The sequence below is a fragment of the Hemiscyllium ocellatum genome, chromosome 8 (genome assembly GCF_020745735.1).
Source record: "Hemiscyllium ocellatum isolate sHemOce1 chromosome 8, sHemOce1.pat.X.cur, whole genome shotgun sequence".
Lineage (NCBI taxonomy): Eukaryota > Metazoa > Chordata > Chondrichthyes > Orectolobiformes > Hemiscylliidae > Hemiscyllium > Hemiscyllium ocellatum.
The window spans coordinates 78,231,834-78,520,191 of record NC_083408.1 but is presented as its reverse complement, the minus strand read 5'-3'; the positions used below and the strand labels follow the sequence as shown (position 1 = coordinate 78,520,191).

Here is a 288,358-nt window from a genome sequence, read left to right as displayed (position 1 = left end):
AAGGAAACTGATGGGGGATCCTTTCTGAAACCACCCCATCACACTCACAACAAAACTCCCACCTTTGGCCTAGTGAGGATCCTCAGATTTTGGTGTTATACCAGCAACAGCCAACTGACCAACAGTGGGGGCATCACTGGCTTCTGATTGGTGGCAACTCTCATTCCTGATGAAGGGCTTTTGCCCGAAACGTCGATTTTCCTGCTCCTTGGATGCTGCCTGACCTGTTGTGCTTTTCCAGCACCACTCTAATCTAGACTCGGGTTTCCAGCATCTACAGTCCTCACTTTTGCCGAGGCAACTCTCAATAGGTGGGTCATCTGCCCCAAGATCTTTAATCCCATTAAAGCCCATTACCAGCATGTCACATGTCTGACTGGTATATAACAAGATACACAAGGATCTCCAACAGGCAGCCAAAACTCCAGAACCCCAGAAGTTTCAAGCCATTGAGTTTAAATGTTTGAGATAAATCCTCTGGCTTTTTGTTTGTCTTCTTTGCTGTTTCTTGTTTTAATCTTGCCTTTTTCTTTCCTTTGCTTTTAGGCAGTAGCTGTTTTTAATTCTGCCATTCACACTTCTCTGGATATGGTTTCTTTCTTTATTTAGTCCATTATCACTCTCTTTGGCCTTTTTCAACCAACACTTTACCAATTAATCTCTTCTCTCTTCCCCTTTCACAGACTTTCCTAGCTGTTCTTTATTTCACACCCACTCTGCTTTCATTTGCTTAAAACAGATCTGAACTTTTGCCAGTTCCAGTGAATAATCATCAATCTGAAACATTAACTATGTATCTCTCTCTCTCTCACTAACACTTTCACTCTTTCACTATCCAAGGTCCCAGACACAGCTTCCAGGTGAAGCAGTAATTTATCTGCACTTCATTCAATCCAGTTTCCTGTGTTTGATGCCCACAATGTGGCCTTCTCTACATTGTGGAGATGAAGTATAGACCGGGCAACTGCTTTGCAGAACATCTATATACGGTCTGTAAAAATAACCCTGAGCTTCCAGTTGTATGCCATTTCAACACACCACCATGTTCCCTGGCCAACACCTTTGTCTCAGGCTTGCACCAATGCTCCAGCAAAGCTCAGTGCAAACTGGAAGCATAACACCTCATTTTCCGCTTGGGAAATCTGCAACCTTCTGAACTCAAATTGAAGTCAATGACTTTAGAGTAAGAGGACGTTGTGGAAGTCACCAGTTTTCTCATTTCCCCTCCCCCCACCTTATCACAGTTCCAAATTCCAACTCAGCACCATCCTCATGACCTGTCCCACCTGTCAATCTTTCTTCCCACCTATCCGCTGCACCCTCCTCTCTGACCTATCACATTTACACCTTCCTCCATCCACCTATTGCACTCCCAGTTACCTTGTCCTCAGCCCAACCCCCTCCCATTTATCTCTTCACCTCCGATGCTTCCAGCCTCATTCTTGATGAAGGGCTCCTGCTCGAAACATCTATTTTCCTCTCCCCGGATGCTGCCTGACATGCTGTGCATTTCCAGCACCACTCTCAACTTCACTCTAATCTGCAGCATCTTCAGTCCTCACTTTCGCCTACCTTCTTTCTTGTCCTTATCCCAACACCACACACCAGGCCCTGTCATCAGATGGGCTGCTATCACAAATAACCCATTGTTGATTACTAATGGTCCCCATTAGCAACTATTTATTCTTCCACGCTGACTTTTATCCATTTGTTTTTCTGCCATTCTTTTATTCCCTCTAGGCTCCATCTCCACCTGTCAGTTACTCCTCCCTCCTCCCACCACTCTTTCTTCAGTATATATATCAACCTTTTCCTGGCTGCAATTAGTTCTGAAGAAGGGTCACTGGACCTGAAACATTAACTCTGATTTCTCTCCACTGATGATGCCAGATCTGCTGAGCTTTTCCAGCAATTACTGATTTTTGTGTTTCTCTCTCTCTCTTTCTCTGTGTCTCCACAGCAGAAAGTTTTCTCAAGTTCTTGTTTCTATTTCCCATATTGCAATGTTGACTGAATCGATTTCAGTCAAAGAATCATTGACAGAAATTTTATTGCTGCTTCAGCTGAGTTAAGATAACTCAACGCACAATTCCTAGGCCTCAGTAAGAATAAGTAAGGCAGGTTTTCCGCTGCTGTTTGATATTCATTAGCTCCAAGTGGAAAGCATAGGATAGGGAGTTGTATAATTGGTCACATTGTACCTGACTGAGGAAAATGAAGAGTGTACAGATTCTTGCTGTTTTTTTTAGAGCCTTTTGGATATTTGTGTGACGAGCAAGGCCAGTATTTATTGCCCATCCCTGGTTGCCTGTAAGATGGAGAGTGTGCTGATAGACTGTGCAACAATAAAACTGTCTGATCTGTCCCAGATGCTTCCAGACTTCATGCAACTGATAACTCATGCAACTCCGTCTTGGTAAATGAAAATATTCCACCGTGTTCCTGATTCATTTCTTGCAAGTGGTGGAGCAATGTTTAGTCTGGAAGTGACCCATTCACAACAGAATTCACAGTCTGTTCTTAAATCCACAACATTTATGTTGCTGGTCCAGTTGAATTACTCGTTAATAGTGACAACAAGAAAGTGGGTGGTGAGACATTCCACAGAGATAATGCTATTGACTAACAAATGGAGATACTCAGATGTTGTTTGGTCATTAGCTGGCATTGCGTGACATAAATTATACTTGTCATTTACCCTGAAAGTTGTCAAGGTTTGTTGAATGTGGGCTTGAATTTCTTCATTACCTGAGGAAATACAAATGGAACTGAACACTGAGCCATTGAATACAAAGAGAAGGTAGTTAGGTTTTCATTAGTTGTTGAAGATTTTGTTTTACTTAATAAAAGATAAATTGATTTTACAACTTTTGCTAAAGTAACTATTTTTAAACTGATCTTGAATTATCCATTTTAGGGACTAAATAATAAACGTATATTAAAGTAAAGACTCCTAAACTTACCTTAGAATCACATCAACAAATGTCCTATACTTATGACGTAACATTGAAGAAATGTTATTTGAAAGCAATAGTCTACGTCATACAGCTGTTTCTAGATTGTTCAACAATTTAAAATAGTTGCTGTAGGAGTAATCACGGTGCTTTAGTCTTCGTTGTTGGGAAAATAATTTTCTCTGATAGTGAACTTCATTTACCAGCTCAGCATGAGTAGGGATAAGTAAATCCCATTGAGTTTGTATAACATTTAAAATTGCGAAAAGTTGCAAGCATTTTCTGACAATTTTAATGCCTTCATAGTTAAATGTCTACATAGTACTAAGGTAGTTAACTGGACAAACAGTTGCATCCTTACTCCAAGAAATTACAATGCATACAATATTAGAGAATTACAATCCTACTATCTTCCTTTCAATAGCCATAGAGTCCTACAGCATGGAGACAGGATCTTCAGCCAAAACCTATCCATGCCAACCAAAATGTCCACACTAACCTCATTTCCCTACACTTGGCCCATATCATTCTAATATTTTCCTATCCAGGTATTTGTCCAAATGCCTTATAAATGTTGTTAGTATACCCACCTCAATCAGGTAGCATGGTGGCTCAGCAGTTAGCACTGCTGCTTCATAGTACTAGAGACCCAGGTTCAATTCCAACCTTGGAGGACTGTCTGTGTGGAGCTTACACATTCTCCCTATGTCTGTGTGGGTTTCTTCCCATGCTGCAAAGATGTGGCGGTTAGATTAATTGGCCATGTTAAATTACCCATAGTTTTTAGGGATATCTTGACTAGAGGAAGCATAGAGTAATCAGTGGAGGGGAATGGTGTCTGGGTGGGTTACTCTTCAGAGAATGAGTGTGAACTGGCTGGGCCAAATGGCCTGTCTCCACAGTGTAGGAATTCTAATTCAACCACTCCCACATTTTTACACAGAGAGTGGTACGCATGTGGAATGCTCATTCTCTATGTAAAAATGTTGTACCTCAGGATCCCTTTTATTTTTTCCCTCTACCCTTAAACTGATACCCTCTAGTCCTTGATTCCCTAATCCTGGGAAAAAGAATGAGTGCATTCACCCTATCCATGTCTCTCATGATCTTATAACACCTCTATAAGGTCCTCCCTCAGTCTCCTACGCTCTAAACAAAAAATTCCAAGCTTGTCCAACTCCACCTATAACTCAGACCGTTGAATCCTGGCAACATCCTTATAACTTTCTTTTGCACTCTTGCCAGTTAAATAACATCGTTCCTATAGCAAGGTGACCAAAACTGAACACTATGCTGCAAGTGCAGCCTAACCAATATCCTGTACAACTGCAACATAACTTCCCAACTTCTATACTCAATGCCCTGACTCGTGAGGCCAAAAGCCAAAAGCTTCTTCATTGTCCTGTCTGCCTGTGACTCCCCTTTCAGAGAACTGTACACCTGAATTTCCTCTGTTCCATTACACCAAAGGCCCTACCATTCACCATGAAACTCCTATCTTGATTTGACTTTACAAAATGCATGACCTCACGGTTAACTACATTAAACTCCATTTGCCATTTCTCGACTCACTTCCCCAGCTGATCAAAGTCCTGCTGCAATTTCTGATAACCTTCCACCACCACGAGACCACCTATTTTGACATGATCTACAAACTTACTAGTCGTGCCTTACATATCTCATCCAAATCATTGATATAGATAACAAACAGCTATGGGCCCATCACCAGCCCCTGAAGTACACCACTAGTCACAGGTCTCCAGTCTGACAAGCATCCTTCTACTATTACCCTCTGCTTCCTGCCATCAAGCCAATTTTGTATCCAATTTGCCAGCTCTCACTGGATTCTATACAATCTAACTTTTCGGAGCAACCTACCATGAGGAACCTTATCAAAGGCTTTTCTGAAATCCATATAGACTACGTCTACCACCCTGCCCTCATCAACCTTCCTGAACACTTCAACAAATAACTCTAAAAATATGTGAGGCATGATCTCCCACTCACACAAAACCATGCTGACTACTTCGAACCAAACACTGTCTTTCCAACAATGTGTATGTTACCTCTCAGAATCTTCTCAAGTAATTTATCTATCCCAGTAGTACTAGGGGTTATAATTTTTTTCTTTATAATGAGATTTGTTTTGCTTACTGCTTTTTTATATACTCTTTTAACTTTGAACACTTAGAATTCAAATGTTACCAATGAACGAATTGCTTTTAACTGCCAGCTCCTCAGAGTGAATTGAAATAAAATGTATTAAACTGACTCGACCATTTGTTCAAAGGAGATACTAAATGTGTACATGCAGGGACGAAGTGACTTCGATCAGCCACGTGAAATACAGCTGTACATAATTGAATAATTCAAAGAGGATCTTTTTATGTATATATAGCTTTAATCTTCCAACCTACTTAAAGATTTAAAACTGACAGGCAATAATTTGAAACTAGAAAAGGCCTCTAGCAGAGTGGCCACAGGCCAATAGAATTATTATACATACATTTTAATTAACATCTTTATATCAAAAGGGAAAATCTTAAACATTAATTACAAGGACATACTTGATTTTTGAGCAACATTATACCCACAGCATTACTGGTAACCTTGTTCTGAGAATCTTTCACTGAAGATGAGCTCTATAACTTTAGTAATGTGCTTTACAGCAAAAAATGCCAAACACAGAACAATGTGTAATTTCACATTGTGGTTCCCCATGAATGCAAGCAGTTTTTATACTTTATTGGATTATTTTCCTTTTTGGAAAATAAAACATTCATTCAAGAATAATAATAGGACCTCTGAGGTTAGATGGAGTCTGGGGAAAAGTAATTAATTTTTATGTGTTCAGTTGTTGCAATCACTAAGACAACATTTTTAACTGCTTTAGTATGCTTTCCTCTTTGCTGTGCTGTGCAGAGGTCTAGTCTCCATGGAAAGGTGGTGACTTGCTTTCAGGGCTCTGCCAATGCTTTGTTTCAGTTGTTACCTAGATAATACACCACATTAGTCCAGTACAGTGCTGAGGAGTGGCAAATGGAGTTTAATTTAGATAAATGTAAGATGCTGCATTTTGGTAATACAAATCAGGGCAGGATGTATGCACTTATTGGTAAGGTCCTGGGGAGTGCTGCTGAACAAAGAGACCTTGGGCGCAGGGTCATAGTTCCTTGAAAATGGAGTTGCAGATAGACAGGGTACTGGAGATGGCATTTGGTACACTTGCCTTTATTGGTCAGAGCAATTAGTATAGCTATTGGGAGGTTACATAGCTATTGCGGATACACAGGTCGTTGGTTAGACACTTTTGGAATACTGCATTCAATTGTAGCCACCCTTCAAAGATGTTGTGAAACTTCAAAATATTCAAAAAAGATTTACAAGGCTGTTGTTAGGGTTGGAGGATTTCAGCTATAGGGAGAGGCTGAATAGGGTGAGGCTGTTTTCCCTGGAGTACTGGAGGCTGAGGGGAGACCTTATAGAAGTTTATAAAATCATGAAGGGCATAGATAGGGTATATAGCCAAGGTCTTTTCCCTGGGGTGGGGGCATCTAAATCTAGAGGACATAGGTTTAGGGTGAGAGGGGAAAGATATAAAAGGGAGCCAAGGGGCAACATTATTACACAGAGGGTGATGCATGTATGAAATGAGCTGCTAGAGGAAGCAGTGAAAGCTGGTACAATTACAACATTTGAATGGGTATATCAATGGGATATGGGACCAATGCTGGCAAATGGGATGAGATTAATTTAGGATATCTGGTCAGCATGGACGAGTTGGACTGAAGGGTCTGTTTCTGTGCTGCACATCTCTACAACTTTATAATAAGCATGAAGGAAAATGTCTAGGTACCATTCTGTTCTTCTGTGCAACAGTTTGATCAGGATCTGAAACTCTCTATGTTAATGATGAGTTAAAGCAGTACACAGTTACCCTGTTGTCACATGTTATAATGAAATGGTACATCAGTTTACTGCATGATTGGCTCCGTTGAATGCTAATACGTAATTTGCATCATTGCACCAGAAGGATTTGAATAGATATTGTGACAGACTGTGTGTAAGATCACTTGGTGTCTTGCATGTTGAAAAATAGTTGCATTGGTGACATGACATAAGCAGAACAAGGAAACTTGGTAAGCAGTGAAGAGGGAGAGAGAACTTACTTCAGGAGGGTGGGGAAGTCACATTTCTCTTTATGCTGGGAACACCAGTGGCAGTTACTATTGCAGTTTAGCCTTTCTAAATTGTAAAATTGTGTTACCCTATTCACCAGGGACAAAGTCACCAAAGATCTGTGAGTATGTATTCAAATGACAATGGCTGTGTGAGTTTATCATATATGATTAATGTGGAGCAGGAAGGTTCCCAAGCTGTGATTTGCACAGTGTTTCCTGGATAAAGGTATGATGCTAAAATTGACCTCAGTTGTCCTCACTTTGGATAGAGAAAAGCATCCAAGGTTTCCATCCAATGATCTTGTTCGAAATGTGAGGGCAGTATCAGGGTAAACCAGTTTTGAGGAAGGGTCACTGGACACGAAACATTAACACTGATGCTGGCAGACCTGCTGAGCTTTTCCAGTGATTTATGTCTTTGTTTCAAGTTGAGCTTCAAGTTGAGATGGGGATAGCTGCTAAAACTCACTAACAGGATTTTCAAGTGAACAAAACTGCCACTTCAGCAAACTAAGAAAGAACAAGCTACATCAAGAGAATAATTACAGGAGAGCAAGAAGTCAAAGGTTCAGCTCACTCCTGGAGAGAAACTAAAAATCTGTGACATATCTTAATAAGACCTTCACAGTTCATCTGATTCCCTTTGGAAAATTGCAACTTTTTGATTGACCATCACCACATTTATAAACCTACAAGCTATTTGTGTCTTATTCAGACATGAAATCTGGCACCATGATAGTTTGGGAATGGCACATAAAAATGCGTTTTTAATTAGAAAGAACATGAGGTTTAATGAGGGTTTCTTATGCATGTGTGTATATACAATTTATACACATATGTATATGAGGTTCGCTCATGTCCATTAGGGAAGAGAATCTGTCATACTTAGTCAATCTGACCAACATGGACTCTAGACCCACAGCAATGTAGCCAACTCTTAAATACCCTCTGAAATGGCCTAACAAGGCACTTAGTCATATAAAACTGCTACACAGTCAAAAAGGAATGAAACTGGCTGGACTGCCTCACATCAAACAAAGTATCAGAAGTAATGCAGCACATCCAGCTGTCCTGGCCCTGCAAAATAGCTACCACAGAGAAGGTCGAGAGAGGCAGATGCATGTAACGCCACCGCCTGCAAGTTTTCCTCCAAGCCATAAACCTTTCTGACTTGGAATTATATCATCATTTTTTCACTATTACTGGGTCAGAATCTTAGAACTAGTCTAACAGCATTCTAAGTGTCCCCAGAAACTCAAGGACTGCAGCAGTTGAAGAAAACAACTCACCCTCATTTCCACAAAGTATATAGAATCACAGCATCATACAGCATGGTAATTAAGACTAGAAATGGGCCATTCAACCCTTCAAGTAAAATCATGGTCATCAATTTGAGTTCTGAATTTCACAAGCTTTGACATTGACTTAGTTCTGCCTAGTGAGTTTTTTTTCATACTTGCACTTTTTAAAAAAATTGAACGTCGTGTTTAATGTTGTGCCAAACCAGATCTCAGGCAGCTGTTCTTGTGAGCTTCTCACAAGAAGTCTGATTGTTTTTTGGAGGACTACCAGAAAGGGTTATCTTTGCTCCAATAGAGATGGGTAATGTTGGTAATGCTCAGTACATCTGCAGTGTCTATGCCGAGAGAGAAACAGAGGTCAATGAGTCTTCATCAGAATGTGTGAAGTTTGTGGACCTGAAGCAATAACTCTGTTTCACGTGCCACAGATGTTCCTGGCCTCCTGAGTATTTTCACATTCTCTGTTTGCATTTTAGATTTCTAACATCTGCGGTGCCTTGGTCTCCTGCTAAATGCTCCATGTTAAGTATTTTTAAGTTTGATTGGTTTCAATTTAAACTGAGAAATCATTTTTCATTCAATGCAAAGTGTACTATTTCCATTAACAAAACCAGTAATTTGGATGTGTTGCGTTTGGGCATTATATAGGGCCAAGTTCAAAGAAGTGAGTTGAATAATAAGGACAATCAAGCTGTTTGCAATTATCTGACAGAGACATGGTTGTAAAATCTATCACACTGACACCCGAGCTTTTGACAGGTTTTCTAAATCGTGTATAAAAGCCAAGAGGTTTTGCCAAACCTATTTAAACAGTTCAAACTCGGTGTTACCATAATTCCGGGCACCCAAAGGTTGTGAGTTGGGGTAGAGATAATGGTCCTCAAAGCAGGGAAAGTATCTGATTTCTCTACTTGGCCCTGGTAAAGTATTGTAAGTGGATTGAAGTGATAACTTTATTGTGCATAATAGTCAAGTTAGCAGGAACTGAATGTAGTACAACAGAAAAGCTGTACAACAAAAAGAGCTCCACTGAATCCCTTTTCATCAGAATAAGGATTAAGATTAGTAAAGCTTGTTAATGTACAAACCCTACTGCCTGTATCAGAATGTCCTAAAATACTTTCTGGGCAATTATCATCCTTTCAATTAACAGTAGATCTTGAAACTGTCTGTTAGTATAAAGGTCTGATAGATCACACATCTTTAAAAAAACTACTTACTCAAGTTGTAACTTTCTGATAACCTGCTAAGATATACAGGAATTCTTTCCATCATTATTACAGTTAATTCTGTGAGTCTAGCACACTCATACCATCTCACTTTCAACATATTCTTAATAACACAGGTATATTGTGGAACTTGTCAAACTTTTCATAAATTAAAATTCCAAAGTTTGCACATTATAACACAGCTCCAAAGAAAGAGAGTGGCGGGGGGGGGGGGGGGGGGGGGGGGGGGGATGGCGGTGTAGTGGGGTGGAAGTAAAAAGACAGAGTTGGTTCTGAGAAAGATTGGACTGAGTGAAAAAGACCTAAGTCTAAACCATTTCTTTTCATTCTAAGCAAAATACATTACTATCTTGTAATGGGTACATTCATTGACTAAGGTGAAGTAAATCAATAATGAGGATGGCAAAGAACTCCGGTTAATGTGAAATTGACAGTATGACAGTGAGTACCAACATATCACTTGAAATGCATGAAAATGGAACAAATAATTACTCTCTGCTGTAAGAGTGTTTATAAAGAGCTACACTTATGACCTCCCATTGATTTACTTTGTGAACATTTCTTGCTTCACAAAGAAAGGTATGAGTGTAAAGAACTTAAAAGCTGTAAAACAAAAGTGGAATTGTATCTCAAGGTGCAAGCTAATACAAAATAAACATTATGGATGATTTACAGGGACAGGATAATGACAGCATGTACAAAGACATGGCAAATTAATTTTCTTTTCAGGTAACTCAATGTTTTTCATTGTAAGTTTTTTGAGTTAAGAGCGACAAGAATCAACAGTACTTGGATGAAGATAAGAAAAATCTTTACTTGGTATAATCCTTGTCAATGATCCCTAATGGTTTCTTAGCAAAGAAAATCTAAGTAGAGATGAATTCCACAAAACAGTGTTTACTGACAGGCCTGAAGACATTCCTCTGTAAAGTGAATGTTTATTTTAGCAACAATGGGACAGGTTTTTCTCCAGATTCCTGATCCTGATATCAAGTTGAAGTCCACATTAAGAAACTATGAGGTATCAGCAGTGGGCACCAGTGGTTTTGTAGGAAGTGATCAAATTAAGTGACATCCTCTGGGAGCCCTGTTCAATAAGAGGTTTCAGGTCCTTGACGTTTCTGCGTTTATGTTTTGAGTGCATGCCGAGGCATGGGGCAGACTCCTGAAGCCGATGATCAAATTGGAGACTCTCCAACACAAGTAGATAAATAGAAAAAGAGCACACTTACTAGTCTATCATCCACTGAATCTGCTATTTGCAGGCATCAACTTCCTCCCTCAGATCTAGCTTCTTGCAAAATGATGTAAGGTAGGAACATACCAACAAACAAAACACAGTGGCTGGGAGTGAGAAATTGCTCTCCTGCCTGTGTCTACAATCCAACTGAAAATTTGGCTCAATAGTACAAAAGTCATAATTATCCATAAGTATCTCTGTCAAATATATACTACACATCCTGGAAATTGCATTGGGCATTCCAGAACAATACCTGCAGCAAGTCTAGCAAAGCTTTGAGAGTTGAAGAACCGCGATGTTTGCATTTTAATCCAAATCATGTGCTTAGTTTGATGTTTCAAGTTGTGAAACTCTGTTGGTATTTTTGTTGTATCACAATATCTGACTTTCATTCCAGTTTATAGTTCAGATGGAAAAATTAGTAGTCTTTTACAGTTTGCAACTGGTCTTTAAGTACAACCTGCCACCTTTGTACCCAGCACATTCTTGAGAAAATCTGTGGAGGCATGAAAGCACCAGTGCTGCGAGATTTTATCTTACTCCACATCCATAAGTTTTCGTTGCATCGATCCTGAAAGGCTCTTAATTTGAAACATTAACATTGTTTCTTTCTCCACAAAAATTGCCCAAAAAAGCTGAGTATTTCCAGTGTTTTTGTTCCCATCAGAAATGCGCCAGGTTTAATATTAGTTCTTTCTGACTCACTGGTGGTGAGAGCGCAGAGAGATTGAGGAGGTATAGGGGGACAACGTAAAACATTGTAAAAGCTGAAAGAACTGTGGATGCTGTCAATCAGAAACAAAAACAGATGTTGCTCGAAAAGCTCAACAGGCCTGGCAGCATCTGTGCAGAGAAATCAAAGTCACTGTTTCAGGTATGGGACTCTTTGTCAGAACTGATGGTAGCTTGGAAAATGTCAGTTTACATGCAGATGATAGGGTGGGGGAGGAAGTACGGAGTAAACAGTAGGTGGGGATGGGGCCCAAAGAGAGAGAAGAACATTTGGATAGACAAAGGAGTCAATAATGATCTGGCTGGGAGGACAAATAGCTGTTAATGGAGACCGTTATTGCAATTGGTAGTGTGTAATGGCAGAATATGTGATAACAAGGCCTGGTGTATATGGTGAGGGGATGAGGACTTGGGGGAGTTCAGGCCTTAAAATTATTCAACTCAATATTAGGTCCAGAGGGCTGCAGGGACCCAAGTAGAAAATTAAGTGTTGTTCTTCCAGCTTGAGTTGAGCCTCGCTGGAACACTGCAGCAACCCTGAGACAGAGAGGTTGGCCAGGGAACAGGATTGTGTGTTAAAGTGGCAAAATATTGTAAAGTATTTGGCACTGGAGTAGTTTGCAATAGTGGGCTCAGGCAATTCCATGAAAAAGGCACAGCTATGATCTAAGGAAAGATATAGTGGCATTGGAGGCAGTGCAGAGAAGGTTCACTTGGTTAATCTTGGGTTTGGAGGGATTTTCTTAAGAGGAACCATTGAGTAGCTTGGGCATGTAATCATTGGAGTTTAGACGAATGAGAGGTAGCCTCATTAAAACATTTATGATTCTAAGGGGATTTGAGACAGGTTAGATGTGGGAAGCTTGTCCAGAACCAGAGTTCATAATCCCAGAATATGTCTGAAGTCTTTTGGTTTTATGACTGATCGCCCCATGGGTACACAGTGCTACTATTGCCCTTATTATTGCTTGTTAGAAATGGATGAAAGGATCATGCAGGGTTTCCATGCCTAAAACCTTGTTGGAAATATTTGTAAAGGTTTTGACAGAATCAGACTTGGCAGATGTGTATCTTGCTATTGTTTATCTTGCTGGCACTCATCATCTTCAACATTGCCATGTAGTTTTGAAGCAGCTTTAATTATATAAGATATCCTAAGATACCTCAAAAAACAGTTGTCCAGTTCGGAGGAGAGAATTGGCAGGCATAAGTATTAGGAAAATGTTTTGCACTAACACAACACCTTCCACAAGACTTTATGAAGTGCTTCACAGCCAGTTTTATTGAAGGACACACGGCAGCCAGTTTGCATTCAGCAAATCCTTTAAACATCAAGCTGATAATGACCAGGTAACCTGTCTTTTGTGAAAATGATTGAGGGATGGATATTGGCCAAATCACCAGGGATACTTCCCCTGCTGTTCTTTGAAACCATGAGATTGTTGATATCTGCCTGAGCAGGTAGGCAGTACCTCTGTTTAACATCTCATCTGAAGGTAGTGCCTCCAATATTGCAGCATGCTTTCAGTACAATATTGCACTGCTAAGTCAACCTTTGCTTAAGATGACTAATAACAGATGGGAAGATGTTCTTGACTCTATTCATACATGTATACACACGTTTATATCTTCTGCCTGATGAAAGTGAGTGGAAGGGAGTATAACCGGGATGGCAAGAGTCTTTGATTATGTTGGTTGCTTTCCCAAGGCAACGGGAAGTATAGATAGAGTCAATGAATGGAAGGCTGGTTTGCGTGATGGATTGGGCTATATTCAGAAAGCTCTGGAGTTGAACCCAATGGCTATCACATTGAATCACAGCTGTAAGTGCCGTGACTTATCAAAAAGAAGGAACAAATTGAAAGTGGATTTTGAGGATGATGGATGAGTTTAAGCAGTGTTTTCCAAAGGGTGACATATACAGACCTCAAGTAGAGTCATAGAGATGTACAGCACAGAAACAGACCCTTCGGTCCAACTCATCCATGTCAACCAGATATCCCAACCTAATCTAATCCCATTTGCCAGCACTTGGCCCATATCCCTTTAAACCTTTTCTATTCATATACCCATCCAGATGTCTTTTACATGTTCCTGCCAATAAAAGAGGAAAGCTGGGAATTACACTACAAGGTGATTGAAGATGCACCATAGGTCAGATTGGGCTGCTGTAAGGTATTTACTAGGATTTGGCACTAGAGTAGGACACAGTCGTGGACGTGGGAAATTCCATGAAAAGGCGCAGGCAAATAAAGTGATTACACTCTCTATGAGCACCATATGTGGGTTAAACTTTCCGCTATCCCTACGCCATACAAGGGGAGGCAGGGATTCCTTCAGATGCAAGCTCCTGCACTTGGATTCTCAGGAACTGCCAACACTGTGGCACGGATATGCTTGATCTCCTCTGGATTAAAAATCAGAGTGAAGCTTGCCTGCAAGCTGGGCTTTCCAGAAAAATGAGGAGGGAGAACAATTTTTATCCTTGTAATGTATAGTGTAGCCTCCTAACTCAGAGAGCCACCCTCTGCACAGATGGTAAATTGATCAACACAGGTGTGCTAGTGGAAAAATCTCTCTAAATCTGAAAGTATCACTGAGGTCAGTGACAGAGTTAGGTAGTGGGCATGATCTCATTGTAATTGTGAGGAATCCACTCTACAGATCTTTTATGTCAATCAACCAGAAAAAAATCATTTTCTTTGGCAATCTTGTTGGGTTTAACAAGATGGGACCTGCCAGCACTAGGAAATGAATACTTACTTATTTCTGGCAATCCTAAATTATACTAGCTGCAGAGTAGTGTCCCTCTGTTTTAAGAATAAGTTTCAACTTTTGTCCATTGAATTTAATAGAAGATAAATTGAAACTCATTAAGAATTATCCCCCTTACCCTGACATCTGATATGATGTATCCTATAAATCATCACTGTGTTATTTCCCATTTCACACAGTAATTGTTCAATGGCTTCTCTAAGTGAGATTGCAATGGACATCAGATATATTCTTCGTATACATAGGATGTGAATGTTGCTGGCTGGGCCAGCATTTATTGGACACATTTTAAGGAGGTGGTGATGAGTTGTCTTCCTGAACCACTGCAGTTCATTTGGAGTGATTTTGACTCACCAACAATGGCGATATATTTCCAAACCAAGGATGAATAGCTTGGAGGGAAACTTGAAGGTAATGGTATTTCTATTCTTGGGAATGTTGTGTTGTCCTTGTCATTTGGAAGGTGCTGTCTAAGGATTCTTGGTGAATTTCTGCAGTGTATCTTGTAGATGGTACACACTGCTGCTACTGAACTGATGGTATTGGGAGTGAATGTTTGTAGATGTGGTATCAATCAAGCAGGCTGCTTTGCCCTGGATGAAGGCAAGCCTCTTGAGTGTTGTTGGAGCTGCACTCATCCCAACATGCGGGGGTATTCCTGACTTATGCCTTGTAGTTGGTAGATAGGCTTTGAGGAATCAGGAGGTGAGTTATTCACCACAGGATTCCTAGTCTCTGACCTGCTGTTATACCCAGAGTATTTATATAGCTAGACAAGTTCAGTTTATGGTCAAATGTAACCCCAAGATATTGATAGTAGTGGATTCAATGATGGTTATACTGTTGAATGACAAGGGGTGATAGTTAGATTCTCTCTTGTCATTGTCTGGCATTGATGTGACATGAATGTTATACACCAGGCCTTTCCAATAGCACAGCATGTCAGGCAGCATCTGAGGAGCAGGAAACTTGATGTTTCAGGCCAGAGCCCTTCATCAGGAAATGGCTCAAGAAGGGCTTCGGCCCGAAATGTTGATTTTCTTGCTCTGCGGATGCTGCCTGACCTGCTGTGCTTTTCCAGCAGTGCACTCTCAACTCTGATCTCCAGCATCTGCAGACTTCACTGACTCCTTGTCATCACGTGGTCTGCTATCACACATAACCCATTGTTGCCATGAATAGACCCCAATGGCAGCTATTCATTCTTCTAGGCTGACTATTATTCACTCCTTTGTCTGTCCAGTTGTTCTCTCTCATTTGGTTCTATTTCTATCTTTCATTTACTCCTCCCCCAGCCCTATCTTCTGCTCAAAAGCCAACCTTTTCATACCTACCATCAGTTCTGAAGAAGGATCACTAGATCTGAACATTAACTCTGACTTCTTCCAAAGATGCTGCTGGACCTGTTGAATTTTTTCAACAAATTCTGCTTTTGCTTCTGATTTCCAGCTTCCACGGTTATCTTGTTTTTGTTTGGCTTGCTGCATTTGAATTACTGTGTAATGTAATACTAGGTTAACACTTCCTCAGCTTGTTTCACCTGACAGACAAAATATTTTTATCTCGTCAGTCTACATGCATTTAACTCAGGTTCTGAAAAATAAATACACAAGAAATAGGAGCAGGAGTAGACCATCTGGCCTCCTAAGCCTGCTCCACCATTTAATAAAACATGGTTGATCTTATTGTGGCCTCAGCTCCGCTAACCCACCTGTTCACCATAACACTTAATTCCTTTACTGTTCCAAAATCTGTATATCTTTGTCTTAAAAATATTCACTCAACTGTTTCATGGGGAGGGAATTCCACAGATTCACAATCCTTTGGGTGAAGATGTTCCTTCTCAACTCAATACTAAATCTGCTCCCCTTTATTCTGAGGCTATGCCCCCAGTTCTATTTTCACTCACCAGTGGAAACAACCTTCCTACTTCTATCTTACCTATTCTCCTTCATAATTCTAGGTTTCTATATAATCTGCCCTCATTCTTTTAAATTTCAATGAATATAGTCCCAGTCTACTCAATCTCTCCTCATCAAGCAACTCTCCCATCTCTGGAATCAACCCAGTGAACCCTTCCAATTCAGTATATCCAAGTGAAAGGTCAAAGTAGTTAACTACTACTATTAGTCCATCTCACTAGAAAGGGATAAGAAGGTGAGAGGCCATGGACAAATTGCAAGTGAGAACAAGAATTTTAATTTAGACCTGATGGGGATTAAGAGACAATATAGATTGATAAACACAGGTCAAGGGGCGAATATGACTTAATTGGTGACAGAATGATGGCAACAACAAGTTGAAAGGATGGAAATTTATGTTGGATCAGAAGTCAGCTAGAAAATAATTGAAATGATCAAGACTGAGGTAACAAATTCATTGATGAAGATTGCAGCAGCAAATGGGCTGAGGCAGGGCTGAAGATTTAATTTTGTCATTCAATGCTACCGTATGGAAGCAGGCTATTTGGTCCATCGAGCCACACTAACCCTCGAAAGAGCACCCCACCCAGACCAACGTGATCCCCGTAACACTGCATTTCCCATGGCTAATCCATCTAGCCTGCACATCACTGAACACTATGGGTAATTTAGCATGGCCAATCCACCTAACCTGCATATCTCTGGACTGTGGGAGAATGTGCAAGCTCCACACAGACAGCCAAGTGAGGGTGGAACTGAACCTCTGACCCTGGCACTGTGAGGCAGCAGTGCTAACCACTGAATCACCATGCCATTCTAAGATGGGCAGTTTTACAGTGATGAAAGTAGGGTCATCACCTCATGAAGAATAGGATAAAGGATTCAGTTTATGGTGACTTGCAATGCAGTATGAAGATTTGAACAGTTTGATTCATCCTGAGATAATAGCTTGAGACAGTTATCGAATCAGCAAGAAGATGATACCATTTTTAGTAAAAATGGAAAGGGGAAGAACACTGGTAGGCAAGGATGGAATTTATCAGGGTGATCCATATTTCCAGGTATCTAGGGAAGGATTTTTTTTTATTCTTGGACCACTTAAGGAAGCATTTATCTGCTGTACCAGAGTTACTGGAATTACTACAAACTAACATTAGAATTGTCCAGAAAAAACACGACCCTTGCCAAGTACTTACAATGCCTACCATGTCATTCCCCTTGGCAGCATGCAAGGATCCAAAAAACTCAAAGCCAAATACATGAAAGGCATTACATAAGTACAAGTTGCAGCTGATAATAAGATCAGCTATATACACTATGTAGCAAAAGGAAAACAGATGTGAATTCTAAAGCTATTAATCATTCTGTATTTTTGTACAATGTCGACAACTTGTATTTATATACAGCTTTTATTGCAGAAGAAAGATCCATGTTGCTTCACAGTCAATAAGATCTACTAATAACAGTCATCTTTTCATTTGGACAGAATTTGATGCTCGATGCTTATCCCATGGATGGAAACTGGAGGCCATAACGTCCACAGCAACCCACTTTCAACTGGCAACTTCAGTCACTGGACAGTTAATGACAAGCCAACAGCAAGTGCATAGAAACGAAAGCCCAGATTGACTCTGGAGGTGGGAGTGGAGCAGATTCAAGGACAGAGATGCTGCTGGCAAAGTTTCTCAAATGGATATTGTCAGTGTTTAATCACACTACATGGGGGCCTCATGGAGAACACAATCTGATGGGGCTCCAAAATTTCAAAGGTGCCAAGATATTGCTGAGTGTAAAAGTTCTCTTCAGCCAGTCTCATTGCCTCTGACAAACTTAACTCAGAGAATAGGCTGAAAAGTCTTACAATCACAGAATGCATCCTGCAGAGATGCCGGAGGAGCGTACACACACAGCTCCACTACACACACATGAAGTCTTGTGTATCTTCCTCTCAGGTATCAATAAGTGGCAGGAGGTTCTTTTCCCACGAGATGGCACAACAAGTATAAGCCAGGATGGATATGAAAGACATTGTCAGCGCCAGTGGGGCTGTAAATAGGAGCTGCTTGTAGTGTTGGAAAAGGATGAATGACCTTCTACAATGAATGAGTAGGAAAGCCACTTGGCAATGCCAATGAGTGTCTCTGGGAGAATATTTGATATGATTGGGAGCTTTCTGCTGTGTGTGCATAGTTTATTGCATGAATGTCCATCGTGCACCATGGGTTATGCAGTTTCTATACTCAGTTGTGTTGCAGGTGCAACTGCAAAGGCACCAAAGTAGGAATTTGTGGTGCAGGAAGGTTGGTAATGATGAGCTTCTCCTTGAGCAGCTACTGCATTCAGACTTTGGTATCATTATTTTATATTTGTCTTAAAAAGAGAAGAGAGCACACATTGTCCATGAACACTAATGACAGATGGTGGAGCGTCAAATTTCATAACAGTGACCAAACTTGAGTATTGCTGAAAAAAACACCCACTTTGTTGGAGTTTTATTTATCTTGTACTCATTCAGACACTTTGCAAAGTGAAGAGAATATAATCTTTTTACATTAATGAGAAGAGAGTTCTGCTTTGTTGGCAAGTGGACTTTGAATTTGAAGAGACATTGCCATGGAGAATGCACTAATTAAATAATGACTGGCAGTTAACTGCCAAGCATAATTTAAATGCGGTATATAAATTTCAGTGTCAGTGTGATCCTAGCTATCGAGGCTGTGTTTCACAAAGGCTGGTAGATCACATCCAACAGGTACACCTTCATCTGTTCACACAAACAAGGTATTGAGACCCATGCAAATGTTGACTAGTATTCCTTCTAATTTTCTTTCTGTCTGCATGAGCCTCTAAAGTCTATGTGTGCCAATGACTTCCAGAATTGGAAGTCAACATTGCATTCAGCGTGCAGATACCAATCGCCATGTGTGAAACCCTGGAGTGGCTTTGCACGTGTGCAGCCATGCAGCTTAGCGGGACCATTGATGACCATCCTCTGAAGATGTTCATCAGGTGGCCAATGTTGGAGCTTCCGGAAGGAATGCACATCATGGCACAGAGTGACGAAGTCCATTGTTAACAGATTAGAACCCCAAGGTAGACATTTTAAAAAAACTTTTAATTCCAAAATTTGTTTTTATTTTAAAAAGAAGGCTATTACAAAACAAAATAGCTGCAAGTGGAATTCACTAACTGTCTGGCAAACTCCTGTGTGAAGTTAGTGGAATGTCTCAAAATGCCACAAAACCTTAAACAGACAGAGACCTAACAAAAAGATGTTGCAAGGTTCTGACCATTTCCGCAAAGGCAGCCCCCAGGGCCACAACTTTGAGAACAGCCATTTCTTAAAAACCCTGCCCTGCATGTAAAACGAAGGAATAAACTCACTCTCACTCTCATTCTGAGGACTGGAATTCAGTCACTGTCAGTAGGAGATGGGTCAGCATAATTTCAACCAACCTGTTCTCTGGAGCATTGGAGACTGAAAAGTGTCTTTATAGATGCTTAGAAAATCATGAGGGACATGGATATGGTGAATAGCCAAAGTCTTTTTTTCAGGGCAGGGGAATCCAAAACTAGAGGACTTAAGGTTAAGGTGAGAGGGGAAAGATTTAAAAGGGACCTGAGGAGCAACACTTTCACACAGAGGGTATGGGATGAGCTGCCAGAGGATGTGGTACAATTACAACATTTAAAAAAGAACTTGGACAGGTACATGAATAGGAAAGGTTTAGGGAGATATGGGCCAAATGTTGTCAATGGGACTAGATCAGTTTAGCATGTCTGGTCAGCATGGATTAGTTGGATTGAAGAGTCTGTTTACGTGCTGTATAACTCTATGACTCTATGACTGTGAAATTAGAATTTTCAATCAACAACTCAATTGCCAATGTCAATGCTATGGGTGCCATCTAATAATGTTTGCAACATTTTCATGCCTGCTCTTCATGAACAATTCATAGAGTGATCTGTATTTTTTAAAATTTCGCCTCTAATCTCTCATTTGCATGCAGTTTGTGTTACATAATTATCCCTTTCCTTTTTAATCATTAATCATTTTAATCAACTCACTCCTTTGCTAATTCAACAAAGAATGGTTATATTAGCTCCTTATAGTGCATTAGTTTATTTAGATCTGGAAAAAAGGTATTCACAAGGGAAGGAATCTTTTCTTGAATTAACACTATTGTAACCACCTACACTGCAGGGCAACCAGTTCATGCCTCCTCAGCTAGGAGCTTAACAATTTGAGATATCACATCTGGAATAATAACAAGCTGGGGAACCTTGCCTGGGATTCTGGTCATGAGACTGATTCAGCCATGAATGCTGCAATCACCTCGCTTCATTATGCAAGGCATTCTCCATTAAGAGATTGGTGACCTTCATAGAGAATCACACTCAGCAGCTCAATCAGGAGGCTCTGACGAAGCATTCAGACCTATAAGCACATCTATTGTCAATGATATTAGCAAGGCATAGCCTATGCAAGAGAAGGGCTCGATACCTGGAGTGCTTGCAAGGTTCCAGTTCACTTATGATGAGCAGGGAAGTTCACATTAGCGTTAGTGGATGAGCCCCAGCTCTCCATATATGGACGCTCTCTCTGGGCCCTGGATGGTGACAGCGGTTCCTCTGCTTCTCTGCCATTGACATCAGTGTGTCATTTGCTGCAGTGACAGGAGACTGTGTCACTGTGCAGCAATTACTCACTTTATCTGGGCCCTCACTGCCACATGACGCCACAACGGGAGATTAAATTCAGGAACTGACATCCAACACGTTTGGCAGTTATGAGAGAAACATTGCAGTACAGCACTCAGAAAAGGATAACAAAAGCCTTTTGAATATTGAAGGCTGATAGATGGATGTGGGAGAATCTCAAACTAAGTCAGAGAGCTGTGGAGCTTAGATCACTGAAAGGATTTAAAGAAGAGATAGATTTTTGGAATATCTGAAAAATTGAAGTCTCTGATGAGTTGAAAAAGAGGTTGAGGCCTGGGGCAGGTCATCCGTGATTTGATTGAATGCTGAGGCAGACTTTTGGGTCTGAATGGTCTACTCCTGCTCCAATTTCTTACAATCTAATGTTCACAGAATTTTTGGGGGTGGAAAACAACCCTATTATCGCTGAAGAAACTTCAGTTCACAGGAACCAGCAAAGTTTGTGATAAGGTGCAGACAAGGAGAAAATGATTGAGCAGCACATGCCACTCAAGTTCATTGATCAAACTTTGACTGAAGTTTCTCTGGGACAAAATCGGCCTGGTTAGTCAATTGTAATAGCAGATTCAAATTTGAAGTCAGATGCTGAAACACAGGTTCAAGGAGAATATTTCAATTCTTCATCTTCTAAGGAATAATTATTAGTACCAGTGATAGAGCTAAGTCAGCAGCAACTATCAGGTGGAAGTCTGAAGATGGGAACATGTTGGGTTCATCAATAAGACAACTACAGAGGGTGAAGGAAGATGTTCTGCCTAATCAACAGGTTGAAATAAAGAGTTTATGTACTTCAATACAGATGTATCAGCAGATTGACAATGAAGATTTGCTTACATAGATTGAAAATGGGCTGCATGCCATTTTACAGAAACCAACACTGAGATGGGAGGGCGAATGTTCACAGCTTCAAGATACTATCAAGAAAAAACTACCTTGCTCTGAGATCCAGAAAAATGACAAAAAGAACCTAACTATTTCAATGGAACAGGGTAAAAACAAGGACTGCAGATGCTGGAAACCAGAGTCTAGATCAGAGTGGTGCTGGAAAGGCACAGCAGGTCAGGCAGCATCCGAGGAGCAGGAAAATCGACATTTCAGGCAAAAGCCCTTCATCAGGAATGAGGCAGACTGCCTGCAGGGTGGAGAGATAAATGAGAGGGGTGGGGGTGGGGAGAAAGTAGCATAGAGTACAATAGGTGAATGGGGGTGAGGATGAAGATGATAGGTCAGAGAGGAGGGTGGAGTGGATCAATGTAAAGGAAGATAGGCAGATAGAACAGGTCATAAGGGTAATGCTGAGCTGGAAGGTTGGAGCTGGGATGAGGTGGGGGAAAGGGAAATGAGGAAACTGGTGAAATCCACATTGATGCCATGGGGTTGAAGTGTTCCGAGGTGGAAGATGAGGCGTTCTTCCTCCAGGCGTCGGGTGGTGAGGGAGTGGCGGTGGAGGAGGCCCAGGACCTGCATGTCCTCGGCAGAATGGGAGGGGGAGTTGAAATGTTGGGCCACAGGGCGGTGAGGTTGATTGGTGCAGGCATCCCGTAGATGTTCCCTAAAGTGCTCTGCTAGGAGGCATCCAGTCTCCCCAATGTAGAGGAGACTGCATCGGGAGCAACGGGCGATATAATGGAACAGTCTCCTACCATGAATGAACTCCATATGCTTATTAGTCCCTTAGGTGATATTGTTGGGCAACTATTTGATTCAGCACATTGTTCCACTGCAAAAGACATTTGGGAGAGTAAGAGTCTTCCAAATAAGGTAAAGGACAAAATACCTGATTTAACAGGAATGACATTATTAGCAAAGGACATTCAGAAAATAAAATGAGAGTGTGAAGAGAGTCTGTACAGATCATGTCAGCTCAAGAACAACAAAAGAGCCAAAGACAACAATCTCAAGATAAAACCTATCATTCTTCCAAATCTGCACAGATGGCGTTTTGAAGTAATTATGAAACATCAACACGTCCAGAATTTGTCAAGTCAGAGACTTGGGGAGAGATGGGACAGTGGTCAATGTAATCACATACATGAATGCTAATAATGGGAAAGTTATAAAGTAATGGTTCTGCAAGGGTTAATGTTGAAGACTGCATTAAGCATCCCCCATGACATACAGGTTTGAGTGGGGGGTAGGATAAATCATCTTCTCATCAAATGCAAACCTATATGCACAGGTCTCCTTTTAGACTTCATGGCAATGTCTAATGAACTAATGAAACATGGAAAATAGATGCAGGAGTAAGCCATTCTGCCCTTCAAGCCTGCTCCACCATTCATTATGATTATGGCTGATCATCCAACTCAATAGCCTGCTCCTGTTCTCCTCCATGTCCTTTGATCCCTTTAGTCCCAAGTATTATAGTTAACTCCTTCTTGAGATCATATAATATTTTGGCCTTGAATGCCTTACATGGTAACAAATTCCATAGGCTCACTACTCTATAGATGAAGAAATTTCTCCTCATCTCAGTCCTAACTGGTTTACCCCATACCCTTAGACTTACCCCTTAGCTCTGGACTCCCCCAATATTCGGAACATTCTTCCAGTATCTACCCTGTCTAGCACTGTTAGAATTTAATAGGTTTCTATGAGATTCCTCCTCATGCTTCTGAACTCCAGCGAATATAATGGTATCTAACTCAATCTGTCCTCGTAGATCAGTCCCACCATCCCAGGAATCAATTTATTTAGCCTTCGCTGCACTCCCTCTACAGCAAGAACATCTTTCCTCAGACAAAGAGACCAAAACGTGCACACAATATTCCAGATGTGGTCTCACTAAGACCTTGTATAATTAAAGGAAGATATCCTTGCTCCTGTACTCAAGTCCTCTCACTATAAAGGCCAACATACCATTTGCCTTTTTGACACCTGCTACACCTGCAAGTTTATCTTCAGTGACTGGTTTACAAGGATATCCATGTCTCATTGCATATTCCCCTCTCTCAACATATAGCTATTCAGATAATAATTTATCTTCTTATTTTTGCTACCAAAGTGGATAACCTCACATTTATCCATACTAAACTGCATCTGCCATGCATTTACCCACTCACTCAGCTCATTCAAATCACATAAAAGCATCGCTGCCTCTTCCTTACTTGTTCCACCTAGCTTTGTGTCATCTGCAAATTTGGAGATTCTAAATTTAGTTCTGTTATCCAAATCATGAATATACATTGTGAATAACTCAAGTCCTAATACTGATCCTTGTGGTAACTCACAAGTCACTGCCTGCCATTCAGAAATTGTCTGACTTTGTCCAATCCTGCCATTGTTTTCCAAATGCTCAGCTATTCTTTTATAATAGACTCTAACATTTTCCCCACTACTATAATGACTTTTATGTTAAGGTGGCAATTGTATTGGACTCTCTACAAAGATCCCCCAGAGATCCTGTGTGGGCGGCACGGTGGCACAGTGGTTAGCACTGCTGCCTCACAGCGCCTGAGACCCGGGTTCAATTCCCGACTCAGGCGACTGACTATGTGGAGTTTGCACGTTCTCTGCATGGGTTTCCTCTGGGTGCTTTGGTTTCCTCCCACAGTCCAAAGATGTGCGGGTCAGGTGAATTGGCCGTGCTAAATTGCCCATAGTGTTAGGTAGGGGTAAATGTAGGGGTATGGGTGGGTTGCGCTTCGGCGGGTCGGTGTGGACTTGTTGGGCCGAAGGGCCTGTTTCCACACTGTAAGTCTAATCTAATCCTAGCAAGAACCCTGAAGTGTAGAGGATAAGGACAACATGCTCTTTCAGTGCTTCCAGTACTGGATGCCTTCTCATATTGTTCCATGCTATGTTTTTACAAATCGTCTTGCATATTAAAGTTACTATCATGAAAGGTTCTTCTTCTACTCTACCTTGTACGTGTCATGTTCGGAGTACTGTCTGTAATTTCTTCCAGCAGGGTAGTGGCACCTCCACTGAGCTCATCTCTCAAGCATCCCTCACTGGCCTCTTTCCCTTTCAACAGCTCCTGGGCATGCATGTTGGCAAAAGTATTGCTGCTGCCTCCTGCCAGCTGGTGTCCTCTCCTTCCTTTTCCCTGCTCCTAAATTGAGTAACTTCCACTAGAATCACTCTTTGGCTCAATGCAGAATTAAGAGCTTCAGCTAAACATTTTCACAGCATGTTCTCAGGCTCCCTAAAGATATGAGCTTTTGAAATGTAAAAGAGGATGTGACAAATAGCAATTGATGAAATAAAGAAACAAAGAAAGCCTATCAGACTTGTTGCACTCTTAGTGCCAGATTCCTAACACCATGCTCTATAATTTTGCTGAGAGCTTTTACCCCGCCCTTATTTAACAAAGAGCAGTCTGTCACAATTTGCTTTCACTGCTCAGCCCAACTGCAAAACTGCAGAGTTCCATACAATTTAATTCAATTGGCCAATAAACAATTGGCTTTTAACTGATTGTTCGTAAGTCTCTGACTTTTGATAGTGTTCGCTATCTGTAAGATCACAATCGGGCATGAAGTCAGAAACTTCTCCCATCATCAGTCTTGATTTTATGGTGTACCAGAGATTTCATGGTGTACACATTCAATTCTGTCCCAATATTAAAGTGATGTGGACCAGAGTGGACGTGTTGGATCAATCAGTGGCACCACCCTTTCTCAGAGCCAAGATCTCAAATCAAGTCGAGGACTGGATTGAAGTTTAACTTCATTCTCCACTTTCCCTTTATTGCTATGACTAAAATTTATTGGCTCCAGACTCAACTGCTCTAATTTAATCTTATCTTAAAAATCTGTGACATTTAATCCTTTTCAATATTTCTATGGCCTTGCCTTCTATTGAGTGAGAAATTTAAAACTGAAGTGAAAAAGATTCAATGGGTGAAGCCTCTACTTCTTTTGAAACCTCTATCTCAGAAGGTTACGGAAGCTCCACTGTTGAGGAAGTTCAAGACAGAAATCCATAGATTTCTTGATAAAATGAAGTCAAGCAGTATGACACTGAAGTAAATGATCAGTCACAATCTAAATGGATGATGAAGCAGGCTTGATGGGCTAAATAACGTACTCCTGCTTCTAAACTCACTTAATTGCTAAACAATTCAACCCAGCTATGTAGGATCCCACCAAACATTCGGATATACACTCACGCATGCATTTTCCTCACTTCCCGTTTGGTGGCCTTATCAAGAGCAACCTGGTTCCCTTCTCTGGAATTCCCTGCCTAACCTCCACTGACTTAACCTGGTTCCCTTCTCTGGAATTCCCTGCCTAACCTCCACTGACTGAACTTGGTTCTCTTCTCCACTGCAAAGTTTTAAAAATTCAGCTCTTCAACCAAGCTTTAGTTACATCCTCTTCATTGCTCCTTTCCTGCTCATTATCTTTAATCCAAACTCGCCTCATCAACTAAGTATCATGCTGTGCCCCTCTTGTCCATGCCAACTGGATTCTACCATTTCCCGTACCTGGAAGAATTTGCTACTGCCACGGATCCTGGAATTGTCCAATATCCCTGGCATCTGTGATTCTTTACAAAGGCCATTGCACACCTGGAGATGGACTGTCAGACAGAGCTGCTCTGCACAGTTCATGACATTTGCCCAGATGTAGCAGATAAGGAAAAGTTGGCATCCCATGATGCAGACAAGGCACCTGACAGTCCTGATGACTGAGGGCATGCAGGACTGGCAGAGGACACAATGCTATTAGACAGTGCGATCCTCATCCAAGGTTCCTACCTGGTTCATTCAGCATCAGCTGTCTGAAGGAATGCTCAGTAGTCAAGGAAAGTCAAAGACCTTCTTCAAGGTCAAGGTCTCCAAGCTGTCAGCATAAATGTCACCATCTGCTTTCACTCTATTTCTCCTATTGTACTGCCTGCCTCTGAGGTCATGGTCTCCTACAGTAACTATTGCAATCAATATCTTCCCTCACTCACTCTCACCTACCCAGTCATCGACATTATTCAACCCTATATGCCCTCTGTGCTGCCTATTTTCTCCCCTGGAACACCTCATCATCTTCCCTCTACCTGCACCAAGCTTTCATCTTGTTTTATACCTCCCTTTCTCTCATTCTAGAGTAAACAGTCCAAAGGCAGGCAGAAAGAACTATGACAGTGCTGGGCTGCCTGACAATGGGCTCCTCACACTCTGCATGAAGAGAATCCAAACTCTGACTATCCATTACTGATTGTTGACTGTGTCCAAGCCTCTGGACTGCAGTTGTTGTCTGCTATTCTGTTCTATTGTATTCTGCTGTATTGTATTGTATTCTATTCTATTCTATATGGGACCAATTCATACAGAGCTCTGAATAACGTGGGCTATAGCAAGAAATCTAGGAGAATCACACGAGAAGTTAGGAAAGGCCTTTCTTGATATTGAGAATAATTTGTCGTATTTTCAAACAGAGTTCGAGGATCAAGCGACATTCTTGCAAGGGAGCATTGTGTCCTCTGCCAGTCTTTCATGCCCCCATTCATCACAACCTCCAGGTGCTTTGTCTGCATTGTGGGATGCCAACTTGCCATGTCTGGCTAAAGAGTGTTTCTCTGAATTTGATTGAGACCTTCCTGAATTATTATAAGCTTCCTGAGTATGTGTCTACACTAAAATGACAGACCACAAAAAGATACGCAAAGCAGGAATGATAAGAGCATCCAAAGTGAGTGAGTTCTGAGAGGGTGAACAAAACTGAGATGCAGCCTGATCCAATTTGTGAGGTAGGTGCAGAAAAAATGTCTCTATAGCAACATTTCTGTGATAGTTGCCAGTGACCCTGAATTCCAGCTTTAAAGTGTAGAAGAGGAGTGGGAATAAGCCATGATGACTGAATGTCCATGGAAAGCAGCTTGAGATGTTGGCGCTGGCGTCCAAGAGAAGCAAGCTGCGAGCTAAAGTCATCAGATACCAGCCCCAACATTGTGTTGAAAACTGTTGATGTCTAATTTCCTTGCAACAGGTTATAGGATAGGAAGCTGCATATTAATGAGTTAAGATTTGTAGTTAATGAGACTGTAATAAGCAATAGTTCCTCTTAATAGGCAACTTGCCACTTCCTAGCAAGAATTTCATGTTGATGCCTCAAACTCTGTTTAAAAATACAACAAATTTTTCTCAATATCAAGAAAGGCCTTTCCTAATTTTGCATGTGATTGTCCTAGATTTTTTGCCATAGCCCATATCATTCAGAGTTCTATATGATTCAATCCCATCTGGAATAGAATAGCAACTTATTGTCATATGCATTTCTGCAAAAAAAAGAAAACTTTTATAAGTCACCGTAACATGACACCTAAATTATTAACATAAATAGAAGACTTAAATAAGGAGAATAAAAAATAAAAGTTCATTACAGTTCAAATAGTAGCTCCATGGCTCCATTGGAAAATAATTGGCCAGGCCAAGACTGCTAAACTAGGCTGAAACTGCTGAACTAGGCCTAGAGTGCCCCACCATGTCACGACAAGAGCTCCACGCTGGGACTAGACCTCCACACTGGGCAACTGGAAGGCCCAAAAGCAGCCTGGTACAAATGCAGTGGTATATGAATAGGAAGGGTTTGGAGGGATATGGGCCGGGTGCTGGCAGGTGGGACTAGATTGAGTTGGCATATATGGTCGGCATGGATGGGTTGGACCGAAGGGTCTGTTTCCAAGCTGTACGTCTCTATGACTCTATAACTCTATGAGACCTCTGTGCCAGGACTATTCCTTCATGCTGGAATATCCAGGAGCCACTAAAGAAGATTTCCATGCCACGATGAGACCTCAGGGCTGGAACAAGACTGCTAGGACAAGGCCGAGACCGCCCCTCCTAGACAAGGATAAAACACCAGGAAACCGCCAGACTGGGGAACTGTATCACCAGGTGCCATGGCAATTTTGCAATTCTGGGCCACTGCAAACTCCACACTAGGTCTGGGCTGGGAGAAGACGCCTTCCATCAATGTCATCAAAAGTAGGTAAGGTACCATAATAAATGAACATGATTTGGAGATGCCAGTGTTGAACTGTGGTGTACAAAGTGTTTGTCTGTGTGTGTCTGTCTGTCTGGGTTGGGGGTTGTGAGTGTGAGAAAGTATATGTATGTGTGTGTTGTAAGTGTAGAGTGTCTAAAGTCTGTGAGGAGGTGCATGTGTGAGTGTGGAAGTGTGTGTGTGTCTGTAAGGATGTGTGTGGGTGTCTGTGTGCACGTCTGTGTATATGTGTGTCCGTGTGTATAGAAGTGCCAATGTGTGTGTGTAGGAGTGTCTGTGTGTGTGTATAGGGCAATGGTGGTCACCTGTAATGTGACATGAACCCAAGGTCCCAGTTGAATCATTTTGTCTTATATGCAGGGGCCATTACTAAAGGGCTATTCCCAGTGTGGCACCTGATAGATATTCAATGGATTGATTTGTCTGTAGCAGGGATAATATATCAAGTTACGTTTTGCAAGAGGAGGGAACTAATTAATTTCTTGCAGGACAGTTCCTTGTTTCTTTTCTATCTCCCCTAGAAATTCCTGCACATTGAAAACATTCAACATTTTAAAGAATTCAGTTTGCCATATTATTAAAAGTAGCTAACTTTTAAAAGAGCATTTAAAATAGATCAGAAGGTGCACAGAAGCACTTTATGAATCTAATAATGGATTCTTATCACAGAATTCCTAGTTTATTTCTCTCAACCACACAGGTCCCCGAAATCATTTACAGAGTTGCTATCAGCTTAAACAAAGCACCTGAATTCAAGAGAATTGACAAGAGCATCTAGTCACTATGAGAACTGTTTAGGATCCATTCTGCAGAAAAAGGAATTGTCAAGTGGATGACAATTTTCACAATCCTATTGTGTTTTTTTTGATAAAGTTCAATGATCATTGGAATATTTTAGAATGGATATTACAAAAAGGTGCGTCATAAAGTTTTAATGAAGGCAAATAACCTTACCAAGAGTAAATCAAAAAGTTACATTTTTCTCAACTTGTAATATTATTGCTATAATTCTCTGACAAAATGAGTTTTCATGATACTATTTGTTAAAGGAAAAATACCCCTTTATACTTGTCTTTGTCAGGTTAGTTTTATTTCCTGCAGAAGTCAGAAAGGCATAAAATACAAGTTTGAAATGAAACTTTTCAACATATTACACTTTTTCATAGAAAATACAACTGTGACCTTTAAGGTCATTATTCAATAGCATTCTCAAAAATCTCCAGCATAGCTCAAGTTTTTTTCACTTTCAGTTTTCCTTCAGAAGCTTTGTGAATTTGGATGCTTGTAGGAGAAACATCATTTCTTCTCCCTTCAATTTGTCTTGTTAGAGATTATGACCACTTTTCCCTGTCTCTTCCAAATTTCAGAACTGTGCATGTTTCCAATCTGTCACATGTTGTTATGCTTTTCTGAATCCATATAGCTGTTCTTTATGTATGAGCTTGGGCCAACCCATCACAGGTAAGTCCAATCTGTTACCTTTATTTATACTGCTCCCCGAATGTCATCCAAGTTTGAAGACTCTGGCCAAGACTGTTCTCCAGATGGAAATACTGTATTGAGATCAATTGTAGAACCTTGACTAGCCCATCTTAAACTAATATGTCAACACAGGAAAGGAGTGTTGCAGGGTGCAGTGCTGATTCCCAAAGCATAGCTGGTCTATTAAGCAAGTACTTAATTTGATGCTGTCTCAAAGTTCAAACGCTGAAATCATTTATATTACAAATGCAAGTGAGTCAACTAACCCTTTGCGAAAATGGTTAAAGCAGGAATGTTAGCCTGTTTGAAACAAATTCATACTTAACTTTGTCATACATATTATTGCAATACTATTGGCTAAATTCTACCACCTATACTAATTAAGAAACATTTTCCTTAAGACTCATATCATAACTTTATATTTTGGAAATCATCCTCAGATTGGTGATCAGAGCACATCCTCTTATCTTTAAAGTGAATTATATCAATGTTCTCGCATTCAGCCTCTGGTCTAAAAGTCTTGGAAAGCTTGGCACATTGATCAACCAGCAGTTTATGAATTGCATTTAATTCCTGAAACTATAACTAGTTTCAGATTTCTTTCAAGATAAACTACTTCTATGATCTTGATTCTTCACATTGTTGCCCTTAAGCTTCTTGACTTCATGTAGACAGTTGAATTACTATCCAATACTAGCTTGGTGCTGCTTCTGAATGAAACCAAGTATCGGCCTGGAGAAAAATACATCAGTTATTAACTTGACTGTCTTAAACCCCCAAAATTATCCCTTGCTTTAGTTTGTACCAATATTCCTACATTAAATCTAAACAGAAAAATCAAACTTTTCCATCTGTATAACAATCACCATCAAGATAAGATAGAGTTAAACAATGCAATATCATGCAATTTGCTACAGTCACTAATCATCTTGATTTATAAAGTTTACTTCAAACTTTAACCACGTTATTCTACTTAGTTTATAAAGGCAGAAAAGTGCCAACATTTCCTTAGGTTCTCATCATTGTTAGTAATTCAAAACATTGTTATAGCCCGATAATCACTGCACCACAAATACATTTGAGCACATTTGTGTGGAATACTGACCTCCCGCACACAAAAAACACATGAGGAAACAATGTGACCACAGCTCTCGCCTTACATTGCTCAGTCTGGTGAGGAATACCTGGACCATGCATTTCTGACTACATGTTTTTAAATTTCTCAAGGCATGTTTAGATAAACCAATTGGAACATTTTGCAAGAAATAATATTGTTTTTAATTTAAGCCATGACAAAAATAGCAGTGAGAGTATCTTGACTGAATTTTTTGCCATTTACAATCCGCTGAATTTCTATCTTTTAGAGTAATAAGTTGCTCATGGATTTGACTCAGTTTAAAAGGATTGAGTTAAACTCTATGATACCAACAAAAGATGGTATCTAAGTTGCTTAAGATTTATTCAATTCGCATCATGATTTTGCTTGCGGTCACATGCACATTAAACAGTTCACTAATTAGTGAATCCAGTAAAATATTTTTAATATTGTGTCCATGAAAAATGATCAATTCCACAGATACAATTTACTGTTACTAGATATTATACATTTATTTCCCCCTTATCTGAGGTTGACTTCATCATGGAGATCTCATTTGCAAAAGAAAAACTGCACTTACAATGTTGCCAGAGATTACAACTTACATTGGAACTGCAAGTCAGATTCCAAAGTCAGGCTAAGAGATCAACTGGCCCCACCTTTTTAGCTCAGCATCTTTAGCATTCTAGTGAAGTAGGAACATGAAAGCAATGTTCAAGGTGATACTAATGAGTAGCTAAATGCTTGAGCATGCTATATATCTTGAATGTTCTTCTCAGCTGTGACCTCCACGCTCAGACTCTTTATTCAAAAAGAAACATCAGCTCCTTTTAAAGTCTCCCTGGCTGTATTATTGTGTTGGAAGCCATCATTCCACTCATTAAATTTTCATGTTAAATCCTGTGTTAGCTAAACTACTATTGCGACACCATTAACATACTTGCATGTAAAGCAAAACAATTCTGTCTTGTCCTGAGTAATTAAATTATTATCCAATTGCCTGCTTAATTCCTGTCTCCATTATTTTGTCAAAGTGTGCACCTTTGAATTTTCTGCTGCTGTCAAACAAAAACAGTTGGGCTTAGTGAAACCAGTTTTTAGCAGTATAATAATTATCAGTTTATGATTATCATTAATAAAAAATCAAAGTTGAATCAATTCATTGCCTCCTGAATTTTCATGCTACTTTCTTTTCAATTTTTAAGTTCTTAATTTCATAACAGTGTCATAATGGTCTTCATTTCTTTATACACATTATTATGAATAAATCAGATTTTCTCCGCGAGCACTGACTAGTGGACTATTTCATGAGATATTGGTCCCTATTGAGCTTGTCATAACCTGCATCTACATTCAATGCAGTAAATATGATAACTATACCAAGCCGTGTTTTCTGCTGGGTAAAAGTGAAACTTTGGCACTGTTGTTGAGAGTGACAGATTGCAGCAGCCTCCTCTGTATTGTGGACAGACAGCAAACAACCCTGGAGGTTGTAAGATGGCCAACATTTGTAGTCCAAATTATCATGAATGCGAAATCCTTCATATACCTTATAATCTGAAAGACAGTAACAGGAAAAGTGTTACACCTTCACATTTTTAATTTCACGCTTTGAAGTCACATTCCAATTTGAATACATAATTTCAGAATTGAAAATCCGAAATTACTTTGTTCTGTAATTCATTTAGGAGCTCCAAACACACAAATCATTGAATTGGGCCTACTTAATGAACATTTATAACAAAATAAAGCCTTTGAAAAAACCTGCATACCTCTCTTCTGAATTGAACCTATTTTGGTAGTGATTTATTCTGGAACTAATTCCACAACTTTGTGGTACAAAATCGCAAATGCATAATGTATATGGGATGAAGCAAAATCATATGGGTTCCAATTTACTCAGTTGCTATACCACAAAGCATTCTCTGGACTCAATGAAATATTACTGTTTCTCCACATTGGTAAATTTCAAACATAAAATGAATAACATATTTAATAGACAGGGACAAAGTACAGATATTAAAACAGCATTCCTCATAGCATGGCCATTACTCAGTGCCTGATATGAATAACCCTATCTCCTAAGGTGCTGCATTTTGGAATCTTAGCAGGACTTATACACTTAATTGTAAGGTCATAAGGGGTGTTGCTAAACAAAGAGACCTAGGAGTACAGGTTCATAGCTCCTTGAAAGTAGAGTCGCAGGTGGATAGGAGAAGGCGTTTGGCATGCTTTCCTTTATTGGTCAGAGTATTGAGTACAGGAGTTAAGAGGTTATATTGCAGCTGTACAGAACATTGGTTAGGCCACTTGTGAAATATTGCATGCAATTCTGGTCTCCTTCCTATCGCAAGGATGTTGTGAAATTTGAAAGGGTTCAGAAAAGATTTACAAGCATGTTGCCAGGGTTGGAAGATTTGAACTAAAGGGAAAGGTTGAATAGATTGGGGCTGTTTTCCCTGGAGCGTGGATGCTGAGGGGTGATCTTTTAGAGTTTATAAAATCATGAGGGGCATGGATAGGATAAATAGACAAAGTCTCTTCCCTCAGATGGGGGAGTCCAGAACTAGAGGTGATGGGTTTAGGGTGAGAGGGGAAAGATATAAAAGAGACCTAAACGGCAACTTTTTCATGCAGAGGATGGTACATGTATGGAATGAGCTGCCAGAGGAAGTGGTGGAGACTAGTACAATTGCAACATTTAAAAGGCATCTGGATGGGTATATGAATAGGAAGGGTTTGGAGGGATATGGGCCGGGTGCTGGCAGGTGAGACTAAATTGGGTTGGGATATCTGGTCGGCATGGACAGGTTGAACCAAAGGGTCTGTTTTCATATTGTACATCTCTATGACTCTATGACTCTATCTATGATTTCTTTCTGATGATACAAAAGTGTATTTGGCCCATTTATAATAATACAAGGTTACATCGGTTCCAATACAAAGAAACATGTGTTTTCTTTTCCATCCAAGTTTGTACAGGTTGATATGCTTATAGAAACTGTAATTGTAGTGTTGATTCACATAACTGCGGCCAATCAGTTACATTAAGGATTTCTATCTGAAAAGTTCTTGTTGTCCCTATTGAAGGAATAATAAATTGAGGGAGAGGAAAGAACATTAAATTCACAGCAGTACCTTCTAGCCAGGACTGAAAATGATTAATGCGGGGCAATCCAGATTTGTAAAGATACAACACTTCTTCAAAAGCTTCGAGTGTTTCATTAATCCCATATTGTAGGTCACCTGAGGGTAATATAAATTACAATCAATAATTAGTATTGTGATTACACTGTGGAATTAATGCAAGATAAAGCAATAATTACCTGTTGCATTCATAATTTTCCACAGGAGAGGTCTTAAGGTAGAGGGTGCACCATAAGGCAGCAAGTATGTTAAAAAAAATCTTTTAAAAAAATGGAAAAACATTATTGGAGAAAATACAGTCAAGGCAACATAATATTGAAAGATTATTAATACAGAGGAATAATAGAAGTTAATTTAATCACATGTTTCAGCTGTAATAGCAATAAAATTGTCAGTGTTGTTATAGGCCAGGCCAGACTCCCTTAAAACATTTCAAGAAGGTAACCCAGACCCTAATTTTCCAAGTTGTTTTAAGTAGGTGTTAGGTGGATATTCCAGGAGGAATGCAGCTGGTCAAACCACTCAATTTTAAGCAAAACAGAATTTACTTACAGACTACTGAATGAAACATAAACAAAAGAAAACAGAATTTAGAACAACAATTATTTGAAAACGTGACACGATATCTGCCCGCAGCTTAACAAAGAGCTGCTCTGATTTCCTGCAACATCCCAGAAACACATCCCCTTGGCAAAAAGGTAAATTCAAACACAGGTTCTTACAGGAGAGATGTCACAGAAAGAAGCAGCAATGGAATCTCCTTTCACTCTAGCAGCAGTTTCTCTAGGTTCCCAGCTAAAACTAAACCACACTAGAAAAACTCTTGTACTGGGAGAACTGGCCAACCACTAAAACCCTTTTCCTCAATTGTTGTCTTCTGTTAGCCATAATTAAAGTGACCTAATCCCAGACAAATTGGAACCTCTGCCCTTACAACCCCTCTCGAATAATAAAGGCAAAATAACCTTGTTAAAGGGGCATCATCATCATAGTGTTCATTTTCATTTGTCCACTGAAGGTGACAACAATATTTGGAGAATGCATATCCACACTAATGTGATCCAGAGATTCTGTCAGTGAGGCTGTTTCTCCAAAGAGTGCAGGATTGAGGCAGCACACTCTGCATTCCACCACAAGGTAAAATCATTGGAAAAATCATTCAAATTGAGGAAAATGTTCAACCACACTGCTGATTGTATTGCAAAAACCCAGGAAAAATATGCAACATATTGAATGAGATGATACTAAATGGTCTACTACATCACAACTGCTCATAATTTGCCTGGTTGACCTTGAGAAAGCGAGTTTTATATTCATAGAACATAACATTTCTCAATACTAATGGTTAAAATGTACATGTATTGAGCTAATTTTAAATGTTGTTTTGAATTTCCATCATAATCCAGTTGAGAGATTCAGTTGTTTAACAGCCTGGTTTGCTGTTTGTGGTCATTTTCTTGCGGACACCACTGTTCGTCCTTTACTGTGTGTTTAGGATATTGCCTTTTCCCCGTATAGTTATACGGGAAACTGATGGACACTCCTGAAAATTCCTACCAGCACCGCCAGATTTAAACTACCATCAGGAAAAGGGAAAACAAATTCCACAAGATTGTTCAGACCTTCCACTGCCGTCCTCAACATCCAAGTTGTTACGGAGACAGAAATGACCACTTATGTTCACCCACTATACTAAAATGACAAGAACACTTCGAAAGTTAAGAATGTGGGAACTTTCAACATGATAGGGACAAAGCCCAGCTTTGATACCTGAACGCGTTGTAAAGGTTTCTCTTTTCATTTATTTTATGGCATTTCCCATCTGCTGCACATCGCAGACTGAAACTCCTGGTGGGAAATTCAATGACACAGTCGCTGTCTGTTGTACAGGGAAGTTCTTCCGTGCTGACGTCGTCCAAATCCGTCACTTTAAGCTCTCCGTCCACAAGGACAAACTGACGCGGTTGGAAATCTAACAGAAGCACCGATCCAAGTGGGGAGTGAGCTAAGTAATGGAGTAGCTTCATTAGGCTCAGGCAAATCTGAAACACAGTGCAGACCAGGCCAGTATCAGGAATCGGCGAACATACAGGACTCAAGGTGACACCTGCCAAACAGCCTTTGGACGCTCACAGGCATCTAAAAGTACAAACGTGACCTGAGTTTTTTTTTGTGGAGAATCAGCAAATGTACTTTGGAGTTTGGTTTGATTTTTGGTTTGCCTAGCTTTAATATTCTGATGAATTCTCTACTTGCCACATATATACGGTTCAGGGGTCCAGCTTACCTTCCGAAAGGAACACGGAATTAAGAAGAGCAGGCTAGTCACTGCCAAAACCCAGGCGCGTAGAATGGGCACTTTGGATCAGATACCGGCAGAACGCCATATTCATTACGACGCAGTGAGAAATTCACGAGATATTGCAGGCGCATAGACTAAATGAGCGTTTCAACCATATGTTTTGGTTATGAAATTGCATGAACACCATTTTCTTCCTGAGTTTTGTCAGTATGTTTGCCTGACTAAATAATAATTTATATTCACCAACAGAACTGAGTTTAGCAGGATATTTTGAAACTGTCAAATACAAATGTCTTGGAGGTCAGTTTTATTACCACGTTATCCTCATTAATGGTAGATTTAGAAATGATTTCTTTTTCTTTGCATCTTCTCTTTATGATGGTTTAAATGAGTTTTTTTCCCCCCAAGGGACATCTACTCCACAGAACTAGCATATAATTAACACCACTCTTAACCGGTTTAATGCCCAGAAGGTATTGATAATGAGGCTTCCATTTCTTACCCTAAATCTCTCCTCCCAAGGAGTTTGCAAGAGTTGAATCATTTCCACTGGAGCTCCCTGTTCCACCACCGCGGTAATGACAGGCCCATCTTGCAAACTGCCGGAGTAGCACTGACCGTACAACTATACGGGAAAAAGGCAACATCCTAAACACACAGTAAAGGACGAACAATCTAAGCAATGTCAAAATCATACAAAGAAATGATAAAATTGCTTGTCCATACATATTCTGTTCACCAAACACAAAAGTTCCATGTATGTAAAAGTTTAATGTATATAAAAGTCCTGTGTATATAAAAGTTCCATGTATGTAAAATGTCCATGTATGTAAATGTTCCATGTATGTAAAGCCTTTAAATATTGCAGACAACAATCCCAAGGATTTTACAGAAGCGCAAATAGAGAAGTATAGAGCGAACCAAAAGTGATGTTAGGCCAACAGTTTATTCAAAGATGGAGATAGAATCATAGAAATGTACAGCAGGAAAACGGACCCTTCTGTCCAACTCACCGGAACAACCAGGAGCAGCAGTCGGCCATCCAGGCCTTCCAGCCTGCTCTGCCATTCAATAAGATCATGGCTAATCTTTTCGTGGGCTCCCATTCACTTACCCGTCCTCTCATCTTATCTCTTGATTCCTTTATTGTTCAAAGAATATGTACCTTAGCTTTAAAAACGTTTACTGAAAGTGGCGTCAACTACTTCCCTCGGCAAGGAATTCCGTAGCTTCCCAACCCTCTGGGTGAAGAAATTCCTTCTCAATTCGGTCCTAAACCTGATCTAATCTAATCTAATCTGTAAATAATCTAACCTAATCTCTAATCTTCAGGTTATACCCTGTTGTTGTAGTTTCACCTGCCAGTGGAAACATCCTGGATCAGTGGTGCTGGAAGAGCACAGCAGTTCAGGCAGCATCCAAAGTGCAGCAAAATCGATGTTTCAGGCAAAAGCCCTTCATCAGGACTCTTCCAGCACCACTGATTCAGAATCTGGTTTCCAGCATCTGCAGTCATTGTGAAAACATCCTCTCTACTTCTGTCTTATCTAATCTTTTCAGAATTTTATATGTTTCTATAAGATCCCTCTCCATCTTCTGAATTCCAATTAAAATAATCCCAGTTTACTCAGTCTCCCCTCATAAACCAAATCCCTCAACTCCAGAACCAACCCAATGAGCGACCTGTGCACCCCTCCAGTGCCAATATATATTTACTCAAATATGGGGATCAAAACTGCACAGGGACCAAAAGTGACCAAACCTCCTCCGTACCGACCAAATACCTTAAAATTAATCTAGTCCCAAGATATTAAGGAGCATCATAAAGGAAAAGAGAGGTGGAGAGATTAGACTGTACAGAGCTTAAACACAGGAATCTGGAGGGTTTTTTAAATGATTTCTGTCACATAATAATGTCAGCAAATTAGATGGTGCAAAACCTTGTGGAGTTTTAAGCATGTAGATTGCGCCCACTTTCTGCTGAAGGATCTAACATCCTTGCTATTACTTCAGCACCTGCCTTCTGACAAGGCTGACCACACCCCTGGTCGCAAAGGTGTCTTTCTGCCTAATGAAGAGATTCTTGAGATTGCGTGAGATCCTCAAGGCCTTGGGGTCAGCGCTCACATTAACCCAACGTCAATCAAATCAATATCAAGCCATTGGCACTAGTTAATTCCAACAACCACTGAGATTACCATGAAGGCTTTCCTTCTGAACTTCTCGTGCACCCGCTTAACATGTCCATAAACCATTGTGTTCACATTGAATCTTCCTCAGTTTCTATTCCAGCCTAGTTTTGTAACACAGTCAATTTGGATACATTTCACTCGGCCTTCTCAGCTATGGCATTGATATAGATTGTAAATAGCCAAGTGTGAAGCACTGATCCTTGCATTACTTCAATACAGCCTGCCAAACCAAAAATGACCTGCATATTCCTAAGCCCTGTTTTAACTTTGTTAACACATCTTCAATCAATGCTAATACGTTACCTCAAATACAGAAGTTCTAATTTTGTTAGAATAATCTCTTTTGTTAAGACTTAGCTAATGCTTTTTGAATTTCCAATTACATCTGATCATTCCATCTCATCTATCCCATTGTTGAATCAAAAATTCTAACTGATTTATGAAACATGATTTGCACATCATATCGGCTTTGTCTACACACGTAAAGATTTTTAAAGTACCACATCCTTAATAAACTAACATTTTTATGATCACCTTTACATTCCTGGAATACACTAAAACAGAACGCGCTGGAAAAACTCAGGGAAGAGAAACAGAACTAACATTCTGAAGTTCTGAAGAAGAGTAACTGGACTCGAAACATTAACTCTATTTTTTACTGCACAGATGCTACCAGGCCTGCTGAGTTTCTCCAGCAATTCCTCTTTTTATTCGTCTCCAAAAGAGTTCTACTAGTTCCGAAATTCTGACACGCTTGTAAGTTCCCCTCTGATCCACCCACTGCCCTGGCAATTTATCACCATTCCTTAGTTGTCACAAAGTCAAAATCCTGAGACCATCCCACCAACCTCCCAAAAAGCATTGTGAGTGTCCTTACACCACGTATACTGCAGGGCTTCAATAAGGCAGCTCGCACTATCTTCACTGAGGCAGTTAGAAATAGACAATACACAATAGGTGCAGGAGTAGGCCATTCTGCCCTTCGAGCCTGCATCACCATTCAATATGATAATAGCTGATCATCCTTAATCAGTATCCTGTTCCTGCCTTATCTCCATAACCCTTGATTCCACTATCCTTGAGGGCTCTATCCAACTCTTTCTTAAATGAATCCAGAGACCGGGCCTCCACTGCCCTCTGGGGAAGAGCATTCCACACAGCCATCATTCTCTGGGTGAAGAAGTTTCTCCTCATCTCTGTCCTAAATTGTCTACCCCGTATTTTTAAGCTGTGTCCTCTGGTTCGGCACTCACCCATCAGCGGAAAAGGGGCAGAAAATGCTGGACTAGCGAGCCATGTCCATGAATGAGGAGCACACATTCTGTCTTTATTGCAACAAACTCCTGGATGTGCTTTTGTCCCTGTATTTTAGAAATTGCAACTTAATTGTTTGCCGTTAGAGCCACCAGCTTAGTGACTGAAAAGTGAAATTCTGTTTCCGTCAGTTTTATCAGTTTTGTTTTCTGCGAGGGAATCCTGTGAATGAAATCTCGTAAGTCGTTCCAGAAAGGCACGCGAAGGCAGACGATGCGTTAGTCAATCGAGCAATTATAATAAATATTGTTCTGTAACTCACAACTCATTCCTCGCTGAATAGAGCGTATCAGGAACTAACTAATGAATGATGCGAGTACAGTTAATATGAGAGTTAAATACACATTTCCAATCAACATTAACAATCATTCATTTGCCATGTGCCTCACTGTTTTGATTCAGTTTAAATATCACAAGGGCTGGACTGGAAATAAAAACTGAAAGAATTGTGGATGCTGGAAATCAGAAACAAAAACTGCTAAAAAAAAGCTCAGCAGGTCTGGCAACATCTATAGAGAGAAATCAGAGTCAACGTTTCGGGTCCAGTGACCCTCAAAACAGTAAGAGAATTGTAAGTAAGTTCATTAAGTCAATGAAGTCTTTTTTGAATGTTCTCAGGCGCGTTGACAAACGAAAACATTTACGTAACGCGCGAATTTTGTCTAAGTATTAGTTCTTTCTCTGTCCGACAATGTTCAGGAACCGCCCGAATTACCTGGATGATATTCGGATGTTGGAGCTTCTGGAGAAGAATCATTTCCTTGATGATTTTATAAGCTGCCAATCTGAAGCAGTCTCGTTGCTGTCCATACCGCTGGAGACAGCGCTTCACTTCAACACCCTGACTGTTCACCGTTTTCAGGGCGACGGCAGTTCCGTCCTGCAGCGTCCCTTTCAGAACGGTCTTAGTATAACCAGAGCCCAGGAATTCAATTCCCGTGATATTCCTGAAGTCATTGCAGCCCACAGTCCCTTTGGAGAGATTCCCAACAGCTCTCCGCGTTTTCTTATTGAAGACATTGCCACCAGCCTGAGCTCTTCCCAGCGAGGATTCCTGAAAGTGGGAGGAGGGTTCGGGGAGAAATATCGCTCGTTCCCAGTGAACATCTTGATAACGATTGATTTCATCCACCCTGCCTTCGAGTGCGTTCGCCAGCTCCCGCTGGCGGGAGGTACAAAGCGACTCCTGCTCGTCAGAAACCGCAGCACCCTTTCGCCAGCGAGAGCTCCCGGGGGCTTTCAGGATCAGCAACGCCAGAGTGAGAAGGAGAACTGCAGAAACAGACACGGAGGAAAGCTTCCCCATCCTGACTGTCCCTTGGCCCGGCCTCGCTGCCGAAATGTATTCGCTTGTTAGCGTCTGTCACAGAAAACCCAACTAGGAAAGCAGCTATTTCCAACAACATACCGGAGGTGTGTCTCTCTCTCTCTCCCTGCTCCTCCCATCCAACAGTGCAGACACATCCTCCCCAGTGTGCTCAGCCCCTTCCACTGGTGTATCACTGGAATCACTGGCAGGTTTCACTTCTTGTAGTGTCATGGTTAGACTCTTGAGGGAACGGTGGCTGTGGACATTTAATATGCTATTCCGAATCCTTAATTGCCTTACTCTTGTAACTGCATGTGTAGATCGTGAAAATTACAAGTAAAATCGCCCTACCACAATATTTCTCTCTTAATCTTTTCAAAACCAGTCTTTCCATCCAAATCTTTGGCCACATACCATTACCTCTTTACCACGCTGCTCAGCACTCCTTCCTTTTAGCCATCTGATATGCTGAAAGGCACTGAACAGTTCAGATGTGAGAAGCTCGCTCTGATTGGCTGAAACATATAGGAGCGAAAATAGCACCAGGAGCAACCATTTGGTCCATGCATTTTTTAAAAAATATGTGTTCATGGAAGATGGATGTTGCCAGCAAAGATATCACTGCCCAACCCGAAAGATAGAGTAGAATAGTAATGGTATTGAACTGGACTGATCAAATAGCTGGACTATTGATGGAGAGACATTCGCCCATAAAGAATAGGAACAGTAGTAGGTCATTTGGCCCCTGGAACCTCTGCCGTTCGAAAGAATGATGGCTGATCACATTCACTTCCTTGTGTTCTCCCTGTAACCCTTGATTCCCGTTTGGATCAAGACCCTATCTCAGCCTTTATTATCCACAAGACCCCTGCTTTACACTTGTCTGTGGCGAGGAGCGCCAATGACTCATGACCCTCTGAAGAAATGTCTTCACATCTCAGCTTTAAATAGCCGCTCCTTTATTCTGAGAGCATGCACATCATCACATCTTTGGATCTAAATTCAAATAATTAAATGAATATAAAATAAAAGCCTTATAACAGTAACGATAACTATGAAAATATAGTTGTCACATTAAAAAGGCGTGAAAAAATGTCTGATTTATGAATGACCTCTCGAGCAGAAAATCTGCTGTCCTTACACAGTCTGACCTTTATGTAATTTCAGATGCACACACAAACATGGTTGATGCTTACTGCCCTCTGAAATGGGTAAGCAGGAGAATCAGTTACATACAGTACATACATACAGATATACAGCATGGAATAAATATGCTTCGGTCCAAGTTGTCCATGGTGACCAGATATCCCATATAAATTTAATCCCATTTGCCAGCATTTGGCCAATATCCTCTAAACCCTCCCTATTCATATACCAGCCAGATGTTTCTTAAATGTTGTAATTGTACCAGCCTCCACCATTTCTTCTGGCAGCTTATTTCATACACACACCACCCTCTGTGTGGAAAAGTTGCCCCTGAGGTCCCTTTTAAACCTTCCCCCAATCACCTTAAACCTATGCCCTCTAGTTTTGGATTCCCCCACCCTGGGGAAAAGACCTTGGAGATAGTGAGAACTGCAGATGCTGGAGATCAGAGTCAAAATGTGTGGTGCTGGAAAAGCACAGTCGGTTAGGCAGCATCCGAGGAACAGGAGAGCCAATGTTTTGAGCATAAATTCTTCATCAGGAATGTTCACAATTCTGATGAAGAGCTTATGCTCGAAATGTCAACTCTCTGGTTCCTCAGTTGATGCCTGACTGGCTGTGTTTTTCCAGCACCACACTTTTTGACTGGGGAAAAGACCTTGCCTATTTACCCTATTCATGCCCCTCATGATTTTATAAACCTTTATAAGGTCCTGATTTTATAAACCTCTTCGATGCTCCAGGGAAAATAGCCCCAGCCTATTCGGTCTCTCCCTATAATTCACACCTTCCAACCCTGACAAGATCTTTGTAAATCTTTTCTGAACCATTTCAAGTTTCAGGATGTTCTTTCTATTGGAGGGAGACCAGAATTGCATGTAATACTCCAAAAGTGGCTGAACCAATGCCTTGAACAGCCGAAACAGTATTCAATGTTCACCATTTTCTGCTCAAAGGAAAGTAGGGATGGGCGGCAAATATTGGTTGACCTAGAAATGGCCTCATTTAACAACTGAGTTAGAAAAACATTGGCTTGACAATGTGCTGGGGAGCTGTCTTTCCTAATTCTTGCAATTTGCGTGGTGCAGGTACAGCAATGGTGTTGCTGGACAGGGTGTCTCCATCTTAGACAGTACCTTGAGATTGAGTAGACCTTTCTTCCACTCCTTTGTTGTAGTTCGTGAGATGATTAAACAGCTTAATATTCAATCTACACACTCTGGCACAAGTGGGGCAGGTGGGCACTTGCTGGAGTGGATGGCGAGGTGGAACGTTTGCACACTCCATCCTCTGGATTCCACTTGGCCCTGTCAGTAATGCTCAAAATGGTCAGCTCCTTTGAGGATTTTTTTTTGCCAGTTTAAACAACCTTGAGCTAGAGATTCTCATGTTTTGGTGGGCATAATACTTTTTTTTCAGAGAAGTCTTGGACACTGTGGAAGCATTTCCTTGCCCTCATGACAATCACTTTACTTGGTGAAATTCAGAGTCAGAGAGCTTGTTTTGGGAGTCTTGTGTCAGGCATGTGGATAATGTGGGCTGCCCAATGCAGCTGATTGATTGTAATTAGTACCCTAAAGGAGTCTTCTGGGATTTTTGGACAATTGTGATATGTTTCCAAGTGAAGAGAATGCATGTACCTGGAGTAAATTATAGGTATTGGTTCTCTCTTAGTTCTTCTAGGTGATAGAAGTTGGGTGTTTAGCTAGTGTTCACTGTTCACTGCAATGCATCATGAAGATGGTACATTACATATGTTTAGCACTGTGGATTCATGTCAGTTAAGCAGTTGCTTTACTCTTAATGGTGTCTAGCTTGTTGAGTGAAGGTCCTGACTCCAGTTCTGAAGAACTGTAACTAGACTTGGAATGTTAACTCTGTTTCTCTCTACAGATGTTGCCACACATGAGTTACTCCAGCAATTTCTGTTTTTACTTGTGTCAGATCTCCATCATGTCTTTGTTTTATTTTATATTCCTGCTGTATTTCTCTCTCTTTCTGGAATTGTAATTGTTACTTCTTAATCCATTCTAAATTCTAAGAAATTCTGAAATTCAAAACCAAATAAACACTCTCCCTTTAGCCATCTCTTTTAAAACTCATGCTATCAAATTAGGCAGATTAAATTATCAAATTTAACAGGTTTAGAGGCTTTTCATCCACAATTTCACCAGTATATTTTTTATTAAGATTAATTTCTTATTCTGAAGATCCCTCCAACTCCAGACTGTTTTTTGTGACTTATGTCATGAAGGCAGACTCAAATTATCTGTTTAGTATCATTTTTGAATTCCCCATTATAATTTCTTACTTCTGTAATTTCTTACTTTCATTAATCATTTCCTATTCATATGTCAATGGAAGGTCTTGAAAACCAGTTTTTATATCTTTGCTAATTTACTATAAAGTTCTGATTTGTCTTTGTTAATCAATTTTTGATATTGCTTGATAAATTCCAAAATTCTATCAATTATTTGTCTTACTGTAGTTTTTGGCAAAACGATAAGTTTCTTCCTCAATTCTAATAGTATGATAACAGATTTAAGGTTTTTACACAATGAATAGATATGGAATACCAGTATTGCTGGTATTCAGCAGTAGCTTATAAAGAGAATTTTTAAACACGGCAGAGATTTAGAAAAAGAGTGGGGAGTGGGACAAACTAGTTTGCTGTTCAAAAAGAAGCCAGCATCAAGATGATGGGCTGAAAAGCCTAGTTTTCTCACTTCACACTTATAATTCTTCTCCTTCTCATATGTAAATTAGTTTGGATATTTCCACATTAAGCATGACCCATAAATATTATTGCATTCAGAAATGTTACATGGTATCCTTCTATTTCATATATAAGAAACCCTGCTCAAAAGAAACTTCAATTTTGATCAAAACAAACATTGAGTTAAAAAAGGACATGTATCCAGTCATGTTTAAATATGTCTACATTTGAATTATTTTGAGCAACCATATATAACATTTTGCTCTTTCTTTAAACTGACTTGATTTTAATTGTTGTGAACATTTTGCTCAGAAAGTAAGGAATGTTGATATTTTTCACTTTGCACACCTTACACTAGATTTTAACACACGCTTTGAGACATTGATGCTCGAATTAAAAGATCTGCTGAGCCCATGCTTGTTCTTTAAAAAAACTTCAAGGTTGGCCGTCATAAATATTAACGAAACATAACTTGGTTATGCTTCGATAATGAACTTCAGTCCCACTCAGAATAGCATAAGCTGTCTTGGCAATTATCCAAATTGACTCTCTGTCAATTGACTTTATTTTACAGAATGTCCTATACACACCACTTCTAAGTGGTGCAAAGAGTAGGAACTAAGCCAACATTTTTCTTAACTGACAGGAAGCAGCTGCCTGACTAAAGGTGACACTGCAAAATGTAAAATAAAGTGCTTGTGTGACAAAAAATAGTTTGGTTGATTTTAACATTATCTTTCTTCTTTCCAACATACCTCTCTTTCTCCCACCAAGCAGCTTCTCTCTATCACCCATCCCTACAACTTTCCAGTCTTACCCCAATCTTTCCATCACTCCCAGTCAAAGAAAAGTAGCACTACATACAAGTCTCTCATTTCTGGTTGAAGCTCACACCTTGTCCCCCTATACACCCTATCAACAACCTCTCCTGTCACTGGCCTTCTTGCCCTCATTCATGTGGCAGCCTCTCCCAATCCCCAGTGTAGCCTTCATTGCAGAACTCCCCCATTCCTCCAGATCCTGGTGAAGGCCTACCCCTCCTCTGCCCTCAGTCTCCTTTCAGTTCTCCCCGTGCTCCCACTGCTGGCTTCCCACAGCTCTATTTGTAGCCTCTTCTACCAATCCTGGTGCACACAACCAATCTGTCACCCTCCCCATCACCACTGGTGCAGGTCTCCCCGCACTGCTCTTGATGCAAGCCACATCCTACTCCAAATGCAAGCCTCTTGCAAGGTCCTCTTTTGGTGCATGCCTACGCCTTCCCCACTCCCTAATTCCCTTCCTAGCCTTTGTCCCTACTCACACGTTTCTCCTCCAAACCCCTCATCATCATCACATGCGCTCATTATGACAGCACAGTGCACAAGATGCTGTGACTGGCACATGCTCAGACTTTGTCTGAGCTCTGCACTATCCTGTCCAGCTAATGTCATAGGCATTTTTTTGGCTTATGTAAAATTACTCCACACTTCATATAGAAACAAGTTCAGCAATTTTGTACTGCAGACTGTTACTCAAGGACTGAGTTTCCTTGAAATTCATTTCATAATGTATCCCAAACCTAGAACAGAGGTGAACATTAATTCAGTAATTTTGGGCTGGAATTTATTTTTACTTTCTTATACTCTTTTAGTTATTATTGTATTATTATTGCAAATAATAATCTTACTGCAGTTACTTTTGTAGTTAAGACTATCATATTGAACATTAAAGTAGTAATATTAATGTTTTATGGTATAAATAGCTCCTTGGTAGTACTGATTTTGAGTGTTGCGGAAAAAGAAACATTTTCCAAAGTTTTTTTTATTGTATTCGACAGGACATTTGCAAGACCACCAATATTAAGGGCATATTTTATATTGTGTGAGAGAATGATGATTGGATGGCAAGTAGAATTTGATTGGGAGAAGTGTTGGTGTGAAGAATGCACTTGTTAAATGATGATTGTCAGTTAACTATCAAGCTTTGTTTAAGTTTAAACCAGGCAGTTTAACCCTGATTTATCAAAACATTGCACTGAGGCACATTTTATATTTATGAGAGAATGCTGATTGCTTGGCAATTGCACTTTGATTAGGAAAAGTGTTAGTATGGAGAATGCATCAGTTAAATGATGACTGCCAGTTACATGCCAAACGTTGTTTGAATTTAAACCAGGCAGCTTGACCATGATTAGTCAAAGCATTGCATTGAGGCATGAACTGAAGAGTGGCTGTGTCTATTTCATGTAGTCAAAACAGGTGCAACAAATATACATAGATAGACAGTACATTGCCTGTTGTGAATAGCCAAAAGAATATGCTGTTTGATACAATGTGCTAGTCTTTGGAATATGCGGTCTACATACCTAACATCACATCAGCACTGAAATTCATATACCTTTTCCTGTACCTTTAACTTTGGCCTTGTTTGTTTATTCAGGTGTCTGTTAAAAAATCTTGTTATAATATTATAATTGAAAAAGGAAAGACATGTTTTTATATAGTGCCTTCCATGAGTACAGGACACTCCAAGGTACTCTAAAGCCAATTAAATGTAGTCACAGTTCTTGATGCAACAACCAATTTGCCCACAGAAAATGCACATAGAAAATAATATTATGATAATCAAATAATCTGTTTGTATGTTGTTGGCCATGATAACAGGAATAATGCCTTCTGCTCTTCTTCAAAATAGTGCAGAGATTGTTTGGGTTCGCTTGAGCAGGCAAGTGGGATTGAATTTTAATGACTCTTCCACAAAGAATTGTGATGTTGTCCTGGTCTTGGCCAGGTACAAACATTTCCTTACCTACCATTACTAAGACAACATCGCGTTATTGCTTATGAAACCTTATGTGCAAATAGACATTCATAATTCTCTACATTACAAAACAAGTACGCTTTGAAAGTATCATACTTCATTGGCAGTGTATTTCTTATTGGTACAATTATTGAAAATTGAGTTTAAATGATGTGATAAAAGCTGTATTTTGGTTAGCTTTAATTTTATTCACAAAGTAACTGTCGTGCTTCTAATTTGGGATTTTGATCAAATAGCAAGAGTATCAATGTACTTCCTGCAAATCAGTGAGTCAACCTGTTAAGAACCCCTTCAGACACTTTTTATAGTGCATTCTAATTGTGCTGCTTATGACCAAACTGAATCAAGCAACCATACTGTATGGTGACAGTCATTTTGGTTGAACTGGCTGACAGGCAAACAGTCTGATAGTTGAATTAGTGAAGGTATGGAGAGAGCTAGTGGTGCAATAGAACTGGGTAGCATCATGTGGAAATTGATGTATGTTAGAATGCCTGAAAACAAAATATACTGGACATCACAGTGGGTCAGAAAGTATTCATGAAGAGAGAGCAAGCTAATGCTTTCAGTCTAAATGACTCTTCATCAGAGTTGTATTTTAGATTGTCCTCAAGAGGCAGCGCTTGATGTTACATAGGAGACCTAGGACACAGCCAGGGAAGTATGAGAGGTAACTGTGCAGGAGCAGGAAGCAAAGATATAAGAAGTGAATTTTTGGCTACAATTGGATAGTTAGGAACGACACGAAGTGAGAACAATCTTACCTCTCCCGGGCAATGCTGAAGAGCTGTTATAGGAGGATGGTCTATCATGTCCAAGACTGCAGGAAGGACCAGAAGTTTAACCATCAGAAGATGCAGGAATGAGAAAGTCAATTGATGACTTTCTGTGCAAGGGAGACTGATTTGGCAATTGTTAACAAGTACCAAATTGTTTAGAGGCCCCTTACGCTGATTATTATTACACATAACTTTTTACGAATCGATTAACGTGTCATTTATGTTTTGATGTTCTCATGTTCAATTTATGTTTCCAGGACAATCCAGAGCAAAGATGAAATGTGTGTCTGCGCAGAAATACAGTGATCCAGGAATAAAAGTGAGAGCTTGATTATATCAAACGTTTTAATATAGATATTCTCTATTTCCCAAAAGAAAGACTCACTTAAAATGATTTCTGACGTTAGTTATGAGTGCGCTCATGTGCATCCTGTGAGGAATGTAAGGATGGTAACTGAGCTGCTGATGCTGAATACATTTCCGTACAGGATAATTATTCAGCTCATTTTTATATGCAATGTCAGCAGCTGGGAGCTACTTTTTAAAGTATATTTTTGAGGATTCTGAGCAAGGTTATTTATATCCAGCTGGCATCGACTGGATGATGTGGAAGAGTCATTTCAAATCCGCAGAAAACCTTTTTAAATATTTCACTGTCAAAAAGCTGCTTATGTGGCACAGTCAATTGAAAAGTGCATTGATATCAGTTTACTGTGCTTTTCGACAGCCTCTTGCTGAATTGATATTGAGGTAATGTAACAGATACTTTATTTTGCCGGTAATCTCAGTCTCCGCCCCAACCAGAGGAAACAGGGTTAAACTTGACACCCGGGTCCTAGGTACACTTGTTCCTGTGAATACTAAATTAAACCGGAGTCCCACAACGAACATTTTAGCTCTACTTGTCGCCGGGTTTCTCCGTGATGACAATGCCCTTTTCTGTGATTCATCTGAGTGCAGGAATCATTGCTTTTGGTTTGTACACTTCCTCTTGGCAGCCGTCAGCTGCTGTTTCCCTCCAGCCTCCTTTACCCAGCACAGGAGTACAAAGCCACATTAGCCTCCCAATGCTGAGGTCCTGAGAGATTGCTGCTTCCCGCTGCTTCTGGTCCGCCTGATTCTCAGGTCCAGGGAAAGTCAGAGGTACATTTGACGTAGTTTCTTTGCTTCAATGTTCACTGATGTCAATGTGATAACGCCAATTCACATACCTTGTGTGATGTTTAGGGTCACTCCAAAGAGTCCATTTTCGGACTTTGCTAAAGCCAGTTATTTTCCTCATGACTGTTCAGACTTTTAGCAGCAATAATATGGTGATATAATTGTAGTTCAACATGGTACAAGGGAGGAAGGGACTTGTGTGGAACTTTGCATCAGTATAGACCTGTTGGGTTAAATGATCTGTTACTGTGTTATAAAATTCAATGTACTGTTACAATTTTACTGTTGCAAAAATAAAACATCAATCACTTAAATATAACATATATCTAGATTGAATGCTTACTATCATTTCGTGAATCTGGAAGCTTTCATTTTAATATTTCATTTCAACATATTGAAGACAATAAGTAAATTGATAGATTATTCGGCAGCTTTGAATTCTTGTATATTTTGTATTGACACACTTCTGTTTCGGAAGGCATGCTGATACAAACCGAGATGTGACAATATGTACTTTGGTTGTCCCTGTGCCTCAGAAAGAGTACTACATAAACCTTCGTGGTCTCACCTGGCCCCACCTCTGTTTTAGTCGAAGAGTGTGGTGTTGGAAAAAGCACAGCCGGCCAGGCAGCATCCGAGGAGCAGGAGCATCGACATTTCGAATGATCATTCCTGATGAAGGACTTATGTTCGAAATACCTGATCGCTGTGCTTTTCTAGCACTACACTCTTCAACTCTGAGCTCCAGTATCGGCAGTCCTCACTTTCTCCACCTCTATTTTAGCCGATTGGTGACTGAAATCATTTGCCTGCCTTCACCATGTTTAGACTTGAGTGTTCCAATACTCTATTCCCATTTGTCATTTTAAAATCTCTTTAGTAGACACAACATTCATAGCTCTACTGCCTAGTCATGTCCTTCTCACTCACTGGTCCAAATTGCTTCCTAAGCTACCAGTGCCTCAAACTTAAAATTAATCCTTGTGTTGAAGTTTTAAAATTCAACGTAGGATGTGTGCATCACTGGCTAAATGAGCATTTTTGTTTTGCTTATCGCTAATTGCAGTTGCAATTACAGCTACTTTCTTGAACTAATGCAGTCTTGGGATGTAGAGACACCCACAGTGATGTTAAGAAAGGAGTTCTAGGATTTTGAGCCAGTGTTGATGAAGGAATGGCAATATAGTTCCAAGTCAGAATGTCGACTAGATTGGAGGGGACCTTGCAACTGGTGCTGTTCAAATGCATCTGCTGCTCTTTCCTTCTGGTGGTAAAGGTTGCATGTTTGGACAATGTTGTCAAAGGAGACTTGATTTGTTGTTACATCTTATAATTGCACACACAATTGCCAGAATGCTTTGGTGGTGAAGGGAATGAGTTTTAAAGGTGGTAAATAGAGTACAAATAAAGTAGGCTGCATTGTCCTGAATGATGTTGTGATTCTGGAGTGTTGTTGGAGTTGCACTCAAACTTATAGATGGAGGATAGGCATTAAGGACACAGGAGGTGAGTTGCCACAGAATTCCCAGCCTCTAACGTTCTCTTGTAGCCAGCTGTTCATTGGTCCAGTCAGTTTCTGAATGTTGGTAGCATGCAATTTAGGGATGGCAATGCCATTGAAAGTCAAGGGGAGATATTTTGATTTTATTTTTAGCAGAGATGTCATTGCCTGGCACTTGTGTGATGTGAATGTTACTTACTTCTTATCAGTCCAAGGCTCAATGATGTCCAGGTCTTGTTGAATTGGACACAGACTGCTTCAGTATCTGAGGAGTCATGAATGGTGCTGAACATTGTGCAATCGTCAGTGAACATCCCCACCACTGACCTTACGATGGAAGGAAGATCATTCTTGAAACAGCTGAAGAGGTTTGGGCATAGACATTATCCCAAAGAACTCCTGCTAATGATATCCTGTGGTTGAGATGATATTTCTCCAATTGGAACTGTCTTTTGTGGAGTGTTTTCCCCTCAAGTCTACTGACTCCTTGATGCCACACTATCAACTGTGACTTTGGCATCAAGGTAATCAGCTTCCCTTCCTCTCTCTTGAGTTCAGCTCTTTTGTCTATGGCAAAATACCAAGGCAGTAGTTAAATGGCTGTAATAAAAAGAGGAACTGAGGGGCCTGACAGGAGCCAAACTGACATCAATAAGCAGGATTTGGAGGTGCCAGTGTTGGACTGGGGTGTACAATGTCAAAAATCACACCACACCAGGTTATACTCCAACAGGTTTATTTGGATGCACTGGCTTTTGGAGTGCTGCTCCTTCAACAGGTGGTTGTGGAGTGTAAGATCATAAGACACAGAATTTACAATAGAAGGTTACAGTGTGATACAACTGAAATGGTATACTGAAAAAGACCTGGATTGTTTGTTAAGTCTCTCATCCTTTAGAATGACCATGTTGGTTTCAGTTCTTTCATATATAAATCTCAGAACGTTTTTTTAAATTTACATTCTCAAGTGCACTTTATAGGTGCCATGGCAGCTCAGATATTGCATTAAAGTCTGTCTGTCTCTACAAAAGATTGATTCTATTTCTACAAAAGGATTTACAGAATCTTATATGGATTCATATAGTTTCTGAGCAAAATAAAATGTAATTCTGCATGTGCTAAGTTTGCCTGATCACTTTCCGAACCTCTGTCAGTAATGCTCTAACACTGACAGCAGTGGAAATGTCAGAATGTTTTCTCATACCCTTTCGGTGATATCAAAATCCAATGAACTATGTTTCTTCCACGATTTCAGAAGCCACTTGTCTCAGATGGAAAAAAAAGTGCTCTGCTGACTTAGTTTGCCAAACACAGACAAAAATTTAATGTGCATTTTGTACTTGGAACATGTGTTACAGAAATTTGAAAACCATGCTGAAAAGATTTTCATCCCAAAGAAATCCTCACCGTCATTAGTCTATTTTTTCATATACGTATCAAATTATCTTTTACAGGATTGAAATATATGGATCCAAATCACAAGAGACAAATTAACAAGTACTTATTATAAGTTCTGTTGCAAAAACTAAAATCTCAATTTAATTTTACTGTCTCCTTAAAAAAACTACAGGATGGACTTCTTGCAGTTTGTTGTACTACATTGTTAAAACCTATTATAAATTATTTATTATTCCCTCCAGCTGTGGTTTTCCAAATCCATTAAACTTTTAGTCGTGATGGTTAACATGAAGTGTGTTAACCAACATATTCAGAAAGCAAATCCGTGCAATGTTGCGGACAGTAATCATTTAGGAAAAATAGATGTTATGGGGCATTCTAGCAGCTATTGCATACAGTGCCCGGCTAGCTCAGTCGGTAGAGCATGAGACTCTTAATCTCAGGGTCGTGGGTTCGAGCCCCACGTTGGGCGACCGATTTTTTTTTCTCTCAACGCGAAGTTAATTCTGTCAAGGTATAAAATAATATTGGGATGTTTCAAATATGTTTCTCGCCGATTTGTCATTTTTGATTGTTATTATGTTCTCCTTTCCAGTTGCCCCCCCCACCCAAAAAACATATTTCTGCACATATGTACTGAAATGGGATTCGCACGAAATCTTGTTTTAATACAGGCCAGGTAGGGAGAGGACGCCTCCTCATAATTATTTTAGGTTTTACTGGGGACGGATATATCTGGGCGCCTTCCCAGCTCCACCTCTTCCCCATCCCACCACATCTTGAAGCATCATTTCGTTTACCTTCCCCCCACCCCCTCCCTCTGCAACCGCAAAATCCTGACGTCACAGCCGCGTTCTTTTTCAGCTTCGCCGGCTGCCGTACACCCGCTTTCCGCCATGTTGTCTCGACGCCTGTGACGTCCGCATAACGACTGCTTTTTTTGTGGAAAGGGATTAATCTTTCTCGCGTCCGTTTCGCCGATTTTTTCGGTTTCGGCCGCTGTTCGGGGCTTGTTTTCTCCTTTTTCGACCTCGGCGCCGGCTCCGGGTTGAAAAAAAGCTCGATAGAGAAATTAGTGTTGGCGCTCCCGACTCCCTCTGCCTGAGAGCCAGGGCCGCCAACATGGCGGACGAAGAGGAGAACAGGCTGACAACACAAGAGGGGGCAGCTCCCCAGCAGCATGGCATCGACAGCCTGGAGACTCTGGTACAGCAGAACCCCGCGAGCACGGAGACCGGCTGTGCCAGCGTGCCCTGCAAGCAGTTCGATGCCCACGCGTGCCAAATGCTGCCGGAGGAGATCGTGCAGGTTGTGGTGGGAGGAGGAGGAGGAGAGGCCACTCAGGCGGTCAGCACTTTAGCCGATGGTGCGGGCGGCCTCTTGAACGCCAATGGCATCATCAACTCTTTGGCGGAGGCCCCTCCAGTTGCTGGCACCGTGGCAGCGGTGGGCGCAGGTGACTTCACGGTGGCCGCGGAGGAGCTGGAGAGCATCTCGATTGAGTCCACCCCCAGCACTATTATTTACGTGCAGCCCGATGGCACTTTCGTGGAGGGCACGGGGCTGACCCCGGAGGAACAGCAACAACTGGTCGAGCAATTGGCAAAGCAACAGGGACTGGTAGAAGTAAGCGAAGGCGAAGCGGCTCAGATGTTTGGGAGTCATCATCAGGAACAGCAGGAACATGCCCAGTTTGTGCAGCATGTGGGTCTGACAGATGATCTCCAGCAAGTCATCGCTCATGTTACAAAGTCGCAGCAACAAGCGACGCAATTCAGCAAAAATAATGTTGTGCAATTGAACTCTGAGACTGCTGAAAATCAAATTCTACAGAAGACTAGTTTTGCATCATATGTTCCTCCGGAAACTCGAGTGCTTTCCACCGATCAGCATCAGATGTTACAAGTGCCTGAGTGCAATACTACGATGCAGCAGGTGCATGCCAGTGTTCACCCGAGTCAAGTTGTCCAAAGGATAGATTCATGCAACCCAACCCAAATTCAGCAAATAAATATTTCCTCCCACTCCTCTCCAGTGAACCGACCTAGTCAACCTAAGATTCTAACGGCTGTTTCACAGCAGCCTGCTGTCTTTACTCAGCCATTGACAATCATTCACAATGCAACGCGACAGTTGCAAAATGCTGCTCATCAGGCTGCTCTACAGCAGAGTATACAACAAAGTATTGCACGTGCACAACAAAAAATGGCTCCATTGAGAGTTACACCATCAATTCAGGTACATGCATTTTTGATACTTCATTTCAAGAAACAATAATTCATAACTTCGTGTCATTTATTGTGTAGTTAATGAAGAATTAGAGAACACCTTGCTACATCTATATTCTATAGGCCTTGGTGAGACTGCATTTAGGATGTTGTGTACGTTCTTGATTGATCAGGAGCGATATACTTACACTAGTAGTCAGAGGGATTTTATTTCGTTGCTTGAAGGGGCTGTCCTCTGAGAAAAGTTTGAACTATAGTTGATCAGAGCTTAGAATTATTTAGTTATTGAAGCATTTAAGATTTCAGGGGCTTTCTGGACAAATCTAAAACTAAGAACATTGTTAGAAATTTATTCACTCAAAGTAATCAGGTTTTGCATTTTCATTTTCAGTCAGGAGGAGAGACTGGCTCACTGAATGTACTCAAGGCTGTAGTTCGACAGATTATTGATCAACAAGGGAGTCTTTGGGTGTGTGGAATGAAAATGAAGTTAAAAGGCCACTTTTATCAGATCAATGATACTGAATGGTGGAGTAGGCTTGTGGGGCTGGATGGCCAACTCTTATTTCCTGTGTTTTGGTTGTTCTGCACTTTGAAATGCCTTTTCAAAAACCCTACTTTTCTATTTATATTCTCTTGCTCAATTGTACTCTTGTATACCTTTAAGTTGGTACACAAAAGACCACTATTCTCTCTCCTTCCTTGTTTTACTGATACATTCCTTCACTTAAATGCATGGGATACAAACTTGAAAAGTATGGCAGACAACTGGCAGTCACTGCTATTTCTGATGGCCAGTTGAAACACTTGTCAGGTCCTGCTCTATTCCAGAATCATCCAAGAATGCAAAGGTAACCTGTGGCTTTTTTATTCTCCCTTACAAATCATTTTCTTAGACCCCTACCCTCTGTTCTCTCCATCTTTCTCTCTAGCAATAAGTGAAAGGAGCTCATTAATCTCTTTGTCATTACGATTGAGAACATTCAAACGGCTGACTCTACTACATCTCTCCCCTCCTGTAGTCTACCTAGCTAAACTTCCCTTTTATGATGTCCGTCTGCCTGGCCCTGAACTCGTCTTTGTCTTGTTTCTATCTTATGTCTGTCATACTGTCACAAAACTTATTTGGGTGCCTTCCATACTGCTGACTTGATCTCTCTCCTTGACGACAGTCTGACATTCAGCCAGTTTAGTGTAGCATTTGATCCTGGGATGACATTCTAAGCTCCTGTTTGCACTATAAGCAAGACTGTCTGTTTCTACAACGTTGCTTGAGTTTGTGCAGTCTTAACTCACTTCCTCCAAAAAATTCTCCTTAATGCCTTTGTCATCACAATCTTCAGAAAACAAGATAACTTTGGGTGTCCAGGAATACTTGGGACTGAATAAAAAGTTACAAAGGGAGCACAACAGCAAAGGCTGTGGACAACTACAGAAAGCGTAGGGTGGACCAGAAGAAAGCAAAAATGGAACATGAAAAATTGCTAGCAGGCACGATTAGGGAGAATTCTAAAATATTCTACAAGTACATTGAGGAGAAGAAAAGGAAAAGATTAGGACCTATTTGGAAAACCAAGCAGATAATTTGTGCAAGAAAACATAGGACATAGGTTGAATTTTAAATTAATATTTCAAATCTTCCTTGGGGGAAGGAGAATGCAAGTACAGAATTTGAAGAGATGGACTGTAATCATTTTGGGTAGATTGATATAAGAAGCAAGGAGCTATTGGAGGTTTTGGCAATTGGGCAAAAGTAGACAATTTAAAGTGGCAGGGCAAGTTAATAGGATAGTTAAGAAAACATATGGGGCACTTGCCTTTATCAATTGTGGCATAGAATATTAGAGCAGGTAGGTCATGTTAGAACTGCACAGAATTTTGTTTCGGCCACAGCTGGAGTAAAGTGTGCCAGACTGGTTGCCATTTGATAAGAAGGATGTGATTGCATCTCCTCCAGTACAAAGGGGATTCACCAAGATGTTGTCTTGGATGGAGCCTATCTTCTATGAAGTGATGTTCAGTAACAAGGGGATATAATTTTAAAGTGAAAGGTGGGGCTTTAGAGGGGATTTGATGAAAATCCTTTTCATCCAGAAGGTGTTTGAGGGGATCTATAGTGCACTGTCTGGATGTGTAGTTGAGGCAGGAAACCTCACAACCTTTTAAAGTTTACTTAGATGAGCATTTGAAGAGTGATAACATTCAAAGTAGCAGGCCTAGTGTGGCAAAATGGGACTAGCAATAATTAGTAGTATATTTTTGGCAATACGAACTTAATGGGCCAAAGGGCCTCATTTGTATGATTCTATTGCACTGTGCTCCCAGTTGGGCTCCAAACTCTGCTCTCTAAATTGGAGGTCATCCAAAATGCCACCATGTCTTATCGTGTACTGAGTCACATTCCTGCTTGCTGACCTACATTGGCCCCCAGTCCAGCAATTCCTTGACTATTAAATTCTCATCTTTATATTCTTATCTCTCCGTGGCCTCATGTCTGACTATTGTCCTAATCTCCTTGAGTCCCATAACTGTTCAAGATTTGTGGTCCTTTGATTCTTGCCACTTGTTTATCCTTTCTTTTAATTGCTTCACTATTAGTGCTGTGCGTCCAGTTGCCTAGGTCCCAAACTCACATCTCTGAAACCCCCCTGCTTCTTACTTGTCATCCTTTAATGTACTGTGAGAAATCTACTTCTTTGGTCATCAGCTCTATTTGACAAGGTGCCTCACAAAATGTTAAGTCATAAGAGCCCACTGTGTTGGAGATAGTAAATTTGCATAGACAGGGAATTGGCTAATGAGCGGGAAACAGTAAGTGGAGATAAGGGTTCTTTTTCGTGGTGACCTGTGATGAGTGGGATACCATAGGGATCAGTGCTGGAACTGCAACTGTTTACAATATTTTTGTAATGACTTGGAGGGAGGGAGGAAGGAAGAAAATGTGCTGAAGCCAAATTTACAGATGACACTGTAGGTGGAAAGGCTAGGTGTAAGAGGGATCCAAACAGTTTACAGAGAGGTTAAGTGAGTGGTTAGGAGTTGACAAATGAAAGCTAATGTGGAAAAATGTAAAGTTGTTCATTTTGAAAGGGAGAACAACTGTTGAAAGCTGCCATATGAAGACTTCAGGGTACTTGTGCACAAAACATAGAAAGCTACCACACAGGTAATCAGAAATGTTAATGGAATGTTGGTCCTTATTTCAAGGAAGATTGGAGTATAAGAGTAGGAAAGTCTTACTGAAACAAGGTGCTGGTGAGACCATGTCTAGAGTACTGAGAGCTGTTTTGGTCCCCTTGTATAAGGAAATGTATCATTTCATTCGAAGCAATTTGGAGAAGGTTCACTGGAATGATCCCCGGTATGGAGGGATTGTCTGATGAGCAAAGTTGAAGCAGGTTGGCTCTCTACTCACTGTTGTTTAAATGAATGAGTGAGATTCTTAAGGAGCTTGACAAGGTAAGTGCTGAAAAGATGTTTCCCCACATGAGAGAAACTAGGACCACAGGGTGTAGTTAAGTAAAGGGGTGCCTATTAAGGCTGAGATGAGGAGGAATGTCTTTTCTGAGTGTTGAGTCTTTTGAACTCCTTGCCACAGTCCTGTGGGAGCAAAGTCCTTCAATATATTAAAGGCTGAGATGAATCATTTCTTGATTCTTTGAGGAAATCAAGGATTGGGGGAAAATGGAGGAAAGTGGCTTTCAGGAATGTCAGATCAGTTATCATCCTACTGAATGGCAGAGCAGGCTTAGAGGATTGAAGGGACTTCTGTTCATATTTCTTATGGTCTTATGGACCTCCATTGATTACATTGCTTAGAATCATGTTTTCTTTTATAATGTTTCTGTGAAGTGGCTCAAGATAGTTTCACTTAAAGACACTATATAGCTATAAATTGTTCTTAATGTTGATCTTTGGACTCTTCTGTGAAACCTGACAATTTAAAGTCCGGTTTCGATCCGATTTTGGATGGTTATTTTCTTTCTTTGAAATGAAAGCTATGACAAGACTGCACATTAATTGTGATTATTCCGAAAGTGCTGGTTTGCTTATGAGGCCCCAATCCTAAGTATGCAATATTGATATAACTAATCCTGGAGATATAAGTTACTGTCATTTACTCAAGCTAATCCAATGGAAATTATACCAGATGTTACAAAAGTTCACTTCAGGTTCTGTCAAATGTTAATTATTCGATGTATCCCTGTACTACTTTTCATATTAATTACAGCCACTGTCATTATTGCGGTTCTTCATTTAAGTGCTTTGGAGGATTGTGGAGGTTATAAGAAATTCATTATTGCTAAAAATTTGAATATCTGCATTGAAGTTCAAACTGCTTCCAGTCATAATTTTCAGCTGTAGCTATTCTCATTAATTATGAGGAACTTGATGCAAAGTTCAGAATCACTTCTACTATTCTTATAATGAATCTGACAATCTCCTCTTGCCTTTTTTTTTGGCATAACAATCACTGAATCCCCATTATCCTTCTCTTACCTTTGCCAAACTTAACTAGACCAGTCATGTAAATATTATGGCTATAAGAGCAGGTTAAATGTTGGGAATTCTGTAGTGAGTGACTTGCCTCTTGACTTCCTCAAGTCTGTCCAGTTACAAGGCACAAGTCAGGAGGGTGATGGAATATTCTTTTCTTGCCTCAATGAGTGTAGCACCAATGATGCTGAGGAATCACAATATTCACAACAAAGCTGTTAATTCCTGTCCACCCCCTTGAATCTTCACTTCCAAAACAACTAGCATCACAGCAAAGTATACTGTACCATGTTTGAGATGCATTGTAGCAAATCAGCAAGATCCCTTCGACAATACCTTTTGAAATGTGTGACAGCTAAAGAACCAGGGCTGCAGATGCATGGGAACAACTCCATCTGAATGTTCCACTTCAAATCCTGAATTAGAACTACAGTATTTTGCTATACTTCCATTGCTACTGAGTCAAAATCTGGGAACTCTGACAGCACTGTGGATGTACTTATATCAGATAAATTACAGCAGTTAAAGATGGTAGCTCATCACCAATTTCTTGAGGACAGTTAGATGTGGGCAATAAATGCTGGCCTTTTTCAGTGTGCCAATGTTCTGTGAACAAATATTTTTAAAAAATATTGCATAGGTTACTTGTGAAAACTTCACTCCAGTTATGTCAATGTGACCTCTTGTAAAATTACCTCAGTGCACCTTCCAAGGGACCAGTGACAGTCATGTTGTTTCTTTTGACCTGACATGCAGAGACCCGACTGAAGTGGTTATATTTTTATCACATTTGTACATTTGGTGCATTGCTATTTCAGGGATTGAATTGACGTAGAAATGTAGAATTAGTGCCTAACCTGATTGCTACCTACACGACTTGAATGCTGTACATTGTGTTTAAGTATGCATGTGCCTTTATTAGTCTTGCAATAATTTGAAATTTATTTTCCTACTTTAGTCATTAAAAGTCAAACTGCTGCACACCAACACTGCAGTGCAAATACAGTGCGGTATTGATTGATTATTTGAGTTTTATAATACTGGATTTGTGGGTAAAATTTAGTAAATTCAGGATTGGAGCATCGTTAGAGTTTGAAATTCATCCTGTCTGAGCACATATTTAAAGTTTCACAGCACTCAAATTTGTGGTCACTGGCACCAAACCATATCAGGAAAAAAATGGAGGGAGGTCACAGGAAGGGGTTAAACTAGTGTAATTCCTTGGAAAGCTCTTCTGAGGCGCAATATTGTATGCACAACATTTAAGGATAGAACTATGTATAAGAAGTATTTTAATCATTCGTTTTAAGGAGCTTTTTTTTCACCCAGTGTACGTAATTGTCCTCAGGAGAGAAAATGTTCTTGTTTGAAGTTGTAATTTTAATTTTAATTTTTCCAATTTTCCAATATATTGCACATTTGACCATGCCTATTCAAATTCACGCACTTAAGCATACTTTCTTAAATGCTGGAATTGGTTTCAAGATTTTTATGAGCTAGATTCCTCATATGATGTAAAATTGATTTTCCATATATTAACATGGTGCAAGTGCTCATACTGCATAACTGTAGATACAGTACATCGTTAAGTAAAAATTAAAGTGTCAAATCTGAAAACTTGGTAACAAATTATCATAAAAATTATCATTCCTGATGAAGGGCTTATGCCCGAAACGTCGAATTTCCTATTCCTTGGATGCTGCCTGACCTGCTGTGCTTTAACCAGCAACACATTTTCAACAAATTATCATAGCAAGTTTCTTTCAGTGTGAATTTTTTTCCAATTATCAAATGCAATGTCTATAGTTTTGTTAATGCAGATTGATTTTTAAAAAATTACATTGGCTGTTGATTAATGATGAGTTACAGAATTTTGGAATTACGTGAAATTGGGCTTCAGAAATTTAGTTTAATTTGCAAAATAATTTGATTTCATTAAAATATAATTAAAATTTCTTGTGTATATCTTTCCATTTCACATCACGAAATACACTTTCTGGACAGTTTTAGAAAATATGTGTTGTCCTTCTATGTCTTTAAATGCGTAGCATACGTTTTGTTGATCTATAAGTTGTATTCCCATAAAATTGGTGTAATGTTGGAAGAGCTTGTAAATTTATTTGGCGAATTGTATCATGAGCCTAGTTAGTTTTGTTTAATTTGAAACACTTCTTCATCTTTTCCATCAAGCTGAAATGTGTGACACTGAAGATTAAAAGACAGTATGCTTTTTTTCTGAAGCACAATTTTAACTGTTACATTTTATTTTCTTGGAGAAAAAGCATACTGAATTCAAAACGTTAACTTTGTTTCTATCTCCATGAATGCCGCCAGACCTGCTGAGTTTCTGTAACAAATACGTTTTTATTTCCGATTTCCAGCATCTACAGTTGTTTGCTTTTCTTTGAAAATAAAATATTGCCAGTTTTCTGTCTTTGCCTGTCTTACTCACTATTGAGCTCTAATGGCCATTCTTTTTGCAAACCTTGGAATTTTCACAGGGGCATGTTTGGGGATGTTTTAAAGGTTGGGGGTATTTGAATAGGACAAGAGTAACATAAGAGAGTGTTGCCTTGCAGAGAGTTAAAGATGGAAAATAAAGAAATATCTAGGGCTTTGAACAGTATTTTGTGTTTTCATAGTAGAAGATTAAGAAAACTTCTCAAAGGGGTGGAGCACGAACTTAAAATGATCGCCATCAGCAGGGGAAAGGTGCCAAAAAAAATCGAACCTAAAGGCTGACAAGTCCCAAGGCCTGCATCCTTGAATCTAATGTGCTTGCACTGTTAGTAGATAAGTAGTTATAATAATTCAAAATTCCTTGGATTATGGCAAGGTCCCAGTGGATTGGAAAATAGCAAGTAAAATACCTTCATTTTTAACCTTTTAAGTCAATATGGTACTAGATCATTTGAATTTTGTTACCTTTGTTGTTCATTAGTTTTAAACTGGTTAAACGTTATTCCTAACTGTTATATTCTAAAACATATTAAAATGCTACATATTTCCATTATTTACACATTTGTTATTACGAAGGACAATGTTGCTGTTGTATCCTGGCTGAAAGAAGTTCATTCAGCACTCTGACTTTGGACCTTTCTGATCAGTCTCATTGAATAATTGCACTGTATTTGTGAACTTTTAAGTCAGTGAATACTAAGTTCCCTCTCTCTCTTTTCTTGCAGCATCAACTAGAAACTGTCCAAGTTCATATACAGACAGTTCAGCCACAGGAGGAAAAAAATCGGCCCATGCCACCCCTAGCTGTAGTACAGTCCAAAACTGCAACATCTGGCCAGCCGGTTAACAAAAGGACCACTGTTTCAGGGGGAGTTAATATTTCTGGACCCCAGATCATTAGAATCCAGCCAATTTCAACATCTGGAACACAACAGTATATTTTGCATAGTTCTTCAGAACCTCCCATTCAGCTACTTGTTCAGCGGCAGCCTCCTCCACTTGCACCCGTAAATGCCATTCGTGTGATTCCAGGAGTGAGCATCAGTGGACAGACTAGTATTGCGAATACCAGTGTATCTACCATTACAACAGCTGTAGGAAATTCAGTTTGTTCCAGCCATACCAAGAAACATGAACCTAGTGATAAATCAAAGGAAAAAAAACCTGTGAAGATTAAAACTCGATCTGGTCGAATATCACGACCTCCAAAATACAAAGTAAAGGACTACAAGTTTATAAAAACTGAAGATTTGGCAGAAGGTCATCAGTCAGACTCTGATGATTATTCTGAATACAGTTTTGATGAAGAAGATGTGAAAACGAAAGTGGATGAGCCAAGCCTTTCAATGCCTTGCTCTTTCAAACCCAAAAAGTTCAAATGTGATACTTGTGAAAAGTCCTACATTGGAAGAGGAGGATTAGCCCGGCATTATAGACTCAACCCATTGCATGGACAGCTGGCTCCCGTCTCCGAGGAACAGAGAACTTCTGTGGACAAATCCAATGGTAATGTGACAATTGGGGATAACGAAGATGATAGGAATGGTCAAATGAATCCTGAAGTAGTAGTATCATCCATAGGTTCTGACACTGCATCTTTAATGGTGGACAGCACAGCCCCTTCTTCCCAAGACTTCCAGCAGGTGTGTAATGAAGTAATGAATTCATATTTTCTGTTCTCTATTCTGAAAATGATGCACTGGTGCATGGTTCCAGGGCTATTGCCAGTATACTGGATACCTACTGAACTGGATATTCTTTTGTGTGACTGTTTAGATTGGGTATGAGGTGGAGATATCACAGTAACTCAAATAACTCAGCACAGATTTGTGATTAAACTTGGAACCTTCCTGGTCAGTTTGGCTAAGTATGAAAATATTCATGCATTCGTTACTTGAGATATTGAGAGGAACTGTTAATTTTCAAAATTATTGTCACTGACTAGGAAATGAAATATAACAATGGAAGATACATTAAACATAATGTGTTAACAATTGACAATTTATAAACACTAAATTCATGATTTATTTTATCTTTAAAAATCAATTTGTCATTTATTATTTTGAATTTATTGAGTGCCTTTGAATCTACATTTTGGTGGTCTTAGGTATTTTGTCTTCTATTGACCTTGAGTGTAAATTGCTTTGAAACTCTCACTCTTTATGGTTCTGCATTGTTTGCTCAGTGTTTCAGTGTTATTCTTATGGTTGAGAGCTTTTTATTAAAGCCTGACTGGATATTGGTGTTTCTTGAAAGTGCTGATGGCAAAAGCAATTAACACTTGAGCAATCATCTTAAACAGATGTAGTGAAGGAGATGCAGAAATATTGATATAGTAATATAATTCTATGAAATGACTTTGAAAAATTATGTCCTGAAGGTTTTAATTATCACAGGTATTGAGAAGAAGTTCTTTTTTTTTCTGATCCTATAAGTGGTCTCACATGTTATAGAGTCATAGAGACATACAGTATGGAAACAGACCCTTCAGTCCAACCCGTCCATGCTGACCAGATATCCCAACCAAATCTAGTCCCACCTGCCAGCACCCGGCCCATATCCCTCCAAAGCCTTCCTATTCATATACCCATCCAAATGCCTTTTAAATGTTGCAATTGTACCAGTCTCCCCCACTTCCTCTGGCGGCTCATGCCATACTCGTACCATCCTTTGTGTGAAAACATTGCCCCGTAGGTCTCTTTTATATCTTTCCCCTCTCGCCCTAAACCTATGCCCTCTAATTCTGGACTCCCCGACCTCAGGGAAAAGACTTTATCTATTTACCCTATCCATGCCCCTCATAATTTTGTAGACCTCTATAAGGTCACCCCTCAGCCTCTGACGCTCCAGGGAAAACAGCCCCAGCCTGTTCAGCCTCCCTCTGTAGCTCAGATCCTCCAACCCTGGCAACATCCTTGTAAATCTTTTCTGAACCCTTTCAAATTTCACAACATCTTTCCGATAGGAAGGAGACCAGAATTGCACGCAATATTCCAACAGTGGTCTAACCAATGTCCTGTACAGCCGCAACATGACCTCTCAACTCCTGTACTCAATACTCTGACCATAAAGGAAAGCATACCAAATGCCACCTTCACTATCCTATCTACCTGCGGCTCCACTTTCAAGGAGCTATGAACCTGCACTCCAAGGTCTCTTTGTTCAGTAACACTCCCTAGGACCTTACCATTAAGTGTATCTGTTCTGCTAAGATTTGCTTTCCTAAAATACAGCACCTCGCATTTATCTGAATTAAAGTCCATCTGCCACTTCTTAGCCCATAGGCCCATCTGGTCAAGACCCTGCTGTAATCTGAGGTAACCCTCTTCGCTGTCCACTACACCTCCGATTTTGGTGTCATCTGCCAACTTACTAACTGTACTTCTTATGCTCGCATCCAAATCATTTATGTAAATGACAAAAAGTAGTTGCAGAAACAGTATGAAACTCCTTGTAGATATAAGGAACAGATTTCCTTCTACCATTACTGACAGTGGAGACAACAGAACAATCTGGTGTCGGCTGTTCTCAACAGTGGTCCAATGCACGATCTAGAAAAGTATGAAGGGAAGAAAAAAGAAATTGCAATTTGAAATTGTTAAAGAAGAATTTAGAGATTTTTAATACATTGACCATATTCTTTTTAGGTTAACGAGTGTTTGTTTTAAAATAACTGCTGTTTGAAACTTGTGCCAAAGGATATTCCAAACAACATTTGAAATGGGAGAGGAAACACGATGGCTGAGTGAATTGTGTCATTGCAGACTTTATAACCAGCTGGCCTCAGGAACACAATAATTGTCTGTTCCAGTGGCATTCAACCTTTTCTATTTTCAACCACTTGTATGTAGTTTGATTTCTACTACAGTGTGCTAATTAATTTAAATGTTAAGTATTTCTGTGTTTTTCTGAATTCAGATTTTTGCAGTGGCAGGAATTTTTGCGGGCTTGTACTAAAAAGAAATATATAATACTTAATCAGACTGCATGTAGTAACAGTTAAATTCTGAAAGCGGCAGACTATGTTGGTGTTTCCAGCTGTGGAAGTCAATGTCAGTATTTGCAGTCGAGCTGCTGACGTGCTAACAGTCATTCTGTTGATCTGTTTCTGCTAACAGAAACATTTGAAGCCAATGTATACACTAACCTTCTGACTAAAATGAAGTATCTGTTCAGTCTGGATCAAATTAATTCTGCTTTCAATACATTTTTGTTCTTGTAGCTTATACTAGTTCTTTCAAATGTCCACCCTTTGCCGCTCCATTTGCCAGTTTTTCAGCTGTCATTGCTAAATCATTCGTCACCTTTGCTTCAGCAAAGTTGGTACCCTCCCTTTCCAGGAAGATTCATGAACATGCTGTCAACTCCAAAAATTCCCATCTTTACAGCAACTGTTTTGTTTTCTGGAATGATGTTTTTGCCCATTCTGTAGTACTGAAACTGCCAGGGCTGCTTAGCTCCTGATATCATTACAATCATGGTCCAAACATGGATAAAGGAGCTGAAATCAGAGCTGAGATGAGACTGCATTCCTTTGATATGAAGGCAGAATTTGACTAATTATATGGTTAAGTATCAGCAAATGATCCATTGTGAAATGTCTGGTACCATTCCTGATTCTCCAGATACTGACGCTGTTCATGTCCATGTGCAATGAGGCCTGGCCATATTAGAGGCTTAACTAATGAGTGGCAAACACCATTCGCACTACATGTGCCAGGCAAAGATTATCTCCAACAGCAAAAAATCTGTCCACCCTACGTTGATATTCAGTAGCATTACCATTACTGATCCCCTCACTGTCAAAATCCTGGGCTTAAGAATTGACCAAAAACTGACTTGAGGAGAAAGTGAGGTCTGCAGATGCTGGAGATCAGAGCTGAAAATGTGTTGCTGGAAAAGCGCAGCAGGTCAGGCAGCATAAGAAGGACTTATGCCCGAAACGTTGAGTCTCCTGTTCCTTGGATGCTGCCTGACCTGCTGCGCTTTTCCAGCAACACATTTTCAGCAAAAACTGACTTGGCCAGCCATATGAATGCTGTGGCTACAAAAACAGACCAATAGCCATAAGTTTTGCATCCAGTTCCTCCTCTCCCATTTTCCCGTTGACATCACTAACACGGTGGTGCTGGAGAAGCTGAAAGGTCTGAATTGGTTAAGTCACCTGGACAAGACTGACAACAGCACAGAGTTCTGAAGGAGGTAGCTGAGGAGATTGTGGAGGCATCGGTGATGATCTTTCAGGAATCACTGGAGTCGGGGAGGGTCCCAGAGGACTAGAAAATGGCTGATCTAATACTTCTGTTTAAGAAGGGTGGGAGACAGAAACAGGGAGTGATAGGGCCAGTTAGCCTGACCTCTAGTTGGTAAGATTTTAGAGTTCCATTATTAAGGATGATGTGGAGGTGCTAGTGTTGGACTGGGGTGGACAAAGTCAAAAATCACACAAACAGGTTTATAGTCCAATACGTTTATTTGAGGTGGAGGTGTGGGTGTTGGGCTGGGGTGGATGAAGTTTAAAAATCACTCAACATGAGATTATAGTCCAACAAATGTTTTTGGAAGTACAAGCTTTTGGAGCACTGCTCCTTCGTCAGAATTTAAAGTAAAAGATGTCATAACTGATGCGATGTATTGAGCAAACCTAGATTGCTGTTAAGACTTTAATCACTTAGAATGGGGTTGCAGGTTTTGGTCATAGAGATGTACATCATGGAAACAGACTCTTCGGTCCAGCCCATCCATGCCGACCAGATATCCCAACCCAATCTGCCAGCACTCAGCTCATATCCCTCCAAACCCTTCCTATTCATATACCCATCCAGATGCCTTTTAAATGTTGCAATTGTACCAGCACCTGCCAGCACCCAGCTCATATCCCTCCAAACCCTTCCTATTCATATACCCATCCAGATGCCTTTTAAATGTTGCAATTGTACCAGCCTCCTTCACTTCCTTAAACATACTCCTACTGGTTTTATACTCTTCTAAGGATTCACTCGATCTATCCTGTCTATACTTTTTCTTCACCAAACCATCCATTTTTTTTAAGTCATCCAGCATTCCCTATACCAGCCTTTCATTTCACCCTGACAGGAATATACTTTCTCTGGACACTCGTTGTCTCATTTCTGAAGGCTTCCCATTTTCCAGCCGTCCCTTTACCTAAGAACATTGCCTCCAATCAGCTTTCGAAAGTTCTTGTCTAATACCGTCAAAACTGGCCTTTGTCCAATTTAGCAATTCAACTTTTAGATCTGGTCTATCCTTTTCCTTCACAATTTTAATTCTGATAGAATTATGGTCGCTGGCCCCAAAGTGCTCCCCCACTGACACCTCAGACACCTACCCTGCCTTATTTCCCAAGAGTAGGTCAAGTTTTGCACCTTCTCTAGTAGGTACATCCACATACTGAATCAGAAAATTTTCTTGTATGCCCTTAACAAATTCCTCTCCATTTAAACCCTTAACACTATGGCAGTCCCAGTTTATGTTTGGAAAGTTAAAATCTCCTACCATAACTACCCTATTATTCTTAGAGATAGCTGAGATCTCCTTACAAATTTGATTCTCCATTTCCCTCTGACTATTAGGGGGTCTATAATACAATCCCAGTAAGGTGATCATCCCTTTCTTATTTCTCGGTTCCACCCAAATAACTTGCCCGGATGTATTTCCGGGAATGTCCTCCCTCCGTACAGCTGTAATCAAATAGACCACACCCCTCTTCTTTTGCCTCCCTTTCTATCCTTCCTGTAGCATTTGTATCCTAGAACATTAAGCTGCCAGTCCTGCCCATCCCTGAGCCATGTTTCTGTAATTGCTATGATATCCCAGTCCCATGTTCCTAACCATGCCCTGAGTTCATCTGCCTTCCCTGTTAGACCCCTTACATTGAAATAAATGCAGTTTAATTTATTAGTCCTACTTTGTCCCTGCCTACCCTGACTGACTCACTTCTTTTCTCAAGTGTACCAGTCTCAGATTGATCTCTTTCCTCACTATCTCCCTGAGTTGCACCTCCCACACCTTACTAGTTTAAATCTTCCCGAGTAGCTCTAGCAAATCTCCCTTCCAGTATATTAGCGCCCTTCCAATTCAGATGCAATCTGTCCTTCTTGTACATGTTACTTCTACCCCAAAAGAGATTCCAATGATCCAAAAATGTGATTCCTTCTCCTATACACCAGCTCCTCAGCCATGCATTCATCTGCTCTGTCCTCCTATTCCTGCCCTCACTAGCTCGTAGCACTGGGAGTAATCCAGATATTACTACCCTTGAGGACCTCCTTTTTAAATTCCTGCCTAACTCTCTGTAATCTCCCTTCAGTATCTCAACCGTTTCCCTTCCTATGTCGTTGGTTCCAATGTGGACAATGACCTCTTGTTGGCCCCTCTCCCCCATGAGAGCATTCTGCACCCTTTCTGAGACATCCTTGATCCTGGCACTAGGGAAGCAACACACCATTCTGAGTTTTCGCTGCTGCCCACACAAACATTTGTCTGTACCTCGGACTACAGAGTCCCCTAACAAAGGCAAATTATTACACAATAAGTGTCTCAATGGGTGCTTCTATAACAAATACTATTCTGTACTTAGATCGATTGATCTCTTGGAACCTGACATACCCCTCATTGCATTAGAGGCAGTCTCAATACTAGAAACTTGGCTTTTCGTGCCATGTTCCTCTGTGAATCGATCACCCCCTTACGTTTTCCAAAACAGCATATTTGTTTGAAATGGGGATAGTCACAGAAGACTCCTGCACTAACTATCTACCTCTCTTACCTTTCCTGGAATTAACCCATCTATGTGACTGTATCTGCGACTTTTTCCCCTTTCTATAACTGCCATCCATCACATACTGTTGCTCTTTCAAATTCCTCATTGCCTCTAACTGTCTCTTCAACTGATCCATTTGATCTGATAGGATTCTCAACCAAAGCGTTTATTGCAGATGCAATCCACAGTAACCCGTAAATCTCCTTTAAACTCCCACATTTGACAAGAAGCGCATATCACTCTACTAAAGGCCATTTTTGCTCCTTCACAGACCTAGAAAATAAGAGTGTCTTATTCCTCTACAAAACACTGCTCCAGGTTAAATTAATAGTTATAGCTTATATTTTAAGTTGAATCAAGAAACGTATCTCAAAAAAGATATAATCAAGAAAGAGTCCACTCTACTCACTACTGCAGACTTTCTGTAGGCAACATTTCAAACTGTTCACTTATCTGATTCTGTGCTGTGACTTCACCCAAACAGTTCCTCCAAGATCACTTGTGAATTTCACCGTTTGTTAATTTTCCCAGATGCACTCTAATGTCCAGCGATACATGAATTCAAACAGCAAAGGCAGTAACTGTGCAGGTTCACAATGATGATTCATTAATGTGTAAATCCAAGCACTTCTTTCAAGTCACATTCCCGCGATAAATTAAGGTTTTAGAAAAGAAAAGGCAATGCATTAAAGGTGTGCAGTTAGAGTCCGTCTGTATTTTAACCTTGAGTCAGACCGGTTCTATTTCCAAAGTAGGAATTGATAAAATGCCACATGGACTGACTGCCAGTTGAAACTTACAGAATATTGAGAGGCCTGGATAGAGTGGAGGTAGAAGAGATGTTTCCACTAGTAGGAGAGACTGGGACACAGCCTCCGAGTGAAGGGCTGACCCTTTTACAATTGAGATGAGGAGGAATTTCTTCAAATAGAGGGTGATTAATCTGTGGAATCCATTGTTGCAGAAGGCTTTGGAGACCAAGTCATTGTGAATATTTAAGATAGGGATAGATAATGAGGGGATCAAGGATTATGGAAAGAAGGCAGGAGAATGGGGTTAAGGAATATATCAGCTGTGATTGAATGGTGCAGCAGACCTGATGGGCCAAATGGCCTTAATCTGTCCCTTTGTTATAGTATTATTGTTTATGATCAATCTAACATCTCCAAGGCACAAGTCAGGAGAATGATGGAATACTGTCCGCTTGCTTATCTGTTTAATGCTTCAATAGCACTCTCTTGGGCACTTTCGAAGAGAAAGCAACCTGCTTTATTGGCACCCCACCCACTGCAGTAAACATTCACTCCCTCCACACCAATGTACAGAACCAGCATAGTATATCACTAAAAGGTGCACTACAAATTTCCAAGGTTCCTTTGACACCACCTTCAACCCTGTAACCTCTACCACCAAGTTGTGGAAGTGCAGCGGATGCATTTGGCATGTCAGCACCTGTGGTTCCTATCTAAGCTGCTTCAAATTATATTAAGTTAAAAATCACGCAACACCAGGTTATAGCCCAATAGGTTTAATTGGAAGCACACTAGCTTTCAGAGCGACGCTCCTTCATCAGGTGATTGTGGGGGGCTTGATCGTAATACAGAATTTATAGCAAAAATTTGATGTAACTGAAATTATACATTGAAAAATTGATTGTCTGTTAAGCCTTTCATCTGTTAGAATACAGTGATAGTTTCACTTCTTTCATGTATAAATCACAAAACTCTTTTTTTTTCTAAAGTTGCATTCTCGGGTTAGCTGTTAACAATGGTGATAGCTAGACAATATGTTGAAGGTGTTAGCCCCCTGTGTTCTCTGTCTATGACCTGATGTTTAGGTTGATTCTAAACATCCAGATTCAGATTCATCAGCCATGCCCACAAGGTAGAGCAAAACATCACCCGTTCACAATGCAATACCATCCAGGCTCTCAAATCCAATCACAACATTGTCATCAAACCAGCAGATAAAGGAGGAGCCATTGTCATTCAGAATAGGACAGATTACTGCAAGCAAGTGAACAACCAGGAACACTACAGGCAACTACCAGCTGATCCGACCAAAGAACACACCCGAGAATTAAACACACTGATCAGAACTTGGGAACTCTGAAGGACTGGATCCAGACGCGCCCTCATCCCACGTACTTCTCGTGTAGGTGACTCCTACTGCCTTTCAAAGGTATACAAAGCCAACACACCGGAACGTCCCATCGTGTCGGGCAATGGGACCTTTGTGAGAATCTCTCTGGCTATGTGGAAGGCATCTTGAAACCTATTGTACAGGGGATCTCCAGCTTCTGTCGCGACACTACGGATTTCTTACAGAAACTCAGCACCAGTCGAACCGGGAACATTCCTCACCACAATGGACGTTTCAGCACTCTACACCAGCATCCCCCACAAGGATGGCATCGCAGCAACAGCCTCAGTACTCAACGCCAACAACTGCCAGTCTCCAAACACCATCCTACAACTCATCCACTTTATCCTCGATCATAACGTCTTCACCTTTGACACCCAATTCTTCATCCAGACACACGGAACAGCCATGTAGACCAAATTTGCACCCCAATATGCCAACATTTTTATGCACAGGTTTGAACAAGATTTATTCTCTATGCAGGATCTCCAACCAACATTGTACACCAGGTACATTCATGACATTTTCTTCCTCTGGACCCATGGCGAAGAGTCACTGATAAAACTACACAGTGACATCAAGTTTCATCCCATCATCAAACTCACCATGGACTACTCTCGACTGTCTGTCTCATTCTTGGACACGTGCGTCTCCATCAAGGATGGACACCTCAGCACCACACTCCTACTGCAAACCCACAGACAACTTCACAATGCTATACTTCTCCAGCTTCCACCTAAAACATATTAAAACAGCCATTCCCTATGAAATGTTCCTAAATCATCTTAAGTAAGGATGCTGGTCTAGCTGGGCATCCACATCCCGTGAAAAGACAGAAATTCTGGACTGCAGATGTCTTTCTGTGATTGTGGTGCATTAGTCCCCATAGTGTCTTAGAATCCTTTGATGTGGTTGAGTCGTTTCCTCTGTGTCTAGATTAGTGTGACTTCACCTTTCATGTTTCAATTTTTATAATGTGATTTATAATTTGAGTATTTCTACCAGTAATATTCCTTCTCACCAAGAATATATTCTTTATTCTTTCCTCAACGTCAAATACATGATAGGCCCTGGCTACATCATTCTCTGCCCATTCTGACATTGTGTCAAATAACTTGGCAATACCAGCAATATTTCTCCACAATTATCCAACGGCTAGACTTAATAAGCCATATATCCCAGCTGGTGTGGTAAGACTGAAATTATTGCATTCTACACTTGCCACTGGTTTCATCTACCCTGTTTAGTGCCTTAGATTTACAGCAGATTGTTTCCCCAGCATTCTCCCTTTAAATTGGATTCCATCTTCTGCAGAGACCACCTACTTCCTGCCTCTACTTGTATACTTGTATTAAAGTCCTCATCCATGCCATTATTACTTTCAGAATCAACTATTTTAGTGCTACCCTTCTGCATTGTTAACCTCAGCTGACCCAAAATGTGCTGTTCTATCCTACCCTATGGCACCTGTGCTTTGAGCTTCATTCTCTGTGATTCTTACACTTTGTTCTTTTAATACTCTATGAACTTCTCTTTGATCAAGCTGTTGATTGCCAATCTTTTTAGATTAGACTTACAGTGTGGAAACAGGCCCTTCGGCCCAACAAGTCCACACCGACCCGCCGAAGCGCAACCCACCCATACCCCTACATTTACCCCTTACCTAACACTATGGGCAATTTAGCATGGCCAATTCACCTGACCCGCACATCTTTGTGACTGTGGGAGGAAACCGGAGCACCCGGAGGAAACCCACGCAGACACGGGGAGAACGTGCAAACTCCACGTGCAGCAGTGCTAACCACTGTGCCACCGTGCCGCCCACAAAGAAGCACCGTGCTCCTGGTGCTTCTGTGAAATACCATGAGCTGTTAATTTCTGCAGTCTAAATGCAAGTTTTGGATGACCTTTTCACATTGATGTGAAATGTGACCATGAATGTTTTCAAGTTTAAAACAGAACTAACATTGTGACTGGTTTACATTTAACACACACGATTTAATTGCTCATTTGCATACATTTGCACTACTTGTTTTCCCTTATTTTGTGCTACTTTAGATGTTACTTTAATTCTTTCCATGCATATATAAATATGCACTGTGGTTAAGATATTTACAGAGCCCACAATGTAGTTTATGTGCACTTACATTAATTTTAAATGGAAATAAATGAAACTTTTTTTTCTTAACCAAAATTTCTTCCTAGACCTATAATGTTAATGTATATTGGCATGTTTCTAAGATTTAATTCAAGAATGGTGTTGAGATGTTTAATGAGAAGGATAGAATGCACAATGATATGAGCATTGTGCAGGTTATTCTGATGTGAAGCAAATGCTATTTTTGGGTGTCTTTGGTTTTTTTTGTGTACTCTGCTTTTGTTTTGGGCTAATTTTTTTTTAGATTAGATTAGATTACTTACAGTTTGGAAACAGGCCCTTCGGCCCAACAAGTCCACACCGACCCGCCGAAGCGCGACCCACCCATACCCCTACATTTACCCCTTACCTAACACTACAGGCAATTTAGCATGGCCAATTCACCTGACCCGCACATCTTTGTGACTGTGGGAGTGTGACTAGTATAATTTATTCAACTGATTATTTACTCAGTCCATATGCAGTAATTAGCTCATTTGGCTCAATGACTGGTTTGAGAGGCAGACTGATGCTAGTAGCATGGATTCAGTTCCCATACTGGTGTATCATGAAGAACTCTTTCTCAACCTCTCTCCTCACTTATGATAAAGACTGGTAGTTTATCTTTACTTATTGGCAAATCATTTCATTATTCACTTCCCTATGTTTTGTATTCAGTAACACTGCAATATTTTATTTGGAATGGAGTATTAGCCATGCCTGTACAGAAAAATAATTTGATTTTTCGGTAACATGAGGTAAAATGTGCAAGTTTATTTTTCCTATAGACTGAAAAGGTTACATTAGCACGACATTTTCCTGGACGCCGACGGACTGTACGACGTGGTCGACCTCCAAAACATCACAACAACACTTATCATCAAGAGCAAATCCTGAAGAGAAAAGCAAGAATAAAAGAGGTATTTGTTTTTAGTGCGCATGGCTTTGGATAAACCTGGTGCAAATTTTTAACTTCCTTTCGAAGCGTTTTAAAGTATTTTGTGAATCTTCAATATAATGCAGACCTTCTCTCCAATTTAATGTCGTGATGAATTTTATGTGAAGTGTATTTATTACTATACTTTCCATTGTATGAAACACATGGAGTAAATTCTGGTGCTGAAGATTGGGAGGTGAGAAGAGAACAAGCAAAGGAAGAGAAGAATGGAATTAAAAGAGCTGAGAGAGCAGTGGATAGTGATAGGCATAATGGAAAAGAGGTGGAAGGATGAGGGTGGGTTAGTAAATTTGCTGATGACACAAAGGTTGGATGTGCTGTTGATAGTATCGAGGGCTATTGCAGGCTGCAGCACGACATAGACAGGATGCAGAGCTGGGCTGAGAAATGGCAGATGGAGTTCAACCTGGATAAATGTGAAGTGATGCATTTTGGAAGGTCAAACTTTAATGTTGAATATAGGATTAAAGACAGGATTCTTGGCAGTGTAGAGGAACAGAGGGATCTTGGTGTTCAAGTGCATAGATCCCTCAAAGTTGCCATTCAAGTGGACATGGTTGTTAAGAAAGCATACAGTGTTTTGACCTTCATTAACAAGAGGATAGAGTTTAAGAGCTGTGAGGTTTTGCTGCAGCTCTACAAGTCCCTGGTGAGACCACATTTGGAATATTGTGTCCAGTTCTGGTTGCCCTACTATAGGAAAGATACAGAGGCTTTGGAGAGGGTGCAAAGAAGGTTTACCAGGATGCTGCCTGGACTGGTGGGCTTGTCTTAGAAAGAGTGGTTGACTAACTCAGACTTTTCTCTCTGGAGAGAAGGAGGAAGAGACGTGACATGATCGAGGTGTACAAGGTAATGAGAGGCACGGATAGAGTCAATAGCCAGAGACCTTTCCCCAGAGCAAGATGAACTGGCGCGAGGAGTCATCATTTTAAGATATTAGGAGGAAGGTATAGAGGAGACGTCAGAGGTATGTTTTTTACGCAGAGAGTTGTGAATGCATGGAATGCATTGCTAGTGGTGGTGGTGGAAGCAACGATGTTAGGGACATTTAAGTGACTGCTGGACATGCACATGGACAGCAGTGAATTGAGGGGGTGCATGGGTTAAGTTATTTTAGGTTAGGAATAATCCTTAGCACAACATTGTGGGCTGAAGGGCCTGTTCTGTGCTGTACTTTTCTATGTTCTGTGTTCTATGTTCTATGTTCTATGATGCAGAAGAGGGGAGAAACAAAGAGTAGGTAGAGAAAGGAAATGATGAGTGTTGAGATTAGGAAAAATAGTGTGAAACCATTTCCCGCAGGTGGTGTAACTGGAAAGAGTAAAATGGAAGAAATGATAGTGATTGCAAGGTGTGGTTTTTTTGTGGTGGGGGCTGGTGTGAAGGAAATGAGAGAAGAGTGTTTGTCTTTGCAGGGTTGCAGAGGGAAGCTACTAAGCAGAGGATCTGTGCTTTAACTTGGACTCTGGACTTGTGTATTCTCAGTAGGAGAGTGTGTAATCAGTCAGAATGGAGAGTGGATTAGAAAGGAGAGAGAACTTGGAGAAAATATGGAGAGTCAAAAAAATGAAGAGACAAGGGGAGTCTGTTAGCCAAGTGAGAAATCGGAGTTTCGGATTTTCTTCACATAGTATATGTAGCTTAGTGGCAGATGAAAGTTGTGTCAAATTCCTTGAGCGAAGTTTCCTGTTTGCCTGAAAATTGGTGGATGTGCATATAGTTTGATCAATGAAGGAAGTTTTTACAAAACCTCTTTAAAAAGGAGAGACAGTGTGAGACTGACATACAGAGATTTTAAGAAGGAAATCTTAAAGACACAATTGCAAATACTGGAGCAATAAAGCAAGAGATGCCAAGAGTCTGTTATTGAAGGAGCACACAAATCTTGGAGGGTTGTAGAGCTCTACAGATCAGAGTTAAGGAGGAGAAAGTGAGGACTGCAGATGCTGGAGATCAGATTCGAGAGTGTGGCTCTGGAAAAGCACAGCAGGAGTTCCTGGTGAAGAGCTTGTGCTTAAAATGTCGACTCTCCTGCTCCTTGGATGCTGCCTGACCAGCTGTGCTTTTCTAGAGATGAGAAGGGTTAAACTATGAAGAATTTGGAATAAACTTGAACTGTAAAAATGAGATTCCTAGACCAAAAACCAATTTGGAGAATCAGGGAACAAAGGTGTTGGGTCATTGGAAATTTGAGCAAATTAGCATAGAGAGAACAGATTTCTTTTTGATAACCTCGTGTTTCTGGAGATGGAAGACTGTCAACCAGCCAGAAAAGTGTTGAAATAATGGGGTCTAGAAGTGACAAACGTGTGAATGAGGATTTATAAGGGTACGCATAACTGATAAATTGCATTCCTCATTGCCAGTGGCAATTTCCTTTTTTCTTTCTCAAAACAACCCTTCTTTCATTCACGATGATATGATTATGAATGTTCAATCTATTTGTTTTGATTTTTAAAACTTAAAAGTATATGAAACAGTGTTGCAGAATGTTGCAAATACTGCTTCACCCTTTAATGGCAATACTATAAAATTATCTTACAAGGTTATATTTGTTCTTTCTTGTTTCTGTTGTCTTTTTCCCTTTTTAAAATGTTGTCATACATTTTTTAGAGTCCCTCAATTTTCTAATAAATCTTTCCAGTTCTTCTCCAAATGAATTCCAAAGATGAGATTCCTGTCTTCCCTTGGGGTAATCTGTCACTAACGTTTGGTTGTATTTTATATTTACCATGCTTATGATAGGTGCAATACTTTGCAGTGTTTAGGCCCCTTATCACTTGAGATGTGTGGCGTTAATTAGAAGTTTATTACAGAGTATGATACGATTATAGGAAGTATGTTATTTGTCCGAAAAGTATCTTGTAAGCAAGAATAAGAAGCAGAGAGACGTAAGACTTGAGATTAAGACCAACATGTTGGTTGCGATCAAGAAATTTGCAAAACATGGCACATGAAGGAAACACAATTTTGATGTTGGGCCTGATGTGGTAGTGCATATAGATTTATTGGAGGACAGCAAACACATATTTAATTGAACTTTGTGCATTTAGGTTTGAGACTGTCTTTGCTGCTGTAAGATTTTATGGAGCTAGCCGCCTACATCACAAAAATCCTGTTTAAGCAATTTTTAGTTTGTAATAGCACATAGCATCTCATTTAATTGATCACTGATATCATAGCATGACAAATCATGCTTATAAAAGGCATTTCACAAAGTGTATGACACTGAAACAGGCCACTCTTCTAACCAGTCCATGCCAGATGTTTCCACTTTATTTGGGTTTCTTTCTAGAGCCGAAAATGTGTTGCTGGAAAAGTGCAGCAGGTCAGGCAGCAACCAAAAGGGCTTATGCCCGAAACGTCGAATTTCCTGTTCCTTGGATGCTGCCTGACCTGCTGCACTTTTCCAGCAACACATTTTCAGCTCTGATCTCCAGCATCTGCAGACCTCACTTTCACCTTGGGTTTCTTTCTATTCTTGTTTACCTAGCTTCCTCTATAATGCATCTACTAACAATGTTAAATCTCTCACAACACCAGGTTATAGTCCAACAGGTTTACTTGGATCTATATAAACATGTTGGACTATAACCTGTTGTGTGATTTTAAACTTTGCTGAAAATGTGTTGCTGGAAAAGCGCAGCAGGTCAGGCAGCATCCAAGGAACAGGAGATTCGACGTTTCGGGCATAAGCCCTTCTTCAGGAATGCTCAGCTCTGATCTCTAGCATCTACAGACCTCGCCTTTCTCCTTGATGATTTTAAACTTTGTCCACCCCAGTCCAACACTGGCACTTCCACATCATGTCTACTAATAACGTCAACTGCTCCCTTTAAAGGAGTATTCTACATTCTTCCCATAGTCCTGCAATCCCTAATCTCAAGGATTATTCACTTCTTTTTGAGGGTTTGACTGAATTTGCCTTCACACTTTCAAGCAGTGCATTCCAAATGCATACCACTAGTTGCATATAAATGTGTTTGCTTTACCATTATTTCTTATGTCAACAATCTTTAGTTTATAGCCTCATAATTTTGATCACATCCATCAAATCTCCTCTTAATCTTCTCTTCTCCAACATAACAGCCCTAACTTGTCCAATGTACTCACAGCGCTGAAGCTTCTCATCCCTCGAACTATTCTTCTCTTTTCTGAACCATCTCTAATGTTTTCATGTATTTCTTTAAAATGTGATCACCAGAACAGGACACAATATTTTATTTAAGGCTGAACCAATGTTTTATACTAGTGTGGTATGTTGTTTTATGGTATTTTAATGTTATTATAATTGGGATTTGGGTTGTGTTTTTGAACACATTTGAAATGTGTTTTCATTTCTGTGAAGAGTGACTTTTATGAGAGGTCAAAAGGTTATTTGGAATAGTGAACCAGAGACCATTCCCCAGGAAGGAGGAAAGATTCTGAGGGATAAACCAAGGAAGTTAAGGGGAGTTTTAAGCTTAAGGAAAAAGCAAATAAGGAGGTAAAAGTTAAAGACTGAAATAAATTCCAAGTCTAGGAAAGGAGGACTAAAAGATAATAGAAAATAAACAGAGGGCAAACCAGCAGGAAATATAAAAACTGAAAAGAGCTTCTTTAAACATATAAAAGAAAGAAAGAAGTTAATGTGAACATAGGCCCCATAGAAAATGAATGTGAGGAGATATTTGGGCAACAAAAAATGTGGCAGAGGTATTAAATGGGTATTTTGCATTACTCATTAAGATGGAAGATATTTCAAAAGTCCCATTAACATTAAAGAATATAGGGGAGGAATTAAGTACCATCACCATTCTAAATAAGTACTATTAGACAAATGAATTGGGCTAAAGGTAAATCAAACCCCTGACCCAGATGTCTTGCATGGGCGAAACTCGGACCAACAGATATAGTCTCAGAACTCAGAGTACCAATGTAAGACTGAAGTAAGGAAGAATGTTCTCTGAAGATTGTGAATTTTTTGAACTCCTTGCCAAAGAGAGCTGTGGGTGCAAAGCCCTTGTGTATATTTAAGGCTGCGATAGGTAGGCTTCTTGCTCATCAGGGAGAATCGAGGGTTATCGGGAAAAGGCAAGAAAGTGGACGAGATGATTATCTGATTAGTCGTGATTCTGTTGAATAGTGGAGCAGACTTGAGGAACGAAACAGCCTACTCCATTTCCTATTTCTTATGGTCTTTCACTTGCCCATCCTTCCAATAATCTACATCCTCTTAAAGTTTATTATTATCCTTACAATTCATAATATTTTCAGATTTGTGTCATGCATAAATGTTTAAATTGTCCTGTATATCCATGATTAAGTTACTAATACATATTAAAGAAACCTGTTATCCTAACAGGGAATCTGGAGATTCTTCTAAATTTTTTACTTGCTCTAAAAAAAAAGTTCAGCTCTAATCAGTTTCCTGGAACTAACTAAATTCAAATCCATACAATGTTTTCTTCATCAGATCTTTGCTAGCAATTCTGTGATGTTGCATTTCATCAATGTTGTTTATTCTCATTGAAGTACCCTATTACCTCGACTCCAAACCCAACTTTTGTTTTAAAGTAGTCTTTTCATTCTGGTGCTATGGAACTGACCTACTGAAATTTCAACACGTAGTTTTTTTTGTTCTAAAGCTTTCTTCAACTTTTAATGCCAGAATGCTTTGTGGATCAAGAAAGTTTAATACTCGGTGCAGTAAGGTTATTACAGATCTGATAAAAGGTCCTTGACCTGAAATATTAACTCTGTTTTTGTCTTGATAGATGCTTTTGAGTTTAGTGAGCATTTTCTATTTTCTTTTTAATTATGAAAGTTCAAACCACAGCTGGATTTTAAAACTCATTTTGGAGCTGTGGGCTAGTCCATTTTCAAAGGGCAACCAGATTGCATATAGACAAACCAGAGAAGATAGCTGACTTCCTTCCCTAAAGGACATTAGTGAACTAGATGGGTTGTTAAGACAATGGTTGATATTTTAATTCCATACTTTTAACAGTTATTGAATTCAAATTTTGCTACCTGCCATGGTGGGATTCAATCACATGATTCCAGAACATTAGGCACTGTGGATTACTAGCCTAGTTACTTTGTCAGTATGCAACAGCTACTTTAAGTGACTGTAGGACATTAATGTTTTGACTCAATAATGCTTTCATAAATGTAGAATGCTAAGTTATTCTGGCAGCACAATAATTAAAGTTATGTTTTAACTAGCTGCTCAAACAGTGTGATGACGAGGAATTGATGGAATTGGCTCTTCCTAGGCTTACAAAAGTCATTACTCTCTGGGAATTTCTGTTAATGAAGGTAAGCCACATTATTCTTGAAGCTTAATACTGAGTAACACTATGTGTTACATAATTATGCAGTGAAAATTCAAGTCTAGTGCTGAATATTTTGTCCACAAAAACACAATGATCAGAATATACTTTTTGTTATTAGATCCAAAATAAACTTTGTTGAGTTTCTCATAAGACTTCGCTGTTGTAATCTGCCATTCCAAGAAATGCACAGGTTGATTTTCTAATATAACTGATATAAAACATTTTGTACACTCTCCTAATGACTTATTATTCATTCAAAGTTCTTACAGCTATTGTAGTTTTAATGTGGAAAACTATAGCTGTGAAAAATCTGACAATTTAAAAAAAAATCTCTTCTCAAAACTGTTTTCTTCCCATGTGCTATTTTTTGTTGAAGTACATAATGATTTCACTGTAGGCCAAATAATCAGATATATTTTGGAAAATTATTAGCCCAAATTTTATGGTTGTAAAGTGTGACTGTTTTTTGCTGGCCTTCAAGAAGGTTACTGATGACGTGTTCATGATCTCTGTAGCTTTCTGCTTTATTGGTAGCAGTTTGAATCTGGTGCAAGGTCAAGGAGATATCTTTGTTGTAGCAACAGTGATGTCATGAAGTAAGTAATCGACCAATCACATTCAAATAATGAGATGACAAACAAGAAATTTAGAAGTACTTAAAAATCATGAACTTCTAAATATTCAGATATTGAAATATGTAATTGACAGATTAAATTGATCTTTTATTATCAAAGTTTATCTTTACTTAGTTATACTTATTAAAAGAAGTTTGACATTCCCAAAATACGTAAATGGCTTTCAGGGCCAGTGAAGGTGTTTTACATGTAATAATTAAACTAGCATGCCATTAAGATCCTAGTTGCACTTTATTCAACTAGATTAATCTTTCTGAAATATTTACATACTGTATTTAATATTTGGGGGGGGTGGGGGTGAGATTGAGGAGGGGGTAGTAGAAATACTGACACTGGCTTTGGGTTTCCACATCATCTTGTCTAAGAACTGTCACTTCTTATTGAATAATGAATACTAACAGTTCTGCTTTAATTTAGGACCACACAGTCTGTGCCCATTCTGTAATTCATTATTTTATTCATCCAACCTTAGCTTCCCATGTTATGGTATTAAAAATAAATACCTTGTGCTGTTTTTTAGCGATAATAATGTAGTTTCCAGTTGTTGAATCTGTTTTTAAACTTGAATGTTTAAAAATTTTCCTGTTTGCTTAAAGATGCATTCCCTTCTGGGCTCCCTTAGAAATAAACAAATAATTGCTTGGTAATATTTGCTTGCGTATTGAGAAGTTTGGTAGATTTGTGATTCTGATGGGTGAAAAATGAAAAGCTTCAACAGCATGTCTCTTTTCTCACAAGTAGACAAATGCTGCTTGTTATTGCAGACATACCAGGCTCTGGAGTTCCCTAAAACAGATCTTTTTATTTAAAAGTTTCAAGAGTGCATGTGTACACTCAATTCACAAAGTTATTCATAAACCCACTATTTTGCAAGTCTTTCTGCCCCTATTGCAAACTGGAAATAAAGGTGACCGAGACAGAATTCTTGATAAGAATTGTTATCATACATCAACAGTGATGGTTTTGTGAAAGGACTGCTATACTGTGATGCAGTACTCAATGATAGATCTAGTAATTAAGGTGAGGAGTTTTGAGTTTTCTTCTTAACTACGTCCTGTCCTCCCCTTCAAAAAAAAATCTGAAAAGAACGGGATTGTGGTGCACTCACCAGTATAGAACCTTCCTTTCAATTAAAATGTGAACATTTGTTTTACCTTGGCTTTGGATGCGAAGAGGTCCAGAGCTTGTTACCAATCCATTTTGGTTAATTTTTGAATTATTCATCTCCAAGGAAGAAAATTTATCTCATCCTGTTGGTGGCTCTGAGTGCAAAACACACAGTTGCATTGTTCTGTGGTGCTTCGTCTATCGTCATACTGCCACCTTTCAACACAGAATTCCTTTTGAGCAGAAATGCTTGAAAATTGTGACAAGTTTGTATTCACAGATTTTAATGGCTCTGAATGATAGACTGAAATCTTCTCAAGCCTTTGGATAGGTGGAGTCAAAACCAATGCTAGGAATACAGAAGATCTGCAATCCCCTTTAAAAAGAAAAGGCAAATTAAAAGGCAAAATAGAAACTCGTTAGCACCAAACAGTTAAAACCAAAACATTCATTGTTCTTTTCCCATTCCATATAGAAATTGATCTGTATTTAGAGTCATAAAAATGTACAGCATGGAAACGGACCCTTCAATCCAACTTGTCAATGCCAACCAAATATCCTAACTTAGTCTAGTCCCACTTTCCAGCACTTGGACCATACCCTTCTAAACCCTTCCTGTTCATGTGCCCTCCTATACATTTCCTATTATTTGAATTTCCTTTTTGATAAGGGGTATATACATGAACACAGCTTGCATTTGTAGTTTCACATTTTGTTATTGCCACAATAACAGCAGCTGATTGATATGCTTAATAATCTTTGTACCTAGGGAATGTCCTTTTAAAGTTTTTGCATATCTCCCAAGCTTTTGTATTGGAAATTAAAATACTGTGGATTCAAGAAAAAAAGTGCTATAGATCAACTTTGGCCTGATGAGAAACTTGTGCATGTAACAAACTTCTTATTTGAGTAATCATTTTGAAATGCTATTATTCTGTCTGGTAATAATTACTTTTTTGTTGTGTAGTGTTATAAAAACTGTACAAGTGAATTTTTGGATATTCGGGTCATATAAATGAAAGTTTTGCTCTGCAGTGTAATTGATTTTCATGTTTAGTGCTGAATTCCTAGGTGGAAAAAGGACGGCCTGCCAGACCACAATTTTCAGATGTGTATAGAGAATTTGAGATGCTACATAAACATGTGAAGAAAATGGCTGATGAGCACTTAAGCAATTCCAATAGGATGATAAATCCTCAACAGCCCTTGCAGATCTCTTGTACACAGGTGAATGCTTTTTACTTTTTGTTTATAGGCCATCAAACATGAAAATTACAGATTTGTTCCTTAAGTTCCCTTACACCAATTATTCTGTTGTGTCTTTTCTGCATGAAGATATTTAAGGCCAACATATATACAAAGGAATAAGTAAATTTCTCAATTCATTGGTCACTACTGGTACCTGCCTTGTTGCTGGGTGACAGTTTTAACTTTGCTTGGTATTACTGCTGATCTATATTTACATGCACCTATGTTAATGGAGCCTGCCTTGTGCTGTTTTTGATCATTTGAAAATGAAGGCAGTAAGCCTTAGGGGAATTTGCCCAAAGACAAAGTGTTGTATTTTGTGCACTTGAGCATCAAAATAAAAGTTTAAATGAGAATAAAGCATCTCTATGAATGGTCTAACAAGGAGCCTTTGTCTCTTTCAAAGTAATTTTACTCATTCTAAAGCTGTCGTTTGGACAAAACACAAATTAATTCCTTTGGCAAACATATAATTTTGATCCTTGCTCAAAAGTGGAGAGCTGTCCAACTTGACCTATGAGGTGAAGAAAGCGCGAGCCTCTGAAACCTTGTATTTTCAAATAAACCTATTGGACTATAACCTGGTGTCATGGGATTTTTGAACCTGACTGACCTAGCTCAGGTTATTCACCTTCACCTTGGCTGGCTTCCCCATCTGCTCCAAGGAGGTGGAGTTTGGGAAGTCCTCTGATTCCTTTTCAGTGTGGCTGAGGGAAGTAGCTAGGAGCTGGCAGTCCCAGTGACACAGCCATAGTAACAGGCACATTGGCCTGAAGCTGAGATCCCATGTAGGCTATGATGGAGCTGGAAAATAGCAGTACAGTCAATGCTGGCCTGGTTTTGTAGAAGATTTCAAACCCCAGTGTTAAAGAAAATGTAGTACATAGAGCAACCGCTTTCCAGATACTTTAAAACATGCTTTTGATGTCTATATATCATTCCTTCCAATGACTTTAGAGATTTCAGTTTTAAAATGTTATAGCAGTAATTATTGTGAAGTAAGCAAATTCTAAACCACTGAAATCCCATTCAACATTTTTGTTTTTACACGTTAGTACAGGAAATTTCTACAGCCTGTAACTAAGGATTAAGTGACTGAGCAGTTTAAAAGAGTACAGTGACTGAGCATCCTGAAAGAAAGTTAGCTAAGCGAAGAGGATATGTAAATGATTAGATCATGGCTAACAAGCATCAGTGATGCTTTTTTAAGTGATTAAAGTAATAGCCAGAGGAATGTCTGTGAATGTTGACTAAATGGCTTTCCAAAAGACATTTTGATAAAGTCTCTGCTAAGAGACAGTTAGCTATAGTTGAAGCTTATACAGTTCAAGGTACATTTATCGACTCAGTTAGGAAATTGGCTCTGTCAAGAGACAGAGTAGGAATAATTGGCAGGTTCTCTTAAATGGCAGAATGCATGTGAGTAGTTCCACAAGAGTATTTATTCAGGCCTTCATATGTAATATTTGGCTATTAGACTATCATGTCTGTCAAAAGAAGAAAACCATAAAAGACCCCGTATTACATTTTTGACTTGTGTTATGACATGACAGCATTTAATAAGAGCTGATGAGATTTATGAAGTAGCCCACAGAAATCAAAGAAAAAACTAGCACATGAGAAATTCTCTAGTGGAGCCCACGGAGTGAGGAGAAATATTTTGAGCTCTGGTGCCAAGATGTCAGTGATTGAATGGAGGTGGTCACTTCAGCACCAAGGCTCCCTTGACATCATCTTTCGAGCCCGTGATCTCCACAAGCTAGTATGATAAGGGCTGCAGATGCATGTCACTGTCTTCGAATTCCCCTACAAGCTTTAAACAATCCCTGACTTGGAACCCCATCACTGTTCTTTCACTGTCATAGAATCTCTGCAGTGTGGAGGCAGGTCATTTGGCCCCTTTGACTCCACATCGACCCTCTGAAAAGTATACCACACAGACCCGCCTTATCCCTGTAACCCTGCATTTCCCATGGCCAGTCCACCTAATCTGCATATGTTTGGACTATGGGAGGAAACCGGAGTACCTGGAGGAAACCTGGGGAGCCAAAGGGACAATGTGTAAACACCAGATAGAAAGTAGCCTGTGGCTGAAATTGAACCTGGGTTCCTGATGCTGTGAGGCAGCAGTACTAGTCATTGAGCCAATATGCTGCCCCTGTTACTGGGTCAGAATCCTGAATAACACAGTTGATGTACTTGCACTACACGACTGTATTGGTTCAAAAAGGTGGCTAACCATTACCTTTAAGGAAAGTTAGGTATTACCAATAAATGCTCATCCACCCCGCGATGCCTACATTCTGCGAAACAATAAAATAAGGGACAAAATATCTTTGTTCTCTGTCAAAGGCATTAGTCAAAGTGCTTCACAGAAGGTTATAGAACAAAAGTGAACGCCTTGTCACAGCAGGCAGTAGTAGGGCAAATAGCAAGATTTATGTCATAGAGGTAGTTATGAAGAAGCATTTTAAAAAAATTAAAATAGGTTGAAAGTCTCAAGATTATGGAGGGAATCTCTCTCCACAGATATTGTCAGACCTGCTAAGTATTTCCAGCATTTTCTGCCTTTTATTTCAACGGAAATGTGGACCAGGAGCTGATGTTACTTGGTCTGCAGTTTAGTGGGATTAAGGTCACGAATTCAGGACTTAGATCTCATGGACCAAATGGATGCAGAGGTGATGCAAGGGGAAATGCACATTCAGGGATTGGATGGTTTTGTGGAAGAGAGGTTAATTAGGTGTTGTTTGTGGTAAAAGTGGAAGAGACCGGAGAATAATTTTAGGTAGAAGTTTGTGGCAGAGCATAAAAGCTGGGAATTATCTTGACTTGAATCATTATTCGCCTTAATAGACGAGAGCAGGACTTGTTAAGTGTTTGTGTGGCCCAGCTGGATCTGATGATGACTAAATCAGTTGTTTGCTACATCTCTTCAATCTGCATGTATTGGAATAAGGGAGCCAAGTTGTTGGCTATACTGGGATAGTGGTCAGTTAACTGGATGGCTGGTTTGTTATGCAGAGTGATGCTAACGGTATTCATTCCTGCACCAGCTGGGGTAACCATAAAGGACTCTCTTTTCCCTTCTCTGAGGTGTGGTGACTCCTCAGGTTAAACCACCACCAGTTGCCTCTCTCTAATGAGTGTTCTGTCCTGTGGTCTGTTAGGACGATAGCAACCTTGCATTATTTTAATGTTTAGTTAATAGACATTAATGCTTTTAGGAGGTGAGAGTGCTGTTGAGGAAATCAATAGCTGTAGAAAAATTGTGGTGACTGAATGCTAAAGATGAGACAGTTGGGGTTTTGAAAGTACACGTGTAAGTATACTGTGGCATACTTTTACCAGAGGTGGAAACAGAAGGTGGTAGAATTCAGGTGTGGAAAGAGAGAGAATCATACTAGAAAGTGCTCCAAAATGGTCTTATTCATTGTTGAAATGATGGGAGCAATAAAATCAAAGGAATGGCCATGAATAGAAGTTGAAATACTTACATGGAGAGATGAAATTTAGGGATACGAAAAAGGGTAGTGTAAGAGAGCACGAGTTGAGATGAGGTTGAACAATCAGGCTGCGAAGTTATTCAATAAAGAGACTAAAGAGGGAAAAAAAGGAATGAAGGTACCTCTTCAAGAATACATTTATGCTTGCTAGGAGGGCAATAGAGAAAAAAAGTGTTTATCCGAAATATTCCTTGGTAGAATCATGGCCTATTTCAGTGCTGAATTATCCTATTTGGCCCAGCAACTCCATGTTGGTAATTTTGTCCACATAAGCTGTCTAATTGAATCACTCCCCTGCTTTTATTCACATGATTCCTTTCCACACCCCACAGCCATAACCAATCATTTAGTTATTTTCTTTTATGTCCCTATTCCATAGCATAAAGCTTTTCATGTAAATAATCTTCACTTTCACTTCTATGTCCTGAATGAACACTCTTTCCTCCTCAGTGTCCTTTTATCCATCTAAATTCTTATCTGTCGTAGGTACATGTCCTGGTCTTTCAAAATAAATGTAGACCTTACTTGTATTTCTTCAACATTAGTTTCTTAATCACTGTTGATGGTGGTAATTAAAGATATAACAAGGATATGGAAGCAAAATATTGTGGATGCTGGGAATTTGAAAATAAAGCAGGTGTTGGAAACAGTTGACATCTGTGCAAAGCAAGTTCTAACATTTGAAGTCATTAGCTGTTTTCTTTTTGCCCAAGACCTCCTAGACGTGGAGTATTTCCAACATTTTCTGTTTTGTTCACAGATCTCTGACAGATACCAGTTTGTGTGAGCAATTTAGATCTCATTGATTACCTCACCATCAAGATTAAAATATATTGTCCAAGATAGGCAAAATGTAACCATTTCCTCTCTCCAACTTAAACCATTATGACAATAACTTCTTTAAATAAGTTTTTATTATGTTGTTAGTCTCTTTTAGTGTTGGCTTTCTAGATGCTTTGAGTTTCAGTAACAGGTTTCCACATGCAAAACATGGCGAGAGACATTCTATGTGATTTTAATACTTTCTGTTTACCACAGTATTCAATGTAAATAAAACCACCTTTTACTTCAACATATTAGAGTTCACAAGTAGAACATTAAGTTTGTTTTAGGAACTGAACAAAATTAAAGCTTATTGATGTCTCTTTCCTATAAATGTTCCAGGTTGCTGAGTCATTAGGAATAACTGAATATACAAACAAAGAAAACCAGCAAGATGCAAGTGTGTCCCTAACCTACAGATTAGTCACAGTAGATGACCAGAATCATCTCAATTCATCTGGAGAAAAACATAGTATGGAGGTATTTGAAAATTAAACATTTAATGCTGTGCAGTTTATGTATGTTGACTTTGTTTTGTTGCTTACTCTTTTCAAAAAATATTAATGTTTGTTTAAATACACTGAGATTTGAGATAGAAAAACAGAATTCACGTTAAATATAACTGCAGTTGAAAGGTCCAGCAAGCAGAATATTTCAAACAAATTGTAAGGGATTTATAATCCCATCTTTAAATTCAGTATGTTTTCTTTGCTTTTTTTTTAAAAACGGGTATTGCCAAGTGCACCACCCAGATTGTTTTGTTCAACCAGTAGATGCATTGATTGTAATTTTCCAAAAATAATTGCATTTTGGAGAAGTAACAAATAGTTGGAAAACTGCTAATGTCACATCTCTATTCAAAAAGGGAGAGAGGAAAAAAGTGGGTAACTATAGGTTAGTTAACTGATCATCTATTGTTGGAAAAGTATTGGAAACAATTATGAAGAAAATTGTAGCAGAACATTTGAAAAATCATCATCTAATCGAGCCTTCATGAAAGGGGAATCATGTCTGCCCAATTTATTGGAGGTTTTTGTGGCAGTCTGAAGAGCGGACAGAGAGGAAGTGGTAGATTTTTTTATTTGGACTCCCAGAAGGCATTCAATAAGGTATCTCATAATTTCTTATAAGAAAAAAACATGTGATGTTGGAGAGAATATATTGGCATGGATAAAAAAAATTGGCTCATCTGAGGAAACAGTGAGTGGGGATAAGTGGTTCTTTTTCAGGTTGGTGGCATGTGATCTGTGGGGTTCCACAAGAATCCATTCTGAGACTATAACTGTTTACAATATGTATCAATGACTTAGAGGGAGAAAGTGAATGTACTATAGCCAAATTTGCAGATGACACCATAGATGGAAAGGCAGTTTGTGAGAGAGATACAAACAGATTACAAAGAGATATTGATAAGTGGGCAAAAAGTTGGCAAATTGAATATAATGTGCAAAAAATGCAGAGTTCATTTTGGAAGGGAAAACAATATTATTTAAATGGAGAGAAATTACAGAAAGCTGCAACTCAGAGCGACTTGAGGTTGTTTATGTATGAAACACAAAGATAAGACACAGGTACAATAGGTAATCTGGAAGGGTATTAACTGCTCACAATGTGGTCTTGTCTACCTTGAGAAGACAAAACGCTGAGTAGGTAACTATTTTGAAGAAAGCCTTTGTCCTGTCAGCAAAAATAACCCCAGGCTTCCTTGGCCAACATTTTTGTCACCGGCTTACTGCAGTGCTCCAGCAAAGTTCAATGTAAGCTGGAAGAACAGCATTTCATTTTCCACTTGGGAATCCTACAGCCTCAGGACTCAATATCGAGTTCAATAATTTTAGGGCGAGAGCACCTTCTCCCATGTCTTTACCCTAACCCCCACAAATAAGGCCTCATGATAAATAACCCATTATCACCTACTGATTATCCCTGTTAGCAGCTCTGAAGTTTCCGAGGGTGACTTTCACCCATTCCTTTTGTGTGTTCTCTCTGGGTACCCTCTGTCACATCACTGAGGGTGGAGGTTTTCATACGAACATAACTAGGAGCAGGCACAGGACATTTCATCCATGAATCTTGCTCTACCATTCAATAATATCATGGCCTCAACTTCACTTCCCTGCCTCGCCCTTATTATCCTTTGTTTCATTGTTAATCAAAAATCATCTCTAGATCAGCCTTTCATATATTAAATGAATCAGCTTCCCCTGCACCATTGGCTAGAGAATTCTAAACATTAGTGAGCAAACTTCCTCCAGCCTCCTTATCAAAGGAAATTTCCTTATTCTCACAGTGTCCCTTATTTCTAGATTCCTTCATAGGGAAAACCTTTTTAACAACAATTACCTTGTCAAGCTCTCTTAGAATATTCAGGCATCAATAAAATCAATGCCATTTGTCTAAACTCCAGTGAGTTCAGATCCAAACTGCACAACTTTGTAAGATAACCTTGTTATTTTGAGGAGTTTCCCTGCTGAATTTGAAGTTTGTGGCAGAGGCATTGTTGATGGAATTTCTTTATCACTTGTTTCTGTCACTAATAGATAATGCAACATTGGAGTACAAGAGTGTAGGGACAACTGGTTTATGTTAAAACTGTGCTTTTTGTTGTCAAATGGTTGCTAAATGAGTAAGCCATCTCTGAATTGCCTCTAGTGCAAGTTTGTCTTTGTTTAAATAAGGAAAGCTAAGCTTTAGGTGTGATCAGTGCCCTGTGCAATGATAGCAATTCCTTATGTTTATGGTGTACTCTATTGTTGTTAAAGTTTGCCTTTATAATTTCTAATTGAACCTGCATGCTTATTTTTGTGATCCATCTATGAGGACACCCAATTTGCTCTGTATGCTAGCATGCTGCAGTTTCTCTCCAATTAAATAGTAATCTGCTTTTCTATTCTACCCCCTCATCAGCTGAATTTCAGATTAACATGTACTCTGACACAGATTTCTTGCATGGATTACCTTGGAACTGAACAGGCTGATTCTCATCCTTCACAACTTTGGGCATATGGGGCAGGACATCCTATGAGATAGTGGGTCATGAAGTGCAGGATTTACTTCCTTTCTTTGCTTCTCTGCTTCATTTAAGATGATGTAATTCACTGTGATGCAGCTTGATAGGCAAGTCACCATTTTGGACAATTGGTAGTGACCTTCTCCCAGTGATTAATTTCAATGCTGCCACACTTAAAGGAAAGTTTGGGAGTGCCATTTGGATCATTTTCTATGTCTTCTGAAACACTGGGCAAATGAGAGTTGACAAAACTAGACCTATCTTGTTAGTTCATCAAAATTGATTTTGCAGGTGTTTTGCAACTTGCATATTTTGAAAGTTTTCTTTGTGCTGGCTTTAAAAAGGACGCTAGCATTCCCCCTGAGTCTGAAAAAGGCTGAAGAATGTGGCAGAGACATTGCTGAGGGAATTGCTGACCAATTGCGGTCACTGCGGTACAGGAATTTGATGACTGATGTTGACGTAATCCAAATGGCCTCTTTCTGTGTTGCAGATATGAGTCTATGAAATAATGAGGTCATATTAAAAAGACTCTACATTCAACTTCTTGTAGATTGGTAGAATCAAATTGGAGGAAGTAGCTACAATGAAGAATTCATTTGTGAGGTTTCGATACACTTTCCTAGAATAGTTGTGGCTCAAACTAGTGAACTGGCTGTTTTGGATCTCGTAATGTGTAATGAGGCACATTTGATAAATGATTTCAGAGTGAAAGATCTCCCATGAAACTGACCATGACGTGGTAGAATTTAGCATTACAGTTGAGAATGGGAGAATTGGTTGGAAATGGCTGTGCTCAATTTAAATGTGTTATAAAGTAATGAGGGCAGAGTTGGTTGGAGCAGACTGGGAAGTGATTTTAATAGGAAAGATGGTTGAGGAGCAATGGCAGTCATTTAATAAAATGGTTTATGACTCACAGCAAGATGTATCCCAATAAGGAGGAAATGCGCTAGGAAGGGGATTAACTAAGGAATTTAAGGATAACCTCAAATAAGAAAAAAAATGCAATTTAACAAAGGTCAGTAGTTAGCCAAAAGATTGGATAAGTTTTATAAGTCAATAAAAGATGACCACAAAAAGAAAAGATGAAAATAACTAGAAGAATGTGATGGCTGAGTGATATTATTGCTATGCTATCAATCTAGAGAACCAGGTAATGTTCTGGGGACTCCGGTTCGAATCATGTCGTGCCATGCCAGATAGTGGAATTGTAATTTGATATATGAAAAGAAAACTGTAATTAAGAGTTGAATGATGACCTTTGTCAACTGTCAGAAAAAAATCCCATCTGGCCCTTTTAGGGAAGTTCCTACCTGGTCTACATGTGACTCCAGACCCACAGCAATATGGTTGACTATAAACAGCCCTCGTGGCAATAAATGCTGACCCAGCCAGTGATGCCACATGCTGTGAAAGAATGAAAAGAAAACTGTGAATGCAAACTAGCAAGTAACACAAACATTGACAGCAACAACTTCTTTAATTAGTTAGAAAGGAAGAAAGAAGCCATAGTGATTAATAGACTCAGTAGAAAACAAGCAGTTCAGGCAGCATCCAAGGAGCAGCGAAATCGACGTTTCGGGCAAAAGCCCTTCATTTCTGATGAAGAACTTTCCCAAAACGTCAATTTCGCTGCTCCTTGGATGCTGCCTGAACTGCTGTGCTCTTCCAGCACCACTAATCCAGAATCTGGTTTCCAGCATCTGCAGTCATTGTTTTCACCTCAGTAGAAAACAAAGCTGGGGAAATAGAATTGAATACATACAGTCTTATCCATCTTCATGATGGAGACTGCTTTTTCATCCACTACCTTCAGCATTCACTGCCTTCACTGATGCACAGTGGCAATACTGCGTATGTTCTATAAGATCTAATGCAGCATGGTTGCTTTGACAGCAGCTTTTATACCCATGACTACAACCAGCTAAAAGAACAAAATGCTTGTGAATACCATAACCTGCAAGTTCCTCTCCAAGCCACTCCCTATTATGACTTGGCAATTATTGCCTTTTCTTCATTGTCGCTGGGTCAAAAACACTACGAAAATTGCAACACGTGACTGTTACTTTCAGGACAATTTGTGATGGACAACAAGTGCTGGTCAGGGCAGCAATGATCGCATTCCCTTGAGTGAATTTTAAAAATGGATAAAGTAGGTAGTGAGGAAGTAATCTGAGTTTTAAAAAACTGAACAAAAATTAGTTATATGATTGCAATGTTAAATAAGATTATATAAAATAAAATTGCTTCAAATCAGGGTAGAGTTACATTTGTTTTGTTATCTCAAATTATAGAGTAGACGATCGGAGATTAAGGTTCTGCTTTTCACTACGTTTCTTGAAATGAATGCTAAAATCAGTATGAAACCACAGGAAATGACCAGGAATAGGCATAAATGTAACACATTCCAAAAGTTACGATTGTACTTGTGCTGCTAGATTCACCTTGCCTGTGAAATTCCACTAATCAGAATTGAATAATGCAAGTCTTCTTACTCTGTGGATTTATTGAATTATTTAAGGATGGACTCTGACCAAAGTTTTAAATGTTGTTATAAATAATTGTCTCAGTATGACTTGACATCTGTTTTCTGTACTCCTTTGAAAAGGCAAATGTAAGTGCAAGCTGTTGTAGTTCATCATCACTCTTGAGATTTAGTGAAGTAATTTTATTGTATGGGGCAATTGCAAATGTGCAAGTTAACTGATTTTCTAAATGCTGCCTATTATGTCATGCTTTCCTGTAAAGCATTTCATTTGAATCTGAGGAAAATACTGATTTACTTGATGCCAATGTAAAGAAACCGATAAATAGTCATTCATCTCGTATAAGTTAAATAATCTTTGCTAATAGTTGGCGTTGCTTTTTGTATGTAATAGTTAGAATAAAGAAAAGGCAGGTTTCTTTCCTGGCACAGTTTTCGTCTTACAACATCTTTCACATCTTCAGTTATGTAATGTTCTTCATAATACAAGACTAGCAACCATGTTTAAGCTTGTCTCTTTAGATATTAATCAGCAGCATGAACAGCTACTTATTAGTACTTCAAAAACAATCTCGTGATAATTACCCTTGAGAAATGTATTGTGAAAAACTTGTAAATGAAATTGATTTCCTTTTAAACTGGCTTTGTGGTGTTCTTCAGAGAGACTTTGGAACCTTATCCCCCTCATCAAAACGAATGAAAATAGATGACTCTGTAACTGTGACTGAAAACAACTTCAACCAAAATGGAATAGAGATAACTGGTGAAGTACAGTTACAAAGCTTAACTACTGAAGAAGGTAATGTTTATATTGTCAATCATTTTTACTTAGGCAGTTATTCTTAGATAACATTGCCATTAGCTGGGAAAGAGACAACATGAAGTCCAGCCCTGGCTGACACATTTTATTTGGTAATCAAGGTACATGACTTGCTTCCTAGCAATAGGTTTTGCACCTGGCACTTTATGATTATAAAACTTAGAACAAAACATTTTCCTGTAACTCAAACTTGTGAACACAGTCATAGCTTCATATTGGATGCTACAAAGTCATGGAACATTATTTCAGTAAACTTTGCATAGTCGGTCACCTAAGGGATAATTTAAAAAGTAGCCAATTTGGTAAACTGGGGGTCTGTTGTCATCTCCTCTTCAAAATCCCCAACTTTGACGACTCTGTCCTGAAAAGCACCATCCCATCTCCACTCTTCTTTCCTCTCAAGTTCTTTAAATTTGCTTGTATTTCAAATTCATACCTACCTTTCCAGGAGCTATTTTTGAATTCTCCAGTTGGCTTTCTGTCACTGGCTACAATGCTCAAACAGGCCCTTTCTAAAAAAAAAGCACATATTGCATCCTACATCAGTGTGACTATGGTGAAATATTGCACTTTGTCCTTCTCAATTCATCTAGAAATCTTTGATAGGGATGACAACACTGTCCTACTCCACTACTTCTTATTATAGTTCAGTGGAAATAATATCTTTTTACTCAAAACAAACACAATGCTGGAGAAACTCAGCAAGTTTGGCAGAGAATGCCCAATTGAGTGGTTTATTTTCCCATTCTAGATCCCCAAAAGATCTATTCTTGGTCCTATCCTATTTTTCATCTGCATGATACTCCTTTATAACATTACTTAAAAGTATGTCAGGTTCCAAGTGTACTGATGATGCCCAGCCACTTTTGTGCCTCCAAATTTATAGATAATAGATAAATGGCAGAAAATGTAACTTAGTGCTGTGTGTTGGTCTTCACAATGAATGATACAAGATGTCTCCCCTGACATAATAAATATCTTAGGATCTCATAATTGTGGAACTCAAAATAAACGCATATCAGTCAGAAGGTAGTGTTGGAGAAATTAATGAATTGATGTTGTTACATTTACATTGGAATATTGAAAGAGATAACTACCGAGATAGTTGATGCATTGGTGATCTTCTTTCAAAAGTTCATTAATTCTTAAATATTGTCTGCACATTTCCAGGTTGCCGATAGAAAGAGGGAGAGAGAAAACAAAGAACTGTAGATCTATTAGCCTGAAGTTAGCAGAAGGGAAATTGCTAGAATATTATAAAGAATGTGATTACTGGATATTTAGAAAATAATGCTAGATTGAACAGAGTCAACATGGATTTACAAAAGGAAAATCATGTTTTTCAATCTGAGTGTTTTGAGAATCTTACTAGCAGAATCAATAAATAGGAATGAATGGCTGTGGTGAATTTGGATTTTGAGAACACTTCTGGTAAAGTCCAACATAGCAAGTTAGTAAGCCAAATGAAAGCATTTGAGATTGAAGTTAACATGCTGGGATGGTTTGAAGATTGAATAATATAAAGCACAAAGTAGGGATAAATGGGTCATTATCAGGTTGGTAGACTGTTACCAGTGGGGTATTGCAAGGAGTCATAAAAATGATTTGGATATAGGGGTTGATTGTGTAATATTTCCAAGTTTACGATATATAAAATTTGATGGGATTGTGATTTGAGGGGGATGCTAAAGAGAATTCAAGGGGATTTTGACAAGCTGAATGAGTGGGCAAAAGCAGTGAGAGATGGAATAGGTTTGATGTTTTCCACTTTGGTGATGATCATTAGCAGTCACGTGCTAACAAGTATGAGTATTTAGGTGGGAAATTCCGTATCACTGGTCATGGGTTTATGGATCCTTTTGCAGCTGATGAGCCTGATTGTAGGTGGTATTAGTCCTTAGACTGAGATTATTGGCATTCCTTCCACCGGTTCCTTTTCTATACTACTTGCCACCAGGTGTTGTTGAAGAATTATGTCCCTTATACATGAGTTTTCTCCAAGTTGATTTCTTCTGAATGGGGATCTCCCATGTATTGATATCTATGTTGCATTTCTTGAAGAAAGCTACAGAAGGGTCTTTGAAATGCTTCCTTTGTCCTCCTCTCATTCAAGTGCCTTCCTTGAGCTGGGCAAAGAAGATTTGCTTTTGGTCGTTGGAACTTGGGCATCCTAAGTACATGGCTGGGCCAGAGGAATTAGTCACAGATGACCACGGCCCCAATGCTGGTGCTGTTAGCTGCTTCAAAGCTGTTACTGTTAGTCTGCCTGTCTTCCCAGCTGATGAGAATCCATCTCAAACAATGTTGATGGTAATTCTCAAAGCTCTTGATGACATCTAAACATCTATAAAGCACTGAAACTTACAGAGGAATCACAGAATCCCCACAGTGTGTAAAGAGGCCATTTGGCCCATCAAGTTCGCACCAACTCTCTGAAGAGCATTCCAGCCAGATCCACTCCCACCCTATCCCCATAACCCCACACTTAGTATGGCTATTCCACCTACCCTGCAATTCCTGGACACTATATAGGGCATTTAGCATAGCCAGTCCACCTCATCTTCATGTCTTTGGACTATGAGAGGAAAGAGGAGCACCTGGAGGAAACCCATGCAAACTCCACACAGACAATCTTCAAAGGCTGGAATCGAACCTGGGTTTCTGGTGCTGTGAGGCAGCAATGCTAACCGCTGAACCACTGTGCACCCCCAGAGTCAGAAGATGATTGTGTTGTTAGATTAGATCAGGTTAGATTCCCTACAGGCCCTTCGGCCCAACAAGTCCACACCATCCCTCCGAAGAGTAACCACCCAGGCGCCTACCCTATATTTACTCCTGACTAATGCATGGCCGGTTGACCTGTCCACATTTTTGGATTGTGGGAGGAAACCGGAGCACCCGGAGAAAGTGCAAACTCCACACACGCAGTCAATTGAGGTGAGAGTCGAACCTGCATCCCTGGTGCTGTGAGGTAGCAATGCTAACCACTGAGCCACCGTGCCACCCTACACAAAGGTATCTTCATGGAAGACATGGTCATCGAGGACTCTCATCCTTAGCTATCTAATGGTGGCACTTGCAGATTGGATATGATATTGGATCTCTGTATCAGTACCAGCCTGAGATGAGGGGTAGCTTCCCAGGTCGAGAAATTGTTACAAGTTTAGGAGCATTTTTCTATTGGTGTTAATGGAGGGATGTACTGGAATTTGACCCTGCATTGGTTGGTTTAAGATTTGAGTCTTCCTGAAATTGAGGCAGAGACCAATTCTTAGGCTTGCTCCTGCGAAGGTGGAAGATACTGTTTGAAGATTCTGCTCCAAGAGAGCAGAGGTGACTTTGCCTTCCGCATATTGAAGATTCACAAGTGGGATTGATGTAGTTTTCTTTTTGAGGTTGAAAAGTTTTCCATTTATTGTCTAGACAATGTCCACACCACTGCGAGGCTTGTTCTTGACCAGGTGAAGATGGAGGAAAGGGTAGGGGTGATGAGACATCCCTGCTCGACCCTAGCCTTGACCTCCAAGGATTCTGTTGTCTAACCATTGGTGAGGACTGTTGCCGACATGGTCAAGGAGAAGATGGAGGATGTTGCTGAATTTCACTGGACAGCTAGCTTTTGATGTGGTCTTCCATAGCACTATTTGATTTACTGAATCAAAAGCCTTAGTCACATCGGTGAAGTCCATGTAAAGTAGTTGTTGGTGTTCCTGGAATTGCTGAGGAGTGAAAAACATGATCATAGTCCCATAGTTTGGTCAGAACCCACTCTGGCTTTCAGAAATGATTTCCTCTGGGATTGGGAGAAAGTATCTAGTGAGGATTCAGGTGATGATCTTCCTGGCAATGGAGAGCAGGGAGATTCCTTTGTCATTCCCACATTCCACTTTGTCTTCTTTCTTGAAGATGGTGGTGTTGGCACATCCTGAGTTTGTCAAAGATTTCTTTGTGCCAGGTTTTCAGGAACAGTTGGTCATGATGCGATAAGCTGTGCTCCTCCAAATTTGAAAATCTTAGCTGAAATCCTCTCAATACAGATGCTTCAACTTCTACCACACTAGGTGGGAATCCAAGATGGGCGGTTGGGGGATTTCCTCAAACGAGTCCATATCAACGACTAAATTGTGGTTTAGAGGTTCTTTTGATGTGTTCTTTCCATTGGAGGCTGATATTTTCTGTCAGTCAAAAGGATGCCATCCTTACTCTGCACAAGTTTGAGGTCAAGGGTGTTAACTCCATATATTGCCTTGGTGGCACTGGAGAAACCCTGGCTGTCATGCTTGTCAGCAAGGAGTTGCAATTCCTTAGCTTTCTTAGTCCACCATTGGTTCTTGATTTCCCTAGTTTTTCTTTGTAACTCTGCTTTTGCTGTTTGATAACTTTTTCTCTTTGCCTCAGTGCTGATATTGTTTTGCTCATGTTGAGTGCTCTCCTGCTCTTGTTGATGAGGTGTTGGATGATGTAGTCATTCTCATCAAACCAGTGTTGGTATTTCCTGGTCTTGTAGCCAATGACTTCTTCACAGCACGAGATGATAGTTGTCTTCAGGTCTTTCCAGATTTCTTCTACTCCATTAAAATGAACTTTCTAAAGATTTTGGTGAAGACATTGTTGTAAGTTTGCTAATCTGTTTGGCTCTTGAACCTGCTCAACATTAATATTTTTTCTGAACTGTTTCTTTGTCCTCAGCTGCTTCTGGTGGCATTTGATGAACATTGGGGAGCATATAAGCTGGTAGTATGTTCCGTAATCATCTGCTTTGGTAATGAGCATATCCTTTAGATCTTGGGATTGCAAGGTGAGCGTATCAGATTCTGGAAAGGGCAGAAAGTAGTGAAGTAAACTTCTGTTTCTATTCCAAGAGTGACATGGCTGAGTGACCTGCCTGTCAGTCCAAAGCTGGAATTTCTAGATGTCTCAATCCTGTCCCCATCACTTCTCGCCATAGGGCTTATGTTGTCTGGGGAAGTTGAATTCTAGGTTTGTGCGAAGATTTGTACCTCGGGTGCTCGTTGTTGTGGTTCTGTTCACCGAGCTGGAAGTTTTTGTTGCAAACGTTTCGTCCTCTGGCTAGGCGACATCATCAGTGCTTTGGAGCCTCCTGCGAAGCGCTTCATAAGTATGAAAGTAACCACCCCAACACACACAAACGAAGCTGCATCAGGACACTATTCAAAAGGGCCACAACACACTGCAGTACACCAGAACTGCAAAAGAGGAAGAGGAACACCTATACAAGGTATTCGCCAAAAACGGATACCCGTGCAACTTTATCAACAGATGCCTAAGAGACAGACCACGGAACGAGGACATGCCACAACCAAAAGGACTAGCCACACTACCATACATCAGGAGCGTTTCAGAACTGACAGCCAGACTACTGCGACCCTTAGGACTCATAACGGCACACAAACCAACAGCCACGCTCAGACAACAACTCACTAGAACAAAGGACCCGATACCCAACATGAGCAAAACTAATGTAGTTTACAAAATACCATGCAAGGACTGCACAAAACACTATATAGGACAAACAGGAAGACAGCTAACAATCCGCATACATGAACATCAACTAGCCACGAAACGACACGACCAGCTATCCCTAGTAGCCACACACGCAGACAACAAGCAACATGAATTCGACTGGGAAAACACTACTATCATAGGGCAAGCCAGACAGAGAACAGCCAGGGAATTCCTAGAGGCATGGCATTCATCCACAAACTCCATCAACAAACACATCAACCTGGACCCAATATACCAACCACTACAGCGGACAGCTGAAACTGACACCCGGAAGCGGCAAGGACAGACCACTATAAATACCGGAAGAAACATCAAAGAAGCGCTTCGCAGGAGGCACCAAAGCACTGATGATGTCGCCTAGCCAGGGGACGAAACGTTTGCAACAAAAACTTCCAGCTCGGCGAACAGAACCACAACGAAGTTGAATTCTGTTAGGTGGAGGGGACATTGTGTGGGACATCATTTAACAGGGGAATGCTGTTGCACATCAAATATACTGTCCTTGACAGAAGTTAGATCCAATTCCAGTGGCAATAAACTTCAAAGACTGAGGATCTTCCTACAGCTGCAGCCTTCATCCACTGTCACAGCTGTTGATATTGCACAAGTGTATTCTGCCTGGATCTCCGTTGAGGACTTGTTTTAAATTTTGTTTTGTCTGGTTTCTCTCCTCCGACATTACCATCATGGTGGCCCTGCCAAGACTTGAGAACTTATAACAGTACCACTTTTGAAATCAACATAACACTTACTCGAACATCTCCACCACAACAAGGTGACAATCCACAGAAATGAAAATGCAGAGTATTTCCTAAGAGATTGGCAAGTGTTGATATCCAAAGGGACATGGGTCCCCTTGTTCACAAATCACTGACTGCTAGAGTGCAGGTGCAGCAAACAATTTGGAAAGCAACTTGTATGTTAGCCTTTATCCCAAGAAGTTTTGAGTAAAGGAGCAAAGGAATCTTCCTTTAATTGCATGAATCAACAAGAGAGTGCCTGCAACATCTGGTACCTTAAGGAAGAATCGCCAGAATACTTGTCATAGAGGGAGCAAAGTGAAGGTTCACCAAATTGATTCCTGGGATGATGGGACCCTCCTGTGAGGAGATGGAGTCTGTATTCGCTAGAGTTTAGAGGAAAAAGAAAGAATCTCACAGAAACTGACAGAATTCTTAAAGGTAGACACAGAACAGATGTTTCCCTGCTAGTGGGATCTAGAACATGATCTTGAAACAAAAGGCAGGCTATTTAAGACTGAGATGAGAAGGTGGGATGTGGAAGCTCAATCATTTAGTAAGTTCTGGCAGAAATTTATGGATTTTTTGATATAAAAGGCAAAGAATAGGAATATGGTGTAGAAGTTGATGATCAGCCATAATCCATAAAAGTTCAGCCGACACTGATAAAACGTTTAATTATCTTGGTGCAGTGATTTGAAACAAATTCAGAATTTCCAACTTAATTGATACTTGCATCTCCTTTCTAACAGAGTTCTCCATCAGCCATTTTAGGCTTGTTCACTCCACTTACAGGAATTGTATGATCCTTTGATCTCTCTGCCTATAAACTGTGTTGGTGAGCCCTCTTTCACTGACGAAGGTGCGGCACTCTGAAAACTTGTGATTTCAAATAAACCTTTGGTCCATAACCTGATGTTGTGATTTTGACTTTGTTCACTCCAGTCCAACACTGGCATCTCCACCTGATAATAGAGAAGCAGGCCTGAGAGACGGAAAAAGGATTAGAGTAAGCTATTGTTCCTAATCAGGAGTCTAAACTTCATAGCCAAGTACAAGTGCCTGTGTGCAAACTCTACCTCCACAGGATTCCTATGTGCATCATGGACTTAAGTCCATACTTTGCTGCTCTGGGTCTCTGACAATTTAAACCTTTGTGTCTTAATTGCATTCTCATAAGGGTCTTGCCACATCAGTGTGACATATTTACAGCATTTCTAAGAGAGAATTGCATTTCAATGCAAAAATGTGAACCACATAAAGCTTTTCTGTTAATTGAGAGGTAATTTGAATCAGCAAACTATTTGTCCTGGACACTTTTATATATTTAAGCTGTATTGAATTTCCCCAGAAGATAAAGAACAGTGTTGTAAACACTCTACTGCATTTACTTCTTTGTTTACATTGTTTTAGAAATGTTCAGTTTCTTTTAAAAATAATAGTACTGAAATTATTACTTAAACCAAACCAGAAAGTGTACTTGCCTTTGGATACTTGGGCCTTTTTATTTTACACCTGAAGTAAATTTGTAAGCTTTTTAACTTCTGCATTTCATAGCATATAACTGACCAGACAATAAATGCTGTTGCACGGTTAAGAAGCTATTTTTTAAAAATTTCATTATTTTAAACCAGAAGTTTTATTTGGGTGGGTATTAAGTGGCAGAGAAATTGATGAAAGATTGTGTTCTTTAAGTACTGTGGCTGCATGAACTTTTTTTTTGACTTTTTTGTTGTAATTATTTACATGCAGCTGTATTGTATTAGAAAGTTTTTAATGTGTTTGGTGTATTTACTAAAACAAGATTTTGGTTTTTTTTAGGCCAGAAACAAACTGGATGTCCTACCCTGAATGCTTGTGGGGCACAGACAATGTATGGACCAGCAAATGATCAAGTATTTGACAAGCATACAGATGATGGAGTGTTAGTTTCTGAGAATAACATTAAACATTCCAGTTCTGTAGAGCAGTCTACTTCTGAGGAATTGTGCTATCCGGTATCTCAAGTAACATTATCCAGTACTCAACTCCCTTTGTTGGAGCAACATAATGAAGTACTAAATAATACTATAGAGGGACAAGATGATTTTTTAGCTATGGACACAGATATTACAGCAGAGGAATTGGTTCAAGAACAGTTGTCTTATCAAAGTATTCCAGAGCAGCTGAATGATACTGAACTAACCTCCACAGTACAATCAGAGGATGAGATGACAGGTCAGAATTCACTTCTTTCAGACGTGGCTAAGGGCAACCAAAAAGGTTCTGAAGCAAGCAACTCTGTTCAGATTTTGCAGCATCAACTGGGCAACCAGGATCCACTTGGCAATCCAGAACAGGCTGAGCACCTAAATGATTCTGATATAGCAGACCAGATGCAGCAGCTTGAAAAAGCATTGTCTCAGGATGTGGAGGTTTGTAGTTCTGAAAGTAATAATTTACAGCAGCACCAACCTGAACAGACTTTTGAAGCTGACATCTCTACTGAAGTAGATCTTGCTGGTCAGGTATCTCACGAAGAATTGAATGGGTTGCAAGTAGTGAATCACAATAAGATAATAGGTCACTTTGAACAGAATACTGATCAAAGCAATCAGGAAAGTTCAGAAGATATTTTAGCAAGCACAGTGACAGAAGACGGAGCATTAGAGTTTCAACTACCTGTTGGAAGTCAGGAACTGTTGGCTCAGGGACATGAACAGATATTCATTCAGACTTCCGAGGGCCTAATTGTATCACACGAAGGAACCGCTGTTGTGTCACAGACATCTGAAGGTATTGTTATAGTAACTAATGCTGATGGCACCACAATGCACATACGAACCCCTGATGGTGTTCCATTTGAAACTGTAGAAGCACTTCTTGCTATGGATTCAGAAGGACAAAGTGAAGGCCTGTTAGTTACACAAACGCCAACTGAAGTGGAACAATAATTTGGTTGGTGTTGCCCCATCTCAGAAATAACTAACTACAAGAAACTCTACTGTCCACTGAAATAAGAAAACACAAAAACAGAGCTGTAGTTTTTGTTTTGAAACAAAGCCTCAAGTTTCTTCCCAGTTGTTACATTGAACATTTATTGCATTTTATGTTGAACTTTATTGTTCCACAAGCTAACAAGACTGGTACAAAAGTAGGTGTAAAGTTTCAAGAATGGTTTACCTTGAATGTGGCATTATGCTTGGCAAGATATCTGTAAGTGTGAATGAATCCAGGTATATTTGTTGAAGTATCCTTGGAGATAGATGTAACTACGATAGACCAGAAAATGTGATGATGTTGCACTGAATTTGAATGTTTTTTCTTTGCATTTTTGACACCTTATTGATTATTGAAAATGACTATTTTGCCAATATAGTGTTTGTATTCATTCTATTACCAATTCTTGAAACTGCCATTAAAAGGTGAATTGTACTTCCATGAAAAAATAATAAATGTCCCATGATTTGCTTCTTAATATCTTAATAATTAACTTTGCAATTCATCTTAAAGCAGGAAAATACCAAAATTAATCTGTCCTTAACGTGTTACAAACTATCAGCTGTAAACTGTACAACATTTCAGTTCATTTAAATTTATGAAAGGCCTGCTGGTTGCATGAAAGCACTTGGTAGTTTCTGATTTAAAGTAGTGAATTTAAATTGCCGTTTTCAAATACAAGCATGTTTTATTCTTTCTTTATTGTTTTACTGATGTAGACGTTGTGATCACTTAATCAGGTTAAGAACTTATGACCAAAAGAATTGGAATTAACTACAAAGATTAGAGAGCACAGTGCTTTTAGTACCAGTATTAATTTAATTGGGTAATCTACAAATGTTCAATTTAAAGGTAAAGAAAACCATTTGACACTAATGAAGTTGAAGCTTGGGTTTTATATGTAAAATTTATCAAAAATATTCTGGTGCCAATGTATTTTTGGACTCTAAACGTTTTATTTTATGATTGGGTTCATGCATCTCTCTTTATTCTCAATTTAAGGTTTGGAGACAAATGTTTATGAACTGAGTTTTTTCTTTAATAGTAAATTCCTCTAAGTATATTCCTTTTTTTCCAAACTTCCCTTTACCACAAAGACATTATCCTTTGTATTGCAAAATAATTGGCTGAAATGTCTAATTTTTAGTTTCCAGTCCTTTATCCATAATTTTTATAAATAATTACAATTTTTGAGATGGGGCAGTTGCAGCCTATAGTGCTTAGTTAATACTCAGATGTAAACTTTGTTCGAGAAAAGATGAAAGTTAGTCCTGTAACTTCTTGGCTACAGAATTGCAATTTTATTCAGAAGGTTTTCAATAGTGCCCTGTACACATTCCTTTTTTGCCACCCTTCAACTGATGAAAGTGATGCATTTAATGTGAAACTTGGTGTCCTTCAGCATTGGTTTAAGAGGATGTGTAAATGGGAAAGCTGCATTACTAAGCTATGTACATATCAGCTCATTCATTACCTGGGCAGGTTGTTTGTCAAGTGTGTATTCAGACTGTGTTGTGCATGTTGGTAGTTTCGGTTTCTTCAATGTGCAACAAACCTTTATCAAAGTGCTGTAATTTGACTGTTGTAAATAATGAAAATATTTAAAGATTGATATGAAGATAGTAGAAAATGGAATTTATTTTCGAATTTTAATATACAGATATTTTGTAATGTCTTGCTTACCAGTACATTGTAATCTTGACAGATAGCTTTGTTGCCTTAATTGGGGTGTTTAAACACCATTAGTAATATTCTTCTGCCAATTGGACAGGGATTGTTATCTAACAATTTCATGATGGATTTGGCGATCAATCATCTCTTGCTTAAAACAAATAACTTTTTAAAGAGTTATTTCAAAATGGAACTGCTCTCTGTCAAGGATCAGTTTTGTAACAAACCAAAGGTTGGTTTGTACAGTGTATTATGAACCATTGTTAAACTGTTATAAATATTTGCTGTAGAATTTAATGCAGAGCACTTGTGATTTTCTCACTACGTGGGTCTGGATATTTTGGAAAGCTGCTGTGCTGAATTTAATAGGGTGAAAAACTTACAAGTTTATCATCAAGCTCCATTAACCATTCGCAATATATGGGACAGTTAAAATACGCCACCACAACAGCATTTTTTTGTTGCAGTTTTAGTATTTGTTTTTACATCGCTTGAGAATGCAAGACAAAATTATAACTTTAAATATCTTTCAGGACCATTGTTTAATAATTTCAACAAAATTATTTTTTCAGCATAAGTATTTCAGAGTTTCTAAAAAGAATAAATATATTTTTTCTTTGCCTTTTGTCACAAATCATTGTCTTATTGGATTCTGCCCTACTTTAAAAGTACAAAATTTGATAATGGGTGAAATCTCTTTTGCTGATCACGTAATTTCCGTTTCAACCATTCTTATAAGTTTCTAATTTGAGCCTAGTCACTTTCAGGTTAAGGTTCTATACATCTCTAACTGTGCTAAGCCATTTAAAAACAATTGCATCCTTTTTAAAGTTAGAACAACATTTTGCTTGCTCAGTACAAATTACAAAGTCCTGTGCCCAGTTTCCAATAACATGCTTTCAATGAGAAGTCTTGCCTTTTCTTCTATATAAGGCTGGTACAGCCAGGCAGATAACTCCACCTTCATAAGATCGTTGTTACTAGTGTGAGCAATCTCTTGAACAATTGCACGCTTCAGCTGCAGTTCTCGTTTGTACATCTCTGTTAACTGAACGGAGGCTTCATCTGAAACACAAAGGTTACAAATGAGTAACCTGCTGCATCTTGTTTAAATCTAGAATAATATATTTCCAATCTATGTACATTGTGATGTAGTAATGCTGAAACATGTCCCTCTTACAATAACTTGAACAACAGTTACCTAATCCTATCGTGATTCAGTTGTATAACAGCTGGAGGGAAGGAGAGTCCAACACCATGAAATAATCTACGTTGGACATATGTAGGTGTGGTTATCAAAAGGATAGTATTGGGTTACATTATAATTTTGATTTGTGTTCATCCTGCTCAGTGTCACTTGCTAAATATTGCAAATAGCTACTTCAAGTTACGAGAATGCAGTTATTCCTGGGGAATTGTAATGCAAGAAGAGTTATGTTTTTGAGCATAGATGTGGGAATATTTGAGTAATAAAGAGGAAAATTTGAAAGAGAAGGAAAAGAATTATTTGAAATAGTAATGTAATTGATGTGGTACAACCTAAGCAGAAAGGTTATTCGTTTAATAGAAGAACAATCTGATATTTTTAAATTTCCTTCAGGATATGGATCACTTTAAAAACAGGATTGAAATGAGTAATATAATCATAAAAATAAATACGTATTCATTTTTTTTTTAGGAATGCATACTATCCACCTAACGAATCAACAATTTAGTTACCATTCATGTACAAGGATTGGAAAGTTATAGGGAACCTTGCTTATCATCATACAGCACTGAAACACATCCAACTCATCCATGTCAACCAAGGCCCCAAACTAAATTTGTTCTATTTGCCTACATTTGTCTCACGTCATTCTAAATCTTTTCTATTATGTACCTGTTCAAATGTCTTTTAAATATTGCAATTGTAGATGCCTCTACCATTTCCTCTGGTAGTTCATTTCACATATGAACCACCCTCTATGTGAAAAAGTTGCTCCTCAGGTCCCTTCAGAATCTTTGTCCTCTCACCTTAAACCTATACCTTCTAGTTTTGAACTCCCAACCCTGGGGAAAAGACCTTTGCTATTCAACTTACGTCCCATGTGATTTTATAAACCTATAACCTCTCAACCTCTTATGCTCCAGTAAGAAAAAAGTGCCAGCTTGTCCAATCTCACCGTGTTACTTAAATCATCCAGTCCCCGTAACATCCTTGTATATCTTTTCCGCATCCGTTTCAATTGAATAATATTTTTCCTATAGCAGGATGACCAGAATTGAACATCCCAACTCCTAAACTCAATGGCCTGAGCAAAGAAGACATGCATGCCATATGCCTTCTTTACCACTGTCAACCTGTAACACAGCTTTCAATGAACTATGTACCTGAACGTCTAGGTCTCTGTTCTACAAGACTGCCCAGAGCTGTATCATTACCTGTGTAAATCCTATCTTTGTTCTTATTACCAAAATGCAACACTTGGTAGTTTAATTTAGATAAATACAATTTCCACTCCTTGGCCCATTGACTTAATTGATCATTCTTTGATTCTGCATTCTTTGATAACCTTCCTCACTAACTACTATAATCACCAATTTTTGTGTCATCTGCAAATTTACCAATCGTGCTTCCTATATTCTTATATAAAATGACAAAAAGCAATAGACTCGGCAGAATCCCTGCGGAACACTACCGGTCACCGGCCTCCAGTCTGAACATCAACCCTCACCACTGCCCTGTCTCCCACCAATCCAATTGGCAAACTCTCCCTGAATCCTATGTGATCTAACTTTACTGACCAATCTGTCATGCAGAACTTTATAAAATGCCTTAATGTTCATGTAGACAACTTCTACTGCACTGCCCTCATTTTCTTTGTCACTTCAAAGACGCTCCATTAAGTTTGAGCATGGGAAATCATGACACTCGAAGGCATGCTAACTATCCCTAATCTGTCTTTGCCTCTTCAATTGCATGTAAATCCTGTCTAATGTTAAACTCTCTATTGTTCCCAGGCTTCTCTTTGCAGCCTTAAACAAACATTAGCCACCCTCCGGTACCACCTCCATGACAATAGACGTTACATGTATCGCTGCTAGGAGGTCCTGCAATTTTTTTTCCCTTAGTTTACCACAATATTCTAGGATACACTTGATCAGATTCTGGAGATTTACCTACCCTGCTAGAGGAAGGATGTTGTGAAACTTGAAAGGGTTCAGAAATGGTTTACAAGAATGTTGCCATAGGTTGAGCTATCGGGAGATTAGATTCCCTACAGTATGCTGAATAGACTGGAGCTATTTTCCCTGGAGGGGCTGAGGCGCGGGATGACTTCTTGGAAGTTTATAAAATCATGAGGGGCATGGATAGGCTGAATAGACAATCTTTTCCTTGGGGTGGAGGAGTCCAAAACTAGATGGCACAGGTTTAGGTGAGTGGGGAAAGATGTGAAAGGGACCAAAGAGGCAATTTTTCAGAGGGTGGTGCATGTTTGGAATATGCTGTCAGAGATGCAGTGCAGACTGCTATAGTTACTACATTTAGAAGGTATCTGGATGTGTATATGAATAGCAATGGTTCAGAGAGATATGAGCCAGAAGCTGGCAAATGGGACTAGATTAATTTAGGATATCTGGTCAGCATTGACAAGTTGGATTGAAGGTAAAAACAAGGACTGCAGATGCTGGAAACCAGAGTGTAGAGTGGTGCTAGAAAAGCATATCAGTTCAGGCATCATCCGAGGAGCAGGAAAATTGACATTTTGGGCAAAAGCCCTTCATCAGGAATACAAGCAGAATACCTGCAGTAGAGAGATAATGAGAGGGGGCTGTGGGTGGGGAGAAAGTAGCAAAGAGTACAATGGGTGAATAGGGGTGGGGATGAAGGTGATAAGTCAGAGAGGAGGGTGGAGTGGATAGATGGAAAGGAAGATAGGCAGGTAGGACAGGTCATGGGGACAGTGCTGAACTGGAAGATTGGATATTGGGGTGAGGTGGGGGAACTGAAAATGTGTTGCTGGAAAAGCGCTGCAGGTCAGGCAGCATCTAAAGGAGCAGGAGAGTTGACGTTTCGGGCATGAGCCCTGAAGAAGGGCTCATGCCCGAAACGTCGATTCTCCTGCTCCTTGGATGCTGCCTGACCTGCTGTGGTTTTCCAGCAACACATTTTCAGCTCTGATCTCCAGCATCTGCAGTCCTCACTTTCTCTGTGAGGTGGGGGGAAGGGGAAATGAGGAAACTGGTAAAGTCCACATTGATGCCCTGGGGTTGAAGTGTTCTGAGCCGTAAGATAAGGCATTCTTCCTCCAGGCATCGGGTGGTGAGGGAGCAGCAGTGGAGGAGGCCCAGGACCTGCATATCCTTGGCAGAGTGGGATGGGGAGTTGAAATGTTGGGCCACAGGGCGGTGTGTTGATTGGTGCGGGTTCCCAGAGCTGTTCCCTAAAGCACTCTGCGAGGAGGTGCCCAGTCTCCCCAATGTAGAGGAGACTGCATCAGGAGCAATGAATACAATAAATGATATTGGTGGATGTGCAGGTAAAACTTTGATGGATGTGGAAAGCTCCTTTGGGGCATTGGATGGAGGTGAGGGAGGAGGGGCGTGGACCTGACCAGGTAGTCACGGAGGGAACAGTCTTTGAGGAAAGCAGATAGGGGTGGCGGGGGAATATATTCCTGGTGGCGGGGTCCACTTGGAGGTGACAGAAATGTCGGATGATGAGGTGTATGCGAAGGTTGGTAGGGGAGTACCGGGGGGCAGGGTTCTGTCCTTGTTACGGTTGGAGGGGTGGGGTTTGAGGGCGGCGGTGTGGGATGTGGATGAGGTGTGGTGGAGGGCATTTTTAACCACGTGGGAAGGGAAGTTGCATCTCTAAAGAAGGAGGCCATCTGGTATGTCACCAGTCACTATGTTTAAATTACTGAAATTGAGTGCTTTGTTCTTATTTAAATCTTTCACTTAGAATTTTCTCACAGTTAATTCTTTATTCCTCCTTTTGTTTTCTCTTTCACTTCCTCTTCTTCAGGTGCGTTCCCTTTGTTCAGTGTACCAACTCTGACTAAGCTCCTTGAAGTGAAAGGTATCAGCTTTCCCACGTCAGTATTTCTTTGTGCAAGCAATGCAATGACTTTAGCTATATTTGAGTGGGAGATTACCCAAATTAACAGTTTTACACTGTGAGCAGATTTTGTAAATCCTGCTTCAAATTTGATACTTGATGTAGAGAATAATAAAAAAATGACATTAGTTATACTTGACCATACAGAAATATTTTGTGGGCCACGTATGAAAGAGGAGCATTTCTCTTCCTGTTTCACCATATTGATGGGTATGAAGGTCAAGTATTCCTTTCATGTTTGCACAGAGCTTTTCCATCTTTAATACGAGTTTAGTCTGAAAAAGATTATGCAAGAATAGTAATGTTTAAATTGCATCTTTTTGATCTTTTTAGGGAACTGCCTTTAAATTTAATCACAGTACTCAAATGAAACAATGGAGTTGTTGATCTTGAGTAGTACCTTGACTGGAAAGAGCTTCCCTGAATCTTGATAAATAGTGAAAATAGGAAATTTATAGTTCTACACTGCTTAGTTTATCTCTGATGCTTCAGAAAGCTATGTAAAGATTATCACAAGGTACAATCTATTCATTAAGGTTTAAATTTTAACAATGCAGTCTTAGAAACCATTGCACTGCTATCCTTATGTGATCTAGGATATATGTAGAACAGTAATATCGCGCCAACAAACCTGCACTTTAGCAGAGAGAAGGATTTTAACCAATTGTTTAACTCGCTCCCTCATTTTAAATTGGGTCATTCTGTGTGAAGTTTAATTGCTACAGTTTTTGATAGGGATTCTTCCTCGTGGGAACAACTGTGTAGCAATTTAACTTGCAACACTGTAATGTCATTTTAGGTGACTTGACTTTGCTGAATGCATAATTGAGTTCTCTTCCTTACTTGTACAATTTCCAAAGAGTAGGCATGTTCTTTGTAGAGTATTTAGCATTTTGGTGATTCAGTAGGCCACAGAAATCCACAGTTCTTAGGTCAATGTTCAAAGTCAGTTTGGTTTTGAAAACTCACTGCAGCTTTCAGTATATCAAATTAAATAGAACATTTTTGTGGGCTTAGTGATTATATGAAATGTAAATTCAGCTTTAATTTTTTTTGCCACAAGCTTATTAACATTTTTTGGATGTGTTTATTTTTGCCTCTAGATAATGAGAAACTAGCTCCAAGTGATTAAGCACAAGCCACAGTCCAGAAAAGATCCTCTGATGAACAGTCTGTCCTGTCATTTGACTTGATATGTTAAACCTGCCCAGCAATTTGTAGGCCTTAAGGAGTGTTTGTTTAAAGGGCTTATCCCTCCACATGCGTTAGTCACTATTTTACCCTCTGAAGCTGCAAGTTCTGAGCTTTGGGTTTTCTTTTTAAAAGTTTGTATTTTTGAGTATTGTGGACTATTGACATCAGCTATCAACTTTATTTTAAACAGGTGTTGGACTTCTGTCTGCTTTAAAAATAATTGTTTTCTGAGAAGAGATTGCTGTACAGGGGACCATAATTGCTACCTTTCAAATGGGAATGATTTAGAATTATTGCCAAAAAAATAGGTATTAGTATGTGTTCCAGATTTAAGGAACTGGTATCCTTTTTACTGATTAAAAAGTGCCATGTAATCCTTGGGACAACTGGCAGCACAGAAGACAATATGCGTAGAGCATATCGCATCTTGGGCTCTGGTGAAGTCTCCAATGTAGATAAATCTACTGCACTCTGCAGTGTGTCTGATAGATGTATTTTTCCTGTTTTAGAGTATCCAGTCGATGTTGATATCATGTAAATAGTAAGGGACTGTCAACTGCTGCCTTAAAATTGTGGACTAGAGTAATCTTTGTTGTGAATTCGTTTGGAACTTTGGTTGAGCTTTAATGTAGTTCACCAAGGATACAAGTCCCTTATGCTTTGCACATTGAAGACCCATTTCAATTATGGTCTCCTGTACGGCAATCTCTTTTCAGAAAACAATTATTTCTAAAGCAGACAGAAGTCCAACACCTGTTTAAAATAATGTTGATAGCTGATGTCGATAGTGCACAACACAAACTTTTAAAAAGAAAACCCAAAGCTCAGAACTTGCAGCTTAGGAGGGTAAAATAGTGACTAACGCATGTGGAGGGATAAGCCCTTTAAACAAACACTTCTTTTGCTGGGCAGGTTTAACATATCAAGTCAAATGACAGGACAGGCTGTTCACTAGAGGATCTTCCATAGCTTGCACTACTGAAATACATGTACACAAAAATCTGAAAACACTTCATCTACTCAAGGGTGCCTCGAAAATGTCCAGAAAGAGGCGCAACTGGTTAGTAACATCACAGAGTGGCTACTTTATTGTAAGCCTCATCTACTGAAAATGTTCCTTATAACTTTGTTCAGGAACCCAAGCCGACTTACTTACATGCTTACCAGATCTATCACTGCTTTTGTGGAATCCCTACAGTATGGAAACAGGTCATTCAGCCCATCAACAAGGCAAAAGTGGGTACTGTAGATGCTGGAGATTAGAGTCAAGATTAGAGTGGTGCTGGAACAGCACAGCAGGTCAGGCAGCATTTGAGCAGGAAAATTGACTGTTCAGGCAAAAGGATTCCTGATGAAGGGCTTTTGCCCGAACAGTCAATTTTCCTGCTCCTTAGATGCTGCCTGACCTGCTGTGCTTTTCCAGCACCACTCTAATCTTGACTCATTCAGTCCATCAAGTCCACATTGACCCTCTGAAGAGCATCCTAACCAGACCCACCCCCTACACTATCCCTGTAACACTGCATTTCCCATAAGTAAGCTTCTGCAAGAGATGGTTCACCCTACAGTGATTTTGAGCACAACCTTGAAGCATTTTCTCAGCCCTCCTGGTAACTGCTTGCTGCGATGAAATTAAGAACAAAGTTAATTTTGTCAGGATGACGTGGCCTGCTAACGCAGCTGATTGACAGCAACCCTGGGGATTTTGGTGAGCTATGGTAACGTATGACATGTAGGTTTGTCCCTGATGGGATTTTCCTGATGTTCCAGGTCCCAAAATTCATTGAGGGGTTAGAAGATGCCTTTAACACTGGGTTGTCAGCATACACTACCAACCACACTTTCCTGGCATAGCAAGGCATTTGTCTGGTGGGAGAGATAGTCACAGTCACATACATTCACACACATCCACGTCTCTTTCAATTCGATCCTGAAAATCATAGAAGGCAACAGTTGTGCTTACTTGTGGGTCAGTGAAGCCCGCTGTGCATTTTGAGTGCCTAATGTCACATTGCAAGTTTCCTGTCTCCCTTGCTGTCTCTATCTTTTTCCACATTATTTCTCATTACAGGGAACCACATTGCTAGTGTTACACTTCAAGTTGGCTCTTGGTAGCAGTGGCTGTCCCCACTGCTGGTGTTATTATTCCTGCTGCTCCCCTGGCAGAAATATCTTTGAGCAGTTAGAATGTTTGCTTAGTTAAATAATTTATTTGCAGAACTAAACAGTGTTCTAATTTAAATGTACGCTTTCTGTTTTGAGGATTCCTTCAGTTCAGGAAACAGGCTAATTATAGCTATAAGTTGACAGTTTAAGGAATTAATAAAATTTTCCACTAATCATACCATTTTATCAAGGATGTTGAGCAACTCAGTACAAGCTTCCTCCAGCTCTTTGTTATATTGTAATTTAGTCTTTTCAAGATTAGAGCTAGCTTCCTCCTCTTCAAATGCTTCCACTTCACTTTCTCTCCTAAAAATAAGTAGAATATCAATACCATGAATATTTTAAAGGCAATAGTCAGATCGTGGGCAAAATATTCTGTTCACTGCAAGTGAATAACAAATTTAAGAAATACCTAATCCAATTCACCTACGATTGAAAAGGGACACGAGGCACACTTGTCTGGAGTCATTAATGTCCAGCAACACACAATATTTAATTTGAGCTTTTTAAATAAGTTAAAAAATATCAAATATTTATACATTCATTTATGCTAGCAAGTTTTGAGAAGATTTGTAGCTCAGTCTGAGGTTCTGGATGTCGGTTTGGTCATTGAGCTGGAAGGTTAATTTTCAGACGTTTCGTCACCATGCTAGGTAACATCATCAGTGAGCCTCTGGATGAAGCACTGGTGGTATGGCCCACTTTCTATTTATGTCTTTAGGTTTCCTTGGGTTGGTGATGTCATTTCCTTGTCTCAAGAATGGTAAATAGGATCCAAGTCAATGTGTTTGTGGATAGAGTTCCAGTTGGAATGCCATGCTTCTGGGAATATGCGTGCATGTCTCTGTTTGGACTGTCGTAGGATGGATGTGTTGTCCCAGTCGAAGTGGTGCCCTTCTTCATCTGTATGTAAAGATACTAGTTCAGAATGGCTCATGTCTTTTTGTGGCTAGTTGATGTTCATGTATCCTGGTGACTAGTTTGTCCAATGTAGTGTTTGTTACAGTTCTTGCAAGATATTTTGTAAATGACATTAGTTTTTCTTGATGTCTTTCAAGTTAACTAGCTGCTGTTTAACTGTTGGTGGGTTTGTAGGCTACATCAGCAAGGACAATATTCTCAAGCTAGTTGACCTATGCCTTACCACCCATTTCACCTTCAACAACAAAACCTACAAACCAACGGAACACCCATGGGATCTCCGATATCCAGGTTCTTAGCAGAGGCAGTAATTCAGAGACTTCTGCCAACCATCGAACCCAAACTTTGGGTCTGCTTTGTGGATGACACCTTTGTCATCAATAAACAAAATAAATTACAGGAAACCTTCAGGACCATCAATAATATCCTTACTGGTATAAAATTCACTAAAGAGGAGGAAAACAACAACAAATGGCCGTGTCTCAATGTTGCAGTAGAGCAAACAGCCAATGGGGAACTTCAAACCAGCATCTGCAGGAAAACAACAGACGGACCAAATACTGAACTACAGAAGCAATCATCCCAACACACACAATCGAAGCTGCATTCGAAGATCATTTCAATGAGCCACCACACACTACAGAGAAACTACGAAGAGCAGAGGTATTCAAAAAGAACAGTTAGCCAATGAATACTGTCTGCTGATTTCTCAGCAACGAACCCAAACAAGCAGACGAAACACATCTAGAAGCCCTGGCCACTCTCCCCTACATCACAGACATCTCTGAAATGATTGCCAGACTATTCAGACCTCTTGACGTTATGGTAGCCCACAAACCCACCGACACACAAAACAGCAGCTAATGAACTTGAAAGACCCTATACAGACAACAAGCAAAACCAATGTCATTTATAAAATACCTTTCAAAAATTTCCCTGGAGCGTCGGAGGCTGAGGGGTGACCTTATACAGGTTTACAAAATTATGAGGGGCATGGCTAGGATACATAGACAAAGTATTTTCCCTGGGGGCGGGGAGTCCAGAACTAGAGGGCACACGTTTAGGGTGAGAAGGGAAAGATATACAAGAGATCTAAGGGGCAACTGTTTCACGCAGAGGGTGATACGTGAATGGAATGAGCTGCCAGAGGATGTGGTGGAGGCTGGTACAATTGCAACATTTAAGAGGCATTTGGATGGGTATATGAATAGGAAGGGTTTGGAGGGATATGGGCCAGGTGCTGGTAGGTGGGCCTAAATTGGGTTAGGATATTTGGTTGGTATGGACAGGTTGGACCAAAGGGTCTGTTTCCATGCTGTACATCTCTATGACTCTAACACACACTACATTGAACAAACTAGCCATCAGGATACATGAACGTCAACTAGCCACAATAAGACATGACCCTCTCTCACTAGTATCCTTACATACAGATGAGGAAGAACACCACTTCGACTGGGACAACACATCCATCCTAGGACAAGCCAAACAGAGGCACGCACGAGAATTCCTAGAAGCATGGCATTCCACCCAGAACCCTAGCGACAAGCACATTGACTTGGATCCCATTTTATCACCCCCTGAGAAAAAGAACAGGAATTAATGTCACCAACCTAAGGAAACCTAAACACAAATAGAAAGTGGATCATACTACCAGTGCTTCATCCAGACGCTCAGAAGATGTTACCTAGTATGGTGATGAAATGTCTGAAAATGAACCTCCCAGCTCAGCGAGCAAACATACATCCAGTTTATTTGTTTTTTCTGGCTGTGAAAACAATAGTTGGCCTATGCAAAAAAAGAGTCGAGAGTATGGTGCTTGAAAAGCACAGCAGGCCAGGCAGCATCCAAGGAGTAGGTGAAGGGCTGATCAAGGGCTTATGCCCAAAACATCTATTCTCCTGCTCCTCCAATGCTGCCTGACCTGCTGTGCTTTTCCAGCAGCACACACTCGACTCTCATCTCCAACATTCGCAGTCCTCACTGTCTCCTACTCAAAAAAAAGAGCATGGTTACATATTATGAATCTGCTTGTTCATATTGTTCCCTTGTTACTTGTCTTGCAGGTAAATAAAATGGTTCGAAGACAATTAGATTATGGAAACAGGTTTTACTGTAGCAATTGGAGGTAACCAATTATTGTGAATTTTTTTTAAATGATTCTGTTTTATTTTTTGTTTTGAAAAGACTGTAGCACTGTAATAATGATCCCTATAAAAGCACAACAGCTTAAACAAGTATTGTAGAAACAAACCTGAGTTTAGAATTAACTTATGAATCAATTCATCACAGAGGGAACATGTTTTAAAATTAAATTTTTAACAGCTAAGATTTCTAGATGCGAACCTTATCTCTTCAAGACTAATGCTTACCTGTTGCTGATTTTAATATTAATAATTTTATTTGCTATTGAGAATCCTGCATCATTAAATGTTTCCCATTTCAGCATGGAGTTATGCCAGTCTGCAGCACTGTCCTTTATTTTTCTGGAACTGTTATTCAAGTCTTTTCTTCTTGGAGTTACAAAGCCTGAGCAAGGACATGAAGCTATTATTAAAAAAAAGATTTTTATCAAAATTCATCATTTAAAAAAAATAACCGAATGCTTAAGTACAGATATCAACTTGCATTTATAGAGGACCTTATAATATCCCAAGGCATTTCAAGAGTATTAGAGTCTACCTGCCTTAGTGTGCACGAGATAGACAAAGTATATGATTCTGTTCTGTTTTCATAACTGGGACAGGTAGCTAGCCTCGTACCAGAAGTTTTGGCTTGATGGATACCAGTCCACAAGCAGCATAACTGCCCAGGAGATCAATGTTCTCCCTAATTCGTGCTAAACTTTGTTTCATTACATTGAAGTGAAATATATTTTATAGATACTTTTGGTAGGACTTGAACCCAGGCCTCAGAGGTCAAGACACTACCACAGCATCACAAAAGCCCCTCTAGGACATTTTTTAGATATTTCTAATCAACCCGTTCAGAAATATTACAACACACTGCTGGAGCAGATGATACTTGAAGCCAGACCTCCTGCCTCAGAGGAAGGGACTTTTCTACAAGAGTCCCTTGAGATCTTTTGTTTTAAGAAGTGATCAAGTACAGGCAAGTTGGACTAGTTTAGTTAGTAATTATGGGTGGTGGGATTTGGTTGGACTAAAGAGTCTGCTTCCATGTCATATAACTTTATGACCTGGACTATATCAGTGGACACTACATGCTAATCTGTCATTAAGTGTTTTCTAATGTATCTGTTTAAGAGGTGTATTAAAGGTGAAGGGTGGGACCAACAAATGGAGAGAACCCTTAATGTCAAACAATGTACAGGATTGGAAAAGAATAAAAGGAAACAAGCTACAGGATATTAAAGTCTCAAAACAGCAGGCGCACTTCAAAAGGGTATAGAAAATGCAACAGATTACTTAAACAAGAAATTAAGACAGCAAAAACCACTTGTGGGTAACATTAAACAAATGACTGGAAAAAGTTCTGAGGCACAAAATTAAACTCCACTTGGATTAATCAAGGATAATGAACATGGCTTCGTAAGTGGGAAAATCATGGCTAACAAGTTTGATTAATATTTTTGTGGAGATGACTTGTGTATGGATGAGGGTAGTATAGTTGATGTAGTCTAAATAGACTTCACTAAGGCAAGCTCTCGCATGGGAGCTAAGAGCTTGGGAGAAGCTCAGATTAGGGGTAATATTTTCATACAGAGGGTGGTGAGTGTCTGGAACAGGCTGCCAAGATAATGGTGGAAGCAAGTACATTTAAGAAACATTGAGATAGGTACATGGATGGGTCAGCTATGGAGGGATATGGACCAAACGCTGGCAAATGGGATTAGTTTAAAATTGTGAAAACTGGGCTTAATGGGCATGTTGGGCCAAAATGCCCGTGTTCATGCTGTAGACCGTTATGATTCTATCCCATTGGATCCAGAGCAATTTGGCAGGTTGTACTCAAAACTGACTTAATGGCATCAAGCACACAGGGATGATCAAAGACTACACTGTGCTATGACTACAAGTTTAGTGGCACATCACATTGGATGGTGCTGGATCCCTTGTTGTTTGTCCTTACAGTAACAATCTAGAATCATGAGTCAGTCAGAATTCAGAAAGGAGATGGAGGGCTTGGTGATGTGGTGCATTGATAGTAACCTCTCTATCAATGTCAGCAAAACTAAAGGCTTCAACAACCTGTCCTGGATTTTCCACATAGATTTGACAGTTAAGGTACAACAATGTCTCTTCTTCCTCAGCAGCTCAGGAAATTTGGCATGTTCATAAGGACCTTCACCAACCTTTTACAAATGCACTATAGAAAATATACTATCTAGGTGTATAATGCATATTGGCCTGGTACAGCAATTGCTCTGCCCAGTATCATAAGAAACTGCAGAAGGTTGTGTGCACAGCCCAGACCATTACAGAGGCCAACCGCCCATTCATTTAGTTGTCTCATTGCCACGGAAAAGCTGCCAACATCAAAGACCCATCCCACCCTGGTAATACAACCTCTACCATCAAGTAGAAGATACAGAAGCTTGAACACACACACACACACACACACACAGATCAGAAACAGCTTCTTCCCTGCCATTATTAGACTGATGAATGAACTCTCTAACGTTAAATAATGTTGATCTTGCCTCACGCATGTTCTATGCAGTGTAGCCTGTATACCAATTTTTTCACCCTATGTTCTTGCTTACTATGATTTGCTTGTACTGCTCACAAAGCTTTTCACTATACGCAGGTCCATGTAACAGTAAATCAATCATGAATCCATGAGATATATCAGTAAATTTATGACCCAAAAATTGATTTTGTAGTAAATAACAAGGAGGAAAGCCTTGGATTGCAGGACAATATAAATGGGCTGGTGCATTTTGGGTACACTAACTAGGCTAAGAAATACATGTTTAATACTAGAACTCTAGGAAGTCCAGAGGATCAGAGGGATCTTGACGTGTGTGTCCATAGATCCTTAAAGGCAGCAAGACAGGTGAAGAAGGCATATGGTATATTTGCTTTTTTTTAAGACAAAGTATAGCATATGAGAATAAGGAGATCATGCTGGATCTGAATATTATGTTATATGCAGTGCTAGTTGCCACACTATAGGAGGGATATGGCTGAACTAGAAAGGGGAAAAAAGTCATTCACCTGGATATTGCCTGGGCCGGAGCAATTCAGAAATGCAGATAGATGAGTTTGTTTTCCTTAGAGCAAAGAAGGAAGAGGCGCTATCTGATTGAAGTGTACAAAGTGCTCAGGTACACAGGGAGAAATGTTTCCCTTGGTAGAGGTGTGACTAACCAGAGGCACACAGCTTTTTAAAATAAGATGCAGGAAATTTATAGGGGGTTTCAGGATACTGATTTTCAGGCAGAGGGTGTAGGTATCCTACTGCCTGAAAGAGAACCTGCTGGTGCGTGTATTCAACTCCTGATGAAGGGATTTTGCCCGAAATGTTGATTCTCCTGCTCCTCCGATACTGCCTGACCTTCTGTGCTTTTCCAGCACCAGTCACGTGCCTCAAAAGGGTGGTAGATGTGAGAAACACTCAAGACATTTGAGAACTATTTAGATGAATGCAGGAAACATTTTAGCACGCAAATGACAAGCCAAGAAATAGAAAATAGGTCTAGAATACATAGGTGCGTGATGGGCCGAATGGTCTGTTTCCGTCATGGAATAACTGACTATAAACATATCGTTGTTCATCATCTTCCGCCCCTTTGGTTCATAAAGTGGATATTGTGGCTAAGTCTAGAATTTATTCTTCTGATTCACCTTCAGTAATTCCTTGAGTATAACACAGTACAGTTTTGTTTGACACCATTCCCATGAAACACGTTGGTTTGGGCCTTTTATTCCATTACGGTCACCTCTAAGTGTTGATGGGTGTCGAATAACCGGACGGCGTCTCTTAAATTCTTCATATATTAATGTTCCCATGAACCCACACCATGTTACATGTTTTATATCCTTCAAAATAAAACTGCCATCATTCACTGTCGGCTAAACTTTTGAAAATGCGATTGACGCAATACATTTTAAAACTTCCCAAATGCAAATAATTCAGTCGTACCTTCCATCTTTACCACAATTACGCTAAAAGTCACTTTATAACGTGCTCTAATTCACCACAACAACATCCGCCATTCTGAAGCCGTCAGGAAAATAGCTCCAATTCGGTAGAAGGGCCTTGATAGCTTTATCCTGATTGGTGGAGACGACTGTGTTCTGATTGGTGGAGCGGTACCAACACGTCATGATGGGGCGGACGTTCCATTCCGATCGCGACGCGGACAGGGTGTTCTGATTGGTGGAGACGTCCCGCCGCTGAGATTGGAGGAGCGGACACGATGTTTTGATTGGTGAAATGGTTTTGATTGGTCTACACTGCTCAGGTGCCGTCGTGATGGAGTCACCGCTCTGATTGGTGGAGTGGTCTCTTCTCTCTGACTGGTGGAGTGGTCTCTTCTCTCTGATTGGTGGAGTGGTCTCTTCTCTCTGATTGGTGGAGTGGTCTCTTCTCTCTGATTGGTCGGGTGGACGCTCGGGTCTGAAGCTTGAGGGGGAGGGGGTGAATTGGTGTCGGGAGCAACATGGTGGCTGGGCCGGACTGAGAGTGTGTGAGGCTCGGAGGATCTAACTCGGAGCGTGGTAAGTGATGGTGATGGTGGGGAGTAGGTCTGATAGACGTATGATTGTATGGCATTCACCTCGGCTTTAAGCGATCGTGGGGGTAATGGTGAAGCATTGTTGTAGGTCTGGGTAAGGACAGTAGTTTCTCTGGCTGTGGTAGTAGTGATCAGCTGATGTGTTGACAAGAATCTGCAGATAGATTAGGTTTACAATATTAAAAACGATTGTCCAGTCGTTGTATTCCAGATGGTGGGTGAATGTTTTGTCTGAAATAATTTCTATCCGTCCTCCAGTATTTAAACAATATTGGAAAACATCTGTTAAATTGAAGTAAATTAGACTTTTTTTTCCCCAGCACGCACTAACTATGCAATATCCTGAAAGCTAATTACATTTTTAACCTCATGGCCTGGCATATTCCAGGCTCTCATAACCAACGAAGGGGAATCAACCCTGGTTTAATGAAGAGTACAGGTGGATTCCTAAAAAGTAGATGTCAACTTGGTTCGCCAGACAACATAATCTGCAGGTCATAGAGAGAGCTAAGTGATCCCATAACCGACAGATCAGATCTGGGCTCGGCAGTCCTGCCACATCCAGTTGTGAATGATCCTGTACAGTTAGACAACTCGTTGGAGGAGGAGACTCCACAAACATTCCCACCTTCAATGATGGGGGAGCCCAACACATTAGTGCAAAACACACCTGCAACAGTCTTCAGCCAGAATTGCTGAGTTGTTTATCCATTTCATCCTCTTCCAGAGGCCCCAAACATCGCAGATGCCAATCTTCATCCAAATCAATTCACTCCATGTGATATCAAGCAACAGCTGGAGGGACTGGGTACTGTAAAGGCTTAGGCCCTGACATCATTCCAGCAACAGTACCAAACTGTTCCAGGAGAAAGTGGACTGCAGAGTCGAGAGTGTGGTGCTGGAAAAGCACAGCTTTGATGGAGTTGAGATGAATCATGGGGGTCTTAGAAACACAAACCTCTAACTGGACTACATAGGGTAGACACAGGAAGAATGTCCATGATGGCAGGGAGGTCCAGAACCAGGGATACAAAAAGAGTGCTGGCTGACTTGCCAAACTGTTCCAGTACAGCTACAACACTGGCATCTACCCAACAATGTGAAAAATTGACCAGATATGTTCTGTACACAAAAGCAGAATAAATTCAACATTGCCAATCACTGCCCTGTCAATCTACTCTCAATTATTAGTAAAGTGATAGAAGGTATCATCAATTCTTGGAAGCAGTACCTGCTCAGCAATAACTTGCTTAGCGATGCCTTGTTTGGGCTCTGTCAGGCTCACTCCTCTCCTAACCTCATTGCAGTCTTGATTCAAGCATGAGTAAAATAACTAAATTCCAGGCATGAGGCAAGAGTGACTTCCCTTGACAACAAGGCCGTATCTGACCGAATGTGACATTGAGGAGCTCTTGCAGAACTGAAATCGATTTGAATCAGGAGTTAGAGTCATACCTGAACAAAGGAGAATGGTTGTGGTAGTTGGAGGTTAATCATCTCAGTTCCAGGATACCTGAGCAGGAGTTCCTCAGGATAATGTCCTAGTCCCAACCATCTTCAGCTGCTTTATCAATGACCTTCTCTCCGTAAGATTAGAAGTGGAGATGTTCACCACACTGATGTTCAGCACTATTTGCGACTTCTCAGACGCTGAAACTATCCATGTCAAAATGCAGCAAGACCTGGGCAATATCTTGATAAGCAGCAAGATCCAGTATGATAAAATTGTACATTTATGTTTGAAAGTGAGGTACTTCAATCTGAAGCAAGGGTGTAAAGTTTGAATAAGGAAAAGTTATGAAGGCATGAAGTACAAATTGGCTAAGATGGCTTATGCCCAAAACATCAATTCTCCTGCTCCTCAGATGCTGCCAGGCCTGCTGTGATTTTCCAGCATGACATTTTTCAACTCTTAAATGGGTTGGGAAAGTACATTAAAATATATAACTGTAAATACACAATGGATAGTTTTTAAAGAAATATTACATACCTTACATTCTTTCAAAGTGCAAAAACTCAACCATGGCTGATAAAGGAAATTAAGGATTGTGTATGATTAAAAGATTTATAAACTTATCACAAATAGTATTAAATGCAAAGGTTGCGAGGTTTTTAAGAGAACAGCAAAGGAGGACTCCTAAGGAAAAAGGGATTAGAATATGAATGCAATCTAGCAAAAATATCATAAGTGGATTGTAAAGGTTTCTTGAGGTATGTAGAAAGGAAAAATTTGTCTGAGGCAAATTTAGTCTGTTACATGCTGAGACAGGTGAATTTATAATGGCTGAGAAGTTAAATAATTACTTTATGCCTCTTTCACTAATAAAGATACAATAAGCTTTCAGCATTAGGAAAACAAGGAGAATCAGGAGTTGAAGAAAATTAGTATTAGTAATTAAGTTGTACTGGAAAAATGAATAGGGCTGAAAGTTGAAAAGTTCTCTGGACTTGATATTCTACATCCCACAAGGTTGAAGGCAATGATTATGGAGATAAATTCAATTGATTCTGGAATGTTTCTGGCAGAATATTACCCACTATTTAAGAAGGGAGTGAGAGGGAAAACAGAACGACAAACCTGCTAGTCTTGCATCAGTAGTCAGGAAAATACTATATTATAAAGGATGGGATAATAGATGCTTGGATAAAAATTATCTGATTAAGCATAGTCAACATGGATTTGTGAATGGGAAATCATGCTTGACAAGCTGAGATTTTTTGAGGATGTTACAAACAAAATTGATAAAGGGAAATCTATGAATGTTGTATATTTGGATTTTCAGAAGGCTTCTGATGAAGTCCTCCACAGAAGACTGGTTAGCAACTTAAAGCAATGACATAGATACTGGCATGGATTAAGGATTGGCTAACATGCAGTAAATGGACTGTAAGAATGAAGGGCTTATGCCCGAAACGTCGAATTTCCTATTCCTTGGATGCTGCCTAACCTGCTGTGCTTTAACCAGCAACACATTTTCAGCTGTAAGAATAAATGGGTCATTCTCGTGTTGACAGATGGAATTTAACACAGAGAGGTGAGAATGACCTCTTTAGGTTGGAAGTACCAAAACTGAGACTTTGTGATTTGCATTATTGTGTTCATTACCTAAACGCAGTGACCCATTGGTGGAAATATATAACTACAATGGTTACAAGAACAAGCCAAGGCTGGGAACTCTGAGGGTCAAGTGTGCAATTCACCTCCTGATCTTTCAAAGCCATTCCAATATCTAGAATGTAGAGTGTGATATCTACTTGGCTGGATGAGTGCAGCATCAACAACATTCAGGAAAATCGACGCTGGCCTAGACCAAACAGCCTACTTGATCATCATTCCATCAACCAGCTTAATATTAACATTCACTGCCTTCACCATTTGAGCTACATGTACGAGATGCAGTGTTGCATCTTGCCAAGAGTCCTTTCTCAGCACCATTTAAACTCGTGTATTCTTCCCACCTGGAAGCACAAGACCAGCTAACACATGGGAATACCAACACCCCAAGAAGTTCCCATCCTGACTTGGATCTGTATTGCTGTTCCTTCGCTATCAATGGGTCAAAAATGTGGAACTCCTTTCCTAACAGTACCATAGGTGTACCTTCGCCACTTTGACTGCAGCAGTTCAAGAAAACAAGTTCACTACCATCCTGAGAACAGTTAGGAGTGAATAACAATGTCCAGTTCCTATGGAAAAATAAAACAAATGTTCTGTGACATAGAAAGGATGGATTGCATAGCAATTGGAATTCCAGCACATGAATTAGCTAATAAAAGGGATATAGCAGCTTACTGTTCAGCTATGGGAGCAAAGTGAGCTCTCTCTAGGTTATTCCTGTGTTAGGCTATCAGAATCGTGGCATGATTTGGAGATGCCGGTGTTGGACTGGGGTGTACAAAGTTAAAAATCCACAACACCAGGTTATAATCCAACAGGTTTAATTGGAGTCACACTAGCTTTCAGAGCGTCGCTCCTTCATCAGGTGATAGTGGAAGTTAGACTTTAACTTGCATTTTCAATATTAAAATCTTGCTTTAGTTTGTGCAATGTTGCTGCTTTAAACTGAATCAGATTATGGTGAAATTATCTTAATTCTGGCTCTGATTTGCTCTCTTCTAAGAGATGGTGAGAATCAATCCTGTCAACAACATGTTTTAGGAGTGGGCACTTCAAGATTAAATATTTTTAAAAGCAACATTGCTGTTAAGTTTTTATATGCTGCACCTCTGGTTTGTCTACTCTATAACCTTTTCTGAACATGTTTTACTAGAGCTGTTTATCCCACGCCGTTTTCTTTGATATTAGCATGCCTGTTGAGTAAGCTGCTTTTATTAAATTAATAATTCAGTTAATGTTTTGTCTGTTACATGTGGCTGTTTGATATGCCTGTTATTAACCTTTACTTTCCGATTGGCATAGGTTTCTCTTCATTGCCATGTTAGGTTTCACTTTGTCACATTATAGCTGTGGCTATTATCTACTATTACAATCAGCCAATTGCATTATCAATAATCAAACATGATACAGAGTCAGTAAATCATTTGCACAGTATTGATCCCACTATTGACATTTAAGTGCAAATCCCAAGTGATCCATGGTAAGGTAACTGCTTAGAGCAGTTAATTCAAGTGAAGTTAACCTATCATTAACAGTTAAATACTTTTGTCATGATTTTGGACTTGATATTTTGGATGTAGGTTTGCTTGCTGAGCTGGAAGGTTTGTTTTCAAATGTTTTGTCACCATACTAGGTAATGTCTTCTTCAGTGAGCCTCTGGGTGAAGCTCTTGTGGTAAAGCCCGCTTTCTATTTGTGTTTGGGTTCCCTTGGGTTGGTGATGTCATTTCCTTTTTTTTCACAGGGAGTGGTAAATGGGATCCAAGTCAATGCATTTGTTGATAGAGTTCCGGTTGAAATGCCATGCTTCTGGGAATTCTCATGCGTGTCTCTATTTGGCTTGTCCTAGGATGGATGTGTTGTCCCAGTCATAGAATCAGCATGAAAACAGACCGTTTGGTCTAACCCTTCCATGCCGACCAGATATCCCAACCCAATCTAGTCCCAGCCAGCACCCGGCCCATATCCCTCGAAGTGATGTCTTTCCTCATCCCTATGTAAGGATACTAGTGAGAGTGGGTCATGTCTTTTTGTGTCTAATTGAATGTTCATGTATCCTGGTGGCTAGTTTTCTGCCTGTTTTTCCAATGTAGTGTCTATTACAGTTCTTGCAAGGTGTTTTGTAAATGTTGTTGGTTTTGCTTGTTGTCTGTGTAGGGTCTTTCAAGTTCATTAGCTGCTGCTTTTACTGTGTTGGTGGGTTTGTGGGCTACCATGATGCCAAGGGGTCTGAGTACACTAAAACAGCAGCTAATGAACTTGGAACTTGAACTTGAAAAAACTTGAAACATTCATCCTAGGACAAGCCAAACAGAGACATGCATGAAAATGACCAGAAGCATGGCATTCCAACCAGAACGCTATCAACAAACACATTGACTTGGATTCCATTTACCACTCCCTGAGAAAAAGAACAGGAAATGATATCACCACAGGAAATGACACCACCAACCCAAGGAAACCCAAACATATAAATAGAAAGCGAGCTACACCACCAGAGCTTCATCTGGAGGCTCTCTGAAGATGTTATCTATTATGGTGACAAAATCTTCTGAAAGCGAACCTACCAGTTCAGTGAGCAAACCAACATCCAGAACCTCAACCTGAGTTACAAATCTCCTCAAAACATGCTAGGATTTGATATTTGTCTGAGATAACTGACCAGTGAACACTAATATTGTCTGAACTTTGTCTGATGTGCATGGATTGCATTTTGTGTGTAGTTTGTCTGAAAGGTATTAATAAGTTTTTCTAATTATATTTTCCTTTTGTTTGTTTTTCCTTATTATCAGTGTCTTATTGATGCCATGGCATTGGATGTGCACTTCACAACGTTTAAGGAGTTCAGTCCATTATCTTATCTGCTTAATGCTATCCCAACAAAAGTACAAAAGGGGTTTAGAAATGTTCTTGTACATCTCACAGCCCTTGATTCCAATAATGACTACATTGCAGTGGGCAGTGATATTGGTATGCTTTATCTCTACTGCAGACGGCTGAACAAGATGACAAAATATAATCTGGAGGTATGTTTGAACATTAACCTGTTGCTGTAGTCATGTGAACCAGAAGATAAATGAGAAAAATGTTAGTTTTGTTAGCTCTCATATTTTCCCATTAGTGCAAAGGATTGAGAATAATATCAGTGATCAATTAGATTTATTCTTCTGAGATGCTGACGTTTTAAGAAAGTAATAAAATGTACTGAAGTATATCTTCAAAGTAAATGAAATTAAATACTTTGTATATGTTTCATTAAACTTGTGATATTGTTGTTTAATAAAAGAGTTTTCTTTCTTAATAAGGGTAAAACTGATACTATTAGAGTGGTGAAACTGCTGGCTTGTTTTGATGACCTTGTTGCTGTTGGAACATCTTCAGGAAGAGTGGTAGTTTTCCAGCTCGTTTCCCCATTGCCTGGAAGAAACAAGCAGGTAAATTAGAGTTTTGGAGGTCTGATTTAGTTTTTACACATTGAGCAGTATTTTAATCTTCAATGTAGTAACCCCAGCTGATTTTCTTCTTTCTCCGCAAAGCTAATACAAGGTATTTTGCCAGTTTCTGTACCTACCTAGGCAATCTGCTGCAGTTGCTCCTATCTGCATCACTAATACGATTAACTAAAAAGAGAAACTGCAAGAGTACTCAGCTGCTCTACCAGCATCTGTGGAGATAAAATATTTACAATCCCTGAGTCAAATATATCTCTCCTTCAGAATTTCTTCAGTTGACAATGAGTATTAAGTTGAATTCACAGTGTCTAATTATATGCTTAAATAATAAAAATGCACTGTAAATTATTTAAAAATTTTTTACTTCATCCATGACCTAGAAATATTAGTGTTTTTATTTGTCAAGTGCATAAGAGCTCTAAGAAAAGCTGTCTGTATAATGTCTTGCAGCTTCCAAATTCATTTTCTACAATTTTGTAAAACATTAATGTAGCAGAGTAGCTATATTTGGCTACTGATAAAGCTAACATTTTTCCATAATGTAGACTCCCTTTTTTTCTTGACTTTTCAATGTGTTGCTTGCTTCACAGTTGCGTCGATTTGATGTGGGTATTCACAAAAGTAATATTACGGCACTAGCTTGGAGCACAAATGGAATGAAGCTGTTCTCTGGGGATGATCAAGGCAAAGTAGTGTATGCTGCTGTGGACTTGGACCAGGTAATAATTCATAAATTGATGTATTGTGAACAGCTAGACTATCTGATAGGATTATAGATTTGTAAATGTATGGCAAATGCAATGATTTAAGAAACCACAATTTTGCAGGTAGACTACCTTTTTGACTTTTCTTTTAGTTTTTTTTGTTTGAAATGTGTTGGCAATATTACTTTAATGGAAGAAAATTATTAATAGTACTAGTATTTCATTTCATCAGATTGTGATAAATTGATCATCAAAATGTTTAGTGGAAAGAATTGAGCACAAAAAATGAACAGTCCTCACCCAATTTGCAGAATTTCCAGCCTAGGTTATTTGGCATTATGATAATGAGGGATTTGACCAAGTGGGATATTATTCACCTTGGAGAGCTTCATTTTTATTCATTTATATTAACAAATTAAAGGAATGAATAGAAATTTATGATGACAGTAGTGTAAAAGTTAGGGAAGGTTGACCAGATCAACTGATCACAAAGCCATGGAGAGGGCAAGGTTATGGCAGATTAATTAGTTTCATGGGGGGAATGTGTATTCATCTACTTTAGAACTGAGATCAGTCAATGTTTTTTATGCATACAGTGTAAGAACTGTGGTTTGACAAAATATTTTGGTACCATTTTTAACATGACTAAAAGCTATTGTACAAGTACAAAATGCAGTTAAGGCCAATGTAATTTTAGGAGAAAGTGAGGACTGCAGATGCTGGAGATCAGAGCTGAAAACGTGTTGCTGGAAAAGCGCAGCAGGTCAGGCAGCATCCAAGGAGCAGGGGAATCTACGTTTTGGGCATGAGCCCTTCTTCAGGAATCAATGTAATTTTAGCCTATATCTTCAGAGGACTAGAATACAAACATGAGCAAGTGCTGCCGTGTACAGAGCCATCTGGAGTAATGAAAATTGAATTTTAAATCGTCCAGTTTTGAAGATTTTCTGCTTTAACCGCACGTATATTATGTGCTTGCTATATGCATTTACACGTTCAGATTTTTGTTTTGCATTGTGGATGATGTAGCTTCACGTAGCTTAGTTGACATTATATTGGAACTGTCTTTTTAGCTTAGTGCTAACACCCTCCTGCTTCCTCTATCTTGCTACCCTGCCCTATGTCCAGTGAGTGGAGGTAGGGAAGTGGTGAGCATGACAGTTGATTAATACAAGAAATTTTCTTGTACTTAGCATTTATTAAGTTGGCAAAGAGTAATTCTACTGATGAAAGTTTGAGAAATTTCCTAAACCATTACTCAAGCAGATCAGCTGTAATCTCAAGGAATGGTAGAGCAGGTTTGAAGGACCAAATGAACTGCTCCCATCTAAAGAGAAATTTCATTGTTTTATGAGCATCTGTCATAGCCTTTGATGGATGATGATTTGATAAATCTCTCGGATTTCTTCAGTATCGACTAAGAAATAACATGACTATAAAAAATCTAAATATGTAAATTTGAATGTTCAAATCAATGTGATTTGTAACAAGTATATTTATTTAACTTCTTTTATTGTGTTACAGGGTGTCTGTCGTCCCAGAGTAATATTGGAAGAGTCATCTCCTATAGTACAGTTAGACTACACTCAAAAAGTACTGCTGGTTTCAACTTACTTGCATTCTGTTCTTATATATACTGAGCAGAACATTATCAAACAGGTTGGAACCCAGCCAAGGAAAAGGTGAGTACTAAATTTTAAATAAGCCCCAAACATAATACAGTGCATCAAGTAAAATTCATGTAGCTTATAAGTAATCAAAATCATAATATTATTGACTTGGGCTTAATGTTTCCACGGTTGTGATCATATTTAAATTGCAAGTCATAATTGTTATGACATAGAGACCATTTGGCCCATCGGGTCTCTGCTGGCTCTCTATAGAGCAATCCAGTCAATGCCATTCAACTGCTACTTCCCAAATATAAAAGATGTGGCAACCTACGAGGTCAGTGGCTAAGTTATTTTGTGTAGTATTGTAATCAAGAAAGTTTTTATCATGGCCAAAGTATTGAAAGCTGTCAAGAAGCAGTTACGTTTAGCTGTTGGAGCTTAAAGGATCAAAGGAGATGGGGAGAAACCGGGAAAAGGGTACTGAATTGGATGACCAGCCATAATCATGTTGAATGGCAAAAACCATCTCAATGGGCCGAATAGCCTACTATTTTGCCCATTTTATCCTAGATTCCTGTGGTGTGTTGATTGCAGCTGGGACTATCGTTAATCTTAGTGTCTCCAAGGTATGGAGGAGAAAAGAAAACAGTTTCTGATTGTCATCCAGTGAACCTTAATGAAAATTGTATGGAGAGGATTGAAGTAAATTGTAATACCTCCTGTACCAAAAAGCCTGCAGACATTTTACTGTTCACACTTGTATATAAACAACTATAGATACAGATTACAGCTGCCTCTTGAATCTTTCTCATTGGTATGCCCCTCCCTTCTGGAGAATTGAGGATATGGCACAAAGGGAAATGCATTTTTTAGAAGTGTAAAAAAAAACTAAGGCAGTCATCTGTAGTGGATAAGAACCCCCACTGCCATTTATTAAAAAAACAATCAGAGAAAGGATGTCTCCAGACTCTTAATTGAGCCTGCCTCAAATTATTGATATGGTGTCTTTTTCTACAAGCAAGTTTAGATGATATCTCCAGATAATTTTACTTTTATGATCTCCTGGTCTCTGTACAAAAAGCATTTGCTAAATAAATCCAGGTGAAATGCTGCTCTGCTGTTGCAAATCATTGCAGAATGTGAGTAAATCTTAAGACTTGCTTACAATGTTTAACGTCTCCAAATAATTGCATTTCTGCTTCATTTGAGAAGACAGTCCCTTAACTGAGACCACTGCATTGTCCTGCTCAGTAGCTGTCATCCTTTCTCAGTCTCACTGAGGAAAATGGCCTCATTTCCACAACCTCCCTCAACTCCACTTCTAGAGCATTCCTTTCTTTTTAATTCCTTCCTTGTCCAAATACTTCCTCAAGACTCTCAGCAGTAACACTAAAAGAAATAAGGGGAAGTTGGGAGGCAATGGCATTGTTGCTGGATTAGTATTTGGGAGACCTAGGTAATGTTCTGAGAACTAAGTTTGAAACTCACCATGGCAGATGGTGGAATTTGAGCTCAAAGCAATCTGATATTAAAAGTCTAATGAAGATCATAAAGCCATTATCGATCATCATAAAAACCCAGATGGTTCACCAGTTACCTTTAATGTCTTGATGCACTGAGTCCAGACACACAACAGTGTGGTTGCCTTTTAATTGTCCTCTGAAATGGTTGCCAAGCAAGTCATTCAGTTGTAATGAACCACTCAATGCAACCTAATTCATCACAAAAACCAGCCTTCCTTCCATTGCCCCAATCTGCACTTTCTGCTGCCTTGGAAAAGCAACCGCCATAATTAAAGACCCCTTCCACCCCAGTTATACTCTCTTCCTCCCTCTTTTGTCGGGCAGAACATACAAATATTTAAAAACTCATCCCAACTGATTTAAGAAAAACGTCTTCCCTGCTGTTATCAGACAAATTAATAGACCTCTTATACATTAGAGTTGATCTTTCTCAGCACCTTCTCTGTAGCTGTAATACTATATTCTGCATTCTGTTCTTTTACCCTGATATACTTCTATGAATTATGATTTGTCTGGTTAACTCTCAAAACAATACTTTTCACTATGTCTCAGTACATGTGACAATAATAATAAAACAAATCTATGACTCTCTGAGCACAACACTTTCAGAGCTCTTTTCAGACACTCTTGGAGTAATATTTTTTATTACAGACCTTGGTGCAAGGCTTGCAAGTCCAATTCAAAATCTAATAGAAAATACTTTGAAAGTATTGCAATTGTGTCACAAATGTTTCGAACATGTTCCTCTCTCCGTAGATCTCTCAGAATAGAGATCACAACTTTTGATTTTGTGGTTTTCTCCTAGCCTTCTCCCTCATCTTTATGTGCAAGACATTTTCATCCCTCACCTTCATTTCTGCCTTTGGGCCCCTCATTTCTTTCTCTTTCTACAAGCTTATATCCTTCTCTACTCCCTTTGTTAAATTTTCCAACATTTGCTCATTGTCAGTCAGAGATCCTGCTCTCGATAGTGCAGAGTGCATTTTTATCTCAGTTATGTATTTCTGTTCAGCAGTGAAGCTCTGCATTTATTCCATGCTCCTTGATTTCACTCTAGCTGAGTATGCTGGCAGGTGGGATGAGATTGGGTTGGGATATCTAGTTGGCATGGATGGGTTGGATTGAAAGGTCTGTTTCCATGCTGTACATCTCTATGACTCTACGAAAACAATACAATTTCTGATCTTCAGTTATTGATGTAGAAAGCTACATTCCTTACTTTTGAAATTGCAGATTTGAAAGTTAACACCATGTAAGAAAAATATAAAATTTCAAATGAGAAATTTTAATTTAAAAGATGATCATTGGTCATGCAAATATAAAATAAATGAACTGAAATACCTTTAATCTTTTATGTTTCTAGTGCTGGCAGATTTGGAGCCTGTTTCCTACCAGGACTCTGTAAACAAACAAATGTGAATTTATATGCTTCAAGACCTGGACTTCGTCTGTGGAAATCAGATGTCCAAGGGGTTGTTCAGTCAACATTACTTTTAAAAAGTGTATTTACTTGTGGAGTGAAACCATTTGAACTGTTGCCTCGAGCGAGTTTCTCACCTGCGAATAAAGCTGCTACTAAACCAGCTGAGAGAAACTTTGGGCTGTTGAAGTGCTTTCTACATGATGGATGGGTTCTAAGCTGGAATAAGACCAGTATTTACGTGTTGGATGCAGTTAACCAGGTATGCACTCGGCAAAGCAGGTATAATATAAACAGCTGGATTGCTCTACCATTGTAATATGAATATTTGCTTGCTCATGTTGGTCATCACTTATCTTGATTTTAAGTGAAAATAGTATTCTAAAACAACATAATATTTGTTGGATACTAATTGAGAAAAAATAAGTTTGGAAGTTGAGAGATTTTAAGCAATTGATTGCACGATGTAACAGGTTTTTCTTGATAGTACAGCTAGTAAACTGATTAACATGAATGTTGCATAAAGGAGAATACAGTGCAAAGAATTTTCAATATAAAGTCTCTGCTTTTTGCCCATACCCTGCTCCTGTTCATGATTTAAAAGCAGAATTCACAATCCTCCTGTTTTGTTTCAATTCTGTTAATTGAACTTCTACATATAATAAATTACAGCCTGGCACATTGTTGAGTCTTAGTTTAAACATGGACAAAAGGGCTGAATTTCAGACTTGAGAATGACTGCTTTTGTCATAGAACATTACAGCACAGTACAGGCCCTTCGGCCCTTGATGTTGTGCCAACCTGTGGAACCAACCTAAAGCCTGTCTATCCTGCACTATTCCATTTTCACCCATATATTTATCCAATGACCATTTAAATGTCCTTAGAGTTAGTGAGTCTACTACAGTTACAGGCAGTGCGTTCCTCACCCCTACTACTCTAAGTAAAGGAACTACCTTTGACGTCTGTCCTATATCTGTCACCCATCAATTTAAAGCTATGACCCCTCGATGACAGCTCCATCTGAGGAAAAAGGCTCTCACTGTCCACTCTATCTAACCCTTTGATTAACTTATGTCTCAATTAAGTCACCTCTCAACCTTCATCTCTCCAGCAAGAACAGCCTCAAGACCATCAACTTTTCTCATAAGTCCTTCCCTCCATACCAGGCAACATTTTAGCACCTCCGAACCCTTTCCAAAGCTTCCACATCCTTCTTATAATGTGGTGATCAGAACTGTACACACTACTACAAGTTTGGCTGCACCAGAGTTTTGTACAGCTGCAGCATGACCACATGGCTTCAAAACTCAATCCCTTTGCCAATAAAAGCTAACACACCGTTTGGCAACCTGGGTGGCAACTTTCAGGTGTACTTGGACACTGAGATGTCTCTACTCGTCCATTGCCAAAAATCTTACCATTAGCCCAGCACTCTTAATTCCTGTTGCTCCTTCCAAAATGAATCACTTCACACTTTTCTGCATTGAGCTCCATTTGTCACCTCTCAGCCCAGCTCTGCAGGTTATCTATGTCCCTCTGTAACCTGCAACGTCCTTCAGCACTGTCCACAACTCAACCAACTTTGGTGTCATCTACAAATTCACTAACCCATCCTTCTCTGCTCGCATCCAGGTTGTTTATAAAAATGACAAACAACAGTGGACCCAGAACAGATCCCTTCAATATACCACTACTAACTGAACTCCAGGATGAATATTTCCCATCAACTACCACCCTCTGTCTTCTTTCAGCTAGCCAATTTCTGATCCAAAACGCTAAATCACCCTCAATCCCATGCTTCAGTATTTTCTGCAATAGTGTACATTGGGGAACCTTATCAAACGCCTTACTGAAATCCATATACATCACATTAACCACATTACCCTCATCCACCTGATTGGTCACCTTCTCAAAGGATTCAATAAGGTTTGTGAGGCACGACCTACCCTTCACAAAGCTGTGTTGACTATCCCTAATCAACTTATTCCTTTTGAGATGATTATAAATCCTATCTCTTGTAACCTTTTCCAACACTTTAACCTCAACCAAGTAAGGCACATAGGTCTATATTTTCCAGAGTTGTCTCTACTCCCCTTCTTGAACAAGGAGACAATGTTTGCTATCCTCCAGTCTTCTGGCGCTATTCCTGTAGACAATAACCATGTAACAATCAAAGCCAAAGGCTCTGTAATTGCCTCATTGGTTTCCTGGAGAATCCTAGAATAAATCCTATCCTGCCCAGGGGACTTAACTATTTTCTCACTTTCCAGAATTGCTAACACCTCCTCCTTGTGAACCTCAATCCCGTCTTATCTAGTAGCATGTTTCTCAGTATTCTCCTCGACAACATTTACTTTTTCCTGTGTGAATACTGACAAAAAATATTCATTTAGTGCTTCTCATATCTCCTTGGACTCCACGCACAACTTCCCACTACTATCCTTGTTTGGCCTTAATCTTACTCTATTCGTTCTTTTATTCCTGATATACCTATAGCAGGCTTTAGGGTTTTCCTTGATCCTATCTGCCAACGACTTCTTAGGTCCCTTTCTAGCTCTTCTTAGTTCTCTCTTTAGGTGTTTGCTGGCTAGCTTGTAACTCTCAAGTGCCCTAACAGAGCCTTCATGTCTCATCCGAACATAAGCCTTCTTCCTCTTGACAAAAGTTTCAACTTCAGGAAGGGGATCTTGCCCGAAACGTCGATTCTTCTGCTCCTCAGATGCTGCCAGACCTGCTGTGCTTTTCCAGCACTCCACTATCAACTGAGATCTCCAGCATCTGCAGTCCTCACTTACTCCTGAGAGATTTAACTTCCTTAGTCAACCACTTCCTCTCTGCCTGACAGGTACATGCAGTAGCTGTTCCTTGAATAAGCTCCACATTTCAACTGTGCCCAATCCCTGTAGTTTCCTTCCCCATTCAAAGCATCCTAAATCTTGCCTAATTGCATTATGGTTGTCTTTCCCCCAGTTATAATTCTTGTCCTACTGTATATACCTATCCTTTTCCATCGCTAAAGTAAACATAACCGAATTGTCACTATCACCAACATGCTCACCTACCTCCAAACCTAACACCTGGCCAGGCTCATTACCCAGTACCAAATCTAATGTGGCCTCACTCCTTATTGGCCTGTCTACATACTGTGTCAGGAAACCCTCCTGCACACATTGGAAAAAAACTGACCCATCTAAGATTCTTGAACTATAGTATTTCTAGTCAATATTTGGAAAGTTAAAGTCCCCCATAACAACTACTCTCTTATTCTTGTTCCTATCCAGAATATCTTTGCTATCCTTCCCTCTACATCTTTGAAACTATTCAGAGACCCAACAGGGAAAATTCCCAACAGGGTGACCTCTCCTTTCCTGTTTCTAACCTCAGTCCATACTACCTCAGTAGACGATTCCTCAAACGTCCTTTCTGACACCGTAATACTGTCCTTGCCTAATAATGTCACACCTCCCCCTCTTTTACCATCTTCACTGTTCTTACTGAAACATCTAAATCCTGGAACCTGTAACAACTATTCCTGTCCCTGCTTCTAACCATGTCTTCAAAATAGCCACAACATTGAAGTGCCAGGAAGCAACCGATGCCGCAAGTTCACCCACCTTATTCCGAATGCTCCTGGCTTTGAAGTAGACAAACTTCAAACCACTTTCCTCTTTGCCATTGCAGTCTTGAAACCAAATTTCTGACCTCACTACTCTCAACCTCCTGGGCATTGGAAGTACAATTTAGGTTCCCATCCCCCTGCTGAATTATTTTAAACCCTCCTGAAGAGTAATATCAAATTTCTCTCCCAGGATATTGGTACCTCTGTGGTTCAGGTATAGACCATCTTGTTTGTAGAGGTCCCACCTACCCCAGAATGAGCCCCAATTATCCAGGTATCTATCCTGTCCCATCCCTGTATGTTTTCTCTCTCTCTCTCTCTCTCTCTAGCACGCACTCTCTCTCTCTTTCTTCGCCTTCTTAACATGTGGCACAAGAGATAACTCTTTGTTGTAGCACTACCTTAAATCCCCCTCCCTTTCTGTACCTATGTTGTTACTGCTGCTCCCTCTCCTCCTCTAGGATTCCAAAAATACAATCTGAGATGTCACTAACCCTAGGAGGCAACACATCTGTCTCTTATTCTCACAGAACCTCCTATTTGTCCCTCTTACTATGGGGTCCCCAATGACTAATGCTCTGCTTATCTCTCCCCTTCCCTTCTGAGCAACAGGGACAGACTCTGCTATAGACATCTACCCCATGGCTTACCCCTGGTAAGTCGTCCCCCAACAAATCAAAAATGGTATACTTATTATTGAGGGGAACAGCCATAAGGGATCCCTGTACTGTCAGCCAGTTCCCTGACTGTAACCCATCTGCCTTCTTCTTGTACCTGAGGTGTGACTACCTCCCTGTTAACTCCTCTCAACAACCCCCTCCCCCTCCTCCTCCCGAATAAGTTCATCCAGTTCCAGTTCCAGTTCCCTAACACGGTTTTTGAGGAGCTGGAGTTGGGTGCACTTCCCGTTGATGAAGTCAACAGGAACACGAGTGGTGACTCTTACCTCCCACATTGTGCAGGAGAAACATTCAACTATCCCATCCGCCATTCCCACTATTCTAAATTTCCAAATAGACTATTGAAAAATAAATAAATAATAAACAAAAATTATTTACTTTACCAATCCAGCACACAAGGAGACATCAAGGAGTCAAAGAGTCATAGAGATGTACAGTATGGAAACAGACCCTTCGGTCCAACTTGTCCATGCTGATCAGATATCGCAACTCAATCTAGTCCCACCTGCCAGCACCTGGCCCATATCCCTCCAATCCCATCCTATTCAGATACCTATCCAGATGCCTTTTAAATGTTGCAACTGTACTAGCCTCCACAGCTCATTCCATACATGTGTCATCCTCTGCATGAAAAAGTTGCTCCTTAGGTCTCTCTTATGTCTTTCCCCTCTCAGCCTAACCCCCTGCCCTCTAGTTCTGGATTCTCCCACCCCAGGGAAAAGACTTTGTCTCTTTATCCTATCCATGCCCCGTCAAGATTTTATAACCCTCTATAAGGTCGCCGCTCAGCCTCTGACGCTCCAGGCAAAACAGCCCAAACCTGTTCAGCCTCCCCTATAGCTCAAATCCTTCAACCCTGGCAACGTCCTTGTAAGTCTTTATTGAACCCCTTTAAGTTTCACAATGTCTTTCCAATAGGAAGGAGGCCAGAATTGCATGCAATATTCCAACAGTTGCCTAATCAATGTCCTGTACAGCCGCAACATGACCTCCCAACTACTGAATTCAATACTCTGACCAATAAAGGAAAGCATACCAAGCATCTCCTTCACTATCCTATCTACCTATGACTCCATTTTCAGGGAGCTATGAACCTGCACTCCAAGGTCTCTCTGTTCAGCAACACTCCCGAGGACCTTACCATTAAGTGTACAAGTCCTGCTAAGATTTGCTTTCCCAAAATGCAGCACCTCGCATTTATCTGAATTAAACTCCATCTGCCATTTCTCAGACCATTGGCCCATCTGATCAAGACCCTGTTATAATTTGAGATAACTATCTTCGCTGTCCACTACACGTCCAATTTTGCTGTCATCTGCAAACTTACTAACTATATTCTTATGCTCACATCCAATTCATTTATGTAAATGACAAAAAGTAGTGCACCCAGCACTAATCGTTGTAGCACTCCACTGGTCACAGGCTTCCAGTCTGAAAAACCCTCCACCAACACCCTCTATCTTCTATCTTCGAGCCAGTTCTGTATCTAAATGGCTAGTTCTCCCTGTATTCCATGAGATCTAACCTTGCTAATCAGTCTCCCATGGGGAACCTTGTCGAACATCTTACTGAAGTCCATATAGATCATGTCTACTGCTCTGCCCTCATCAATCCTCTTTGTCACTTCAAAACACTCAGTTTGTGAGACATGATTTCCTACCCACAAAGCCATGTTGACTATCCCTAATCAGTCCTTGCCTTTCCAAATACATGTACATCCTGTCCCTCAAGATTCCCTCCAACAACTTGCCCACCACTGACATCAGGCTCACTGGTCTATAGTTCCCTGGTTTGTCCTTACCATCTTTCTTAAACAGTGGCACCACGTTAGCCAACCTCCAGTCTTCTGGCACCTCACCTGTGACTATCGGTGATACAAATTTCTCAGCAAGAGGCCCAGCAAATCACTTCCCTAGCTTCTCACAGAGTTCTACGTACATCTGATCAGATCCTGGGGATTTATCCACTTTTATGCATTTCAAGACATCCAGCACTTCCTCCTCTGTAATATGGACATTTTTCAAGATGTCACCATCTATTTTCCACAGTAAATACTGATGCAAAATACTCGTTCAGTATCTCCTGCGGCTCCACACAAAGACTGCCTTGCTGATCTTTGAGGGGCCCTATTCTCCCCCTAGTTACCCTTTTGTCCTTAATGTACTTGTAAAAAGCCTTTGGATTCTCCTTAACATTATTTGTCAAAGCTATCTCATGTCCCCTTTTTGCCCTCTTGATTTCCCTCTTAAGTATACTCCTACTGCCGTTATACTCTTCTAAGGATTCACTCGATCTATCCTGTCTATACCTTACATATGCTTCTTTCTTTTTCTTAACCAAACCCTCAATTTCTTTAGACATCCAGCATTCTCTATGCCTTCCAGCCTTCCCTTTCACCCTAACAGGAATATACTGTCTCTGGACTCTCGCTATCTCATTTCTGAAGGCTCCCCATTTTCCAGCTGTCCCTTTACCTGTGAACATCTGCTCCCAATCAGCTTTTGCCTAATACTGTCAAAATTGGCCTTTCTCCAATTTAGAACTTCAACTTTTAGACCTGGTCTATCCTTTTCCATCGCTATTTTAAAACTGAGAGAATTATGGCCACTGGCCCCATACTGCTCCCCCACTGACACCTCAGTCACCTGCCCTGCCATTTTTACACCTTGTCCAGTAGGTACATCCACATACTGAATCAGAAAATTTTCTTGGACGCAATTAACAAATTCCTCTCCATCTAAACCCTTAACACTACAACAGTCCCAGTCTATGTTTGGAAAGTTAAAATCCTCTACCATAACCATACTATTATTCTTCCAAATAACTGAAATCTGCTCACAAATTTTGTTTCTCAATTTCCTGCTGACTATTAGGAGGTCTATAGTACAATCCCAATAAGGTGGTCATCACTTTCTTATTTCTCAGTTCCACCCAAATAACTTCCCTGCATGTATTTCTGGGAATATCCACCCTCACTACAGCTGTAATGCTATTCCTTATCAAAAACACCACTCCCAGAGAGTGGTTGCTGTGTGGAATGCTCTGCCCCAAAGAGCAGAGGATGCCCAGTCTCTGGATTCATTTAAGAAAGAGTTGGATAGAGCTCTCAAGGATAGTGGAATCAAGGGTTATGGAGATAAGGCAGGAACAGGATACTGATTAAGGATGATCAGTCATGATCATATTGAATGGTGGTGCAGGCTCGAAGGGCAGAATGGCCTACTCCTACACCTATTGTCTATTGTCCCCTCCTCTCTCGCCTCCCTTTCTATCCTTCCTGTAGCATTTATATCCTGGAACATTAAGGTGCCAGTTGTGTCCATTCCTGAACCACGTTTCTGTAATTGCTATGATATACCAGTCCCATATTCCTAACCATACCCTGAGTTTATCTGCCTTCCCTGTTAGGCCCCTTGCATTGAAATAAATGCAGTTCAATTTATCAGTCCTACCTTGTTCTCTGCTTTGTCCCTGCCTGCACTGACTGTTTGACTCGCTTCTGTTCTCAACTGTACCAGTCTCAGATTGATCTCTTTCCTCACTATCTCCCCGGGTTCCCCGCCTTACTAGTTTCAATGGGAATTGTCTGCTTGTTGACACAAAGATGGTTGTGGTTGTTGGAGGTCAGTCATCTCTGCAAGAGTTCCTCAGGATAGTGTCCTGAGCCCAACCATTTTCAACTGCTTCGTTAACAACCTTCCCTCCATCATAATGTTAGTGAAGACGATGTTCACCGATCACTAAACAACATGCTTGTCGGAGCAACTCTGATTCTGAAGCAGTCCATTTCCAAATGCAGCAAGTCCTGTAAAATATCCAGGCTTGGGCTGAGAAGTGGCAAGTACCATTTCTGCCACAGAATTGCCAGGCCATGAGCATCTCCAACAAGAGAGAATCTGGTTATCACTCCTTGGCAGTCAATAACATTACCATCACTGAATTCCCTCACTATCAATCCTGAGGGTTACCATTGGCCAGAAGCTGAAATGGAATAGCCATACAAATACTGTGTGGCTACAAGAGCAGGTCAAATGTGAATAATTCACCACCTGATTTCCCAGAGCCTGTCCAGCATCACTAAGCCACATGTCAGGAATGTGATAGAATGGGTACTTGTATGGACGAGTACAGATCCAACAACGCTCAAGAAACGTGAAATAATCCAGGACAAAGCAGCCTGATTGATTGGCACCACGTCCACAAAATGTCACTCCTTCCACCCCAATGCTCAGTAGCAACATGTGTATCAATTGCAGGATGCACTGCAGAAATTCACCAAAGCTCCTGATGAAGCACCTTCCAAACCTGTTACTGTTTACCATCTAGCAGCACAGGGCAACAGATACATGGGCACACCACCATTGACAAGTTTCCCTCCAAGCCACTCACCATCCTTACTTGGAAATATATCACCGTTCCTTCATTGTTGCTGGAAATCCTGGAATTCCTCTCACGACATTGAGTGTCTATCGACAGAAAATGGGCTGCAGCAGTTCCAGTAAACAGCTCACCACTACTTTCTCAAGGGCAACTGGGGATGGGCTGAGCCAGTGATGTCCACATTCCATCAGTGAAAAAGGAGATTAATATATTAATAACTAACACCTGATTATTAAATTAAAAATTATGGACACTGGAGGAAAAACATATAATTTGTAATAACTTCTTTCATTGTACTTCCTTTCATTTCTGAGAATTATGTATGTAAATTTGTGATACTGATAACATGCTCCTGCAAATGTAAACACTGTATGAGCATATAATTGCCACGTTTACAGAAGTGGTCCCTATTAAAAATATTGACGTTAATTCATAATGACATATAAAAATAAGGACAAAATATGATTTTAGAATGGGTACTCAAAACTGTATCTGCACTGCCTCATTCAATTTCCCAGAGCTCTTTAAGTCTATTATCACTGAAGACTGCACTTCATCTTAACTTTCAGATACAGAGCCTGGTGAAGTTAACTGGTTCGTAATGTATTTAGTATCTTGTATATGTAACACTTTTTCTGCATTTCAATTTTGTGACTAGTTCTACTGGCATAATACTAAGTAAGAGGGCAGAGAGGTGGATGTGATCTATATGGACTTCAGTAAGGCATTTGACAAGTTTCCCCATGGGAGACTGCTTAGCAAGCTTGGATCTCATGGAATACAGGGAGAACTAGCTATTTGGATACAGAACTAACTCAAAGGTGGAAGACAGAGGGTGGTGGTGGAGGGTTGTTTTTCATACTGGAGGCCTGTGACCAGTGGAGTGCCACAAGGATTAGTGCTGGGTCCACTACTTTGCATCATTTATATAAATGATCTGGAAGTGAACACAAGAGGCAGAGTTAGTAAGTTTGCAGATGACACCAAAATTGGAGGTGTAGTGGACAGTGAAGAAAGTTACCTCAGATTACAATGGGATCTTGATCAGATGGGCCAGTGGGCTGAGAAGTGGCAGATGGAGTTTAATTTAGATAAGCGTGAGGTGCTGCATTTTGGGAAAGCAAATCTTAGCAAGACTTAGACACTTAATGGTAAGGTCTGAGGGAGTGTTGCTGAGCAAAGAAACCTTCATAGCTCCTTGAGAGTGGAGTTGCAGGTAGATAGGATAGTGAAGAAGGCATTTGGTATGCTTTCCTTTATTGGTCAGAGTATTGAGTACAGGAGTTGGGAGGTCATGTTGCGGCTGTACAGAACATTGGTTAGGCCACTGTTGGAATATTGTGAACATTTCTGGTCCCCTTCCTATCAGATGTTGTGAAACTTGAAAGGGTTCAGAAAAGATTTACAAGGATGTTGCCAGGGTTGGAAGATTTGAGCTATAGGGAGAGGCTGAACAGGCTGATGCTGTTTCCCTGGAGCGTCGGAGGCTGAAGGGTGACCTTACAGAGGTTTACAAAATTATGAGGGGCATGGATAGGATAAATAGACAAAGTCTTTTCCTTGGGGTCAGGGAGTCTAGAGCTAGAGGGCATAGGTTTAGGGTGAGAGGGGAAAAATATAAAAGAGACCTAAGGAGCAACTTTTTCACGCAGAGGGTGGTACGTTTATGGAATGAGCTGCCAGAGGGAGTGGTGGAGGCTGGTACAACTGCAACATTTAAAAGGCATTTGGATGGGTATGTGTATAGGAAGGGTTTGGAGGGATATGTGCCGGATGCTGGCAGGTGGGCATAGATATGGTTGGGATATCTTGTTGGCATGGACACATTGGACCGAAGGGTCTGTCTCTGTGCTGTACATCTCTATGACTCTAAATATTTAGTTAAAGGACTTCTCTTTTTGTTTATTGTGGGTGATGTCCTGCCACACGGTGGCACTATCAACCACAATTGCAGCTGTTTGTTTTGATATGATGCCTTTGCTGCTGAAAAACAAAATGCCCAAGACTTTCACAGCAGTATTGCAAAATAAAATTTTATATTGAGCTCCATAACGAGATGGGTGACCAAAGCTTAGAAAGGAGGTGAGTTTTAAGGTGCATATTAGAGGAGGAAAGAGACAGATAAGGATAAATTAGGACAAGGACAACTGAAGGCAAGTTGAAAACTGGGGAGCTCAAAAAGCCTGCATTAGAGGAGTGCACATATCCTGGAGAGTTGTGGGATTGGAGGAGATTACAGAAATAGGGAGGATGTGTTCATGAAAGGTTTTGAAATCTGGGATAAGTTTTTGTTTTATAAGTGAGGTATTGTCTGATGTGGAGCCAGGGCAGGTCACAAAGCACAGGTTGATGGATGAGCAGGATTTCATGCAAAGAAGCAATCAGAACATCTCTGCTGCTTTTATCTTTGGGTACTCAAAAACCATTCACAGTCATTTAATTACTTTTAACGTATGTTATGACATTGGCAAATATGTCAGTCAGTATGTCTGCACTGATAATATGGCAATCTCATTCATGTTTGGATTTGCTTGATGAACACTGGGGGAACACTCTGCTCCTCTGGCAGATCTTATCGTGCCTTATTCCGTAATGCGTTATTTGTCTACCAAGCCAAACTATTTAAAACTGACAGTAGGAAACAAAGCTAGTATTCTAGATTAATGTGAAATGAGAAAATAAGCTAGTCAACATGATTTCTAGTGTGTGTCATGTTTCTCCCTCTAAGAATGGGATGCCATTTGATGTCTACAGTGGACTCCAAGAACCACTGTAAGGAAAGGGGAGTAGGCTACAGTTCCTTTACTGATTTCCAGGGCCTTCTGCTGGATGTTCTGGCAAAGACCTGTTGGAGTGTGGCTTTGAAGTCATGCTCCCAATCCAAATGTTTTATGAGCAAAGCTGTAGTAAGATTAATGATTATGCAAGTATCAAAAGATTGTTGATGACACTATGTTCTGACTGTTGTCCTTGACAGTAATTAAGGAAGGACGGCAAATGCTGCCTTGTGAACTATGCTCACATTCCATGGTGGGGTGAATAAAAAAGTGGCTATGTTCAGATAAAGGGGAATGGGAAAATTGGAAAAGAGAATGGTAGGGACAGAGTTTGTAGCAAACTAAAACTGCTGTTGTAAATGTAGAGTCATAGATATGTACAGCATGGAAACACCCTTCAGTCCAACTTGTCTATGCCCACTAGATATCCTAAATAAATCTAGTCCCAATTGCCGGCATTTGGCCCATGCCCTTCTAAGCCATCCCTATTCATATACCTATACAGATGGCTTTTAAATGTTGTAGTTACCAGCCTCCACCACTTCTTCTGGCAGCTCATTCTGTACATGCACCACCCTTTGTGTGAAATAGTTGTCACTTTGGTCCCTTTTAAGTCTTTCCCCTCTGACCTTAAACCTATGCCCTCTGATTTTGGACCCCCCTCCCCCCCCCCCCCCCCCCCCAGAGAAAAGACCTCGTATATTTACCCTATCCAAATCCCTCTTAATTTTATAAGCTTCTATAAGGTCACCCGTCAGCCTCTGACACTCCTGGGAAAACAGCCCCAGCGAATACAGCCTCTCCTGTCCAACCCTGGCAACATCCTTGTAAATCTTTTCTGAACCCTTTCAAGTTTCCCAAGATCCTTCCTATAGCAGGGAGATCAGAATTGTATGCAGTATTCCAAACGTGGCCTAACCAACGTCCTATTCAGCCGCAATATGCTCTCCTAATTCCTATACCCAATGCACTGACCAATAGTCAAGCATACCAAATGCCTTTTTCACTATCCTATCTACTGCAACTCCACTTTCAAGGAACTATGAACCTGCACTCCAAGGTCTTTTTGTTCAGCAGTACTCCACAGGAGATTACCAATAAGTGTATAAGCCCCGCCCTGATTTGCCTTTCCAAAAGGTAGCACCTCACATTTATCTAAGTTAAACTTCATCTGTCAATCCTTGGCCCATTGGCCCATCTGATCCAGATCCTGTTGTACTCTGAGGTGACCTTCTTGGCTGTCCACGACATCAGCACAACGTGGTGTCCTCTGCAAATTAACTAACCATACCTCCCACAGTCACATCCAAATCATTTATGTAAATGACAAAAAGCAATTGACCCAACACTGATCCTTGCGGCACAGCCCTGGTCACAGGCTTACAGTCCTTTTATACACTCATTCATTCAGTGATCAGGTCTAGTGAATGACAACATTTCCACAGAGGCAGTCACATCAAGAGTTCCAATGAATTTCAAAGTTCCTAAGAGGTGACCAGAATCTTGCCTGAAGAAGTGGATTATAAAGAATTTAGGAAAATGAAATGGAAAGGTGAAGAGGTTCAGACAGGAAGAAGCAGAACATAGGATCCAGGCAGCTGATGGCACAGCCACCAAGAATGGCACGTTTAGGATTGGGGATGAAAGGTATCTGGCAATAGTGCTCCGTTTTTGTGACCCTGACACTCATGTTCAAGGTCCAAAGTTGAATATTAGGACACAGTTTGACCCTGGTTCCAGAGGAGCACAGTTCCATGGATAAGCATCTTGTAAGATCTGTGTTTGTTAATACTAAAAAAAACGTGAGGACTAGTTACGTTCTTTGTAGTTGTAGGGATTAACTTGTGCAGGGATTAACTTGTGCAGAATTAATATCCTCCAGGTTTCACTGATGCAGTGAGAACATCCTTTTGAGAGTTTAGGAAAAATCAGGAATTTTGGATCCTCTCCACTGCATAACCTTGTCCGAGGAAGCTCTCTTTTATCCCGGTTCTTAACTGATGAATCTCTCTCTGTGGCCAGTCACGGCTCATATGAGCAAATCTCAGCTCATTGAATCACATGATGGTCTACATATTTATCACTATTCTGTTTTCCTTTGTCCCAAGATTGCTGCACCTTCTTGTCCTTTATCCCACTGATGTCGCCGTATTAGCTTTTACAGACAGATGTCAGCAAATCAGGGGGGGCATTGTAGCACAGTAGTTAGCACTGCTATCTCACCGCACCAGGGTCCCAGGTTCGATTCTAGCCTCAGGAGACTGCCTGTGTGGAGTTTGCACATTCTTCCCGTGTCTGCGTGGGTTTCCTCCGGGTGCTCTGGTTTTCTCCCACAATCGCAAAGATATGCAAGCTAGGTGAATTGGCCATGTTAAATTGCCCATAGTGTTAGGTGCACTAGTCAGAGGGAGGTGGGTCTGGGTGGGTTGCTCTTCGGAGGGTCAGTGTGGGCTGAAGGGTCTATTTCCAGACTGTTCGGAGTCTATTCTAAAAAAATCACCAAAATGTTTCATCATGATAACTATTCATTCACAGGATGAGGGCATCATTGACTAGGCCATCCTTAATTTTTCAGAGGGCAGTGCAGAGTCAACCACGCTACTATGGGTCTGGTGTCACATATAGGCCAGACCAGTTCAGGGCTGTAGTGAACCAGATGGGCATTTTCCATGACAATTAATTCACCATCATCATTTGATTCCAATTTCCAGATTTTTATTGAATTCAGATTCCACCTGTACCTGCGTAAGCAGGGGATAGAATGGCATGTCAGCAGATGGAGGCGTTGTGTGGGCATTGTCTGGGGTTGGGGATTTAAGAGTAAGAAGTGAGAGACTGAGTGGAATTCCCACTTGGCTGATTCCTTTCTCCATCATCCCTCTCTTGGGCCAACATCACAGAATGCTCCCGTTCTGCTTTGTGCCAGCCTGGTGGAGATCAGTGACAGGTTGAAACAACAGGTATTATCTCTGGGTAGAAGGGATAATCCCAGGTAATTATAAACCAGTGAACTGATGTCAATGGTAGGGAAGCTGCTAGAGAAGATACTGAGGGAAGAAAATGGGCTAATCAGTGATAGGCAGCATGGTTTTGTGTAGGGAAGGTCATGTCTTACCAATTTAATAGAATTATTTGAGGAAATGGCAAAATTGATTGATGAGGGAAGGATTGTAGATGTCATATACATGGACTTCAGTAAAGGGTTTAATAAGGTTCCCCATGGTAGGCTGATAGAGAAGATGAAGTCGCATGGGGTCCAGGATGTTCTAGCTAGATGGATAGAGAACTGTCTGGGCAGCGGCAGACAGAGGAGTAGTAAAAGGGAGTTTCCAAAATGGAGAACTGTGACCAGTGACATTCCACAGGGATCTGTGTTGGGACCACTGTTGTTGGTGACATACATAAATGATCTGGAGGAAGGTATAGGTGGTCAGATTAACAAGTTTGCAGATGACACTAAGATTGGTGGAGTAGCAGACAGTGAAGGGGACTGTCAAGAGAATGCAGCAGAATATAGTTAGATTGGGAGTGTTGGGCGAAGAAATGGCAAATGGGGAGTTCAAATGCAAGATGATGCATTTTGGATGATTGAATTCTAGAGCAAACTATATGATAAATGTAAAATTAATGTATAGAGAGATCTGGATGTTCCCTGAACTTTGCAACGCAGTCGATAAATGGTCAAGAAGACATACAGCATGCTTTCCTTAATCGTACAGGGTATTGAGTACAAGGTTTGGCAGGTCATGTTACAGTTGTATAGGTCTTTGGTTCAGCCACGTTTGAAATACTTTGTACAATTCTGGTCACCACACTACCAAAAGGATGCGGGTACTTTGGAGAGAGTGCAGAGGAGGTTCACCAGGATGTTGCCTAGTATGAAGGGTTCTATGAAGAGAGGTTAGATTAGAACTATTTTCATTAGAAAGACAAAGGTTGAGGGGGACTTGATTGAGGTCTATAAAATCATGAGAGGATGGATAGCTTTTTTCCCCCAGAGTGGGGCACTCAATTACTAGGGGTCACGGTTCAAGGTGAGAGGGGGAAATTTTAAGGGAGATATTCTTGGAAAGTTCTTTACGCAGTGGGTGGTGGGTTCCTGGAATGCGTTGCCATGGAGGTGGTAGAGGTGGGCATGATAGAATCATTTAAGATGTATCTAAACGGATACATGAATGGGCAGGGAGCAGAGGGATACAGATCCTTAGAAAATAGGCGACAGGTTCAATAGAAGATCTTGATTGGCGCAGGCTTGGAGAGCCGAAGGGCCTGTTCCTGTGATGTAATTTTCTTTGTTCTATTCTTTGTTCTTTGTGGGAAAGAGCAGCTAGGACACACTCCTTACAGACCTTGGCACTAATCCACATGTTCAGTCATGGATGGGATGAACAATAACAACATCAAAATACAAAGTACGTGAAGTCGGTGTCTCGCCAGGTCAGATGACAGACCATAAGAACACTGGAATGGTTTCTCCTTGTGTGAACACATTAATGGGGCATCTCGTTCCTGGACATTTTAAAGGATTTCCCATGGTCTGGACATTTAAAAGGCCTCACTTCACTTTGAACATACTGGCGTTTTGGCTACTTGATTTATATTAAAATATAAGTTCAAAAAGCTACAAAGGAAGTACTTTTCTAAGATGACAAACAAAACAATAAACCTAGGAGAGAAGACATCCTAGCTTTCCTATTGAACAAAGCAGATTTTTAAAGGAAGGGAACTAATATAAATCCAGTTGTAACTTAAATGAACATTTAAACTTGAGTATAAAACTACAAGAAATCACAGAGGAAGAATGTTCAAGTGATGAATTTCCTCTCTGCCAAAGGAGACAACATATATTTACATGTCTTGGAGAGCTAATCGTGATCACAGAATGCAGTAGGTTTTGGGGCTTATGTGATAACTTCAGAACATCTTACAAATTTTAAACCATATTAGCTGGATACTGAATAAAACATGAGATGTAAATGACAGTGAGAAGTAAATTCTTGAAACTGCTCCGACATCTTATGATAAAAAGAACTGCAGGTGCTTTAGATAGGATGAGAAATACATTACCTGAAGGAGAAAATGCACAATGTATTTGGAGCACTGTATTATCATCCTCAGCACCAGAGCTTTATATTCATTTCCTATTGATAGGGTGAAAGTTATGAAAGTGACCTTTTCTATAAAACCTTTCAGGGCCCTAGATAGGCTTAGAACTTCTGACAGCAAAGTGCAATAATACTTAGTTTAGTACTAAGTTGTCAATGTTCAGAGGAGATAAGGTATCAAAAATGAAAATGTCACTATGGAGCATGCTTGGAATATTCATGTTCATAATGAAGTGGTTAAAAGATGATTTATTTCAACTAGCAATTGGAGGAAAAAATTGCTTCACTGTGTTTGTCTTTCAAATGAGTTTAGACCTAAAGCATCATGGAACAAAATTAACTGCCCAGCCTTTTGTGGGTATGTTTTTGAATTGTATAGATGTTGACCATATCCATCTGAAAAATTCTCAAAGTGGAAAACTTATAGGGACTTGTACTGAAATAAAAACAGAAAAAGCTGGAAGCAGTCTGTTTCTCTCCATCGATGCCATCTGAGTTCATGTTTCAGATCAATAATCTAATAAAAACTGGGAAGAATTGAAAATGTAATAGAGGGGTGAGTTGGCAAAAGCACAAGAAGAAAGGTCTGTAATACAGTGAGAAACAGGTGAGATTAAATGACAATTGTGCAAGGCCAAAGTGAGTGATATTAGGACAAGTGAAAAAATATAAACTGTGTCAAGTGGTAATGTAAATAGTAGAATGATGAACAGCTGATGCCCAAGAGTAAAGTGTGAAACTACAAACTGCGAAAAGAAAAGGCAGTAAAATGGGCACATAATCTGAAATTAGTGAACTCCGTTTTGAATCTGGAGGGCAGTAAATTGCCTAATCGAGAAATTAATTGCTATTGCTTCGGTGCAAGTTAAAACTTCATTAGAACACTGTCGGGAACGAGGGCTTGTAGACAGAGTGGAGGGGTTCTGCAAAACAGTCACTGGATCTGTGGCTCAGTGCAGTAGTTAGCACTGTTGCTTCACAGCACCAGAGACCTGGGTTCCATTCCAGCCTCGGGCAACTGTGCGGAGTTTGAAAACTCTCCGCATGTCTACGCGGGTTTCCTCTGGGTGCTCCAGTTTCCTCCCACAGTCCAGAGATGTGCAGGTTGGTGGGTTGGCCATGCTAAATTGCCCACAGTATCCAGGCATGCAGGACTAGCCATGAGAATTACAAGGATACAGTAGGGGAATGGGTCTGGGTGGGATGCTGTTTGGAGGGGCAGTGTGGATTTAATAGGCCAAATGGCCTACTTCCACATTAGGGATTCTATTATCTAAATTTGGTGTCATTGGAGGCAGTAAATACAGTACACTAAGTTGAGATGTCATTATGAATCACCTTTTTAAAATCTGCAATGAGTATTTGAAACCTTGGATGGTGAGACAGGAGGAGGAACAAAACAAGTGTTGCACCTTGTTCTTGTGGAAACTGCTATAGGAAAACTAAGTAAGGAGGGGACCAGAGTGAAATTAAGAAAACAGTCTTTTCAAGTTTTGATAGGTGTGTTTTGTGGTGCCATCCTGCTTGACATGTCAGAAATGGAGAAGGATAATCCGTTGAATAGTTGAGTGGGACAGAAACAGGCTGAAAAGAATAGGTTTACCAGTGAAGTCCTATTCAGAGATGTTGCAAAGGAAGTAGAAATAGGCTGACTGGGGTTGGGATCTGAGATTTTTATCTGGATAGGGAGTATTTCTAAAAGTGACGAGGTCTTTCATAGTCTGGAGACAATAGGGTGATGACCAGTTGTGGGGTCATAGTTCAGGAGGGATAGGATAAACTGTTACTGAATTACATTCAGTCTCTGCAAGGTAAAGTTCAGATCGGCAGATAGTGTAGATAAGAGACAAAAGGGAAGTCCAGGTGGGGGTTGAAAACTAGAAGTAGAAAGAACAGAAAAGTGGGAATGTTGGTTCATTGCTAGACTATTATTCTTCACAACCCAGGTAATGTTCTGGGGACTCAGGTTTGAATCCTAGCATAGCAGATTAAGTTTTGATTCAAAACAAAAACTTCTGGAATTAAGAGTCTGAGTACAACTCTATAAATCTCTAAGCATGAAGCCACTGTCGATTGGCAGGAAAAACCTATCTGGTTCACTAATGTCCTTCAGGGAAGGAAACTGCCATCCTCACCTGGTCCGGCCTAAACGTGACACCAGACCCACAACAATAACCTCTGGGCAATTAGGGATGTGCAATAAATGCTGGCCTCTTCAGCGATGACCACATCCTATGTATGATTTTTTTTTAAAAATGACTGCTGTCTAGAGAAGTGTCTAGGATGGCTCAGTGTTAACACTGCTGCATCACAGCGCCAGGGACCCAGGTTCAATTCCTGCCTTAGGTGACTGTCTGTGTGCAGTTTGCATATTCTCCCCGTGTCTGCATGGGTTTCCTCTGGGTGCTCTGGTTTCCTCCCACAATTCAAATATGTGCAGGTGAGGTGAATTGGCCATGCTAAATTGCATTAGTCAAGGATAAACGGGGAATGGGTCTGGGTGGGTTACTCTTCAGAGGGTTGGTGTGGACTTGTTGGGCCAAAGGGCCTGTTTCCATATTGTAGGGAATCTGATCTAATCTAAACTGGCTGAGGAGTCTAATGCAAAGGGAAGAAGAGCTCAGGATCATGCCAGCCTGAATTCATTGCGGTGGTTGTGTTTAATATAAGGTCTTTTTTAAGGACAGATCAGTTGTGGCCAGAGAAGATTTAAGGGGTCTTCTGCTATAATGAGAATTGAGAACACCATTTTTCAAAAGTTACTTTTGTACTTTTAGTGATATTTTACAGAGTTTAAGTGAATTGAGACATTTTTGTTCTGCTTTTAAACAATTATTAAGTTCTAACACATCTCTACAGTAAAATATTAAGCTGAGCAGAAATCCTTTAGCCCCTTGGGGACAAGCTGGGAGGTAGGAAGGCTGACAAAATGGCACAAGAAATGTCAGAGTAGAATGCTCAACACATTCCCACCATCATGCCACGTTGCTAACAGTGGGAGAGCTGGCACATTGGTTTCTTGCTACAGCCCAATTTAAATACGTTGATCAATTAAGAGCCACTTCCTGTCTCCAGGAACATTTTACCTTGATTAGGTGAGCTTGGCACCGCTTAGGGAGACCACCCACTGAAACAAACCCCCAATTACTGTTGCATGCTTGCCTGGTTTCATCATCCCCTGGCAGTACTTAACTTTCTTAGAGGGCACTCAGCACTGAGGCATCACCTTCTTGCATCTGCAATATAAGCAGTGGCCAATGCTAGCATTGGTGCTGCCAAGCTCCTGCACCTTCTGGTGTGGGCTGCCATTTTAAGTTAGACATTACCCACAGCGTCACTTCATTCATTGACTGTAGGTGGCAGCCTTGCCTGCCATTTTCAGCCCTGGTGAAGGAACATTGGCCATCTCTGTAAACTCCAGCCCCAAATTATCCTTTCTATCTAAACATGTTCTCTATTACTTAAAGATGGAAATTTGAATAAGTCATGTCCGTTAATTAACAACATCACATTTTAATATTTATTACATGGCATTTGCAGGCTCTGATTGGTGGACTCGAAGGGCTCAGTGGCATTGTGTCTGTTTCCTGTACAGATGATGAAATTTTCATGTTGACTGACTACCGTGATATAATTCGAATTTCCAACAAACCAGAATGTTTCAAGTTAATGGGTAAGATTGCTTGATTATAAAACATCACTTCGGGCTGAGTTGGGTAAGCCTGCATGTCACGTGGTACTACGGTAGATATCAGAAACATAATAATTTGAATGCTTGGTTTTCATTTGCTGACAGTCGGGAATTGAAGTTGGTCTCTGTGTCTATGTGCCAACCAAGTAGAGGATATCAGAAGCCTCCTTCTGTAGTCCTTAATGCACAATGTTTAGCTAGCCCATGAAGTCAAAAAAAAAGAATCTTACTGTATTTGCTCTTTGATCTCTTTCATGGCTGGAAAGGTACACCATATTCATTATCTAGACCTATGCATGACATGACCACATGGTGTGTGCTAAAGAGCTATAGATTTCAGTGGTCTGACCCAAGTATACTTCACAGAACAGGAAGAAACTTAAAAGATCATAAAAATATTTAAGTTAAAGTACATTCTGGCCAAGCAAATCTTTGAGAAAATTTTTATTGGGAGGGGATGATTGAGGACAGGTTTGGAGATCAGTCTGCTGTAAAATCTGCTGACAGTCCAAAAATTGCTTCAGTCTTCTGTCATCCTAAGTTAAACTTTCTTCTTGGGTATAGTTTTACAGAACCCTGTTTTGATTTGTTTTTCAAGTTCATAATTGTTTACACAAGATAGTATTTGACGTCAAAAGTTTATTTGTTGTGATAACCTGGTTGATTTCCACATTGCAAGGATTATGTTTGACGTGCAGATTAGGTTAGGCTTTTTTAAGCCAGAAAACCATTGACTAAGAATAAAAAAACATTTGAGGAACATTTGTAAATGACTGTACTTTTATTTTGTCTTAGTCTTCTGATCCTCAGGCACAACACAAAAGATGGATTTGAACATGTGCCCAATATTACTCTTATTTTGCTAATTTCAAAAGTTGTTCCTAAGTATAGTTCTGCACCAGACCTCCATATTTGTGCTATAATCAGGATAGGGACCAATACTTTTTTAAAAAAAAGTACTGAAAATGAGTTTCCAGAGGATTTACTAAGACAGTAAAGCCATAGGATTCCTGCCTTGAATAAACTGTACTAAACAATGTTAGAACAAAAAAACAATACAGCACAGGAACAAGCCCTTCAGCCCTCCAAGCTTGTACTGCCATATTTTGCCCTACCATACTAAAACTGTCTTCACTTATAGGATCGATATCCTTCTATTCCTTTCCTATTCATTTATTCCTCCAGGTGCTTCTTGAATGTTGCTATTATGTCTGCTTCCATCACCTTCTCTGGCAGTGCATTCCAGGCATTCGCTACCTTTTGTGTGAAAAAAACTGCCTCGCATGTCTTTTTTAAACTTCCCCCCTCCCCTCGAACCTTGAGCCTGTGGCCCCTAGTAGTTGACCCTTCCACCCTGGGAAAAAGCCTCATGCTTTCCACTCCATCCCTGCCATTTATAATCTTATAAACTTCAATCGGGTCGCTCCTCAACTTCCTGCATTCCAGTGAAAATAAACCCATTTTAGTCAACCTTGCTTCATAGCTAAAATCCCCCACACCAGGAATGACCTGGTAAACCTTTTCTGTACCTTCTCCAAAGCATCCACATCCTTCTAGTAGTATGGTGAACGGAACTGTACACAATATTCTAAGTGTGGCCTAACTAAAGTTCTATAAAGCAGCAGCATAATTTGTCTATCTTTATACTCAATGTCACTTTCAATGAAGGTAAGCATGTTATAAGCTTTTTTTACTACCTTATCTATCTGCGCTGCCACCTTCAGTGATCTGTGGACCTGCGCACCCAGTGACAATGCATATAAAACTACTTTCTCACACCCAGTATTAATCTGTCATAAATACGGGCACTACACTGAGGTTGGTGTGAATTGACAGGAACTGAAAATACAGAGCAGGTTTCAGTGAGGATTTTTAAAAATATTTAAAAAGTGTAATTAAAATGTATGTCAGCAGTAATTCAATTGATAGTACTCTTCCTGCAGAACATTACCAGGTCAAGGCCCATTAAAGAACTTAGGAATAGAAATCTAAGCTGGCTCTCCAGACCAATACTGTCAGAGGTGTTATCTTTCCGTTGGAAAGTTAACCTAAGGCCCTGTCTCTCCATTCAGGTAGTTACTAAAAGACAAAATGACTCAATTTCAAGAAGAACATAATGTATCCCCTAAGATTTGACCAATAATTAGCAATTATCATATTTCTGTTTGGAAGTATTTGCTGTCCTCAAATAAACTGCTGCATCTCCAACTCAGTGTATATTCTTCACAAGGTAATTCTTTGGCTATAACACACTTTGGGACATCTTGTGACTTTGAAAGGATCAATATAATTCAATTTAAAAAAAAACAAAACTGCCTGGAAATTTTATTGCGGCTTTCAAAGATCCTATGTAAAAGCAAAATTGAAAGATATTGGGAGCCAACAACATGGTAACATCTAAGAATGTAGATGGATTCCAACATAGCAATTTATTTGACATATATGTGTATAAAATTGAGAGGATTTGGGTTCTTGTAATTAACTTACACTCTCAATTGTGCATTCTTTTCAGCCAAGTAATTGTTTTGCACCTGCAATGGGTGTAAACATGAGGAATCTCCAAGCTTAAACATTCTACGGAATATTGGTATAAAATGCTGTGTAGGTTTTGTATTGGCACTATTCATAATTACTTAATGCACATTGGTGGGATTAATGTTTTCCAGATTTGTTTGACAGATGCTTTGAATCCTACACAGAAGAAACTACAGTCAAAAACTTAATCCACTGTGTTGTTATTTTCAGTGCCACTTCATGCAAGATTTCATCTGATTTTATTGTAGGGTTCTTGACATACACAGTACCACCAAGCATTCGCACGGTCTGGTGTCTGTAGAACCTGTTGTCATTCACAGGCATCTGGATAGGTACATGAATAGGAAGGGTTTAGAGCAATATAGGCTGAATGCTGGCAAATAGGACAATATTAATTTAGGATATCTGGTCGGCATTGACATGTTGTGCAACTCTGTGACAAACAATGTGGACTCTCATGTTGCAGAAAATAACCTGAGCAGGAGTTTCTTCTGTTCTCATTACTGGTTAAATTTAAGAAAAACTGCTTTTTCTTTCCTTTGGACTCTTGACAACAGCACTTTAATGGAAGACTTATTTTGCTAAGTCTAATCCATTTAGTTCCTGGTAAGACTGATTCTATGCTTTTAGAGAGCATTACCTCACTTAGTCATAGAGACATACAGCACGGAAACAGATCCTTAGGTCCAGCTCGTCCATGCTGATCAGATATCGCAATCTAATCTAGTCCCACTTGCCAGAACCTGGCCCATATCCCTCCAAACCCTTCCTATTCATATACCCATCCAGATGCCTTTTAAATGTTGCAATTGTACCAGCCTCCACCACTTTCTCTGGCAGCTCATTCCATACACGGACCACTCTCTGCGTGAAAAGGTTGCCCCTTAGGTCTCTTTTATATCTTTCCTCTCTCACCATAAACCTATGCCCTCTAGTTCTGGACTCTCCCACCCCAGGGAAAAGACGTTGTCTATTTATCCTATCCATGCCCCTCATAATTTTTTAAACCTCTATAAGGTCATCCCTCAACCTCCGACACTCCAGCAGAAACAGCCCCATCCTATTCAACCTCTCTATAGCTCAAATCCTCCTGTTTTAGTTTCCTTCAATTCTCTACATACCCTGTACATATTCTGTTCGTAGAATCCCTAGTGTGGAAACAGGCCATTTGGCCCAACAAGTCCACACCAACCATTGAAGTGTAACCGACACAGAACCTGTTCTCCTACCCTATTGCTCTACATTTCCCTTGACTATTGCATCAAACCCACACATCCCTGAACACTATGGGAAATTTAGCATGGCCAAATCACCTAATCTGCACATCTCTGGACTGCAGCAGGAAACCAGAGCACCCAGAGGAAACTCATGCAGACACAGGGACAATGTACAAACTCCACGCAGATGGTCGCCCAAGGCTGTTGTAGCTCTTCACAAAATATTTGCTACACTTGTCTTCTATATCTCTATTTATTCTTCACTTTCTATGTTAATTATGACTCAAGTATATGCTTGAGTAATAGTTGAATTTTTTTTGACTGCCTTTTAAGGTTAAATTTATGGGTTCAGCTATTACATGGATACTTTTGAGGGGCTGAAATTCATGCCCGTCAAAATTCATACCGCACTGTTGGAATATTGCGTGCAATTCTGGTCTCCTTCCTATCGCAAAGATGTTGTGAAATTTGAAAAGGTTCAGAAAGATCTACGAGGGTGTTGCCAGTGTTGGAGGATTTGAGCTACAGGCTGGGGCTGTTTTCCCTGGAGCGTCAGAGGTTGAAGGGAGACTTTTTGGAGGTTTACAAAATCATGAGGGGTATGGATAGGATAAATAGATCAAGTCTTTTCCCTGGGGTCAGGGAATCCAGAACTAGAGGGCACAGGTTTAGGGTGAGAGGGGAAAGATATAAAAAAAGACCTAAGGGACAAAGGGTGGTACATGGATGGAATGACCTGCCAGAGGAAGTGGGGGAGGCTGGTACAATTGCAACATTGAAAAGGCATTTGGATGGGTATATGAATAGGAAGGGTTTGGAGAGATATGGGCCGGGTACTGGCAGATGGGAATAGATTGGGTTGGGATATCTGGTTGGCATGAACAGGTTGGACCGAAGGGTCTGTTTTCATGCTGTACATCTCTATAACTGTAAGCCCAACTGATCTCTAACTGATCTCATGGGGCGGCATGGTGGCTCAGTGGTTAGCACTGCTGCCTCACAGCACTAGGGTCCCAGGTTCGATTCCAACCTCGGGCGACTGTCTGTGTGGAGTTTGCACATTCTCCCCGTGTCTGCATGGGTTTCCTCCCACGATCCAAAAATGTGCAGGTTAGGTGAATTGACCATGCTAAATTGCCCATAGGATTAGATGCATTAGTCAGAGAGAAATGGATCTGGGTGGATTAGCCTTCAGAGTGTCGGTGTGGACTGGTTGGGCCAAAGGGCCTGTTTCCGCACTGTAGGGAATCTAATCTAAACGAATGAAGAAAAATAACCAATGAATTGCGGTAATTCCGAAAACCTGGAGTGGAACACAACAGCCAGTGGACTGGAACACCAAGAGTGGAGCAGAACAACCAGCAGACTAGAAAGCTGGAGCAGGATGTGATGGCCAGCACACTGCCTCATAAACATTAATCTGTTATCTGTGAAGAATTAGGGTAAACTTTTACACAAGATATGTGGAAACTTCCACATTATTTGGCCAAAGGTAGGGGGTTGACATTTACATGACATCGACTGTTACTTGAGTGTATACGGTTGACAGCAGGTTTACTGAGTTGCCCATTGGGAAGCAGAAGTCTGGGATTCCCTCCTTGTGAATTAAGCTCCAAATTTTAGAAATAGTAGATTCCTTGCCCAGTTTCCTTTTGTTTGACGATTTCCTTGGAAGGGTTGTTGTTGTGGAATTGAAATGCAATAGCTGTGTTATTGAAGGTGTATGCATGCACTCTGTGTGCATATAATAACTTTGTTGAGCAGTTCCATTGCACAGTTTTCAGTTCTTTTCCTGACCAAGCAAGTAATGCACCTGCATTGCTTTTTGAACAGTTTTTAAAGAAGTTTGTGTACATTTATAAATTATTATATATCAGTATTGTTCACATCTGTAAAGAGATGTTTTTAGTCTTGGATACCTCACAGATTCTTCATTTATTTTCTTTTGTTCTTTTATGAATTTTCAATTATGAGCCAGAATTGACTGTTGGACTTTGGGACATTTTGGGTTAAAAAGGAAAGAACAGACTTGTTTGTTTGAAAAGCCAAACCTGGAGGCTAATTGTAGGCTGAGCCTTGATTAAATGGTTCCACCGACAAGCCCCCACCAGCCCCCACCCCAAAACTAGCTCAGGAAAAGCATTGTGTCTAAATAAGTAGCAGAAATTGGCTATTCAAGAGGCCAGTACCTGAGGAGTTGATCACAGCAAGCCTGAGGGAGACCTTGTATTCAACAGTTGCCAGATTTTGAATGGTGACTGAGACCTCAGGGAGAGTCAGTCAGCCTACTGGGGTGCAACCAGAATTAAAGATTTTTTTTAAGCTATGTTTTCTGTGAGATGGTTCTTGAAGGCCGTTGACACAGTATGAAGATTTTAAACAACAACAGAAATTGCTGGAAAAACTCAGCAGGTCTGGCAACATCTGTGAAGAGAAAACAGAGTTAACGTTTTGGGTCCTGTGACCCTTCTTCAGAAGAGGTTTGAAAGCTCACTGTCTAATCTGGTGTGCCAGCTTCCAGAAACCCACAGAAAGAAGTGTTGCCGCCTTTCCTTGAGTGAACTAAGAAGGTGACCCTGGTCAATGTTTCAGGAAAAACAGTTGCCTGTGAACAATGCATCATGAAGGATATTTAGGTAATCTGGCCAGTTTTAATTATGCTTCAACTTTATTTATTTCTGTCTTTTGTGTCAGAAGTCACATGACACCAGGTTATAATCCAACAGGTTTATTTGGAATCATAAGCTTTTGGAGCATTGTTCTTTCTTCAGGTGAAGTGGAGGGAGATGCATAGGCTGAATAACAAATCTTTGCAAATGACCATCCTGTCGACACTCCACTCGCACCATCTGTACAATCTTTTGACACACGTAATTATCTGGAATTTTCTTGCAATGATCTCTCCGCCTATAAATTTCATGTCTGTCCACTTTTCTCTGCTTCACCTGACGAAGGAGCAGCTCTGTGAAAGCTTGTGATTTCAGATAAAACTGTTGGACTATAACATGGTGTTGTGTGATTTCTGACTTTGTCCACCCCAGTCCAACACTGCACCTTTTGTCTTTTGTGTGAATGGGGCTGAAAACAAATGTTTTGGGTTTAAAGCATAGACGTGTCTGCTTACCATGCTGATTACATTTTCTCTCTGCTAATGTTAGTTTGTATTTAATAAATTGTTAAGTCTTTTGTTTAAGGCATAAAACTGGTGTCTAGAAATTAATTATCCACAAAAGCTGGGATTGGTTAATCAAAAGTCTAGTTAGGACCTGTTGGAGTGACTATTTGGGAATCTTCAAAAGTTTAATTTTTCTGCATTGTGAATATAGAGGTATAAAGTATCCTTTTGGTTCTGTCTCTGTTTCATAACAAGTCAATTTGGAAATTATAGAATCATAAAATCTATGCAAAAAGAGACCATTCAGGTCATTGAGTCTGCGTGGTCTGAAGAGTATTCCACTCAAATCCATCTCCCCCATCCAACCATATCCCTGAAACCCCACATTGGTTTTTATTTTACCATGACTAATCCACTTAAACCACATCTCCCTGAACACTACTGGGCAATGTTTTTAGCGTGGAGAAAGCGAGGTCTGCAGATGCTGGAGATCAAAGCCGAAAATGTGTTGCTGGAAAAGCGCAGCAGGTCAGGCAGCATCCAAGGAACAGGAAATTCGACGTTTCGGGCATAAGCCCTTCATCAGGAATGAGGAGAGGGTGCCAGGCAGGCTGAGATAAAAGGTAGGGAGGAGGGACTTGGGGGAGGGGCGATGGAGATGCGATAGGTGGAAGGAGGTCAAGGTGAGGGTGATAGGCCGGAGTGGGGTGGGGGCGGAGAGGTCAGGAAGAAGATTGCAGGTTAGGAAGGCGGTGCTGAGTTCGAGGAATTCGACTGAGACAAGGTGGGGGGAGGGGAAATGAGGAAACTGGAGAAATCTGAGTTCATCCCTTGTGGTTGGAGGGTTCATCCACAAGGGATGAACTCAGATTTCTCCAGTTTCCTCATTTCCCCTCCCCCACCTTGTCTCAGTCGAATTCCTCGAACTCAGCACCGCCTTCCTAACCTGCAATCTTCTTCCTGACCTCTCCGCCCCCACCCCACTCCGGCCTATCACCCTCACCTTGACCTCCTTCCACCTATCGCATCTCCATCGCCCCTCCCCCAAGTCCCTCCTCCCTACCTTTTATCTGAGCCTGCTGGACACACTTTCCTCAATCCTGAAGAAGGGCTTATGCCCGAAATGTCGAATTTCCTGTTCCTTGGATGCTGCCTGACCTGCCGCGCTTTTCCAGCAATGTTTTTAGCGTGACCAATCCACCTAACCCTCACATCTTTGGATGTGGGAGGAAACTGGAGCAGCCCCACAGAGAACATGAGGAGAATGTGGAAACTCCACATACAATTGCCCAAGACTGGAATCGAATCTGGGTCTCTGGTGCTGTGAGGCAGTAGTGCTAACTGCTGTGCCACCATGTGTACAATATTAATTAAACTTTTCTTTATGCTTTATTGAATTAAGTTTTTTTTTCAACTTTGAACAGAATGTCTGAGACCTCGTGCTTGACTGTCTTGCTCTTCCTCTGTGATATCATTCTCCCCAATAATGCTATTGGCACATTAACAGTTTCATACTGAATTTAAATTGATACTCAAGTCAGTAAGTATAATGTACAGCTCTAAAACAAATGCGCACAAACTGCTATACTTGATTTCAAGGGGGTGAGGTTGGTGATTCTTTGTTCTGTGGCCGAGTACCATATTTTTGTAATTATATATTTAAAATAACAGAAGAAGATATGAAATTATTGGTGTAAATTTGCTTTTGTCTTTACATTCTGTTTCCGTGTAATGTTCTTGGGTTTCTTCTGATTAGAAAATCAAGGACTAGAGGTCATTATCTAAATATTACTGCCTGGTTTTCTTTAGGAGTAAAGTTCAGAAGCATATTCAAAGGGTACTAGGAGCTTGGAATACTTCTGTAAATGTTCAGTTGTTCATTTTAAATCCTAGGATTGTTCATTTTTTTTAATCCAAAGGTGATTTTAGGACAAAGTCAATGTGAATTAGGACATGCAAATTAGGTGGTAATAAGCAGAATTATAGCACACACTCCAATGTCTAAATACCTTTTTTCTGTTTTCGTTTGGTTCTTGAGGTTTTTTTTTGTAACTTACATCTTCATGTGCATGTTAATTTGATAGTTCTTATACATATAAGATTCACAAGTACAAGATATTATTTTCAAATTTCAGATGGACTTTAACAATGTTAAGCTACCACCTTCAGCTATTTTTAAAAAGGTTCAACAATTTGACAATCGCTTCAAGGCAAAAAAGGGTAAAATATTGTTTAAAATACTGTGACTAGAGGCTGTCCTGAATCTCCAGATTCTTTTCCTAGGAAAGTTTCTAAATCTGATGTAAGCTTAATGCAGATGTAATTGCCTTTTCAGGAGTGCATTCACAATTAAACTCCCCGCTGACTGTCAGCTCCAGGGAATCAGTTCAAGAAACAGTGATTGCAACAGACTCAAAAGAAATGCGAAGTGAAAATAAAACTTCAGAAACTGATAGGTTTGAAGCACACCATTCATCGTCTTCAGAACTTGAGCCAAATTTGAGTTCAAAAAACGAAATGGAAAGACATCCCTGGGACGAGACAGGAGAGGGAAGACATTCAGAAACAAGTGAGCCAAGGAGCAGAAGCAGCTCTACAAACAGTGGTATTAGTGTTTTTAGCCATGTAACATCTCCGGAACAGCAGATAGGAGCAATTTCCTTGCCTGTGGGATTAACAAAGATTTCAGATTCTGCAGAAAGATTCAGAACATTGAACATGGAAGAATTCAACCAACAGCTCATTGTTGTTCCTGTAAAAAAGAAGAAGAAACGCAAGCAAGGTATTTTTTTAATATAACCTTTGGTTTGTAACCCTTGTTGACTTCTTTAATCTAAATTAAGGGTTATCTAATTTAAATATGCAAACCCACACTGAGGACTTCACTGATAGTTTGCAAAAACCTGAAGTGATGCTGTTGATATTAATGACAGCCATCAAATTGGCATGCAACTTTTCAGAGTAGAATCAGATTTACTGCCTACTAATTTGGACAATTACAAGGCTATATTTCTAAGGTGGTTCTGCTTATTATTCTAATTATAATAAAAAATAATGTGTTTGACACACATTCTCTCAACTTGAACATTTTGGTGGGGTACACTGGAAAAGTGGTTGGAAAATTGGTAATTGGATGGCATAAGTTTACTATCATGAATTGAAGAGAGAGAGAGAGAAGTTAAATTTTATTTTAAACTGGTTTGGAATTGCTCTGTTCAAATATAGTAATGTGATCCATAATTTGGAGAAGTGCACATAATGCCATGGAAAATTTTACAGCATTGTTCTAGATGAATATAGTTTCTGTATGATGGAAGGGATTTTTTTGGCTCATTGAGGATTTTATTTTAATCAATAATTTGTAATACGATGCTGCAGTTATATATTGTAGTTACAGGTTATGTAAAATTGCTTTTTGATCTGATTTTCTGATTTTCCTGCTGCGAAGTGTCTCTGTTTATGAATAATTGCATTTTGTTTGTCATACAGCAAGTTCTGGATCTGAAGGCAGTTTTGTAAAACATGAAATTGACTGTTCCAATAGTTCCCAAAGTTCAGAGCCAGCACTGTTGAGTGACTTTGCTTTTGAAGGCTCCATAACCACAACTTGTGACTTGTCTGATCAAATGAGTTTGTTGAGCAGCAGCCTGGATCACTTGATCACTGATTTTTCTGAACAAGAGAGCCACATTGGTACAGAATTGGATACTTTTTTGCAAGAGGAATGTAATTCCAATATTTTTGGTTCCATACAACCTCCTGAGTGTACATCAACATCACAGGATGGCCATCTCCCATCAGACAATTTAGCAGAATCTTTGAAGACTGCAACTACAATGAATGAAAATACATCTTCCTCTGATTTACATTTTGCAGAATGTTTAGATACTGTATCTTCTGTCAAATTGGAAACTTTAGACAGTTCCTGCAATAAAAACAAAGATTGCAGAGGCGAGGTTTCAGTGTCAAGTTCTGAACCAGTACTTAGACAACAAGCAAATTCAGTTAGCACTATGTTTGATGTGGTTTGCAACAGTGAACCTTTGGAATTAAGATCTCAAGATCCAGAAAAATCTGTGTTGTCTGGTGGCCTAAATTTGCAAGGATCTTTAAGTGAAAGCTCAGAGTCTTTCTTGGATGAGCGTCATGCACTACTGATGAGAATTCTTTCACCAGACAAAGATCACAACAGACAAGAAATCAATGCATTTTCACAGTTATGTGTGTCATACAATGAACCCAATTTATCAGATAGAACTGAATCTCCACAACCTTTTGAAACTGTTTGTTCAGTTGATAATGCTATCACAGATGAAAAGAAGGTCCAACAACAACTTTCATCTTCCAGTGATGATGAGGATATTTATGGCCATGGAGGACCTCCTTCATTATCTGAACCCAGTGTGACTGAACACATTCTCACTTCTGATGCTGAAAAATCACAAGGTTCAGTTTTTCAAGATCTGAATACTTCCGTTTCAGATGAAATGGAGCTTTTAAAATCAGATCAGGTGAAGCAAAAGCTGTATTTGTTTTTCTTTTAATGTTTACTCTTGAAATTAAAAATTAATAAATTAAATATGTTCTATTTTTAATTATCATCTGTTCTTTAATATAACATGTTACCAAAGAAAAAGCAGTTGGCCAGGTAAGCACAAGACGTTGATTATTTAAGAGTTTTGATGGCAATGACATAAGTTTGAAATATTTTAGTCAGTTCTATGAATTCATTATTAACTTAAATGTGGAAACTGAAAAACCTATTTTTGAATAAGGCACATATGTTTTGAAATGAGAACATTGGCACTGGTTCTTGAAAGGACAAGTAAAGGAAAATTCATACTAAAAAAATCATTGACTTATGTTTATTTGGTGTTTTTAGTTTGCTGAGAGTTGGATGGGTTACTCTGGCCCGGGCTATAATATCCTCAGCCTTGTGGTCTCCGAGAAGCATGTCTGGTGTTTAGATTACAAAGGTGGACTATACTGTAGCCCGTTTCATGGTACAAGTTTGCGGTGGCAGAAGTTTGAGGATGGAGTGCAACAGGTGGCTGTATCACCATCAGGTCAGTGAAAAAATGGTGTTGCTCTGTTGTACAGAATTCCAGATATTTGTAGAATTGAAGATAGGAACTTGTCAGCTCTCTCATTATACATTTCTAATGAAATATAAATTATGTACACGCAAATAGTTTAAAAAGTGCTTGAGGGAGAATGTAGTAATTGTACAATTAGAATATATTCTGCGCCTTGTTTGCAAAGCATATATTGATTAAACTAAAACCTCCCGTATTTTAATTTTAGACATCTTTGGAATTATTTTACTTTTCAATAACAGGTGTGCTGTTATGGAAGATTGAACAAAAATCTAGCAAAGCTTTTGCCTGTGGTAAAGTGACAATGAAAGGGAAGAGACATTGGTATGAGGCTCTACCAAATGCTGCATATGTTGCTTTAAGTGATGACACTGCATGGATCATCCAAACTAATGGAGAACTCTATCTACAAACAGGTAGATACAAACAGTGATGCATTTATTATTGCAATCATGGATATTATCTCATCAAAGTGTTCAGAAAAGCTATTGAACACAACTGGAACAGGTGAGTCTTGAACTTATTCCTTCTGGCTCAGGGATAGGACATACTAGTGTGCCACATGAGTCCTTATTATTGCAGTCATGTGCTTGCAGCAGAAAGTGTTTTCCTCGGTAGGTATAATTAATCATTCATAGATTCCATCAAAACCATGTTTCTCCTTAGTCGGTGCACTGTTTACTGCACAATTGGATGTGCTTAAAATAAATATATTTAACATTTATATTTCTATAGTTTCTTTCGCAATCTCTGGTTGTGCTGTCTTTAGGCAATCCCATAAATTGGTTGTGTCCCCAATAAATTAGGAAAATTAACAAGATATTGCATTTAAAAAGAAATAGAACTTTTAAATTTTAAAGGAAGTTTCTAAGGCCTATTGCATGGTTATACAGAGCTGAGAGGTTGGGACAAATTAAATAGCTCTTTCAAAAAGACAAGGTGGACATTTGGGATGAACGTGTTATGTGATCTTGTGGAGGTCCAGCCTATAGTACTTTATCGTACTAAATGAATATTGTAGGAAAAGCTTGAGCTTTTCCATTTAGGTTGGTGCCATTCTTTGCTCAAGGGAGATGATGGTCGACTGGTATTAATGTTAGATTATCAATCCAGATATCCAGGTAATCTTCTGAGGACCCATGTTCAAATTATTGAATTTGAATTCAATAAATATCTGTAATTAGGGAAGGAAACTGCCATCCTTACTTGGTCTGGCCTACATGTGTCTTCAGACCCATAGCAATGTGGTTGATACTTAACTGTCTTCAGGGAGATTTATGGATGGATAGTAAATGCTGGCCTAGCCAGTGATGCCCACATCCTGTGAATGAACAAAAAAATTAGAAGTTCTGCGGGATGAAAAGAAAATCATGTGTTGGCATGCAAAAGAGTTGTTATTTAACAAAAATTTCTTTAAGTCAAAATGTTCAAACTATTTCTAATCAACATTTTTTTGGGGACTTGAACCCAGACCTCCTGACTCAATTGTAGGCATACTACCACTGCACCACACAAACCCCTCAAAAATATTTAATTTTTTCCATTAACCTATTTCCTGATCAATCTGTCTAGAGCTGAGGCAGGAATTGAACCCGGGTCTCTGGCGCTGTGAAGCAGCAGTGCTAACTACTGTGCCACCATGTTCCACCATAGAACACACCAGATGGCCTCCTCCTTCAAAGACTGCAATTTCCCCTCCCACATGGGTGACAACACCCTCCAGCGCATCTCCAATTCCTGCATCTCCACCCTTGAACCCCACCCTTCCAATCACAATAAAGACAGAACCCCCCAGTCCTCTCCTTCCATCCCACCAACCTCCAGTAGGGAGACAGGACGCCAACTTGCGAAACATTTAGAGAATATCTCTGGGACACCCATATAGAATAAACTCACCATCCTGTGACTGAACACTTTATCTCCCCCTCCCACTCCGCCAAGGACATGCAAGTCCTGGGCCTCCTCCACCACCAAACTCTAGCCACCCAATGCCTGGAGGAAGAACGCTTCGTCTTCTGCCTTAGGACCCTCCTGCCAAACGAGATCAATGTGGATTTCGCCAGTTTCCTCGGTTGCCCTCCCCCATCTTGTCCCAGATTTAACCTTCCAACTTGACACTGTCCTATCTGTCCATCTTCCTTCCCATCTTTCCGCTTCATCCTTCTCTCTGACCTATCACCTTCACCCCCACCTTCATCTACTTATTGCATTCCCAGCTACCTTCCCCTTCCAGTCCCACACCCCTCCCATTTATCACTCAGCACCCCCATGGGCCATTCCCTCATTCTTGATGAAGAGCTTATGCTCAAAACATTGACTGTTCTGCTCCTGTGCTTTTCCAGCACCACACTCTTCAACCTGGGTACATAATCTTAGGTTAAAAAGTAGAAAAATAAAGAAATAAGTTAAAAGGTTTATTGTTCATTCTTGTCAGTATAAAGTAGTAAATAAGAAATTAAAATTTTGTCATACATTTTTTGTCATACAGTAAATCTCAAAATATTTTTTCTCTTTATTTTCAACTGCTTCTTTCTGCTAGCCCTTTTCTTCCCATCGGCTTTCAACTCTTCATTGTTGCTGTCTGTGTTTCGAGCCTTTTTTAAAAAATCTGTGGCAGTGTGTACAAAGTCATTTCAGTACCATGTGCTTGATAGAAGGCTTTCATTTGATGTTCCCTTCCAAAAATATTTAAGATAAATGCAGCTAATGTCATCGAGTTACTATTTAAAACTGGATGAACAGAACGTGTTGATCATGGTAAGTAACTTGCCCTTTATTGGAATGAGGGGGAGAATGGTGGCAGCACTTTTTACTAAGATGCACATTGAGGTATTATACTTTCTAGGGAAGTGACAGTGATGCACAATTGTTGCATAGGAATGCTGGTATTTTATAGCATGGTTTATAGAATATAAAAGTCATGGTATATAATTAATTTATATAGAATTCTTCAGTGCTGTGTGCAGTTTTCGGCTTCACTTCATAGGAAGGATGTTGATGCAAAGGTGCAGCATAAGTTTTTCAGTCTGAAGAAATAGTCTCAAAAAGAAAGACATAAACTTTGGAGCTGTTTGGAGAAATGGAGATTGAGGTGGCATGATTGACTGCAAAAGATTGGGAACAAAACAAAAATAACATCTATCTTGCAGGAGAGTTGTGAAATTGGAATACAGTATCAAAGGTGATGATTGAAATGGAAACTATGTTGAGTTTTAAGAACATTGCTAAGAACGAGACAGAACTTTGCACCTTCCATTCATCAATACTGAAAAGCAAACAAAATGTTTTTCCCTTTCATCATTGGTGAAGTAGCCAACAGGCTAACTTAAGGAGTTAAGGTTGAAAGGAAAGCTACTTAGTTCTTCGAGGACAAGCTGTAAGCCAGAAGATTGGGAACATATTACGAACCAAGAAAATATTACTGAAAATAAATTGGTGGAGAAATTAGAATCTGACAGTAAATGAGCAAAAAATTTAAAAGCAGACAGTCAGAGCTTTCAAAGTATAAATAAAGAAAATAGCTAAAATGAGTATGTCCCTTAGAGGATGACAGTAGTGAACTACTAATAACAGTATACATATTATCAGAGGATAGGGATTAGTAGTATGGATCTGTATTCATATTTGGGCACAAAACGCATCTCAAAGTAACAAGAGGAAAAACCACGGGGTAGAGGGAAGGGAGGCACTTAAAACAATCAGTCTCTCCAGAGAAGTACTGCGAAAACTCATGAGATTAAAGGCTATCAAGTCCTGGGGCACTTTTCAATTCTGAAAGTGGAAGCATTTGTACAAACTTGTAAATGGGCCAATAAATCATAGGGTGCCTGATTGACCTCAAAATGTCAAGGAAACATTAAGGATCTCAAAAGTTTAAACAAGCCATTTCACACTAATACTACACAAGTGGTGTTTTCACTAATAGGATACTATTATCAGTCTGAATGGACATTCTGCACAGTTGAGCATTGTCACGTATGAATTGCCTTTAATGCCAGCTACAGAAGCCGTACATTCTGATGATTGCAGTTGACACTAAGATTGGTGGAATAGCAGGTACTGAAGGGAATTGTCAGAGAATACAGCAGAATATAGATAGATTGGAGAGGTGGGCAGGGAAATGGCAGCTCGAGTTCAAACCAGGCAAATGCGAGCTGATGCATTTTGGAATATCCAAATCAAGAGCGAACTATGCAGTAAATGTACAGAGAGGTCTGGGTGTTCAGGTCCATTGTTCCCTGAAGGTGGTAACACAGGTCCATAGGATGGTCAAGAAGGCAAACAGCATGCTTTCCTTCATCGGACTGGGTATTGAGTACAAGAATTGGCAGGTTATGTTACAGTTGTATAAGACTTTAGTTCGGCCACATTTGGAATGCTGTGTACAGTTCTGGTTGCCACATTACCAAAAGGATGTGGATGCTTTGGAGAGGATGCAGAGGAGGTTCACTAGGATGCTGCCTGGTATGAAGGGTGCTAGCTATGAAGGGAGGTTGAATAGGTTAGGATTATTTTCATTAGAAAGACGGAGTTGGAAGGGGGACCTGATTGAGGTCCACAAAATCATGAGAGGTGTAGACAGGGTGGATAGCAAGGACCTTTTTCCCAGAGTGGGCAATGCAATTACTAGGGGTCATGAGTTCAAGGTGAGAGAGGAAAGGTTTAGGAGAGATTTGCTTGGAAAGCTCTTTACGCAGAGGGTGATGAGTGCCTGGAACGCATTGGCAGCAGCAGTGGTAGAGGCGGGCATGATAGCGTCATTTAAGATGTATTTAGACAGATACATCTGTCTAAATATTGGGATATAGGCCCTTAGAAAATAGGTGGCAGGTTTAGATAGAGGATCTGGATCAGCGCAGGCTTGGAGGGCTGAAGGGCCTGTTCCTGTGCTATAATTTTCTTTGTTCTTTGGCTGAACAAATCAAATAATACATTGCTCCATAATATGAAGGGCACAGGCAAATTCGACCAACTCATATGAAAAACCCAAACCAAAGCATCCACCGATGGATATGATTCTACAATTAATCAGCACTTTCTGAATAATACTGAGTGTATTAATACTACACTAACAAAGTTTGTGAGAAGATTTGTAGCTCGGGTGCTTGTTTTTGTGGTTCTGTTCGCCGAGCTGGGAGTTTTTGTTGCAAATGTTTTGTCCCCTTTCTAGGTGACATCTTCAGTGCTTGGGATCCTCCTGTGAAGCGCTTCTGTGCCGATTCCTCCGGCATTTATACTGGTTTGAATCTGCCGCTTCCGGTTGTCAGTTGCTGTCCGCTGCAGTGGCCGGTATGTAGGGTCTAGGTCGATGTATCTGTTGATAGAATTTGTGGAAGAGTGCCATGCCTCTAGGAATTCCCTGGCTGTTCTCTGTTTGGCCTGCCCTATAATAGTGGTGTTGTCCCAATCGGCCCCTAGGGGAGGCCAAACAGCGAACAGCCAGGGAATTCCTAGAAGCATGGCACTCATCCACAAATTCTATCAACAGACACATCGGCCTAGACCCTATATACCGGCCACTGCAGCGGACAGCAACTGACAACCGGAAGCGGCAGATTCAAACCAGTATAAATGCCGGAGGAATCGGCACAGAAGCGCTTCACAGGAGGCTCCCAAGCACTGAGGATGTCACCTAGAAAGGGGACGAAACATTTGCAACAAAAACTCCCAGCTCGGCAAACAGAACCACAACAACTACACTAACAACTAGTATAAAATAACCACTTCAGCTGAAAACCTGGCTGATTTATGCTGCTACAGGCTACAAGTATGGATGATCGGGGACTCGTTTTCTACAAGCAAAAGAAATATGCTGAAGCCTTACACATTTTTCTGCATTATCCAGAGCTACGTTGCCTGTAGCTTTATCTATGGCAGTACCCCAGTCAATTAGTCAACTTGCTTACAATCAATTTGTACCCTTTTCACCTGTGGTATAAGTTTCTACTGTTATGTCTCCCTGGGGTAGCACATTGGAAATCAAGCCTCTGTATTCCCAGAGATGTCAGAGAAGTTTAAAAACATTTATATGAAGTCCTCAGTCTACCTGTCTGATAGACCTAAGTTAACAGAATATGGACCAAGTTTCTGCACCTAACTGAAACTACTATTTATAACACTTGTTGTTTACATAGAACAGTGCAGCATCGTACAGGCCCTTCAGCCCTTGATGTTGTGCCGACCTTTTATCCTACATTAAACATACACACCCTTCATTTTACTATCAGCCATGTGCCTATCCAAGAGTCGCTTAAATGTCCCTAATGCATGTGACTCTACTGCCACTGCTGGCAGTTCATTCCATGCACTCACCTCTCTCTGTGTAAAGAACCCATCTCTGACATCTCCCCTAAACCTTCCTTCAGTCACCTTAATCTAATGACCCTTCGTGATAGCCATTTCCACCCTGGGAAACGGTCTCTGGCTATCCACTCTATCTATGCCTCTCATCATTCTTGTACTTCTCTATCAAGTCACCTTTCTTATTTCTTCTCTCCAGTGTGAAAAGCCCTAGCCCCTTCAACCTTCCTTCATAAGACATGCCCTCCCGTCGAGGAAACATCCTGGTAAATCTCCTCTGCACCCTCTCTAAAGCTTCTACATCCTTCTTATAATGAGGTGACCAGAAATGAGCACAATATTCCAAGTGTGGTCTAACCAGGGTTCTTTTGAGCTGTAGCATAACCTCACGGCTCTTAAATCCTCCTGCTATGAAAACCAACACATCATACCCCTTCTTAACAACCCTATCAACTTGGGTGGCAGCTTTGAGTGATCAATGGATGTGGACCCCAAAATCCCTCTGTACCTCCATACTGCCAAGAATCCTGCCTTTAATCCTGTAACCTCCATTCAAATTCAACCTTCCAAATTGAATCATTTCACACTTTTCCAGGTTGAACTCCATCCGGTTCTGCATCCTGTAAACATCCCATTACAACCTACACTGCCCTCCACACTATGCACAACTCCACCCATCTTTGTGTCATTGGCAAACTTACTAACCCACTGTTCCACTTCCTCTCCAAGTCATTTATAGAAATCACAAAGTCCCAGAACAGATCCCTATGGAATTCTGTATACAGAAAGCCAAATTTCCCTGTATCCCATGCCTCCTTTCTTTCTGAATGAACCTACCATGAGAAACCCTATCAAATGCCTTGCTAAAATCCATATACACCACATCCACTATTCTACCTTCATCATTGTGTTTTGTGAGTTCCTAAGACTGACTGGTCTGTAATTCCCAGGATTATCCCCATTCCCTTTCTTGAGCAACGGAATAACATTTGCCACCCTCCAATCATATGGTACTACTCCAATGGGCAGTGTGGATGCAAAGATCATCGCCAAAGATGCAGCAATCTCTTCCCTCTCTTCCTGAAGTGGCCTTGGGTATGTCCCGTCTGGCCATGGGACCTATTTATCCTCATGTTTATCAGAATTTCCAGCACATCCTCCTTCTTAACATCAACCTGTTTGACCATAGCAGCCTCTTTCACGCTGTCCTCACAAACGACAAGGTCCCTTTCACTAGTGAATGCTGAAGCAAAGTATTCATTAAGGACCTCCCCTACCTCCTCCAACTCGAGGCACAAATTGGCTCTACCCTCACTCTGGCCATCTTCTTGTTCTTCACATAAGTGTAAAACGCCTTAGGGTTTTCCTTAATCCTACCCACTAAGGCTTTTTCATGCCCCCTTCTAGCTCTCCTCAGTCCATTCTTCAGTTCCTTCCTAGCTCCCTTGTAACCCTCTAGAGCTCTGATCCTTGCCTCTCCTCAACCTCTTGACTAAATGTTCCATATCTCTTGATGTACATGGTTCCTTCACGCTACCATCCTTTCATTGCCTCAGTGGGACAAACCTGTCCAGCGCTTTCAGTAAATGCTCCCTAAACAACCTCCACATTTCTGTCGTACATTTGCCTGAGAATATCTGTTCCCAATTTATGCTCCACAGTTCCTGCCTAATAGCATTGTAATTCCCCTTCTTGGTTAAATACTTTCTCATACGTCTGCTCCTATCCTTCTCCATAACTATAGTAAAGGTCAGGGAGTTGTGATCGCTATGACCGAAATGCTCTCCCACCGAGAGATCTGACACTTGACGTGGTCCGTTGCCAAGCACCAATTCCCATCTGGCCTCCCCTCTAGTCAGCCTATCTGCATACTTATTCAGAAATCCTTCCTGGACACACCTGACAAAGTCTGCTCCATCCAAACTATTTGCACTAAGGAGGTTCCAGTCAATATTAGGGAAGTTGAAGTTACCCATGACAACAATCCCTGGTACTTCTGCACCTTTCCAAAATCTGTTTCCCAATCTGCACCTCCATGTCTCTGTTGCTATTGGGGGGGAGTCTATAGAAAGCTCCCAATAAAGTGACTGCTCCTTTCCTGTTTCTAACTTACAACCATACTGACTTAGTAGACACACCTGCCTTGACAACCTCCCTTTCCGCAGCTGTGATATTATCCTTGATTAGCAATGCCATTCCCCCACCTCTTTTACCTCCTCCCTATTCCTTTTGAAACATCTCAACCCTGGAACAATCAACATCCGTTCCTGTCCCTGTGATATCCAAGTCTCTGTAATGGCCACAACATCATATCTCCAAGTACTGATCCATGCTGTAAGTTTGTTACCCTTATTCCTGACACTTCTTGCGTTAAAATAGACTTGGGGCAAAGTTGCAGAATGATGGGTTGAACTATCAACTGTTTGTCATTCCTTACAGACTCTATGCACATTATATCTGCTTGTTCACCAGCTACCCCATCCTCTGATCCGTAGCTCCAGTTCCCATCCCCTGCCAAACTAGTTTAAACTCTCCAGCAAACCTCCCACCCAGAATATTGGTACACCTCCAGTTCAGCTGCATCCCATCCTCTTGTACAGGTCCCACATTCCCCAGAAGGAATCCCAATGATCCAGATATCTGAAGCCCTCCCCTCCTACACCAGCTCTGCAGCCATGTACGGTTACCTGTCAATGCATAACTCTGTAAGTTAAAAATCTAACTCCCTTCTAACAACACACCCCCTTCCTGACACACACAGACAAAACCATTGATTTTATGGATGCAGGGGAAAATCTACTGAGAAAACAGTGCAATGGCACATGTTCAGGATTCAGTGGAGGGGTTCCTTTGGTTGCCAAATCCTTTAGTTCTCTGAGCTATTCCTTTAGGTTCTTTCACTTCTTCAAAGGAGGCACAGAAGGACTGGTTTACAAATTATAAAATCTCTGACCTATTGGTTAAAAGCAACAGCTTACAGTAACTGGTGAAAAGGCACTTAGATTTCTTTAACTTCAAGTGTTTTACTGCAGAAAGATGCACACCACATTTCAGATGTCTAAGGGCTCTTCACTGTTTCATTCATATCCACAAGCTGCAGAAAGTCAGACTTAATGATCCTTGACATCCATAACTGACCATAACTCCACAAATCACTTTCTCTCTCTCTCTCTCTCTCTCTCTATATATATATATATATATATATAAGATACATGCATTTCATAGTGTTGCGCTATTTATTTCCATCTTCCCCATTGCTTGTAATGCAACAGTGTAACATGACTTCCCAAGAGTTTCAGAAACTTGCTTTTTTTTTAAAGTAAAGCACTACTTTCCTCAGACTTCTGTTGTAAAACAGTCCTTTTCCCAATTCAGTCCACAATCAGAATTAAACATTGAGTCATTGAGACATACACATGGAAACAGACCCTTCGATCCAACTCATCCATGCTGATCAGATATCCTAAATAAATCTAGTCCCATTTGCCAATATTTAGCCCATATGCCTCTAAACCCTTCCTATTCATATAGCTCTCCAATTGCCTTTAAAAGTGTTGTAATTGTACTAACCCCCACCACTTCCTATGACAGCTCATTCCATACATGCACCACCCTGTGTCCACAGATCCTTTTTTATATCTTTCCCCTCTCACCTTAAACCTATGCCCTCAAGTTTTGGTCTCCCTGACCCCAAGGAAAAGACCTTGACCCTATCCCTGCCCCTATGTTTTATAAATCACTATAAGGTCATCCCTCAGCCTCTGACACTTTAGGGATAGCAATAGCAATAACAAGATGTGATTTTTAAAGCGTAATAAAATAATGCAGGTGCTGAAAATCTGAAATTAAAAAATAAGTGCTAGAGAAACTCACCCCCTCTGAGAGAGAGAAAAACAGCTGATGTTTTCAGCCTGATATGACTTCTTCAGAACTCACAGATCTTTACGCTGTTAAAATTTGGCGTTATTGCATTTATCCTGCTGAGTACAAAATGGATAGCATGTCAACAATATTCAAATTCTGTACAAGCAGTCTCTGTTTTATAATATTTGAAGTGGGTCTAAGTATTTTTTGCTCACTCTTTTATAAGTGTGTACGATATAATCAAAAACAGGACGTTGCAACTTTTTGCTATAATGCTATTACCTAGTAAAATGCAAACAAAAACTGACATGCATATTGTGTTTTTGATGACTTTCAGCCATCTCAAATCACTTTTCAAAAGTACTTAAATAAAAGCAAAATACTATACATCTAAAATAGGAACATAAATTATTGAAGAAACTCAGCAGGGTCTGTGGAGAAACAAATAGCATTTTGAATATAGTGTGATTCTTCAGTTCCAAAGAAGAATCTTATTGGACTCAGAAGTGTTAACTCTATATTTCTCTTCCAATGCTGTCCAACCAGCTGCTTTTCTCCAGTACTTTTTTATTTCAAAAGTCTTCATTGCTTGTACGATAGAAAACACAGCAGTTAATTTACATGCAGCACGCTCCCACAATCAGCAGTGTGATATTGATCAGATGGTCTCTTTTTTTGTGATGTTGATTGAAAGATAAACTTCAAATAACTTCATTATTCCTCACAATTGTTCTGCGAGATCTTTTACACATACCTGAGCATCATCTCTTCCAAAAAATGGCACCTGTAACAGTGCAACCCAGGAGTGTCAGTCTTGGTTATTATGCTCAAGTCGTGGAGTTGGACTCAAATCTGGAACATTGTGTTCATAAGGCAATGAGACTTGGAGCAGAAGTAGACCATTCAACCCATCAAGTCAATGCCATTCAATGAGATTTTTAATTTAATAATTCTCCACTCAACTTTGCTTCCTTTTCCATAACCCTTGGTTCCCTTACTAATTAAAAATCTATCTATATCAGCCTTAAATATCCTACAGCCAATCCTCAACAAGTCCTTGTCATTAAAATCTTCCACAGATTGGCTACCCTTTGAGAAAAGAAATCTCTCCTCTTCTATGTCTTCAATTCGTCACTCCTCACTCTCTGAGAATATAGCTTCTCAGAAGGGCAAATAAAGTCTTTGTATCTACCCTGTCAAGCCCTTAAGAACCTTTTTTCAATAGGGTTGCCTGACATTGCGGTTTAAAACAATGTGCTAAACTCCTAACCAATTCAACACTTTTCCATAAAATCCCTAATAAGTCATTTTACTGTATCTTATCAAACCTGCCTCATTAACTACCAAATCCTCCCCTACAGCATATTTCGCTTCCAATTCCAGTTCCACTTTATTCCCCAGAACACCTTGTCATTTAAACAAAGGACCAGTAACCCTTGCAGCCATGCCATCTTTAAATGGCTTCTATGCACCCAGATGAACATTAGCATTCCAAAGCTGCCCTGCTTGGTCAAGGATAGTTTCAGAAGTTGTTAGAGACATCCAAGAAACCAAGACATCCATTTCCTTCCAACCCCCAAAAATATCATTCTACATTCCACTGCAATTGTCAAAGTAATAAACCTGCTGCCAGTGTTGTTTATTGCACACCACTTCTGAACACTGGTCACAACAACATTTTTCTCTTTTTTTTTCTTGTTCATACCACCAGCATGTCTAGTACTGCCACATTGTAACAGCCAGCTACCACAGAAGCTACCTTTTTGACACCGTATTCCAGGTGTGATCAGACTAGTGACATATAGTTACAGCAAGGTTATCCTATTTTTGTGCTCCATTCCCTTTAAAATAAAGGCCAGCAATCCATTTGCACTCCCTAATACTTGCTGAATTTGGATGCTATCTTTTCGTGATTCATGCATGAAGACCCCTAAATCAATTTATACTGCAGCTTTCTGCATTCTTTCTCTATTTAAAAAAATATTCAGCTCATCAATTCTACTTGCCAAAATCTATAACTTCAGATTTTCTCACATAATATTTCATCTGCCATACTTTTGTCTGCTTACAACCTGGCTGTATCCCTCCATAGATTCTTTGTGTCATCTACAAACTTGGTGATAGTACATTCACTTCCCTCATCCAAGTGATTCATAATGCATTGTATTTAATTGGGGCAGCACTGATCCCTGTGGGATTCCACTAATGCAATTCTCTATCTTCTATTATTTAGCCAATCCTCTATCCATGCTAAATTGCTACTTACATAGGCTATTATCATATTTTGTAACCTTATGTTATGAAAATGTGGGTGTACAGTAGTTAAAAGCTAGCAGAACTACCTGACAGCACCAGGTGTTCTGAACAAGATACAATGTAATCTTTTAGTCCAGCAGCTGGTATAGCTAGTTGCCTGGAGACAAAAACAAATTTGAATTAGGCCAGTTTAAATTATACCCCAAAAAAAAACAAACTCCAATCAAGTTTGAACTTAGTATACTGACAATATTAAAAGCCAATGACAATCCGGTGCTTTGGGGGTATAAGACTGGGAAAAGTTGAACAGTTGAGGGAGAACTGCCAAGCCGCCAGCATGTACAGACTGCCCGAAACACAACTCTCTTAAAGGCTCATTTATCTATCAACGATCTGTGAAAGAAATCCGAAGAAGAAAATCTCCAGAGGAAGATACAAAGAGAAGATTCGATAGCTGCCTGGTTTTGAAATTTGTATTTTGGTAAATCTTAATCAGAGCCTTTATCAGACTAGTATTGTCGATGGGGAAGGTAAAAGATAGTTTAGAGAAATGAGCTGTAAATAGTTATTAGTTAATTATTCTCTATTATACTTTAAGAAATAAAGTTGTCACTTTTTACTTTAACTAGTTCTTGGCCTCAGGAATTTTCACAGATTACCGCGCAGGTTAAATCTTTTCTGTGTTGCTGGTTTAAAATTAGCAGGCGGGATTTACCCCCTGTCGTAAAACTTATGAATCGTGTCTTATACAATATTTTTTGAAAATTCGAACATGTTAAAATAACTGCTTCCCCTTCATCTTTCCTGCTTGTTACTACCTCAACAATTATCTCCTCTAATAAATATGTCAGGCATTATTTCCCCATCCTGAAGCTGTACTGACTCTGATTGGATTAATTGTTTCCAAATGCTCTACCATCATATCCTTTATAACAATCTCGAACATTTTTCCAATGACAAATGTTAAGATAACTGGCCTGTAACTGCTGTAACTTTCCCAGAATCTAAGGATTTTTGGAAGATTACTGCTAGTTCATTCATTATTTACGTAGCTACTTTCTTTTGTAACCTAGGATCCAACTAATCAGGTCCAGAGGAGCTTTAACCCCGTTAGTTTCTCTAGTACTATTTTTCTAGTGGTAATTTTTATATTTATTTCCTCCTGACTTTTTGCTGCTTGACTCTGTATCGCTCGAAGTCTTCTAACCTAAAGGCTGATGCAAAGTGTTTATTTAACTCCTTTGCCATTTTCTGGTTCCCCATTGATTATTTCCCAACCTCATTCTCTAAGGGGCCTATGTTCAATTTGGCCTACCCTTTTTTCAGATATTTAAAGGAGCTCTTATTGTATATTTTTGCACTAGAATTCCCTCAGTTTGTTTTCTCCTCCTTTCTTATTTTTTGTTTATCTTTTGTTGGCTTTTAAAACTTTTCCCATCTTGTAATTTAAATCTGAGAGTGCAGCAAGTGATCTGTAGCTATCCCCTAAAGCTACACTAACTCCCTTCTCTCACAGGAATTTAACTATTTAAAGATTCTAGTGCACAGTCTGTCTGGCTCTGTTGTATTACTTACAAAGTAAGATGGTTCTGATTGTGGAAGGTTCGTTCTCTCTACTCCCGTGCAGTTGTGCAAACGTGCCACAGGGGAGTGACCTAGTCCCAACCAGCTTCAGCTGTTTCATCAATGACCTTCACTCCGTCAGAAGGTGGGGATGTTTGCTAATTTTTCAGCACTGTTCTCAACTCCTCAGATGCTGAAGCAGTCCATGTCCAAATGCACCATAATACCAAGGCTTGGCTGACATGGCAAGTAACATTTGTGCTACACATGGCATATCCAGGCAACGGTCATTTCCAAAAAGAAAGATTCCAACCGTTGCCCCATGGCATTCAAAGGCATTACTATCAATGCATCCCACACTGTCAATATCCTGGGAGTGACCTTTGACCACAATCTGAACTGGACTAACCATATAAATTCTATGATTACAAGAGCATTTCAGAGGCTGAGAATCCTGCCGTGAATTTCTGTCAGCCTGACTCTCCAAAACCTGTCCAGTATCTACAAGGTACAAGTCAGAACTATGATGGAATATTCTCCACTTGCCTGGATGGATACAGCTCCAAGATACTTGAGAATTTTATTACCATACAATCAAAGTAGCCAGCTTGATTGGCACCACATTCGCAAACATTCAATGCAGTGTAGCAGCAGTGTATACCATCTACAAGATTCACTGCAGCGACTTACCAAGATTCCTTCAACAGCACCTTTGAAACCCACAATTATTACTGTCTAGAAGGATAAGAGCAGCAGATACCTAAGAGTTTCACTCCAAACCACTTACCATCCTGACTTGGAAATATGTCACTGCTCCATCATTGTCACTGAGGCAAAATCCTAGGACTCTCTTCCTAACAACACTGTTGGTATGCCTATATCAAATGTACTGTTATAGTTCAAGAAGGCAGCTCACACCACCTTCTCAAGAGCAATTAGGTACAGGTAATAAATGCTGGCTCAACCAGTAAAACTACACCCCCTGAATGAATGAAAAGATATCCTTTATGCAATAAATTACTTCATAAGTTGTTATTGTATTTTGACTGTGGTTCTCTTTCTAATTTGGGGTGACACCTCAGAACAAAGGTTCATTAATTGACTCTTATGTACTATGGGTGACTGATTTAGCACCTTTTAGATGTCTTAATGCAAGTTTGTTCCTCTTCTGTTCTCGCTTCATTTTCCTCTCATTTTTCCTGACTAAGCTGTTCATTTGACTAATCTGAGATCTTCATTCTTGTCCCTTTTGCATGTTTGTTTAACAAGCTGAGGTGAAGAATACAGTGGAATATAATTGTAATCAGCTTTGTTTTTCTTTGTTTCCCTATCTTGAGGTCTTAGTGCTGACCGACCTTGTGCGAGAGCAGTGAAGGTGGAATGCCCTTGTCCATTAGTGCAAATTACTTCCAGAAATAATGTGGTATGGGCATTGACGGAACAACGAACAACTCTCTTCAGGAATGGCATAAGCAGTTTTTGTCCAGAGGGTGAACACTGGATTTCTGATATTGTAAGGTAGACTAATTTATACTGATATGAAATGTTGTTCAGATCATTTCATTTTCAGTGCTTTCTGAAAATGTTTAGCTAATATCCACTTTCATTTTACTTTTGAGATTCTGATTTTCATACTGTAATTTCTAACCACATAATTGGAAACCATACTGTGGTATATGAAAAAAGTTGTAATTTGAACCACAAATACTGTTTAACCTTCTTTAGTACTTGTTTGGAATGTCAAAACTAAGCTTTATAAATAGGCCACATAAAATTATTGGCCCTGAGTTTGCAACTGTATTGGTAGCCAAGTTTCCCATTCACACTGAAAATGTTGCTGTAAATTCCATCCTCATTCCAATGGACTGCCTTAGAGCATTAATCGCCTTGAACTAGGCTTCCTGCTGTTATCTAAAGAGAATGTCCCAGCTTCAAGTACCAAAGGAGAGCCAAAAACTGCAGAACAGGTAAACTGGGTGTATGGAATGGGGAGCGGATTCTGGATGGACCTAAGATGGAGAAGCCTTAGTGTTAGGCAGTTGGAAACCCAATAGGAGAGTGACACCCCTGTGGGGAGGGGCAACTTCATGGAATGGATATTCCTCAGATTAAAAATGCAGGCTAGTGAAGCAGGCACTTACCTCTCCTCTTCCATTGTCACCAGGTCATGAGGCAAAATCACTAATTTATCATGACATAAAAACTATTAATGCTCTATTCTACTGGGTTTCCAACTGCCTAACTCTAAGGCTTCTCCATCTTAGGTCCATCCAGAATCCGCTCCCCATTCCATACACCCAGTTTACCTGTTCTGTATATGAATGAAAATATTAAGCTGTGTTTAATCAAAAGGAACTACATTTTTAACAATTTACTAAGTGATAGTAGCTGCTAGGCAACTTTGACTTTGAAGAACTATTATCCTTCATTAATGCAGAATCCAGTCCCTTAAAATTTAAAACATTGGAAATACCTTGTGAAGCTTCCTGTTTCATTAGCCCCCTCTGCCTGAAAGAAATCTAATAATTTGAACATCAGTCTTTACAGTTATATACCTTATATACTTTACAGCTATCACCTTTCTTTTGACTGATTGCTAGCTTCCTCACGTTTAATTGCATTTTGTTTTAAATTGTTTCATATAAAAGGGGTAGGTTTGAAATATTAGCTTTGTGTAGTTCACAAAGTATTAATATTTTAAAATGTAATTTAACATTAATAACTAGTACTTCGCTGTGCTGCAGTACTACCAGGAAATATTAAACAGAGTTGGGCTCTCCTCTCAGTTCAGTGCTTCAAGGGAATGTTAAGGATTGAGGACACTAATCAAAAAAGAACTGGTGCTCTGACCCACATCTTCCATCACAAAAGAAATGAATTGATCATTTCAATGTAGTGTTGTTAGCTCTTGCTGAATACAAAATTGAGGCTTGACCTGAAAAGTAGTTAATTGTAGATAAAGCATTTTCAGATGTTAATTCTATGCTTTTTCTATGGTGTTGCCCAACTGATTTCGATAATCTACTTCTTTTAGCAGGTCAGTATAATGTAAACAACAAGGCAAGGTTGATTATTTTATTGCTGCAAGTAGTAATATTAAGGCATCTGGAACAACAGATTTGCCAAACCATGACAAAACATAAATACGTACAGAAAACAATGTGAAATTTGGGCATTTAAAACAGATTGTAACTATTGTTCACTTGCACTGATGCTGATGATTTTATATCCTCATTATTATACTTCTTTCTCAATTAGTTCTGCTGATCAAAAAAAAGGACTAAAGTATCTGGATTTTCCTCCCATTTTGTAGTGAAAAGCAGATGTTGGAGTTGGTGTGTATAGCATTGGGAGACCAGCAAACAGTCTGGGCTTTAGACACAAATGGCAACCTCTGGTTTCGCACTGGCATCTCTTCAAAGAAACCTCAAGGTGAAGATGAGCACTGGTGGCAGGTAAAATTTTAACTGTTGTCGTTGATTAATCTCTAAATGTTTATATTGGGTGTCAAAAATGCTGATCTAAACCTTGTGGCTAGTGGTTTTATAAATAATGTAGTGTGGAACATTTACAGTGCACACATACAGACATGTTTTTAAAAAGGCTGTTTTAAATGGCTTTAAAGTAGGCCATCTATGTAATAAATGTGGCTATGAATGGTAAGAATTTTAAGATCTGTGACCATCTTAAATAAGACTTCCTGTAAGGTGATTGCTGGGAGATATGCAACTTATATTAAATGTTCTACTGACAAGTTTCCACCATGAAAATAAGTGGGTGGCACAGTGGTTAGCACTGCTGCCGCACAGCACCAGAGATCCGGGTTCAATTCCCGCCTCAGGCAACTGACTGTGTGGAGTTTGCACGTTCTCCCCGTGTCTGCGTGGGTTTCCTCCAGGTGCTCCGGTTTCCTCCCACAATCCAAAGATGTGCGGGTCAGGTGAATTGGCCATGCTAAGTTGCCCATAGTGTTAGGGAAGGGGCAAATGTAGGGGTATGGGTGGGTTGCGCTTCGGCAGGTCGGTGTGGACTTGTTGGGCCGAAGGGCCTGTTTCCACACTGTAAGTAATCTAATCTAATCTAATAAGTCTGATAGAGTTTCTTAGTGTTAATGAATTTGATAGTGAGATATGTTTCTTTCATGTCCAGATATTCTAATCTGCGAAAATAGCAAACGTGAAATTTCATAACATTATTATCCACTATTGTTATGAAGCATTTGCTGAACTGACTTTGCACAGTTATATACATTTGCACTTGTTGTAAAACTGCTTGATCTCCATCCTTATTTTATTTACTATTAGAATTGCACTGTAAACATTTTAACAAGAGCTGTCAATATTTCAGTGCACTAAAGAAATATTGTGGTTAGATATATTGTGTAGATTAAAGGTCTTCCCCGCTTTGGCTTGATTTTACAGTCAGACCTTGAGGAAAGCTGCCCAGAAAAATCTAGTTATCCCTGAAGCATAGATTTCTGCTATTATGATGTAACAGGCAGCAGACAGACTAAACTTCTTTGAGCCCATCTATCCATAATATTCACATTTCTCAATTTAATTCTGATTCTGGCACCAACTACAGTCAGTTCTTCTGTGGTTGCATTCTTGTGCAACCCTGCATAATAGAAAAATCGCAAGTTAGAAACAGCGCTTAAAGTGTTGGCAATGTAATCATGTTATAGCCAATACAGGTTTTAAAAGTTTGCGCAGTAGAAATAGCGTCCCCAATTCGTCAATCATGAATTAATGTTGACGAAACGTGCATTACAACAACCTGTGCAGGGGATCACTGACATCCAACAATAATAATGTCATCAAGCAGGCTAAGAGATCAGTCATATTAAAGAAATCTCAGGCAACCAGAAAATAAAGTGCCCTGATTATGCTTCACTATTTGATCCTTTTATAACAAGTGAAATGAAGATTATACAAATATTTATTACATTAACCCAGAAACTTACACAGAGAAAAATACGTTTTGTTAAAAATTTATGAAATTCTCATTATGGAGAAATAAGGTCCATTAATATAAGGCAAAACATAAAATTACTTTTTCAAGGTTGAAGATATCTTTATGTGAACTGTCAATAATAAGCATGTGCACTACTAGCTGGTTCTGGTCAGTCACCTGTTTAAATGAACAGAAACAATGCAGCAATCTTTATATTTACTTAATGTTGGCTCCGGGGTCCACCTTCAAGTTCTTCTTTTTCAATGAATGTGAATGATTGGCAGAGGAAACAGATATGCACAAATTACAGAATTTTTTTAGGGCGGCACGGTGGCACAAAGGGCGGCACGGTGGCATCAAGGGCGGCACGGTGGCACAGTGGTTAGCACTGCTGCCTCACAGCGCCTGTAGACCCGGGTTCAATTCCCGACTCAGGCGACTGACTGTGTGGAGTTTGCACGTTCTCCCCGTGTCTGCGTGGGTTTCCTCCGGGTGCTCCGGTTTCCTCCCACAGTCCAAAGATGTGCGGGTCAGGTGAATTGGCCAAGCTAAATTGCCCGTAGTGTTAGGTAAGGGGTAAATGTAGGGGTATGGGTGGGTTGCGCTTCGGCGGGTCGGTGTGGACTTGTTGGGCCGAAGGGCCTGTTTCCACACTGTAAGTCTAATCTAATCTAACTAATAAACGAAAGTTTTTAACCTGATTTGGGAAACTGACAATTTTTATCGTCAGTAGGATTTTTTGCCACATTATTTGGGTAATGTCCTGAAGATTAATTCCTGAAAACAGTAGGAAGATTAAAAAACCCAGAGTTTAGCAGTAAAGAAACAGAGTTGTGGTTGAGTTAATAACTAATTTAAATATTGAGCAAAGAGGGAAACAAACTCCAAAGGACAACAAAATAGTCAGTGCAAAGAACCAGCCAGTGCTACCACCAACTCCCTGGACTGAGTCAGCATGAGGAGCTGGAAGGGAATTCAAGAGCAGGGTAGCTGGTGCGTTGACTGAGAAGACAATGGCATTATCGGTAGACTATTACTTCAGAAACTTGTGTAGTACTCTGGGGAGCCAGCTTTGAATCTCAACATGGTGGAGTTTGAATTTCAGCAATAATCTGAAATTGAGAATCAAAAGGTAGCTGTTAAACCATTGTCAATTGTTGGAAAAACCCATCCAGTTCACTTATATCCACACCATACAATCCCCAAAAAGGATTTGCTGATCCTTTCTGTCAACCCAGCAAATGCATAAGGCCAGGACCTGTGAACTTTCCCATAATTGTCCTGTAGGAGGAGCAAAAGCAACCCACTGCAAACTGCAGTGATTGCCCAGTCCGTGACTGCATGCTTCACTCACTAAGTTGGCGCTGGTCCTCACTGCAACACTGAAGACGGCTCTGATCTGGAGCCATGGACAGCCTGACTCATTTACGTTGCATAAATTTCATCACAATACCTAAACATACTGTTTGTTGTTCAAATGTGTAATTTCATGAAGATATTATTAAAATATTCCCTGATTTTGGTTGAGCTGACTGACGTGATGCTAAAAGACCGCCCAATCTCAACTTGATTCCTTGAGAAACTACGTAAATGTAATTAATTGCTCCACTCCAGGAAGTTGATGCAACCTCAATTTTATGAAACTCTGAAATGCAATTTGAATAAAACAAGAATCAGACCTGGCATTATTCCCTTTTTTAATGCTTCTGAGCATTAACACTTTGCATTATCACTCAAGTTCTGATAAGTCTTTGACCCTCTTTTCTTCTCTATCTTACCCACAAACTAATTAACTTAAAAATATGTGTTGTGTCTGAAATGTGACAGATCTGAATTTATCGATGACATATGGAAAGAATAAGAAAGAAGATAGTGTTGAATCTCCCCTACATTGATTCAGCAGTAAAAGCCAAAGGGGACATTTTAATTCCCTGCCAGAATTTTGTCAAATTTTCATTTGAAAAAATCTATTTGAAAGTCTCTGCTAGAGACCAAACTAGTATTAACTGCTAGCTCTCATTTACATTCCACTTACCAGCTGCCTGCCTGAAAAGGGTGTAGACTTCAGGTAATTAGTCAGTCTGTGCTTACAAGAGCAATCATGCACTGAATTTTATGACATGCAACTCACTTCCTAAGTCCTCAAAGCATGTCCACCCACAAGGCAGAAGTCAGGAATGCGATGGATAGCTTTCTCTTTGACTTAATGAGTGCAGCTAAGAAGGTCAACACCATCCAGATCAAAGCAACCCATTTGATTGGCAAACCATACAATTCCTTCAACATTCACCTCCTTCACCAGCACACAGTGGCAGCAGTGTGTACCACCAATGAGATACACCACAATAACTCACCAAGCCTCCTTCAATATCTGCGAAACCTTTGCCCTCTACCACCGAAAATGGTGAGAACAGCAGTCTCATGGAAACACAGCCACCTCCATGTCCCCCTCCAAGAAATGCTCTTTCCTGCTTTGGAAATTGATTGTCATTCCTTCATTATCACTAATTAAGATTCTGGAATTCTCTTTGTAACAGCATTGTGGGTATCCCTACACCACATGGTCTGCAGTCATTCAAGAAGATAGTTCACCACAATCTTCTCTAAGGCAATTATTGAAGGGCAACAAATGCTGGTCTATTCGGCAAAGCAAAATGTCCCATGAATGAACTGTTTTAAAAAAAACCTCGAAGGACAGTTGTAGCGGGCATATTAAAACACCTTTATCTGCAATTCCTTCACCAATCACAACCATCCTGACTTGAAAGTATGTAGATGTTTAGAGGAATAAGCATTCATAGTTCTGTAGTACTGATTGTGTACATTAACAAATATTTTGTGTCTGTTGAATAAATTTTATTTTGATAAACTCATAATTATGTTTAGTAAGAATACTGGTTAACAGAACTTCGTTTAAAACTTGATATAGACGATGTATTTAATTACTTATCTTACTAATTAGGAGAATTTTTTAAAATTTTGATGTGGATGTGAAGTGGTGGGACCAGAGCAATAATGCACTCTTCCAACCTTACTGAACAGCATCAAGTGTTAAAGTTTTGGGGTGTTGAAATATACTCTGAATACATTATATAATGTTTTTAGTTAAACTCTTTGTCTCGTGTATTATTGGTACAAACTGGATATTAAATCTCAGTTTATGGATTGGGACACTATGAAATTGCTTTTTTGATACTTCGTTAAACAACTTTGCTATTTGGGTTCTTTCCTAGTAAAATGTACATTTCAAAAGTTGTTATTTTTTGACAGCGAAATTTGGGTTATTGTTCTTTTTTAAAAGGCATTTTGTATTGTAGGTGAGCGTTACAGATTATGTGGTCTTCGATCAGTGCAACATCTTCCAAACAATAATCCATGCAACACATACTGTTGCCACAGTTGCTCATGCTCCAGTAGAAAAAGTAGCAGACAAGCTGCGAGGTGCCTTATGGTCGCAACAGCCTCCATCTCAGCCAAGTCTCATCAGCGTTAACAGCAGTGGTGTGTGGATTACCTCAGGGAAAAATGAGTTGCACGTGGCAAAGGGAAATCTATTAGGTTTGTCAGAATTTTGAATTGTAAATTAAATTTTTTATTGTTTCTCTATGATTTGTGGCCATATTTAAGAAAATAAAGTTTTGAATGTTGTCTTAAGTTTTATATTGTTGATCCTATTGTTTCACTGACTTGGGCATCCGTCAAATTTCAGTGCAATGTATTGTTGTTAACTAATAGGACAGCAGCAACCTTTATCTGGCTCTGCCGAGGTCAATTATGCAAGCTATTGGAAGGTGCACATCACTTCTCTGTAAACAGTACTGCAATTCTTTGACACTGTTCTGAATTCTAACTTATCTACTGCTTCTCATCATAAAATATGGGATAAAAACATTTTTGTGCAATGCATGTCCTTTACTGAAGAGTTAATACCCACTGTTTTCTTTCTACAAGCTACATCAGAATATATATATGGAAAATAGTATTCAATTTATCTGGCATATCTAACTGTCTAGCAAAAGTATTGAGTAAAGTCAACCAGAGAAATCAATGCAATTTGACATTGTCTTAAATGTTTTAACAGTATCTGAGAATTAAAATGGAATGGTTGTTTTCTTGCCAACTTTTTGAAAAAGTTTTGAGTATCAGAAAATGCATCTTGTTATTGAATGTGTAAATTAATTTATGTTTTGACTGTGTTACAACCAGCTGAGGAGGGGTACTTAGCTCCTCTCTTGCCAACTGACTCTTGATCGATTGCAATAAGTATTTTTATTTCTTTTTTCGCATGCAGCTGTCACACTTCAATTAAAATGTAACTAACTAATCAAACTAAAGGAGACAAATTAAGTATAAGGCTTTCTTGAATGAAAGAAAAATGACATTTTCTTCCAAAGTAGTGATGGGGAGTGGAGGCTGTGGGAGTATGAGGTGGAGTGTCTATGGGGATAGGATGGTAAAAGTAGTAGCAGTTTAAAGTTTTTAAAAGTGCTCAAAGTGTTAGTTTGTAAACCTGGGTTCTGACTTTTAGCAGTTGTTTTGTTTCTTCAGCCATTGGCATAGTTTGGAAATCTTAAGCTGTCAGTGAATGTTATTGGTCCAAATTCCTTTTTTCACCAGGGATCAGAAAAACCAGAGCGAGAATGGCAGAGAGTCCATCTTCCAATTCTTGCTTACAAAACCATTTTTGTCTGGTCTCACCTTAGCTGCCCAGAAGTAACTGGTGATGTGGTCCATTTGTATATTCCTGAGTATGCTCATTTTTTTTTCTAAACTTGCCTCTACCAGCAGCCTTTCATCTCGATATGCAACTTTCTGAGATACAGATCTGAGATTCAGTTCCATTTTATAACAATGTTAACTATGGTTTTGACTGGCATGTATTTATTGATTTCGTGAGTTTGGTGCAAACTGGTCAGGTGATTACAGCAGCCATTTTGGTCCACATTTGTGCCTGAAGGTATCAGATTTTAAGATAAGATGATGGAATGTCAATGTTGATAATCCATTTCACTACAATTTTAACAAATTTATAGCTGTTTCTTATTGTAATGTCCTGTGTAGTCAGTAATTTTGTTCATTGTGATATTGCATCGGATTAAAATACAGTAAAGCCCTGGTATTTGCAAGGGGATACATTCCCAGAAAAACCCTGAAGTAATACAACTGCAAATGGCACACAAGTTTTATAATTAGAGTTAAGTAGATCAGTTCCCAAAATTTTGATATCAACTAACATTTGTTTCTTTAAATAAAAATGATATTAATGGAGAACTTTAACAATTTCAAATGTCAGTCTCAGCTGTAGGTTCAATGCAAACTTCTATTAAATGCCACGCTGATTGGATAACCTCACTTTGAACAGAAACAGTTAAGAGATTTGTTATTTTATCCAAATGCAGTTTTTAAAAAAAAACTAATGGAAAATTCTTTATTTTCCTCATTCTCCCTGGACAGTGAAAGCTGTCTTTACTGGGTTCACCAGTTGATAGAAGCAATCTGATTCTGAATCACTGTGGGGACGAGGAGGCCAAAATAATTGTTCAGTCCCAGAATGCATGTTTTTGATATAAAATTAATTCACCTTGACAGAAAAAGTTAGTTTTAGTTGGAAGGCAACAAATGATTGTAAGATTGAGACCAAGTGCATCATGATCAACATTAGAGACTGAAGATTCAAATGTAGGTCATTTTTGATATGATGGCTGTATAGATTTGCAAATTACACTCTCCAGGGTGCAGTTATATGGTGTATTTTAGTCTGGGAGCAAAGATCAATTGGCCTTGCATCTGACAAAAAAAAAAGTCATTTTTTATCATGACATGTCTCATTAAATCTTGAGTGTAGTGTATCCTGTGACAACTGTGGTTAAGCGAACATTAATGATGTAATGGAGTACAGTGCACAGAATGCTTCGCACAGTGAAGCGAATCCTCAAATGGTAGACTTTGTTGTGTTTGACCTCTGTATTAATTTCGACTGTGAGGGAATTAAAGTGGGAATGTTCTAAACTCTATTTTTGAGGTGCTAATAATCAGAACTAAAGAATATGTTATCGTTCAGTACTTACCCCTAAGCGGAGCTGTTATGTCAACATATTTTTACTTTTGTCTGTTAACACTGCGAGCTGAGTTTAACCTCTCCATGTTAGTAAGCTATTAAAATGTTATTCTGTTTACTTCTATAGCAACATATTGGAAAACAATTGTACCTCGAGGAACTGTATCAGCTACAAAATGGGCTTTTGTCCTGGCTTCCATGGCTCCTACTAAAAAAGGTTAGTCTCTGCCACATGTAACTGTGTTAATAGTTCTTGCACTAGCATCTATTTTACATTGTAAATTTCACACGGGCAAAAGCAACTTCTTGACTATATTGGGTTTAAGAGCATAAGACTTTTTTTGTGTTCCACAGCTTGCCAAGTAGTTCCAGAATTCCCTTAATGTATCTGAATACATAGAATCTATCGAATCCCTAGAGTGTGGAAACAGACCATTTGGCCCAACAAGTCCACACCGACCCTCCGAAGAGTAACCCACCCAGACCCATTTCCCCTACCACTCTATGTTTATGCCTGACTAATGCACCCAACCCACACACACTAGGCAATTTAGCATGGCCAGTTTACCTAACCTGCACACCTTTGGATTGTGGGAGGAAAACAGTGCACCTGGAGGCAACCCATGCAGACATGCAGGTCCCTAGTGCTGTGAGGCAGCAGTGCTGACCACTGAGCCACTGTGCCGCCCTAAGTACTGACTTGCTTACAAGCGTAGTTACTGAGACAAGAAAAAGCTTAGAAAGGGAAAAATAGAAAGTTGAAAGGACAAAAATCTTGAAATGCACAGATCTGTTACTATCTGTAAGGAGTAAAGATGGGTTATCATTTTTTATGCAGATTCTTCATCAGAATCGGCAAGTCAGCACCCTCCTTGAAGGATGCAGCAGAAATTTGGAAGGAGAAGGGGACAAATTAGATGACAGTGGGTTTAATTCTGAGCTCTGAGGTCAATTCCAGATCAGAATAATGAATGAATAACTGCTTTAACTGCTGGCCATGTTTACTCATGGGATATTAGGCCTCTCTCACTGTGCCTGCATTAATTGTTAGTCCATAATTGTCTTTAAACTAAGTTTCACACTGGGCCATTATAGATGGAAGATAAGAGTCAGCTACATTGCTGTGGGTTTAGAGTCATGTATGCAAAGTAGATATGGAAAGTAGGTTTCTTTTCTCAAAGGACATTAATGAAGTAAATGGGTATTTATAACTGTGGACAATATATACATGTTTGTCACTTTACCAGCTGTTAATTTTAGATTTTTGCTGAATTCTAATTTCAGCATCTGCCATAGGAATGGGACTTATATTTCCGCAATCTTCTTCAGGGATTCTGGATTATTAGCCTAGCGACATTATCCCTATGCCTACTATGTCCCCAATAATTTCTTTGAGACGTTTTCATAGTTTAATATTACTGAGTGATTTTTAAGCCATCTCCAAGGGCAGTTGAGAGTCAATTGCTGTGCATTTATAGTCGCATGTAGGTCAACTTCCTTCCCTAATGGACATTAGTGTTTTACCCAGTAGTGAACTAGATGTGCTGTTTTAGGACAGCTGACAGTGCTTTTGTCGTTAGACTTCTAATGCAATTTTTACAAATTCTAGTTTCACTTTCTGCCAATTGTGGAATTTAAACATCAGACTCAGACAATAGTCTGGGTTTCTGGATTATGCAACAATACCACTGGGCATCACTTCACTTGAAATGTAATCATTTCTCTTTGACTTGGCTTAACAAATAAACATAGCCTGAAATTGCTACCACTTGGCTAAGTCATTTGCAAGCCAAAAGAGGTTGCTATGAGAAGCAGGAAAAAAGATCTCACACTGATCTGAGAATGGGACTTTTTGAGAGTTGTCGCTAAGACAGTGTAAAAGTTGGTAATTTTCCTTGAATCATTGGAAAAATTAGATAGAAACCATGTTGGAGATGTTAGTGTATGATTTCAGCTACATGTTTTTTTTCTAATACAGAGACTTCTTTCCCCAGCCCCAACACTGAAGTAAAAGAAAATGATGGTTGGGAGTAGGAAACAAAACTGAGGCTGCAGGGAAACCATAGATACTGTAACTGTTATGAGAATAAAAACTCAGTTTATTGTAAGATTTTCTAAAGTACGAAAAGAGTAAACAAAGGCCTGGATAAAGTTAAATAACCATCACAGTTGCGAAATAAATAACTCCCCTTAGGTGTCCTACATTCTTATGGATCCTGTCAATTTACATAAAATGATACGTCATAAACACGAGAACATCATACAATTTGCTATCATTTATGAATAGTTTAGCACCAGTGGATGTAAAACCAATCCCTGAAGAGGGATCCCTGAAGATCCCTGAAGAATTTGCAAATGACAGCGGTGCTGTCCAACTTCCCAGGTGGTGATTAGGACTGACAAAATTATATTTTTTAAATCATCAGAGAATTTACCATTAGTTCCATGAACCTCAAGTTTTCTTGAATATTTGAGTAATGTAACTCCATCATTTAGCTGTTATCAACAAAACTGGTAACTTCAAAGCTTTCCAAAACATGATTTATTGCTTCTAAAATCAAGAGTTAAAGCAGGTCATAAATTGCTGACACAAAATATTTTCATTTCCTCAAAAAATCTTTGCATTCTATCAGTATTTGTAAGCACTTCTAACTAGTGCTACAGAAAGGAAAGATTTTGTACCTGCATAAAACTTAATGTAAATCAAAGGTACCAGATGGAATGAAAACCTGAGTACACTTTCCCATGGAGCTTTCTGGAATGATTGGCTAAATGCAGGAGTTAAGAATCTGAATTAGCAGTCCCTTGTTGACACAGGTGTGCTACAGCATGCATTAGGCTGCAAAACCTATTGCCTTTCAGTGCCCTTCTCTTATTCCTTTAAAGTTTTACCACTGGAATAAAGAAACTTGGTGTACAGGTCAGTCATAGAGTCATAGAGATGTACAGCATGGAAACAGACCCTTCGATCCAACCCGTCCATGCCAACCAGCTATCCCAACCCAATCTAATCCCACCTGCCAGCACCTGGCCCATATCCCTCCAAACCCTTACTATTCATATAACCATCCAAATGCCTCTTAAATGTTGCAGTTGTACCAGCCTCTACCACATCCTCTGGCAGCTCATTCCATACACGTACCACCCTCTGCATGAAAAAGTTGCGCCTTAGGTCTCTTTTATATCTTTCCCCGACCCCAGGGAAAAGACTTTGCCTATTTACCCAATCCATGTCCCTCATGAATTTGTAAAGCTCTATAAGGTCACCCTTCAGCCTCCGATGCTCCAGGGAAAACAGCCACAGCCTGTTCAGCCTCTCCTTGTAGCTGAGATCCTCCAACCCTGGCAACATCTTTAGAAATCTTTTCTGAACCCTTTCAAGTTTCACAATATCTTTTCAATAGGAAGGAGACCACAATTGCACGCAATATTCTAACAGTGACCTAACCAATGTCCTGTGCAGCCGCAACATGACCTCCCAACTCCTGTACTCAATACTCTGACCAATAAAGGAAAGCATACCAAGCACCTTCACTATCCTATCTACCTGCGACTCCACTTTCAAGGAGCTATGAACCAGCACTCCAAGGTCTCTTTGTTCAGCAACACTCCCTAGGATCTTTACCATTAAGTGTATAAGTCCTGCTAAGATTTGTTTTCCCAAAATGCAGCACCTCGCATTTATCTGAATTAAATTCCATCTGCCACTTCTTATGATCTAATAAATGATGGATTAAGCTCAGCGGGTTGAATGACTGATTCCTGTTGCCAGACTTTTAAAAGCCATTTTCTTTCTTAGAATTAACTCTGCCCCTCTTGTTCTAATGGCTGTGATGGGAATTATTAACCTGCTGTATTGCAGCATTTAGTCTTTTCGTATTAAAAATTATTACATTCTAAAGTAACATGACAAAAAACAATTAACTTTTAAAATGTTTGTTTCAAAATAATTTGTGTTACACAAACAAATTATAGTTCTGAAAAGACTGCTAAATTATGGTCTGTTTCTTCCTTTACTATTTGTCTTCATAGGTCCATTTGTTTTACAACCTCCTTCTATGAAAATCTCCCAGGTGACTTTTTGTCTGCATCTGAGCTCATTGGAAATTTGGTTAATTTGCTGTCGAAATAATGAACATTAGTTTCCTCTGTCATTTTATCTTCCAAAGGAAGCTTTCTGTGGCTGGGACAAAGCAACAAGGACCTCTTCTGCATCAGTGACCAAAATCCTGAGTTTCGCCCCTCAACTGTACAGTTACCTCCTGATGTAGAGATGGTGCAGATTTCTGCTAGCCATGACGCAGTCTGGGGCCTGGACTTGCAGGGCAATATTCACATTAGGACATTGTCAGAAAACTGCCCAAGTGGGATGCACTGGACCAAACTGGATCTTACACAGTTAGGTAAGGTTTTTGTTTTAAATGCCATCATGTTACAAGAAGCTCTTTATTTTCTGAATAGTGCACATACATTGGCTATGTCCAAATGTATTTACTCCGTCTTTCTCCTATCTGCACATTCAGTGCGTTGAGAAGGTGTTTCTACTCTTTACATCGATGTTTTTCTAGTTTTACTGAAACTGTTGAGTCATATCAAGCACAAGACATTGCCTTCACCCCCACTCACTGTGCGAGTCCAGATGACTGTGTGGCCTGCCTTGGGCCAGGGTTTAGGATGTCTGCTCAGGGCTGGTTAGGACTTTGGAGTAGGAGAGGGAGGATACAGTTGTCATGGTCCAGTGGTACTGACGACGGAGTAAGTTCTACATAGTCAGTATGCGGAGCTAAGTACTAAATTATGAAGCAGCATATTAAAGGTCATAATATTTGCATTATTACCTGAACCATATGCAAATTGACACAATCATTGATGTCATAGAAACATACAGAACAGAAACAAAGAATTTGGTCCAACTTGTCCATGCTGACCAGATATCCTAAATTAATCTAGTTACATTTACCAGCATTTGGCCCATATCGCTCCAAACCCTTCCTATTCATATACCAATCTAGATGCCTTTTAAATGTTGTAATTGTACCAGCCTCCACCACTTACTCTGGCAGCAAATTCCATACATGTACCATCCTTTGTGTGAAAAAGTTGCCCCTTAGGTCTCTTTTATATCTTTCCCCTCTCACCTTAAACCTATGCCCTCTAGTTCTGGACTGCCCTACCCCAGGGAAAAGATCTTGTCTATTTACCCTATCCATGCCCCACATAATTTTATAAACCTCTATGAAGTCACACTCCGCCTCCGATGCTCCAGGGAAAATAACACCCACATATTCAGCCTCTCCCTATAGCCCGAACCGTACATACCTGGCAACATTCTTGTAAATCTTCTCTGAACCCTTCCTAGTTTCACAGTGTCCTTCCTATAGCAGAGAGACCAGAATTGAATGCAATAACCAATGCCCTGTACAGGTGCAACATGACCTCCCAACTCCTGTACTCAATGTATTGACCAATAAAGGCAAGCATACCAAACACCACCTCCACTGTCCTATCTACCTGCGACTTCACTGTCAAGGAACTATGAACTTGCACTCCAAGGTGTCTTTGTTCAGCAATACTCCCCAGGACCTTACCATTAAATATATAAGTCCTGCCCTCATTGGCCTGTCCAAAATGCAGCATTTCCCATTTATCCAAATTAAACCCCATCTGCCACTCCTCAACCTACTGGCCCATCTGATCAAGATCCTGTTGTACTCTGAGGTAACCTTCTTTGATGTTCACTACACCTCCAATTTTGGTGCTATCTGCAAACTTACTAAACATACCCCCTATGTTCGCATCCAAATCATTTATATAAATGATGAAAAGCAGTGGACCCAGCACCGATCCTTGTGGCACACTGCTGGTCACAGGACTCCAGTCTGAAAAACAACCATCCTTCACCATCCTCTGTCTTCTACCTTTGAGCCAGTTCTATGTCCAAATGCCTACTTCTCTCTGTGTTCCATGTGATCTGACCTTGCCAACCAGCCTCCCATGAGGAACTTTGTCGAATGCCTTATTGAAGTCCATATAGATCACATCTACTGCTCAGTCTTCATCAATCCTCTTTGTGACTTTTTCAAAAAACTCAATCAAGTCATAGGGCAAATTGGGGAATTGAGTTGGGCTGAAAGACTGTTAGTTAATGAGATAGGTTGGCAAATTAGATTAAAGATGAAAATGTGTTGCTGGAAAAGCACAGCAGGTCAGGCAGCATCCAAGGAGAAGGAGAATCAACATTTCGGGCATGAGCCCTTCTTCAGGAATGGCTCCTGAAGAAGGGGTCATGCCTGAAGAAGGGGTCATGCGTGAAACGTCGATTCTCCTTCTCCTTGGATGCTGCCTGACCTGCTGTGCTTTACCAGCAACACATTTTCAGCTCTGATCTCCAGCATCTGCAGTCCTCACTTTCTCCCAAATTAGATTAAAGGATACATCAGTTGAGATGCTGTGGCAGGCACTTGAGGGGTATTTTAAAATATACAGAATAGATATTAGGAGAAACGGATTCTGGTTTGTGGGGCATTGGCACCTGTGCTGGGAAAGTGAAGTCTCAGCCAATGTGATAGTCTTGTGCTGGGCCAGTATTCTTGCCAACTATAAGACTATGGAAGTAGAGATGATGTTTAACTAAATAGTTGGGGCAAGAGATGAAATTTGGAAAGATGTGATCTATCAAAGAGCAGATCCAAGGCCAAAGAGAAAGTTATTTATAAGGGACGAGGTAAATCAACCACGATGGGGAGGGAAAGAATGTGTGAATCTCAGAGTAATGTGTCAGATAAGATGAGAATTTGCAAAGAGTAAAAGTAGAGGCAGTGTATCATTACACACACAGCATTGAAAGCAAAACAAATTAACTGAGAGCACAAGTGGAAATGAAATGAATAAATATGATCTGATAGCTATGTCAGAGATATGGCTGCAGCATGACATGGATTAAGATCTCAATATTGAAGGGTACAGGAAATATAAGAAACCAGGAAAAGGTAGTTCTGTTAGTTCATGTTGGAATTAGCTTAATGGAAAGGGATGACCTGTGTTCAGCAAAGCAGGATATGGAAGTAGTTTGGCTAGAAATCAGAAATATAAAGGCAAGGATTAACTTGTGTGAGTGGTGCACAAGACCACCTAATTGTAACCATATGGTAGGGTGGAGCAGAAAAGAAAAAATAATGAGAGTTTAGCAGAAAAATATGATAATCATGGAGATGTTAATTGATACATGAACTGGAAAATTCAAATGGACAAAGATATCTTGGTGAGTTTTTGGAATATCATTAGGATAGTTCCTTAAAACAGCATGATCTCAAGTTGACCTGAGGGTAGACTATTCTGCATTGAGAGAGGATTAGTTAATGATCTTATAGTGAAGGCACCTCTAAGTAGCAGTGGCTATAATATAGTTGAATTTTATGTTCAGTTTGTAGATAAGAAGTGTGGGTTTGAAACTATTCCTTAAAACTTAACTAAGGAGAATAAAACCTCTTAAAAGCAGAACAATGAGGTAGATTGGCAAGTTAGGTTAAAAGATACATCAATTGAAATGCTGTGGCAGGCACATGAGGGGTATTTTAAAGTACGCACGAATAGATATTATACACCTGAGTAAGAAATATTTCAAGGGACAGACCAACTATCTGTTAGTAACTAGAAATTGTCAAACATAGCACCAAATGAAGAAAAAGCATTTCATTTTGCAAAGACAATTGGCAAGTCAAAAGATTAGACAGAATATTAAACAAAAAACACAAACAGACCAAAAAATAATTAGAAGGCAAAGCTATCCAGAATTATAACAGTCATTCAATGAAAATAGTTAACAAAATGAAAAGTGAGATGGATAATTGATAAGGAAACTTGGAGAATTGGCAGATATGTGGAATGGGTATTTTGCATCAGCCTTTACGATCGAAGATATCAGGAATAGTGTTAAATCAAGAAGTAGAAGGGAAGGGGGATGGACCTCAGGAAAATCACAATCACCTTAGAAGTAGTATTGAGTAAATTGTTGGAGCTGTAGACTGACAAGTGCCTGGATTCTGATGACTTTCATCCTAGGCTGTTAAAATAAGTGGTTATTGAGATAGTTGATGTATTGGTTTTAAGTTTTCAAAGTTTCCTTGTTTCAGGATGGTCCCATTAGATTGGAAGATTGTGAGTCCATCTCCTTTATTCAACAGGAGGGGAAGGAAGAGAAAGCAGGAAACCTAAAGTTAATGTTAGACAAAATGTTAGAAACTATTAAAAAAGGCTACAGCAGTACACTTGGATATGTTAAAGGTAATGAGGTAGAGACAACATAGTTTGTGCAAATGAAGTCCTGTTTGACCAGTCTTTTAGAGTTCTTCGGGGAGCTAAGACCTACTGTTGATAAAGAGGAACTAATGGATGTGACGTGCTTTGATTTCCGGAAGGCATTTGATAAGGTACTGCATCAAGGCTATTGCAGAAAATAAAATCTCAAAATGTAGGGAGTGACATATATTAGGATGGCTAGAAGATCGGCTAACAGGAAGCAGAGTAGATATAAATGGATTGTTTTAAGTTAAGCAGGATAGAAAGAATGGTGTGACACCAGGATCAGTGCTGGAATCTGAACCGTTTTCAATTTATACTTGCATGAAGAGACAGAAGGTGTGGTTGCCAAATTTGCTGATGAAGCAAAGGTAGATAGCAAAGTAAATTGTGAAAAGGATACAAGGAGGTTAAAAAAATAGCGGTAGGTTAGGTGAGTGAACAAATGTATGGAAGACGGAGTATAATGTATGAAAATGTGAACTTGTCCATTTTGGCAGGGAGAATAATGAAACAGCATATTATCTAAGTGGTGAGAGATTGCAAAACTTTAAGATGCATAAGGATTTGGGTGGCCTCTTGCATGAATGACAAAAGTAAGGTACAACAAGTAATTAGGAAAACTAATAGAATGTAATAATTTTTTGAGAGAGAAATTGATTGCAAAAGTAGAGAGGTTAGCTTCAGTAAGACAGAGCACTGGTGTGACCATGTCTGGAGTACTGAGTACAGTATTGATTACCTTATTCAAAAAAGGATTTACATACATTGGAGGCAGTTCAGGGAAGATGTATCAAACTAATAGTTGGAATGAGTGGGTTGTCTTATGAGGATAGGTTGGACAAGCTAGGCTTGCATTTGAGTTTAGTAGAGTAATAGGTGACATTATTGTAATACGAGAGAGGTCTTGGCATGGTAGATGTGGAGAGGAAGCTTTACAAATGTCAGTGTTAAAAAATATCTGTTTTAAATGGATGACATTAAAGAGATTCTTTTCTCAGAGGATTCTGAGTCTTTGGAACTCTTCCTGAAAAGATGTTGGGATCATAGATCTTGAATGTTTTTAAGCCAAAGGTAGCCAGGTTCTTATTGAGCAAGTGGGTGAAAGGTTATTAGAGATTGGTGTAAATGTGGATTTGAGTTTACAATTAAATGAGCCATGATCTTGTTGAGTGGTGGAACAGGGTTGAATTTAACATTCAATTTCAGAGGCAAAATCTTGAGTCAGAAGCAACACTGCTAAGCTTGAATAGGGTTTTACAAAGGAATGAGGGCAGACTTGGGAGCAGTGGATTGTGAAAGGAGCTTAGCAGCAACGATAGTTTGGGAACAATAGCAGATATTGAAAAACAAATCCGTTAAATGGCCTATTCCTCTAGTTTGTATGTTCTGTCCTGTAGATGGTGGACAGGTATAGGAGAGGGAGCAGGTCAATTACTTAAGGGATTCCTAGCCTCTAACCTGCTATTGTAGTCACAGTATTTAGATCACTAATCCAATTCATTTTGTGCTCAATGGTAACTTTAAGGACGTTGATTTTGGAGGACTCGGCAATCATAATGTATTAAACATCAAGGTTTAATGTTAGATTTGTTGGATATGGTAATTGCTTAGCATTTGTAAAGCACAATTTTTATATGCCGTTTGTCAGCCCAAGCCTGGATATTGTCCAGGCCTAGCTTCGCTCTGGCATGGAATTAAGAGTGTAATGAAATTACTGTCAATTGTCAGAAAACGACGTTAGCCATCGCTAATGCCCTGGAAGGAACCCATGAAGGAAGCTGCTGTTCTTACCTGGTCTACCCCACATGTGACTTCAGACTCTCAGCAATGTGGTTGACTCTTAACTTCCCTCTAGGAAATTAAGGATGGGCAAGTTCCTGCCTCTGAAATTGAATGTTAAATTCAACCATGCTCTGATCTCACTTTACTAGGGGGCATTTTACTGTGACATCATCTGTTAAAACTTGCCTCATTGCACATCACCAGATCAAAATAGCCTGCTGCCTGGTTGGATTCACAATATATTGTTCAAGGAAACTGTCTTGAAAACATTGAATTCTTCCTCATAGTTTTTTTCTCTGCCAATCTGAGCATCCCAATCTCCAAGAAGATTAAGGTCATCCCTGATTAGTGTGCTGCCTTTGTTACATGCCCTCATTATCTCTTCATTTGTTCTCTGTCCCACCAATTTAGCTACTCTTAAGGGGCCTAGAGACTCCTACTGGTTGATTATCCTTCCCTGCTGCCTACTTATTATTTATACACTTAATAGTTTATAGGAACAAATAATTTGATTAGTTTTTGTCTGTGTGAAACAGGGCATGCATTTGATAATTTCTGGTGTCCTTGTTTACAGTCATTATGCAGATTTAGTGGGCAGTCTTGAGTGTTCTGTGTGAAGGCAGCTGTTTGGCGCATTGAGAGATGCTGCTATATAGAATCAAATATTTGTTGATGCAGATCATGCAAATTAAACATAGATTCTTGAATATGAAGGAAATAGGATGTTTTATGGGCAGCTGAACAGTACTATTCAACAAGTAAAATTTAACCTTTTTTTCTCATTGCTTTATTCATTAGTTTATCACTTGAGATGATCTGAGAGTAGTTCCTTGTCATAATCCAAAAATAGTCTTGACAGACTGAACAAACTTAATTTCGTAGCTTAGTCATGGCCTCCTTCATTAATTTGAAAATGCAAAAACAAACTTTAAAGTTATATAATAGTGCTTCAACTAATCAAATTAAGATTTATTACAGTACTTGTAGCTATACAGAATTCATAAATTATCAATAATCTTCAATGTATCAGCAGAAATAGAAATGGAGTGTAAAGCTGGGGAATTGTTGATGATTTTATTTGTCGGTGGAAAAGCTTGTGGGCATTCTTCTATCGAGAGAGCTTACTGTGTGTTGCAGCATACCTCAAATGGAAAACTAAAACAGTGTTGCAGAGTAGGTGTTATCCGACCCTGTGCTTTGGATCATGGTGACGTTGTTTAAAATCGAAACATTTTAACAGCTGTGTCATCATGTGATTAGTCTAGTGATAGCCAAAGCGTATGACATGTGACATTTTGATAACTGCTGATGTAGTAACCTTGTGTGAAAATATCCAAATGCCAAGTTGTGTCCAATATTCAAGGTTTTTTTCACATTCTGTATGATTTAAGGTAGATTATTGAATCTTTCATAAACTGTTGTGAACCATTGTCCAATTGTCATAGTAATCTGATTATTTTACGTCTTGCATGCTTAAGTCTACATGTTTCTTAAACTGAGCAGCGATTCACTTGTAGTAAAATCAGTGATTACACAGGGGGAGAAAAAAGTGTATATGTACGCACATGTGCACATGCTCAAGCTTACATAGACGCTTGGATCTATTCATAGCTGTGGCCTCATTCAGTTGACAACATTATAACCTAAGTCAGAAAATGGAGTGTTGAATTCTCACAAGTATAGTGTTCCTTGTTCCCTTTTTAGTGCTGAGATGTGATAATTGACAGGCACTATCTTTTGACTGAGAAGTTACAAGGAGTCTTCTCTGCTTACTGTGGTGATTGCGACATGTACAAACAACCCCATAGCACTGTTGCAAAGCAATGAGGAATTACAGCCATTATTCCTCCCTCAATGTAAACTATTAAAATTGGCTTACCCACTATTTTATCTAATTTCTATTGTTAGCATCTTCGTGTGCCAAGGAAAACTGCTGTGTTCAACTAAAACGTGTGAGCTTCCAAATTAGTTATTTGATTGCTTTATTCTGAGGCCATTCCTATATAAATTGAAGTTTATTTTTAAAAAGAAGCATGCTTAACTTACTGCATGCAATCTACATCAGCCATACAAATACAACTATGAAACTATGAAATACCTCTTAGAGCCACTGGTTTAGTGATTTCCTTTGTATGTCAGTAAAAATGCATCATGTTTCAACATCTCTGCTTTATAACACAGTTATATTTACAAACCAATTCACTCTGTGCACATAGTTGAAAAAGCATTCCAGAGACAAATGGAAAGAATTTGTCGTTGCTGAACCATGATGTTGCTGATGGAATGTTAACCTTGAAATATTTAGCTGTATGCAGCTTTTGAAATGCTGCTTCTGGCTAAGTCATATGAAATACTGTACAGTATAATGATAGCTATTCTAGTATTTTTCTAGTATTTGTACCATGATACTTCTGTCAGTGTAGTGAGAGTTCTTTTTTGTCTCTTAAACTGTCTGTTCCTGTGGCAGAGCTTATTATTTAAATTGAAATTTAAATTGCCTCTGTTCAGTGAACACTGTCTAAATTACGTTATCTTGAGAAAGTAGTGGTGAGCTGCTGCCCTGATCTGCTGCAGTCTTTGGAATGTAGGGGCATCTGCAGTGCTGCTGGAAGGGAGTTTCAGTATTAGTGAAGGAATAGTGAAATCTTTCGACTCAGGATGGCGTGTGGTTTGGAGGGAAACTTACACGAGTTCCCATGCGTCTTGTCCTTCTGGGTGGTAGAGGTTGTGAGTTTAGAAGGTGCTGTCAGAGGAGCTTTGGTGAATTACTGTGGTGTGTCTTGTAGACAGAACACTGTATGTTGATGGTGAAAGGGGTGAACATTGGAAGGTAGTGGATGTGGTCCCAATAAAGGGGGTGCTTTGTCCTGAATTGAAGCTCCTTGTACGTTCTTGATGTTGTACCATGCAGCCAAGTGGAAATTATGCCATCATATTCATGCCTTATGCTTTGTAGGTGATAGATGAGTAGTGGAGATCCAGGAGCTAAAATATTCTCCACAGAAGTCCTAGCACCAGACCTGCACTCGTAGCCATGATATAGAGTTGATCCAGTTCAGTTTCCAGTCAGTAGTAACCCCAAAAATGTTGACAATGGGTTTTCAACATATAATACCATTGAACATCAAGAGTATTCTCTCTCATTGGAGATGGACATTATCTAATATTGTATTCTTCTTAGTTTATCCTTATGCATTCTTTGTTCCCCTTTGGGGAAATTGGGGAAGTGGTGGAAGAATTCATTGGCCATGGAATAAGAATTCATTTGGCCTACAAGTCCAGGAGGGGATGGAACACAGAACTTTTGGCTGAGAGAGATACTATCACTACTACAGTACCTCCATATAAAGTATATTGAGCTGAACATATCACCCTGGCTTTCTACAGAATTCAAATAGTATTTAATTAAGTTTGCCTTATCAACTACCCTCTATATCTCTCCGAAAAATGGTTATTTGCCATATGAAGCTAACTAATCTTTAGTCTCTAACAACTAAGATATGTCATTTCCAAGGAAAACTGAAACTACTTCAAAGCATTTCTTTTCAGGAATACTTTTCATCCTACTTCAAATAGTTCCTTTTGTCTGCTAGGTGCAAGTACTATTTGTGGGGTTTAGGTGTTCTAGCTATAGTGAAATGATGGCACAGGTAATTCTGCAGATAATCATTGTTTTAGGTTATACTTGTCCATATCGTTTAGCTTCCTAAACATTGGCTGGAGCCTTAGGTAGTTGATGAAAATAGAGCAGAATAAAATGATGCAGGTTAACAACTGCATTTGCTTTCCTCTCTCACTGTCACTTGGAGCTGTCAATTTTTCACTCCTGCTTAGAGATTTAACTTCTCCACAGCATTTAATATCACTTCCAACTATGTTTCTTATCTGAAACTTCAGTGCTAAGTGCTTTATTTTCAGATGCAGAATGGCTGCATTCAGTGTGACTAAATATTTTTCATCTCTTCAGGCAGTATAAAACTATCAAGCTTAGCATGTGGAGGGCAGCATGTATGGGCTTGTGATGTTGATGGAATTATTTACTTTCGTGTGGGGACACAACCACTGAACCCCAGCATGATGCTTCCTGCTTGGATAACCATTGAGCCGCCAGAACAGGTAAGCACCTAAAATATATATCTATCTTCATTTTGCTTATTATAGCAAAGGATGTCTGTAATGGGAACTGAACAGCTTCTGCACTTTGGAAACCCAGCATTAAGAATATCCAGCTTATGTGTAAAGTTATGTGTCAAATTCATTGTTGACTGCTCTAATATTACACCTTAACAAAAAAAAATTCAATGAATACATCGGTGTCATTTTTTTAACTTCCCAAATTAGTCCTGTTTATCATTTCTCAGTCACTTGTCATTGGGGAAAGTTTTGCACTGCACTGAGAAGCTCCAATTGCATTTCTTCTGAAAAATGAGACTCCACATGCACAGCTATTTGCAGGATCATTGAGCTTGCTCAGCAGTAATTATCATAGTGCCACAGAATTGTTACAGTGCAGGCTGAGGCCATTCAACGCATCATTCCTGCACCAGTTCTATTACCTTGTGCCAATCTGCTGTATTTTCCCCATATCTCTACAACTATTCCTACCCAAATAATCATCCAATGTCCACTTGAATGCTTCAATTGGACCCGTCTCCATCACATTTGCAGGCAGTGCATTCCATACCTTAACTACTTACTCATATCATCCATGTTGGCAATTTGCTACATTTGCACATCACTTTAAGCCTGTGCCCTCTAGTTCTTTTCTTCTGATATGAGCAGGAAAAGCTTCTTCCTGTCTATTCTATCTGGCCCGTTCATGATTTTGAAACCTTAACCAGATCACCTCTTAAGGAGAACAGTTTCAATGTTTTCAATCTGTCCTCATAACTGAAGTTGCCTATTCCTGGAACCCATTCTTATAAATTACTTCTGCGTGCGGTTCAATACATTCACATCTTTCTGTAATGTGGTGCCCATTCTGTACACAATACTTCACCTTGTAATTTCAATACCACCTCGTTGCTCTTGTATTCTATACCCCTATTAAAGTAGAGGACACTATGCTTTATTAACTGCTCTCTCCACCTGTTGTTCCAACTTCAATGAGTTCTCTTCATATGTACCCATCTCCTACTGCTCCTGCACCTTTAAGAAGTGTACTCCTTACAATTTGTAGGAAATCTCTGTTGAGCTCTGTTGCATTTAAAAGGAAGGTACAGAATTACAAGGGAGAAGGGTGTAGAGTCATAGGGATGTACAGCACAGAAACAGTCCCTTCGGTCCAACCCGTCCATGCCGACCAGATATCCCAAACTAATCTAGTCCCCCTTGCCAGTACCCGGCCCGTTTACTTCTAAACCCTTCCTATTCATATACCCATCCAGATGCCATTTAAATGTTGCAATTGTACTAACCTCCACCATTTCCTCTGGCAGCTCATTACCCATACCACCCTCGGTGTGCAAAAGGTTGGCCCTTAGGTCTCTTTTATATCTTTCCCCTCTCAGCCTAAACCTTATCCCTCTAGTTCTGGATTCCCCCCCCCCACCCCAGAGAAGAGACTTTGTCTATTCATCCTATCCATGCTCCTCATAATGTTGTAAACTTCTATAAGGTCACCCCTCAGTCTCCGATGCTCCAGGGAAAACAGCCCCAGCCTATTCAACCTCTCCTGACCTAAACAGGCTGCTTATATATAATAAATCAAAGAACTACCAATACTGGAATTCTGAAACAAAAACAGAAATTGCTGGAAAACTCAACAAGTCTGGCATAATCATTGCAGAGAGAGTAGAGTTAACATTTTAAGAAGGTGAGTTCTTCAGAACTGATAGGAGCAGTATATAAAGGTGGTATATAAGCTGAAGACAAGGAGTGGGAGTGTGGGGAAGGAGTGAATGAATAGGTGGCAATGGAGTCCAGAAGGCCTGCATCTGTACTTTGAAATTTTATTCCATTCTAATTCCTTAGCCTGGCCAATTTGCTACTTGTTCCCTCTTGTATATTGCTTAGATTTAAATAGCAACAGAGAATGAGTACAGTGATGTCACTGATTGCATTTGAAGCTGTGAATCATAACTTATTTTTCCAATGTTCCATTCTTTCATTTCCCCATACTAAAACCCACTTTTCTCATTGCTTGTGGTCAGTAAGTATTGTCTCATTCGGAGCTGTGATTCCATAAGTGCTTTTTTTTTGTGTGTAACCATAGAGATTTGGGTAGCCTGTTTGACTGCAAAAAGTGAGAACCGTTTTTAACCTTTGCCAGCATCAGTATGCACACTGTACAGTAGAGGATTGTAAATGTGACCCAAATAATAGAACATAAAGACTGGTGGATTACTTTTCCCATTATCAAATACAGGTCATTGAGGATAATTGTAGCTTCTGCTATATTTCACTGGTTGAGATCAATTAAATTTACTACAGAGAATAGGTACTTTTTAAATTTATATCATTTACTGAAACTCTGAATAATTTACTTCGAAGGATACCCTAAAGTCTATTTTTAAAGCTTGATATTAAAATAAGCCTGTTCGTGAGTCATCTTAATGTTCAAACTGTACTTAGAGTAAAATATTCATACTGAGGACCAAATGGTACTCCTGATAGCTTTATTTAGAAACAACACTGGCATTTGTTTCGCAATGCAAGTCCGCAAGTTGGCTAGATTGAAGATGGTATGGAAATCTATGTCACTTGTAAATGTAACTCTTCCACCACATTTTGTCCTAACTACTGCATGGCTTTGTAACTGATGCAAGTGATTTTCAGTACACCTTGGGTTTTCTGCACCTGTACAGATCAACTTTATCCAGAGTAACTGTTGCAAAGTTAATGAAGATTGTGACCTCAAACTGAATAGGGTAAGCCACCTGCATATAAGATATAAAAATTGTTACAAATGGGGTTCATAAAGTTCCAGTAAGGGCTATAATGGAAAGCAAAAGACAAGGGTTTACCCAAATTCAGGCAGGACTGACACCTGATAAGAGATTAGATTGATTAAGACTGCATTGTGTTACGACAAGGGGTAAACCCTCCTGCTTAATTTAAACCAGCAACACAGAAAAGATCTACCCGATGTAGTAACCTGCGAAAATTCGAGAGGCCAAGAACTTTTGCACGTAAAAATTAACAACAACTTAAAGTATAATAAAGAATAATCAATTAACAACTATTTCCAACTCTAACCTATCTTTTACTTTCCCTTCTATAATATTAGTCTGATAAAACTCAAGATTAAGATTTACCAAAAATTTTAATTTTCAAAACCAGCCAGATGTTGAATCTTCACTTATATCTTCCTCAGTCTTTTTCTCTTCTTCTTAGGGATTACTGTTTCACAGGTTACTGATCAATAAAGGACCTTTAAGAGAGCTATTGTCCGAGCAGTCTGCAGATGCTGGTGGCTTCGCAGTTCTCCTCCCAACTGTTCAACTTTCTCCAGTCTAATACCCCCAAAGCATCTGATTGTGTCATTGGCTTTTAAGATTGTCAATATACTAAATTCAACTTGATTAGAGTTTGGGATTTTTGGGGGTATAATTTAAATTGATTGGCCTAATTCAAATTTGTTTTTGTCTCCAGGCAACCAGCTACCCTGGCTGCTCGATCACATTACATTCTGTCTTGCTCAGAATATTTGCTGCTGTCAGGTAGTTCTGCTTGCTTTTAACTCTCTTAAAGGTACAGTGCGTCCACATCTTCATGATGATTGACTCGAGTTTAAAAAAATGAAGGAGCTTAAAAAATCCTTTAAAATTCAAACAGACTAGACAAAGTAAACACAGGAAAGATGCTCCTGATGACCAGAGCGTTCAGAATCGGGGCTCGCAGTCTAAAAATATGTGGTGGGCCATTTAGGACTTAGATGAGGAGAACTTTCTTCTCCCAATAAATGATCAGCCTGTGGAATTCTCTTCCACAGAATTCTCTAGAGGTCTAAAATTTGAATGTTTTCAAGAAAGTGTTAGATGTAGTTCTTATGGCTAAAGTGATCGGAAGGTTTGGGGAGAAAACAGTTATGAAGTAGTGATTTGGATCATCAGATCGAAGGGTAGAGCAGGTTTGAAAACTTGAATAGCCTGTGCTTCTATGGATTTGAGGAGATTTTGCGTTAAGAAAATGACAATGAGAAGATAGTGAGAGCTGATATATGGTTAATCTTGCATGGTTTCCGATGCAATTATTCATGGGTACTATTTCTAGCCCACTGCCTTAGCATAATATCAGTGGACATGAGGTTAGTTTCTATATTTATACCAAATTTATCCCATTCTGTCTCATCCTGGCATTTCTACTGCTCCAAAACAGAAAAACACTAAAGAATATGAGAAGTGACCAAAACCCACTCAGAGCTGATTTTCTTGTTTGAAGAGTCTTTAAGAATATTGATCTTCTGATAATATTTATCAAAGGTACTAGACTAATTAGTTAAACTCTTTGTGAGCAGCTGTTTACAACCATTAATGTCCAAATTTGAGTTCCTAAATTATTTGTATCAACATTTCAGACAAAATTAACATTAATGCTTACCAACTTCCTTTCATGTTCCATACAGACTCTTAAACAAATAAAATTAATTATTTCTTGGTAATTTATTGAAGTCAGCCAATATTCAGGAACTAAAGTTAGAATCATAGCTGTTGTTAATGTAAACATTGATTAGGAAAATAATTAGGTTCCGAAGGTTTGGTTGCAGTGATTCGGCTTTAACTATTAACTGATGGTCAATCTGCAGTTGAGCTTTAAGGTGAATATAAGTTGATGAAGTTAATATTAGATTGAACTGTTTGGAGAATTGATAAATTAACAGCACTAGATAACCAGAATATTTTTTTTTTAAAGATATTTTTATTAGAAATTTAATATTTTGACAGATTTACAAAAATAAACAGAACTTGCAAGCACAAACATTAATATAAAAATAGATCTTAAATATATAATCATCAAAATTCAAAGGAATGATACTAAAGAAGAAAGAAAAACAATGAAACTCAGTTAACTACTAATCTAATCCACAATTATCCAGAGTGTATAGTTGAGTCACTTACATCCTTCAAACAAGAGAAAATGTTCTCTAATACACTCATAACAGTATAATAAAAAGGAAACTATTTCCAAACAATAAGAGCAAAAAAAAAAATGTTTGAATGGAGATCCTCCCCCCTGTTCTCAGGGGGCCTTACTTCCTTTCTAAAGGTCCACCATATCCTCTCCCAAACAGTGTCCCACCCTTGACCCGGGCGCTCCTTAATAGGATTTAGATATAATACCGAGCTAGAGTTGACAGTGAGCGCCCCACCCCCACCCCTCCCCACCCATACCTGAGTATATCTGATACATCAATGCCACGTACAAACACACATAACTATAAAATTACAACTCCAACAAATTACAATTAAGTATAATAACATAAAATAGCAAGAGAAGACAACCCTGCTCCCAGAAGCAAAAGTAAAGTAGAGTAAAGTATCCACTTCTCCCCACGGAGTGTGGAAGAGGCAAGCCAACATAAATTGTCTCTTACGATTTATTTAAACGAGTCTAAAAGTTCCTTAGCCTCTTCTGGTGATCTAAAATTATACTCAGATCCTTCGTGGGTAAAGCATAACGTCGCTGGGTAGCGTAAGGTGTATTGAATATTTAAGTTCCTTAGACATTTCTTCACCTCACCAAACGCCTTCCTCCTTCGTGCCAAAGCCGGGGAGAAGTCCTGAAATAACATAATCTTGGATCCTTCATGAATCATAGCTTTAGGATCCTTTCCAGATAACCAGAATATTAAATAGATTAAATCCTATGTGTTAGTAGTTCGCAATGTTAGCAGAGCTTCTGTGACCTGATCTTTATGAGCTGATGTGGTTGAGTGGTATTAGCCTTCTGAGACATGAGAGATATTAACCTCTATTAGTGCTAGATTCCCTGCTTCTAGCTAAGTTTGCCTTATGCCTTGGTAACCATATTTGAACTAACTACCTTAAATTTCACATTTTAATTAATCTTTGTGCAGCTTCCCCAGTCAGAATCTTAACATATGTGGTCTCCCCACCCTTAGAAATGCACATTCGTATTTTAGACATAGCTGCCATTTAACCAAAGTAATACAAGATGAACCAGAAACTGAAGATGCAACTTCTCTGTCAAAAACATTATTGTGCTCATATACAATTTCCAAATTAAATTCATCATTTGTCTGACATATTGGAAGAGTTCAATGCTCTTGTGCCAATTACCTTACAAAGCCCTATTCATAACCATCCAGATAACATCAGACTAATGTGACACCATAACTTGGATATGCCAGATTACTTGTTCATTCCTTGCATCAGGCCTTTGCGAAGAAACAATCTCCAGTCTGTAATTATGATTTTAATTGTGTTGTACCTAAAATTGCCTTCCAGCATGTAATCTTCAGTATTGTAGTCAGAGGTGATATTGACAACTATGATCTGGCAGACTAACTAAGCATTTGCTTTGTGAATGACCTTTGTAAGATTACAAGTGCTATTCTGAAGGTAGGTTGAGAAAACTGGTCCCTTGTATTTTCTAAGCATGCATTGTCTATGATAATTTTAATTAGGTTTTTCTTTCAGTTCAAAACTCAACTTGTGAGTGGATTTTTAAAAATCTATCATATTGTTGATTATCTCAAGGGATGAATTGTAAAGCTAGACGTTTTTCACGAAGTTCTTGGACTTTAGATCTGTGTGAAGTTTTGTATCACCTAGGAAATATTTTGGGGTCTTGTAACAAGGTATGTCTACGGGTGGACATGTAGAGTCCTTACATGCATCAACAGGACCGTCTAGATGTTATCTAATATGTAGAGTGCTTTGGAGTGCCATTAGGATCGAATAATTGCTCCTAACCTAAGAATGCTGTACAGTAAGACTTGATCTATATTCATTCAGGGTTCATTTATTCTAGTTAATTCAGTATTTTATGGACAACTTTAACATAGTAAAATGCTCAGGCTGTAATCATCCTTTTCATAATCTCAAAAAAAATCTCAAATTCAAATGTCAGGAATTGATTTGAGTGGATTTGTCAATAGGGAACTTCAGAAGTAGTATTTATGATTGAAATGAGTAGAAGTTTGTTTATTTGCAACGTTGATAAATATCAAAATGTTTTTAAGTGAAGATAAATAAGTCTTGCAGCAAATGGGTGAACTCTGTCTCTGGGATAAAAATAACTAAAAGTAATTCAATAAAACTGCAAACTTCTTGGCTATTTGAGTGCTCCACGGAAAATAATCCATGCATTCTAGTTACACGTGTTTTGAAGGCCTTTCGTCCACAAGGCATATTTAGTACCACGTTGCTTTTAGAACATGATTTGGAGATGCCGGTGTTGGACTGGGATGTACAAAGTTAAAAATCACTCAATACCACGTTATAGTCCAACAGGTTTAATTGGAAGCACCCTAGCTTTCGGAGCGACGCTCCTTCATCAGGTGACTATCATCAGGACTATCACCTGATGAAGGAGCGTCGCTCCGAAAGCTAGTGTGCTTCCAATTAAACCTGTTGGACTATAACTTAGTATTGTGTGATTTTTAGCTTTTAGAACACTTCTTTTTTCACCTACGTAAGCTGGAATTCTTCTATTGAAGGTAATTATTGTGTAAATGTGTAACAGTCAGTATGTGACAGCAAGTTTTCAAAGGGAGTATTGATGTTTTTGTTAGGAAAATTCTCTTCACTGAGATTTTATTACATTTATGGCAGTTTCTTATCTGTAGAAAATCTGTTGTACTGAATGAGCCATCAGTTCACAGTCCAAATTAATCCTGGTTTTAGCACTTTATGATTTATTTCTTTTGGAAAACAAAATCAAGCAATACACTGGAGACAAGAAACAAATTGTCTGAGAAGCAAAAAAGGAAATATGACAAGTTAAATAATCAAATTCCCTTCATCCTAAGGCCTCAACGGTTTACATGGGCTTTGGACTAAACTAAACAAAACAACACAAGTCAAATATTTTGCAAAGCTGATGCTACTTGAATGTAGTCCACACTCCTTATGGCCATGGTGATTTGTTTGTGATTTGAAACCGTGCAACTTCATTGCATGTTCAGATTTCGGATCTTTCTTGGCACATGTTAATGCATCAACTAAATAATGCAATGCTAAGGGAAGTACAACCAAGTTACCAAAAGACTAGATGTGACTGTTTTATTGGTTGTTTGTATTAATTCTGATCCTGTAGCTTTGTTTCACTGTGTCTAGAACAATACTTAGATTAAAGCAGCATCTCCCATTCTGACCCACCCTGAAAGTCCATGAATTCTTTTCTGGTGTGCAAATCATTGCGAATTAGTTAGACTTTCCTTGGCAGTCTGTAGTTGTAAAAGAGGGGTAACTAGCTCTTATATGCCTAGATGTAACTCCAGACGCACAGTAATACGGTTGATCCTTAGCGTCCTCTGAAATGGCCAAGTTAGCCACTGCAAAGAAGTCAAATCAGAATAAATCCAGACATTAACTTGGACACAGAAAAGATAATGGCAACCCCACCTAGCTGACCTGCAAATTCTTCCTCACTAACACCTGAGGATTTGTATCAACATTGAGAGAGCTGTCCCATAAACTAGTGAAGCAACAATCTAATAGAAGTTTTAAAATAGTGATGGAAAAGGAAAGACCAGACCTAAAAATTAAAGTTCTAAATTGGAGAAAGGCCAATTTTGACGGTGTTAGGCAAGATCTTTCAAAAGCTGATGGGGGCAAATGTTCGCAGGTAAAGGGATGGCTGGAAAGTGGGAAGCCTTCAGAAATGAGATAATGAGAGTCCAGAGAAAAAGTACATTCCTGTCAAGGTGAAAGGAAAGGCTGGTAGATATAGGCAATACTGGATGACTATAGAAATTGAGGGTTTGATTAAGAAAAAGAAGGAAGCATATGTCAGGATAGATCGAGTGAATTCTCAGAAGAGTATAAAGATAGTAGGAGTATACTTAAGAGGGAAATCAGGAGGGCAAAAAGGGGACATGAGATAGCTTTGGCAAATAGAGTTAAGGAGAATCCAAAGTTTTTTTACAAATATGTTAAGAACAAAAGGGTAACTAGGGAGAGAATAGGGCCCCTCCAAGATCAGCAAGGCAGCCTTTGTGTGGAGCTGTAGGAAATGGGCAGATACTAAACGAGTAATTTGCATCAGTATTTACTGTGGAAAAAGGACATGGAAGGTATAGAATGTAGGGAAATAAATGGTGACATCTTGAAAAATGCCCATATTCCAGAGGAGGAAGTGCTGGATGTCTTGAAATGCATAAAAGTGGATAAATGCCCAGGACCTGATCAGGTGTACCTTAGAGCTCTGTGGGAAGTTAGGGAAGTGATTGCTGGGTCTCTTACTGAAATACTTGTATCATTGATAGTCACAGGTGAGGTGCCAGAAGACTGGAGATTGGCTAACATGGTGCCATTGTTTAAGAAAGGTGGTAAGGACAAGCAAGGAACTTTAGACATCGGTGATGGGCAAGTTGTTGGAGGAAATCTTGAAGGACAGGATGTACATATATTTGGAAAGACAAGGACTGATTAGGGATAGTGAATATTGCTTTTGTGGGGGAAATCATGTCTCACAAACTTAATTGAGTTTTTTTGAAGATGTAACAAAGTGGATTGATGAGGGCAGAGTGGTAGATGTGATCTATGTGAATTTCAGAAAGGTATTCGACACGGTTCCCCATGGGAGACTGGTTAGCAAGGTTAGATCTCATGGAATACAGGGAAAACTAGCCATTTGGATATAGAACTGGCTCAAAGGTAGAAGACAGAGGGTAGTGGTAGAGGGTTGTTTTTCAGACTGAAGGCCTGTGACCAGTGGAGTGCTACAAGGATCGATGCTGGGTCCACTACTTTTCGTTATTAATATAAATGATTTGGATGTGAGCATTAGAGGTATAGTTAGTAAGCTTGCAGATGACACCAAAATTGGAGGTGTAGTAGACAGTGAAGAGGGTTACCTCAGATTACAACAGTATCTTGATCAGATGGGCCAATGGACTGAGAAGTGGCAGATGGAGTTTAATGCAGATAAATGCAAGGTGCTGCATTTTGGGAAAGCAAATCTTAGCAGGACCTATACACTTAATGGTAAGGTCCTCGGGCAAGTTGCTGGACAAAGAGACCTTGCATCGGAGTTCATAGCTCCTTGAAAGTGGAGTTGCAGGTAGATAGGATAGTGAAGAAAGCATTTGGTATGCTTTCCTTTATTGGTCAGAGTATTGAGTTACAGGAGTTGGGAGGTCATGTTGCGGCTGTACAGGATATTGGTTAGGCCAGTGTTTGGAATATTGTGTGCAATTCTGGTCTCCTTCCTATCGGAAAGATGTTGTGAAACTTGAAAGAGTTCAGTAAAGATTTACAAGGATGTTGCCAGGGTTGGAGGATTGGAGCTATAGGAAGAGGTTGAACAGTCTGGGGTTGTTTTCCCTGGAGTGTCAGAGAGACTGAAGGGTGACTTCATAGATGTTTATAAAATCATTTAGGAGCATAGATAGGATGAATAGAAAAAGTCTCTTCCCTGGGGTGAGGGAGTCCAGAACTAGAGGGCATAGGTTTAGGGTGAGAGGATAAAGATATAAAAGAGACCGAAGGGGCAACATTTTCACACAGAAGGTGCATGGAATGAGCTGCCAGACGAAGTGGTGGAGGCTGGTACAATTGCAACATTTAAAAGTAATTTGGATGGATAGATGAATAGGAAGGATTTGAAGGGATATGGGCCAGGTGCTGACAGGTGGGACTAGATTGGGTTGGGATATCTGGTTGGCATGGACAGGATGGACTTAAGGGTCTGTTTCCATGCTGTACATCTCTATGACTCAATGACGTGCATAGCAAATTCAATGGAGGAGATGACGGCACAGTGCTATCATTGCTAGTCTAATAATTGAGAGCCCCAGGTAATGCTATGACAGATGGCAGAATTTGAACTCAGTAAACGCCTAAAATTAATAGTTTAATGACCGTGAAACCACTTTCACTTATTATGAGAACCCATCTGGTTCACTAATGCCATTTAGGGAAGGAAAGTTGCCATCTATTACCTGGTCTGGCTTACATGTGGCTCATAACAATGTGTCAACTATCAACAGCCCTCTGACCTAGGAAGCCATTCTGTTGTAATCAAAATACGAAAGTCTGAAAAATTTAATGGAACCAGACAGACCACTGGTATCAACTGAGGCACCAGAAGCAACAACGGGGACACAGGGTTATTGACTCTGCAAAAGTCCTTTTTACGAAGATCTTGGGGCTCGTGCCAAAGTTAAGGGATCTATCTCACAGACTAGTCAAGTAACAGCCTGATATAGTCATACTCTCAGAATCATACCTTACACACAATATGTCAGGCAACCCCATTCCCATCTCATTATGTCCTGAAGGGATTTGCTGGGAGTCCTCACCATCGCCTTTGACTTGAAGTCTCATAGCATCAGGTCAAGTATGGCCAAGAAAAGTTCCTACATTAGTACATTCTGATGACCCCAATACCACCATCTCAGCTGATGAATCAGTGCTCCTCCAGAGAAGGCACTGAGACTGGCAAGTGTTCATATTGTACTCTGGTTTGATGACTTCCATGTTCATCACCAAGAGCAGCTCAGCAGCACTACTGCTGATCAAGCTGATAACATACTAAAGGGCATTATTGCTCGACAATGACATAGTGGGCTCACAGAAGGTGATGAGGGAATAAGAGGGAAAAACATACTTAAGTTCATCCTCACCAATCTGCCAGCTGTAAATACACTTGACCATGACAATATGATAAGAATCATTTCTGCATAGTTCTTGTGGAGATAAAGTTCTGTATTCACATTGTGACTCCACAGATCCTGTTGTATCCATATCCTGAAAATTTGTGCTGCATAGTGTCCTGCACCCAGCCTGCTGTTCCAGTACAGCTACAACACTGGCATCAACCCTATATATGGAAAATTGCCCAAGTATGTCCAAGTTTAGACTGTCAAGTGGCAAATAACATGGCACATAAGTGCCAGGCAATGACTATCTCCAACAAGACAGAATCTAACCATTTTCCCTTGACATTCAATGGTATTAGAACCACCAAATCCCTCATTACCAATATCTTGGGTGCTGCTGTTGAGCAGGAACTAAATTGAACCAGTGATATAAATATTGTGGTTATAAAAGCTAGTCTGAGCCAGAGGTCCTGCAGTAAGTAACTCACCTCTTGACTCCCAAACACCTGGGCGGCACGGTGGTTCAGTGGTTAGCACTGCTGCCTCAGGTCCCAGTTTCAATTCCAGCCTCGGCTGACTGTGTGGAGTTTGCACATTCTCCCTGTCTGCGTGGGTTTCCTCTGGGTGCTCCGGTTTCCTCCCACAGTCCAAAGACGTGCAGGTTAGGTGAATTGGCCATGCTAAATTGCCAATGCTAAATTGCCCATAGTGTTAGGTGCATTAGTCAGGGGTAAATGTAGGGGAATGGGTCTGGGTGGGTTGCTCTTCGGAGAGCCGATGTGGACTTGTTGGGCTGAAGGGCCTATTTCCACACTGTAGGGAATCTAATCTAATCTAATCTATCCCCAAGTTGCAAGTCAGAACTGTGATGGAATATTGCCTGCTTTCTTGGATGAATGCGGCTGCAATATACTTGGCTTGACACCATCAAAGACAGAACAGCCTGCTTAATTAGCATCACATTTATTCGCTCCACCATCGACACACGTTAGAGGCAGACCATCTACAAGATGCACAATAGAAGTTCACGAAGGCTTCTCAGACAACATCTTCTAAATCCATGACCACTTCAATCCAGAAGTATAAGGGCAGTTGATATGGGACACCACCATCTGCAAGATCCCCTCCAAGACATACTTGTTCTGACTTGGAAATGTGCTCCTAGCCTTTAGTGTGAAAGAAAAGCCTACTTGACCTCTCCCACCAATCTACCAGGTGTATCTGACCAAGACAGTATTGATAAGAGTAACCACCACCTAGTCCTTGGTAAAACAAAGTCCCATCTTCAGGCATAAGGAAAATCTTTAGCATGTAAAATGGCACAATCACCATCATGCTAAATGGGATAGATCTGTTCTGAATCTATCAGTTCAAAACTGAACAATCATGAGGCACTGTGGACTGTTAGTAGCAGAAGAATAATATTCAAACATATCTGCACCTCAATGGCCCAACTTGACTATTACTTTCAAGTAGAGGATCAATACGAGTTGATTGAGAAATGCAGGAGACATGCCAAGAGCAGCACCAGACATATTTAAAATGAAATGCCAACCTGTTAAAGCTACAAATTGAGATCCAAGTAAACCTTGCCTTTCTACATGGCTGGATATACAACTTCAGTTTGTATAAACTCTCCTTGTAATTAAACCCTTGGAGTTCACGGATCTTTCTGGTAAGTCTATAGTGCACATCCTCTAAGGTCACTTCAGGTTTACTAACTTGTGGTGGCCCAGGACTGCAACAGTACTGCAATGTTGGTCTAACTATATATAGCTGAAATATGACTCCTGCCTCCTTGTAGGCTAGTTCTCGAGTTACAAAAGCGACTTCATGTATTTTTTGTTTGTTCAGCGATTCATAATAAGTTAACTGTCTATGTACCTAGACTCCCATATCTACTAGAACCTTTACTGCTTCTAACTTGTCATCATTTATCATGAACCCAGTTCTATACTTTTTATATCACATTTACATACATTGAAATGTATTGTCACAGGTTTGCCCTAAATTTATTTATGATATTTAATGCATAAATATTTCTTATTGCATCCATCTACATTGGTTGCAGTATCAACAATCTTTGCATCATTTCATCATCTGTGTTCTTCACATAATTTCTGTGCAGGAATAAACCATTTAGACTTTCATGTGTGCTTTCTTGGCCCTATTTTTCCAGGTTATCCTCACATTCCTTGATATTATTAGCAACTAGAAATCTCTTAATTTCTGTTGAACATACTCAGTGACAGCTTCTACAGCCCTTGGGGTAGAGAATTCCATAGATTCACTCCCACCTAAGTGAAGGAATTCCTCCTAGTCTCAACCCGAAATACTAAATGGTTTGTCTGTTATTCTGCGATTGTGTCTTCAGGTCCTAGATCCACCTGCAAGCTAATTTAGTGACTAATAAATAAGGACAGCTAATCTCTCACCATTTTATGAAGTACTCTGCACCTCTATTCTTCCTAGGAAAGAGGATAACACCACATTTATATGCATTATATTCAATCTGCTATGTTAAAAACATTAGGAACAGGAGTAGACAACTCAGCTTGTCTATCAAAATTCCCTTAAAGCCTCTTTGCATTTTCCTCACAATACGTATTCCCAACAAGTTCCACCAACTTAGAAATACTACACTAGGTACCACATCCACATCATTGATAGAGATTATGAACAGCTGGGACCAAAGAAAAATCCTTGTGTTACACCTTTGCTGACAGTCTGGCAACCTGAGAATGGCTCATTTATTCTTACACTCTACGTATGAAAGATTGAACCAAATTCAGAGGGTTTATTTCTGTAGACCAAGAAGTAGATTTGTAGCATAAGGAAGAGGAAGAGACATTTTCTAATATGTATATACAAGATGTTTCTTGAACTGGCTTATTTCCAAAAACAATGCTGAGTCTACTTTGGGGAATGAAGTGGATGAAAGGTTAGTATGGGATTATTCAGGAACGTGATTTTTTTTTCATTCATTAATGGGATGAGGGTGTCACTAGCCAGGCCAGCATTTATTGTCCAACCCTAAGTGCCCAGAGGGCAGTTAAGAATCAACCACATATAGATGAGGAGGTGAAGAAGACATTTAGCATGTTTGACTTCATTGTATGACCTTTGAATATCGGAGTTTGGACTCCTATATTTGAAGTTGCACAGAACATTGGTGAGGCCTTTTCTGGAGTACTGTGTGCTGTTCTGTTCTCGCTGTTAAAGGAAGGATATAATTAAACTGGAGAGGATTCAGAAGAGATTTACCAGGATGTTGAGGTTTATAAAGTAATAAGGGGTATAGATAAGGTAAAAGAATGGCAGGTGTCTTTTCCCTGCGGTGGGGGATGTAAAGTGTAGGGGGAATATTTCTAAGGTGAAAGGAGAAAAATTTAAAAAAGACATGAGAGGCAATTTTTTGACGTAGAGTGGTTCATGTATGGAATGAACTTCCAGAGGAGGTGGTGGATATGGATATGGTGGTGCTTAAAAGACATTTAAGGTCAGTATATGAATAGAAAGTGTTTGTAGAGATATGGGCTCAGCATAGGCAGGTGGGACTACCTTAGTTTTTAAATCATAAGACATAGGAGTGGAAGTAACTCCATTTGGCCCATTGATTCCACTCTGCCATTCAATCATGGCTGATGGGCATTTCAATGCCACTTACCTGCACTCTCCCCGTAGTCCTTAATTCCTTGCAAGATTAAGAATTTATCAGTCTCTGCCTTGAAGATATATAACATCCCAGCCTCCGTTGCGTTCCATGGCAATGAATTCCACAGACCTGCCACTCTCTGGCTGAAGAATTATCTCCTCATTTTCATTTTAAATTGACCCCCTCTAATTCTAAGGCTGTGCCCACAGGTCCTAGTATCCCTGCCTGATGGAAACAAATTCCCAGCATCCACCCTTTCTAAGCCATGCATTATCTTGTAAATTTCTATTAGATCTCCCTTCAACCTTCTAAAATCTAATGAATACAATCCCAGGATCCTCAGCCATTCATCGTATGTTAGACCTACCATACCAGGGGTCATCCTTGTGAATCTTAGCTGGACACACTCCAGTGCCAGTATGTCCTTCCTGAGCTGTGGGGCCTAAAACTGGACACATAGTATTTTAAATGGGGCCTAACCAGAGCTTTGTAAAGTCTCAATAACACATCACTGTTTTTACATTCCAACTCTCTTGAAATAAATAACGCCATTACATTTGCTTTCTTAACCACAGACTCAACTGGCAAATAACCTTTAGAGAATCCTAGACTAGCATTCCCAGATCCCTTTGTACTTTGGCTTTATGAATTTTCTCACCATTTAGAAAATAGTCTGTCCCTGTATTATTTTTTCCAAAGTGCAAGACTTTGCATTTGCTTACATTGAATTTGAATGCCACTTCTTGAACCACTCTCCTAAACTGACTACATCTTTCTGCAGCCTCCCAACCTCCTCAGAACTACCTGCCTGTCCGCTTACCTTCGTATTCTTGGCGAACTTCGGCAGAATGCCCCCAATCCTTTCATCCAGATCATTAATATATAATGTGAACAGCTGCAGCCCCAACACTGAACCCTGCTGGACACCACTTATCACTAGCTGCCATTCTGAAAAAAAACCTTTTATTCCAACTCTGTGCCTTCTGTCAGACAGCCAATCCTCAATCCATGCCAGTAGCTCACCTCGAACACCATGGGCTCTCACGTTACTCAGCAGCCTCCCATGAGGCATCTTATCAAAGACCTTTTGGAACTCTAGGTAGATAACATCCGCTGGTTTTCCCTGGTCTAACCTCTTGTTACCTCTTAAAGAATTCTAACAGGATTATGGTTGGCAAGGACTGGTTAGACAAAGGGTCTGTATCCATGGTGTGTGACTCTATGTCTCCATGACATATAGACCTAGAGGCACCTGTTGGCCAGACCAGGCAAGGACAGCAGTTTCCTTGAAGGACAGGTGTGACCCAGATGAGTTTTTCCTGACAATTGGCAGAAGTTTCATGGTCATCAGTGGACTCTTAATTCCAGATTTTTTTTTATTGAATTCAAATTCCACCATCTGAACATTACTTGGGTCTCTGGGTTAACAGTCCAGCGATATCATCACTAAGCTTTCGCCTTCTCTGATCATACATCATAGTGTTTAGGTTAGCAATAGAAAAGAACAAAGAGCAATCTAAAGTAAAAACATTTAATTGGAAGAGGATCAGTTTTAGTGGGTGGAGAGCAGATCTGTCCTGGCTAAATTTGAATTAAAGATTGGCATGAAGTAGTTAATTGAACTGAGGATTTCCTTTAAAGAGGTGATGCTAGCATATTTGGAGGGTCATACCCACAATGGTGGAGGTTAGCATCAGTAACCTGGAGTTCTCTGAATGGTAAAAGAGGGTAAACCTTAGATTCTCTAGGTGGAAGAAAATAAGGGACTATGAGGTATATGATACATGTCAGATTAATAAAACAAAATAAAACCAAGCTGATTATAGAAGATTTGGGTGGAAAGTAGTGGGGAAGGAGTGCAAGTGTTGGTGGTGGGATGTGGGGAACAAAGACAAAATATGAAAACTGCAACTTTCATGGAAGAAAATTTGGAAGTCTTCTACAACCATATATGGCAGTTCAAGCCAATGAGGGATCGGAAAACAGACCTAAATGTGGAGTCAGAAACATGGTTAAGGTAATAATTAGTACTTTGCACATCTCTTTATCAAAGAAGTTAAAGTCATAATGAGAGAAAAGGTAATTAAGATATTTGATGGGCTAAAAGATTATGAAGCCCAAATGAAGCAAAACAAATACAATGAATCATGCAATTATATAGCGCCTTTCAAAACTATCAAACCCCCATCAATGCTTTACAGGCATTGAAGCACTTTGAACATGCAATTGCTGTTGTAACATAGTAAATATGTGCACAGCAAGCTCCCGGAAATAGCAATGCGATAATAGTCAAATGATCTGTTCTTGTGGTGTTAATTGAGGAATATCATTGGCTGGAGCACAAGGGCTCACTGTCCTGCTTTTCTTCAAATAATGGTGCTTTGGGATCTTTTACTACAACCTGAGAGGACCGACAGGACTTTGGTTTAACATCTTATTTGAAAGACATCACTAGAAAACCTGGCTGCACTTAAATAAGTCATCACGATCTGATTGGTGCATCTGAGGATTGTGAGAGCACTCAGGATTCTGAGGATGGAAATTGCGGGCGTGTTGGCCCTAATTTTCCAACCCTCTTTCAACATGGCTGATGCCAGGGCATTGTAACTACTGCATATCTTTTTTTTATATAAAACGAGTATGTGAATAAATACAGTAACTACAAGTCAATCACTTGATCATCTTGGTTGGAAGGCTTTTAGAAATGACAAACCAGGATGAAATTTATAGTCACAGCAGGGCAAGAGTGGACCATGCTGGTTTTCCTTAATTTGACTTTTCTTTAAATAAAGCATAGAGTATAAAAACAATATAACTATGAAGAACCGTTATAAAGCTCTGGTTTAGCATCAACTGGATAATTATGTTCCACATCTGGACACTGCTCTTTAAGAAGGTGATTAGAATCATAGAATCTCTACAGTGCAGAAAGAAGCCATTCAGTCCATCAAGTCTGCACTGACTGTCCAAAGAGAATCCCATTAACATGATTGTTACTGAGTAAAATAACAATGTTATAAGAAAATGCACTGCCATTTTTATTTACTGATTCAACTTTAGTAATCTCCATTATCTTCATACAGTGTAGTATGCCAGATATTTGTGGGGGAAAATGATACAACATATGAATGGTGTGTTGGCACCCTTTATTTATTCCACACCTTTATAAGTAGAGCACATGCCAAATAATGCAGTGCACAAATGTGTCTTGAACTGATTTTTGTTATTGGTGTAAGCAGCAGAAATTAGTACTCTACATCATTTTTTATTAATCTTTCCTGAATTATGATGTGGAGGTGCCATTGTTGGACTGGGGTGGACAAAGTTAAAAATCATACAACACCAGGTTATAGTTCAACAGGTTTATTTGGAAGTACAAGCTTTTGAAGCGCTGCTCTTTCGTTAGGTAACTAGTGGGGCAGGATCATCAGGCACAGAATTTATAGCAAATGATCATGTAACTGATGCGATGTATTAAACAAACACAGATTGCTGTTAAGTCTTTCATCTTTTAGAATGGGTTCCAGGTTTCGATTCATTAATATGTGAATCCCAGAACTTCTTTCAAGTCATATTCCTGAGAAAATTTACGATTTTATAAAAAAAGTTTTAAAAAATCTCACCTCAGACAATGCATTAGCGGTTAGAGTCTGTATGTTTTCCAATCTTGAGTCAAACTGGTTCTCTTTCCAAAGTAGGAATTTACAAAATGTCACATGGATTGTCTATAAATTATGTGCTTTTTGAACATAATAGAATGTATCTGCAAATACAATTCTCCAAATGCAACTTCACCCCATAGACTTATATGTGTGAGTGCGTGCATGGGAGGGAGGGAAAGACAGTGTGAGTGAGTGCGGGTTCGCGTGAGAATGTGTGTGCATGCTTGATAACGTTTTCCTGAATTACATTAGATGAACTGCATTTATTATTAAATACTTGATGCTATTTTGAATCATGAAATGGAATACTGCTTTGCATTATTGACCATGACTGCTTTGAGATACAAAACAGCACATCATATTGATATGAAATATCCTTTCCTGCAAAATAAATAAATAAATGCCATCCTACAATTCTTTCTTCGGCTTAGGTTGGCCCTAAGTCTGATTACAGTATGTAAGATTTCAAACTAACTTGAAAAGTATTTTAATTTTTAGTATTTAATTATCTTTTGTACGAGCCTTCTTAAGGTTTGGCCTATCACAAATGCTGTTTAATAATCTTCTAATATCGTAGTGCAACTGTAATGTCAGGACTAGATTTTATTACTGACATGATAGAGTGCTACATAATTATATACTCTTAAGTTCCCTGAATTTCTATTTTGTTTGACTCCCATCTCATTTGTTTCTATAATCTCTCTGACACTTCCAGCCCTCACCAGGATCAGGATACAAAAGATCAACTGAATCTTCAGTATGGTAGTGAAAGATTCTGTACTATTAAAGATGCAGTCATTTGGAAGAAATATTAAACTGAGCTTGTAAAGAAGATGTTGCCACTTATCAATGACATATGAATTAAGAGCAGGAGTTGACCCCTTAAACGTACTCTGGCATTTAATAAGATTTTAGCTGTTTACTTCATAATCTCACGTCTCCTCAGTGATACTTCACCCTCTTGCTTATCAAAGATCTATCTAATGCTGCCTTAAATGTAATTAAAGACTGTGCTTCCATTACTTTTTCATGAAAGGAGTTCCAAAAACGCTCAAATCTTTGAGAAAAAAACTGTGCTCAAGTCTGTCTTAAATGGGCCACCCCTAATTTTAAATTGCTCTCCAAGAAAAATATCTTTTCCATGTCTATCTGGTCAAGATTTCTCAAGATCTTGTGTTTCTTTTTCTAAACTCCAGTATATAAAACCTAGCTAAAAATGTGTTGCTGGAAAAGTGCAGCAGGTCAGGCAGCATCCAAAGAGCAGAAGAATCGACGTTTCGGGCATGAGCCCTGCTGCACTTTTCCAGCAACACATTTTCAGCTCTGATCTCCAGCATCTGCAGTCCTCACTTTCTCCTATATAAAAACCTAGCTAATTCAGCCCTTCAATGTAAGACAAACCTACCCATTCTAAGGATTAATATAGTAAACCTCCTCTTAACTGCTGTCTGTGCATTTGTGTCTTTCCTTAAATGAGAAGAACAATACTGTATATATGTGATCAAAGCCTGTATTACTGAAGCAAAACCTCCCTCTTTTGTATTTGATTCCCCTTGCAACAAACAATAGTATTCTATTAGCTTTCCTAATTACTTGCTGTGCTTGCATACTAAACTTTTGTGTGTCAAACACCATGACAGTCTCATCACTCTGCATCTCAGAGTTTTGCAATCTTTCACTATTTAGTTAATATGCTTACTATTTATTCCACCTGCCAAAGCAAATAAGTACACGTTTTCCAATGTTACCTCTATTTGCCAGATCATTGTCCACTATCTATATCCTTATGTAGTCTCCTATGATTTCTTCACAACTTACTTTCCTACATATCTTTATGGTTGCTCCATTTGCTGATGACCTGTGTATCAGTGCGGATCTACTAATTCTTGAGCAAAAATAGTAAGATATGGAATCATGTATAAGAAACTTATGCATTTAAGAAGCACATTTTCTTGCAGAATACCAGTTATGATAATATTATTATGAACTACAGTAAAGGCTGCAATAAAATATATTGTAAATGCCGTAAAACCTGCAATTCTGTCATGATGCTCCCAGCAGTACATATACAATGTAGTCAAGTTTCAGTAAAAAAAAAAGAAACACTACTTATCCTCCTGTCTGCCTGTGACTGAGTGTGCCTTCCAGAAAGGAGCTCTATGCGTATCCATGTGCAGAATGCAACTTAAAGAGCAGGGAGAAATGAAGCTCTTGAAGAAGTTGAATGATACTTTAGTACAGTCATCATCGTCAGTATCCCTGATAAAGCATTCTGTGTTGTATATCAGAAAGCAGTGTGTTCTCTGATATTCCCCTAAAGACCGAGTAAGAATGAGAGATTATGTACTTTTTATATCATTTGCAACTTATCATTAAACAAATGCACTTAGGGATCATTTTCTGTCACACTTCATTTATTGTGACACATTCGGTTTATTCTCTTCCTGAACAAATAAGTATTTTTGCATAAAACTAGATAATGCTGAAGAAATTCAATCAATCGACAGCTTCTTCAGGGAGAGAACCGGAATTTATGTTTTGAATCAAATATGACCCTTCTTTTGGAACTGAAGAGAGATAGTTTTGGAAATTTTTTGTGGGAACAAAAATGCTGCAGCCTCTTAACTGACTCAACCTAATGATTTCCCAAAAAAAAACACAATGGAGGCAGGCATCTGACTCTTGAATAGCAGGGAGTGCACCGAGTGGTGTGTAGCCATGGGCTTTGAGCCCTTAAAAATGCACTGGTTTGCTGAGTAAGGTGTAGCATGCCATTCTAATCGTTATGCAGCAATTTATCTGTTTGTGTCTATATATAATTAGGTATAAAAGTAGTTTAGGATTTTGATTTTCCTTAGATTTTAATGTGATATTTTCAACAAACTCTTTCGTTTAAAGCCATTAGGAACACAACTGATCAACATTTATTCCAGCCCTAATGACCAGATGGTTTGGGCAGTTGATAGTCGAGGCAACGTCCATGTGCGACTTGGAATTACAGAGGCAATGCCTGTAGGCACTGACTGGGAACATGTGCCAGGTAAAAGAAGACATCATTATTTATCTTTATCCAACTATGTGTCGAATAGTTTCACTCTGTTTATGTATTTATTAGCAGAGATAAGATTAGCTGCCCTACAATTTCCTATTTTATTCTTGTCTCCAATGTAGAATGATATTTGTTGTCCAATGTAGTAGAATCATAGAGATGTACAGCACGGCAGCAGACCCTTTGGTCCGACTTGTCCATGCCGACCAGTTATTCTAAATTAATCTAGTCCCATTTGCCAGCACTTGGCCTATATCCCTCTAAACTCTTCCTATTCATATACCTGTCCAGATGTCTTTTAAACATTGTAATTGTACTAGCCTCCACCACTTCCTCTGGCAGTTCATTCCATACACACACCACCCTCTGCACGAAAAGATTGCCCCATAGGTCCCTTTTATATCTTTCCCCTCTCACCCTAAACCTATGCCCTCTAGTCCTGGACTCCCCCACCCCAGAGAGATGACCTCATCTGTTTAACCTATCCATGCCTCTCATGATTTTATAAAGTTCTATAAGATCACCCATCAGCCTCCAAGGAAAACAGCCCCAGCCTATTCAGCCTCTACCTACAGCTCAAACCCTCCAACCCTGGCAATATCTTTGTAAATCTTCTCTAAACCCTTTCAAGTTTCGTAGCATCCTTCCTATAGAACAGAGACCAGAGTTGCACGCAATGTTCCAAAAGTGGCCTAACCAATGTCCGGAGAGCTGCAACATAACCTCCCAACTCCTATACTCAATACTCTGACCAATAAAAAAAACCTACCAAACTCTTTCTTCACTATCCTATCTACCTGCAACCCCACTTTCAAGGAGCTATGAACCTGCACTCCAAGGTCTGTTTGTTCAGCAGTACTCCCCAGAATCTTACCATTAAGTGTATAAGTCCTGCCCTGATTTGACTTGCCAAAATGTCATGATGTGGAGGAGCCACTGTTGGACTGGGGTGGACAAAGTTAAAAATCACACTACACCAGGTTACAGTCCAACAGGTTTTTTTGGAAGCACTAGCTTTTGGAGCGCTGCTCCTTCAACAGGTATCTGGAATAAACCTGTGGGACTATAACCTGGTGTTGTGACTTTTTAACCTTTTCCAACATGCCTAAATACTTTTTCAGAGAATTTGTCAAATTGTTGACAACGCCACTTCTCTTTCACCTCAATTTTTTTCTCAAGTATTTAAATTCAGCTGCCAAACCACTCACGAAGCTTGATACTATCAGTTCAAAGCAGCCCATTTCATAAACACCACAACTACCACCTTATACATTCACTCACACCACTACAAACATGCAGTTGCATCAGTGGGTAACACCTAGAAGACACTGTGCAGCAATTTAGCTTGGTTTGTTGAACAAGCCTATGTCTCTTCTGCCAGAAAGACGAGGAGCAGTAGTTTTAGGCTCACCGCCACATTCCCCTTCCAAGTCGCACACCATCCTCATTTAGAAATATGTTACCATTATCTTTCTGGTACCTGGTTAAAATGCTTGAATTCTCTCCTTAACATGACTGTGATGTACTTATACCACATGGCCTGCAGTAAGATGGCTCACCATCAACTTCTCAAAGGCAGTTATTTCTGGCGTTGAAGAATAAACAAAACGTTTATGATGATTTTACAATCTTAGTAACGATTTTCTGTCTGAAAAATTGGTATTTATGGCATCCTTCTGCTCTCCACTGTAAAATTGCCTCCTTCATCCAACCAACCAACCCAACCACCCCGTGGCTCAACACTTTAACTTCCTCTCCCACTCCACCAAGGACATGCATGTCCTTGGACTCCTCCATCGCCAGACCATAACAACACAACGGTTGGAGGAGGAGCGCCTCATCTTCCGCCTGGGAACCCTCCAACCACAAGGAATGAAATCAGATTTCTCCAGTTTCCTCATTTCCCCTCCCCCCACCTTGTCTCAGTCGAATCCCTTGAACTCAGCACTGCCTTCCTAACCTGCAATCTTCTTCCTGACCTCTCCGCCCCCACCCCACTCCGGCCTATCACCCTCACCATGACCTCCTTCCACCTATCACATCTCCATCGCCCCTCCCCCAAGTCCCTCCTCCCTACCTTTTATCTTAACCTGCTGGACACACTTTCCTCATTCCTGATGAAGGGCTTATGCCCGAAACGTCGAAATTCCTGTTCCTTGGATGCTGCCTGACCTGCTGTGCTTTTCCAGCAACACATTTTCAGCTCTGATACTCCAGCATCTGCAGACCTCACTTTCTCCTCCTTTCTCTGTTAGCTGATGTATCTCTGCCATAATTATTTTGCTTATTGTCTGCATCTTTTTTTTAAAAAACTTCTATTGTACATGACTATTGTACCAATTCTTTCTTATCTTCATGTTAGGAAGTTTAATGAATTCCTTCATTAAATGAATTTAGTACAAGAGTAAGGAGGTTGTGCTTGCAGAGTATAGTAAGAGTACATCTTAACACGGAATACTAAATATAGCATTGGATGAATGCAAATACATTGAAAATAGCACAGAGGAAGTAAACTAGACTAATGCCTAGGATGAGTGGATTATGAGAAAAGGTTGGAGAATTGAAATTCAGAGGAGTAGAAGGCTAGTTGATTGAAGCTTCTAAGAGAGATCCTGACAGGGCAGATATAGGCAAGATTCTTTTCATGGGAGAATATGGAATGTGGGGCCATCATTTGCAAAAGGTAATGTGCTCGCCATATAAGATAGATAGTGAGAATTCTTTCCTTAACAGGGGATCATGAGGCTTTAGAGCTCTCTTCCTCAAAAGGTGGTGGAAACAAGATCTATGAATAATTTTATGGCCAAAGTAGACAGATTCCTCATAAGTAAAGGGTGAGAGGTTATTAGAGTTAAGTGGGAATATGGAATAATCAGATTAGCCGTAATGTCATTGCATAGTGGAATAGGATCAAAAGGCTGAGTAGCTTATTTGTATGTTGATATCTTGCTAATCTCTTTTGTTTCATTTTCCCCTACTCTTTGTACTGATCCTCATTATACTTTCAGCTTCCCAAGTGACCCCCAACAATGGGTTTACCTGTATTTTCTTACCACAGCCAGGTTACTTCTTTGTTGAAGTAGTCATTGAATCATAGTATATTCTGGTAAATGACCTGTTTAAATACTAGAATATCATCAGAATATTTAGTATGATCCATGTTTTACAATCACTTCTATACAATAACTAGAACATTTTTGTAGGTTTACAGGCTAGTCAGTTAACTGTGAGCTATAGAACAGTGTGGGTACGTTGTTCTAATGGAGATATAGCACGTCGCTATGGAATAACTAACAAAAATCCTGCGGGCGATTATTGGAAAAAGATTCCTGGTAATGTGATTTGCTTGACAGGTAAGGAGATCACACATTTGTTTTCCTCCAATAAATATATATTATCTAATTTCTAGTTAAAGTTGCAAACGTTCATTAACCTTTTTTGCAATAGCCCCCTAAAATTATATTTATGAGATCATAATTTATTTTTAAAAACCTGCTATGTCTGTTGTAACCAAATCCGGATAATTCAAGTCGATTCTTTGAGACTAGCTTATGTTTTCTGGACCTAATGAGCTGTTCCTGTTTGTAGAAATATTTACAGAGACTGTATAACAATTGGAATAATAACCATAAAATCTGTCAAGATCAAATTCTGTGAATGCTGTTCCCACACAATCTTAAGTTGTAATGATGTAGATATTAAATTTTAATACATTGAATGACAGCTCGTGTATGCATTATGCACAGAAATACTGACACATTGTTATCGTTGGTGATAAAGTTCTGCTAAGAATTAAGCTGATCATCATTTTTGAAATGGCAGGGAAAATCCAAGCACGCTCAATGGTGGATGAGCCAATTGTCTGTCCATGCGCATCTGAACTTCCAGATTTAGAATAGGTTATATAATTCTTCACTGAGTTCTTATACATTGAAAGTGATGATTTCTGGCAGTAAAAGTCATCAAGCATTGCTTCAGAAGTTTCCATTATAATCACCCTCCTTGAGGCAGGAGAAACAGCCTGATATGATGGCATACTTTAATAGTTTATGGTGGCGTCTGGGCAGCTTTACTTCTGCAATTTACAGTCTGCAGTGGTGAATTTGTAATCTCATGTAAATTTGAAACTTTTATCTAGATTATCCACTTTTCTATTGTTTTCATTACCAATGGTCTTCTAATATCAAGCTTACCATCTTCCTGTCCCCTAGATATTAAATATTTTAGCTTTATTTCAGTTCTCACAGCCAAAAGTAATGCATTTTTTAAAAAACACCCAAACATCTGCACACTCAGCAGAGAATCATGTGAAAGCAATTTATAAGAGTTACATTCCTGTCTCCTGCTCTATTTCATTGGAATTGATTAGTTATTCCTGAAATCTGTGATTGTGCTGACTGAAATTTGATTCATCAGCAGTGATTAGGTTTGAATTCTGCAATCTCTTGGTTTGAATAATGCTGCATGTCAGCAAAGTTTATATATTCACTACCTTATCTGGTTTATTGCTGTTAGCATTGACCTTTACTTTACAAACATTTTACATGACGGGTGAATTAATTCATTGGCAATTGTATTACCTTGCAAAAATATTATTCAAACTAGAACATATTGATTTCTTTTTTAAAGTGTACCACAGACATTTGCCACAAGAAGAAAATGCCTTTGTGAGGATAAAATATCAGATTTTCTCCTTTTAAAGATGTTGTTATATAACCAGGAAAATCTCTTCTGAAGGAGTGGGCGATATAAGACCCTTTGGAATTACTCGTTCAAAGGTTCTTACCTTTTCTTTAGAAGCAATGTATTTTAAAAAAAAGGAAATTTCTTCATTTGAATATTACGACAAATACAAAACCAAACAATTCAAGCTAGTAGTAAAAGAACAAACCTGTTAATTACATAAATAGATCTCAACTAATAACTAAGCCAGAAAAGAAAAGTCTTAACAATAATAATGATAATAACCATAACACAGCTCAGCAAACCAAAGTAATAGCCCTCAATCATTGAGCACGTAAGTTTATACATATTCCTATGTTTGTAGTTCCTCACCTCTGGACACCAGATTCATTACCTAGAATTGCCATGGCTATATGAAAGCTGTTTTAATATGGCGGACAAATCTGCACCCAGGTAGTCCAAAAAGGGCTGCTATGTCTTATAGAAATTCTCAGTTTTATGGTGCACCGTACATGTAAGAAAGGCCGAGGATTTGTGCTCCACGACTAGCTTATGCCAGTCCGTCAGTCCCGGGAGGATTGTCCGACACCCACCCTTACAGAATGTTCTTTCTGGCACAAGAAGTGAGTTTACTGAATAGCCTTTTTTTTTGTGTGCATCTAATGAAAGTGAATTAACAAAGCCAAGAAAAGGAGACACCGGGTCCATCTCCACCTCTGTCCCCAAGTCCTTCTCTGTTTCACCTACCACAGTGCTCCAGTATACCCGCAGTCTGTGGCAGGACCAAAGACAATAAGTAAGCATGCTCATGCTCACTTTACATTTAGGACACATTGGTGATGCTCCCGCTTTAAATTTAGTGAGGCGGCCTGGGGCCAGATGGACCCAGTGGAGAATCTTCAATTGCAAGGCATAGGTCCTATTGCAAATTGAGATCCTTCATGTATTTTCCCAGATATTCTCCCAAATTTCAGAAGAGATCTCGACAATCAACTCCCTCTCCCATACCTTGCAGAGTCATTTGGCCTTGTCTGAGGGACCCTCTCCCAACAGATGATAAGCATTGCTAACAGATAATGTATCCTCAGCACTCAGCACCTCTTCTCCATTTTGGATCTCTAAGGATCAGTTAGAAGTGTGGTCTCTTTTTGTATGAAGTTTCTAATTTGAAAGAATCAAAAGAGGTCCTTACTGGGCAATTCATATTTCCAAGCCAGCTAGCCAAAGGACATAAATATGTCCCTTTCAAATAAATCACCAAGGCAAGACACGCCCTTAGCTGCACATAGGTTAAACCCAGAGAGCAACATCCCTGGCTGAAAGCCAGGCATACCAACTATGGGTGGCAAAAATGATGTTTTGGCAATATTGCCTTCACCTTGACTCATTGCCCTCCACGCCTTGACAATATTGATTACTGCAATTGACTGCAATTTAGTCAATTTAATTAGGAGCAGTTTGCAATACCAGATAGAAGAACTAGGCTGAAAATGTGTTGCTGGTTAAAGCACAGCAGGTTAGGCAGCATCCAAGGAACAGGAAATTCAACGTTTCAGGCATAAGCCCTTCATCAGGAATGAGGAGAGTGTGCCAGGCAGGCTAAGATAAAAGGTAGGGAGGAGGGACTTGGGGGAGGGGCGATGGAGATGTGATAGGTGGAAGGAGGTCAAGGTGAGGGTGATAGGCCGGAGTGGGGTGGGGGCAGAGAGGTCAGGAAGAAGATTGCAAGTTAGGAGGGCGGTGCTGAGTTGAGGGAACCGACTGAGACAAGGTGGGGGGGGAGGGGAAATGAGGAAACTGGAGAAATCTGAGTTCATCCCTTGTGGTTGGAGGGTTCTCAGGCGGAAGATGAGGTGCTCCTCCTCCAGCCGTCGTGTTGTTATGTTCTGCCGGTGGAGGAGTCCAAGGACCTGCATGTCCTCGGTGGAGTGGGAGGGAGAGTTAAAGTGTTGAGCCACGGGGTGGTTGGGTTGGTTGGTCCGGGCGACCCAGAGGTGTTCTCTGAAGCGTCCTGCAAGTAAGTGGCCCGTCTCCCCAATATAGAGGAGGCCACATCGGGTGCAGCGGAAGCAATAGATGATGTGTGTGGAGGTACAGGTGAACTTGTGGCGGATATGGGAGGATCCCTTGGAGCCTTGGAGGGAAGTGAGGGAGGAGGTGTGGGCACAAGTTTTACATTTCCTGCGGTTGCAGGGGAAGGTGCCGGGAGTGGAGGTTGGGTTGGTGGGGGGTGTGGACCTGACTAGGGAGTCACGAAGGGAGTGGTCTTTGCGGAACGCTGATAGGGGAGAGGAGGGAAATATATCCCTGGTGGTGGGGTCCGTTTGGAGGTGGCGGAAATGACGGCAGATGTTACGTTGTATACGGAGGTTGGTGGGGTGGTAGGTGAGAACCAATGGGGTTCTGTCTTGGTGGCGGTTGGAGGAGTGGGGCTCAAGGGCGGAGGAGTGGGAAGTGGAGGAGATGCGGTGGAGGGCATCGTCGATCACGTCTGGGGGGAATCTGCGGTCCTTGAAGAAGGAGGCCATCTGGGCTGTGCGGTGTTGGAACTGGTCCTCCTGGGAGCAGATGCGGCGGAGACGAAGGAATTGGGAATATGGGATGGCATTTTTACAGGGGGCAGGGTGGGAGGAGGTGTAGTCCAGGTAGCTGTGGGAGTCAGTCGGTTTATAGTAGATGTCTGTGTTGTCAGTCGGTTTATCCCCTCCCCCCACCTTGTCTCAGTCGGTTCCCTCAACTCAGCACCACCCTCCTAACCTGCAATCCTCTTCCTGACCTCTCTGCCCCCACCCCACTCCGGCCTATCACCCTCACCTTGACCTCCTTCCACCTATGACATCTCCATCACCCCTCCCCCAAGTCCCTCCTGCTGGACACACTTTCTTCATTCCTGATGAAGGGCTTTTGCCCGAAACGTCGAATTTCCTGTTCCTTGGGTGCTGCCTGACCTGCTGTGCTTTAACCAGCAACACATTTTCAGCTGTGATCTCCAGCATCTGCAGACCTCATTTTTTACCAGATAGAAGAACTAAACTAGCTGCTCAGTTTTCAAAATATTTGCTTAATAAAAAGCAGAGGAAGCATTCACATAGGATACAACAGACTGGGCAGAATGTTCATTTTAATGAGGGCCGTCCGACCTAACCAAGAGATTGGAGCGCCTCCCATCTACAAAGGTCCTGCTTGATTCTTTTGAATAAATGGGCAAAATTGGCTTTAAGTAGCCTATCAAAAATGGGAGTGACAAAAATACGTAAGTAGAGAAAGCCCTCCTGTGACCATCTGAAAGGGAATCGAGATCTGCCCTCAGAATCAGGCACTCTCGGGAGACTGCCCATAGACATGGCCTCTGGCTTTGCAAAATTGATATCATAACCCGAGAAGCCACCAAATAGATTGATGCATTGTATCAGGTGTGGCACTAAGACTGTTGGATTTGATCAGAAGACAAGGACGGCATCCGCATACAATGCAATCTGTGTGACTTTGTCTCTCTTAGTTGTGTCCTCCTCCCACCATCTCTGTGAGTCATTAAACATACTAAGCATCGCCCTGACAATATTCTTATAAGTTCCTTATAGAACTCTCTGGAGAACCCATCAGGACCCGGCGCCTTTCCATTCTGGAGCTGCCTCACTGCCTCCTGCATCTCTTGTCTGACAGTGGGGCATTGAGGAGAGACTTTTGTTCAGGGGTCACTCCCAAAAGGTTCACTTTCTTAAAAAAAAGACTCCATCCAAACCCGCCCACTCTACAGCTTTCAGATTGGTATAATTCAGACTAAAATTTCTGGAATGCTGCATTACTCCTTTAGAATCGTAAGTCAAATTTCCAGTGTCCTCTCTGATTGAGGTAATGGCTTGGGGTGCGGGGTGGGGGGGCGAGGGGGCACTCTTTTTCCCTAGCAAGATATGCCTCGGTTCTTACCCGGCTTATCCCTATGCTCAAACAGCCTTTGACTTGCAAATGTAAGCCCGCTGTTGGCTGTCCGTGTGAACATGGAGTTAAGCATAGACCGAAGCACCATGATCCTTTGCAGTTTAACCAGTGAGGGCCTGTCAAAATATGCCTTTTCAGCTACTTTCAGACGTGCCTCGAGCAAGCGCTGCTGCTCACTCACCATCGCTTCTGACTGGCCAAATAGAAAACAACCAACCCCCGAGCATAGGCTTTAGCTGTTTCCCAAAGGATGGATGCGCTACTGACTGAGCCAGAATTAATATCTAAAAAAGCCCTGAACTCAGTAGAAAATAATTCAAGAAACTTGCTATCCTTGAGAATGAAGGGGTCCAGTCACCAATGCTTGGAGCCTACTACCGCATCCTTACTCTTAACCATTAAATCAGAAATAGGGATATTGCCAATTGTACATGACACCACCGAGCCCAGATGCGCTGAGGGGGTCAGAAAAAGATCAATCCTGGCATTTATGTGGGTTTGAAAGGAACATGCTGTCCCTGGCATTAGGATGAAGGTGCCTCCAAACATCTACCAAACCCAGTCCAGCCCGTAGATCCCTTAATTGTTTATGTTGCAAAGAAGATATCGGCGGCAATCTGTGTACCGTAGGGATCGATGAGACAATTGAAATCCCCTCCTACGATGATATGTTGAGATGCAAGGTTGATCAGTCTCGAAGGTACATCTGTCAACAATTTAAGGGGGTGAGTGCGGGACTGTAAATATTTAAGATCCCATATTCTTCCCTATGTATCAAAGCTTTAAGGATTACAAGTCTCCCATGTATGTCTTTAATGCACTCTAATAACTTAAATGGGAGGTTCTTTCTAACTAAAATAGCCACCCCTCTACTGTTTGTATTGAAAGATGAAAAATAAACCCATTCTGTTGCAGCTTCAAATGCTCTGCATCATCCAAGTATGTTTCTTGTAATAAGGCAATGTTCACCCTCTCCCTTTTAAGGCTGGATAGTACCTTCTTCCTCTTGACAGATGAATGACTCTCCTTAATATTCCTTATAAACATCCTTAGCCATAACCTTCTATGGTATCATTTAGACTCCAGAGAGGAAGAACCCAATGTACAGATCGCTGAGTTTTATTGCAAAAGAATCCACAAAACCCAAAAACTACACAGACTAAAATAACTACACCCAACAAATCTGCAAAATTTATAAAAACTATATACAGCAAAAACAGAAAATTGCCAAAGGCACTGATTGGAGAAATATACCCCCCATTCAAAGGGAGTACGTACACATCCATAAACCTGCTAACCATCCCAACGTCCCCCTCAACTCCTATCAGCTAGGGCCGCTCCACATACACCAACCAACGGGTAGAGAAAAAACAAACACCCAAAAGCAAGGTTAGTACGATCTACAAGTAAACTAAAAATATGTCAACCATCCCTTAACATAACTTTGAGATTAAAGATAAATACGCTATCCATCCTGGACATCATTTCACGCAACGTATTACTAGAAAGGAGACTCCATCAAGTCCTTTTTAAAGAAGAGCAAGTCTTCTACAGCTGTATCCTCTACGCCTATTCACCCATTCAATGTAAGTCAACATGTCCACAAAGTTCTTCACCTTCTCTGGTGAGACAAACAAATATATGGATCCATTATGATTGATCCGAAGCATCGCTGAATATCTTAAAGAATACTGGATGTCAAACTCTCTCAATTTCCTCTTGACGCCATCGTAGGACTTTCTTTTTCAGACCACTGTCACCAAGAAGTCTTGAGAAAAACATGACCCTGGAGCTGCCACATACCAATGCCCTTGAATCCCTCCCCAGACTCTAGAGGCTTCCATGACCTTCTGCTTGTCTTTATAGCGATGGAACCTCGCCAGGACAGAGCGTGGGCACTTATTCGCACTTGGCTTTCGTGCCACGATCCGGTGGGCTCTTTCAATTGTTATCCTTCCCTTCTCAACCTCCAAACCGAGGAGCTCTGGGAACCACTTCTCGAAGAACTCCACCAGCCGTTCACCTTCTATCCCCTCTGGTATGCCAACAATGCGCAGGTTCCTTCTTCTGCCCCTGTTTTTGAGATTGTCTATCAGAACCAACAGACCTGTGCTTCTCGGGCTTCAGTCGGTTCTTGGAGGAGTCAATCTCTGCCTCTACCTCTGCAGTCTGGCACTCGAGCTCATCAGTCCTTTTTCCCAGGACTTGCAGCAGAGCAGATACAGGAGCTAGCTTCTCCCTGATTTTTTTTTCTGGATATGCATCCACAGGACTTCACAGGATTTAACCAGCTCCTGAACCAGGGTCTGGTGAGTAACCAAGCCTGCTGTTTCAGTGGGCTAGGCCATGGCCCCGACCCCAGGCCAGCTTCTTCCTTTCTTCGGTATTTCCAGCTGCAAGGACAAAGGTCGGTAGATTTTTTTTCAGGTTTCTAGCTCCTTCACTGTTTTTTTGGCTCACAGTAAAGTGTTTAGGATGGGCCCTGGCTCTGTTAGGTCAGTGCTGCAGCGCAGAAGTTCTTCCGTTAATACCAAATAAATTGTAATGTTTGTTACTGTTTTACAGTATTTGAGTTACTTCAATGATTGTTTTCAAGCTTTTTAATTATGTTGCTGTTCTACTTTCTCATAGTTACACCTCAAGATGACCTGTGGGCCATTAGCACTGGAGGCTCACTTCTTCAACGACTTACCAAGAATTTTAACCATACCGATGCACTAATTAATCCTAACCGTATTGCTCTTTTGGGTCAATCTGAGGACTTTGATGATGAGTGGGAGGTCATCTGAAAATGACAGAAATTGCAGCATTTCTTGGATCATATAATCAAGCCATGAATATTACCTTTTCTTTTATTCATTGTAGATTCTTAATCCCATTAGGGTTAACAATTGCATTCAGACAAATATTTTGCATAAATTTCTTTGCGGTTACAGTATAAATGAAGCAAATGCATCTTTTGTGACTCTGCTAGTATTAGAATGCAAACAGGTATATCATTCAGCAAAGAAGCTGAAAGATTTGAAATACTACCTTCTAACTGGGAGCTGTTGTCTGAGTATGCTTTAATGACAGAAAACTCCACTTGGATCGGTTTTCTGTTACCATTCACTTACCATGTCGCAATCCATATATCAATCTTTGAATGTAGATTTTGTGTAGAGGTTTGAGATACCCACGTAACGATTGTTTTGTTAATTAATGTAAACTGGACATTAAACGCATCAGGAACAAGAAACTTGCACAGCCAATAGCAATAAGAGCAGAAGATGGCTCATTTTATTGTTTAAGAAAGATTTGTGGCTATAGTTAGGTTATTGACGGTTTCTTTTTGTTAGCACCTTCCTGCTTCTGCTAGGAACAGAAATATTCTTGAATGAGTGATGTCACTGTTTACACACACCTATAAATGATCAAAAATACATGTATTTTTGGAATGGTGTTATTGGTGTTTTAACCATACTCAAAGCAACAAGGTGGCCAGCTTGAATGGTAAATGGCACCCATATTTAATTCCAAGGAAGTTGAGATTCAAACTTATCTTTAATTCCTATGGCTGAAGCAATCTCAGCTTAAAAAAAGCTTAAGAATAAAGCATTACATTTCATTATAGTATACAGTGATACTGAAACAGTTTTTGTTTAGTGTATTATTATTTAAGGTGCTTTTAACTGCCAGTTGTAGTCTGAAAGTCTTTGTTAATATGAATTGTAGGTGACTAATTAGAATATTACTAAAATATCCATCTATCTTAAAGCCTTGTGGATGCTAGTTTTACATAGATCAGAATTTATCAGTTGATTGTGCTACCTTTGGAAAAAAAAGCCTTACTAATATTGTGTTTACTGTAAATAGTAAATGTGCAAAACTATAATAGTAATTTGAAGTTCAATTGCTATTTAGCAATTTTTTTTATTCCCTTTAGAAGCTGACAAATTGGTCCTAACCAAATTATAACCAAATGTCATTAGTCATGCTTTTGTGTTGGAGAAAAGGACAATGTTTACACTTGCCAAATATATTAATCAGACTCTTGTATATAGATTACATACAGTTTGAGTCCATTCTGAGAGTTCCGTCTATTGAATTTTGCACTTTGAACTTTTCTCGAGGATACCTTGTGAAAATCAGATACTCCAGAACTTGTGGCAACTGTCAGTAACTGATTTTATTAATTGTACAATATATTGTGTTCCTATTAGGTTGAAATGATTACTAACTTTATTAGTTTAGATCCAGGAGTCCATGAATGACAATTAATTTTCTTCTGTGTAAACAACTGAAAATATGAAATATCTTAAAATGAAAATAAATCACCCAATGGAAGGTCATATATCTGACTAACAAAAATATATTTTTTAAGAAGATAACTAATTGCTAAAATTAGTTATTTGAATATTAGTAGCACATAGTTTATGTTTCACAATGTTATGCAGTCATTTTGTTGGTCTATCAACTTAAATTCTTTAATGTATTAATGAGATGATGCATTATGTAGAGATACACTGCAGTTCCAGCTAATGAGCTATAAAAATAAAGAAATGGGTGATGCAGTGGATTACCAGACAGTCCGGTCTACTGTCTTTGAATTCAATCCAAACAAATAATGTTGATTTTGTTTTTTAACCAGCCATAATGGTGCATCTTCAAATTAGCTTGTGTAGTGTCATCTCTGCTCATTGTGTTTACAGATCAGTAGCAAAAATCTGTATAATTGAGCAAAGTCTTCTGCATCATAAACCCAGAATATTCAGTGTGAGGAATAGAAATAATCATTTAATCCCATAGGAGGTGCTCTGTCCTACGAATAATATAGTTGATCATGAAGCTCAAGTGCTAGATGTGTAAGTGTTCTATTGAACAAACTGATTTTATTGTACAGAAAACAATATAAATGCAATGCAGAATGAGAGGTTTTGAATTGTTACTTTCCCCTCTCTAAATGTGATAGTGAAATTATTGTAAAAGTCTTGACAGATGTCAAGAAAATGGTTTGCAAATGTAAACAGCTATTAATTTGTTTAGGCCAGCAAAGTTTACCATTTTGTTTAAAAATATGAATGATTTATTTGCTTTTTTAGAAGTTGAATCTCTTAATAGAGTTTTCACTTATTGAATATATGCCTAATAATTGTTACCCTTAGGTATTTTAATTTTAAAATGTTTTAAAGCTGTTTAATAAAACATGCCTCTGTTGTAGTCCATTGAGTTGAATTCAATTCAGTGATTGTTATATCCTGTGATGAGTAGGATATTTGTTTGAGTAACTAACTTTAATATTTTCAAAGGAATGCATGCATATATGTGACATTGCAGCCTAGCTTGATTGTGGCCTTTTTGATGTCAATCAAAACTTTTACAGCCTGGAATAGATGCATTAAAGTGTAAATCATAGATTAATTGCACAGTACATTGAAAGACTGGCTGACTGAATGAATGAATTCACTGGAAAGAGCTCTAGTGATATTCACGTTGTACCAGAAGAATATTACATGCATGCTCCTGTGTTGTATATTTAACTATTTATGATAGGTTTCTAATGATACCTAACAACAAAACTTATTAAAAATGTTTATAGCGTTTTACATTATGCATCAAAGCTGGTACTATTGCTTAAACAATCCCTGTATATGAGTGCATACCCTTTCGCATAAATGAAATAAAGATACTAAACAAATATTTTCTATATACATATTTAATAATACTGTTAAAATGTATTGTTTTTGACTAGAAATAAATATATAGCTGTCAATGCATTTTTGCAGGAGTTAGCAAATCATGAGGTTGCATTCTGCCCATACAATTAAAACAGCAAGAGGATTATTAACTTCTAGAACATGTTACTGCAAGAATTCCTTGACCACCGTGTGCATTTTCTTAACGTCATGACAGAATTTCTTTAGCATGCAGAAGGATCAATGGATTTTGTTCATTCTGCTTTTTCTTTATTACTGTTATCCTGTAAGTAAGCCAAGAAGAGACGAATGAATTTAGATTCACATTTGTGATATAATACAAAGCTTCCTGCGATGGGGGGAGGGGTTTGTACATTCACAAGCATCATTGTTCTGATAAATCTATTATTAGTGCTAATGTCAGTAAACAAGTTTGAGGTGAAGTCTAAAATTTCAGGAACACTTTTTCTGATGCTGATGCTTATATACTTGATCTTTTAGGATTTTAGTATAAAATGTAATCTTCCTGGTGCTATAATTTTGATCAGTACTCCCATTCAAGTCTTAAGAACTTTTTAGAAAGTCAGAAAAATCTTAGTTATTTTACCCCAAATGATAGTTACTAGGTTTGATGCATTAACTGCAAAGCCACTAAAACCAATTAATTCTTGCTACGTGTTCTGCCCTATCTGTAGTATTATTGCCAGGCTTTACTATTCTCAAAGCAATCTGAACGAATGCTGTAATGCTTCAAATTCCTTATTCACGGTGACAAGGTTTTCATGTATTTTTCCTGTTTTGTCCTCTGAAAACTTTAGTTCTTGATGATTCCAGGTCCCATATACATTGGCAGCTGCCCTCCATGCCAATTCTTTCTGTATTAGTCAACAAAATGCTGTTTTTATGACATTTAAGTGGTGAATACCATTGCTACCAGATTCCTGTATGAACTGGCAACTCTCCTTCTCCCCCTAAAATTGCTTAAGCTACTGAGATTTTCTTTTTCCAGCATTAGTTTTTTTTAATTTTGATTTAGTTAGGTTAGGTTTAGTTAATGCTTGAGTGTATGCTAAAAACTGAAAAAAGAAACAAAGTGCTGGAGAAACTCAGCAGGTCTGCCAGCATTTGTGGAGAGAGAGAAAAACAAATGTTAACATTTCAAGTCCAGTGACCCTTTGTCAGATCTGAAAGCAGCTGGGAAATGTTGGTATTTTATGCTGGTGATGGGGGTAGGAGTAGAGAATGAGTGGAGTGAGATGCTCCTGACACTGAGATGAACTTCAACGGACTTACCTCTCATCTTGATTCTGCCACAAATCTTATCAAAGCCCATGTCACTCACACCCATAGAAGTTTTCACCTAAAGTATTCTGAGAGGATACGCAAAGAATAGAGGGAGATGGGGTGGCAGTACTGATTAGGGAAGCAGTTAAGTGTTGGAATAAAGGAAATCCACACAGGGATAAGAACAGAATCCGGTTCCTTAAAATTAAGTAGCAAAGAGAGTATGATCATACTACTGGGGGTGGGAGGAGGTATTCTGAAGACATTTTAAAATCAAGAAAGAGAAGAAAATCTGTCAGGAAGCCAGAATGATGTACAAGAGCTGTTTGGAGATTTTATTTACTTATATGTTAATTGTGATAATATGCAAATAAAAAGATGGGGGTGGCAGAAAGGAATATCTGAAAGGTGTTCAGGAGAATTTTGATCAGTATGCTCTCAGTCTGAGCAGGAAGGAGGCATTGCTGAATTTAGTGCTGGGGAAACAAGGTGGGTGAAGTGAATCAGCTGACATATCATTTGGAGAAGATAACAAATCGAAAGTAGAACTTCCCAAATGGAAGAAGGTGAACTTCAGTGTGATCAGAGTGGATCTCGCCTGGGTAAAATGGGACCAAGGTATGATGGGAATGTCTGAAACAAAGCAATGGATATCTTTAAGAGGAAATGTTGGAATGTAGCCTGTACATGACACAGAACCAAGGGAGCCAAAACTAGGGCTCCTTGGATATAATGGAGAAGGCAGAGAATGTGAATCAAAAAGAGATGTAATGCATATCAGGTGAAGAACAGGCGAAATACATTATTCCCATCCAGTCCTCCCTATGTTTCCTCAAATCCCATCCAACAGATCCCCTATTTTCACTCCTACCACTCTCAAACACCTAGCTGCCTCCTACCATCACCCATACCTCCCATAACCAAATAACCTAACCCCTTCTACCTACAATCCCTTCCTCCTACTCGCTAGCATAGCCTATCCTCCCCTATCACATTCACTACTAACACTTTATCCTCCTCAACCTGCCATCCTTCCCCCAGCCCTCACTATGTGCTCACCTGCCCACATAGTCTTTTTAACTTTCTGACACCCTCCTTTCGCATTTCCTCCATCCACTGCAAGTTCCTCCCCTCCTCTTAGTCACAGAATTTTCTAGTCCCCATTTACCCCAACCCTCATATTTACCCCAGACATGCCCTTCCCTCTCCTAATATCTACTTTCTATCTAAACTTTCTTCTATCTCATAATCTTTCTATGCACTTCCCCAACCCTCTTACTGCTTCCTTAACCCTTCACTATTGCTTTAGCTCTCACTCTTCTCCAGACTCTCATTGTTCCTCTAGTTATCAACTTTCCTCTACACCCTCCAAGCCTATACCTTATACCCTACCCCCTACAATCCTTCCACCTCTTCTCCATCTTCTTCCCTTCTTTCCCCCATCTACATACCTTTTATCCCTCACCTCCCCTCATCACCTCTTTCCTGTTATTGTCCATCTCCCATTCCTACCACTTTCCATCCCCCCCCCGTCTTCCCATGTCCCACTTCTCCCTTCTCCTGTTCCCTCCTCCCCACTTTTGTCCTTGCCTTTCCCCTCCCTTTTCATTGCCCTGTCCAATTTTCCACCTTCCTGTCATTATCCTTACTTCTCCTTCTGCACCCCTCCCCCAAATTCAATCCAACAGTTTGTCAGCAAATGCTTTCTTGTCCTCAAAGATTTGCATTTTCTCATGAACCCAAAAGATATATATTTCACTGAACAAATCTCTCAAACTACCAACAGTCTGTTAATTCTTCAGTTTCAGATTCTTATCCTAGAAAACAGCCTTAACCTTCAGTCATACTCCACTGGATCTGGACTCCACACCTAGGTTCACAAAAGATTGAAGCAAGGTTTCTAAACTATAGAAAGGAATCAAAACATTAGTGGCATCAACTTTGCAAGCAATGGTAAAGGGACATCCCACTGCTTATGGACTAAATGGCCACAGGGCCAGCGTAGGTCAAATCCAGGGAAGTTTGAAACCATTTCAGGACAAAGCAGCCTACTGCATGGAACTAAATCCACAAGTAGTCAGTCGATGTGTCACAATGCACAGTATCCGCAAAGATATCGGCAAGATGCACTGCCGCAATTCACCATGGCTCCTTCGACAGCCTGTTGCAAACTCATGGCCACTACCATATTAAAGGACCTGACTTGGAAAAATATCAGTGTTACTTCAGTATTGCGAGGTCAGAACAGTGCCCTTAACAGCACTGTGGATATCCCTACACCCCAAGGAATGCAGCAGTTCAAAAAGGCAACTGATTACTACCGTCTTAAGACAATTAGTGATCGGCAATGTTTTTTGCCTACTTCATGCATCCTCTGAATGAATAAAGTTCTATGTCAGTCATATGGTTATGGAGACATCAACAAAACTGTTTTAGAAGGATAGGCCTTTTACACATGAGGAGAAACCGGTGCTAATTGGTTTGCAAGTAAACTGATTGGCCAAGGTGTTCTTTTCTTGTTTCTCCATCGCAATGCCTCCACCAATCATAAACAATTTGCCAACCAGTCTCCTTTTTTCCTCTAATATACATTGTTGTGTCTATTTGAAATTTGGCATTCTTGAATTTGTCTTGCTAACTGCCAACATGTCTCTCGTTCATCAAGAATCAAGAAATTTATATTTACACATGTCCATACATTAGTCTGTGTTATCCCCTTTGGAAAATATGTGTTATAATAAACTAAATGTAAATGAATTGAGTCTTATATAGAGCCAAATGTCAAAATTCAGTGTAAATCCATATAATGGGGCTGGCCACTCCAAAATAGCATGGGTGGGAAAGTATATCATGTGAGAGTGTGAGGAGTTAATCATTTTTTTCAGCTCTTGATTCATTACATGAGGGTGTCAATCTCCCAGTGATTACAGACTGACTCCTCTCTTTCTTACTACAGGGTCCAATTCCATCTCATTGTCAGCAGTCCATATTAGCCAATTGTTCAATTATTTTGTTCTTCTTATCTTTCCAATACCTTGTAACAGACATCGTATGTTCACCTGAATTGACTGATGAAGCTTATTTTCATCAGAATCCAGATCCTCCAAATATTTTTGTCTGATCTTGTCTTTCATCACTTTGAATGATCATTTGATGTAACAAACTTGCCATTAGCTCATCAGCATCCGAATTATCATTATCCGAATCCATCATTATCCGAATGTATTGCACAGCAGGGTGTAGGCAAGATGGACAGTAAAGAGTGTGACTGAACATGACCTTAAAGGGGCAAGTTTGATGTTTGCAACATTCCAATTGCAAACACAAGGAACATATATAACTCATAATAATGTTAATTTTCATTCTTACCTTGACCAAGTACCTCTTTCCTTCATTATAAATGGCCTGTACAAAGTCAACTCGTGTTATCTCTCACAGCTACAAAAACACAGCATCAGGAAAGTGCTGCCATTGAGGCCCAGGCTGGGTTTTCACCACAAATATAAGAACTCAAGCAGTAGGAGTGCTGCTGAGATACAACAGGGTGTGACACTTTGGAATGCCACCTTGCACTGAATTCCATTTGCTTGGAGACAGGGCTGACAAGGGCAGCTGCAGCAGGATTGCTCCCAAACATATCCCCTCCAGTGGGGACAGGGGTAACCCCCGATTGCTGTTGGCTGCATCACAGGCATTCCAGACGGTGGCATCCCATTAGGTTGTAGCACCCTTTTCACTGCTGACAGCTCTGGCCTTGGGATTCCCATTTTTACCCAACATAACTGGTACATACTTATCAAAGACCCGCAGCAGCAACATGTGCTAGCGAAGCGTGAAATAGAGAGAGACAGGAGTTGAACATGTGGCTGCAGGGATGGTGCAGGAGGGAGGGCTTTGGATTCCTGGATAATTGGGGCTCTCGCTGGGGTAGGTGGGACCTCTACACCTGAACCAGAGGGATACCAATATCCTGAGGGGGAATTTGCTAATTCTCTTCAGGTGGGTTTAAACTAATTCAGCAGGGGAAGGGGAGCGAAATTGTAGTTCGAATATACGGGAGGTTGAGAGTAGTGAAGACGGAACTAAGATTCCAAGATCGCAAGAAGGCACCGGCAAGCAAGAAATTGGTTTGAAGTGTGTCTACTTCAACGCCAGCAACATCCAGAATAAGGTGAGTGAACATGCAGCATAGGTTGGTACCTGGGTGGCACAGTGGTTAGCACTGCTGCCTCACAGCACCAGAGACCTGGGTTCAATTCCCACCTCAGGCGATTGTGTGGAGTTTGCAGATTCTCCCCTTGTCTGTGTGGGTTTCCTCCGGGTGCACCGGTTTCCTCCCATAATCCAAAAATGTGCAGGTTAGGTGAATTGGCCATGCTAAATTGCCGATACTGATAGGTGAAGGGGTAAATGTAGGGGAATGGGTCTGGGTAGGTTGCGGGTCGGTGTGGACTTGTTGGGCCGAAGGGCCTGTTTCTACACTATAACTAATCTAATCTAATTTTGATGTTGTGGCCATTTCAAGACATGGATAGAGCAGGGACAGGATTGGTTATTGCAGGTTCCGGGATTTAGATGTTTCTGTAAGAACAGAGAAAACAGCAATAGAGGGGGTGGTGCTGCACTGTTAATCAAGGACAGTATTACAGTTGCAGAAAGGACGTTTGAGGCAGTATGGGCTGAGATTAGAAACAGGAAAAGAGAAGTTACCCTGCTGAGAGTTTTCTGTAGGCCTCCAAATAGTTCCAGAGATGTAAAGGATAGGATAGCAAAGATGATCCTCAATAGGAGCGAGACTGACAGGGTAGTTGTTATGGGAGACTTTAACTTTCCAAATATTGACTGGGAATACGATAATTCAAGTAGTTTAGATGGGTCAGTTTTTGTCCAATATGTGCAGGAGGTTTTCCTGGCACAGTATGTAGACAGGCCAACAAGGGGCAATACCACATTCGATTTGATACTGGGTAATGAACCCAGCCAAGTGTTAGATTTGGAGGGAGGTACGCTTTGGTGATAATGACAATAATTCAATTGTGTTTACTTTAGTGATGACAAGCGATAGGTATGTACCACAGGGCTGGGGGGAAGGCAATTATGATGCGATTAGTCAAGATTTAGGATGCATAGAATGGGGCAGGAAACTGCTGTGGATGGGCACAGTTGAAATGTGGAAGTTATTCAAGGATCAGCTACAGCGGGTCCTTGACAAGTATGTACCGGGTCAGGCAGGGAGGAAGTTGTCAAGCGCGGAAGCTATAGTTTATGAAGGAAGTTGAAGCTCTTGTCAAGAGGAAGAAGAAGGCTTATGTTAGGATGACATGATGGCTCAGTTAAGGCGCTTGAGAGTTACAAGTTAGCCAGGAAAGCCCTCAAGAGAGAATTAAGTATAACCAGGAGGGGACATGAGAAGTAATTGGCGGATAAGGTCAAGGAAAACCCTAAGGCTTTCTCTAAGTATATCAGGAATAAAAGAATGACTAAAATAAAATTAGGGCCAATCAAACATAGTAGTGGGAAGTTGTGCTTGGTGTCAAAGGAGATCGGAAAGTACTAAATGAATAAGTTTTGTCAGTATTCACACTAGGAAAAAACATTGTGATTGAAGAAAATACTGAGATATAGGCCACTAGACTAGATGGGATTGAGGTGCATAAGGAGGAGTTGTTAGCAATTCTGGAAAGTGTTAAAAAAAAGTCTCCTGGGCCAGATAGGATTTTCCTAGGATTCTCTTCCCAAGCCTTTGGCTTTGAGATTCATGTTGTCATTGCCTACAGGAATAGTGCCAGAAGACTGGAGAATAGCAAATGTTGTTTCCTTGTTCAAGAAGAGGAGTAGAGTCAATCCTGGAAACTATAGACCAGTGAGCCTTACTCGGTTGAGGGTAAAATGTTGGAAAGGGTTATAAGAGATAAGATTTATAATCATCTAGAAAGGTATTAATTGATTAGAGATAGTCAACACGGTTTTGTGAAGAATAGGTCATGCCTCACAAACCTTACTGAGGTCTTTAAGATGGTGACCAAATAGGTGGATGAGGGTGAAGCAGTTGATGTGGTGTATATGGATTTCAGTAAGGCGTTTGATAAGGTTCCCCATGGTAGGCTATTGCACAAAATACGGAGGCATGGGATTGAGGGTGATTTAGCGGTTTGGATCAGAAATTCGCTAGTCGAAAGAAGACAGAGAGTGGGAAATATTCATCCTGGAGTTCAGTTACTAGTGGGCTACCGCAAGTATCTGTTTTGAGTCCACTGTTGTTTGTCATTTTTGTAAACAACCTGGATGTGGGCGTAGAAGGATGGGTTAGTAAATTTGTGGATGACACCAAGGTCGGTGGAGTTGTGGACAGTGCTGAAGGATGTTGTAGGTTACAGAGGGACATAGATAACCTGCAGAGCTGAACTGAGAGGTGGCAAATAGAGTTTCATGTGGAAAAGTGTGAACTGATTCACTTTGGAAAGAGTAATGTGAAAGCAGAGTACTAGGCTAATGGTACGATTCTTGGTAGTTAGATGAACAGAGAGATCTCGGTGTCCACACACGCAGATCCTTGAAAGTTGCCATCCAGGTTGATAGGGTTGTTAAGAAGGCATATAGTGTGTTAGCTTTTATTGGTAGAAGGGTTGAGTTTTTGAACCATGAGATCATGCTGCAGCTGTACAAAACTCTAGTGTTGCCACATTTAGAGTATTGTGTACCTCATTATCTGAAGGATGTGGAAGCTTTGGAAAGGGTTCAGAGGAGATTTACTAGGATGTTGCCTGGTTTAGAGAGAAGATCTTACGAGGAAAGGCTGAGGGTCTTGAGGCTGTTTTTGTTAGAGAGAAGAAGATTGAGAGGTGACTTAATTGAGACATATAAGTTAATCAGAGGGTTGGATTGGATGGACAGTGAGAGCCTTTTTCCTCAGATGGTGATGGCGAGCATGAGGGGACAGTGTTAAATTGAGGGGTGATAGATATAGGACAGATGTCAGAGGTAGTTTCTTTACTCAAATAGTAGGGGCATGGAATGCACTGCCTGCAGCAGTAGTAGACTTGCCAACTTTAAGGGCATCCAAATGGTCATTGGATAGACATATGGATGAGAATGGAATAGTGTAGGATAGATGGGCTTCAGATTGGTTCCACAGGATGGTGCAACATTGAGGCACAAGGGCCTGTACTTTGCTGTAATGTTCTATGTTCTATCAGGATCTCAAAACCCTAGTTGAGAGCAAATATCAGCAATTCTCAGGATTATGAAAGGAGAGATATATGATAGGAAGTGGAATAGAAAAGATTAATCCAGAGTACTGTTCCGAAATCAGTCACAATTCAAAAGTGGCTCTATATTTCCATTCTTTCATTGTCACAGGAGCTCCCTCCCTAGCAGCATGCAGCGAGCGCCTACACCACACTGACTGCAATGGTTCAAGAAGATTCAAGATTTCAGCTTTCACAAGGACAGTCAAGGATGGACAATAAAAGTTGATCTAGCTGGCACATGAGAGAATTCCAGCAAGTATGTCTACACTGGTAGAGGTTAATATTTCCCAATCAGTCTGTTCAGGGACGTTATTATAAACTTCTAGACCAGGTGGAATTTGAAACCAGGTCCTCCTGATTCAGAGGTAGGGACATACCACTGCACCACAACAGCCATTCAGACTGGAAGTCATCAGCTTAGCTCTAACTTCAGAAATCAATTATTCACATACACAGTGATTCAGTTGGATTAATGAAGGCAAACAACAGGAATAGCTTTGTGGACTGGGACAAAACTAAAAGATGTTGAAATGTGGCAAGAGTATTGCAACTTCTTGTGATGCTTGAAACCATTCGAATTCTTCTAACAAGAAACACTATCAAATGCAAAAAGTGGAGTGATCATGCAGAGAATGTCAACTGACAGGACAATTAAGGTTATGATGAGAGTCCACGTGGCCACAAATTCAAAATAACATCATGAACCAGTTAAGTACCAAAGAAAAAGCTCACTCCAAAATGTATCATTGAAAATTCCCAAGTCGGGTAAAGGTAGAAATCTTTTTACTACACTTTGTAAAATAATCCTTGGATAGGATCTGTACTCATTCAATATTAAATGAAGCTTCCTCTGCATTGACCCATTAAGTATTTCCAGGATAAGTACAACATAGTTTAGACACAAAGAAGGTAAAGTTGCTTATATGTCCTACGTAGTAGTCATATATCAGGATTTTCAACTTCTGTCTACAATTCACATCCTCACTTTGACTAATATTTCAGTGCTAATTATCTTTGAGCTAGTTTCCATTTCCCTTGTAAGAGGCCTCTTCAGGGTTAATCAGGAGCGGCTGTTGGCTCTGGCCTGAACCATAGATTTTCCTGCTCCTCGGATGCTGCCTAACTGCTGTGCTTTTCCAGCACCACACTCTCAACAACTTATTATCTTAGTCTACAGCCATTTCAGATTACACCTGAATGACAAACATTTCTAAAATGGGTATCTGGTGAGACTCTTCCACATTCTGTGCGACCTGCAGTCCATCTGTTTGGAATGCATTTCCTCAAGCTACACATTTTGCTTCTCATCTTCACTTCCTTTTGCATTAAATAGTTATTTGAAGCAAATGACATACCATTACCTGCCTCTACAAAGGAAATCCAACATTCTTACTCTGGATTGTTAATTCTTTCTTTCCAAATTCAATGTAAGTTTCATAATACATCAATCACTATCCTCTAATGTTTTCCAATTAACCTATGATCTAAGTATCCCACCTTATTCTCAAGAAACAGGTCTAGCTGTGCTTTCTTTCTCATTGGACTAGAAACATGCTGATGGGGAAAGTTCTCCTGAACACATTCTGGGAACTCTTGCCCCTCTCTGTCCTTTGCAATACTACTATCCCAGTCTAAACAGAAGGACCTAGAGATGTAGGTGCAGAGTTCCTTGAAAATGGAGTCATAAGTAGAAAGGGTACTGAATAAAATGTTTGGCACACTTGCCTTCATTGGTCAATGCTTTGTCAATGTGTCTCCTTTAATAAGGTTAGTTGTTCTTGGATTTTTCTCAAAAGGGGTTGTAAGCGACAGAGGTTCCAATTTGTCTGGGTTAGGCCACTTTGCTAATGGCTAACAGATACTAACCAGGCAACAATCAGGGAAAAGACTTTTAGGTTTTTTTTAAAACAGTTGTACAATGAAGGGTAATGGCCAGTTCTCCTAGTTCAGGGAATTTTTTTCTAGTTTAGTTTAAGTTTTTAGATGGGGACCAAGAGAAGCTGCTGGGAAAAAAAGGGGTTCCATGCTTTAACTAATGATACGTGCTGATCCTCTCCGCAATCTCTCTCTCCTGTAAAAGCCTGTGTTTGAATTTACCTTTTTGCCAAGGGCTGTGTTTATGGGATAATGCTGGAAATTGGACCAGCTTTGTTACGTTGCAGATGCCATGTTGGTTGGGTATTCAAATCATTGTTATTCTAAATTCTGTTTTCTTTTGTTTGTGTTTCCTTCGATGGTTTTGTAAATAAATTCTGTTTTACTTGAAGCGAAGTGGTTTAACCAACTGCATCACTCCTGGGATATCCATCTTACATCGCCCTGCAACAACTGGAAAGGCTAGGGTCTGGGCTACCTTCTTAGAATGTTTTGAGAGGGTCTGGCCTGGTCTATAACAGTACATTGAGTTGGAATTACATGTTGCAACTGTACAAGACATTGGTGGTGCCACTTTTAAAATACTGCATTCAATTACGGTGTCCCTCCAAAGAAAAAGATGTGGTTAAACTTGAAAGGGTTCCGTAAAGATTTCCAAAGATGTTGTTGGGCTTGGATGGTTTGAGCTAGAGTGAGAGGCTGAATAGCTTGGGCCTTTTTTTTCCCTGGAGGATAGAGGCTTATAAAATCATGAGGCTCATGGGTAGGGTGAATAGCCAAGGTCTTTTTCCCCGTAAAGGGAAGCCCAAAACTAGAAGGCATAGATTTAAAAGGAACCTGAGGGCATAATTCTTTTACACAGAGAGTGATGCATGTCTGGAATGAGCTGCCAGAGGAAGTGGTGAAAGCTAGTACAATTACAACATTTAAAAGGCGTCTGGATGGGTATATGAATAGAACTGATTTAGAGGGGTATGGGCCAAATGCTGGCAAATGGGACTAGATCAGTTTCAGATACCTGGTCTGCATGAATGAATTGGACCAAAGGATCTGTTTCGGTGCTGTATAACTCTATGACTTTATAAATTCAGATCATCACTACTCTGTAATTCTTGCACTACTCTGTCATTTCCTGGCAAATGTATTCCTCTGTATCCTTCCTGCTAATTGGTGACCATAGACTATATTGAGCAATTTAATCCTGCTTTGTTTGTCCTTAGTTCTGATCCAATCAATTCTGTCCTTGACCTTTCTGGGACATTCTTTTTCTCCAGGATTGCAATGCTCTCCTTAATCAATACACTAATCCCCTTCCCTGTTTTTTCCTTTCCTACTTTACCTGAACACTTTGCATGATTATCTAATAACAGCCTGCCATTTCTTGAATCTGTCCTCTGTTGTAGCCACACATCAAAGTTCAATATAACAATCTGTGTATGGAACCTATCAATCTTATTCACCAGTCTCTGTGCACTCATATACACACGCAGAGTAAGCTTTCTCTGACTCGATTAAGTTATTTTTCCCCTCTTCTCTCCTGGTATTTTGCATACCTTGGCATTCCCCTCTGATATTGCCTCCTGGTTTACACACCGTTTCTGAGTTATTTTAAACCCTCCCCAGTTATGTTAGGAAAAGGTTCTGCAAGGAACTCAGATGTTTAGGTGCAGCCAATACAGATCCCATCTCCCCCAGAGCCGGTCCCAATATTCCAAAACTCTAAAGTTTTTCCTCCTGCACTGCTTGTTAAACACAAGTAATCCAGAAGTAACTACTTTTAAGGTTGGCTTGCTAATTTCCTGCCCAACTCCCTGAATTCTGACTGCAGGATCAGATCTCTCTGTCAAGGTCCACATCTGCCTATGTTGATGGTACAGGTGTGGGCCTTTAGAGTTAGCTGTTCCCTTCTCACTCCGGACACTCTGTAGCCATGCAGTGACACTCTTGACACTGGCAAGGAGACCTCAGGGAGGCAAGTGTGGCATCTTAGATTAATGGCTATATTACAATTGTGAGGGCATGTGGGAAAGTTGTGTTCAAGCCATAATTAGATAAACCATGATGTTATTAAATAGCAGCTGGTACAACAGACACAGCCAGACACAGAACAGACCTAGCTCAATAATGTCACATCAATCACTCCCAGAGCAGGATTAAACCTGTTCACCTTTTTTTATCTGAATGCAACTTAAGAACATAAGAAATAGGAGCAGGAGTATGCCATCTGGCCTGTCGAGCCTGCTCTGCTATTCAATCAGATCATGGTTGATCTTTTTCTGGACTCAGCTCCCCTTTTCCACCCATCCAGTATAACCCTTAATTTCTTTATGGTTCAAAAATATATCTTTGCCTTAAAAAACATTCAACTGCTTCACTAAGCAGGGAATTCCACAGATTTACAACCCTTTGGGTGAAGAAGTTCCTCCTCAACTCAGTCCTAAATCAGCTTCTGCTAATTTTGAGGTAATGCCCTCTAGTTCTAGTTTCACTCAGCAGTAGAATCAACATCCCTGCTTCTATCTTATCTATTCCCTTTGTAATTTTATATGTTTCCATAAGATTCCATCCCCCACACATTCTTCTAAATTTTAGTAATTGTAGGCCTAGTCTACTCAATCTCTTCTTATAAGCCAATCCTCTCAACTCCGGAATCAACCTTTTGAACCTTGCCAGTACATCCTTTCTCAAGTAAGGAGACCAGAAATGGACACAGTACTCCAGGCCTCACCAGCATTCTACACAGCACTCTACGACAAGCAACATGAATTCGACTGGGACAACACTACTATTATAGGGCAAGCCAAACAGAGAACAGCTAGGGAATTCCTAGAGACATGCATTCATCCACAGATTCAATCAATAAGCACATCGACCTGGACTTAATATACTGGCCACAGCAGTGGACAGCAACCAGAAAAACACCCATTTATTCCCACCGTTAGCTTTCTGTTCATTAACCAGTCTTCTATCCATGCTAATACATTATCCATAACAGCATGCACCTTTATCTTATGTAACAACCATTTGTGCAGCAGCTTACCAAATGCTTTCTGGAAATCCAGATACACCGCATCCACCAGTTCCCCATTGTCCACCATGCTTGTAATGCCCTCAAGGAATTCCAGCAAGTTAGTTAAATATGACCTGTCTTTCACAAACCTTTCACGATGGGGTAGTTTCTACAGATGTCTCACTATTTCTTGCTTTATTATAGATTCAAGCATTTTCCCCACTACAGAGGTTAAACTAACCGACCTATAGTACCCTCCTTTTGTGTATGTCTGGATTTAAATGGTTCTTCTTTTGTTCTGAAGTCATATTAGACTGGAAATGTTAACTGTTTCTCTTGACACAAGTACTGCCAGACCTACTGAATTTCTTCAGCAGTTTAATTTTATAAGGAAAGAAAGGCTTGTTTTAAAGTGAGGATTGCAGAGGGACTTTTGTGGAATCTTGAATTGAAATGAAAGGGGGAATTGGAAAAGCTTATTTTAAAGTGTAAAGGGGAATTAAGAAAACCTGCTTTCAAGTTCAATGGAAACATAGGGCAATTTGTTTCAGAGTGGAAGTGGGGTGGGGATTGAGAGAAGCTTGGAGAAAGTGAGGACTGCAGATCAGAGCTGAAAAATGTGTTGCTGGAAAAGCACAGCAGGTCAGGCAGCATCCCAAGGAGCAGGAGAATTGACATTTTGGGCATCAGCCCTTCTTCAGGAATGAGGAGGGTGTGCCAAGCAGGCTAAGATAAAAGGTAGGGAGGAGGGACTTGGGAAGGGGTGTTGGGATGCGATAGGTGGAAGGAGGTTAAGGTGAGGGTGAAAGGCCGGAGAGAGGGTGGGGGCGGAGAGGTCGGGAAGAAGATTGCAGGTCAAGAAGGCGGTGCTGCGTCTGAGGGTTGGGACTGAGATAAGGTGGGGGGAGGGGAAATGAGGAAGCTGGAGAAATCTGCATTCATCCCTTGTGGTTGGAGGGTTCCTAGGCAGAAGATGAGGCACTCTTCCTCCAGGCGTCATGTTGCCATGGTCTGGCGATGGAGGAGGCCAAGGACCTGCATGTCCTTGATGGAGTGGGAGGGGGAGTTAAAGTGTTCAGCCACGGGGCGGTTGGGTTGGTTGATGCAGGTGTCCCAGAGGTGTTCCGCAAGTAGGCGGCCTGTCTCCCCAATGTAGAGGAGGCCACATCGGGTGCAGTGAATGCAGTAAATGATGTGTGTGGAGGTGCAGGTGAATTTGTGCTGGATATGGAAGGATCCCTTGGGGCCTTGGAGGGAAGTGAAGGGGGAGGTGTGGGCGCAAGTTTTGCATTTCTTGCAATTGCAGGGGAAGGTGCCGGGAGTGGAGGTTGGGTTGGTGGGGAGTGTGGACCTGACGAGGGAGTCACGGAGGGAGTGGTCTTTCCAGAACGCTGATAGGGGAGGGGAGGGAAATATATCCTTGGTGGTGGGGTCTGTTTGGAGGTGGCGGAAATGACGAAGGATGAAACGATGTATCTGGAGGTTGGTGGGGTGGTAGGTGAGAACCAATGGGGTTCTGTCCTGGTGGCGATTGGAGGGGCGGGGTTCAAGGGCAGAGGAGCGGGAAGTGGAGGAGATGCGGTGAAGAGCATCATCAACCATGTCTGAGGGGAAATTGTGGTCTTTGAAGAAGGAGGCCATCTGGGTTGTGAAAGTGAAAGTGGGATTTAAAGAATCTTGTTTTAAAGAGTAAAAGGGGGAGGTATTTGGACATGCTTTTAAGTTTGAAAGAAGAATTGGGGAAGTTTGCTTTAAAGTGTGAAGGGAAGTTAGATGTATTCAAAGTGTGGTGGGGGGGAGATAGTGTGGGAATTAAAAATGTATTTCAAGCATCAAAGTGAATAAACTGATTTGTTGAAACTGAATGGGAAATTAAAATACTAAAAAGCAGAAAGAAAAAAATAGACAGTATAAAGTGCAAAGCAGAATTAGAAGATGTATTTGAAATATTAAAAATAAACAAAGCTAATTTAAAGTGTGAAGGGGGATCTGGAAGATATATTTAAAACATAAAAAGGGAAGGAAAAACAGGTTTGTTGAAAGAGTGAGGGATTTATTCAGACTTTGTAGTGTGTTTGTTCCACCTGGAACCCAGCCAGGGTTGCACACTCTTCAGCCGGAAGAGCCGTGGGGAAGGTTTGGGGGCGGTGCACGGGTTGGAACCGAGCGGTAAGGGGCCGAAAGTGAAACGGGCATTTTAAAAAAAAAAGGGGCGGCACAGTGGCACAGTGGTTAGCACTGCTGCCTCAGTGCCAGAGACCCGGGTTCAATTCCCGTCTCAGGCGACTGTGTGGAGTTTGCACGTTCTCCCCGTGTCTGCGTGGGTTTCTTTTGGGTGCTCCAGTTTCCTCCCACAGTCCAAAGATGTGCGGGTCAGGTGAATTGGCCATGTTAAATAGCCCGTAGTGTTAGGCGAAGGGGTAAATATAGGGGAATAGGTCTGGGTGGGTTGCTTTTTGGAGGATCGGTATGGACTTGTTGGGTTTAAGGGGCCTGTTTCCACACTGTAAGTAATCTAATCCAAACAATAGCATCACATTTGTTGTTTTTCACACATCTGCCCCAGAGTCCAGTGAATTTTGGTAAATTACCACGAGTCCATTTGCTATTTCCCACACCATCTCTTTTATTACCCTGGGGTGCATTCCATCAGAGCCAGGAGACTTGTCAATCTTTAGCCCTATTAGCTTGTCCAACATTACCTCTTTAGTGATAGTGATTGTTCCTAAGTTTTCAACTGCCAGGCTTCCTTGTCATCAATTATTGACGTGTCCTCCACTGTGAAGATCGACACAAAATACCTGTTCAATGCCTCTGCTGTTTCCTCAGTTCCCATTATTAAATCCCCTTCTCATGCTCTAAAGGACCAATGCTTATCTTAGATATTCTTTTTTGTTTGATATATTTGTAGAAAAGGTTGCTATCTGTTTTTATATTTTGAGCTAGTTTACTTTCATAATCCATCTTAACTTTCTTTATAGTATTTTTTGAGGCTTTCAGTTGACCTTAAAAATTTCCTTATCCTCTAGTTTCCCACTAGTCTTTGGCATGTTGTATGTATTAGCTTTCAATTTGATACCCTCCTTTATTTCCTTAGTTATCCATAGCTGATGATCCCTTTTCACTGGTATATACTTCTGCTGAGCACAGTGAAAAATCACTTTGAAAGTCCTCCCACTGTTCCTCAATTATCCCACCATACCAGTCTTTGCTCTCAGTCTATCTTAGCCAACTCCTCCCTTATCCCATTGTAGTCTCCTCTGTTTAAGTAACATAGTGGTGGGGTGTGTTGGGGTTGGGGGAGTAAGAAGTGCAGGCAAATAACTCATTTCCAAGAAGTGGGTTGGTCATTGAAATATTGTCAAGTTGCTGCCCAGTTTCACACTATGTAGCCAGTCTCTGTCTGATTGTCTCTCACTTGCTTTCCTCAGCCTTAGAAAAGCTGAACTCAGTCAAGTGAAAGGTCATACTAAGAAGTGATCCATGGTGTGAGTGTCTTTATAGCACTGCTTATGGGTCAAGGACAGAAGGAATGTTGCCTCCAGTCCCCAAAAAGCTAGAAACTAAACCAAACCTCACAACCAGCATTCTCTCTTCCCTCACCCAACAACCTTTTAACCCCTCCATTTAAGCAAACATCTCCCTTCTCTGAACATCCTCTCAGATATCACCATTTCTCGCTCTACCTCAGTATATATTCCTGTTCTTGTAGGTTTCAGTTTAATTTACAGGCTTCCCACCTGTAAGGTGCTTGACCTGCAGATAATGAGTCTCTGCATGTAAATGAATGTCACTTCTAGATTGGATAAGTGAACCGTTTTTTGGAAGTTCAAATGATTGTATTAAATTATTTGTCAGTGTAATTATTAGCACACTCATATTGTTAAGTACTGCCTAGCCTGGCAGTAAATGTTTTGCTTTGACCTTCAGAAGTATGGGCTGATTGTGCATATTTTGTACACTGCCTATTACTAACAAGCAGATTCGACGTTTCGGGCATAAGCCCTTCTTCAGGAATCCTGTTCCTTCTGTTCCTTGGATGCTGCCTGACCTGCTGCGTTTTTCCAGCAACACATTTTCAGCCCTGATCTCCAGCATCTGCAGTCCTCATTTTCTCCTCCTATTACTAACAACCCAAAGAATATTTTAGTGTCATAGAGTTATACAGCATGAAATAGGCACTTCGGCCTAAACTGGTCCATGCTGACCATGGTGCCCACTCAGCCAGTTCCAATTGCCCACATTTGGTCCATATCCCTCTAACCTTTCCATCCATGTACCTATCCAAATATTTTTAAAATATTACAATTGTATCTGCCTCAACCACTTTCTCTAGCTGCCCATTTCATATATGCACCACTCTCTGTGTGAAGAAGTAACCTCTCAGTTCCTTCCTAAATCTTTCCCCCTCACCTAAAACCTATGCCCACTAGCTTTCAATTTCCCATGCCTGGGAAAAAGACGACAGGGTGACCTCCTTACCCACAGGTCCAGTTTCCGTGGTGTCAGTTACCTGTGGTTTACCGCGGCCAGGACATATTACAGGGAACATTCCAGAACCAGTGACCAGGTAACTCTCCAATTTAAATGAATGGTTTCACTCCAATCCGCAGTTTTGGGCTTTGACAGTAGGTGTTGGAATGTATACCCCACGGGGGATTACTGTATATGCATTCATTCAATCTACACCCCTTGTGATTTTATTGCGTCAATAAGGTCACCTCTCATTCTCCTATATTCCAAGGAAGAAATTCCTATCCTGGCTAACTTCTCTTGATAACTCAGGCCTACAATCCTGGCAACCTTCTTGTAAATCTTCTTTGAACTCTTACCAGCTTAACTATGTCTTTCCTATAATAGGTTGACTAAAACTGTAGCTGAAAATGTGTTGCTGGAAAAGCGCAGCAGGTCAGGCAGCATCCAAGGAGCAGGAGAATTGATGTTTCGGGCATGAGCCCTTCTTCAGGAATCTTTTTCGACCAAAACTGCACACAATATCCCAAGTGCAGCCACACCAATGACTTATACATCTGTAACATAACATCACAACTCCTATACTCAATGCTCAACTGATGAAGGCTAGTATGCTAAGGCCAGCCTTCTTCACCACCCTATTTACCTGTGATACCACTTTCAATGAACTATGTATTTGTACTCTTAGGTCCCTCTGTTCCACAACACCCCTCGGGATCTTACCATTTACTGTATAAGTTGCCTTAGTTTGACTTTCCAAATGCAACACCTCACACTTATCTGTATTGAATTGCACTTGTCAATCCTCAGCCCACTTGCCCATTTGATCAAGATCCCTCTGTAATTTTTGATAACCTTCCTCGCTATCAACATACCTCCTAATTTTGTTCCATCTGCAAACTTACTAATCATGCCTTGGACATTCATATCCAAATCATTTATGTAAATAACAAATAACTAAGCACTGACCATTGTGGCACACCACTACTCACAGGTCTCCAGTCCAAGAAACAACTTTCAACCATCACCCTCTGCTCCCCACCTTGAGCCAATTTTGAATCCATTAACTAGCTCTCCCTGGATCCCATGTGACCTAACCTTCATGACTAGCCTATCATGCAGGACCTTGGCAAAGGCCTTACTAAAGTCCATATAGACAACATCCCCTTCCCTACCCTCATCTATCCTCTTGGTTACCTCTTCGCAAAACTAAAAGATTTGTCAAACATGTCTTCCAGCGCACAAATCCATGCTGACTATCCCTAATCAAATCTCGACTGTTCAACTGTAGTTGATTCTATGCTTCAATATCCTCTCCAACAACTTGCCTACCATCTGATGTCAGGCTCGCAGGCCTTAGTTACCTGGCTCGTCTTTTCTACCTTTCTTAAACAGTGGAACAACATTAGCCACCCTCCAGTCTTCCGGAACTTCTCCAGTGTCTAAACATGAAACAAAAATCTCCACAAGGGACTGTGCAATTTTGTCCCTTGCATCCCACAATATCCGAGGATGGACTTGATCAGATCCAGGGGATTTATCCACCTTAATGCATTTTAAGGCTGCAACTACCTCCTCCCTGGTATGATGTATGTGGCCATAGAGTCATTGATCATAGAGATGTACAACTCGGAAACAAGCCCTTCGGTCCAACCCGTCCATGCCAACCAGATATCCCAACCCAATCTAGTCCCACCTGCCAGCACCCGGCCCATATCCCTCCAAACCCTTCCTATTCATATACCCATCCAAATGTCTTTTAAATGTTGCAATTGTACTAGCCTCCACCTCTTCCTATGGCAGCTCATTTCATACATGTACCAATCTCTGTGTAAATGGGTTGACCAACCATCCCCAACTGTTTCCCTTATTTCCTGAGCATCCATAATTCTCTCCTCAGTAAACTCTGAGGAGAAATATTGATTAAAAATCTCCTCCAGCTCCAGTGGCTCCACACATAGACAACCATGCTGATCTTTAAGGGCACCTATCCTTTCCCTAGCTCCCTTTTATACATAATATAGCTATAGAACCTTTTGAGATTAACTTTATCTGCCAGATCCATCTCATACCCTCTTTTAGCTCTTCTGATTTCACTTGTTTGATGTGATCAACCAGATGGTGGGATTAAACTGCTCTAAAATTCATGCATGATGTTGCTCAATTGTGTAATGGTTGGAAGTTGGTTTTGGACTTATAAATCATCAAGGACACTCAGTAATCTTGTTTACTGCTCTCATAACAGCCTCCAAACAGATTTTTATCCCAACAAATACAGAGTTAGTGTCAAATCCAGCTCCCCTCACGGTGACATCTCAATGATGGGCCATGGCCAGAGGTGTATACCTGTCTCCAGGTGTCATCAGAAAGGAGCCATCAGCCAATCACACAGTAGCCAGGAATGATGTAACCAAGCAGCTGAGGCCCCTCCCTGAGGTTGACATCCAGCCTGGGCTCCACACCAACCATTTTTGTTTTAAGTCAGAAGTCATGTGACACCGGGTTCAACAGGTTTATTTGAAATCACAAGCTTTCATAGCGCAGCCCCTTCGGCAGGCGAAGTGAGAGAAAAGAACGCACAGAACACAGAATGTATAGGGAGAGAGATCAAGAGTACGGATCAAACGATTGTACAGCTGATGTGATTGGAGTGTTGAATAATAAGTTCTGCAGGTGACCAAAAGTGTTAGACTGTGTGAGTAAAGTGTCAACAGCTGAATAACAAGCAAAGGGATGACCTATAAACCGATTAAATGAGTCAGAGAGATAATTACAAAAAAATTTACTACAAGGTGGTGCTGGAGACAAACCAAATGAGCCCAATACCGGCACCTCTACATTTTTGTTTACAATCTTAGGACATTTGTCTTGCAATGCCACTTGGCATTATAACCCATAGTTTAGAAAGTCTGATGTATTGCTTCAAACAAACTTTCTCACCTTTCTTTATCTCAAAAACTTTGTGGCAATTCTTCCTTTGCAAGAGCCTTAATGTTTTATCTACATTAAAGGCATTACATAAATGCAAATTATTCTTGAAGCAGTAACATGCAACAAAATAGTGCAGGCTTAATAATGATTCGTACTCTTAATATTTGCTTTCTATATAAGCTTACCATAGCTTGAATCTAGTACACAGTTTGTAATGATGAATGAAATGCTCCGAATTTCATAAAGTAATGGTATAATTCCACGACAATTTTCCAACTGTTTTGCTATTTTATGGAGAAATTCAGTAGAACATATCTAACGAATTCTAAAATATTAAACCCACTAACCAATCAACAGTCAGTACTTAGTGAAAAAACTTAATTTTTAACATCATCTTTATCATTTGTAAGTTACTTTTGTAATGGTAATTTAACTTTGCATTAATCCTTAATGATGTAAATTTCTAGCATTTTTAGTAAAAGATCAATATTAATGAGTCTCATGATGTGTTGTCCTATGGCTACAACACATGTAAAGATCAAGTCACCACAGTCCCATACCTAAGAGAGACAGCTGGTGGTTGTTTAACCTGAGAATCACCATGCCTCAGGAGAAGGAAGAGGCTGAGAAGAAGTAGCCTTCCTGGTAATCTCAGCCAGTGCAGGAATTGAACCCATGCTATTAGCACCATTGTGCATGACAAACTAGCAGCCTGACCAGCTGAGCTAACTAAACCCCTCTGTCTGATCTATATTATTCAAGTAATTTCTGTTTACTTATAAAGTCTTTGTAATTATTGACATTATCACTATTTTTCTGATTATTGAAGTTAAGATGGTAACTGAGTGAGCAGTGACCAGACTCAGCCTGGGACTCACCATTTACATTCTTCTCTTTTTAATTTTTTTTAGGTTTTTTAAACTTACCTAGTGAGAGAGTAGCTATGAAGGCATTGGAGTGTGGCAGCAGCTGAGAGCCCAGAGCAAGACAGTCAGTGATCTTCGGGCACAGAGCAGAGTAGGTTGGCCAGCGGTCAGCGGGCACAGAGCAAAGTGAGATGGTCAGCTGTTGGCGGGCACAGAGCAGAATGGCCATTAATCAGTGGGCACAGGCAGAGTGGGATACCCAGCGGTCAGCGGGCACAGAGTGAATGAGATGGCCAGCCGTTGGTAGGCACGGAGTGTAGCAGGGTGGCTGGTGGTTGACTGACCTGGAGTAGAATGCAGCAATCAGTGGGCTGGGGGCCAGAGTGGAGCAGGGTGGCTGGCAGTCAGCAGACTGGGACCTAATGTGGTCAACCTGTCATCGCTGGCACTTATCGGTTTTCAAGCCCAGCTGGGGTCAGCCTAGCGCAAGGGAGAATGAGACCGTGTGTGGAAAGCCGCCAGCGTGGGATGACTGCAAGTGATAGAAGGACTGTAATGTCTATCTTTTAACTTTATTTCTTTATTTTCCTCATTTATACTATGAAAAACCATAATGTAGAACTTTTACCTTTTTTCTTTCTTTCTCTAATTTTGTAACAAATCTATCTTAGGTACCTAAGATTTGTACCTTGGTCCATTGTACCTAAGGTGGTGCTATGTACAGTGACATCATACACTTCACATTGTACTCTTGTACTTTTATACTTGAGTCCACATGGCAATAAAACCTAATTCTAATTCATTATTACCATCCTCCTGACCAAAGTCTGAATTTCACAAATCAAACTGATCTAAACAACTGAGTGGAATTCCATAGCCATAACTCATCAGTTAGAATCTGAATCTTTGTATTTGTAGAAGCATTCTTGAGATTTCTTTTGATCCCAAAACCATTGCAAATGCTTATGGCCTGTTTGAAATTGAAACAGCAGTTTTATGAAGTTGCCTGTCAATTTTTCACATCCCTGAGTAACTGCTCATGCTTCCTTCTCTGTACCCAATCTCCATCAAAGTTCTCAATGTAAAATAGACTAGTTTTTGAGTTCACAACAGTTTCTACTTGAAGAAGGACTACTCCCAGATCTATAGATAGTGCATCAACAGTGAATAAGCCTTGCTTTGATTTGATTTACTTATTGTCACGTGTATCTCTGGTGCCACTCTCCAGCACCATCTTAAAATATAGAAAAATAAAGAAATGAAGAAAAAGAATCCAACGTTAAAGTCCTTTTTGTTAAGTGCTCTATTCTGGGCCTGGTGACCAGGCACAAATCTCCATTGTCACATTATCACCACAACCGGAAGAAAAGCTGCCAATCTTCAGCACCATCTCACCTCTACTGATGCCCACGCCACTGAGTCCTCACTGGATCTTGCCAATGCAGACAACATTGATGCCATCCAGAACTGCAATGGCCCAAACTCGCCTCCACAGCTGCTAGGTGTCTGCCTCGGGCCTACCTAGCCGATGCAGCCATTTCTGATGTTGCTGAGTTTCATGGTGGACCCTTATCCACCTCAGACCCACTGCTACGAATCTACTGGGTCTACTCACCATCAACACAATCAAGCACCTTACCAAGAGGTAAATAAAATCAAACAGAAAGTGAACAAAATCTAGAGGAGAGAACAAAAATGAAAAGCTAAGTGGAAAGTGCAGACAAGCCCCGGGCTCATAAGCTCTTCTCCACCACCACCTGTAAGGTGCTAAATTATTTGTTGAAAGTAAATTGTCGCATTTACAAAAACTGTAGTCTGTTTTTGATCCCAATATTGTTGCTTGCCTTTTTCAAAAGCTCTCCTGTATTTTGAGTAAAGCCAGCTCAGTTAATAAGATAACCTTTCCCACTTGATCCACCATGTCTAAGAAGTGCTGCACATCATTTCTGCACGTCAGGGCTGGAAATTCACGATGGCTCTTTTCTTCCTTGAATACACATTGATGTCTTGTTTTTGGATAATACACCCAATTTGGTCATTCTAGAAATTTGGCATTTCTCATTTAGTGTAAGGTCTGCATTCTGTAGTGCACTCGACTCTCTGGTTGTGTTCCTTCTTTATGTTATCATGCACTAAGATGCCATTCAAATGGAAAATAGTCTCCAGTTTCTCTTGCAGAATTCTAGGCATTGCCTTTTGTAAAAGAGGAGATCCCAAATTGTATACCTTTGAAGCAATATCACATGAATGATGTAAGAAATGCTGTCAGCAACCTTGATAATCAATGAAGAAAACTTCAGTCTAGAATGAGCATGTGAAGATAGGAGTGTTAGGCATTAGAGTATTTGGTCTAAGAGTATCTGCCAGACTCCACTGTTGTTATTAAGTGTTGTGAATAACATGTTTGTGCCAATTTTGCCATTCTGTCATCAACAAATGAAATAATGTGGATTTCCCTCCTAACTGTTTGGCCAACTGAGTGAACACACACACACTTTGTTCTACATTTACTTTAGAAACAGTTATTAGTTCTTAGTACCTGTGTCTGTTGTCATTGGTGATATGACCCAACATTTTCATGTAATCTAACTGAAATCTTTTCTTCCATCAAAGGTTGAGGACTTTTCCTGGAAGGTTTAGCATCTTTCTACAGGGTAATGTGATATTTCTACTTCAGTGTTCCTAAATCTATGAATAGCTTTGGAAATTCTTGCTGAAATTCTCTCCCATCTTGTATTCCCTCTTTCCAAGAGATCTGGACAAATTCAGAGGTGCGTTTCTATTCAACAATGAGGTATTCTGATTCTTTGGTATATCAGCTATTTCATAAACGTTTCATCATCTTTGCCTGAGCTTTGTGGTGATTTGCCAAAGCACCTGATTACCTGTGCCTCCTGGATCTTGGGGTTTTATGTTAGCTGGTCTGACTCTTACAGCCTTTAAACGTGACAAGCTGACTGCCAGTACTGAAACAGTTATTGCTGTGTCCATTTTAAATTCTATTTAATATCCATGTTCCAAAATACACTCTTAACTCTAATGTGTAACACCCCTGTCTTCACGTGCTCATTCTGACTGATGTCTTCTTTCTTCCAGATGACAGCACCATGTGATTAGTTACAGCATCACGATTTACATGAATATTATTATATCACATTCAAAACTTAAGGCCACTTTAAATGTGCCTTCGCTTCTTATGTTCTAAACTTTGTTGATACACCCAATATCTGATAATGTTGAGAACCTGGAAATTAAACAGAAACCACTGTCTTCATTATTTGCTACTTTATAATCTCCTATACTTCATAAAGTTGCATTATAAACATAATCCAACTGAGTTGGCTATAAACCACAATGGCCAACATTATAGCAAAGATAACACAGCCAATGACAAAATCGTCAGCAATTAATTAGTGCTTCCTCCTCAAATTAAAAAAAAATTGTGTCACTTAACTAATTAGATGTTAAGCCCTAACTGGTGTTTGTACAATAACATTTTACATGTGAGGCCTACAGAACACTGAAATGCCACTTCCACATGTAAGTTAGTACAACAGAAGGATGTAAACTCCCAGGAATAAATTGCTGGAGCCTTATGAGACTCACCTAAGAGCAAACAATATGTATCCCTAACAATTGCATCGTTCAATTATCAAATCTTCTTATTCACTTAAAAACTTAAGAATTCCACAACTAATAAGAAGGGTGAGGAATATGAAGGGTGCAGTTACATTGTTAGGGCTGTGCTACAGGTCTCCCAACAGTGAGCGTGAGGTAGAAGAACAAACAGGTAAACAGATTATGGAAAAATTTAGAGGCAACAGGGTGGTGGTGATGGGAGATTTTAATTTTTGAAACATTGCCTGGGGTACACTTAGTGTCAGAGGTCTGGATGGGGCAGAATTTGTAAGGAAGATCCAGGAAAGTTTTCGAGAGCAGTATCTCAATAGTCCAACAAGGGAAGAGGCCATATTGGACCTGGTATAGGGGAATGAGCCAGGATAGGTGGTAGAAGTTGCAGTGGGGGATTTCTTTAGGAATAGTGACCACAATTCTATAAGTTTTAGAATACTTGTAGACGAAGATGAGAGTGCTCCAAACAGAAGAGTACTAAACTGAGCCAAGGCCAATTATATCAAAATTCGGCAGGAGCTGAGAAATGTGGATTGGGGGCAGCTATTTGAAGAGAAGTCCACACTTGATATGAGGGAGGCTTTCAAAGGTAGGTTAAAGATAAGCATGTCCCTTTGAAAACAAGGGATATGAAAGTCAAGATTCGTGAACCACGGATGACAGGAGAAATTGTGTGGTTAGCCAACAGGAAAAGGGAGGGGTACATAATGTCCAGGCAATTAAGAACAGAACAGGCCCTGGAGGAATATTGGGAGACTAGGACCAATCTTAAATGAGGAATCAAGGGGGCTAAAAAGGGACGTGAAATAGCTTTAGCGAGCAGAATTAAGGAGAATCCCAAGGCCTTTTATTCTTATTTAAAAACTTGAGAAAGGGTTGGTCCACTAAAAGATAAGGAAGGAAGGATATGTGTCGAATCTGAGAAAATGGGTGAGATTCTCAATGATTACTTTGCATCAGTGTTCACTGAGGAGAGGGACATGATGAATGTTGAGATAAGAGATAGAAGCTTGTTTACTCTGGCTCATGTTGACATAAGAAGGGAGAATGTGTTGGGTAAGCTAAAGATACTAAGGTGGGCAAATCCCCAGGACCGGATGGGATCTATCCCCAGTTGCTGAGGGAGGCAAGAGAGGAAATAGCTGGGCCCTGACAAATATATTTGTAGCATCCTTAAACACAGGTGACGTTCTGGAGGACTGGAGAGCTGCTAATGCTGTCCCCTGTTGAAGAAGGGTAGTCGGGATATTCCAGGTACAGACCAGTGATCCTGACGTCACTGGTGGGAAAGTTACTGGAGAAGGCGCTAAGGTATAGAATCTATTTATATTTGGAAGAGAATGGGCTTATCAGTGATATGCATCATGGTTTTGTGTGGAGAGATCATGCCTTACTAACTTAATAAAGTTCTTTGAGGAAGTGATCAAGTTGATAGATGAAGGAAGGGCTATAGATGTCATATACTTGGACTTTAGTAAGGTGTTTGATAAGGTTCCCCATGGTAAACTAATGGAGAAAGTGAAGTCACATGGTATGCAGGGTGTTCTAGCTGGGTGGATAAAGAACTGGTTGAGCAACAGGAGACAGAGAGTAGTAGTTGAACGGAGTTTCTCGAAATGGAGAAAAATGACCGGTGGTGTTCCGCAGGGATCAGTGCTGGGGCCACTGTTGTTTGTGATATACATAAATTATCTGGAAGAGGGCATTGGTTGTCTGATCAGTAAGTTTGCAGATGACACGAATACTGGTGGAGTAGCAGAATGCATAGGGGACTGTCAAAGAATACAGGAGAATATAAATAGATTGGAGAGTTGGGCAGAGAAGTGGCAGATGGAGTTCAATCCGAGCAAATGTGAGGTGATGCATTTTGAAAGGTCTAATTCGAGAGCGAACTATACTATAGGTGGAAGAGCCCTGGGAAAAGTTGATGAGCAGAGAGATCTGGGAGTTCAGGTCCATTGTACTCTGAAGGTGGCTGCTCAGGTGGACAGGCTGGTCAAGAAGGCATATGGTCGGCTTGCCTTCATCGAACGGGGTATTGAGTATAAGAGCTGGCAGGTCGTGTTAACATTGTACAAGACTTTGGTGCCAGCTATGAAGAGAGGTTGAGTAGGTTCGGATTGTTTTCATTAGAAAAAAGGAGATTGGGAGGGGGGGGACCTGATTGAGGTCTACAAAATCCTAAAGGTTATAGACAGGGTGGATAGAGATAAGCTTTTTCCCAGGGTGAGGAATTCAGTAACAAGATTTCAAGGTGAGAAGAGAAAAGTTTAAGGGGAATACACACGGAAAGTACTTCACACAGAGGGTGGTAGGTGCCTGGAACGCATTGCCAGCAGAAGTAGTAGAGGCAGGCATGGTAGATTCATTTAAGGTGCTTCTGGACAGATGCACGAGTAGGTGAGGAGCAGAGGGATACAGATGCTTAGGAATTGGGCAATAGGTTCAGACCGTGGATTTGGATCAGCACAGGCTTGGAGGGCTGAAGGGCCTGTTCCTGGCTGTAAATTTTCTTTGTTCTTTGTTCAAAGTTATCTTAATTCAGTAAGACAAATACCAATTGGCATATGTTGCAGATCAACTTAATTTTGACAAATTTCAGATCAAAACTGGGTGTCTAATAATTGAATTTCCTTTCTCTTCCCACACCTAGTGGTGTATGAGAAGGATAAAGCATGTTCTCCCTGGAACAGTTCACCTGCCTGGCAGCAGAGTGACTGGGAGATCCTCCGGCTCTTACCATCTGCCAGAGGCATTTTGGGAGAATTGATGTGTTGATAATCAACCTGTGTAGCCATATTACAAGTGCACCTTCTACATGCATCAATTCTTGGAGTGGGACTCAAATCCTGAGCTTCTGTTTCAGAGACAGGTATGTGACCCATTGTGTGACAACATCTCTTCCAATGGATTTTACTGCTTGATAGTAAAATGTAATTTCATTGGAATAATGGCTTTGGAGCGAACCTTTGAATTGTAGACTTCAATATACATTCTTGGAATTTGAGCTTTGTCATTGAGACGGACATTTATAGTTCAATTTTAACTTTCTTGATAGGGTGGTGATGAGCTTGAGGGAAATGTGGGGCCTGGCTCTCTGTGCCAGTGGCACTTCTGAAGCTAAATTAAATTTCTACTCTCTGAAGAAGTTTTCTAAACTCAACTCAGTAATTTATTTTGAGAAAACAAAAATAATTTTCATGATGATGATCTTCCTTTGTGTTTACCCATAAGTGTAACTAACTGTCTGAAGTCAAAATGAGACGGCATGGTACATTGATGAGACCAAGCAGAAACTCCGGCGACAGATGAGTGGGCACCGCACAACAATCTACAGACAGGAGTGTTCCCTCGCAGTCGGAGAACACTTCAGTGGTCCGGGACATTCAACCTCGGACCTTCGGGTGACCATCCTCCAAGTCAGACTTTGGGACAGGCAACAATGCCAAGTTTGGTACCCATGGGGATGGCCTCAACCGGGACTTTGGGTTTTTACCTCATGCACACTACAGGTGACCCCACTGCACTATACACACACACAGACACTCCTACACACACACACAAACACAGGTACACCGACACACACACTCATGCGGATCCTCTCTCACTCCCACACACACCCTCTCACAGACTTATACCTCTTTGCACTCACACTCACACACATACACACACTCTCACAGACAATCATAACCCCATCACTGCACCCCCCACACACACACACACACACACACACACACACACACACACACATAACTTTGTGGGGTGAATTTGTACTTGCAGAATTACATTTTACTTTGCTCAAAAACTGCATGACCCGTTTTTTAGATTAGAATCAGTCTGACCATTGTGGCAGAGACAGCCCCACACAGGGAAGCTAACACCTTCAATACATTATCTGGGCCAACATGACACTAATTGTTAAAGTTCACTTGAGAATGTAACGTTTTAAAAAAGTTTTGCGATTTACATATGAAAGAACTGAAACCAAAATGGTCATTCTAAAAGATTTGAGACTTAGTAAACAAACCAGGTCTTTTTCAATGTATAATTTCAGTTACATCACACTGTAAACTTTTGGTATAAATTCTGTGTCTTACAATCTTATTCTCCACAACCACCTAATGAAGGAGCAGCGCTCCGAAAGCTTGTGCTTCCAAATAAATCTGTTGGACTATAACCTGGTGTTGTGTGATTTTTGAACTTTTAAATAAAGGCTTATTGATTGTCTACTTTATTAGTGTTGTATTCAATTTGTTTGTGCACAAACAAAAAGCTCAAAAATGATGTAATATAGAGTCATAGAGATGTACAGCATGGAAACAGACCCTTCGGTCCAACCCATCCATGCTGACCAGATGTCTCAACCCAATCTAGTCCCACCTGCCAGCACCCGGCCCATATCCCTCCAAGTCCTTCCTATTCATATACCCATCCAAATGCCTTTATACTGGCAGGGAAATTTGGTACAGCTGCTTGGGAGGATTTAAACTAATAAAGTGGGTGAGGGGGGGTAGACCCAGGGAGATAGTGAGGAAAGAGGTCAATCTGAAACTGGTACAGCTGAGAACAGGAGAGAGTCAAACAGTCAGGGCAGGCAGGGACAATGTAGGACTAATAAATTAAACTACATTTATTTCAATGCAAGGGGCCTAACAGGGAAGGCAGATGAACTCAGGGCATGGTTAGGAACATGGGAGTGGGATATCATAGCAATTACAGAAACATGGCTCAGGGATGGGCAGTACTGGCAGCTTAATGTTCCAGGATACAAATGCTACAGGAAGGATAGAAAGGGAGGCAAGACAGGAGAGGGAGTGGTGTTTTTGATAAGGGATAGCATTACAGCTCTACTGAGGGAGGACATTCCCAGAAATACATCCAGGAAAGTTATTTGAGTTGAACTGAGAAATAAGAAAGGGATGATCACCTTATTGGGATTGTATTATAGACCCGTTAATAGTCAGAGGGAAATTGAGAAACAAACTTGTAAGGAGATCTCAGCTACCTGTAAGAATAATAGGGAATATGGTAGGGGATCTTAACTTTCCAAACATAGACCGGGCCTACCATAGTGTTAAGGATTTAGATGGAGAGGAATTTCTTAACAGTGTACAAGAAAATTTTCTGATTCAGTATGTGGATGTACCTACTAGAGAAGGTGCAAAATTTGATCTATTCTTGGGAAATAAGGCAGTGCAGGTGACTGGGGTGTCAGTGGGGGACCACTTTGGGGCCAGTGACCATAATTCTATTAGATTTAAAATAGTGATGGAAAAGGATAGACCAGATCTAAAAGTTGAAGTTCTAAATTGGAGAAAGGCCAATTTTGACGGTATTAGGCAAGAACTTTCAAAAGCTGATTGGGGCAGATGTTCGCAGGTAAAGGGACAGCTGGAAAATGGGAAGCCTTCAGGAATGAGAATGTCTAGATGTAATTGGTCTTTTCTTCTTAAGAACTAAAAATGGAATGTTTATCATTTGGACATTAATAAATAACACAACTCCAATCTGTCTGATTTCAAAATCTGCTTAGTCTGTAGCAAATTTATCATTTTCATTCTTGGAGAAGTTGCATAGTCAAGTCAAAGGAAATTTATGGAATATGTTTCCCTCACATTGTACCCTAGCAGCATTGCCTTTGTGCTCGTCCTGCATTCCAAGTTATGGTCAAAGTCTTGGGCTAGATCTGTCTCTAGAGCATTAGCCTAGTCCAGTGATGTAACCATTACACCATCACATCACCCTAACAGTTAATATTGTACACCTAACTAGAAAATAAATAGAATATTGTTTACAAACATTAATTCACAGCTAATTATTTATTAATATCCAAATCTATCTTTTTTTAAAAGTTTAAATTCTTGAAATAAAGGGAAGAGTAAGAAAAAAGATTATGATGGGTGTGCTCTGGAGATTTAAACTTGATCGACACTAAAACTAAAACTATTTATTAACCAAATTTAATCTGTTGTCTTCATGCTTTTTAAATTTATCTGAAGAAGAGGGGCAGATGTTAGAACAAGGTGTAGTACCAGAGGACTGTAAGTTAACATTCTATCTATATTTTAGCAGGGAAGTGGAAGGTCAAGCAAACAGTTTAGAATCAAATAGAGTCCCTACCATGGGAAAAAGATTAAATATACAAATACATATACCAGCAATATGTGAATGCATAATAATATGAATGGATTTCTACAGTGAAAGTTTTGCGTGACCAGCCAATTGATATTTTGGAAGTAACACCAGGCAGAATAGGCTGCATCATTTGTTAGATATCACAAATCTAATTTCCAACAAAGCCTATGAGACATTACAAAATAAGTAATAGAAGAGTCAACATTGCAGAGTTTGGGGAGAAAGTGAGGACTGCAGATGCTGGAGATCAGAGCTGAAAATGTGTTGCTGGAAAAGTGCAGCAGGTCAGGCAGCATCCAAGGAACAGGGACAAGTATCAGAATGGTTAGCTAGCTTGTCACAAAAGCAGGGAGCAGGAATAAAAAGTAACTACTTCAAAGATGGAATCCCATAAGGAGCAATACAGGACCACTGTTCAAACAATGTAAGCATTAGGATTTATTTCTTGATGGGTAAAATTAACAATTGGAGAAATTATGCTAAACTTGTGATGAACCTTGAATAAGCCACATAGGAATTTACGTTCAGTGAGCTCTATCTAGCAGGATAAAGTGAACAGACTAATCACTACCCTCTCCTGAGGGCTGGGAGTTGATAAAATTGAGGTCTTTATGTAAGGTTTTGATAGCAAAGACAGAACAAGTGTTTCCATGTGTGAAGAAGAATAAAACGCAAAGCAATTAAGAGTCAACTGAAAATCAAAAAAAAACCCAGAGGAAAATCCTTTTCATAGTGAATGATAAGAATGTGGAAAGGTCAAAGAATATTGTGTGCAATTCTGGTCTCCTTCCTATCGGAAAGATGTTGTGAAACTTAAAAATCACAGAAAAGATTTACAAGGATGTTGCCAGGGTTGGAGGATTTGAGCTATAGGGAGATGCTGAACAGGCTGGGGCAGTTTCCCCTGGAGCGTTGGAGGCTGAAGGGTGACCTTATAGAGGTTTACAAAATTATTGAGGGGCATGGATAGGGTAAATAGACAAAGTCTTTTCCCAGGGGTTGGGGAGTCCAGAACTAGAAGGCATAGGTTTAGGGTGAGAGGGGAAAGATATAAAAGAGACCTAAGGGGAAACTTTTTCACGCCGGGGGGGGGGAGGAGGAGGAGGGTATGGAATGAGCTGCCAGAGGAAGTGGTGGAGGCTAGTACAATTGTAACATTTAAGAGACATTTGGATGGGTGAATAGGAAGGGTTTGGTGGGATATGGGCCGGGTGCTGGCAGGTGGGACTAGATTGGGTTGGGATATCTGGTCAGCATGGACGGATTGGACCGAAGGGTCTGTTTCCATGTTGTACATCTCTATGACTCTATAAATACAGATTGATGCTGATAGATAAATAAGAACAGAAAGAACAGCAATTATAAAGATATATGGAGCCATTTTTGAGTTTCTCCTCAGCATTGACCTAGTCTATATTTGTGGCTTGTATTGCAGTTGTGTTTTCTTTCTTCCTATATCTTATTTCAACAAACAAACATAAATGACAAAAGAATTAATAGTGTAAGTCCAAATGGGACAAGACGTTTGTGTCTAGAGAAAGACTGATGAACATTTGGAGACTGGGCAAAGTCATTTCAGGAAATGTGGTTGAGGTAGTGGGAGTCAAGGATCTCATTGTGAATATTTATTAATATATGCCCAATCCCCAGAAATAGAGATAGAGTAGGAGGAAGGAAAGAGAATGGTGAAATACTTTTTAATCTCAGTTTTCTCTTTTTGTTGGGTGGTATCAGTAACATCATCCACCTTCCCCTCAGCACACATCAATTGCTTCTTGCTCATTACCACACCATTTTCCTTGCGCAATCAACTTTTATCCTTTAATCACACTTATTTTCTACACTATCTCTGTTCTCTTTTGTTTCTTCTACCCACTCCCTATTTGACATACACTACCTTTCTGGTGAAAGATCATTGATTTGAAACATTAAACATTTCCGTAAAGTTTGAGTAGCTTGTGATCTTGAATAGTGCTTTCATTTTTCTGTGGTTCAATTTTCCATTCCTTCTACTTCCCTTTCCAAAACCTCTTCCCCCCTCTTAATGTTAGAAAAAAGTAATAAGTTGATCTGATTCAAGAGATGTCAACATTGCACTAAATAGCTGTTGCCTGGACAGAGGGGAAACCTGACTATGATGTACAAAGTTATGACAGGAAGAGTTAAGGAGAATCCTTTCACCTTAGTACAGAGATCAATAACCAGGGAGCACTGCTTTAGGGTAAGAAGCAAAAGGTTTCGAGGGGATTTGAGAGTTTTTTCAAAAACCATCCCATTGTCCCTACTATCAGACATTATCCAACACTCCTTACATGCTCCCCCTGCCCTCCCCACCCTCGCCAAGTTAGGTTGGATTGACCAAATCTCATCACTCCCCTGCTGAAACCAATGTGCCCAGCACACCCTGACCTACCCTAAACACTAGCCTGTTCTTCACCCCCACCCCCCAGTCATCTTGCATCCCGGCGCCTTCCCATTCAGCACTTCTCCCTACTCATCAGGTACCCTAACTCTACCCCAGGCGGGTACCATAAACCACCTGGCACCCTGAGCCTAAAATTATAACCACAGTTTACATATATATTCGCTAATCAACCTGTTCTGAGATATCATTGTACATCTCTGGCACAGGTGGGACAAATGCAGGTCTCCTGGATTAGAGGTTCGGGCGCTGCCAACAAGATTGTCCCACATGGCCAGCCAGCATCTGTGCAGAGAAATCAGAGTTAACCTTTCGGGTCGCGGTTCTCAGTTCTTTCGGGGTTTTTGTTTCATGTTGTGAAGCTGAGGTTAGCTGCTGAGAAACAGAGTTGATGTGTTCGGGGAGTGTGGGGTGCACGAAGGGAATGGAGACGGAATAATGTCCATGTCACAGACATGACTGTGTTTTGGAGATTTTTACATAAAAGGTCCGGTCTCCTCTGCACACGATGCGCTGCCTCTGGGGGAGCGGCTCCCGGTACAGAATGTCACCATCGGGGAGGGGCGGTGAAGGGGGCGTGTCCTGAGTAGAAAGGGGCGTGTCAAGGAATAGGGCGGGGTCCAAGCCCCAACCGGAGGTGGGGCGTTGGCAAGGGGTGTGTCCGCATGTGGACTAGGCTGGAGGGCGGGGCGATGGAAGGGGGCGTGTCCGGGGTGGTGGAGAGATGTTCAGGCAGGGGGATGGGAGAGGGAAAGGGGCGTGACTGGAGGAGGCGGAGTCAATGTATAAGGGGCGGGTCTTCAGAGGTGAGTCAGCGGGCAGGGCGGGGCGTGAGAAGGGGCACGATCGGTGGGCGGGGCCAGAGTAAGGGGCGGTGCTCGGGGCGGGTTCGAGGGCGGGGCACGGTCGAAATCGGCCAATGTTTGAAGGCGGCTCTCGGCGCTGTTGCTACAAAGAGAGTGTGGGAGGCGCGGCGCCCGGCTTTGGGGACTCTGACCCGGGCAGCGATGTGTAATTGAAGGCAGGAGCAGGAGCAGGAGCTCTCGGCCCAGGTCTCCGATGCCGCCCCCGGCCATGCCCTGGAGTCTGGGCTATTGCAGCCCCGGGGGCGGTCAGCAGGAATCGCGGTGGCGGAAACGCTGCAGGAAATCATCGTTTGCTTTTTACCAGGCGGTGCGGGACCTGCTGCCTGTCTGGATGCTGGAGGAGATGAGGACCATGGAGGTGTTCCACTGGGAGGACAGTGGCCGCATGAGCAGCTACTCGCCGTCCGAGGCTCTGCTCTATGCCCTGGTGCACGACCACCAGGCGTACGGCAAGTACCTGCTGAGCGAGCACCCCCGAGCTGCCCTGGCTATGCCCAGCACCAGCTTCTGTTGCTGCTCGGTCCTCGGCCAGCACCTGGCCATGGCTGTGCGCTACAACCGGGTCGCCACCCTGTCGCGGATCCTGGACAGCCTGCGCCGCTTGCCGGAGGGAGAGCGCCGCCAGTACATCGACCGCCGGGGCTGCGAGCATGTGGAGAGCGGCAAGACCCCACTGCACTTGGCGTGCGAGCTGGGCAGGCCCGAGTGTTTGGTCCTGCTGCTCGGCCACGGCTCGTCTCCTTACATCAGGGACTGCCGCGGGGACATGGCTCTGGACACCTTACTGCAGCAGCTGGGTTCCAGTCCCCTGGACAATCCCAGGATGGCCAGGTGCCTGCATCACCTCCTGCTATTCATGCCCGAGCTCCAGTTTCAGATGAAGACGACGCTGAAGGACAATGCCAGTCTCTGGCGGACCGTTCTGGGGACACCGCTCTTCCAATGGCTCTCGGGCTACAGCCCCGCTCCCCTCTTCATAAAGGCCATGCAAACTTTAATCAGGACGATAGACCCCGAGAAATTCCCAGAGGGTCTGGACGAACTACCCATATCCCATCTCCTCCGAACTCTGGACTTTAAACTGACTGCAGGCGGCACTGTCCGTTCAAACTTCAAGTGATGCCGCATTTAACCTTTACAGCGATTTTATGTATAGACTTTATATGTATTTATATATATTTTAAAAATGCTGTTTGGGATGCTTATAAATGAACGGCCCAATGAAGTGCCAAGCCGATATGTAGTGAACTTCAGAGTTGAGAAATCTCCAGAATTTTCAAAGTGCATTGGAACTGTAGAGTCCTACAGTTTCCAATATATTATTGATTCAACTTTTTTTTTTGCGAGAATAAATCTATTTTAATGCACTTGGCTATGAACTGTGTCACTACATCCTCTTGTACTCGGCTTGTATTACATGCCGTAAATAATTTATCACAATGCGTTGTGGGATTTATGTTAGGTCTGCTTTGTTGCATTGTGTACACACTATACATTGCGTCCAGACCAACGCGATAATGATAATGTCAATTCGGCAGTTTCTGCTGCTCACTCACCCTTCTGGCATTTGCCCGTTGGAAAAACGTGAAATCTTTCACATTCCGATGGGCGCTTCCTACGAGTTGCTCCACTATCATGAAGAGAAATAGAAACTGAAACCCGAGGCGCTTCCCCAAAGCAACCAGGGAGCTGAAGTATCGGGCCGTGGCGACAAACTGGCTTCGTTACTATAGAAACAGTCGTAACATTACATAGCGTCCAATGAAATGTTCCATGTTGGATCCTTTAAGCTGCTGCCAGTGTTGTCAGATTTAGTGGAATATATATATATTTCTCATATTGTATGGTTTGTTACAAAGAATAGTCAGAATTCTGCTTGCAGATTGTCAAATTACGTTGCGTTGTTGTGGATTATTGCAAGAATGTTAGTACTATATAGCAGAATACGAATCTTTGCATAGAAGTATCAATCAGTAGCCTTAAGGCAACTTAAAAGTTTGACAGACTAAGTTTTTATCTTTTCCGTGAAAAACGAATGTACACAGGAAAATTGCGAAATTCAGAAAGCAGCTCTAGCACGATTTCTTTCATGCCAGGCAGCCGTGTTTAAATTGTGGTTGCTATATAAACCAACTTCAGATTGCTGTGATTCCCTACCATGCTGCCCCGAGTGACCTCATGCACTGTATGGCCAGCGACCTGAAGTCTGACGTTGACTGAGAATGGAGCACCCACTCCCACGGCCCCCGCCCCGCTATACTAACATTCGTTTTGCAGTTACTTCAAATTAAGAAGTTGGCATGAAGTTAGACACTCTGCTGCTCTGACCAGACCATATCCCTATTGATATCGATATCATAGTAAACTATAGGAAGTTTCCAGTGTCCTATTTGACGCGCGAGTACATTTTATTTAAAAGCAAAGTGCAATCAACAGATGTATTTTCTAATGTAACTTATCATCAGATTGAACTGAAACACTGCAAGCGACCATAACTATTGATTTAAAGTTAATCCTAATGATGATAGTTTACTTAGCTTTATTGAAATAAAATCCAGTAAGCGCTTTTTTTGTGAAAGTAATACAATGGTCCTTCGCATTAATGTTACCAGTTTCCTTTAACACGACAGTGTAAGTGACTGAACGTCAGATGCTCTAGCTTTCGGGTTGAATGGGGGACGGACATTCAGCAGTATAGATGAATCTACCACTTTGCAATAAGAAATCTGGTAGTTGCAATCAAAAAGGAATATCACGAGGTTTCTGAAATAAAAGCAAAGTGCTGGAGAAATTTAGTAGCATCTATGGAGAGAGAAACCGTTGACGTTTTGAGTCCAGTGAAATGTTCTAGGGTCATACCGAAGTCAGTGTTAACTTTGTTTCTCTCTACAGATGCTGTCAAACCTGCAGAGTTTGTCCAGTGTCCTTTGTTTCTATTTCAAATTTCCAACATCCACAGAATTTTACTTTCACTGCTTGTTACCTTATAAATTTGATGATTGGTATTTAATTTATGGATATTGGTGAATCAATATCCCAAGATAGAGGGTCTTCAGGCAAGGTGGGGAAAGAGTTAAGAGGGGATGGTGTCGCAATGTTGATCAGAGAATCCATTACAGCAGTAAGGAGGAATAAACTGGGGGAGGGCTCATTTTAATAAGATTACTTATGATTTGGCCAGAATGGGTTGGGAGCAAATATGAGGTAAATCTATGTCAGAGTAATGGGACACATTCGAGAAGGAAATCGGTAGATTAAATAATTTATCAAAATATGTGTTGTGGGATTTATGTTAGGTCTGCAGTGAACATTTTCGGTTTTACTGTTGTACACTCGTCTGCTCCGCCCATTTCCTTTTTTTCTCTCTTCTTTCTTCTCCCGGCCTCAGAGTCAGCACAGACCAATGAGGCGGCCTCCTGGTCTAGTGTGGTGGCCTCTTGGCCTGATGTGGCATCAGCATGGACTTCTGGTCTTGAGGTGATTCCTTGAAGTGTGGTCCCACTGTGACTAAGCACTTAAGGAAGACGATATGTTTAAACTTTCAGCTTTATTTTCTACTTAAAACTAAGCAGGTGTAACTCTACAATGATCGCCACAATTTTTAACTTCTAATTTTATTTTTTCTTGTTCTTAAAACTCTGTCCCTAGTTACTTGTGCTGAAGATGGTGTCTTGTATGGAGACATTATACATTTTTCACTGTACTCCTGCACTTTTGTACAATCAAATCAACTGTGTTGATTGATTGCACCAAGACTAACGCAATAATGATAACACGAATACAGCAGATTCTGTGGCATATGAGAGAAATAGAAACTGAAACCCAACATCTTCCAGTAAAGACAACAAATTTTGTGAATCCTGGATATCAAGGAATGTAGAGAACTGGAAGAGGAGAAAAAAGGGAGGTTTGTGGCAGATACTAAGGGCTCAAAATAGTAGAAGCCTGAAATACAGAATGTGCAAGAGGAAACTTTAAAAAGGAGAGCAAAAAAGGGGCAAGAAGGAATAATAACACTTAGAATAAAGAAAAATCCTGAGTTACTTTGCAAGTACATTACCTCTAGAATTCAGCTCTTTTGTCCATGTTTGAACTAAGGCCGAAGTCTGGAGCTGAGTCCCTAACAGAACCCAAACTGGGTGTTGGTGAGCGGGTTATTGTTGAGCAAGTGCAGTTTGATAGCATGAATGATGACACCTTCTATCACTATACTGATGATCAAGAGTAGACTGATGGGGTGTTGATTGGCCTTTTGGATTTGCCTTGCTTTTTGTGTACAGGACATACCTGGGCAATTGTCCACATTGTTCGGTAGATGTCAATGTTGTAACAGTACTGGAAGAGCTTTGCTGGGGAGCAGTAAAATCTGGAGCACAAGTCTTCAGTTCTATTGCTGGAATGTTGTTATGGCCCATAACCTTTGCAGTATCCAGCGCATCCTACTGTTTCTTCATATCACGTGGAGTGAAACAAATTTGCTTAAAACTGGTATCTGTAAGGTTGGGGACCATTGGAGGAGATGGATCATCCAATTGGCGCTTCTGGCTGAAGATGGCTGCGAATGCTTCAGCCTTAACTTTTGCATTGATGTTTTGAGCTCCTCCATCATTGAGGATGGGATATTTGTGGAGCTGCCTCCTCCACTGAGTTGTACACCAACATTCACAGCTGGATGTGCCACTGCTGGGTCTGTCCAGGCAGATCATGTTTCTGTTGTGTGTAAGGTATGATTCAGTAAGTATGACTATGTCAGGCTGTTGATAGCTTCCCCAGTTTGACACCTCAGTTTTAGTTATGCCTGGTGCTGCTCCTGCTCATTCCATCAAACCAGGGGTGATCCCCTGGCTTGTATGGGGGAATATGCTGGACCACGAGGTTACAGATTGTGCTGGAGAACAATTCTGCTGCTGTTGATGGCCCACAGTGCCTCATGGATGCAGAGTCTTGAATTGGTAGGTCTATTCGAAGTCTGTCTCATTTAGCATGGTGATAGTGCCACACAATACATTCTCAATGTGAAGGCAGGACTTTGTATCCATGAGGACTGTGCGCAGTCGCTGTTGCCAATACTTTCATGGACAGAAATATTTGCAGCCAGCAAATTGGCAGGGATGAATTTGTGTATGATTTTCCCTATTGTTAGCTCCCTCTTCGCCTGCCATTGATCCACACTGTCCTTTAGGACCTGATCATCTCAATCAAGAGTGCTGCTGCCGAGCCACTCTTGGTGGTGAACATTGAAATTCTCAATCAGAGTATGTTTTGCACCCTTTTCACCCTCAGTGCTCTCTCCAAGTGTTGTTCAATGTGGAGGAGTATCAATTCATCAGCTGAGGGAAGATAGTATGTGGTAACAGCAAAAGGTTTCCACGCCCGTGTTTAACCTGAAGCCATGAGACTGTGTGGGGTCCAGAGTCAATATTGAAGACTCTGGGACAACTCCCTCCTGACTGTGCCGCCATTTCTGCTGGGTCTGCCTTGCCAGTGGGACAGGATATACCCAGGAATGGATATCGTGATGTCTGGGACATTGTCTATAAGGTATGATTCCATGAGTATTTTGGCACCAAAGTAGTAAGTACTTTGCAGGGTCGATAGGACAGTTTCTGCTATTGTCTTTTCTGGTGCCCAGGTTGATATCAGGTGATCAAAAGAGTCTTCTCAAAGAGACTTTTGTCAGTTTAAACTATTTCCTTTATCAGAATATGACAGCTGGTGCTGCAAAAATGAGATTCTCTTTGCTGCTCTCTGTGAGGACTTCTGCTTATCGTGGGATTCTCTGTTTGAAGCTAGACCTGAAAAATTGCTATTAGATTGAACAGGTAACTTTTTGTCTTATTAGATTAGAAGACTTGGGCCTTGCTGATCACTGACAACGGGGAGCCAGGTTGTGTGCTGAGTGCTGATTGTTAGAGTGCATTGAAAGCGGCAGACAGAAACAAACGGCTCTGCTGGCTGAAAACAGGGCCTGAAGAAAACAGAAGGCTATAAGTTGTGCACCTTCTCAGCACACTTTCTTCAACCGCAGTAAAAGCTGCAGGGACTGCCACACCAGAGTTGACCACCACGGCACAAACTATGACAATGGGCTGCTATCATAAATGTGAAATGTGCACTTAAAGGCAAAAGCATCACTTCGAAAGAACTAAACTTGGATGGCACAGTGGCTAGCACTGCTGCCTCAGAGCTCCAGAAACCTGGGTTCAATTCCCACCTCAGGCAACTGACTGTGTGGAGTTTGCACGTTCTTCGTGTCTGGTTTCCTCGCACAGTCCAAAAATGTGCAGGTTAGGTGAATTGACTATGCTAAATTGCCCGTAGTGTTAGGTGGATGGGTGGCGGGTCGGTGTGGACTTGTTGGGCCAAAGGGCCTGTTTCCACATTAAGTAATCTAATCTGCGAGATCCAAGATGGCGGCGACTCAGCAAGTCTGAGTTTACAGTGCTCTTCCCAAAACCTGGGTAAAGTGAGTTACTCACCCCCACCACACTTACCAAACCACCCAAAAAAATTTCTAACCTTAATTAGCTGCTTACTATTAATATTAAACTGCTTAAATATAAGTGGATAATGAGTAAACCAAAGGGATCCCGCAGCTCTCAGAAAACAAAGACCCCTCCCCCACCCTCCTCTCCTCCTCCGGCTGCAGCTGATGTAAAAACAGGCCTTGAAGAGATGATTGCCAGGCTGGAAACGACACTCATCAATTTCATCGCAGAATCCAGACAGAGATGGAACTCATTCGAAGAAAAGCTGCAGAAACAGAATCACTCTATCGGAGAATTGCAGGGCCGAGTGGAGGGGGCGGAGCTAAAGGCCACGACCTCCGAGGCTGCAGCACAAACAGCTGCAGAACAGGTGCGAGCTCTGGAGCAGAGAGTCCGAGCCTTTGAAATCTACATGGATGACCTGGATAATAGAAATCGGAGAAAGAATATCCGTCTTCTGGGCCTCCCTGAACAAGAAGAGAAGGGACAGTTAGCAGTATTTCTGGAGCAATGGCTGCCCCAGCTTTTAAACCTGGGGGCTGAAACTGACCGGGTAAGGGTGGAGTGGGCCTACCGGGTCGCAGTACGCGGATCTGGCCCAAACCAGCGCCCACGCCCGGTCCTGTTCCGGCTGCAGAGTTATAGGGAGAGGCAGATACTCCTGGATGCCTCCAGAAATCTTGGAAAGGATCCTAAAGCTATGATTCATGAAGGATCCAAGATTATGTTATTTCAGGACTTCTCCCCGGCTCTGGCACGAAGGAGGAAGGCGTTTGATGAGGTGAAGAAATGTCTAAGGAACTTAAATATTCAATACACCTTACGCTACCCAGCGACGTTATGCTTTAACCACGAAGGATCCGAGTATAATTTTAGATCACCAGAAGAGGCTAAGGAACTTTTAGACTCGTTTAAATAAATCGTAAGAGACAATTTATGTTGACTTGCCTCTTCCACACTCTGTGGGGAGAAGTGGATACTTTACTCTACTTTACTTTTGCTTCTGGGAGCAGGGTTGTCTTCCCTTGCTATTTTATGTTATTATACTTAACTGTAATTTGTTGGAGTTGTAATTTTATAGTTATGTGTGTTTGTACGTGGCATTGATGCTATCAGATATACTCAGGTATGGGTGGGGAGGGGTGGGGGTGGGGCGCTCACTGTTAACTCTAGCTCGGTATTATATCTAAATCCTATTAAGGAGCGCCCGGGTCAAGGGTGGGACACTGTTTGGGAGAGGATATGGTGGACCTTTAGAAAGGAAGTAAGGCCCCCTGAGAACATGGGGGAGGATCTCCATTCAAACATGTTTTTTTTTGTTCTTATTGTTTGGAAATAGTTTCCTTTTTATTATACTGTTATGAATGTATTAGAGAACATTTTCTCTTGTTTGAAGGATGTAAGTGACTCAACTATACACTCTGGATAATTGTGGATTAGATTAGTAGTTAACTGAGTTTCATTGTTTTTCTTTCTTCTTTAGTATCATTCCTTTGAATTTTGATGATTATATATTTAAGATCTATTTTTATATTAATGTTTGTGCTTGAAAGTTCTGTTTATTTTTGTAAATCTGTCAAAATATTAAATTTCTAATAAAAATATCTTTAAAAAAAAAAGTTATCTAATCAGTAAACTGGTATGGAGTGTTCAATTGAAGAATTTCAACCAAACAAAAAATGAACCCACTGAGGAAAAGCAAAGGGAACTGTCAATTAATTATTTTGTTGTTCTAGCTTCTGAATCAAAAGTTCAACTAGGTGTACATACAGGATCCTGCAACATAATATCAAAAAGTAAGTATCAGGAATTCTCCCTATATCCTCGACAACATTTCTTCCTCAACCACTACCAGGAAAAACACATTTACTCCTTGTATAATCATGCAATTATTTACATTCACCTCTATGACAATGACAAGATTTCAATGGGAATTTATTGGATATGTAAAGCTTTAGGCTATACTGTGATTAAAGTGAAGTTAAGGCCCTGTATTAAAATGTTGAATAAAATCACAAGGTTCTTTTGATACTCTTTCAAGTCCCTGAATGGAGACACTATTTATCAAGCAAAAGATCTTCTGTGTGCATACATTCATAATAAAGCTCAAACATGAGAGTTGCCATGACAATTGAGCAAATGTGCCCTAGAAACATGCCAACATTGAGTAGGATTGCTACCTAATATATTTTGGGGGGGATGTTTCACAGGTAGAGGGCACTCCCTCAAACACAATCTCACACAATTCATTTACAGTAATGCTCGGCTTCTGGTAACATCAACTTAATGTGCAGTTAACTGGTTTTGATTAAATTGAAAATTGAAATATAAAATATCAAAATCTAAGGTTTTAGATTATATTAATTTGTACACCTCGCATGTAATGAAATAAGAACAATAGAAATTAGTTCATTTTCCTTTTATTTCCTATAAAAACATATTCTCTGTGTAAACATGAATTTGAGATGAATTCATGTGCTGCATACACTAGACAACACAGGAATAGGACAATCTTTGAAAACGGCAGTCAAACAAAATGGTTTGAATTTAATACATCAGAAATGGAGATTGAGCAACATGCAAATTGTCACATAGAATTGAAATATCCTGAATGGTGTATAGCTATTGGAATTTGAAGCATGAGAGCTGAACCTGCTGAAACACTGAAGATTCTGAGAGGACTTGCTTTGGTTGATGCTGGATGGAGCTTTTTCTTGTAGAAGAGATTTGAATTTGAGAACATAAAAATATGAGGTTTCCCTTTTAAGAAAGAAATGAGAAAAATTCTTGAGAGCTGTTTGTTGCTCATCGATGGAATTCCATAGAAACCAGTGCAGGTGGGCTCACTGAACTTTATTCAAGGATGAGTTAGATAGATTTTTGACAGAGAAGGGGCTCAAGGATTATGGAAAGATAGTCAGGTGGAGCTGAGATGATAGTCAGATCATACAAAAAGTTATTGAACCATGAACCAGTCTTCCATTCATTGACTCCATCTATATTTTCTACAGCCTCAGGAAAGCAACCAACATAATCAAAGATCTCCCCCATCCAAGTTATACTCTCTTCCACCCTGTTCCATTAGGCAGAAGGTAAAAAAAAGTTTGATTATAGGTACAAACAGATTCAAGAACAGCTTCTTCCTTGCAGTTATCAGATTTTTGGATGGGTCTTTCAATTAACAATTCTGATTTTTCTCTCTGCACTTTCTCTTTGGGTGTAACACTGTGTATTGTATAGTTCTGTACTCTGTCCAGCTATCCTGAATCACTTTGATGGTATGATCTGCTTGTTAAGAGCACACAAAACAACACTTTTCACTGTATCTCAGTACACGTGGCAACAATACATCAAACTCAAACTCAAACCTGAACAGCCTTCAAGGGCCAAATGAACTCCACGTGCTTGTAAATACCATATTCTCATGAATAACTAAGGATAATGGCAAAGAGTGGGTCTCTCAGTTTTCTCACGTTGTTTTATTGAGATTGAACAGAGTAGCCTGAATTTTTTTGCACAGAACTGTACTGATCTTGTAGATGGAAATTCATGGCAAATGCTGCTGTGGAGCTCAGTTGAAGGCCTAGCTGTCTTGACAGAGGATCCAGAATTCTGTTAGGCACCTTGTTAAGGAATAAACTCATAAAATGGGACCAGTATTGTTCCTTAGCTAACTTCACTAAAATAGATTATCTGGTCATTATTGCATTGCTGTTTGTGAGATTTTGCTGTCCACATGAGCTGCTGTCTCCCATATTGCAACAAAAGTACTTTATTCAAAGTGTTTTGGATCATCCCGAGGTCAAAAAAGGCATGATGTAAATCCAAGTCTTTATTTTCTTTCTTTAACAAATGGTGCTAAAAATACCTCCTAATTTCTAATATTTATGTAATCCACATTCAGAGACAAGAATAGTATTTTTGTTTTCTTTCTAATCATCTTGGGAATGCAACCGAACATTCCGTGCATTGTCTTAAAAGCCTCATAGTACTGACATAAAACTTTATTGATTGGTTACTGTAGCTTCAAAGTCCTTCTCTCAAGTCTCAAATGCTTTCCTCAACCCTCACAATCAAAACTGAACAGTGGCTAAATTTTCCTCTGTCTCTGGTACATAAAGTAACTTAGGAAAAAGATTTTATACGCTCAAAGGAAAATGAGCTCCAAGGTATGGCTTACTCAAACCTGATGAAGGGCTCCTGTCCGAAACACTGATTTTCCTGCTCCTCGAATGCTGCCTGACCTGATGTGCTTTTCCAGCACCACCCTAACCTTGACTCTAATCTCCAGCATCTGAGTCCTCACTTTCATCTTTATTCAAACACTGACAGACATCCTAATGGGAGACCACCACTGTTTTATACACAGCTAGACCAAGCATCCAATACATACTTGCAGCTAATCAAGGACAAATCAAAATCCCTGTCATAACCACCTTGAAAATGAATTCATATCAACAGTAGATATAAAGGCTGCTTAGTGGAACACTCTGCAATAAGATTAGCAGATGGGCATCCGTTGAAAACTTATTAGCACTGATAAATGATAACTGCAGAAAAACAAAATAGAAATATTCTCTACATTAATGAAGAAGAACATTGTTCGAATGTTGAAGGAGAGGTTTAAATGTTTGTGTTTATGAGAGAAGGAAATTATTTCCAAGTATTTTCCAAGGAGAAACAGAGACTGTCATTTTTCTGATTTTATACACAAGCCAACTGAGGCCCTTCAATGCTTTCAAAGGAACATGGAGAAAGTCAAACAGGGTCTTTACTCTTATCATGCTCTGGAATGGGTCAAGTTATTGGAATCATATGACATTAGTCAGGGAAATAGTTATGACAAATGTGATGATGAAGATCGTTGTTCTGCTCAATTGAAACTGTTCACTTATAGAGTCATAGAGTCATGCTGAACATAATCCCAAACTTCACTAGTCTCATCCATCTATCCTGGCCCATATCCCTCCAAACCTTTCCTATTCATGTACTGATCTAAGTGTCTTCTAAAAGTTGTAACTGTGCCCACATCAGGAAGATCTTTCCATATGTTAACCATTCTTGCATTAAAAAAATTACCTTTAAGTCTTTTTAAAATC

General features: G+C 40.2%; 5 protein-coding genes and 1 non-coding gene across 8 annotated transcripts; 4 read left to right on the top strand and 2 right to left on the bottom strand.

The window, feature by feature from the left end:
• Nucleotides 1-31,045: 31,045 nt before the first annotated feature.
• On the bottom strand, nt 31,046-41,551 carry LOC132817943 (extracellular tyrosine-protein kinase PKDCC-like). The gene is made up of 7 exons (XM_060828495.1): nt 41,251-41,551; nt 37,532-37,654; nt 36,498-36,769; nt 34,907-34,986; nt 34,734-34,826; nt 32,961-33,149; nt 31,046-31,216 (listed from the first exon to the last, which is right to left on the bottom strand). Exons 1-7 carry the CDS (start codon nt 41,290-41,292, stop codon nt 31,119-31,121), a joined length of 897 nt encoding a protein of 298 aa, XP_060684478.1. The 5' UTR covers nt 41,293-41,551; the 3' UTR covers nt 31,046-31,118.
• A 12,195-nt stretch (nt 41,552-53,746) lies between these two features.
• On the top strand, nt 53,747-53,819 carry trnak-cuu (transfer RNA lysine (anticodon CUU)). The gene has a single exon. It is a non-coding gene; the product is annotated as a tRNA-Lys (tRNA).
• A 459-nt stretch (nt 53,820-54,278) lies between these two features.
• On the top strand, nt 54,279-105,759 carry znf839 (zinc finger protein 839). The gene is made up of 8 exons (XM_060829255.1): nt 54,279-55,585; nt 63,258-64,175; nt 75,383-75,514; nt 81,763-81,855; nt 84,686-84,841; nt 89,533-89,670; nt 95,349-95,487; nt 103,596-105,759. The coding sequence occupies exons 1-8, from the start codon at nt 54,470-54,472 to the stop codon at nt 104,705-104,707; spliced, it is 3,804 nt and encodes a 1,267-aa protein (XP_060685238.1). The 5' UTR covers nt 54,279-54,469; the 3' UTR covers nt 104,708-105,759.
• A 608-nt stretch (nt 105,760-106,367) lies between these two features.
• Nucleotides 106,368-122,039, bottom strand: cinp (cyclin dependent kinase 2 interacting protein). 2 transcript variants are annotated; one of them, XM_060829256.1, is made up of 5 exons: nt 121,915-122,039; nt 118,179-118,353; nt 115,065-115,191; nt 111,671-111,800; nt 106,368-107,489 (listed from the first exon to the last, which is right to left on the bottom strand). In XM_060829256.1, exons 1-5 carry the CDS (start codon nt 121,919-121,921, stop codon nt 107,287-107,289), a joined length of 642 nt encoding a protein of 213 aa, XP_060685239.1. In that variant the 5' UTR covers nt 121,922-122,039; the 3' UTR covers nt 106,368-107,286. The 2 variants fall into 2 exon arrangements, with proteins under 2 accessions (XP_060685239.1, XP_060685240.1); XM_060829257.1 differs by having other exon boundaries at nt 118,179-118,335.
• Nucleotides 122,040-122,425: 386 nt separating this feature from the next.
• tecpr2 (tectonin beta-propeller repeat containing 2) lies at nt 122,426-241,987 on the top strand. Of its 2 annotated transcripts, XM_060829252.1 has the most exons (21): nt 122,426-122,492; nt 128,419-128,652; nt 128,932-129,060; nt 129,669-129,797; nt 131,307-131,464; nt 134,282-134,600; nt 154,443-154,575; nt 163,796-164,242; nt 164,950-165,971; nt 166,343-166,526; nt 166,799-166,972; nt 181,877-182,057; nt 183,853-183,994; nt 188,810-189,050; nt 191,678-191,767; nt 195,720-195,953; nt 205,601-205,749; nt 208,440-208,502; nt 227,579-227,720; nt 230,933-231,082; nt 238,983-241,987. In XM_060829252.1, the coding sequence occupies exons 2-21, from the start codon at nt 128,434-128,436 to the stop codon at nt 239,138-239,140; spliced, it is 4,464 nt and encodes a 1,487-aa protein (XP_060685235.1). In that variant the 5' UTR covers nt 122,426-122,492; nt 128,419-128,433; the 3' UTR covers nt 239,141-241,987. The 2 variants fall into 2 exon arrangements, with proteins under 2 accessions (XP_060685235.1, XP_060685236.1); XM_060829253.1 differs by lacking the exon at nt 208,440-208,502.
• Nucleotides 241,988-276,881: 34,894 nt separating this feature from the next.
• ankrd9 (ankyrin repeat domain 9) lies at nt 276,882-278,113 on the top strand. Its single transcript, XM_060828494.1, has one exon. It carries the CDS (start codon nt 276,965-276,967, stop codon nt 277,889-277,891), a length of 927 nt encoding a protein of 308 aa, XP_060684477.1. The 5' UTR covers nt 276,882-276,964; the 3' UTR covers nt 277,892-278,113.
• The last annotated feature ends 10,245 nt before the right edge of the window (nt 278,114-288,358 follow it).

Bases quoted from the DNA above. Each gene is read 5' to 3' on its own strand.
- LOC132817943 (XM_060828495.1), bottom strand. From the start codon at position 41,292: ATGATTCTTCTCCAGAAGCTCCAACATCCGAATATCATCCAG. The intron at 37,655-41,250 runs GTAATTCGGGCG...TTTCCCGTATAG, and splicing joins AACATCCGAATATCATCCAG to TTGTACGGTCAGTGCTACTC. The intron at 36,770-37,531 runs GTAAGAAATGGA...ACTGTGTTTCAG, and splicing joins CTTGGGAGGAGAGATTTAGG to ATTTGCCTGAGCCTAATGAA.
- znf839 (XM_060829255.1), top strand. From the start codon at position 54,470: ATGGCGGACGAAGAGGAGAACAGGCTGACAACACAAGAGGGGGCAGCT. The intron at 55,586-63,257 runs GTACATGCATTT...CTTTTCTTGCAG, and splicing joins GAGTTACACCATCAATTCAG to CATCAACTAGAAACTGTCCA. The intron at 95,488-103,595 runs GTAATGTTTATA...GGTTTTTTTTAG, and splicing joins AAGCTTAACTACTGAAGAAG to GCCAGAAACAAACTGGATGT.
- cinp (XM_060829256.1), bottom strand. The intron at 115,192-118,178 runs GTAAGCATTAGT...ACTTATTTTTAG, and splicing joins AATATTAAAATCAGCAACAG to GAGAGAAAGTGAAGTGGAAG. The intron at 107,490-111,670 runs GTATGGTCAAGT...TTTGTGTTTCAG, and splicing joins GTGGCCCACAAAATATTTCT to ATGAAGCCTCCGTTCAGTTA.
- tecpr2 (XM_060829252.1), top strand. From the start codon at position 128,434: ATGGCATTGGATGTGCACTTCACAACGTTTAAGGAGTTCAGTCCATTA. The intron at 129,061-129,668 runs GTAAATTAGAGT...CTTGCTTCACAG, and splicing joins TGCCTGGAAGAAACAAGCAG to TTGCGTCGATTTGATGTGGG. The intron at 231,083-238,982 runs GTAAGGAGATCA...ACTTTCTCATAG, and splicing joins TAATGTGATTTGCTTGACAG to TTACACCTCAAGATGACCTG.
- ankrd9 (XM_060828494.1), top strand. From the start codon at position 276,965: ATGCCGCCCCCGGCCATGCCCTGGAGTCTGGGCTATTGCAGCCCCGGG.